This window comes from Podarcis gaigeae, assembly GCF_964106915.1.
Source record: "Podarcis gaigeae genome assembly, chromosome: 3".
Classification (NCBI taxonomy): Eukaryota; Metazoa; Chordata; class Lepidosauria; order Squamata; family Lacertidae; genus Podarcis; species Podarcis gaigeae.
This window is the reverse complement of record NC_139680.1, coordinates 27,885,052-28,173,409: the sequence shown is the minus strand read 5'-3', so window position 1 is coordinate 28,173,409 and position 288,358 is coordinate 27,885,052. Positions and strand designations below refer to the sequence as shown.

The following is a 288,358-nucleotide window of genomic DNA, read 5'->3' as shown; positions in this document are numbered from 1 at the left end:
CTAGATGTGTACACACATCTATATGGGCTATTTAAAAATGTATTGGAGAGACACTGTTCTGTGAGAGATGTTGGGAAGGAGCTCTTTCAGCTGGGAGAAGCAAGGCAGGTATAAAATAACTGGAACCATAGTAACAAAAGAGAGGTTTTTCAAGATGTTAGATATAGTATATACACACCCACCCCACCCGTGGAGAAACAGCCTTCTCATTCACTGGACCCTACTGTTTTCATTGAAGGAACCGGTAGGGTAGATTGTGAAATGTTTCTTCCTTGCTTGGAAGAAACAAGAAGAGAACAGATTTTGATCTTCTAATGAGAAGTCAAATATGGTGTCAGTTAACACCATAGATTTTAGACTGATAAACGCAAGGCTGCTACCACAGAAGCAGATGCTAATATAAGCACATATCAAGGATATAAATGCTTCTCTGAATATTTTTATGGCACCCGTTTATGAAACACCTTATCGGACCTGTGATCGCAATGTCTACTTTGTTATGAAGGTAGCCATTACAGGGGAGTTCTTGAAGGGACACAAAGCCTGGGTTTGAATCCCACCTTTTGGCATTAATCTCACTGGGTGAGTTTGGAAAAGCTAATGATTCACAATCCAACTCCATCACAGGATTTTTTGTGTAGTTAAATGATAATTACAATAGCCAAAAGTTTCTATTTAGGGCATTTCCAGCTGTCAGAGAGCTGTCACACTTTTGTACACTGAAAAATAGCATATGAGCAGAATCTACAGTTAGGTTTTTTTTTTTAAAAAAAAGGCTTCCCAGTTTGATAAAACATTTTGCCCTTTAGCATGTCTGAGTTTTAGGACAAAATCTCACCTTACAAAAAATCAGTTAAATGCCAATATATTTTAAATCTCTCATTCATTTAGGACGTTGGGGCTGTAATCTTTAACACAAGTATCTGGGAGTAGGGTTGGGGGAGAAAGCTGATTCAGTTTTCATTTAAAGGAAAACCTAACTAATTCACACATACTGAAACAATCTGTGTAGGATTGCAATGCATGCTGGGGGTATTGCTTTCTATATCATTGAGCTGTACAGTGGCACTCAGTTTACGAACCTAATTCGTTCCAGAAGTCTGTTCTTAAACCAAAGCGTTCTTAAACCGAGGCATGCTTTCCCAACTGAAGCCTCCCACCACTAGTGCCCTTCCACTGTTCGGCTTCTGTTCGTCTTCCAATGCAAAGTTCGCTAACTGGAACACCTACTTCTAGTTTTTAGGAGTTTGTTGCCCGAATAGTTCGTTAACAGGACTGTTCGTAGACCGAGGTACCACTGTATAAAATCTAGTAATAATCATTCCTATCCATCCAGGATATGTTTTTTTTTTAGGGGGCATTTTTTTTTGTTTTTAAAATGCTTTTCTTTGTTTTTAATTTGCTTGCTAATATGAGTTACCCAAAAGTTGAGCTGCAGTACTAATTGCAAGTTTCTGAAATGAGTCCTTGGAGACCACTGCAATCTCCGTCTCTCAGGCCCCCTGTCAAATCAATAGTTTACAGAGTGCAGCAAACAGAATATTTTGCAAGGTTGAAGAATGTCACTCCACATTTCAAGGTCTTTCGGAAAAAGAAATGAAGTAGGATGACGGGTCCTGACACTTCACTCCCACTCACTTATTAGGGTAGCCTTTTACCAAGACTGGAGCCTAGTGGAGAATATTAAGTGCATCTTCGTAATCTGCATAATCAGCTGTCATAGTCTTATTGTCACAAGATATGGGGTGGGTGGGTGTTGCCTACTTGGAGGGGAAGCAAATCTAGGCCAAATGCGAGGAGCATTTTCTTAGCCCTTGGGGACTTCTATTACAATATGCTTGGGGACTTCTATTACTGAAAGTCCAGCATCCAGTCCAAATATTTATTTTTTTATTACATTAATATCATCCAAGGTTTGTTTTAATGTCCTCCAAGGAGCTCAGGGTGGTATAGACATGGGTTCTCCTCTCACACACACATTTTTATCATTGCAGCAATGCAGGCAAATCACTGCTTGTTTGAATAGTGCGGCACGTCGAACAGCAACACCTTACTCTCTTTTGAGCAACCTAGCCTCTTCCAATGTTGCCTCTCTGATATGCTAACTTCTGGGCATCAAGTTTACATGCAGTATGAAGGGGATCAGAGTCACTTCCAGATTTTGGCGTGTCTTTGGGCAAAACATCTTCTATGGATCCTCTCCCTCCACAGAGATGAGCTCCTCACTGTCATGGTTTTTCTCTTCTGCTGTCGCTCCTCCCTCCTCTTCCTCACAATTGCTACCACTTTTTCATTTATCGGGCAGAAAGCTGACGAACAAGCAACCAGTGGTATCTACCGTCGGTGGCCATTTTGCATGCATCTGATTGACACACAGCTGCCAACGTGTGGGCCCTTTTGGACCCTGAAGACGGTGGAATGGGGCAGAATGGATTAGGGTGGGCCAGGAACTCAACCCCCAAACAAAATGATCACTGCTGGTACCGCTTCCCACTGCTTTCTGCACCTTCACGAGGGGCAGTTGAACAAGCAGATTGTGATGGTGGAGAGAAGCCTCAGGACCAGGGGACTCTTGTCAATGCCCCATCCCAATTAGTGTTTCAGTTCATGGCAGATACCTAAGCATCCCGGCCCTTGATGGCAGCCTTGTGAAGGACCAAACACATCATCCCACTTGTATTCTGAAGTGGTACAGTCCTGGAAAGTCTTCATCACAGTTGTTAACCCCACCCCCATGTGTTATCAGCACTTAGTTGGAACTGAATTTTCACTCCAGGCCTCTACTAAATATTACTGTGTTGCTGAAATTGCTTTCTTTTGGATGAGCTATCACACCAAGGTCCTGATCATTTTCTAATTAATGATCTCTTGTCACTTTTTCTATTAAAGATCTCCTGGCACTTTTCAAAAGAGATAGCGCTAGCCTCAGTGCATTGGCCCAATTCCAGCTCGGGTAATTACATCCTGTGTCCCTAAGTACTTTTGGCAATTTAAAGGAGATGGACTTCTTCTTTACCCTTGTACTGACCCTGTCACATCTCTTTTGGTTCTCCTTTGACTCAAACTCTTCTGGATTTTATTTTTAAAGCTGATATGCTGTTTGAATTTTTGGATGTGGAGTAATGACTTTGCAGAGGTAGACAGAGAACACTGTGACTGATTGTATTTCTGAGAATGTTAAGATGAAGGGCTGGGCATGAACTTGCCCTCCAAAGAAAGGGCTGACAGGAGAGGTCAAAAACTTGTTCCCTACAAGTCTAGAAGGTAGAACTAGATTGAATGGGCTTAAGCTCCAAAGGGGCAGATTTTGGTTGAACATTAGGAGAAGCCCAGCAACAGCAGCATGAACCTCTCTGTATTTCTGAAGTATCTATTCACAGTAGACCATGGGAAGGATCATATTTGTGTTTCAATATCTCTGCAAGGTCTGGTGTTGTATCATTTCTATCACTTTACTCTGGCTGTTTCCAGCTGGCCTGATCAGAGCAGGGCTTTTCTTATGTTCTTATGTTCCATCTTTAGGTACAAGAGTGGAACTTTGAATATAAAATCCAGCAATTTGTCATCTCCATCGTTTAATAGTAATGAGAATTTGACAGATTCCTTGCAAAGAAGCAAATGAAAAAATATAGTACAGTGGTACCTCGGGTTAAGAACTTAATTTGTTCTGGAGGTCCGTTCTTAACCAGAAACTGTTCTTAACCTGAGGTACCACTTTAGCTAATGGGGCCTCCCACTGCCGCCGCGCACGATTTCTGTTCTCATCCTGAAGCAAAGTTCTTAACCCGAGGTACTATTTCTGGGTTAGTGGAGTCTGTAAACTGAAACGTCTGTAACCCGAGGTAGCACTGTAGTCCTTTAAAATAAAAACCAAAGCATCACTTCGACAAGCGTTTGTTCTTGCCTGTAATTTTGGAGTTGCTGTCCAATGTTTTTATTTACTTATCAACGTGCCATTCACTCACTATTCATTTCACTGATCTTTCATTTGCATAGTTCCAGAGCATATTATTTCCATTGTATTTTTTTAAAAGTACCCCAAGCTGTTGCTATACAGAAAAATAATAAAAATTGCAGAGAAGTCTGTCATTACAACATTAGCCTGCAATCACGACAAACAAAATAAAATGCTACATGGAGGAACCAAATAGCAACAGGATTATTATTTAAGCAGATACAGGAATCTGACTACTAGAAAAGAGTGGGTTTGGGGCAGGGAAGAGAAAGAGGGAAAGAGAAAATCTAAGCCAAGACTGACTGGCATCCCTGTTTTGAATAATGATCATGTCAAATGAAATCACAGAATCCCACTGAGATCCTCAGAATCTTATACAGGGATGCGGAACCTTTTTTTCCCCCTCTGAGGGCCACAATACCATCTGGGCAACCTGAAGAGGCTTGAAGAGGCCTGTGGGACAGCATTCACCCCCTACCCCTGATGTAGTTCCTTCCATTTATCTTCTTGAGAGTCTGCTGTTCTCACGGGTCGTGACTACACAATGTACAGTGGTACCTCTGGTTACATACTTAATTCATTCTGGAGGTCTGTTCTTAACCTAAAACTGTTCTTAACTTGAGGTACCACTTTAGCTAATGGGGCCTCCCGCTGCCACCGCGCCGCCAGAGCGTGATTTCTGTTCTCATCCTGAGGTAAAGTTCTTAACCCGAGGTACTACTTCCAGGTTAGCGGAGTCTGTAACCTGAAGTGTTTGTAGCCCGAGGTACCACTGTACCTGGCAGTAAGTTTGTTTCTGTTGTGGCTGCAACATGGAGATGGGAGACAAGTCCACGAGGGAGCAGAGTTTTGGCAACTAACCACCCCAAGAGTGACAGACCCTCCAAGTGTCCCTATTTTCCCGAGACAGTCCTAGATTTACAGAAGCCATTCCGGTTTCTGATTTCATCCCAAAATGGCCGCCGACGGTAGATACCCTTAGGACATCCCTATTTCAACCGGAGAAATGTTGAAGGGTATGGAGTTAAGCGACCCCTGAGCCAAGGAGATAAGTAGCTACAGTCGTACCTTGGAAGGCTAATGGAATCTGTTCCAGAAGTCTGGCTGACTTCCAAAACATTCAAAAACCAAATTGCCACTTCTGATTGGCTGCAGGAAGCTCCTGCAGCCAATCAGAAGCCGTGGAAGTCCTGTCGGATGTTCGGGTTCCAAAAAATCCCTCCCAAAACACATATTCACAAACCAGTTTGCGGCATTCGGGAGACAAAACTTCCAAGTTCCAGGGCATTCAACAACCAAGGTATGACTGTATACAACCTTTAGAAGACATCTGAAGGCATGGGGGAAGTTTTCAGATATTTGATGTTTAATTATGTTTTTATATATGCTGGAAGCCTCCCAGAGTGTCTGGGGCAACCCAATCAAATGGGAGGGGTATAATTATAATAATTATTAATATTGTTATGGAATACAACGTCCCTATTTTCACTGGAGAAATATTGAAGGGTATGAAGTATTAAAAGGCACTGTGAGGGTCATCTAGTCCAACTCTGCAATGCAAGACTCTTCAGCCCAAGGTGGGACTCAAACCCTGAGATTAAGAATCTCATGCTCTACCAACTGAGCTACCTCATGGTTGTTTTTGTTTTAACTACTTATTTGTATTTTTGTCTTGTATTTTTATCTTGTGAACCGCCCTGAATTCTGTTGATGAAGGACTGCATATAAATCTAAATAACAAGAACAGCAACAGCAACAGCAACAACATGATGTGAAGTATCTGTTGACTGAGTGACTTCTTGTGACTAAAACATTTGTGGATCAAGTGAATAGGGAGGTAATGCAGACTGGCCTTGGACCAGTCCTCTCATTTAAGCACTGGGAGTGTCTGTTCAGGCAATCTGGTTCAGAGTTTAGCAGTCCTTTGGAATGACTGGAGAACGGACAAATTTTCCTTCATTTTCAGTTCACAGCAAGCGCACACATCCAGCCAGGACTTATTAAATCATTAATATACCAAAGAAATAATAAAACTTTGCAGAACACAATGCAAATGCATTCCTCAATATATTAAAGGGATTTTAATCTCTCATGGAACGAGAGAAAGTAATTTAAAAGTCACTCTTTATAAAATAGTGCTACAGCCTTATTAAACCAATTACATTTCTGTGTTTTAAAGATAGAATTACTCTTATATTAATGCCTGAAGCACATTATATCTTTGTTCTTAACCAGGAGATTGCTTTAAATCAATTATATCCTATGACAATGGTCTTTTTGTGTGTGTGTGACTATAATACGAGTAGATCTGCAGCAATGTTGCCCCACCAACCCAGTATTTGCTTGTTCCAGAGCAAGGCCAAATTAAACTGTTTGGGGGCCCTGGTGCAGTTCTCAGAATAGCCCCCCTTCACTTCCAATAAAAACTTCCCAGTAGAGGGCTGCCTTCAGATGGCTTCTACAAATTGTGCAGTTCTGGTTGTTTTGCACTGATACTTACCCCCCTTTTGGTCCTTCCTCAGAAGAAAGCCAAGGTTGCTGTTATGTACTGAGTTGAATAGGATCCAAAATGCAGCAATCTGATTGGTCCTAGAACAATAGGATCCAAAATGCAGCAGTCTGATTGGTCCCAGAACAATAGGATTCAGAATGCAGCAGTCTGACTGGTCCTAGAACAATGCAGCAGTATGATTGGTCTGCAGGAGACACCCAATCCGGCTCCAGATTCAAGTGAATCCACAACCTGATTGGCCTACAGGAGAATTCCAGAATTAGCTAATCACGTGCAGCCCATTGTGTAAATAATGTATATAAAGCAGATACTTTGAGGGGACATTCATTCCTCCTCACCACTATGAGCTGAATAAAGAGCATGAAATCCACTCTCGACTCAGAGTATATTTCAGCTGCAACCCTGTACCCACTTATCTGGGAGTAAACCCCATTAAACACAAAGAAACTTACTTCTGAGTAGACAAGTAGAGCATTATTTTGTAAGTTAATGCCTGCCTTGACTTCAGCTACTTACTGTGTAATAGCAATCTGCAGAAACTTAACTTGCAGAGAGTACCTGATCGCAGATGAAACCACCATATTTTAGCTCAGTTTGACAAGTGGAATATGGTCATTGAATGTACATTGAGTGTGTGTACCCTGCACCTCTCCACCCAGCAGCAAAGTTGTTGCCGTTTACCAGGCGGGTGTGAGGCAAGGAGGTAAGGAGTTTGGCACTGTGCAGGTGCGTCAGCAGGAGTAACAGTAACAATAATTCAAGAAATTATTGGTGAGTGTGCCAATACTCTGAACCTGAAAGAAGACTATGCAATTGAGACTAATTAATGTACTTGCTGTCTGAGAAGCAGGCAATCGCTGTCAGCCGGTTTCACATTCAGTCAAGCTGTCAAGTCATTCATTCAGGCTGCGTGATCCTAGAAGCAATTGTACTTGCATTTCAGAAGGAACGAGGCCAGGAGAATATCCCCGAAGCTTTGGGGCTCAGGGGAATTTCTTTCTGCCAAATTCAATGGGAAATTTTCTATTAAGTTTTTCATTTTTTTACCTCGCTCTTCAGCTGAAAAAAAGGCTCCCAGTGAAGCTTACAAATAACAATAATAAAAAAAGCCCTCGCCTTCAGGTTTGCAATTCTCAAGACTGAAGTCATAAACCCAGCTAGCTGAATACTTCTCAATACATTTCCCTATAGCAGAAGTAGGGAATCTTTTTCACTCCCTGTTAGGCAGTCTTGCAGGGGCTGAATGACAGTGGTAGGTCAGAGCAATGGCCAAAAGTGGGTGTGGCCAGAGGAAAAAAGTGAGTGGAGCAATGGTTTAACCCTAGTATCTCTAGGAGCAATACCACCCCATCCTGCTACAACCTGCAGGCATTTCAGGTTGATCAAAGGGGCATTTTCACCCATAAGACTTTTCCATCCTGTTTCCATTTTAGTACAGTGGTACCTTGGGTTACATACACTTCAGGTTACACACGCTTCAGGTTACAGACTCCGCTAACCCAGAAATAGTACCTCAGGTTAAGAACTTTGCTTCAGGATGAGAACAGAAATCGTGCTCCAGCGGCGTGGTGGAAGCAGGAGGCCCCATTAGCTAAAGTGGTGCTTCAGGTTAAGAACAGTTTCAGGTTGAGAACGGACCTCTGGAACGAATTAAGTACCTGAGGTACCACTGTATTTAGAACAAAGAAATCCTGATAAAAATTCAAAGTTAAAAGTTTTATTTTAAACAGTAGTACATCTTTTAAAACTTTCGTTCCTTTCAGAATATGCCCTTTTTAAATGTACCTATTCTCGAAATACACATTTTAAACAAGCTTTTCTACCTTCAAAATAAGACTTTATACATTATATAAATATACATTATACAAAACAAGACTTTAAAACATTATACATTTTTAAAGAGCTGAAAACTATATAAGAAAATTCAGTAAATGATAAGGCTGTTGGATAACTAAAACTGTGATTCCTACAATCAGGTCAGATTTCACAAAGAACAAATTCCTCAAACATTTTTAGCTGAACGATCCTTTTGTCATTTCATCCATTAAAAAAAACCACTGCCAATTTAAATCCTCCCTGTGCATATATTTCAATATAGATATCCAGAATTTTAGAAAAACAAGAAAGCACTTGGATGAAGTTATTTTCCATCAAGAGCTCATGTTTTATATACCAAAATATAATCCTCACAAAATTCCAGTACAGTTTTATAGTGAGAGAGAAGTCAAGAGAATAAAAATGTCTTGGGCAAGAGGAAGCAATTTATTGAATATGATCCAAGTGTTTGCCTACATTATGGGGGGAAAGATTACATCCAGGTCAAGATTGTGTCAAATAAGTGCTGAATTCTCTGTGTTGACTCTTATTTTCTTGAGATTTGGTTTCTTTTTTAGCCTAGTTGCACACAACTCAGAACAGTTCGAACAAGAAATGGTATCTGCAATCCAGATGTTCTGAAAATTTTATCACAATGAATACAGTGCCTGAGTTTCATAAATGACATTATGATAACAGAATGACAATATGTAAATACTTCAGATTTTGTAACACACATAAAGCTCTTCTTCTCTTGAGGGAATAAAACATTGCTTCCCTCTCATTCTTGCACCACAATGCATTGATCTGAACTCACTTTTTCTCAGCAAGATTGCCAGGTAGTATGAATAGTAGCGGTGCTTTTTGATGGGGAAAAAGGTGGCAGAATTATCATAAAGTTTGTTTGTTTGTTTATTGCAGGCCCAGTCGCAGCGCCCCCTCTCCCCGGCTGGGCAGTGGCTAAATGTAAGATGTGAGTAATAAACTCAAGCAGACAATGATCTTTATTGATTACAGATTTGTTATTGAATTATTCAATTTTTAAAAGGTAATGGAACCCAGTTCCCCCAAGTTCCTGCTCAAAAAACAATAATACCCTTTGTGGTAGTCAGTAGACCTGCTGAAATTAATGAACATGAAAGTGAGGTCCGTTAATTTCAACAGGTCTATTCTGAGTAAACTTAGTTGAAGGCCACCCTGCTGAAGGGGAATACCCAGGTACGCCAGCCTTCCAATTTTTCACTCATATATCCTTATGAAACCTCAGGCTCAAGGGCTGAATCTGGACCTCTGGACATCTCTGCCCAGCCCTCAAGACTCTGTCCAGGTCACTGTCCTTGTCCCCAGCCTGCATCTTTCCCTGGTCTAGATTGAGTTATTGAGATCTTGTGTTTGGATAGGATGTGTTCCTGAACTGTGATGCTACTGCTTACTGGTGTAGCTGGAGAGATATCAGACGGTGGTTTAGAAACCTCTGGCTTTCGCATGGTTGGAACACAGGCTATTGTACAAAGGTGAGAGTCACCTCAGGGACCTTCTGTCTTCAAAGCCTCCCTCCATATGTACCTACCCAGACCCTGAGATCATCTCCTGAGGCCCTTCTTTGTGTGCCTCCTCCATGAGAGGTTCTGAGGGTGGCAACACGAGAATGGGCCTTTTCTGCAGTGGCTTCATCTTTGTGGAACACTCTCCCCACGGAGGTTAAGTTGCCGCCTTCATTATACACCTTTAGGTGCAAGGCAAAAACTTTCCTCCTTAACCAGGTCTTTAGCTGATTGACATGGAATGCCCTTTTAAAATATGCTGGGAAAAGGGAGTGGGGATATTGGGTTGTTTTTGTTTCTGTTACATATTTTATGTTTCTTTATTGTGGTCTTATCTTCTGAACCACCCTGAGACCTGTGGGTATAGGACGGTATATAAATTTAATAATAATAATAATAATAATAATAATAATAATAATAGCTGATGTTATACCACTGAGCTACAGCTCCTTCCTTTCTGTTTTACATTGTTATGCTGAGGGTGGGCTCGATTTACATGACAAAGGTTACAGCAGCCCCCTTGCTCTGAGAACGTTATTCAGGTTCCTATGATACCAACATAATCCGACCACTGTTATCTGGAAGCAAGTCCCGTTAGCTTTTATGGAAATAAGTTCCACAAGAAAGTAAGTGTTCATAAAACGGCAGTTTTAAAAGCTGAATTTCTGGGACAGTTCACAGGGACTCTTCTTGATATCAACAGAATGATCAGAGATTAATAAAAAAGACAATGCCCCCAAAATAGCATTTCTTTGGTTTTCTTTGCCATTCATGTACAGAGAGATGTAGATAGCAACCGTTATCGGAGACCACTGAAAAATTATTCAAATGGCACATTTTCCAAGATACACCGCTCAAACAAAATTAGAATTATTAATTAACTGCATGGGAATAAATTTGAATATATTACTCTCTTTTTTAGAGTCTTTGCTGTTTTATATCTCAACACTTATCTTTTAGGGAATTTCATGCCTCTGCAACAATCCAATTTGGTGGGTTATCTCAGTGGAAGAAGGGGCTGCTGCAGTTTAAAAGGAAGAGGCTCAGTTAATTAAAAGTGTATTAGCTCCTGCTCATAATTATAATCAAACTACAACTGGAATTTGACAGGTGCTTGGCCAGAAAGGAAGTACTAAATACATGGCAGGGAAGGGGGGAAAGAGAGCTCCAAAGACATTTTGAGGGCATTTTATCATAGATTTTATCCTGTTGATGGTATTTCAGATATGGTTTCCTTTCTCCTCAATCATTTCAGTTTTCATACCGTCTATATAGTAGGGGTTAACTGGCGTGCTGCTCCTTTCAATTACTGACAATCCTATACAAGGTGTGTTCTGCAGTGTGGCTATATGGGAGGTGGGGCGACGGAATTGCTTCAGAAGGGAAGACTAAGGGGTCTACTAGCGGGCTGGATGTTGGGGGTTTGTCAGTTAAACCACCTACTGGTTCTGGGAGACGACAGGCTTCTTAGGCTAGGCATTGATGGAGGAGATGATATCTTCTGCTTTGGAAACTTAGGAAAAGGATGAGAAGAAAACGGGCATATCCAGACAAATTTGAAGTAATGCTTACCAACAAACTTTGTGTGATATTCATCTCGCATTCTCTCATAAATGAAATCTGTAAAATTGTTAATCCTGGTCTGTCTTCCATAGAAACCGCATGTTATGGTATGGGTTGAAGGCGCGTGAGACCACCCATTCGCTGAAGCAGATCTGGACCTGGTTAGTGCTGGGATGAGGCTACCTAGGGAAAATATGCATTATTTCTATTTTGGAAGATAGGATATAAACATAAAATTATTATTATTATTATTATTATTATTATTAGTAGTAGTAGTAGTAGTAGTAGTAGTAGTAGTATATCCCTGGTCATATTCACTGGCTAGCTTCTACATCTGAAGCTCTGAAGGAGAAAAATGTGTCAGCGTGAATTAGTTTTAGATGTTTAGCATTCTTATTTTCATATACAATCTCATTTTCATTATTTCATCTGAGTGCAAAATTTCTTCTGCATTCTCTCCCCTCCAGACCATCCTCCATGAATTAATGAGTAAAGAAATTGCATTTGAAATTACCAAAGGAGAAAATATTTGCAAAATTCTCATGACTGAGGTGCAAAAAGTCTGCTGCCCTTACTTCACCTCTGAAGTGCCCAAATGGGTATTTGTGGGTCCTTTCATTCTGCAAATCATCTCACTGGCAGTCTTCACTTTGTAGCCTTTCCAGATTCCTATGTTTCAATCCAAGCCCAGGAGAAGCCATCACAAGATAACTCTTGCCACAGGCTTTTTCATATCAGGAACTGTGGGCAGCCAAGGAGACTGCAGAGTGCTAGGGAAATGTTTATTTGAAAGAAAAACGTATACTCCCCCCTTGACCACCTCACACGATTACAGCAAAACCTCACATACTGACTGAAATTCTTAAGAAATTTTCAGATGAGCTGAGAATGAGGCAGGAAAACAGAAACCTCACTCATACGTTAATAAAATAAAATAACATTATTAGTTATACCCCGGCCATCTAAGCGGCTTCCAGCACATCTACAAACATCATAAAATGTCAAACATTAAAAACTTCCCATTACAGGGCTGCCTTCAGATGTCTTCTAAAAATTGTGTAGTTCTTTATCATAAAGAAAGCACATTTCCCACTGTGCTTCATTTCCAAAAGGAAACACAAAGCCTGGAACCCCTAGAATCTTGCACCGCTTGGAGATTGGGGTGACATGCAAGACTATGTATTCTTCTGTGACACAGCCATCACCAACACAGGCCCAACAGCAACTGAACAGAGATAATTGACTGTCAACAAATCACTCTATTATTATATTCAGTTCCTTCAATGGTGAACAAAGGCCATTTGTTTCCATCTTACATACTGGAGGAAGAGCAGCCGGTGAGCTTAATTGCTAAAACGGTCGCCTCTTTTATTTATTTAGGCTGAAACCTAATCTAAATTTTAGCAATGACCCTTCTTACACAGCCTCTTAGACTGATACGGGATGGTGTTCAATGTAAGCTAGGATCCTATGTCACTTCTTTTCAGGCCACCTTTTAACCATTCCACTTCCTTTCCTCTTTCACTTGTGGTGCTCTAGGTGCTGTCGGACTCTGGTGCTCATCAGTCCCGGCTAGCAATGGTTGGATCCTTGAAAGGTGTAAGGACATTGTACCATGTACCTCCAGAGCAATCCATGGGTCTGTTTAGGGCCAATGTCCTCCTTTCTTTACAACCTCTACCTCCTTGTTCTGCTGCCCCCTTTCTCCCATCCAAAGGGAAACCCACACAGCTTTTGTAGAGTAGATCTACAGCACATCTGATATGAAACAGTTTTCTCTCCCTCCCCCTTTGGGTATTTCTGAAAATCCTTGTGGGTTGTGGTTTTGTGAAGGTGATTCAAATTCTACACCAGAGGTCTTACAGGACTTGAAGCTCCTACTCATGAAGCATGATGGGTAAACTAGATTGAAACCAGTTGAGTGAGCATGTCCTTTGTCTCATAGCAGTTTTATAGACTCTGGCTTTTTGAGGTGTAAATGCTGCTGGTTGTGTGTGTGTGTGTGTGTGTGTGAGAGAGAGAGAGAGAGAGAGAGAGAGAGAGAGAGAGAGAGAGATTTGTTACTGAGGGGGAGGAGGACTTCAAAGGAGAACCTCTTTCCAATAAGCAGAGATATTGGTGTTCTATCAACCCGAGACAAATTCTGACTAAATAGTAACACCCACACACATCAGCATGGATGCTGCAAAGAGATTTTCACAGGGTATTGCGGTGGCAAACCCAGAACGCTTTACTTCAGCAGGAATCTTGAATCACAGTGAATAGAATGCACAACACCATTCATATTAAGAACTTAAGCAGCAGAATGCCGGTGGCTGAGACGTTGGCCACACATTTGAGATGCCTGCGGACCCTTTCATAGGCTCTGTTTCTAAATGTCAAGGAAATAAATGCCCTGTGTACCTCAGAGTGTCGTGTCCCCCCCCCCACTAAAGAACGTATGCTTTAGCTTGGAAAGGGTCTTGCTAATTCGAGGACCACTGCTGGTGCCATTATGTTTTCCATCCAGGTCACCTTCGGAAAGTAATTTTAGTTCAGCATGAAACAAAAGCTTGTGATATTGGGGGTGTGGGGTTGGCTGTTGCAAGAGGGAAATATTTCCAAAGCCTTCCTGTTTATTAGTTCTGAGAAAGCAACAGAATAAAGCCACAGCTGGCAGGCACTTATCCCCCCCCCCATCCTTTTTCTTAGCATTTAATAATAGAATTAATTGGCAAGTGTAATGTTTTCAGGCCATTTCCCTGCTATACATTGCCCTCTGCTATCTTTATGGAGAGATGTGGCAATCCAACACAAGGAACATAATTGAATAATCAGGGAAAGAAAAGAGGGAGAGAGAGAGAGAGGTTTTGTTTTCGTGACGGGGATTCTTCAAAGTTAAAAGTTAATGAGCTATTGGGAAAAAAAGGCATTTAAAAAAGTGGGGTTAGTTAGAATAAGTTATTTTTAAGGAAGATAATGGGCTTTGTCGCCTCAGCCTCCATTGTGCCATGCCCTGTTCTTCCTGATTGCATTCAGTTCAACGCTGAGGGATTGTGACAGGAGGGTATCAGGCTTCTCCCCACAGTGCTCATGCCTTTCCATTGTTATTCCATCTCTCTTTCCCCCCTCATTTTGACCTCCGTGATGTGCGCCCACATTTTCAGCCATCTATCTTTTCCTGACTGCCTTACCAACACAGACATCACAAGTGTCAAAAAGGCTTCACCTGTGCAGATACACCTGCATAAGTTCCAGAGCAGTTTAAAATGTTGCTTAGCTCCCTGGCAAGTGGTTTCACAAAGCACAGCCTTTCAAAATTATTTATACTCCGCCCATCTGGCTGGGCCTCCCCAGCCACTCTGGGCAGCTTCCATAGAAACCAAAAATACAGTAAAATATTGCACATTAAAAACTTCCCTGAGATGTCTTCTGAATGTCAGGTAGTTGTTTATCGCTTTGACATCTGCTGGAAGGGCGTTCCACAGGGTGGGCGCCACTACCGAGAAGGTCCTCTGCCTGGTTCCCTGTAGCTTTGCTTCTCGCAATGAGGGAACCGCCAGAAGGCCCACAGCGCTGGATCTCAGTGTTCGGGCAGAACAATGGGGGTAGAGACGCTCCTTCAGGTATACTGGACTGAGGCCGTTTAGGGCTTTAAAGGTCAGCACCAACACTTTGAATTGTGCTCGGAAACGTACTGGGACCCAATGTAGGTCTTTCAAGACCGGTGTTATATGGTCTCGGCGGCCGCCCCCAGTCACCAGTCTAGCTGCCACATTTTGGATTAGTTGTAGTTTCCGAGTCACCTTCAAAGGTAGCCCCACGTAGAGTGCATTGCAGTAGTCGAAGCGGGAGATAACCAGAGCATGCACCACTCTGGCGAGACAGTCCGCAGGCAGATAGGGTCTCAGCCTACGTACCAGATGGAGCTGGTAAACAGCTGCCCTGGACACAGATTTGACCTGTGCTATGCTACGCATTTCTCAAGTTGGGACGCTTTGTGTGAGGAAAAAACTAGTTTTTCTTTCTTTCTTTCTTTCTTTCTTTCTTTCTTTCTTTCTTTCTTTCTTTCTTTCTTTCTGTTTGTTTCCAAGCTTGCTGACTCCTCTCGATTTTTCCAGACACTGTGTTTTCCTGGGTGGACGGCACAGACATAACTAATTGACACAGATGAGGTAGCCCAGCAAGTGTTCTCATTATCTGTAAATCACTGTTTCTCAGCATTCAAATTGCTCACTGTGGTTTCTGGGAGCCAGCCATTATTGCTCCAGCAAGGCCAATGATGGCACCATGTTTTTCTATGTGGATTGCAGCTGATGTCATGGGCAGCTATTGGATGGTGTCTGTGACGTCACTGCTCTTTTGAACACCAAACCTATTTTTTGTTTTCCCCAGAGTTTCCCTCCATCCCTCCCTCCTTCCATCTGGAAGCCATGCAATCATCGTCTCCACCACTTGAGTTCATGTTTCCTCCAATTAAAACACACACAGAGACACACTAAACAGTCCGGCATCCTGAGCAAGGCTGACTCCACTACTTTCCCTTATATAGAGATGGAGATATCACAATAGTGGGCTATTGCCAGTGCAATGCTGAGAGAGGTTCCTTCAGGCCTTGCCTTGTTGTGGGACATTTTGAAAAATACGTTTGGAGGAAAGCTTCCCACTTAAGGGCTATCCAAACGCTACTCACTGACCAGCGGATTATATCTTTCTCACATTGTGTATATTTTTCTAACATTTGTTGTTGATTTAGTTTGTTAGTCAGCATTTATTCGATTTAATTATAGTTTTATTTATTCAATTTATATACTGCCCTTCAGCATAAGATCCTGGGTGGGTTCACGGAATAAAATATAGGCTAAAAACAAGTAAATAATTAAAAACAAAACAGCAAAACCATAACCCACACACACTTAAATGGCAGTAGAATATTAATCAGCCGAAGGCCTCATTGAAGAGGAACATTTTCACCTGGTGCCTGAAAATCTATAATGAAGGTTCCAGGCAAACCACCCCTGGGAGAGTGTTCTACAAATGGGGATCCACTACGGAGAAGGCCCATTCTCGGGTTGCCACTCTCTGGATCTCATGTGGAGGAGGCACATGAAGAAGGGCCCCAGATGATGAACGCAGAGTCTGGGGTAGTTTATATGGGGAGAGGCGATCCTCTCAGCATCCTCACTATTCTGTTTTGGAAGATTTAACACATAAATACTAATGAACATTCAGGTATGTGGTTGGTTGATGCACCAGTGACATAGCGTGGGCCTACACAGATGGTTGCCCTGGGCACAAGATTTCAACACCTGGTGCTGCCTCAATACAGTGGTACCTCAGGTTACAGATGCTTCAGGTTACAGACTTCGCTAACCCAGAAATAGTTCCTCAGGTTAAGAACTTTGCTTCAGAATGAGAACACAAATCGAGCGGCGGTTGTGCAGCGGCAGCGGGCAGCCTCATTAGCTAAAGTGGTACCTCAGCTTAAGAACAGTTTCAGGTTAAGAACGGACCTCCAGAATGAATTAAGTTCTTAACCCGAGGTACCACTGTACAGCTGCACACTTCCATCGCTGGGCTTCATTGAAAATGGCTTCTCCATGTGAATCAGGAAGTGAACTCTCTAGACAAAGGAACAATTGTTCTTCTCTTATCTCTGCAGCTGTGATCTCCTGGGTGACGCGGACACTGACACTGTTAGGCAGTTGCATGTACATGCGTACTCTGTCCATTTCCCTCTCTCTCGCACCTCACCTCCTTCTGCACGGCCCTGGGCACTGGCAAACTACGCTACACCACTGTGATGCACTATTGAACTTCTTTTATGAATCTGGACATTCCTTAATGAGGAGTTTCTTTAGAAATTGAAATGCTTGGTTGCGATAGAAACCCTTAATGGAGGAAGAATGACAGAGCTACAGTTGGGCTGATCTCTTAATACGCACAGGATAGCAAAGGTTTTTAAGACATAGCCCAGTCCAACTGACCTACAACCTCTGGCCCCTGCTCCACCCATCTAAGACACTTCTTGATAGGTTTCTCATCACTAGTTTGAGGTGCTGTTTTTTCCAGCAGCGAGCTGGCATCATTCACATACGAAGCTTTGCATATCCATGCAGCATTAAGCAGCAACTGACTGACATGTTTTATTTAGCAGTAAACTGCTTTTAAGAAATGCAAAATCATCTTGATACCTTTTCAGATTTACCCAGGCGTATTAGATGGTTAAAATAATGCATAGGAAAATGTGCTGGGCTGACAGTAGCGGCTCGTCCGTCTCATTACACTTCTGCTGGAAGGCGATTTTTATCACATAGCATTACTTATGAATCACTGCAATGTACAGAATATTTGAAAGCAGCTTGTGGCCATTTCTCCCCCTTCTCTGTGTACAGAATCGTGCATGGGGAGGGAGAGTTAGGCCTCTGCTTCTGCGCCAGGGTTAGATGATTTATCGAATTTCCTTGCCCGATTATATTATACCGTTTTATATGGCAACTTATCACCTCGGAGAGTCATTTTGTGTATACAGAGCCCAGGAAAATGCTTTATAGATTGCAACCCTCAAAATATTTTTCATATTATATTAGACGGGTTGCCATTTTCTAAAGGTCTCTGCAGTCTTGGGCAAAATACGTCATAGATTCAGTGCACAGAGGGACCAAGGGAACTTTAATTCAAATCTGATTTGAATGATTTTCAGCAATGCAGACTGGGTTTGCTCTTGATATATTTGTCACTTGAATTTACATCCCGCCCTCACAGCAAGGTCATATGGTGGCTAGCTGCAACCATATGCATAATAAATAATCAATAAACCATTTTAAAACCCTAAAGACAGCAGATGAAAACAAAGAAGTGAAGAATCTAAAAGCCATTAAATATCATTAAAGGCTCAAGAAAACAGAATGCTTTTCTCCTGGTAACCTTAAAGCACATTATCTCCCTGGGAACAAGAATTTCCAGCACCCTTAACAAACTACAGATCCCAGGCTTTCCCACGACTGTTAAAGTGGTATAATAATGCTTTAAATGTATGGTGTGGATGTGAGCTGACTGACACACTCTTCTTCCTCCTCTAGATTCGAACTCACCACAAGCTGCTTGTTTGAATTTCCCAGAACCTCTGATCAGTGTCACATTCTGAAGACAGGGGAGAGAGATTTCTAGGCCATTAAGGAAAACATCCCCAGTCATTAAAGAACATTAATGTTCTTTCGAGAAGCCCCCAACTACCCATTAGTCTCCCAGGCAAAAACTATAGCAATCGGGCCATTCGTGCTAATCAAGACAGCAAAATTCATAAAATATATTCAACACATTAGCACAACTTCCAATTAAGACAGGGGAAAGGGTGGCAGTTCAGCATCTTTTGCTAATGGAATCATCAAAGAAAGCTTGTGCTTGTGGTAATACAGCCACGTTGTAATTGCATTTGCGTCACTGTCAACTTTGTGGCGTCGGAGGGGGATTGTTTCATTTGAGAGCCAACGCGAGAAGCCAACATAATAAATATACGGGCAGCAAAATGCAGTGCATTAGAGCAAGTTCGCCTACGAAAGACGGGAAATGCAGATGACGACTTTGGACAGGGAAACTGGCATCAGAGATCAAATGCTCAGGCTGAGCTTTCCCATCACCTCACATCAATAAACTCAAAGTCAGTGCAGAGTTCTGTGTGCTCAAACTCATTGATTTTAAGATTGTGTGCTGGATTGCGGCTAACACGTCTCGAAAGAGGCAGCTCATACATGCGTATGCGATTTATTGAAAAGGGGTGTTGATGCGTATGTGAACTGGATGCAAGAGCCTAGACATACTGTTCCCCCTCTTCCTGCTGTGGTACAACAGCTAAATAGCCAGGCGTTCCATTGTACTAAATCATCTTCTCTCTTTTCCTTTCTGTGATTTCGAGTCAAACCAAGATGCCCTCAATAGGTTGTTGGATCGCAGCACACACCAACCTCAGGCAATACAGCGAGTGGCCCAGGGATGATGGGAGCTCTTGGAGGGCCACATTGTACCTATTGCTGGATTAGATGACGATCCACAGTGAAATAATTATTGAATTTGACTTATCTGCCGGGTACCTCTCTCAAAAATTCTTCCCTCTTAAGGCTGTTTGGCATAATGATATAGAAAGGTTTGTTTCTGCCACCTGGTTGGATCGAATAGTTTTCTGTCACCTTCCAGTTTACCTACAACTTGCATGACAATATTTTATTTTATTTTTAAATTCCGCTGACAGAAATGTGGGTGCTCCAGCTTAACTTCTACTGTCACAGACACACCATGCTCACGGTTGGTGCGGGGAGGGCCTAAAGAATGGAAATGGGAGACTGGCATTGGGTTGAATTAGGGCACAACTTTATTGATTACAGGAAAGAGTAGGTTTGGCTAAGGTACTGGGCATGTATCCAGCATCAGGCAGCCCACCTACTACCTGATAGGAAGCTGGTGAGGTTGATCTTGTGCTGGGGAACCATCCCGAACATGGATTGATGCACAACCCCACACAGGCTGCCACTGGGAGAAGTGTATTGGCCCATGAGTCCCACTGTGGACTCCTAGACAGTCACCCCCTTTTGTTTAGTTTACCTGTAGGAACCTGTGTGACTTGCACGGCAAGATTTTATTTTTTAAAAAATTCTGGTTACAAAAATTCTGTTGCTCTTGTCTATTTTCCCCCACTGGAAGGGAAAGCTTGATCCATAGCTCAACGGCTTCAGGCAACGGCAAAGCTATGTTTTCTGTTGCATGTTCATAGTGCAGTTAGGGATCAAGCAGAAATTTTAATGCTACACTTCCCAATCCACACCTCCTGAAACAGTACGTGAAACTGAAGTGGAGCTGTCCTTCAAAATGCTCACCTTCCCGAGACTTCCGGGTTGGCGCCATCGCCGAATGGCGGACTCCCTCCGAGCTCCGGAGGGAGCCTGCTCGGCAGGGGTTGGGTCCCGCCGCGCCGGCGACGCGGGGACCCTCAAAAACCATGGGCGCTGAAACCCATGGACTTGGTGACTCGGCGGGCACCGTTTGCGCCCCCCGACCCACGAAGGAGCCTTTTTAAAGGCTTCGGAACGGGGGACAGGGGGGGTGGTGTGGTGCTATGAGTCCTCTGTTTCCCCTGCCGAGCGAAGCCGCATGCCATTCGACGGAGAGCGCTGACTTCTTCCATTGAAAATTTGGACTAAAAAGAATAACCCGTGAGTAATTGGGAAATCGGATTTAAAAGGAATTTTTTTTAAAAAAAAATTGGAACGAGCGGGGGAGGTGCAAAAAGGAAGTCCGTCTCCCCCCTGTTGTAGAAGATTTAAAGCAAGGATTTGACAACTAAGATCGAGAGAAGGGTCTATTTTTTATTGATAAAATTATTAATTTCACGATGGAAAATTACAAGACTGTGCTGGAGGAGAAAAGTGGAATGTGTGAGCTAAAATGTAACCCCCCCCCCCGGGAACCGGGAGCGATCTGTGAGAGCGCCTGGTGAGGAGATATAGAGGCTTTGACAGCTGTCAGAGTAGCTGTCAAAGTTGAAGAATAAAAAGAGAACTTTGTTACGATGACTTTGCCTGTTATATTTGTTACAATTTGGATATAAATTGTTGAAAACAAGGGATAACAAGTTACTTTGACTCTTGGGTGTGATCTGGAAGGAAACTGAGTTACTATAATCCCTCTAGAGGGGGCTTTGGGACACTACAAGAATTGCTGTAAGTGGAAAAATACGCATGGAATTGAACAGGACTTTTTATCTCCTGGGAAAACTGCAGAAATGGAACATTATTTTGTCTACAGAGGTCTCTACACTAAAGGAGACAATAGATCTATCTATTGAAGAATGGAAGGGACTTGACGCAAGTTTTTGTTCCTGAACAAACAAAGCCTCTGCAGAGGAACTAGAAGCTTTTGGAATTAGAACGTTTTTGCAGTGGAACAGGAAAAGAAACCAGAGGAAAGTGAGGAAAGAGAACAACAAGAATTGGACAATGCTGGAAGTGGGAACATTTGGGACATCCAGATTTAAAAGGTCTAAGAAATAAAATTGGAGTTTTACTCTTAAATATAGAGATCTGGATGGAAAAAAATGGACCTTCTTGAGATAGAGTCCTTCCAAGATTGGGTGTTCGAAACTAAAGACTACCAAAAAGATGGCAAAGACTATTAAAAAGACGGCAAAGTGGAGGTGAGAGAGATTTGGGCCTAGATGTGGGGTCTCCAGGCTGACAGCAGACATTGATGGACATTGGGGATCACAACCGGGAAAGGGGGGAGGGAAATTTGGAATCCAAAGGGTGTTAAATTATACTTTGTTCTTTATTTTTTATTTTATTCTGTTCATATTAAAGAGGGGAACTCGTGGAAGGGAACAGGGGTCGATTTTAGGGGGGGAAAATATTTTTAACATTGGGTCAATGATAATAAGCTCAAAATTTGGGGTAAGAACTTGCTGAACTAATTTAATGGAATTGGAATATAAGAGGGGGTGAGGTGGGGAAGTCCTGGAAAGATGTTAATGATAATAAGGCCTAAAAGTAAATGTTCTTTTTTTTCTTTTTCTCTTTTCTGTTATATTTGGAAATTTCAATAAATATTATTTAAAAAAACAAAACAAAATGCTCACCTTCCCCATTTTTGCTAGGCAGTTCTCTAGCCAAATACTGTGTGTAAAAAAATGTGTATACTGTGTGTAAGAAATGTGTGTATCTAAATGGAAAATAGCATGCAGTAATGCGTGAATTATGCGTGCAGATGTGTGTATATCTGTACAAGTTAATGCTAAAATGCTGGTGAATTTTCACGAGAACTTGTTTTTTTTAAGAAAAAAAGTTCACAAGCTGATGTGGAACTGTGAAGAATGGAACATAAGACAAGACAAATGAGAGACAGAGAGACACAGAGGTTGACAGATGCATCCGTCTCTAGACGCAACCAAGGTAGCAGCTGGGCCTCCAGCTGTGTGGGGCTATCCAGGTGGCCCCTAGTTCCTGCTGTAGCCTTCAGAACTGAGTCCTCTGTGCCATCCCTGCTGATCTGCAGCTGGGAAACAGCTAAAAGTTTGTTAGAAACACATACGCATCCCTTTGCATTTGCAGACTTTGCTGCCACCTCTAAGTCGAACCAAGAAACTTTGCACAATTTACTTTGGCATGCATAATAGATTCTACCCACAATATTTTTGGTTGCCTTTCTTGCAGAACTTGGAAGCTGTTCAGTTCAGAATTCATCAGGGCCGGATTACATGGTTTTAGAATAACTCTTCAAACAGCCTTTTTAAACCATATAATGGTGGCCCCGATGAATTCAGTTCATTGTGTTCTAGCTGAGGCTGAAATAAACAAGACTGTGACATGGGAGCACGAGGGGATTCTGCTGAAAAGATGCCAAGTTCTAATTCTTTTTGAGGATCAACAATGAATCCCCAGCATAAATGTCAGGTGTTTGATGAACTGTACAAAGTGGCAGAATCCCATACTTAACATCTTTCTCCATCTGGAAACAAAATCCTAATGTTTGACTGTTGTCTCTGAGGTTAGGTGGTTCAGTATCAATTGGGTCTGGTGCAATTATCAGGCTTGCTGGTCACAGTGTTTTCTTGCAAACAATCCCTCATCTTTTCCTGCAATAATACGGTGAGGTGACAAGCTGCTCCTGTTGAAATTCCCTTTTCTACACAAAAGATGCTGGAGTCCTATCCACTTTTTCACCAGACCATCCTGTTGCCCACTGAATTTGATCTTGTGTAAACTGCTTCACTGATAGATGCCAGTTAACTACTTGGTACTTCTGTCACCAAGTGCAATATTTGCAAGTGCATTTTCATGTTAAACTTCCATAGAACCATTTCATAGAATAATCAAACTGTAGGGCTGGAATTGACCCGAAGAGTCTGCCACCTTCCGAGGTAGTCAACCACCTGCTCCCATCAGAAATACCACCAGAAATACAATTTCTTATGTTCCTTATAATCTTTATAACTTTTGAAGGTAATTTTCAGTGGGGAAACTATGGGAGGAAAGGGTTTAAACCTCCTTTTCAGGGGCAAATCTGTCAGCTTTGCCTTATCTCATTTTCTAATTTTCATAATCTTAAATTTAGTTTTCCAGATTTCCACATCAGTTTGCTGTTTTTGAAAAAATCCACATGAAAATTCACCAGCATGTTAGTGCAAATTTCTCCCAATGTGCATATTTTTTTCTTTGCCTAATCTACACATTTGCTGTCACAGTGCCACCCTCCTCTAGCAGTGACTAAAGTGAGGTGTGATAAAAGAAACTCAAGCAGACAATGATTTGGGTTTTTTAAAAATGGGCACAACTTTGTTGATTACAGATGTAGGTGGAATTATGGCTCAGGCATTTGGTGTATATCCATTTTGGCCTCCTGCTAGAGGATTGAAACTGCTGCAGGGTTGTGCCAAGGATTATCTGCTGAGGTGGCTGTCCCCAGGCCACTGCTGGAAGCTCTATGGCCATCTAACCCACACTTGGCTTCAGGACAGAGACTTCCACCTCTAACAGGGTCCCCTGAATATGCTGCTGGTTCAGGACAGGGTGATGCTCTGCTTCTCCCAAAAGCTTCAAGACTAGGATTCCACCCAATGCCTTAACAGCCAAAAGTTGTGCCGTTTTGCTATGGGGAAGGCCAAACCTCTAGACTGGCCAATTGTCTACAGGCAAATTCCTTCCTGGCTCCGAATACGGCAACCACTGGCAACCATAGCAAGGTCAGGAGGCACAAAGCATCAGAATTGATTAAACAGAATAAAACATAGGGAATAAAGCAAGGTTAAAGCAGAAAGGGACGTGGTTGGTGCTGTGGTCTAAAACCACAGAGCTTAGGACTTGCCAATCAGAAGGTCGGTGGTTCAAATCCCTGTGACGGGGTGAGTTCCCGTTGCTCTGTCCCTGCTCCTGCCCACCTAGCAGTTCGAAAGCACTTCAAAGTGCAAGTTGATAAATAGGTATCACCTTCTGGCGGGAAGATAAATGGCATTTCTGTACACTGCTCTGGTTCGCCAGAAGTGGCTTAGTCATACCACATGACCCAGAAGTTGTACGCCGGCTCCCTCAGCCAGTAAAGCGAGATGAGCACCGCAACACCAGAGTCATCCGCGACTGGACCTAATGGTCAGGGGTCCCTTTACCTTTACCTAAAGCAGAAGACTGGAGAGTGAAACATGTTTAAAATGCATGATAAGGAATTGACCTAAAAGGTAACAAGCGATTAATGATAAGGGAGGGTTTGCTCTTTGGGTGAGATGTGGAAGGCGTGCACAGCTGGCTTTTATGTGTTGCTGCCCAGCTGGGTGTAGCAACAGCCAATGCCTGACCAGTGAGCAGGGCGCTGCCCATCAGGTGGGGCCTCTGACTGGCCCATTTGAAGCTAGCCTACTGGCAGGAAATCCTGTGCGGTGATTCCACCAGTAGGGGGAATTCCCAGCAAACACATGATTTTGGCTGTCACCGATGGCGGCCAAGGGCGAAGGGCTGCAACCGCTGCCCACCTGAGAAAGAGGTGAGTGGCCATTTGTGCAAAGCATATTTCTCCCAATATTTCTATATGCCAAAATGCACACCTTAGCCTAGTTCATATAATTTTGTAAAGATTATTGGACTGGAGAACTGCACTGCAGGTGCAGATTTTGAAAAATGACTGGTTTTTGGTTTGCATATTACAGGCTTCCTCAAACTCAGCTCTCCAGGTGTTTTGGGCCTACAACTCCCACGATCCCTAGCTAGCAGGGCCAGTGGTCAGGGATGATGGGAATTGTAGTCGCAAGACATCTGGAGGGCCTAGTTTGAGGAAGCCTAGCATATTGTTTCTGAAAGTGTGAATTAAGTAGGCTCACCTTTAAATGCAAACTGAATTGAACTTTCCCATCCCAGTTCATGCCACGGCCTCAGTCTGGATTGAGGTACCCTGTGGCTCCTTTCCGTTAAGAAAGAGACACGAGAAGGTCCACTTACGCTATTACAATTTTTTTTCCTTTCCAAAAAAGGCATTGAACATAATGTGTTGTTGGCCCTAATAGTCCATTTCCCCTTCCTCTGGTGCATAAAACCACTTTCTCAATACTTCAGCAAAGGTCTTCCAGCTTTATGTGCCCCCATATCACAGATCCTGTCGACGTTATGGATGATAATGCTAGCTTGGACTCATAGACCCGTTTTTTTAAAAAATAGCTATTGTACATTATAAAGGCTCCCCTTTGTTATGTGTGCACTGTGGTTGGTTCTAATTAGAGCACCAAATTACTTAAGAAAACAGAAGGAGTTAGGTTGTTCTCAAGCTTGTAATTATCTAACCACTGCATGAGCTTCACAACACCCCCACAGCTCAGTGATTTCTACTCCATCTTCCTAATGCACAATCTTTGAAAACTCTTCCACATGTTACTACTCACAAACTTTCATACTGCCAAGTCTTCAGCCTTTAATTCTGCATTGTATGGAAACATAGCAGAGACAGTAGTGCATTATTGACTTGAAGCAGTGCTTGAATTACAGTGGTACCTTGGGTTAAGAGCTTAATTCATTCTGGAGGTCCATTCTTAACCTGAAACTGTTCTTAACCTGAGGTACCACTTTAGCTAATGGGGCCTCCTGCCACTGTGCCACCTTCACGCGATTTCTGTTCTCATCCTGAAGCAAAGTTCTTAACCCGAGGTACTATTTCTGGGTTAGCGGAGTCTGTAACCTGAAACGTCTGTAACCTGAAGCATCTGTAACCCGAGGTATCACTGTACTGGAGTCTGCAAAGTGACGATTTATCACCCTTACTTTTTGTGTGGTTGTGTTTGCTCTTGTTCTTAGAAGGCAAATGTATGTGTGTGTGTGTGTGTGTGTGTGTGTGTCTGTCTGTCTGTCTGCATGATTTAGGCAAAATTGCAGAAAGGCAGGTGATACATTTTGCAGATTTTATTAATGGTTCACCTTCTCCCCCCTCCAATAATTCAAGCACTGGTTTTCAGAGTGCTTGAAGCAGGTACCTTTTGCAAGACATTGGCACAGAGAAGCAGAAGGATGACAATTAGATTTTCCTACCATTTCAGACATTCAAGTACAGTCATACCTTGGTTGTCGAACGCCTTGGTACGTTTTGGCTGCCGAACACTGAAAACCCAGAAATAAGTGCTCCAGTTTTTGAACGTTTTTCAGAAGCTGAATGTCCGATGCAGCTTCCGCTTGAGTGCAGGAAGCTCGTGCAACCAACCAGAAGCCACATCTTGGTTTTCAAATGGTTTGGGAGTCGAAGAACCAAGGTTCCACTGTATAGAATGATAAATCAGTATATAAGCATTTATCGGTACCATAGGAAATTGTTTTTTGTTTCAGCATAAAAGAAATTAGTGAAGGGTTTTTCAAACACTCTTTGCCAGCTAGTGCAAGGGCTCTTGCAATAGCAGATTGATGTCTTGCAAAGGTAAAGGACCACTGGAATTCAACTATGAGATGCAGTGCTCATCTCTACTTTGAGGCCGAGGAAGCCGGTCTTTGTCCTCAAACAGCTTTTCCAGGTCATGTGACCAGCATGACTAAACTACTTCTGGTGCAACGGGACACCATGATGGAAGCCAGACCGCATGGAAGTGCCATTTATCTTCCTGCCACAGTGGCTACTTGCACTGGCATGCTTTCGAACTGCTAGGTTGGCAGGAGCTGGGACAGAGCAATGGCAGTGTACCCTGTCACGCGGATTCGAACTGCCGACCTTACAATTGGCAAACCGAAGAGGCTTGGTGGTTTAGACCACAGCGCCACCTGCGCTTGTAATGCAATGTAACAGAGGAATCCTGTGCAAAGGTTGTGCTAGCAGAGACTCCCAGTTCTGAGCTATCTGCTTACACAGTCTTTTGTGCAACAGCGTTTCAAAGCATTTCACATTGGACACAAACCCAAATAGGTAAGCTTAAAAGCTAATGTGTGATGTTTCCATCATACCAGTATTATGAGGCTACCCATGACTTCTGAAACCAGCTTTGGTCAAGTACCTAATTGCAGCATCATATAAAGCTGTTCTAGGGTACAAGTACAGGTTGACTTGCCTAGGGGGCTTTTGTCCTCTATGGGAATCATCTGTATATCAGCAGACTGGAGACAGTTTTTGTTTTTTGTTTAAAATAGTTTTGAAGACAAGGGATCACTGCTCATTCTATTTTTGACCGAAGGTAACCACTAGATTATACAGGGCTTTGCATTATTTCAGAAGCTTGCAAAACCTCTTTGACCAGCAACAGTGGATGTGTGTATATGATGGGAACTGACACAACTGTCAAACCACTTTCAGCTCCCTTTAAAGCTATCGTCTCTTTCCATCCCTCTATGTCCTTCATGTGGTAGCACACTATTAACAGAATTCAAACTGAAGCGGCGTATCAGTAGGGGATTGCTTCACCTTTCCTCATCACACAGGAAGTTGCCCTGATAAAGTCTCTGTGCACCACCGCGATGTGGGCTGATCTCAGATATTTTTAAAGCCATCGCGTGAGCTATCTCCCTCACTTTTTGCATTCCTGAGAAGTGGCCTGAAAAAGTCAAGGTATAAATTTTCTCTCAAGGCAAACAGATCTGGAACTGGTCAGCTGAAGGAGATACTGTCTGGGAACTGCACATTTACAAAGCTTCTGAGCCCTTTGGAGGGAGAGCAAGCTCCAAATGCAATCAATAATAACATTAAGGATTTGTAAACCCTTTTTGTTCTGGAGAAAATGCTTATGCACTGATTGAATAAAGAAACTCCAGGAGAATAACTAAACTTTATGCCCAGGCAATATGATGGTGGTACTGATTCAACTGTGCTATGTCAACAGATGCTCTTTGCTCATTGAAAGGATACTGCCAGTGTAATGCTAGATGATACCATTTGGTCAGCCTTTATTTTATCTGTCAGGTGCTGAGAAACTTCCCAAACTCCTTTCTGTATAGTCAGCTGCTCTTCACCTACAAAACTGATCCATCTTGTTACATGTGCATATGACAGAAACAGCATTAAAATTTAAGGGCATCTATATGAGGGCAAATCTGAAAAATCCTGGTTCAGATAAGTACACCAAAGGGTTTTTTTTATCTTTGACTTCTGGGTCTCTTTCAAATGTAAATTGGGTTACCAACACAGCAGCTCTGTTTATGAGTTCTGCCATATGAACAGGTGCTTTAAAAAAAAAAAGTGTTAGGAATACAGGTGCAAAAGGCCCTTTCGCAAAGTATTCTAATATCGTCCTGAATTTTTTTCTCTTTTCAGAATAGGGAAATGCAGTCATTTAGTGAGAAAATGCAAAGCTGGTAGAGAACAGGTTTGACAGCAAATTGTGGCCTACTTTGCAAACCAGGGACAATCCCCGCAGACCCATCTTTGAGCAGGTTAGAACCATATGTTTCTCTAAGTTTTCTCTTTATCTCCTTAGTTACACCAGTGGAGAAGGAGTTCTTTTTTCCTTCTTCAAAAAAATCCCCTCTAGCATGGTTACAGCTCCCATCATTTCTTGTCTCCCTATTAATAAAATGAAGCAAACTAATTAACTAATTAAGTTAACAGGTGCCAGTCATTCAAACCTAAAGCGCTACTAGATAGGCAAGAGCCAGGGAATTCTTTTTCCAGAAGTGTCTGTACTTCAAGTTTTAAACATAATGATGCTGAAACAACTGACTAGGACTTCTTCTTTTCTTAAATACCACTCTGATCAGTACTTGAGGCGCTCACCTGTGAGGCAATTAAGATTGCTGTTCCTACATTTAAATATGTTGGCAGCTTTCCCGCCAAATCCTCTTGATGTCCCCCTGGGTCTCAAAGGTCTTCAGGAAGATAACAGTTGTTTGTACAATGATTCTGACAAGCTTCTGGTTAGAAAAGCGAGGGGGGGCTTTGAAGACTTTCTCCATTTGATAGTTGCTTGCAAATGTGGGGGGAAGTCATAGATGCAAAGGAAGGAAGGAAGGGAGGGAGGGAGGGAGGGAGGGTTGGTTTCTGGACTGCCCTTTACTTCTGCTGCTCTGCAAGAAGAAAGAAGAGAATAGGGGAGACATGTAAAAGCAACAGAAGGGACTGTTCACCCTCCCTGACTGCAGAGGGCCGGCTTTACAATTTATATATTTATTTCAGCATTAAAAATATATATTGTAAAGCTTCTTGGGGGCCTTAGCTGAAAGGCAGTATATATATATACAATACCATATATATATACTCAGGGCTTTTTTTCAGCTGAAACCTGCTGAAACTCAGTTCCAGCACCTCTCAGGTGGGTGCCTTTGCCATTCTATGAGAACAAGGGAGGTGTTCATGGTGAATTCCGGCACCTCTTTTTCTGGAAAAATACCGCTGTATATACTGAATGGCGGTATATAAATGCAATATATAAACAACTTCATTTGCATAGGCAACGGAATTGTTGCATGCAGTGTCAGAAATGGCACCTACCAAAACCCCACTGTTCCATATTTTCTCATCCGTGTTGACTCTGTGGCTTATCCATACTTCCTCTCATCCCTCTGCTAGGGAAAACTACTCTTTATTGCTCAACCAGAGCAAACAGCAATTGGGTTTTCCATGGGATGCTGTTTGTTCTGATTTAGAGCTAAAGAGCAGGCTTTCTCTGGGAAAGGAGCAGGGCTTCACTTTATTCATTTGTGTTAACCAAAGCATGTCAGCCTGAAAACTGGTTTATTTGTTGCAATAAAGGGAGCAAAATATGCAACTGATAAATATATGAGCAAAAATAATTCAGGTGCGTCATGCTGACACCCACAGAAGCTTCCTAAAAACAACAAGAAGAACTGCACATAACAATGAAGCTATTATTGTTGCTCTTATTTTTTAAAAAACAAAGAGAGTGGCATAATCTATACTCTTAAATATTTAGCTGATTATTCACTGGGGAATAATTTTAATCAGTGAGGCTGAGAGCATCCCCCCCCCTCGCTGCCTTAATTTCTGAGGCTATTTTAGTCCTGTTGTTTTATTTGGAAAAGGTATGGGAAAGATGTATTCAACATGGCATTTTCTTCTGGCCATGAGTGATAGGTTTTCTGCGGCAAATTATTAGTTCGATTAAAATCCTTCATCATCCTGAAGATGCACGTAATAATGTTTCAGTGATATGCAAATGCATTGAAATTAGATAAATTAGTTGAAGGCACCACAACCTCCAAAGTCTTGTATCAGCCCTTTCTTTTGAATATTCTCATGAGATTTGTGACGTATCGTCTATCTTCAAATATGGGTTGATTGGGGAAGTTGGGGCAGTATATAACGCTAGCACTTCTGCCACAATTTCTAATGTCCCTTTTGCACTGCAATGCCTGTCGCATGACGTTATGCTCAATTTTAAATGGTGGGAAAGAACTCTATGCCAGGATACTGCCCCAAATTTGTTACATGAAATTACAATGCAAAACTCCCAAGATCTTTCAGAGTTTACTGGGGTACAAATAGATTATTTTTCCTAGAAACAGCGGACACAGACAGGAGCACTGAACTAGATTCCACCAGATTTCCAGAATTGGCTTTATGTCATGTGAAAGATCACTCAAAACACAGAAATTAATGTGTAAGGAAACAGTACCTTCTGTATGCAAGGCAGATGAGCTACAAAGTTTACAGAAGTGTAAGAAAGAAAGCATTGTGACATGAAAAGCGAGGCGTAGGCTTGGGAAAAAACAAACAAAACAAAGTATTTCATTAGGTGAGCTCCTCACAAAATATTTGCTTCATATGATGCTTCTGAGGTGTCAAATGTGTCTCTGTTATGAAGGCCTCTCAGATCCCTCCCCCCCTAAAAAATCCAATTTGGATATCAGCAGGTGTCGAGTCTAGAAATGTTTTAATCAGTCATAGGACTGCTTAAAATCAAATGAGTGGCATATCCATGATATACAAAACACATTACGTTTTATGGAGGGGGGGAATACAGTGAACCTAATGACCCATTTTAAGATCTGCCCCACTTAATTCCTACTGACTTGCCAGTTGCCATTGCTTGGCCCTCTTTCCAACTGAAAAGGATTTCCTTTCTGCAGAAGTCAGCATAGCATTATTCACATTAAGCATGATTACCCGCTGGATTCAATGCTGAAGTTGCTGACCAGCTGGCAGAAGAAAGATGGGAAATCTGAAAAAAATAAGTGGTTTTATATGCTGCCGTAAAACTCGTTTTCTAGCCCATGCCATGCAGGATCAAAGAGCTATTCAGCCTGCACAACTGCTATATGCTTACATTAATGCAAATGATTTGATACTTTTGAATTTATATTGTCTAGTCTTTCGGAAGGAAAACTTGGGGTGCACAGAGATGTCCATTTCCTATAAGCATTGTTAGATGCTGCCTGAAGTCAGACTTTCTGCTGATGCAATGGCTGAGGAATTTGTTCAGTCTGCTTGGGGGCAGACCTTGAGAATACGGTGCCCTCTGCAAGGCAGAAATTTAACACACACACAAACACACACACACACACACACACACACAGGTGTTGGGCTTTGGAAAGGAGGCCCAGGGCTCTGGCAGGGCCCTAGAGCCCTCCGGTCTCCTTCTCAAAGCTGAGCAAATTCTAACTCAGCTTTGGGAAGGGAGTGGGAAGACTCTAGGACCCTGTCAGAGCCCTCATGTCTCCTTCTGAAAGCAAGTATTTATTAGGTTTGGAGAAAGAGGCAGCACCGTGTGCCGGGGAACAGGTTGTGCTGCCCTATATCAGATTCTGATCTGCTTTTCACAGTGAACTGACCTGATCTGACACTCCTCAACTTGCTTGCGGAGTGGAGTGCAACTCTCAGGCAGATTGGACACTTCTCCAGATTTTTGGATACCGTTTTGGTGCACATAAGAGATGTAAAGAAATATGCACTCCACGTGCAAAATGAGTACAAAATGGACATTTTATGGAAAACTACATTGAAAAGTATTCAAAATGTGTGCAAAGCACATAACATTCAAATCTAACTTTGGATTAGATTTGTTAATACCAGTGCAAGCTGAATTTAAAAAACTGTAAAAAAAAGAGAGATCATAAGTGTATATTTGCAATAGTTACAATTTGACATGTCTGTTTGGTTTCGATTCTTTCGATTCTTCTATTACAACTCTGTTAGCACCGGGGGGGGGGGGGGGAGAAATATTTCCACAGTATGCAGATAATGCTTTTTGTTTTCATATCTTACATCCTTTTAAATTAATGAAGTGTCATTGAAAACTTAGACAAAGAATAATGAGAAGCAGGAGATTGGAAAGGTTTTGTGGGATATTTGGGAAGAAATACGTTATATTTTATTTCCTCAGCAGAATTATTTCCAAGGGTATTGTAGCCCCCACTGATCCCTGAATGCCATTGATTTCCACTGCCCTTCTCTTAAAAGAATTTACAGGAGAAAACTATCTGAGGCCTGCATTCAGCGCCTCCTTCTGAATGGTGAAACAGTGCTGAAACATATGGTATTGCAGTGCTGCCTGTCAGCTGTGCTTTTTGATAATACAATACTTAGTAGAGAAGTAAACTTGTCGGGAACAGAATATACAGTTGCTTCAACATAGCCATTTAAGGCAGCATGACAGTGTTGTATATTCTTGCATTTTGGAGCTTTTTCAGGTTTTTAAATGTAGGCTATAAATGGAGGTCATTCACTTTGTGTGTGCTGTTTGATTTAGGTTGTGTGGGTGTGGGGTGTGGGTGTGCATGATTGCAGATGGTAAATTTGAAGCTCCTAAGTTGTGAGGTATTCTCGAGCTGGTTTGTAAACGTATATGGGCTTACTGAGGGTGTCAACTACAAAATCCCCCTATGCTTTTTGACAGTGCATAGGTCCACCATATCACTGAAGCTTGGTGCTAGTAGACTAACTGAAACTGAGCCAAGCAGAGCATCCACATCTAACCAGCTGCATTTTAAATAGCTTAATTATTTAAAAGATATCTGTTATCAATTATAATAATGAAATCTGAACTGAGGGTAGAGTTTTCTTGGGAGGCAGGGGAAGTACAAAAAATATGGCTTATGCAAAAGTTCCAAAAGTTCCAGTGTAAATTCTAAAGTAGATGTTTAGGTATCGCAGGGTGTGTGTGACAAAAATGATTATAGTGATTGTTATTTACTGCACCATCTATGGGCCCAGCACCGTAGACAGACAATAGCCACGGAGTAGCATCCTCAAAATTGAAGCTAACCAGCATGAGGGAGAGCCAGAGAAAGAGGAGAAAAGGAACAGATGCAGTTGAAACAAAAGTTAAACACACACAGGTAGCACACTCTTGGTTTGGGTTGCTTTTTCAGCAGTAATGCTTTGTGGCTGATTTGTCGCACTTCTGTGTTCTTAAGAATATTTGGTTTTCATAAATTTCATGGGTTTACAGCCCTGCCCCACCCACTGTGAAGCCGTCTCCTTCCTAAGCACAGAGCATGGTTTCTGAACCAATACACACATTGAAACAATCTCTACTCCAGAATCCCCACTTCTCCATATTTTACAATGCAGTTCCTCAACAACAAAAAATAGACACAGTGATGAATATTTTTGGGGAAAGTGTGCACAGAAACTAGAGTAAGGGCAGCAAGTTGTGTCTTCACTCCAGTGCAGAAAAAGGTTCTCCCACACCAGAACCATAAACAAACTGTGAATATGGACTGAACAAGGGGAGAAAGGGGAATTTTTGTGAAACCTTTCACGAAGTCCATCTCTGTAGCAGCAAACTTTCATTGGAGCTCAGCCCAGACCATTGCTTCATCTCTAACAAGAACTTTCTGAGATCCAAGAGGCAACCTCTTTTCTTTTACACCCATACATTATGAGCAGAAATTGCATCTAGATCTTCTGAATGAACATTGTAAGCTCTGCTGGTGAATTATATCCCATGGCTGTTTATAGGTGAAAATTCTTGATAGGCCTTGTTGCAGTGTACAAATGTTGTTCTAGATATTTTGTTTCCCTATACATAGTTTGCTCTTTCTGCAGGAAAGAAGCCTCTAAAGCCATACCCTGACAGAATTTGCACAAGCAGCATACGTACCAGCAGACGTTAAGCTTCATAAGTAGTGCAAGAGTCAGGAAACTGTGACCCTTCAGAAATTGCTGGACTTAACCTCCCATAATCCCTAACTCTTGGCCATGCTGGCTTGGAGTCCATCATTGGTGTCCAGAACCCACTGGAGGGTCACAAGTTCCTCACCCCTAAAATGGTACTTTCCCTGTTGTATTTCTCTTATTTCAGCATTCACTTCAAGCAGTGTAACCTGTTGCAGCTGTTAAGTCAGGGCCTTAATTTCCTACTGTTTTGCTTGTGAGAAGAATTCCACTCCTCCCCTCCCATCCTCCAGAAGTTTATTTGTGACTGGGGTGCTGGATTCCCTTTTTAATGGTTTCCTGCTATTTTTATGTACAGTACTTAGTTTTCCAGACTGATGAGAAGGAGCCTCATTTGTGCAGATGGGAAATGCTTATTATGCTAATAGTGTTCTGCATTGTTAGCAGAGATTATTAGACTAGTTGTAAGAATTGCCTCCAGTGGAATTAAGTAGGTGACAAGGTAAAACGAAGAGATAAATGACAGCAGCCGAGCAAATGGATTGCACTAATGGAACGCGGCTCAGAGTCGAGAAGTCAGAGGCTGCTCAATTTCTTACAGAATGGGTTGATCAATACTGCCCTTTCATGCCCGTGAGGAGCAGGTTCAGCTGAAAGGTAATCGACTCGACTACTTCATGGGTTACGGTGAATCTGCTGTACACTTTAAATCCCATAGCTGAGACAGATTGCAATGAGTCACTAACAGTGATGGATTCTTCTGCCAGAATAGCTCCATAAAGGTCCCTCTCCTGTTAAAGATGCAGGACCTTCCAGGACAAGATGGTGAGAAGAACAGGTTGCAGCAACGCATCCTGTCCATAACATTAAGCTTGAAGTCACTGCAGCATCTTACTCATGTCCAAAACCCTGGTAGTATTTGAAAGGAAGAAAATCTAAAATGTCAGAATGGTCAGCACAGAGGAAAACCAGAATACTTAAAACATGTTCTTGTTTTTCTTATTTTAGGGAAAGACAGCCAGATCTTTTAAATAGTCGAGCTATCCTGCCAAATATTTAGAACCTGTGCTTTGCAATTGGGTTGGCTCCCCCCTCCCATTTAAACCAATGAATTGTAAAAAGTACAACTCAACTCATCCGGACTTATAAGAAGTTGGAGAAACCTATACATTGGTGGCAGGTGTGTTGGCTCACCATATCAACTGGGTTGCATCGCTAACATAGACTACGTCTATGTTTGTTCCACAACTATCTTCACTGTTTGATAGAAGCTATCAATTTAGAGTCATTAAAAGCTCGTGGTATATGATGCAGTGCAAAGCTATTGTCTGCTAGCCCAGACCACTCTTTTTAATGTGTGTGACTCCTCAGCAGCAAGGAAGAGAAAGCAATGTGCTCCTCAAACTAGCAGTGAACATGTGTGTGCGTGTAGGGTCACTGCTGGAGACAGCCAAAATATATTTTATTTCCCTGCATTTGTCACCTCTCCTCCGACATTCCCCTATGTTAAGTGACTATGAGTGGTGTTAGAAAGGTGGGGTAATAAATCCCAGTGTAAAACAAATTCATGACCTGAGGGTGGATGCAGTCTTTCCTTCCCATGGATGGAAGAGATCCTTCCAATAACAGAAGGGCCCTGTGATCCAGAAGGGGTTTCCCACGGGAGGAAGAGGATGGAGGCAATTCCCCCTAGCACCAACTCCAGTGTGTCTCCAGAGGGTCTCCCAACACCCCCAGAGAGCCACTTTTGGAGGGGCAAAACAGCCTACGCCACCCTAGTGGGGGTATCTTGCGATAGGAGCAGCACTTGCAGCAAATTTGGATCCAACCCACTGGAAATTTAACTACTGTATGCATTCGACAAAGAGACCTGGGGACCAGCAGCCCACCCTGGCAGCAGAGGAGAGGCAAATCACACAGTGTCATGTCCGTGCTTGATTGAAGACCTTTGGGGGTTTGCAGCTAGCTGCAGGGCCACTTATTCAGCTGCAAAGCAGCATTTTGATTTGTCTGAGGAAGTGGACAATTGAATAAGGAGGTGAAAGAGAGGCCATCGCACACTCCGTCTCCCTCTCTTTCTCCTTTTCTCAGGCACAGAAAGGTCAGGCTTCATCTGTCATGCTTAATCAGCTGATGAAAAGTCTGCAGATGCCCAAAGTTCTGGCTCCTCTATTTTCGGCATAAATCTTAATGGGAGAATCGCTCTGTAATGTGTTACTTCCTGAAATGTGGAGCTGCTCTTTTGAGGAGTGTGCTGGAGGCTCCTGGTAGCGTGGGGAGTCTCCCTGGGTGCCACACTTTGGTCTGGTGATATATGTGACAGCTTCCTGAATACTGATTTGCTTATGATAAGGCTTGGGTATTCAGCCTTTGGTGAGGGATTTTAACAAAGCGAAGAGCTGTCTCTGCCTCGCCTGGAATGTGAGGCAGATAGTTTAAACATTGTTAATTAACAGGCGGCTGCTTAACGAAGGAAAGAAAAAAACAAGAAAAAAACCAGGAGGCCGAGTGACAGGAACCCTATGTGGGGGACCTCTCTGTAATTTAAAACGACAAAGGAGTGACAGTAATGTCTTCTGACAACGCTGTGTACAGTAGGATTCCAGAGATAGGAGCAGGCTGGTTGAACAATTCTCTCTCTCACACACAGAAACTCTTCCTGTTGACTGATGCCCTGATCCCAAACCTTCTTACTCAAAGAATGCTACAGATTGCAGTGGGATTTAATATGAGTTGGAACGATTGTGTTGTCGTTGTTTTATTTAGCCAGTCACTTAGCAGTGAAAGCAATAGTTACGTCAGCATTATAACCCTATGTGGTTATTGCTCTCACACAAATAGGGTCACCACCTTACAAGGACCCACAGTTGCCTTCCCTCCTCCAGCATCAGGAGACTAAAATGGCTTCTTAAGGAGATAATGGAACTGAGACGTTTTATGGAGGTAACAGGGTCCCATGCCTATTGAAACCCTTTGACATGTGGAGTGGGCAGTGTTTAGCTACTGAATCTTGGCTGGAAAGCAGACTTTGCCTGTTCGTTTATTGCGTTAATATCACACCGCCTTCTCCAAGGAGCTCACATGATTTTCCCCTCCTCATTTAATCCCCACAAGAACCCTGTGAGGTCGGTCAGGCTAAGAGGCAGTGATTGGCCAAAGGTCAGCCAGGGAGTTTCTTGCAAGGACATACAGTGGTACCTTGGTTCTCAAATTTAATCTGCTCCGGAAGTCTATTTCAAAACCAAAGCGTTCCATAACCAAGGTGTGCTTTCCCATAGAAAGTAATGCAAAATGGATGAATTCATCCCAGACTTTTAATAAAAAAACCCATAAAACAGTAATTTAACATGAATTTTACTATCTAACACAGGCTGCCTCAACCTCAGCCCTCCAGATGTTTTGAGACTATAATTCCCATCATCCCTGACCACTGGTCCTGCTAGCTAGGGATCATGGGAGTTGTAGGCCAAAAACATCTGGAGGGCCAAGGTTGAGGAAGCCTGATCTAACGAGACCATTGATCCATAAAATGAAAGCAATAAACAATGTACTGCAGTCACACAATCAATCAATCAGTAGCTGAACTGGCTTCCACACAGTGACAAAAACAAATAGCAAAACCAGATAGAGCTCAGCATAACACTCAAAATGGAAGTGTGGCACTCAAGAAGGAAGTGTGGCACTCAAATCGGAAGGATACCACTCAAAATGGAGCATGTTCTGCTTCCCAAAAAAGTTCGCAAACCGAAGTGTGAGAAGAAGAAGCTGTAAACAGGGTACAACCTAAGATGTATCAATCTAAACAAGGAGTTCTCCAAGTGACAGGTCAGAGGCACAGAGATAGTCTGGAAATGTGGGTGTCCCCAAGAGGCAACATAAAGGAAAAGGTAAAGGTAAAGGACCCCTGACAGTTAAGTCCAGTTGCAGACGGCTCTGGGGTTGTGGCACTCATCTCGCTTTACAGGCTGAGGGAGCCAGCGTTTGTCTGCAGACAGTTTTTCCGGGTTATGTGGCCAGCATGACTAAACCTCTGGCGAAACCAGAGCAGCGCATGAAAACGCCATTTATCTTCCCGCCAGAGCGGTACCTATTTATCTACTTGCATTTTTGGTGTGCTTTCGAACTGCTAGGTTGGCAGGAGCTGGGACCAAGCAATGGGAGCTCACCCCATCACGGGGATTCGAACCACTGATCTTCTGATCAGCAAGCCCAAGAGGCTCAGTGGTTTAGACCACAGCGCCACCCGCGTCCCAAGATGCAACATATATGCATATTAATTAAAGTTTTGTGGAAACATGCATTATACTACGGGAGATGGGATGCAAAAATGCTTACTTTAGGCAAAGCTGTATGCAAAAAAGTATGTATTAGGATGAATGTTCTAAAAAAAGAATAAAATAAATCCATATAACAGCTTCATGTAGAATTTCTTTTTACAAAATTCACAAACTGAGGCAAAAATTGGGCAAATGGAATTTCCATTGGAAAAAATGAGAAATAGAGAGAAACTGGGAAATGCTTCCATTCCTGTTCCTATTTTGTGCACAGATAGGACAGAAAGTGTTGAAAAAGGGTCATTTCATCATGTGTGTGTGCATGTGTGTGTGGTGTGTGTGTGTGTGTGGACAGGGGAATAGTCTGTAGTGGCTGCATGGGTTGGTCAATAGTTTCCCAGAGCTCATACAGCCAGAAATAGTGAATGACATTCCATCGTGTCCATTTGTCTCAGCCTTAATAAAACACAGTACAATGCCTAGCAGTCTGTCCTTCATCCTGACAAGTAGAGGTAGCTGCGATCAATGTGATTTAACCCTTTCTTTTCTGTGCCCCTGAACCATTCCAATGTAGGACAATGGTGGTCCCAACCACAGAAAAGTTAAAAACAGGTCAAGCTAGCCGCATAAACAAGCAGCCATGTAATACCCTATTGGCAATGCATATAAAACATGGGAGCTGTTTTCTTTCAGTTTTGTTTTGACTACATTTACTTTGGCCGGCAACCGTTGACCACCATCCTTTGGCCTGGCTTGTAGGACTGTCATCATTTGTGAGCATTTATTTAATAATATTTCAAAGGTTCCATTTCCTGCCAGTTCGTCTCTATTTCACCAGCTCCACCCACGTCCTTAAGTATCATTTCCTTCTACACTATCTATAGCAAATATAAGGTGGCAACCGCAAAAGAGAAGTATTATCTCTGTGTGCAGCACCGTTTTCAGGAAGTATAACATCAGTTCTCTCCCCCCCCCCCCTTTTCTTTTGACACAGCCTTGCTATTAAATTCAAAGAAGACTTAAGCAAATACTGGACTAAATTTGTGTGTGGATCTCACGGAATTCTATAGAATCAAATTAGCTCCTTGGGTCTTATTCAGAACAAAAGCTGAATGGTGAGAGGCCCATGTTTACTCACAGCATTACTACGTCCAAATGAAGGTAAACCCCATTACTTATACAGGCAGTGAAATAATGCAGTCATCCCAGTAAAATCAAATCCAGGTACTCATCTCCCACCATTGTGGTAACTATCTACCTATTCAAAGTGTTGGTGTTGACCTTTAAAGCCCTAAACGGGCTCGGTCCAGTATACCTGAAGGAGTGTCTCTACCCCCATCGTTCTACCCGGACGCTGAGGCCTTCTGGCGGTTCCCTCACTGCAAGAAGCAAAGATACAAGGAACCAGGCAGAGGGCCTTCTCGGTAGTGGTGCCTGCCCTGTGGATGTCAAAGAGATAAACAACTACCTGACATTTAGAAGACATCTGAAGGCAGCCCAGTTTTTAATGTGTGACATTTTAATGTATTTTTAATCTTTCTTGGAAGCCGCCCAGAGTGGCTGGGGAAACCCAGCCAGATGGGCGGGGTACAAATAAATTATTATTATTATTATTATTATTATTATTATTATTATTAGAAAGTACAGGAATGTGCACCATTCTACCCTCAAATGTTTTGTGCTAGTGGCAAAAAACTGCCCTCTATGCAGCGGTGCTTCAGTGTTTCTGGTGCCAGGTGGTAACACGGTGTGTGCCAGCCCAGCCCTTGCCGCCGATGCTGCTGGGAGGGAAGGAGTGGGGTGCCTGCCCAGTCCACACCTCTAGAACCAAGCTGGACCACGCTGCCTGCCTACCTGTGCAGGGAGGAGTCCGGCTGGCCAACACGGCCCTTGGCAGGCGTATCCCCCTGATGCTGGCCACGTGGCTGTGGCGATCACACAGGGTCCCCAGACATTTCACCGTCTATTGATCCCTGTGCCACCTCTTTATTTCTTGCTGCCACCACCCCAGCCCTACCTGGGACAATACTGAGTCCAGTCAGGGTTAAATTGAAACATAAACTTTTGTTTATTTATTGCAGTTTAACAAGCATGTGGTTTCATAAACAGTATCAGTCAGTTACATTTATGGGGTGCCTATCCAGTCCTATAACTTTCGCTACCTGCTCTCACTCACTAAACCACCTCTCCGATATTTCCTTGTCTGCCTAGCCCCTAACTGTTTCTGACTCAGCCTATTTCGTTACACTAACTCAACCTCCCCACAACTCTAGCCCAATTCACTCCCACTCCAACCGACCACCCAACTCCCAATGAACTCCTCCACGAACTCCCCCCAGAGCTGGTTTTATAGTCCCTCTGACTCCACCCCCTGGGTCCTGATTGGGTAACCTGTTTAACTATTTCACCTACAGCACTCTTGTGTTAATGTCACAGTGGGCATTCAGGAAGGGGATTGGGGATGCAGCAGCAAAGCCAGGCCAATCTCCAGAACCCAGAGACTCGTGGCGGAAGGCAGGATGGGATAGGGATCCCTGTGGGGGGCACTTGGTTCATGCCCCCTCAAAATTGTGCACCTGGGGCTACAGCCCCCCGTGCTACGCCCCTGCATGTGTGGCATTAGCACTGACCAATAGAATTCCCGATTCCGCTTCGTACCTGAGATAAAAGCTTTTTTCCACCTTGTCCATTAGAGCATGACGGCCTGGATTCTTCTAGTGCTGATGTCTGACTTGGAGCTTGTCTGCCTTCAGTAGTAGGTCAGGATGCTTATTTCGTTCCAGCTGCTTCTTGAACCATGCTCAGTTCTCCCCAAATGCTGCCTTAGACCAAAAGGGGAAAAAAGAAAATAATAACCGTGAGCGTTAAACCATCATTAGGAAAAATGGTGACAATTAAATGTAATTAATAAACACTCTCCCATGACAGGGCATATGCATGCTGTGCGTCTTGAGTGGACAATACACGGAAATCGGCACACCTCATTACCCAAATGAATGGCTATTGCACAGCCCATCTTCTACTATAAATAATGTACTTGAGAGAAATCTTCTATTTTCTCAGGCATGTACGCATTTCCCACAATATTAGGCTCTTTCTACTTACAGGAGGCTTAGGAGGCACCTTGCTAATCACAACAGTCCAGATGGTTGGCTCTCTTCTTGCCAAGGAGGAGCACTGGGTATCCTTTTAATGTTCATTTACATAAGTTGTGTGTTAAGGAAGGCGCCTCTTCCAACCCAACTTGGTTTTTTTGGACTCAGTCCCGAAATGTGTTGCGGGCAACCTGAGAAACATAAATCACTGGCAGCCACTGAGGCCGCTTGCTTAACACCTTGCAGAAGCTGGCGTCAACGTACCTTTTAAGAGATTTACTGCTTCTTTTTAATGGGTCACTATCTACCTTTTTGGGGTTGTAAGCCTTCTTGGGTGCAGACATGTCAGTCTTGGTTAGAACTTCATCGCCAGATTGATGCTCATGTTAAAACTCAGTAAAACCAAGGTTGGATTTTTCTTACGGCCTTGGCTGTGATTTGTATTGCCTGACTTCCTTTCCCTAAAACAAAGCCAGTTTTAAAAAATAAACTAATAATAAAAACAGCAGGAATAACAGAATTAACCCCTTAAGCCGCACACTGAATGATCCCTGCTGTTGTGCTACCGACAAGGGTCTATTTCTGGTCTGTGCCATTTCTGCATCGGCCTACAGAATCTGCTTAAAACCGCACTGAGAAACAGTCACATTTTTTGGTCTGCATTTCAGCCCAAATATGCATCTCGATGTTCATTTTTTTGATCCAAGAAGGGTAGGGAAAGTGCAAAAAACTATAGGATAAGTGCATTCCAATCTCCCATATTAGTACAGTGCTAATCAATCTGTTTGCTTGAAAATGTGGACTGGAATGAATCCTTCAGCATCCCTGCATATGGGTTATAATGGGGACCTGGAGACAAGACGGGTTTGCATAAACTGTGACCATTTCAGAGGCTCAATTTTATGTATTTATTTTGCTGCTTGCCTGGTATTGCAAATCAACCAACCAACCAACCAACCAACCAACCAACCAACCAACCAGGGCTGTTGTCAGGCTCCTGTCAGGGCATGATCCATGACTGCATCTAGCTTCGTGGGTCACAAGTGATGCACGCCTAAGGGGAAGCTGATTGAGCTATTTTGAAGCAAGCTTGTGTCTGGTGTTGCATCTTGTTTCAAGGGGTAATATTTAGCAAAACATTGGGAAAATGTTCTCCCCATCCACAGAAAGATCTGAATGATTTGTTATCACCAGGGGAGAATTAATTCACATAGCTTCTTATTGTGCTGCCGCTAATGCCCCTGTTGCTCTTACCTCTGTCATGCTGCAGAGCTGTGATAGCACTACATTTTAATCATTTTAATTAAAGAAAAATCTAATGTACTACTTTTCTTTTTTAAAAAAGTAGAAGGACAAATTCCAAATTATCTATTCCTGCAGGATGAAGTGGCGATGAGCAGCAGGGAGGATGGGTAGGTGCACCAACATCACACTGACTTCTCTGCCCCCACTACCTCCACCCTAGAAAGGAACAGTGATGCCACTCCTGAGAGACTGTTTCTGAGGCACCACTGGCAGTTCCTGGCTCCACCTTTGCCTAAAAGAATTGGCCAGGGATGGTCTCTCCTTTTTTTTGCTGTAGTCAATTCCTGACACATTGGAGGGTGAAAAGGGGTCACCAAATTTTTGGTCCATGCAAACAAGTGAAACTTGTGGGCAGGGCATAAAAAAGGTAAAGGACACCTGGATAGTTAAGTCCAGTCAAAGGTGACTATGGGACTGTGGCACTCAGCTGGCTTTCAGGCTGAGGGAGCTGGTGTTGGCCCACAGCCAGCTTTCCAGGTCATGTGGCCAGCATGACTTCTGGTGCAATGGAACACTGTGAAAGAAACCAGAGAGCACGGAAATGATTTTTACCTTCCCACTACAGCAGTACCTATTTATCTACTTGCACTAGCGTGCTTTTGAACTGCTAGGTTGGCAGGAGCTGGGACAGAGCAACGGGAGCTCATCCAGTTGTGGGGATTCAAACCACCAATCTTCTGATTGGCAAGTCCAAGAGGTTCAGTGGTTTACACCACAACACTACCCGTGTCCACAGGGCAGGGCATAACACGAGTACCCACCACGACTATTATATGGCCAACAACAGAATGCTTCTTTAAGCCTAGTTTCAGTGGGCAGTGGGGAGCCTGTGGGCACCAAGAAAGACCTCTGAGGGTGCTTGTGTGCTCACATGTGCCACATTGGCAACCCCTGCTAAGAACTTTGATTAGTAGTTAAATCGCTACAGCATGTGGTCTGCATCAGGGTGACTCATTTTGTGAGAGGAGGGCAGCTACCAGCTCTAGAGCAGAAATATTTCATTGTTTTAGATATGATGGCTGACAGAAATTGGACTTGACAGCACTATAGGAAGGCTACGACACAACAGGAGGGTAGATTCTATGCCTGGATTACTCTCAGGTAAATACTGCAAGAGGAATTATGTGGTCAATTCTGCTTTCTTGGCCTCAACCGAAATATTTCCAGGGAGGGCAGCTCTGTCAAAATCCAACCAGTTCCCTTTGTGATTCCAGAGTTTATTAGTACCTCAGTTTTTCTATCTAAACCAGGCCCTGAGCAATGCTTTCATTCAGGGACAGCCCAAAGTAGAATAGCAAATGGTCTCTCCAACCACAAGTCAATGTGCATACAGCTGAAGGCTGGCCAAGTTATTCTGGCACCTGTGGCAGAAAATCCCAGAGGAGCTTCTGGGAGTAAAACTGAAACGATAATCAATTAAATAACTATCCATTCACTGCCCATTCGTGACACCGAAAATCAGCTGCCTAAGGTGTCTGCCTCAATCTGTCTAATGGTAGGGCTGGTTTTGCTCTCACTTACAGATGAACTTCATCCTTGTTTTTGAACTCTTAAAGCTATATAAATACAGCTTCATCATTGTTATGCATGCGTCTTGAACTCGAGTTCCCCTGTCAATATAAACTGAACTTGGAGCAGAGTTCATCTCTTAGGGTGAAAGTTACTCTTGGGGTCCAATGGACCACATATAGTAGTGGATTTGTTTTTTGTAATCACAAGAATGTATAGACTTATATGCAGGGGGAGGGGATATAATTCACTGCTCTGAAAGTGATCTGATCATATAAAAATGGAATTTGTGATACAGCGTTTTCTCTACCCTATTTTGTGAAATTATTGCAGCAGAATGGACCCTAGCTAGCTTAGCTATTTCACAGATTCACATTCTATTCATTTCAATAGGTTAAATTACTGATAGTTGGTTAGTGAGTTTTATCTATTTTTTTAAGGCCAATATTCTAGGCATTCTTGGTTTTGTTCTCTCTTCTGTAATGGGCCCAGTATTTCAAATATGCTTCTCTTCAATTTTCTCCTCCATGGCTTCCTGAGAGTCAAGTGAGGATCTGAGGTCAACCCTGTCGTATTCAATGCATACCAGTAGGTTTTGCATTAGACTAGATGGGGAAGCTTTGGTCCTCCAGATGTAGAGTTCCATCAGCCCCAGCTAGCATGGGCAATGGTCAGGGATGCTGGATGTCATTCTCCAGCCACATCTGGAAGGCCACAGTGTTACACTATGTTAGTCTAAAACAGCGGTTAGTCTTTGCTCATTGAATGTGGTGCATATAACATATTTTGCTCCTTGCTGTTGTTAAACTGGAATAACTTTGAAAGCAATTAGAATATTAAATTCAAGCTAGGATATCAAAGGGTCTGTTGGACCCAAGTACTCTTAAAAATGATACTCTTGATACTCTTGATACTAGGAATGGCATGGCACAAAATGGTTTGCTATCATGACAATGCATAATATGTAAGCATAACAAACAAACAAAATAGATGTTTCAGTTGTCCATAGGAGCAGGATTCGGATTTGCTAAAACTGCAATATTCAAACCAAATATTCAAACCAGATATTTTCTGTGGCATTTTTGCTAGGACCACATATTAATTGAACCACATATTAACACAGGACAGGCTTAGTTAAAAAGAAGCAATAAGGGAACAGTATAAAATAGCGATATGCTGCATGAGTAAACAAACAAACAAACAAACAAACAAACCAAGAACTCTAAAATTTCATATCCTTTATGGGGGGGGAGTTCTCGGAATTAAACCTATATCTTTCAAAAGCAGAACAGGAGGTTTAAATACTCCTCACCACCACTATGAACAGAGTGAATAAGGTGAATTTTATTATCACTTCTCTGCTGCAACTGACTTCCCTTTTGTGGTGGTTAAACTTTTCTATTTGGCATGCAAGAGAATCTGAACAAGAACCTTGCTCTGCCTAGCCACTTTCCACCAATAGGAGGATGAACAGTGGTTCTGTCCAACGCTGTCTAACTGTCTGCATTTAACACTAAGTTTTTTTCTTTTTCTTCCTAAGGAAAGAGATGCTGTTTCCGTTGCTCATGTCTAAACCATGAGAATGTTGATTTCCTAACATTTTAGAGTTACTTTTCACTTTTAAAAAGATCACTGTGACATTAAACTCTACACCTTAAAAAAACAAAAAACCCAAAAATCCACACCGAGAATGGTTTTCTTCAAATCTATTTCTGTCTTCCCTTAAGTGCTAGAAGATAACCCCTGAACTGTACTTAAACAATAAACTTTACAAATGCCCAACAGAAGCTCATTAAAGCCAAGTAAAACATTGTTATATTCAACACATCCCCTGCTATATTTACATATTTCCTGAACAGGATGTCATCAAGATGCTGGTGCTGATAGCACATACAATGCTATAATATACTTGCCAACAAGTGAAAAATAAAACAAAAATATCCATGTCTTAAGACATAGTAATCATTTATTGACTAGGCAAAAATGTTTCTTTGCTATTGTCAAATGAGTTAGCCAAAATCACAGTAGCATGCGTAGTCACAGCAATGAGAATAAGCAAAGTTCTACATTTGCTGAAGTCCAACGTTCTACAATGATTGGGTTGGCTATCTCTTGGAATTGATATGTGCCCTAAAAGGTGATATGTTGATGGACTTAACAGTAATGATTTTGCAACTTTTCAGTCCCACTGATTGTTAGATTGCACATTTCCCCAAAGCGTAGGAACCAGTTGTCTAAAATGATTGTAACCTAGATATATATATATACAGTGGTACCTCAGGTTAAGTACTTAATTCGTTCCGGAGGTCCGTTCTTAACCTGAAACTGTACTTAACCTGAAGCACCACTTTAGCTAATGGGGCCTCCTGCTGCTGCCGCGCCGCCAGAGGCCAATTTCTGTTCTCATCCTGAAGCAAAGTTCTTAACCTGTGGTACTATGTCTGGGTTAGTGGCGTCTGTAACCTGAAGCATATGTAACCTGAAGCATATGTAACCCGAGGTACCACTGTGTGTGTGTGTGTGTGTATAGTCTAAGAAAAGTATTGTGTGTTGTGTGTTGCTTCCAGAGGAACACTATAGATGTAAAATTAAGCCACTGCATGTTAGTTTTCAATAGGCCTTGGGCAAGGTCTTAGAGAAGTAACCCAGAGCCACTGTGGAGTCCCTATTCCTCCACCTGGAAAACCAGTGTATAGTTCTTAAACCTGGAATGGTGATCAGGTAGCTGTGGCTGCATCAAGGGATTATTACATTGTTCAATGTTTGTTTGGACTAAAGTGCGGTTTCTGACAGGATGAGGAGAAAACTGGACTTTGGTTTTTATTTTAAAGGACTACAGTGGTACCTCGGGTTACAGACGTTTCAGTTTACAGACACTTCAGGTTACAGACTCCGCTAATGCAGAAATAGTACCTCGGGTTAAGAACTTTACTTCAGGATAAGAACAGAAATTGTGCAGTGGTGCTGTGGCGTCGGCAGCAGGAGGCCCCATTACCTAAAGTGGTACCTCAGGTTAAGAACAGTTTCAGGTTAAGAATGGACCTCCAGAACAAATTAAGTTCTTAACCCAAGGTACCACTGTAGTTTCTTTCAGTTTTGCTGGTGGGCCAGTTCTAAGGAAATCATTATGTGATTGACAGAAGACTTGTAAGGTGCCATGCTGCTTCTCTCCTCAGTCTTATTGATTTGTGCTTCTGTATATCAATTTGTTCCTGGTGTCTCCAGAAGCAGGGCCAGTTCACCCATGAGGCAAAGTGAGGTGACCACTTTGGGTGGTAGGATCCACAGGGGAGGGAGATAAGTTCTCCAAAGAATGCATCATGTGCTGCAGCATGCTCCATGGAGGCAGGATTTCATGGCAATCCCCATCCCATGCCACTTCTACAGTGGCCATTTGGTTCCCAGTGTAGATCTATTTCACCAGCTTGCCCACAATGCATATCTTCACTCATTCCCTTATTCCCTGCCTGGGGGGTGGATTTTGTGTTTCGCCTCAGGAGCCAAAAAGTCTTGGACTGTCCCTGGCCAGAAGTAACTGGACTCTGTTGTCACCACACCTCCGCTGACCTCTTCCTCCTGGCCCAAAGAGCTCATTCCACCCCAGGTCCCCAAGTAACAACCTTTCAGCTGCTATTATTATTATTATTATTATTATTATTATTATTATTATTATTACTACTACTACTTCAAGATCTCACGGCCCTCTGTTGTACCATTGTGGTGATGTGTGAACAGAGAGTGAGTGAGTTGCTCTATTTGAAACTGGAGTAACTGTGTTTTTCAAATTCACATACTGTGAAAACCTTTTTAAAAAAATAAAAAAATAAAAATCCCAAAGACAGACAGCCATTCTTCCTTAGGAACCAGCTGCTAACATCACAAAACAAGAGACAAAGAGAGAAGACAAATGTAATGGATTTTCTCCCAATGAAAGATCTTTCAAGTGTCTATAATTGAGGCCCATAAACACAGCCTGTTGCATTTGATTATGGATTTTAAGCGTGATTGACGCTGTTGCATGCCATGCATAGTTGTGTGTGGAAAGGCCATGTCAAATCCCACATCTTTGAGGAGTGCTGAGAAATCAGCCCGCTTGCAGGAAGGTGTGAAGGATGTTTTTAAAAGCTGCAGAATTTTAGCAAAGGTAATGAGGTGGGCGGCGGCACAGATGATAATGTGTCAGTGTTGCTGCATGTCACACAGATGTGTGGGTGTGATGAAGACTGCTAGATATGTGGGCGGAATGAGTCTTTTTGCAAAAGGATGTCAAAGCTTCAGCATCCTGTCTTGGGATTGATTTTGTAAAAACCAGACATAGAAAATGCTGCTTTCTAGCAAAAGAAAAATGCCACTTTTGTGCATTTCAGCATTTAAAACCTGATGCAAATACACTATCCTGGGCATATAAGAATACAAATGCATTGTGGTGTTTATGGGAACCTTCTGCAAATTCCTAGCTTCATAAGAAAAGCATCTGTTAAATTAGAGATTGCATAAGAAGAGCTATATGAGCAGAATAGTAGCTGGGAATGGAACAAATGCTTTAGACTTCCTAGAGCAGCGGTAAGCTAATGTGGAGCCCTCCTGGTGCTGTTAGACTCAGGAATAATTGGGAACAATGGGAGATGCAGTCCAATGATGTCTGGAAGGCACCATTTTGGCTACCCATCTTCTAAAGTGCTAAAATGATTTATTTAGGAAATCAGAATAATGGAACTTCATCAATGTCTTACACTGTGCTATTTTTCGAGAAGAAATGGTGCTGGAAATTACAGTGGTACCTCAGGTTACATATGCTTCAGGTTACAGAGGCATTAGGTTACAGACTCTGCTAACCCAGAAATAGTACCTCGGGTTAAGAACTTTGCTTCAGGATGAGAACAGAAATCGTGCTCTGGTGGCGCGGCAGCAGCGGGAGGCCCCATTAGCTAAAGTGTTCATGTTCTTCATGTTCTTCATGTTAAGAACAGTTTCAGGTTAAGAACGGACCTCCGGGTAACGAATTAAGTACTTAACCTGTACTATGAACCCCTCCCTATGGCACCCACCTGAGAGGTGCCAGAACTGAGTTCTGGCTGAAAAAGAAGCCCTGGTCTTACATTGGTTACTGGTCCCAAGGTAAACAAATACCTTTGAGTGTTACATTGGAAACTGTATACAGTTGTGTTACGTATGAATCCCCCTTATGAATCCTTCGGGTTACGTGTTCCGCTAACCCGGAAGTAGATGCCCCTTGTTCTGACCTTTGCCCTGGGATGCGAGTGGAAACCGCACTCCGGCAGCGTGGCAGCAGCGGGAGGTGCCATTAGCGTGCCTCATGTTATGAGAGGTTTCAGGTTACGAACGGACCTCCAGAATGGATTAAGTTCGCAACCGGAGGTATCACTGTATTGGATACTGCAGGAAAAGGAAATGTTCTCTGTATGCATGGCAAACGAAGGAGCACAATGAGGGCAAAGGCAGAGGAAGAGGGCATGAATAGATATGGCTGCATTGGGTATGCATCAGGCAGCAAAGGATCACTAATTGTATTGTATAATATCCAGCATTTTAAAACCAGTCTCCCCCAAGTTAGTGCCCTCCATATGTTTTGCACTACAGCTTCCATCAGCCCCTGCCAATGAAGCTAGAGGACACCAGGTTGGTGTAAGCTCTTTTTTGAATTAAAGTTCTAGTTCCATGGGTTCAAATTCTCTCCCCGCCTCTTTTCCACAGACCTGTTTGCTTGTTTTTTGTTTTGTTTTTAAAGCTGAAATGATAAAATGGAACATATGTATTTTTCTGAAATGAAATCTCGAGGAAATAAAAAAACACACACCAGTCTTCCAAATCATTTTTCATATGTTTTGAAGTTTCTAAAGAGAGCATCTTCCAGGAATTTTATTAAATGAAGCCCTGGGTAGAGAAAAGTCTCCCACTAAATGTCAGTTTCGGGTTACTACAAAATTGCTTCCAGCAGAATATATCAGAACGTGCATTATTTCTGCATTATCCTCTTCACGTGTTTCTTCCTCACACACCATGGCATTGCCAGGCCTGGGGCTTTGTGTTTTTGTGTGGTGTGTGTGTGTGTGTTGGCCTTTGCTCAAGACACTTAACATTTGCCACCTACTGAGGAAGGAAAGGCCACTTCTCTAGAGCACAGTGGCAAGTAAGTCACTTGGGTCTGCAGTCTCTCTGAGATGATGCTTTCATCTCAATGAGCAACAGTTATTCGTTCTTCTGCTCACACAGAATCAGTAGCTGCACTTAATGGCTCAGTGTTTAATCTTATTTCATTTATTTATTGCCAAAATTGCCACACCTCTCATCTCCTTACAACGGTGATGGGGAACCTGTGGCCTCCAGATGTTTATTTTTATTTTACAGTGGTACCTCAGGTTAAGAACTTAATTCGTTCTGGAGGTCTGTTCTTAACCTGAAACTGTTCTTAACCACGATTTCTGTTCTCATACTGAAGCAAAGTTCTTAACCCAAGGTACTATTTCTGGGTTAGCGGAGTCTGTAACCTGAAGGGTCTGTAACCTGAAGCGTCTGTAACCCGAGGTACCAGTGTATTTGATTTTGGAGCTTATAGCCCACCTTCCTATGCTAGATTGCAATAGATAATTAAATTCACAGACGTAACAAGGTAACTTAGCTTGCAGAAGCTTTATGCTTCCAAATTATTTAAAGTTCACCCTGTTAAGTTGTGGGTGAACATATCAGAAGACACAGCGATTTTTCAAACAGCTCTTGTGTATTCACAGGCCAGAACAGAACTGAACTGAATGGTTCAGCCAGCCTGCTTATATAGAGCTCCACTAGAACGCAACAGTAACCATTTTCTGTGACTAGCCAATCACTGAACGTAACTTTCGATCCCTTATTTGCATATGTGGATCTGAACTATCTACAGTATCCCCCTGCTGGCCCAGGGTGAGAACTTCAGTACATAACACATCCTACCTGCAATGATAGACCACATCTCCCATCATCCCTGACCGTAGGAATATTGGCTGGGGCTGATGGGAGTTAAAGTACAACAACATCTGGAGGGCCACAGGTTCCCCAGCCCTGCCTTAGGCTGAGCATTTCCAACATGCTGAATAATTATAAGGATGAGGAATGTTTGGCCGTCCAGATGTTGTTGGACTACAACTCTCATTATCTTCAGACAGCATGTTCAGTGGTCAGTGAAAGTGAGAGCTGTAGTCTACCAGCATCTGGGTGGGTGGGCACTATTTTTCCATCTCTGTTTTAAAGGGAGTCTATTTCTTTGTAGGTCTCATACTGACTTACTTGCCTAATGTTTGACCTATGAAACATGACTCTCAAAAGAAGCTTCAGTTTTTGCTTTGATTGTGTCTGAAATTGATACTTGTGTCGGGTTTCTCTTGTTGAACAGAGGATAGGAATATATGAGGCTACCTTATACTGAATCAGACCATTGGTCCATCTTTTGTGCCACTGCCAGATTGTTGTTGTTGTTTAGTCGTTTAGTCGTGTCTGACTCTTTGTGACCTCATGGACCAGAGGACGCCAGGCACTCCTGTCTTCCACTGCCTCCCGCAGTTTGGTCAAACTCATGCTGGTAGCTTTGAGAACACTGTCCAACCATCTCGTCCTCTGTCGTCCCCTTCTCCTTGTGCCCTCCATCTTTCCCAACATCAGGGGCTTTTCCAGGGAGTCTTTTCTTCTCATGAGGTGGCCAAAGTATTGGAGCCTCAGCTTCAGGATCTGTCCTTCCAGTGAGCACTCAGGGCTGATTTCCTTCAGAATGGATAGGTTTGATCTTCTTGCAGTCCATGGGACTCTCAAGAGTCTCCTCCAGCACCATAATTCAAAAGCATCAATTCTTCGGCGATCAGCCTTCTTTATGGTCCAGCTCTCACTTCCATACATCACTACTGGGAAAACCATAGCTTTAACTATACGTACCTTTGTTGGCAAGGTGATGTCTCTGCTTTTTAAGATGCTGTTTAGGTTTGTCATTGCTTTTCTCCCAAGAAGCAGGCGACTTTTAATTTCATGGCTGCTGTCAACATAAAAGGTAAAGGGGCCCCTGGCCATTAGGTCCAGTCGTCACCGACTCTGGGGTTGCAGCGCTCATCTTGCTTTATTGGCCAAGGGAGCCAGTGTACAGCTTCCGGGTCATGTGGCCAGCATGACTAAGCCGCTTCTGGCAAACCAGAGCAGTGCACGGAAACGCGATTTACCTTCCCGCCGCAGCGGTACCTATTTATCTACTTGCACTTTGATGTGCTTTCGAACTGCTAGGTTGGCAGGAGTAGGGACCGAGCAACGGGCGCTCACTCCGACCTTCTGATCAGCAAGTCCTAGGCTCTGTGGTTTAACCCACAGTGCCACCCACTGTCACCATACCAAGCCCCAAACCTTTTAGGGGCCAGTGACAACGGATCAAGATAATATTGATTTGATCTTGAAAGAAAATTGCAAAAGTGCAATAGGAGATAATTTGCAAGGGGCCGCGCAAGATTTCAACTGCCTAGGAGCCTCCACAGGGTTTAAACCTGCACTGTTTTTTTGGGGTAGAGGCCCTCTTTTGTCCTCTCTTTTGTCAATGCATTAATTGGCCATCCCAGTTATAAATTAGGATCATTCTAAGAACTTGTATGTGGCAGAGCAGTTTGGGAATCCTGATTAATGGAACTGAAACTGAAGAACCATTGAGTATGATATACTGGAGAGTGAATCTCCATATACCGTATTTTTTGTCCCATAGGACGCTCTGTCCCATAGAACGCACCTAGTTTTTTTTTGGGGGGGGAATAAAGGAAATTTTTTCCCTTTATTTCCCCCCCAAAACCAGGTCGGGGAACAGCAGTATGGCGCCGCTGTGCCTCCCCGCTGTCCCCCGAGCTTGTGGGGCTGGCTGATGTCTGCCCGGCGCGCAGGGCGCTCTGCTTCAGGGAGCCCTGCGCGCTGGGTGGCAGGCTGCTATCCGCAGCATGGGGAGTCCTGCGGGAACTCCCGCAGGGCTCCTGATGCTGCGGATGTCTGCCCGGCATGAAGGGCGCTCTGCTTAAGGGTGGCCCTCGCGCTGGGCGGCAGGCTGCTATCCGCAGCATGGGGAGTCCTGCGGGAACTCCCGCAGGGCTCCCCGTGCTGCGGATGTCTGCCCGGCGTGCTCGGCGGTCGGCTTCCCAGGCTTGCTGATAGCTTCCTGAAGCCTGGAGAGCGAGAGGGGTCGGTGCGCACTGACCCCTCTCGCTCTCCAAGCTTCAGCGAAAGCCTGTATTTGCCCCATAGGACGCACACTGATTTCCCCTTTCATTTTTGGAGGGGAAAAAGTGTGTCCTATAGGGAGAAAAATACGGTACCTCCATCCTGTTGTAAGAAGGTTAGTGGCTGAGTAAAGGTATGGGCTTGTTTTGAAGCTGGGTGTCAGCAGACAACGCTGAAGGTGGTCGTCTGCCAAATGGGAAGTGATTCTGTAACTGAAAAGTGAAGTCAGGAAGGACAATCAAATCATGCAGAAGTGATCTGATTCCTTTCCTCTTTCTTCTTCCCCATAGGACCCCTCTTTTGGAGTGGGATGATGCTCTGAATTAAGCAGCAGAAAGCCACTTCCTAAATAACCCAGGACTCTCATTTCTCACAGCAGCATTTAGAATGATTCACATTTTTTTTTCTATTTTAAATTGATAATACACTATCAGTGATGGGATTAAAAGGGGGTTGTAATCAAATGATTTCTACACAGGGCAAACCATTGAAAGTAATGAACCTATGTTAGTCAATTTCATTCATTTCAGTGGGTCTGCTCTGAGTATGACTAACATTATATACTGCCCATAATATTTACAAATAGTTCAACAAAGTTTATTCATCTGATTTGAATCCTTACTTAAAACGTGCACATTAGCATAATAAAAAATCAAGCTGCAGCTTTTACTTTAGAAAAATTGTTAACTTACCTTCACCCCAAACCATGGACTCCACTACAATGTATTCTCCCTGTACGTGTGTAATATTTATTCTCTAGCACTACTTAGAGATTTTTGAAATTGCATATAAATGCTTTTAAATAAATGAAGTTAATAAACTATTAAAGGAATTTTTTATAAAAAAAAGCAGAACAAAATCTGAGAAATAAACCAAAAACTATCTAACGAGCTAAGGCAATACAGTACATGTGGGAAAAATAAATATTCAGAGATACAATTCAATAACTACAATCTCCTTTTAGATACAATGCATATATATGGGCTAGTCAGGAAGTTCCATCTTTATTTATTGTTTTGAAAATCTTGCTCTTCAAAATCAAAGAGGCATTTGAAAACTGAGCAATCTCCCCCCCCCCCCCCCATACAGAGGATTGTATCGCTGGAGAGTAAAACTATGCTTTATTTTTTTCCCTTTTTGGTGAAATTTCAGGGATAAGCTGAATTGGAGGGTGCTTTCAATCAGCAGAGCAATTCAGGCTCCCTTTGCTTATGGCGATGCTGAGAACTGGATGGAACTGCCTCTTTGCTAGTCCTGTCAGCCTTCGTGGCCCTTTGGGAATGGGGAGGATCACACGATAGCATCAAGTTCAAGGTAGTCCCATTACCTTGGACCCAGGTTGCTGCTCATAGCTGGGCTGCGAATGGAATAATGGTGGTCCTAACATTCTGTAAAGCGTTGGTGGGTGGTGGGGTGGGGTCCAGTTTGGATTGCTCCCTACACCATTTTTTTTTTTGTTTAGTCGTTTAGTCATGTCTGACTCTTCGTGACCCCATGGACCAAAGCACGCCAGGCACTCCTGTCTTCCACTGCCTCCCACAGTTTGGTCAAACTCATGCTGGTAGCTTCGAGAACACTGTCCAACCATCTCGTCCTCTGTCGTCCCCTTCTCCTTGTGCCCTCCATCTTTCCCAACATCAGGGTCTTTTCCAGGGAGTCTTCTCTTCTCATGAGGTTGCCAAAGTATTGGAGCCTCAGCCTCAGGATCTGTCCTTCCAGTGAGCACTCAGGGCTGATTTCCTTCAGAATGGAGAGTTTTGATCTTCTTGCAGTCCATAGGACTCTCATTTAGCCACACACAAACATGAAATGCACTCCCTTTCCCTATTTTTGTGACCTTTGGTGGGATCAGTTGGACAGGAGCTAAAACATTCTCTTGCTGCTGCATTATGGAAGGCAACCCACCGCAACATGCAGCAGAGCCTGATCCTCTTGGCGGTTTCCCTCCATTAAAAGTGGCACTTGCAGCCACATTACAAAAGGCAATCTGCAGCATTATGCTCAGAAATGCTTTGCCACTGCCAGGGGGAAGGGATCCCAATTTCACAGCGAAGGAGGGGGGGGTGTCTCCCCTACTCCCAGCCATATAAAAGGTTGTGCTCCCTAAAACGTCACCTCTTGACAAGGAAACCTCGTGGAAATTTGGGCCGGCCCTAAATATATCTTTGTACGAGGATACTTGAAACTTGGCAAGGGTTCTTGCAATATCACTAATTCCATCTCTTTGCCATGTGAGGATCATCCACTTGGTAGGCGCTGGCACAGTAACAAATTTCAGTCACAAAATACAGAGGCTGACAGAGGCCCAGGAATGGTTCCAATGTGCTGGCAGTGAGTATCCTAATAGATTCACAGCAGCCCACCTTCCTCTTTATTTTAAAGAAAATCTCCATTGTATTAAAAGTACTTGGAAAAATGTTTGTGATTGGTTGCTATATTTTGGAAGACAGCATTTCAGCAGATAATATTATAGGAAGAAACACGGGGCAATGCCATTTCCTCAATTAATTTTGCTAATGAATGGGCAGTGCCATTCTTTCCATGTCTACACAGATGCTGTGGTCTAAACCACCAAGCCTCTTGGGCTTGCTAATCGTAAGGTTGGCAGTTCGAATCTGCATGACGGGGTCAGTTCCTGTTGCTCTGTCCCAGCTCCTGCCAACCTAGCAGTTCGAAAGCATACCAGTGTGAGTAGATAAATAGGTACCTCTGTGGTGGGAAGATAAACAGTGTTTCTGTGCGCTCAACACCTGTCACGGTGTCCTGTGCACCAAAAGCAGTTTAGTCATACTGGCCACATGACTTGGAAAAGCTGTCTGTGGACAAACACCAGTTCCCCCAGCCTGAAAGTGGAGTTGAGCGCTGCACCCCATAATCAAATTTGACTGAATTTAATCGCTCGGGGTGTTCTTTACCTTCTACCTTTACCTTACTCAGAGCTGAGTCCCTCTGAATTCAGGGGGGGCTCATTCCTAGGTAAGTAGGTACTGGACTGCAGCCTAACACGGGCTTCTGTAAAGTAATATCTCATTTTAGGCACATTTTGCTTGCACAGTTTCAACCATATGCATTTTAAGGCAGGCTGCTTGAAATTGTCCCAAGCAAGGCAGAGAGCTTAAAAGCTCAATTTGCGCCCAGTCTGCTTGGGGTGTTGTTGGACTGGGAAAGCCACTTCCACCCCAACACGCCCCAGCGCAATTGGGGGGATTCCCGGCTGCATCATCTCCTGGCCAGCCAATCGGCTGGCTCTGGGGGTATGGCCTGCCCTATTTAAGACCTGTAACCAATAAAGTTGTGGCCTTATTTAGCCCATTAACCTTAATAATTGTGTCATGTGTCGTTATTTCCACTAGTGGGGGTGGGAACTCACCACGCAAGCAATCTGAGTTCCTGTGACATCTCATGCAAGCATCCCTGGCCTACCAGAATCGGCATACTGAGTAAGCCTTCCCCCCCCCCCCCCAGCAAGGCAAATATCTCAAGAGCTTGTATTTCACCAAGTTTCAAGCTTTTGAACTTCCCTCCTTGCTTGCTAGACAAGGCTTACTATGAATCACACAAGCATTTAAAACTTGCCTGAGTAACGACAGTTGTCTTCCTTGGTGGGATAGGAGATTGCTATGCACAGGGCAGAGTGGGGTGGAAAGATAAAGAAGAAAGGCAGAAGGTCAACTGGGCAAATAACTGTGATTATGCAGTAGCTTAATTCGTTTGTGAAGTATCACTACCTCTTGAATTGGATTTGGAGATGCCACTCTCATTTCTCTTTTTGGCAAATGCATCTATCCATTTGTGGGGATAAAGACTCAGGCTGCCTTCATATACTAGCTGCGTGAAAGGGGTTCCATGTGTTGGAAGGGATTCAACATGTCACAATAGATTGTTAGCTTCAGGATATCACAAGACTCTGCTGTATTCACTACTGCAGACTAACACCACTACCTGTCCAAAGCTGAGCAGATAAAGGAAAAGTTGTTGCTAGACCATGGATGCTTAGAAATGTCGTTGAGATCACCGTGTTTACTGATCTAATCTAGTAGTTGCCAAAAGTGCTAACAGATATTGAAATAATCATGATTGTGGAATATTGAGATTATTTGGAATTTAAGGCCAGAATTACGCCTTTAACTGACAAAGGATGCATGAAACAAATTCTCCTATTACTATCTATAGTATTAAGGAAAATACTGGTAAGCTCTCACTTCGTTAGAAAATTTGTCCAAATAGGTGAAATACCTCCTCATGTTGGGAGACTCTGAAGTTCACCTGCACCTCAACATTTGTGCTGAAGGTTCTCAGAACTTTTAGTCTAAACAGTGCAGACTCTTTCTAGAAAACGGCACTTCTGCGTAGGAATTCCTTTCCCGCTGTTTTGGAAGCTCATGACAACATGGCTTTTCAGGAAAGAATTTTATATAGTACTGGAAAACACATGGATAATTTTTTAGCACTGAAATGTTCTTAATGCTATCATTTTGTCTCTGCTACAGCAGTATTAATTGTTTATAGGCTTTTTAAAAAAACAGATAGCTTTGTCATTATGTTTTTAATGCATTTTGTTGTTTTATGGAGGGGTTTTATACTGATGTTTCCAGTTACGGTATTGTATTTATGTTCTCCCCCTTGTCATGTGCTGTGCACCAGCTTTGGCACCACCTCTTGGCATAGAATTGCTGTGTGTACAAACTTGATATACGCTTGAAGTACATCTCTAAAGTGGGGGAAAGCTGCTTGCATATCTCAGGTACCATCTTCTCCAGCTTTATACACTTCTGTCACCCAACACCAATCCAAAGCATGCTGTCCAGACATAGCAATACAGTTTACAATTTCTTAAATGTAGCAGGTCCATGTCAGTATTGTAACAAAGCCACAATGAGAAATACTAGCCTGAAAGTCATACTGAGATGATTCTGAATGGTTTCTGCTAAGGATTCTCATCCTTACATCCTTATCCCACTCTATGATTCTTGATACATACCGGGCATTCATTTTTTCAGATGGGGTAGGGATAGGGATAGGGGGGGGAAGTTGGGTTCAGTTTGCATCTAAAAGTGAGCCTACCCAATTTGCACTTCTCGGAACACTGCAATAATTGAAACGCAGCCATCCTTTGAAATTCACACTTCATCGAATTTTGCGGTACAATGCTCCCGCCAAACAATATGTACAAAAATGTATATTGTAGGGTAAAGTGTGCATAAAAATGTATATATATGTGTGTGTTTGGAATTAACATATACTATGCATTATACAGTATCAGGAAATTGCTAGAAGAAAAATGGGTATATTTGGAGAAATTTGCAGTAGAATACGGATTGAATTTTCAGAAGGACCTTAAAAAAAACACACACACACACACACACACACACACACACACACACTGATGTGGAAATGTGGAGATGTTGAACTTATGATTGGAAAAATGAGAAACTGAGAAAAAAGAAAAAATTCCGGAATTGCTCATCCCTAGTTTTTTTTTATATAATGTCTTGCCAGTCACATCTGTAGAGGCATCACCACACCAGCTGTGCCCTATTCTTTGTAAATCAGGGCTTCGTGGAATAAAAAAGAGTTGCCTTATTTGGTAGAACAAGTGGGGGAATTATCCAGCTTGGCTGTCCTCCTTTAGCCTTGCCTTGGGAGTCTGTAGTTCCTCAAGGGTTTTTTTTTTTTTTTGGTAGGTTTTTTTCACTTGGGCCTGTACTTCTTCACTGTGAAATAACAAGCCCTTCAAAATGCCGGCCCGGCTTGGCAACTGACCACTGCCAGAACTACAACCGGCACAAGGACTAATTTGGGAATGTGCGGAGTTTACGGAGTGACAGTTGTGGTATCTTTCTTGGTCCTTCTGATAGAAAGCATGAAAGTCACGTCAGGTCCTGCACAGTTGTTTGCAAAGTGTCAGCTTGAGAGAGTCAGGCTGTTCTCCTGTCAGCTGTGGGAGGCGATGGCAGCCCACAGCCCATCAGATCAATCTCCAGAAAGTATAAACAGGGAGATACCCTCCCCTTTCCACAATGTCACTTGCCTGTGCCTCTACTACAGGTCATATCATTGTGTCAACACAGGGAGTCACTGATAATGGAGAAACAGGGGGCCTGAATAGATATGGGAGATAAAGGGATCCTTGAAGAAGCAAAACACAGTGACGATTCAAGGGTTTGTTTGGCTGGTATTGTTTTTTCTCAGGAAAATCCACCACTGGAAAGTTTGTTCTTCTTGATGTGCCTATTAGCCTTGGTAAGGATTTACTGGAGGGAAGATTTCTGTATACCTGAGAAATTCATTAATATGTTAGTTATGGCAGCCTATACGAACAACAGCTTTGGGCAGTAAAAAGACTTGTAATATATTTTTCAGTGTTCCCAGCATCTCCCTTAAGGACCAAGTGTCCGAGAAGTGTTCATTTCAGAATCCTGTGCAGCCATTTCACGTTTCTCCATGTGTAACAAAAAGCGATGGTGGTCGAGGGGAGCTATACCCCCCTCCTTTGCGGGGGGGGGGCGTTTCGCCCTTATCACCAAAACAGCCTGTTTAAACAATACAACATGTTCCATTCTTGCATCTTTTCTCCACTGACTTTCTGCCAAGACATAGCGCTTAGATCTCAGTTACTCAGCAGTCTGTGTTGTAATCTATCTAGCGCAGTTTTCAATGGTGGGGTATCTAGTTTTAGCAGTCGGCATCTCCCCCAGTCAGAGACTTGCTCAGGAACTAGGAAATTGCTATCGGCTGCACTCCTTGCAAATGGAAGGTTAACTGCACAGCAGCAGCTTATACCACAAAGACCTGAAAATGGCATAACAAGAAACCAATACCCTTTCACTTCCTCCTTAGAAATGGTTTCAGAATTAGGAGAATTCTTATCTTCCAAGAGCACTGCTGGTACGGAGTCATCTGCATCTCTCAGAGCGTTGCCTCCCTCCTTTTCACCAAGACTGCAGGGATGCATTCCTTGGGGGAAAACTGGCATATCGTTCCATGAAACATGGGGTGCAGCAATCCTGCAGGTACTTAACTTGGGAGTGAGTCCTATCAAGATAAACGAGACTGACTTCTGAGTGGGCATGCAGAGCAGTGTGCTGCGCATGAAGCATATCCAGACTATGTGGGGACTATGTGTACAAGAAGAAGAAGAAGAGTTTGGATTTGATATCCCGCCTTTCACTCCCCTTCAGGAGTCTCAAAGCGGCTAACAACCTCCTTTCCCTTCCTCCCCCACAACAAACACTCTGTGAGGTGAGTGGGGCTGAGAGACTTCACAGAAGTGTGACTGGCCCAAGGTCACCCAGCAGCTGCATGTGGAGGAGCGGAGACATGAACCCGGTTCCCCAGATTATGTGACTGCCGCTCTTAACCACTACACCACACTGGCTCTCAAATCGGGTGTCTTAACCAGTTTATAATCATGTGCAGAGCCAGTGTGGTATAGTGGTTAAGAGTGGTGGACTCGTAATCGGGTGAACCGGGTTCACGTCCCTGTTTCTCCACATGCAGCTGCTGGGTGACCTTGGGCCAGTCACACTTCTTTGAAGTCTCTCAGCCTCACTCACCTCACAGAGTGTTTGTTGTGGGGGAGGAAGGGAAAGGAGACTGTCAGCCGCTTTGAGACTCCTTCACATAGTGATAAAGCGGGATATCAAATCCAAACTCTTCTTCTTCTTCAAGCCAGAATAGAAAGAATTTGATGAATAAATATGCAGATAGATAGATAGATTATAGATAGATAGGTAGGTAGGTAGATAATAGGTGGAAAGAGCGAGCAGTGGGTTGAATTAAACTAAACCATTACATGTGTGGAGCATTTTCCATGCCCACAACGGGCCTTCCCCTCCCTCCCCTCCTCCCTCCACAGGCCCCCACCAAGCAGATTTTGGAGATGGTAGGTAGAAAAGGGAAGGAAGTTTCATAGTATGAACAGAAGATACTCCATTCATGCAGTGGTAGTTGGATTCAATCTTCTCTTTCAGGATTTCTGACCGCTGGAAACAATTATTTAGTAAAATCCACTCGTATTCTTATTTTTAATCAAGCAGCAGTCATTCTACCGTGGTTAATCTCTCGTCTCATGGAATGCTGGGCTGAAATTCCCTTTCCAAGCCTTTCAAAAAATGTGCCCCTACTGAGAAAATGGCGTCTGATTTCTTACAGGTGAAGGAATTGCTCTGAGATGTTCGGGAAGAGGTTGCTCACCTCCCTGAGTCTCACCAGGAGGCGTGGCCAAAGGAGAGAACCTCGTACCATTCCCTATGGTTCCTGGAATGCCTTGAATGCAATGTGATGCAACTATACTCCCAATACATTTGAGGAACAGTAGATAGCTGGAGAGAGAGCCTCAAACTGCTGTGAGCAGCAGTTTAAAAAAACAAAAACCATACACAATAAAAAGAAAAAAGCAAGGGGAAAAAATGGAAACCCTTGGCCACTTTATAAGGTTAAGTAAGGTTAGTGTTAGTCCCCCCCTTTTTATCCACCCCCATCTATCCCACAAATGGCTGCTGGTGGAAAAATGTTTGGGGCAGATTATTGAAGGATGTGGCTGATGTCAGGCTATCTATCTATATGCATGGACATTTAATTAAAACAGTTGCACTTTTGACATGCTGCTCACAATACCTCATTGAAATTTTCTAAATACGACAATTGGTAGTCTTTGCACATTGCTGTGATTATTAGATCCAGTTAATGCATACTTGGGAGAGCATTCCAGATCTTTCCCCTCTGTTCCCGAGAGGACACAGTTCTGGAATTACATGCAATTTTAACCAGCAGTTTGGCACATCTTTAGACTTTACCTCATTTTGTGGTAGAAAACTACAACAATGTGTGCAAGTCAAATCACCAGGATAATTATCCCATGAGAGAAACGTTGGCTATGCTTGTATTACAGTTTTACAGTTCTCTAAAATCACATTACTTCCATTGTTCTGCTATAAAAGTTTTTTTTTAAAAAACTTGTACTTCAAAGCATTACAATGCAAGAAACATAAATATCTGGTTTCATTTTATGAAAGTTAACAAAGAGACTCTTATTTCATTATCTGCTCTGCAATCACCTTGTCTTCTCCTGTTCTCTGTTTGTGATGCACTGTGGTCTAGATTAATCCCACATAACTGGGCGGGTGGGTGGGTGGGGGGCAGTTATGTTCCACAGGTGAGCCTGTCATGAGGCGGACCTCTTGATCTTTGGGTGCCTTCCAATCCTTCTTATGCTCTTCTTTGCTCTTACTCAAAATATGCTAAAGAGTAAAATTTGACAAGGAATCTTAGCCTTAGGAATTGACTCTGACTTGACTTAGGAATCTCTCAAAGCCTAAGAGAGTGTGCCAGAATGTTCTCCCTTGTGCAGTAATGTTCGTCCTAGTGATGTGATGGTTTTAGTGCTGTGGATATTTTGCGTGGACAGGCGGAGTCCCCAGATCCCGCGCGGTCCCCCCGTCATGTGGAATAACGACTCAAGACAACGTGCTATGGGATTAAATTGGCCACAACTTTATTAAATTTCAAATGTGGGTAGACCTTGTCTCAGGCATTGGGCGTTCTCCCACCCCAGTCCCCAGCCGGGGACCTAGGGAGCATCAGGGTTATCCAGTGTGTGTGTGGGGAATGGGCTGGCTCTGGAGAACATATGTTCAAGCAGAGATAGCCGCCCCCGAAACGCCGCCGCCGCAGGGGAGAGCAATGACGACCTTTCGGCGTACGGTCAAAGCCTCCCTTCAGAAAACCCCTTTAACGGGGAACCCTGGTATCGCCGCCGCAAAGAGGAAGATGGACTAAAGGATTCCGCCCAAGGCCTGATACTGCCAAAGTTGTGACACTTTGCTACGGGAAAGGCGAAACCTGCCAATGCATGGAAATTCCTTTCCGGCCCTTTAACAGCGACCTTAACGTAGCAGCGCCCGCATACCTGTGAAGAAAAGTTAACCTGCAAAACCTGTGAGGAAAAATTAACCTGCAAAATAAGACATTGACTGAGGGTGGGTAGGGTGGGAGAAGCTCTGGAGCCAAGTGAGAATTCCCAGGTAAGATCCTCCCTCCTTTGTGTGGGCAATTAATCCCTCCCCTACCTGGCCTGGTCTCCTTGGCAACTCTTCCCCCAGGTGGGATTGGACAACTGACTGAGGTAGGCGGAGACCTCCAGGTATCCCACCTGAGGGAAGGCAAAGCCAAGCCTATGCTGTTGGAGCCGCTCCAGATCTAGGGGCAGCACGCGTCCACGCAAAGGGCGCCCCCCCGTTTTAAGCGGGGAGCGGTCATTCTCTAATGGTGGAGCGAATCACCCATTTGAAAGGAGAGAATTCAATATACCGTATTGGCCTGAATATAAGCCGCACCTGAATATAAGCCACAACTTTAAAATTGGAGGGGGGGAACACACCTGAATATAAGCTGCTTGATTCCTCATTGCTCCTGGCTGCAAACTGGGGCGGCGGGGGAACCATGCTGCATTGCCGGTGGCCTCACTCTGTCCCTTCCCAGCCTTGGGGGAGAGGACGAGGGACTACGCATGGGGTGGGCGCTACTTTGCCACGCTCCTGGCTGCATACCACAAGGTTGTGAATATAAGGCACACTTTAACTTTTTGCGGTCAGAATTTGGGGGGAAAGTGAGGCTTATATGCAGGCCAATATGGTGTTCCATTTTGAGTTGGGAAATGTGGGACCAGCAAGGATTGTGGTTTGATTCTCACATCCCAGCCTTCGCAGTCAATTCCCTCTACTTTTTTTAAAAAAACAGCAGGGAATAGCAATTCCATTCTGACTAAATCCATCCTGTAGGTGCCTATCATACTGCTCTACGAGGGGGTAAGGTGACTCTGTCAGTTTCAGGTTTTTTCAGCTTCTCATTTTTCTAACCTTAAATTCAGTTCTCCACATGTCCATTATTTTTAGCAGGGAGATGGTAGTGGCAAGATTTCACCAGAATCAGGAAAAGTCCTCTCAGGCCTCCCATAGCTGAGAAAGATACTCCTTAGCACCAGGAGCATTTTAGTATTTTAGTTTCTCTTTCTTCTCCTTTTAAGAGCCATGAAAATGACAAATCTCACAGTCCACATCAGGAAATGAAGTTTCTTAAGAATATTCAAGGTCTTGATCCTTTTGCATTGCTCATTACCCACTATCCTCTTTCAATGGGAAGCATTTTGGAACGCACACTTTTTTGTGTGCACATTTTTAAGGAAGAAAATGATCACAAAATCAGGAGATGTATGTCATTCAACTGATAGTCCAGGACAAGAGCATTAGACTGCTTTGTTTTAAAATGTGAATTGAATGAATTTCTCCCCCAACCCTAAATCCAACCAATTATCAGATGAACCCTTCACACATCTCTCATCTGATCAGCAATTCCCATTGCTTTGCAAGTATTTTGTCACAAAACATGGAGAGAGTGTGGAGAGAGAGAGAGAGAGAGAGAGAAGAATGTACAAATGCTCTATGAAAGATTTGACTCTGGTCCACTGAAACAGAAGTTTCCAGACCCTTCTATATAGTGAGAAGATGGGGAGGGGTATTACTCAGAAGGGTGGTGGGAATGGGTGATAGGCAGATAGCTGTGATGAGCCTGTTGACGACTCTTAACGACTGCAATAGGTCTTACAGGAAAAAGCAAGGGGTGAGAAGGTGAAAAATGGCTTTGTCATGTATAATGAGATAAGAATCCAATGTCTTTGTTCAGACCAGGTCTCTCCATGGTTTTAAGTTTGGTGATAAGTTGCAATTCAGCAGCTTCTCTTTCCAGTCTATTTCTGAAATTCCTTTGTAGTAAAACAGCTACTTTGAGATCTTGCACACGAAAGCTCATACCAAGAACTAACTTAGTTGGTCTTTAAGGTGCTACTGGAAGGAATTTTTTTTGTTTTGACTATGGCAGACCAACACGGCTACCTATCTGTAACTTGACTCTGGTCTGGTAGCCTTGTCCACACAAAATCACTACCATAGTAACTGGTTTTATTTTCATGTTTTATTGAGCTGAAACGATCGTCTTGGAGGAGACAACTCTGGGCTAATTCTAACAGTGAATTCCCAGTCAAACCAGCTTAAGGTCAGAGGTTTCCCCTCCTTGCTGTTGCTGTCATCCAAAGGAGAGAGGAATCATTGCTTTAATTATTTGCTAAGCTTTTCCTTCTTTCAATTCTGCCGCTTTTAGATCATTTACCTTTTGGGCATTTTGGATGCAGTGTAATGAGGCAGTAGACACTGCGAGCGGTTTAATATTTGCACTTAAGAGTGAAGTATGAAAGCATGAAGCTGTAGCTATAGCTGTGCCTGCTTAGAAACTCCATTAGCAGCCTCAGACAAGCAATGCCTGCAGAGTCTGATGGTGATATATAATGGAAATTAGAAAGGCAGGAGGGATGAAAGCCAAGTTTTGTGTAGTTATGGGACATTACTGACGTAGCTGTGACACTGCTGACAAGCAGTCATAAGACACCTTTTGTATACAGGCTTTGAATACCAGCTGGCAATTAGAGCACCGCCACCCAGGCAGCTCCAAACTTTCAAGCTTGCTGGATAAGTTCCTCCATTCAAAGAGGATGTAGAAAAAGCTGCCTATGGTGGTCTTACAAATGTATCACTATCCTTGTGTACCAAAGTTTTGATTTTAATAATTTCCCTCGGATCTGAAGGTTTAGGCCTAGGTCCACAGAACCGTGTGACTGGTAGGTTCTCATATCTAAGGGGGCTTTGGATTAGATTTTTTTTGAACAGCAGCTCCTCCGTGTGTCACGGAAACATCTTTAGAACTGCAGGGTGCTTTCAAAAACAGTTTGTGGTACAGTGTGGTGGTAGTATCTGTGTTTCAAGGGGGGTGGGAATCAAAGATTCTACTGGGAACACCAGAAATAGGTCTTTGGATGGTTGCATTTTCTAGAGATGCAATCTGCCGGAATAGGAATAGGATGTAATGATCCTTGTAATATTTTGTGGGGGATTTGGTGTTCATATTTTAATTAACAGATTATCATACCACCTCTGATCCTGAGATTCTAGGGCACTTTACAGCAGGGTTGGAAAACCTCAGGCCTGGGGCCCCAAATGAGGCTCCTCAAGCCACCCTGACCTTTGGGGCTCTGATTAGGCCACACCCCCTCACTAGCCACACCCTTTTTCTCCAGGCCACACCACCTCACCAGCCTTGCTTCACATTCTTGTTTTCTGTTAAAATCTATATTATTGAGTGTTTTCAACAAAAAAACAATAAAAACCTAACTGATCTAAAGAAGATAGATAGAAGCAGGGCTTTGTTTCAGGGGGAGCTTACAGGAACTCAGTTCCTGCACCTCTCAGGTGGGCACCATTGCCATTCTAAGAGAAGGATGGAGGTGTTCATGGTGGGTGGGTTCTGGCATCTCTTTTTCTAGAAAAATAGATAGAAGAGAAGCAAGAATAAGCTAGAGAAGAAAATAGATAGATAGAAGAAGAAGAAGAAGAAGAAGAAGAAGAAGAAGAAGAAGAAGAAGAAGAAGAAGAAGCAAAACATATATCATGATTACCGTATTTTTCACTCTATAACACGCACCCAACCATAACACGCACATAGTTTTTGGAGGAGGAAAATCTGTAGGCATGCCACCCGTAGGCATTCCCTCCATAACACGCACAGACATTTCCCCTTACTTTCTAGGAGGAAAAAAGTGAGTGTTATGGTGCAAAAAATACGGTATATCTTAATCCTTTTTCCACAAATAGGCGAGTGAATCCACCCCTCTCTCACTTGGGAAATTTCCCCTCTTCTCCCAGCCTCCCACCCTGGGAGAGCCTCTCTACCTTGCCTCTCACACAAGGCAGCACACGGAGGGAGAGATGTAATTGAATTGACCATGTAAACCAGACTGCAAACGCAGAGGATAATTTGCAGGTGTGACGCAGCCATCTCAGGTGAAACACTCCCCTCCACCACCAGTGTCTCTTAAATCACTCATGCCATCGCCTTACAGAAACAGTTTAGGGACTGCAGAAGTACCAGTGTGCCTAAAATGCCTTTGGCGTGCTCCTTTTTATTATAGAAGAGCAAGCTTGATCCCTCAGCACTCCCAGGTATTAGAGAACTGTTGTGCTGGGAAGTGTCTGTCGGTGTTTATTGACTTGCCAAGATGAATGCAACTGTTTTGGAGGGTTATCTTGTCAAGCTGAAGCACAATGATCTCACATAGCACATTTTGTGTCCTCACATGGTGTGTGGAACTTGGAAAACAGTCCCCCCCAAAATCATACTCTTTGATAAGTTTCAGGAAATGTTTACCATGGGAGTGCCCAGAGTGAGAAGTCTGCTACTTCCAAACCCTACAAGGCAAACTTGCATACAGGTGTGTGGGTGGTTGGGGTTTTTTATAAGGGAAAAAAGGAAGCAGAAGGAACATATGAACCACACAGAGGGACTATATATACTTTGGGGTACTTAAAAAATTCAGAGCCTGAGAGCTGTATGAATAGAAACTTCCTATAACACAATTGCTACATAACCCATTCAGTGTGGCATAAATTTTACCTTCTTATCATTGCCTTATTATATTATCCTAAAATGAGGTACCTGCTTGCCTGACACAAAAACATTCCAGATTTCCAGGTGCTGTCTTTAGGATTTTTGTATTTGCTCTGTTTTGTAAGGATTTGAGTCAAATTATTCCATATTATTCTACCTGTGTGCTTATATTCCCTGCATTCCACTTAACTGGGTAGCATGCTTTATAAATTCTTGAAACTTGAAATGAAAGGGTATTCTGAATGGGATCACATTTGTGTGAGCCGAAAGATTAAAAAATCCATTTGTGCTTTTTTAGAAGTTGTCAAGACACAATAATCTGTTTTCCTGCTGTGTCTGTATGATATCCTCAATAATCAGTCAGTTTTATGTGGAAAACAGGAACAGAAATGACATAGAAAGCACTTCCCAAAGATGATTTTTTTTGTAGCTGTAAACTGTTTTCATTCTGCTTTGTCGAAAATCAAACAACTACACTTTGCCATTAAAGAAGCTGTTAGTGAGAATCTATTAGCTAACTAGCTCCCCCTCTTGAAAATTATAAAATCTGATGGAAAATAGCAAATTGCACACAGATTAGCAATGAAACCCAAATATGTTGGTACGTTTTATTCACATATTATTTTTAATGCTCCTAATGTACCATTATGTATGGAGTTGAAAAGAATGTTCAAAAATATTTCGATATTCACATAACTTTTTCATTTTCAGTATGAACATTTTCAAAGGAGAAATGGGAAATGAAAATTTTGAATGTGAATTTTTAAACAAAATCTAAATCCTTTGGGCTATGATTCTCTGCATGCTGACCTGAGAGCCAGTCTCATTGAACTCTTCTTGGTTGTTTTCATTTTTGACTGTTGCAAGCATGAAATGTGTTAAGATACCAACTGTAAAATACTACTTATCAATTCATGTTATCCATCAAATGCTACAAAATTCTATTGTTTCGAAACCACACATTTATAAAATACCAATTGCATTTAAAATATGGTTATATGCTGGTCATTTCTCATCCAGAACTCTAAGCCACCTTATGATGAAACATTCAGGAGAGAACAAAGAAAATATTTATTCACACAATGCATAGATTAACTATGGAATTTGCTCCTATAAGATGTAGTGACGGCTGTCAACTTGGATGGCTTTAAATGAGGATTAGACAGATTTATGGGTGGTAATGACTGCTCCCCACATTAAAAGGGGGCACCCTTTGCGTGGTCGCACGCAGCCCCCTGGACCCTATGTGGCACCATTAGCACAGGCTTGGCTTCTCCTCCCCCCAGGTAGGATACCTAGAGGTCTCCACCTACCTCAGCCAGTTGCCCAATCCCGCCTGGGGAGGTGTTGCCAAGGTGATCAGGCCAGGTAGGGGGAGGGACCACCTGCCCACACAATAGGGGGAGGATGTTACCTGGGAATTGTCAGTTGGGACTGTTTGAGGGGAAGCTTTGGCTGTACACCTAGAGGTTGTCATTGTTCTCCCCTGCGATGGCGGCATAACAGGGCGGACTCTCTCTGCTTGAACATATGTTCTCCAGAGCCAGCCCCCCCAACACTAGATAATCCTGATGTTCCCCAGATTCCTGGTGGAGGACTGGGAGGGATAAATGCCCAATGCCTGAGCCAAGGTCTACCCACATCTGAAACTTAATAAAGTTGTGGCCAATTTTAATCCCATAGCACGTTGTCTTGAGTCGTTATTCCACACGGGGCCACCCAGGGTTTGGGGGACTCCGCCTGTCCATGCAATGCTATCACTGACCACTAGCAACCATGGATGTTTTCCATTGCCTTCACTGCCCAAGGCAGTATGCCTCTAAATTCCAGATGCTGGGAATTGGAAATGGAAAGAGCAGTGTTGTACCCAGGTCCTCTTTGTGGGCTTTCTATAGGAATCTGGTTGGCCACAATGAGAGCAGGCTGCTGCTGAGTGAGGCGACCTTTGACCTAACCAAGCAGAGCTCTTATGAATGTGCAAGTGTGCAAGTGATTGTGGCTGCCTTTTTCTTCTCTGGTCACTTTGTTGCTGTGCTGTTCTGAGCTAAGTCATGGTTTAACTCAGCACGTCATTCAATTCTGGGCTCATGCTTTTGGACAAACTTTGGTCGCAGTTCATGATTTGTCTGGAGAAAGCCAAAACATAAACTTGGGCTTGGATGGCATGCTAAGCCAAACCACAGTTTAGCTCCGTGTATCAGAGCAGCAAAAATGAGAGAAGTCAAGTGCCCGCAACCTCTGCAGGAACTTGCTTGTTCAACTATGCTATGGAATCAGCATATTGCATATTTACTATACAATATGTACTATGCAGTCTATGCAGGCTTCCTTAGTAGCAAATTCATAGGGGACCACACAACAAAGGATTATAGTCTTTAAAAAGAGTTTTAAAACAACAACAAACCCAAAATATGGAGCAGCGTTCAGTAATTTTTTTTTTTAACCGGATGCACTTTTTGTTATAAAGAGGGGGGGCCTTTTGGCAACCAGTGACTCCCCAGTGCAGAGGTGACACAGAGAAGGTCATCTACATTAAGTAAACCAGTCTGGGCGCAGGAATACAGTGCCATTCTCTAACTACAAATGACCATCTGGATTACAGATGCAGCATCCAGATTGCCTGTTGTGTCCACCAAGTGAGTTGTCTTACCCTGGGACAAAAACTGTCATCTGTCTGTCTTGCCCTGTAGACACAAGCTTTTCTTCCAACCTGTCCACATAGATTTACTGGTGGCAAGGTCATCCAGTTCTCTGAAACATCACTCACTCAGTGTTTTTCTGTCTGGTTAGCAGCTGCCAACATGTTTGGAACAGAAGAGGAATCAGGAAGTGGCATTGCATTATTTGGGACAATTTCTTTCCCCATATAGTCAGTCTCTCTCTCTCTCTCTCTCTCTCTCTCTCTCTCTCTCTCTCTCTGCTGTACATCTGACACTTGAGAGAAAACAAGCACAATACCTTAGCTGAATAGCAATTCCATTATGATTAAATCTATTATGTGGGTGCCATCTCTATAAGCCATGGGGGAATCTGTCCATTTCAGCTTCTCATTAAATTCAGTTGTCCATATTTCCACATTGCTTTGAATAGTGCTTTTTTAAAAAGTTCTCATGATAATTATTCTGCATTTTAGTGTGAATTTTTCCTAGTAGTATATGTAATAAATATATGTATTTATATGTAATTTCCCCCAATATATATTTTGTTGAAAGGCAATTTCACTTAATATAATCCATTATTGTATGTTTTCCCACTAATAGATAATCATGCATACTTTATCCTGCGCTATACATTTTTGTACCCATAACTCAGCTTACTTGGGTGGAGAATTGTGTTGTAAAAATCCTAGCTTTCTTTCCAAATACAGTGGATGCTCGGGGTTGCGAATGTGATCCGTGTGGGAGGCACGTTCGCAACCCGCAGCGTTCACAACCCGCAGCACCATGTCTGCACACACGTGGGTTGCGACTTGGCACTTCTGTGCATGCGCAAAGCATGATTTAGTGTTTCTGTGCATGCATGAGTGCCCAAACCTGAAAGTAACTTGTTCCAGTACTTCCGGGTTCAGTGCAGTGCACAACCTGAAAACGCACAAGCCGAAATGTCTGTAACCTGAGGTATGACTGTATGAACTTTTCTCCAGTCAAGTAACGCATACAATAATGCATATACTAATGTATGCATTTACATATATTAGTGAAAATAACATGCAGAAATGGACTGTATTAGGGAAAATTACTTTGCAAAAATGTGTGTATTGGGCAAAATAGGATAAACCATTTTACATGACTACATATAAATGAGTGGTCATTCATTGTAGCAGTCCATTATTGGCAAGAAATAATTAATGGCTAAATTAGAAGTGCTACCTGCATTAAATAGCACACTGATTCCAGAAGCTTAATTAGGGAAGCTAGATGTTGTGATCCATGCCAACATCCATTTCCAGGTCACTGCAGGGAAATGCCCTTGTACAGCACTCACATGGTAGCGCGATGGGCTAGGGGATATTTGGTGAGAATTTCTGAGGCATTCCCCAATAAAATGACACACGATTGAAGCTTATATTTGTCACAGCCAGTCAGATATAAATAGCATGGAGTATGACACATGATTTCATGACTTCTCCCTGTTTTAGGATATCTAAACATGAAGAGGTCAACACAACCAATTAGACTCTATTTGAGCGCTATCCTGGCCTGGTGTTCAATAGCAATACACTTCCTGGGCAGGGGCCTGGTCCTCTGTGGCTATTGCAAGGCCAACAAGGCCACAACAACATCAGGAAGGCTGAGGCGAGGACTTGTTGCATCACTCTTCCTCACTCTTCCACCAAGAGTTCTGATGGTGCCATCTGCTGACTTAAGGAAGAGTGCAGAAGGAATTGTAGGATTCACATGTTTTAATTGCTGCCCTAATTTACTATGCAAACTCTGTTGAGAAACTTTGGTGAAGACTCTCTCTCTCTCTCAAAACTATTGAGAAAATAAATGAACCAGGCCCTACTCAATCCGCTTTAGTTGTCCTGACATTTGGGGGGCAAAGTGAGGATGAGTTATGTAGTGAATTTTGGCAGCCGTTAAAGAGTGAGAGAGCCATTAAAGGGAATTATGGTAGGAATGAGATTATCACTGTAGTAGTAGTAGTAAAACATATTACCCTCCTTCACCAGGAGGTCCCTGGGTGAGTTACAACATTTAAAATTAAGAATTCAAAATAGTTAAGACAGATTTAGGCTTGGCTCTAAATCTAAGACAGATTTAGGCTTGGCTCAGGTGTCAGAGTTAAAGAGGTGTGTTGTGTAGCTGAAGGCCCCCTCATTCAAATACCACAGGTTGCTGGGGACTGGAGATCCTGATGAGTGGCTTCTCTTTTGCTTCCACAGCTGACATCCAATCTCCTCACTGGCTGCCCTTTAACCCCTTGCTACTGGTAAGCCTGTCCCATGGACCTATATAGCTTTAGGTCAGCCATATCCAACATGGTGCCTTCCAAATGCTCTTGGTGTCCAACTCCCATTGATCCCATCCAACGTGGCTGATGATCAGGGATGATTGGAGTTGGTGTGCAACAACATCTGAAGCAGGCCAGGCTGGGGAAGACAGCTTTCAGCCTGTAGCTTTCCTTTCATCTCTCCACTTACTTATGCCAAGATGACTCTGGAAACAGAAAGTCCTCTGTTCTCAGTCCTGCTTCTGACATCTCAGGAAGTAGCTTGCAACTTTCAAAAGCTTATGCTGTATTAAAACTAGCTATGTGATATATATATATGTGTGTGTGTTGTGCATCACACTGAGGCCTAGGTTAACATGAGGCCAATAATTGATATGATTGTGCAGCATTCCATAGGGATAAGAGGAAGCTGTGCTGAACTGCACCTTCCTAGCTTGGTTCCCTGCTCACATGAAGGGAGGAGCAAACCCACAACAGCAGGAGACTCATTCCTATCTTGGTTTGTTAAACTGAGATTTGATCGGCCAAATCCAGGCATTCATCCACAGCTGAAAATAATGAATGCAGAAAATGTCAAATTGCTAGTAACCAGCATATGCTAATCTGGACATTTTTAAAAGTTAAATGCAAGTTCTAAATTTCTTGAAATCACGTTTAACGTTGGATTAGATTGATTGTAGAGCTGCTTTATGCTGCCATCTCTGTATCTGTTTTATCCACTCTTGAAAAAGAAATACCCTGTTCTGTTGTGTGTACATCCATGGAGAATAAGGCTAGGCTAGAACCTTCCTGCATTTCCATCTGTATTTATTACTTACTATCCACCCTATATCTATGTGTGGCCAGCTATCCTAGTGAAATAGAACAAGACAAACAGAAAGGCTAGCGAGGAGGGTGGATTTACTATGATTATCTCTATATTAAGAGACTACTTTACATTGCATGAAGGATCAAATGATACATATGGAGTGATCTGTTCTTCACTGCCCACTTCTGTTGCCATGGTTTTATACCACCTGTCTCCTCTTAGATTAACATTCTCAATACAGGATTGTATTATTTTAGAGGAATATGTCAGCAATGACTTACTTTACATTGCCTGTCTAGATATATGTCATAAGAATCAGCAAATCATGTTCTCGTGTATCAGCTTCTTTCGCCGATGCTTATTATTTGAAAGACATGATCAGGCTTTTGAGTTCACTCAAAATAATTGAATTGATGTTTATAAAGAACACCTGCCCTTAAACACACACAGAGAGATAATGTGAGCAATATTTTGATTACAAACTCCATACAGGCATAAGGGTTCAGAGGAGAAATTATTAGTTGTCCATATTTCCACATCGCTGTGAAAAGTGGTTTTTAAAAGTTCTTGTTAAAATTAATCTGCCACTAATATTTCAGATATCTGATTTAAAAATATATATATATTCAGATGTTCTGCATCATGATGCTTTTTCTACATGCGATAGCCATTTCGTCAGGTGTCATGTTCAGCACAATGTACAAAAAATATGATGCCCCACATTTATAGCACTGACAGAACAGGTGCATCTAAAAGCACACAGGGATAGTGGTATATAAAAGAGAAGGTAAAGGAGATCTGGAACTAGTTGCAGAAAATGTTTGATTCTGATTCTGGGGCCCCTTTTTTCTATAGCAGCTGAGTTGTGAAAGTGGGGCCATGGCAGGACCGGCCCTATCATTAGACAGAGTGAGACAGCCACTTGCAGCTGATTTTGGGTGCCATGAAAAGGTGGCAAAGGGTTAGTCTTTTATTTGTTTTGCCAGGGACTGGAGTGAGAGAGGCACCTATAGCATTTTCTGCCTCATGTGCCAAAATAACCTAGTCAGCCTCGCGAATCTTAACAGGGTAAGAGTGCATGTGGAGACCCTGTTTTCTGCTTTGACTCAGATGGCAAAATGTCTTGTGCCATTTCACACTGAAGGTCCTGCATACAATGGTAGGGCTTTGCTTGCTCTAACAGGCAGAGGCTCAGTAAAGAAGTGCCATGCAGAGGTCTTTCGTAGACTTACTAGAAAACAAGAAGAGCCCTGCTTGACCAGGCCAAAGGTTCATTTGGTCCAGCATCCTTTTCTCATGGCAGCCAACCAGAAGCCTAGTGACCAGCTTGGAAAATATTTGGTAAAGGGGATGGGTTTCTGAGCTATGCCTATCTCCTCTCTGTGCAGTTCATTTTAAAACCAGGATCTTTGACCCTTCATGCAGAACTATATGGATTTAAATAGCTTGGAAGATTTAAACAATGTATAGACTGCATTGATAATTGTGCACTTATTATAATGGGTGTGTATTTTCATTTCTAGTGGGGTGGAGAATTTGTCGCACATCACTTGTTGGAATCAAGTGGCCCAAGATCAAGGGATGATGGGACTTTGAGTTCAGCAACATCTGGAAGGCCACAGTTTCCCCAACCCAGAGCTATAGATGCCAGCTCATTGATAATCACTGATAAGGGCAACACTGCAGTGCCTTGGTTTTAGCAGCCTTCGACAGCCTGTGCCCTCCAGATAGTTTGGGCTGCAGCTCCCCTGTCCAACAACTTCTGGTTTTACTGTACTGTGCAACAGACTCTATTAACAGCAGAAATAGTTCCTTCACAAATTAATCTATGCATTTCAAAATATTTGTTTTAAATTTCAGTACATATACTGATGGATACCATATGTTGGGTTCTGAGGCAGTGAATGTAGCATGAATAGTTCAGTTGAGGCCATATTATCAATCAATTTAGATCAGTCAAAGATATATAAATAAATACTGATTGGTTGGCAAGAAGGACAAGGATGCAATTCCTTTATTGTGAAACAATCAGATCACCCACCACAAATTAGGTGAATGCAGTGATTCCCTACACTGTGCATCCCTGTTGACTTTTAGGACATGAATAACTGAAAATAACCATATTCCATTAGTTAAATGGAAAGTATTTACTGATTGTGTTTTCCACAGCACTAATGCATATGGTTCACAACAATTAACTTAACCTAATTCCTTGCCTTTAATAACTTACCATCAGTAAATTGTCTTTCCATCACAGTATAGTATTTTAATGGTCTGTCTCAGATTATTTCACAAAAGGTGATTTCATTTTCAACTATTAATGTCAATGAATCTCTCCCATTTAATTAATACAAAAACTCTGTTGACACCAAATGCTTTGACCTTTCCTGTGACTCATCTATACTCACACAACGAAACGTTCCTCTTCATCTGGTGAATCCTCTGATGGGGCCTCAATTGAAGGGGTTTCCTCAGTTAAAATTAATTTAGAAATTCAAATGTTATTCAAAACGGGGGACAATGCAAATTTCCATCAGTTTTGATGAGAATCCAATAGCTGCATCAAAACTGCTTTGTTATGTGAAACTAGGCTGATCTTGAAAGAATCAGCAATAGGGGCCTTTAACTGGCAAAGGGAAAAGCTCCTGAATTGATCTGAAGGTGAAATGCTGCTGAAATTGCCTGGATTCGTATGTTTCCCTGGGTGCAAAAATACAGATCCTTCTTCCATATTTCGGATGTGCTATAGCTTGTCATACTAAATTAATTTTTTTCTCACAACCGTGTAGTTTTGCTAGCTGCGTGAATAGCACATTTGCAAGCTTTTCTGAATACCCCCGTGTTACCGTATTTTTCGCTCTATAAGACGCACCAGACCACAAGACGCACCTAGTTTTTGGAGGAGGAAAACAAGAAAAAAAATATTCTGAATCTCAGAAGCCAGAACAGCAAGAGGGATCGCTGCGCAATGAAAGCAGCAACCCCTCTTGCTATTCTGGCTTCTGGGATAGCTGTGCAGCCTGCATTTGCTCCATAAGATGCACACACATTTCCCCTTACTTTTTAGGAGGGAAAAAGTGAGTCTTATACAGCAAAAAATACGGTGTTTTGTAGAAGGGAGTGGGTATCTTGTAGTAGGAAAGCTGGAGGGAGTGGAACTTGTCTCGACTTCAGGCCTCCAATTTTTCTGCCTTTCTTCTTAGTCTCCATTCTGTCTCGATCTGCGAAAATAAGTTATGAAAATTGGATTGCATTTTCCAGGGGCAGTACCAACCTCCCCCCCCCCCATTTTTACTTCTCCCCATAGCAATAATATCATCGGCAGAGCCGAGCCTGTAATCTCATCTATTATAACATCTATATAAAAACACCATTTGTCTGAGAAGGAGGGAGCCCCCCACCCTTCTTATTTCTCTGTCTTTTCTTTGCTACCACTCGTAGTTTATGTTCTGTATTGTTTACACAACAAAGAACCGTTACCGAAAGAAGGAACAAAAAAGCAAATTGTCGCAAAGATCCAAACTGCCAGAATTAGACCGTCATGTTGCAAAGTGGTAATTCTCTTTGACAGCCTCAGCTGTACCAATCATGACATTCAGCAAATTAGCCCGGCCAAGAGCAAACAGAAAGAAGAAACAGGTGTGAAACCAACTTCCTGCCTTCCAGGATAAATACATTGTACACTGAAGGGCAATGCACCTGCACTATTGTTACGAGGAGTGGGGTCCGGGGTGGGGGGAGAAGCTTTTAAAGTGCAAATACACTCAAATCTCAATAAAGACAAGCGAGTTCTCTATAATTTGAAAGAAAGTGGCCATTTCCCCCTCTGGTTCTATTATAAAAAAAAATACAATTTACAACATATTAACTCTTTAAGGAAAGATTTGATACACTGTTTAAACATTCAAAGGCTTGAATGGGAAGATGCCAGAAACATTGCCTGGATTCTAATAATTTATAGGAAACTTCCTTACTGCCCTCCCTGCAAGAAGTGAGGTTACAGGGAAACAGAGAGGGGGCCTTCTCAGTAGTGGCACCCACCCTGTGGAACGCCCTCCCATCTGATGTCAAGGAGATGACAACTTTTAGAAGACACCTGAAGGCAGCCCTGTATGTGGAAGCTTTTAAAGTTATGCTTCAATTTGCTGGAAGCCACTCAAAGTGGCTGGGGCAACCCAGCCAGGCGGACTGGGTACAAATAATAAAATTACTATTACGCCAAATTAGATCATTGGCCTATCTAGCTCAGGACTGTCCATGCTAAGCTACAGTTGCTCTCTGGAGTTTCGGACAGAGAATATTCCCAGGCCTGGCTCGAGGTCCCAGGGATTGTACCTGAGATCAGTTGCATGCAAAGGAGATGCTCAGCTGCTGAGTCACAGCCCTTCCCCATACACTTAGCCTTTATCAGGCAAGCTTCACAATGGCAACACACAACGGCACTAAAAATACCTCATTCCCAAGACAGAGCGATTCTGGACGTCGGTGCTAGCAACTCAGTTAGAGTAATAATAATAATAAATTTTATTTATACCCTGCCCTCCCCAGCCAAGACCGGGCTCAGGGTGGCTAACAACCAATAATAAAAGCAAGTTGATTGAAATACAACTTAAAAAACAAGATTAAAATACAACATTAAAACATTAAAATGCAGCCTCACCACAGGAGGAGACAGGGAAAAAAGAAAGAAAGAGGGGGAGTGAGTCAAATTGATTCTAAGCCAAAGGCCAGGCGGAACAACTCTGTTTTACAGGCCCTATGGAAAGAAATCAGATCCCGCAGGGCCCTGGTCTCATGAGCCAGTATTGAAAAGGCTCTGGCTCTGGTTGAGGCTAATCTAACTTCCTTAGGGCCCTTCCTTAGTGTTGTTGTTTGAAGACCATAAGGTCCTCCGTGGGGCATACTGGGAGAGGCGGTCCCGTAGGTACGAGGGTCCTAGGCCATGAAGGGCCTTAAAAGTCAAAACCAGCACCTTAAATCTGACCCTGTACTCCACCAGGAGCCAGTGCAGCTGGAAAAGCTGTAAGAATAACAGAATTATAGAGTTGAGATTCCTGCGTTGCAAGAGCCATCTAGTCCAACCCCTGCAATGCAGGAATCTCAGCTAAAGCATCCATGACAGACGGCCACTCAACCTCTACTTAAAAGCCTTCAAGGAAGGAGAGTCCACTACCTCTCGTGGGAGTCTGTTCCACTGTCGAACAGACTCACTGTCACAAAGTTCTTCCTGATGTTTAGTCAAAATCTCCTTTCTTGTAACTTGAATCTGTTGGTATAGGTCATACCCTCCGCAGGAGAAAACGAGCTTGCTCCATGCTCCCATCTTGTTCCTTTAACCAGCAAGGCTCGTGTATCAGGAAGTAGGGATTAGGACAGGGGATGGCAAGGTTTACCTCTCCTGGGTTGGTTCACTCCTGGGGAGATCGCTCTGTGGGCCAGATCGCATCTGCGCAGATGTGACTTCCGGCGCCGCGAAAGCAAGTCCCCATTCTGTGCTGCGCCAGTTTAGTTTGGTTTGGGGGCTGTTTAAACGACCCCCGTGGGCAGCTTGTGGCTCATGGACTGCAGGTTGCTGACCCCTGGATTAGTAGATACATCTATCAGATTGGCTGTTGAGGCTGCTTGGAGCACTGTAAGACCGGCTCCAGCAGTGGGAATTTTATTTTTTATTCCCTTTATTGGACTTACGAATTTAAATCTAGAATATTCAAATTCAAATATCTTTAATACGGTCAATGACCAGAAAGATCTAGAATATAGTGTTTTGGGTAACATTAAATTTATTTACTTGCCAATTGTTGGTTTTTGACTGACTGGAATGCATTTATAGGTTTTGTAAGCTGGTTCACTCTCCCCACCCCAATGTATTTGATGTGAATGTTTGCTGTAAGCTGCTTTTGGCACAGCCCACTGTGAAATATAAATAAACCCAATCAGCTAATCAATCCACTAAATCTTTTGGTGAAAATCAGCTAGAAGAGAACAGCAGAGAGGATTGTGAATAGATAAGATGGCATCTTCTTTGGCTTTTTTTCTATAGAAAATGGACGAATTCGAAACAGCAGCCTAGTTTGAGGGATGCTGTTCCTTAGCTTATCCTTACATGTAGTGGGGGAGCAATGTCACACCTTCCTGCCCCTGCAGTGCTCACCAGGCATATTTCATAAAATTGTGGAGTCGAAAGGGACCACAAGGGTCATCTAATCCAACCCCCAGGTATCTTTTGCCCAATGTGGGGCTTGACCTACAACCCTGAGATTAAGAGTCCCATGCTGCAAACAACCAGCACCATCAACGTGCATGTGTGAGCAGTGGTGCTGCCAGATGCCCCCCCCCAAAAAAACACAGCAGGGCCATCTCACCACATTTTGAAATAAGTGATGTAATACACATTGCCTGTTGTCTTTGTCCATGGAGTTTTCTTGGCAGGGATACTGGAGTGGCTTGCCGGTTCCTGCTCCAGGGGGATCACGTTTGCTCAAAACTCTCCACTATGACCTGTCCATCTTGGGTGGCCCTGCATGACATAGTTCATAGCTTCTCTGAGTTATTCAAGCCCCTTCGCCATGGCAAGGCAGTGATCCATGAAGGGGATCACTGCGGGAGGCAGTGGAAGACAGGAGTGCCTGGCGTGCTCTGGTCCATGGGGTCATAAAGACTCGGACACAACTAAACAACAACAACAAAAATACACATTGCCAACTAAAGACCGGTGTGTTTAGATGTAAAGCCATTGTGTATAGCCTAAAATTACCTAGCTGCACCACTGTGTGGGCTGCAATGTTTGAACAGGGTGCACATATGCAAAAATTAATTTAGGTCAATCTCCCTCTCCATTTGCAGAAGTGGGTTGCATGATTTTGATCTTCACAGACTAGATTTTCAGCAGGACACACTCTGCTAAAAACAACAACTCAACAACTTTTGGGGAGTCCTTGGTTTTTACTTTTTGAAATATGGCAACCCTAAATGAGGGTGACACCATCATACGCAGGGAAAAGGTAATCTGAACTGGGTCACCGTAGCTCTTATTGACCTTATCTGAACATTAGTCCAAGGTACATATTATGTAACCCAAATTAATCTTTCCCACCATCTGTCGATGTGATGTGTTTTTCTCTCGTATGGAAAAAGGCTAAAGATTCTCTAAAGTTCTGTGTTGAACAACACCCACACTTTCATAATGTTTCACATCTTGTAGAGTACTGAATGGATGCTCATAGTGACTGTTATTATAGTATCCACTTAACTATCCTAGCCATCTGGGGTTTGTGATGCACACAGAGGATTATCAAATTTTCTAGAGCACTGCTCCCTCACCAGAAGTATTTCTCAGAAATGGTTTTTTATTCACCGTTGTAATAATTGGGTTGATTCTGAAGCCTCTTTCCCCCCAAAATAAATAATTAAATAAAAACACAACAATACAGGGAAAAAATTCCCTGCTGCTCTTAAGTCGAACACCTGGCCCTTTTGAATCTGATTGAGATGCATTTGACAAAGTATTATTTCCTCCCCCCCCCCAGGCTGTATGGTAGTTGCACAAATGGTAGGTTAGCGTTCTTGGAGGCAAGGATGGATCTCGCATAAATGCTCACAAATGGCCTTTAATTTCGGGAAGGAAACAATAGGGTCCTGTTCACACACACACACACTGCTGCCCCTCATCACTCGCAGTGCATTATTGCTGTTTGCAGAGGTAAATGTCGCTACTGAAAAGCCCGGTGAGACATTTTCAAAAGCAACAAGGTACATCCGCTGTGTAGTTAGAAAGGAGGGGATTTTTTTTAAAAGGATATGCCTTGAAGGATGACTATATTTGTCTTGATGCCAGATCCCAAAATGCTTTCAACAGGGAGAGTGAATAGGCTGAGTGCTTTGCAGAATCACATCCTGGTCCTATGGAAGTGACAGAGAAGAGACCACTTCTCTGTGTTAGGTCCAATCAATGGATTCAATTTACAAGAAAGGAAATGATGATGATGATGATAATGATGATGATAATAATAATAATAATTTATTATTTGTACCCCGCCCATCTGGCTGGGTTTCCCCAGCCACTCTGGGCGGCTTCCAACAAAGATTAAAAATACATTAAAATGCCACACATTAAAAACTTCCCTAAACAGGGCTGCCTTCAGATATCTTCTAAAAGTCTGGTAGTTGTTGTTCTCTTTGACATCTGGTGGGAGGGTGTTCCACAGGGTGGGTGCCACTATCGAGAAGGCCCTCTGCCTGGTTCCCTGTAACTTGGCTTCTCGCAGCGAGGGAACCGCCAGAAGGTCTCGGCGCTGGACCTCAGTGGGGGTGGAGACGCTCCTTCAGGTATACTGAGCCGGGGCCGTTTAGGGCTTTAAAGGTCAACGCCAACACTTTGAACTGTGCTTGGAAACGTACTGGGAGCCAATGTTGGAAAGGAGATTCCAACTCCACAATTCTAGGTACATTATCATGTACATTAGGAAGTACTTTCTGATGGTAAGAGCTGTCCAGCGGTGGAATGGACCACCTTGGAAGATGATGGACTCCCCTTCATTGGAAGATTTTAAACAGAGGTTGGATGGCCATCTGTTAGGGATTCTTTAGCTATGATTTCTGCATTGCATATGATTGGATTAGAAGATGACCCTTGCAACATCTTGTTGAGTTTTGTACATTATTTTTTTACTAATATGCATATATCTGTACACACTGTCCCCTAATATCAGCATTTTTCTTTACATAATTTCAAGTTGGAGGAATGCACTGTAAAATTTGGAAAGGTGCAAATTTTGAAGAGCAGCTGCATTTCAGTTAGCATATTGATTCTATAACCAGACTTGTTCAGGTTAAGAACATGGTTAACCCCATCCCTTTAAGTGTTTCCCAATATTGTTGGAGGCAAGAGAACAGATTATTTCATAGCTGTAATGTATCCAGCCAACTCTACATGGTTTGTGCTTTTTGTATCTAGTGTGGGCATGTGAAACTTATAGCCCTCCAAATTTTATTGGACCAACTCCATTGCATGAGCAATGATTGGGGATGATGGGAATTGTAGTCCAGCAACATTGGAAGATCTACAGCCTCTCATGTTCTGATCTAGAGAGTCCAGGTTGCATAAATCTGCCATGCCTGATTCCCTGTTACGGTTGGTGAAGACCTTTTTCAAATTTGAGTTCTGGCAAAATTGAACAGACCTGATCTCTGAAATGAGAGAGTCACAGGGGATGATTAGAGTTCATCCTTGTTTGAAGGCAAAATGAAAAGTATATCAAAGGAATAATAGAGCTATCCGTGTTTTTAAAGTGCTTGTCTATGGGCCTTCCTTCTCAGGTAACATGATAATTGTCTTGTCTGCAGAAGTTCTGCACAAGGATTTCCACTTGTGCATTGGGTCTTGTTTTATCTGGCAAGGCTTGTGTTGATGATGGAATGATAGCCTTATCACACTGTTGAATTCCTCCTGTGATTATTTCAGTTTCTTGGAACAACAAAACAGAAAAAAAGTTATGTGGCCAGTGGAGCATCTTAAGCTCTATTTTTGTCTATCGTCCAAAATCTCCACCCGGATCTTAAGCATCCACTTTTTGACAGCTAATGGTGTGTGTTCAGTCCCATATCACACAAATAACTGGGTATGTGTCCTGTGCCATGTAAGCAGGATGAAATCATCCATATTTGTGTGAGAACATCTATTTAACCTAGTCTTCGGTGACTGGCTAGCTTTCCAAATCCTTTGCCATATTGGCTAAACAACCCTTTCTGCCCAACCTGATTGGATAAACTTCCAGTTCAGTGGAAGATATAAATAAGTGTCGCTTAGTAGATGTGAGGAGAAAGCTTTCTCTCTCACTTGGATGTGTTCAGCTGAAGAGTAGTTCTAATATCCCATGCCCCAAGCAAAGGAGAAGCAAATAGACAGTCAGTGCAACGCCTAGAGCTGGATGTAAGTATCAAGGCAGGCCAGTTGAGGCAGACTAAGGCTGATAGATTGGTGCCCAGTAACCCTATTGGACCAGCCTCCAATGAGCTATCATACAGGAGCTCCCAGGTTCAGTTCCTGACAATGCTGGAAAAATATTCTAGCCTGGTATAAGGCAATTTCCTGTGATCCTTTAGCCCAGGGGCATCCAACTTCGAAGAGTTGAGAAGAGTCAAAGAATCTACTCACAGTATTAAAAAACTGGCAGTGATCCACCCATTGTCAGAGTTGCTGAACTTTTTTTAGGAAGCTTTGGGGGGGCATTTTGATGGGGGTTCAAAGATCGACAAGGATCGACCAGGGACAACCCACAATCAACCAGTATATTGCAATCGACCTGTTGGACAGCCCTGCTATAGCCTACCCAAATTATTTTTTATACCTCCCTTTTCTGTCTTAAGTCTGTGGAATCGTATGTCTATCAGCCACTGGTCTTGATTGCTTTATGTGTGGATCTTGGCTATATAAATGGACGTGTGAGGTACTCTCTGAAGCATATTTAAGCAAGCTATGGACTGAATAGGAAAGTCTGCATTATTATTATTATTAAAAAATTGTCGTGGCCATCTTCTCTTGGGCAAGTTGCAAGCATGCAACCTGACAAGTTAAACAGTTAAATAAAGGATTGGGTGGGAGGGAGGGAGATGTGCTCCTTCTCTTTCCACACAATTATCATTTTCAAGTGGGGCCGAGTTAGTCGGAGCAGATGGTTTATCTTTCCTGGTAGTTCCTCTAGTTAGACAAATGAGACTCATATCATTTCGGCATCCTTACTCTGTCTTGCAGTACCAATGGAGACATTCCAAATCTGACGCGCTGTGTTTTGACTTATTTAATGCCGCTGTACTTTTCCCGCAGTAAACATGATTATCCAAATACTTTAACTTGAGAGCTTCTGCTTTCCTCTGTGGTGTAATTAGTCACACTGCACTCGCACTGCATTTAGGAATAAACACACAATTGGAGCATCTTCCAAATGTGCCTATATTCCCATACAGCTGCTTACTTCACTTTATTCTTCTTTGATTGCTTCAAATACACAGTGCTACAGCTGGGCAGCAAATGAGGAAATCTGCAAAGACATTCCCTTTCCCTTTTTCATTTTGCGAGAGCCCACCTCTTCAGGTATGTAGGCGTCGCCCCATGCGAAGCGAGAGCTGAGCACAAGCTAAGTTTTCTTGGATTCTATTATTGAAGAACTTGGCAGGATATCTATTAGGCTTAGATTTCAAAGCCAAAAGAGTGATCTGAGATCACACACTGGCAGTTCTACAGTGGTAATTTCCATGTTTAAAGAATACTTATCACCAGCACTGCAGCGAAAGAGGCAACGTTTCACAGAAAGAGCCTCTCGTGAAATTAATTTTGTGTTTATTTTATTAAGCAGCAGTTTCCAAATGACTTTTTCTCTCAACAACATGAAGTCTTTTTCCTGATTTTCCTTAATGTCATGCATTTTAATGGGTTTTTTTAGGAGGAAACAAATATATATGCCGAGTTTGTACAGAAGTCTGGAAAGCTTACCCAGCCACCTTTCCCTGAAATTCTTTAGCCGTCTTCCTGGAAATAAAAGAATGATTGGGAAAAGCAAGAAAGGAATTGGAAATGAAAGAATGAATCATTTGTAGGTAACCTAGAGTGTGGCTCATGGGAATGTACCTCCTGGCTCTGGCTCCTACCTCTTCCAAAACACATCTGGAATCATATCACACTGATCCCGCTGTACAAAACTCAGGGTATGGTCTGGAGGTATACATGAGGACAGCACCTTGCTGAAGCTAAGCAGGTCTGGTTATAGTCAGTGCCTGGATGGGAGACGGCATGGGAACTATGTGCATGCCAGCCCCCTGGAGTTAGAAATGTGAGCAGATTATTCAATAAATAAAAATAAGCAATTCTGGAGATTTGACTACCCCCCTTCTCTATGGCCTTTGCTGATCTCAGTCTATATTAGGAATGGGAGAGAATTCCAATTTTGTTTGCATATTAATGAGAAATTAGCTAATTTGCGCATCTCAAACTAATACATGAACCAAAACACAACTGCCCTTCAAAATGTGCCCTTTGTGGTGCAGTTTTCCAACCAGATTGTGTGTGTGCTTGCGCGCCTATACATATATATGGGAAATGTGCATAAGAATTCATAAAAAAATAACATTGTGAATGTATTACATTCAGGAAAATAGCTTGCAAAATGTGTATATTACTCAAAAGTGCATGCAGATTATGTATATTAGGAGAAAATTGCACTGAAATACTGACAGAGGCTCATGAGTATTTTTTTTAATTTTAAAAAATGCAAAATGGTAAGGAGATGCAGAGAATTAATTTAAGACTGGAGAATCGAGAAACTAACTTGATAGCTTCATCCATCCCAAATCTTAATGTTGCTGGTTTTTTGGTATATAATTTTTATTAAATTTTCTGTTTTACACTTTAGAATATTTATTTAAACAACCTTAAAATGTCAAAGATTTCCCTTCTTCTCTTTCCATGGTTCATTTTGCATATAATAAATCCCTGCATATTTTACATAAACTAAACCATTCATTATTCCACTATTACCTCAATCAAAACTTGTTACACTATTGAATTTATCTTAATGCTGCCAATGTTTTCAAATGTACACAATCCCCCCCATATATTCAAGAAACATTTTCCAATCTTCTTTAAATGTATATTCTTCTTATTCTCTTATTCTATATGTCAAGTCTGCAAGCTGCGCATATTCCATCAGCTTAAGTTGTCATTCTTCTTTAGTTGGGACCTCTCTCATTTTCCATCAGATCTTAATGTTGTCCTTATCCAAAATTCTAAACCTATTCACTTTTTTCATTGCTCACACCGTGTGATACCTCTTTTTCAAAACGCTGCTATTTCCTCCCCTTCTCTCTTTCTGCATCCAATACATGTTTAGCTTTAACACCTTTCACCACCTAGACTCATCTTATCACTTATTTCCTGGCATGTGGGAAAATGGGGAACTGCTTTTTACTTAGTAGGATCATTGTTCCATCTAGCTCTGTAATGTCTACATGGAAGAGCAGAGGCTCACAAGGGTTTTTCCGGCTGCCCTACCTAGAGGAACTGGAGATTGAACCTGCATTTGGTACCTTCGGTCTGCAAAATAAGGTAAAGGGACCCCTGACCATCAGGTCCAGTCGTGACCGACTCTGGGGTTGCGGTGCTCATCTCGCTTTATTGGCCGAGGGAGCTGGCGCACAGCTTCTGGGTCATGTGGCCAGCATGACTAAGCTGCTTCTGGTGTACCAGAGCAGCGCACGGAAACACTGTTTACCTTCCCACTGGAGTGGTACCTATTTCTCTACTTGCACTTTGACGTGCTTTCGAACTGCTAGGTTGGCAGGAGCAGGGACCAAGCAATGGGAGCTCACCCCATCGCGGGGATTTGAACCGCTGACCTTCTGATTGGCAAGTCCTAGGCTCAGTGGTTTAACCCACAGTGCCACCCGCGTCCCGGTCTGCAAAATAGATGCCCCAATATTGAGTTGAGTCATGCCACCTCCTCCACCTGGGACATTTGCTATTCAACTGTATGACTCTCAGGCTGCCGTCCTATCCCTCCATAGCTAGGAGTAACTCAATGGGACTTACTTCTGAGTAGATATCTTAGGATTGCACTGTCAAGTTGCCCACAACCTCCTCCTCCCTTAAACAATTACACCCATTTATCCCTTGCTTTGGTCCTCTACCTGAGATCTTTTTTAAAAAAACCTTGAAACTCTTGGATTTGGGGATTAAGAGCATATTTTGTGCATGCCCTTTGTTTTGTGTAGGTCATCATAGTTCCACTACTCCAAACCAACAGGAAGCAGACCTGCTACTAGAAAGGTGAAAATCGCCTTTCTAGAAGCACAGACCTAAGGTTACCAGTATGTCACTGGGAACTAATGTGTTTGGTTTTGATACAGAGTTGACTTCCCAGATATGCTTGACTGCTCAGTGGGGCAGGATATCACCAACACTCTTAGAAGAATTGGACTTGTTGTGAATTAGCTATGGGGCTACATTCAAGGTGCTGGTTGTGATGTACAAAGCCCCATACAGCTTGGAACCAGGATACCCGAAATATTGTCTCACCCCTTTTATACCTAGTTGATCACTGCACTCTGCAGGTGAGGACCTCCTGGAGATACTATCTTCTCAGGAGGTCTGTTCCGTATGATGTAAGAATTGGGTCTCTAGTGTTGTGGCCCCAACCTTTTAGAATTCCCTTCCCTTGAATATTAGACGGGCGCAATCTCTGTTGCCTTTCCAGTGTCTATGGAAGACCTTCCTTTTCCAACAAGACTTTCAGGTAGAGATCTTACCCAGTCTCCATCGGTATGGAAATTGTTTTTGAGATGTTTAAACATGCACTTTAAGGGGTGCAGCTTAAACTATATAATTGATATCCTCAACTAGTTCATCTCCCCTCAGTCTTTCTCCTAGCACATTCATTATGCTTAATTTTTTCATAGTGATTTTCAAAAGGTGCTCTATCAATGAAAAGGAAAAGCTTAAATATTCCAAATAGTGTGGTTTTAAAAAGAAGAGATGTGCCTTAGGCCAGGCTTCCTCAACCTCGGCCCTCCAGATGTTTTGAGACTACAGTTCCCATCACTCCTGATCACTGGTCCTGCTAGCTAGGGATCATGGGAGTTGTAGGCCAAAAACATCTGGAGGGCCGAGGTTGAGGAAGCCTGCCTTAGGCCATGATGGTGCCTGATACAAACCTGAATATTTGTGTATGACAGAAGTCAAAGATCTCTCTCTCTCTCTAACTAAAAAAATGCAGATATAATTTTACTAAGTTTGTGACTTTTGCAATATTGTTCTTGTTTTCTATTTTATTTTTTAAAAAACCTTAACATTTTTTTAAAATCTCTTGGCTAATCCTTATATTAACTATGTTTGTTCTTGAAAATTAAAATTAGATTTGACAATCTTTCCCATTTTTTTATATAAAAAAGTAGTACACTTTCTTCTTTGAGGGACAGCAACAAACTCAGTGGCATCAGTGGTGAGGTATTGAATCTGCAGCCTAAGAAATTAGGTGAAATGCTTTTGTCTATCGCCGCATGTAAACAAATTGAATGACTTCCTTATTTGGGGCTTTGTTCCTTCAGCAGAATAATTTGCACTACTTGAGGGAAGCAACAGCTGCTAATTAACAGCAAAGAAGAAGCACTTTATCAGTAGCAGAGAGTCATTTTTCTCTCCCAATTTTCAATACAACCTTTTTTTCCCCCTCCCCCTCCCCTGCCAAGATGTTTTCATGAATCATTGTTGAAAGAAAACCTTGTCGTTAACAATGGGGTTTCAGTGAGACTAGCTGTGCGCTCCTGCCGGGGGGGGGGGGGGGTCAGCCAGGGAAGGCTGACAATGCATCTGAAAGTGCCATTTCCCCAGGCTTAAAAAGCAGAGCTGACAATTAAGCAAGCATAAACCAGGTCAAGAGACGATGACTTTCTTCATCTTAAACACACAGGGAGACATAGACATTCATATGTACATGGCCAATTTCCTACAGGACAATCACTGCCATGTAGGAAGTAGTTTATTTACAATTTGTACACATATCGTGTGGTGCCTGAGGAAATGTGAAGTGGCTTGCAGGCTGGGGAAAAGTCGCTGTACTAGCATCCCAGCAGGTGAATCGCTGCTGCTTCCTGGAAGGCATGAACCATGACAACTTGCTTTCGAACCATGACAACTTGCATGCCACCTCACCAACCAATGGCGTAGCATGGGTGGGGTCACAAGGGGCAGTTGCCCTGGGCTCAAAATTCGTAGGGGCCCAAAATTTCAAATGGAAAAGAAAGTAATAATAAAAAAATAGTGCGCCCTCCCCCTCACACAGATAATCGTCCAATGTGTTACGTGGGTGGATTTGGGCAACGGTCGGTTGCTAGGGTGCCCTCTGCAGAGATTTAGAAAGATACCCACTCCCAGTCAATCCCCTGTCCCACTCTCTGCCATGCTTGATGCTCACAGGCATCACAGCTGCCACTCGAATAGGCCACCAAGCTATTGCCCCTTTATTCTTGCCTTGCCCCGGGCACTGGCAGCCCATGCTACACCACTGCCTAACCCTGCCCATTCTCCCTCTTGATAACCCAGAGTGACCTGTCTGCTGGGAAGTTTTACTACACTCTGCATACCTCACTCTGCAGAACACTTCTGAAGAAAATGAGCATGGATTTTTCTGGGCAAGACCAAAGGTCTCTCTAGTGCAGCCCTGGATTCCCAACACGGCCAGTCAGAACCCTTTTGAGGATAAGGCAGAGGTGGCTAATTGAAGGGCCATATCTACCATTCAAATATTTTTGTAGCTACCCAAAACATTTTAAAACTTTTTTGGGGGGGGCAGGAATGACAAATGGGAGAAAGGTGGCTACATCGCCAAGAAGCCCCAACATCATAACCTTTATACAGAGCTATAGAGCTACCAGCCACGTTAGACAAATCAGATATTCTTATTTTCTTTTAAATGTGAAGTATTAATTTTAAAATATACATTCTTCAGTATAATAATAGTGGACACTTCTATTCGAATGGCTAGATTTTAAGGCTGCAATCTGAACAGGGTTATTTTTGGACTTAGAGAACAACTTTGTATTTGATGTCTGTCACCAGGCACTTTGAGAAGGCTGATCGTAAGGTTTTCACTGCCACCTACCCATGTCTAGCACAGTTTATTTTTGTCAGTTTCTGTTTAGACATTCTTCTTTCCTTCCTCCACAGTGCTACTGTTTTATTTTTCAAGAACAAATGGAGCATAAGAAGAAATCCAGTTCCATTACTCTTTGGGATATGCCCAGTAAAGGCAAAAGGCAGCAAAAGCAAGCACACGAACGTCCTATGAATTTCAAGGGGGTGGTGTGGGGTGGTAAAGCATGTATTTCAATGATACTGAAACCAGTGAGACTTACTGAGGGGTTGCATATGCCCTACAAAAGTCATCACCCCTTTTCAAATAGACTTGTGTTGGAGTTAAAGAGTAGGACAACATACATCTGCTAAAGAATTAAGATGTGTGATTTTTTTGTTTTTAAGTTTATACAATGATACAGATGGGGGGAAACAAAATTGTGCTACTCAGAAATGAAGGCTGCAGTGCTATAACCAGTGCCGGATTTATGTATAAGCTGAACAAACTATATCTTAGGGCCTCACTCTCTTGGGGGCCCCCAAAAAATTTAAAGGAAAAAAACTGGATGTACATTTCCAAAATATAAGATAAAAAGCAAATAAAATAAAACCTACATACAGCAACAGTGTTTTGTGTTGTGTAGGCTCCTATTAGGTACATATTTTGTTATGTGCAAATGGCTTTAGGTACTTTTAGGTCCATAAATGACCATATAGCATATATTCAACACAAAAAACAGCGACAATTTGTTCTTGACAAAGGACAGCGGGACAGCTACCTTCAGTAGCTTAGGGCCTCATCAAACCTAAATCCGGCCCTGGGAAATTGGTCCCAATGAACTCAACTCAATCTGATATGACACACAAAGGATTGCGCTGAAAATCATCGCAAACCTGAGGTTTGTGGAGCCAGCACCACTCCCACTCTTCCTCCCTTTCTTCCTCACCTCCTTTTCTTCCTCAGCTCCTCCAATCTCCCTTCTAGGACTGCCTTCTTTATTTCTGTTTTGGTACTGCTGCAGCAGAGAGCTCTACTCCTCCCTGCCATACTTTGGGAAAAGGACCTGGGTGGACCTCCCTCAGAAGGATCCACACTAAGGACCACCTGTGATACTGCTTTGCTGCGTCACCTTGTCATCTTTGATGACACGTAAGTAAAACTTTTAAGAATCTTTAATGCAATGTTCAAGTCTAATATTAAGCTAAACTTCTAGCCACTGCAGCAAAGTGTTGCTGCTGCTGCTGCTGCTGCTGCAGGTTTTCTTCCTCCAACCTTGCCCAGAATGCCTCACTCTCATTGTTGTTTAGTCGTTTAGTCGTGTCCGACTCTTCGTGACCCCATGGACCAGAGCACGCCAGGCACCCCTGTCTTCCACTGCCTCCCACAGTTTTGTCAGACTCATGTTTGTAGCTTCGAGAACAGTGTCCAACCATCTCATCCTCTGTCGTCCCCTTCTCCTTGTGCCCTCAATCTTTCCCAACATCAGGGTCTTTTCCAGGGAGTCTTCTCTTCTCATGAGGTGGCCAAAGTATTGGAGCCTCAGCTTCATGATCTATCCTTCCAGTGAGCACTCAGGGCTGATTTCCTTAAGAATGGATACATTTGATCTTCTTGCAGTCCATGGGACTCTCAAGAGTCTCCTCCAGCACCATAATTCAAAAGCATCAATTCTTCGGTGATCAGCCTTCTTTATGGTCCAGCTCTCACTTCCATACATCTCACTCTCATACGCTCCAACAATTCTCCAATGAAAATAGGGACGTCCCATCCCATAATGTTAATTTTCCTATTTATACCCCACACATCTTACTGGGTTGCCTGAGCCACTCTGGGTGGCTTCCAACATACACACACACACACACACACACACACACACACACACACAATAAAACTTTGAACATTCTGAAACTTCCCTATACAGGCCTGCCTTCAGATGTCTTCTGAAGGTTATATAGTTACCGTACATCTCCTTGGCTCATAACTCCATACCTTCCAACATTTCTCTGTTGAAATAGGAACATCCTGCCATACCCTCCAATGAAATGGAGGGTATATCCTAAGGAAAAGCAGGACATTCTGGGATCAAATCAGAAACCGAGATGATTTCTATAAATCTGGGACTGTCCCCGGAAAATAGGGGCACTTGGCGGACCTGCATTCCATCCTCTAATCACAATAGCAATGAAAGTACCAACTGGGAAAAGTGCCCAGCTACTAAATGTGGTACCCTAAAAACAAACGTGTAAACGTGATAGAAAGTAGGACAAGTGAGAATCAAATACAATCTTTTAAAAAATATTTATTAAATTTTATAACAATTAATGATACAAATCTCATTCATTGTGTTATTTACAATTATTCTCCCTCCCCTCCTCTGGACTTCCCTCAGCTCCCCCTCTGCTGAGCTATTTAGTTTTATTTATAGTATCCTGCTTTTTCTACACAAAAATAAAATCCCTTATTATTTCTCTAAAATATATGTTACTCAAATGAAGTTGTGAAAGTTTATTCAAAGTGAATCCAGTGAATCCAGTCCATTCTGTTGTTTCTGCAAATAAACTGTAAATGGTTCCCAGACTCTTTTGAAGTCCTTTTTGTCCTTCTCTCATAGTTTGTCTGTTAGCTTCGCCAATTCTGCATAGTTCATCAGCTTTTCTTGCCATTGTTCCTTTGATGGTATTTCTTCCATCTTCCAATATTGTGGAATCAAGATTCTTGCCACTGTTGTAGTATACATAAATAATGTACATTTTACTTTTGGTAGCTCTTGATTTGAGATACCTAACAAAAAGGCTTCAGGGTGTTTGACAAAATTCATTTTAAACATTTTTTTCAATTCATTGTATATCATTTCCCAATATAGTTTAATGCATTTGCATTCCTACCACATACGATAAAATGTTCCTTCCAGTTCCTTACATCTCCAACATCTGTAATTTTCTTTCCTAAACATCTTTGCCATTTTCACTGGTGTGATATACCATCTATACATCATTTTCATGTAATTCTCTCTTAATAGTATGCAATCTGTGAATTTTATATCAACTTTCCATAATTTTTCCCAACTTTCGAGCTGGATGTTATGTCCCACATCCTGAGCCCATTTAATCATAACTGATTTAACTTCTTCATCATTGGTTTCCCATTGTAATAAAATACTATATGCTTTTTTAAAAACAATTTAACATTCTCTTCCACTATTTCTTTTTGAAATCTGGAGACTGTATAACTAACTAATCTCACGCTGTTTCGTTATCACTTGATTTACAATTAGTTTTGCTCTTTGTTCTGAGTAAATAGCTTGGACTCCCCTCCTATCTTTTTCTCCAAATTCCATCTCTTCTAGGACTTTTTTCATAAAGTCCCAAGAGATATTATCAAAGGCTTTCTCTGTGTCTATAAACATTAGGGCCGCTTGTTTTTCATTTCTAACTTTCAGGTATTCTATTATATTCAAAATATTTCTTATATTATCTTTCATTTGTCTACCTGGTAGAAACCCTGCTTGATCTCTATGAATATATTCCTCTAAAGCCTTTTTTAATCTGTTTGCTAAGATGTACACAAACAGTTTGTAATCATTGTTTAATAGAGAAATAGGTCTATAATTTTTAACTGACATCAAATCTGGCTCTTGTTTTGGAATTAGTGTTATATATGCTTCTTTCCATGTCTCTGGAACCTTCCCTATTTTTAAAATCATTCATCAGGTCTTTTAGAGGGTCCACAAGCTGTTCACTCAGTTTCTTGTAATACTTAGCTAATAGCCCATCCGGTTCAGGCGATTTCCCAACTTTTGCTTGACTTACTGCATTTAAGACTTTTTGCCCTGTTATTTCTTCTTAATACTGCTAACTTATCTGTTTTTATTTTTGGTAAATTACTCTTTTTAAGATATTCCTCTATCTTTGGTATCTTTTCTGTTCCCTTTTTATATAAATCAGCAAAGTACTTGACAAAGGCTTCCCTAATTTCTTTTGGTTTTTCTGTTATCTTGCCATTTGCCTTTATTTTGTTGATATAATTTTTGACTCATTTTTCCTTATTTGCCATGCTAATAATTTTCCTGACTTATTGGCATGCTCGAAATATTTTTGTTTGCATCTTTTAATTTTCCATCCTATTTCTTCATTAATAACCATTGAATATTGTGTTTGCAACAACCTAATTGCAAATACAAACTTATTATGCAATAAAATTACTCTGCACAGAGGCCCTAAGTCTGCTAAATCCCAGGGAGTATCTTGGTCTAAAGAGCATTTTTATCAATTTAATCAAAAAGTAGGAGAAGGAGTTTTCATAATGAGGCACACAATGATTGCTGGAGGAGGTGTGAGCTCTTCTCTGCTCTTTTCTGCCAGTTCTTGCATATGTGTTGATTGAGCCATGTTGTGGAGTGTCAAACAGTTCCATTCCGTTTTGAAAGTTAGAGAGGATTCACACTTTGCATGGCACTGTAGTTGCATCAGTGTTTGACCAGTGTTACCACAGTAAATACATTCAGAGTGAAGGAGATACAGATCACTAAATTCACTTGACACATGGCAGGAGGGAGGGTGGCATTTGGTTGAACTCGGTTGACTGGCTGACTCTGCGTCTCGCCAGCACATCTCTTTCTGTTCCTTTTATATGTAGATGGATTGTACTTGAGATACAGGTGAACGGAACAGGACAGTTCTGCTCAAGAAGTATTCCAGAATTCTGGCATTAGTCCCACCCTAGCTTAATTCTGCTTGGAAATTCAGGTCCCTGGAATTGGGCTGGTGGAATTCTTCACATGTGCTGTTCACTTCAAGACCACCATTTTAATTTTAGTTAAGGATGAAATCCTGTACCCACTTAGGTAAAGGTAAAGGGACCCCTGACCATTAGGTCCAGTCATGGCCAACTCTAGGGTTGCGGTGCTCATATCGCTTTATTGGCCGAGGGAGCTGGCGTACAGCTTCCGGGTCATGTGGCCAGCATGACTAAGCCACTTCTGGCGAACCAGAGCAGCGCACGGAGATGCCGTTTTCCTTCCCGCCGGAGCGGTACCTATTTATCTGCTTGCACTGGTGTGCTTTCGAACTGCTAGGTTGGCAGGAGCAGGGACTGAGCAACGGGAGCTCACCCCGTCGTGGGGATTTGAACCGCCAACCTTCTGATCTGCAAGTCCTAGTGGTTTAGCCCACAAGTCCTGTCGTTTAGCCCAGAGCGCCACCCGTGTCCCTGTACCCACTTACCTAAGAGCAAACACCACTGAACTCAATGGGACTTTTGAGTAGATGTGTATAGGATTGTGCTGTTGGTTGGAATCAGCAATTTTTTAAACAACAACAACAACATCTTTGGTTAGTTCTTTAGGTAAATCAGAATGGAAGATTCCTAATCTTATGGTGATTATTGCTGCCCCCCAACCCAGGTCTCAGAATGAATACACAAGTCAGAGCAAATGAGCCAAACTAAATAACTGCCTTCCTAATTATTCAGTGCAGGTTACCCACTGTCAAGATGTGACCTAGGAATCAGTTACCTTCTACCATCTGCTTTACTAGGGTCACCCCCTCCCAGCTCAAAGCAGTAAGTTACTAATTGATCTTTATTGCCCAAATGCCAGGAGCAGTGTTGGACCCCCAGACAGCAATGGTTGCATTCAATGACGCCATCCCAGATTAGTAGTGCTTCTCATCGCAAGTGTTTCTTGACTTGTGTTAGCCATGCAATATAGTGGTGCCTCGCAAGACGAAAATAATCCGTTCCGCGAGTCTCTTCGTCTAGCGGTTTTTTCGTCTTGCAAAGCAACCCTATTAGCGGCTTAGCGGCTATTAAAGGCTTAGCGGCTTAGCGGCTAAAAGGCTATTAGCGGCTTAGTGGCTTAGAAAAAGGAGGGGGGAAAGCGAAAAAAATCGCAAGACTCGCAAGACGTTTTCGTCTTGCGAAGCAAGCCCATAGGGAAATTCGTCTTGCGAAGCGCATCGAAAAACGGAAAACCCTTTCGTCTAGCGGGTTTTTCGTCTTGCGAGGCATTCGTCTTGCGGGGCACCACTGTACCTTGGGCTGCTCACCAATGTATGTTGTGTTGAGCCTCTCCTCTGACCTGCAGAAAATCTCCTAGTTATTAGATAATTAAACAGCAAGGTGGCCTAACTTTAACAGGACAACATAACTATTAGGGCTGTGTGAGGCCTATCCCCACTAGAAGCAAACACTTCAGAAAGTCTGGTACTGTATGCTATTTAGACCAGGCTTCCTCAAACTTGGCCCTCCAGATGTTTTTGGCCTACAACTCCCATGATCCCTAGCTAGCAGGACGAGTGGTCAGGGATGATTGTAGTCTCAAAACATCTAGAGGGCCAAGTCTGAGGAAGCCTGATTTAGACACCCGTCCTATGGTGTCTTGAAGCAGACTACAGCACCCTTCCTGGTGTTCCCTTACTACCTTGCTTCCTATCTATCCTTGCAGCTCCTTCCCTGCATCATTTATTCTATTATCACCAGGTTGGCCAGTTTGAAGACAGGGGCAAAGTAGATGTTGCAGAGTTCTACTTCCTCTTTGTCACCCAAAATAGCATTTCTCAGTTTTTTCCCATGCAGAAGACCTATTACTTTTTTCTGCCTCTTGCTTTGAACACAGCAATCAATCAATGAATCAGTCGATAGATCCTGAATATTATTTTTAACCTCTCTTGCAATCCTGAGCTCATTTTGAGCTTTAGCCTCCCTGACATTCTCTCTGCAAATGCTGGCTGCTCATTTATCCACTTCCTTCATTATTTGCCCCTTCTTCCATTCCTTATAAATCTATTCCCTTTTAAATCTCAGCTCATCTGTAAGCTCCTTATGCAGCCACACTGGTTTCTTTAGATGCCTCCCACTTTTCTTTCATGTGGGAATTGTTTGTGATTGTGGCTTCAACAGCTCACCTTTAAGAAACTCCCATCCATCATGTACTCCCTTCTCTTTGAGTATTTCTAGACATGGGATCTTAGCCAGTAGTTCCTTAAGATTTTTGAAATCAGCTTTCTTAAAGTTCAGAGTGTGTGTCAAACCACACTCAGCTTCCCTTTCCTATGTATAATGAATACCAAAAGAACATAGCCACTTCTTCCCAAGGTTCCCACTACTTCTATCTCACTGATCAGTTCCTCCCTGTTGGTGAAGGTCAGGTCCAAGATAGTCAATCCATTACTGTTTCTTCCACCTTCTGGGAATTGAAATTGTCAGCAAGGCAATTGAAGAATGTGTTGGACCTTACATTCTTGGCTGAGTTTGCGTTCCAAGAGATATCACTGAAGTCTCCAATGACTACTGTACATCTCCTTTTTTGAATGTTTGGTAATTAACTCTAGGAAGTCATATTCTGAGTCTTCAGTCTGGTTTGGAGGTCCATTGGGGGAGAAAATACATTGAAAAATTCAAATTTCCATGCAAATTTATTTATTTAAAATGCAGATTAAATGGGACAGAACTTTTGTATGGGTGAACACAAGCAGAAGTGACCTGGACTAGAAACAACCTGATTCATACATCTGTAGATGAAAGCAGATTTAGGGTGCAGTCCTATTCTAACCTATGAGTGAGTCCCATTGAACGCCATGAGAATTACTTCTGAGTTCACACTGTGAGGCTGCTACACTATACACACTTAACTGAGAGTCAGTCCCATTGAACTGTATACAATTTAATGTTGTGGTGTTTGTTTGTTTTAAATTGTCCACAACCGAACAGGACAAATTGACTATGGGGGTGGGGTAGGGGAATAAAACCTTCTCCTATAAAGCTTTTACCTACCCTCTACCAAATATGGACCAGAAATATAAATATAAAAAGAGAATTGTAGATCTCAATACTAAAAGGCTCTCATAAACTGTTTTGAAAAACTAAAATAGATTAATGAATGTAAAGGGTTACACTGAAATCCATTTATGTGAACTGAGATTGGTTTTGTTTCTTAAGGGTAGGGAATAACATATGAATATTGGTAACTCAGAAGCAAATGAAACAATCAGAGTTTAATGAAAACCCACAGTTTTCAGCTAATCAGTTCAGCTTGGTGACTGTTGGACTGTTATTTTGCAGGGCAAAGCAAAAAACTAAAAACCACAATTCGATGCCACTTAAGTTATGGTAAGAATATTAGTGAGAAATCGGTGCCACTGTCTGAATGGCATTTAAACGTTCTTCGCAGGTTGCCATAGCAACACACTTTGATAACTCACATATCGGCACCGGAATTAAACAAGGGGGCACGGGGAGATGAGGAAGGTGCAGTCTCCTTTAAGCAGATCTATAAGCATCACAGATGAACAGAACGCGAAACATTCCTCCATGAATATTCATGAAGTAAGTTGTTTTTTGTTGCCTGCCTAGTCAGCAGTCACAAAACACATGGTGTGTGTTGGCAGCATCTTGCCTAGGTAGAGGGCTATGGACTGAGGCAATGGCAGGAACCAGGACCTGTGAGGCTGACTGACATTTCCATCTGTAGCTAAGGCTGGTAATTAACAGGAAGGAGTGTGCCTGCAGCACTGCACCATCTGCTAGGGAAACGGCTCAATAAGAAAGGAGCTGGATATCATCTCAGTGGTGGCTCGAGTTGGTTCCGACATGAGGCTGGGCATCTGTTAGCTGAGGAGATAGGCTATTAGGAAATTCGACTGGGAATGAACCACATGGAAAGAGCACTCTGACCTAGCCCATAAAAGCATCTCTTCAGAAACGGCGCCTTTTTATCTTACTTACACAAGACTTCTGAAAATGGTTTGCTGAGGGACCATTACGGGTCTGTTTGAAGTAACACAATGATTCCCCCCTCAAAAAAAAACAAACAACAAAAACCCCACCACACTGCTTTATTCCAACATGAAAATTCTTGAAATCAGGATACAGCTGTCATCTTTTGACAATGGAGCTAATTTCAGAGTGAGGATGTGAGGTTGAAATCCTTCTTCTGCCGCTTTCCTTTTTCAAAAAGAAGAAGAAGAAGAAGCTGGAATTGGCTATTTGCATTTAAGTATTTTACCATTTAACTCCAAGAACACAGACTCATCAGGGACAGAAGACTGAGAGAAAACATACCAGGCCGTGGGATGAAAATGGACATGAGCCTCTGTGGCTTTTGAAGGAATTGGCACATAAACACATGCCCGCCCATCAAATACTCCAACGTACAGGACATTCCACACAAACTTTGAGTAGATTTGGATGACCAGCTTGCCAACATCATGAGACAGATGCATTTACCCCATGTGGGAAGCTTGGTTACCTGGATCAGTCCCGTGTGTGAGGGGCTCTGTAGCCACCATATCAGCAAGTACGGCTTTGTTTGCAGCTGTACTAAACACCAGTGGCCGAATACTCCACTGAGCGTGACATTCCATCAGACAGCCTAATTCCATGGAGACCCTGCCAGGCAGTGAAAACACAATGCCGGTTGGAATTATCAATTACTATAGAAAAGCTGTGCTATTCCTGAGGTGGTGAGGGATATAGGAGGGCACAGGCCCCAGAGAAATGAGAGTAGCAGCGACACCGTCTACAGGGGGATTCCGAGAGAAACCGGGAGTGCATTTAATTGATGCATGTGCAGCGCTCGTGACCCCATGTACTTGTTCAGCACCAGCCCCCTTAAATAGCACACAGATGGAGCTGTAGCAGATGGAGCTGTAAGATCAACTCCACCCATGCAGAATGTGGAACTGAATTTCCAATTTCATCTTGGGAATCCTCCGGGTGGAAGGGAAAAAAATCTCTCCTCTTAAATTGAGGGACAAAATTCACATTTCTGGTTTGCTGCTAAAGTGCTGAACCAAGAGAAGAAGGGGACATGGGTGGCGCTGTGGGTTAAACCACAGAGCCTAGGGCTTGCCGATCAGAAGGTCAGCGGTTTGAATCCCCACGACAGGGTGAGCTCCTGTTCCTCAATCCCTGCTCCTGCCAACCTAGCAGTTCGAAAGCACAAAGTGCAAGTAGATAAATAGGTACCGCTCTGGCGGGAAGGTGGGCAGGGGTACCTTTACCTTTACCATTACTGGCTGGAAGGTAAACGGCATTTCCGTGCGCTGCTCTGGTTCGCCAGAAGCGGCTTAGTCATGCTGGACACATGACCTGGAAGCTGTACGCCAGCTCCCTCAGCCAATAAAGTGAGATGAGTGCCCCAACCCCAGAGTCGTCAGCGACTGGACCTAACGGTCAGGGGTCCCTTTACCTTTAAAAGAAGAAGGGCCTGCTGTGAAACTTTAGAACTACTGTTTACATCAGGGGTAGGAAATGTGTGGCCCTTCCGATGGTGTAGGATAACAACTCCCTTCTTATTCTCCGACCATTGGCCAAGATGGCTGGGAGAAGGGACACATGTTCCCTCTCTCAGGAGGGCATGGAACAAGGAATGCCACTTCTTAGAGCAGAGATGAGAAACCTGTAGACTTCCAGATATGTTAGAAATAAAACTCCCATCTTCCCTGATCATCGGCCAAGCTGGCTGGGACTAGTGGATGTTGCAAGTTCAACAACTTCTAGAGGGCTCCACATTCTCCCCCCCGGATTTATATGATTCCAACCTACTCTGGGCCAAATTGGTTTGTGACCATGTGTCAGGCATACTTTTTAAAGGCTTGGGGTTGTTTTATCACATTTATGTTTATCTTGGATTGGTCCTTAGAGCCACCTGTCGATTTGCAACTGTATACCACTTTCATGTAAGTATTTTGTCTGGGGTGATATTCATATAAACAAGATGGATACCCACAAAGAATGTGGTTATCCATTTAAGCCATAGGGATGGAGGGGGGATTATTTGGGGTCATCTGAATATGTATGAATCAATTCAAGTAACATCCAGCCTAGGCTGGGTTCAAACCACACCCTGACTTCAACATGCCCTCCTCCATCTGTTAAGCCTTCCCCAAGGCCCCAGAACAGGGCTGGCCCATCCAAAAGGCAAGGTGAAGCAAACACCCCAGGCGGCAAATTCCAAAGGAGCAGCTGTTTCCCAATGTAGCTCTTTATTCTCCTATTGTTCCTGATACAGATATTCACTCACCCCTTCTTCTCTGGCAGAGAGCGGGTGCAATTTTGTGATTTGCCTCAGGGACCAAAATATCTCAGGCCAGCCTTGCCCAAAAGACTCTGTTGAGAGTTACATTCATGGAAAGATCCAAGGGTATCATGTGGCAAAAGGTGCTATTACAGACACTTGAAGCCCTATATAGTCCCTCCCCAACTGCAAATAATTGGTGGAGAGTCATTTGAAACAGGTTCTCCAGCCAAGGAGATGCCTGGGACCTCTTAGCTGCAAAAGGGTATGTGGAATGTCATTTCCAGTAGAGGTCCTGCAAGGTCTCCCTCGTGTTGTAGTGAATACTATGCCCTTCTTGAAGGTAAATCTGTTTTCAACTGGGAAAGTGACAAAAATTGTATGGAGCACAAGTGCGTATCAGTCATTGAGCAAGAAACAAACCAAGAGAAGACTATTTCCAGTTGGGCCCAGCCTGAAAGGACCTGGGAGAGACTTCAAAAGGGGTCAGACGCTTTTTGAGTTTGTATTTCAAGCTCTCCTTATTCAGAGTCTTACACCATCTTTACATATGACAGGATGTCTAGACTATGCTTTTGTGAGTGGAATTAAAAGTGCTATTACCTCAAAGTATGTGTGGTGAATATACCTGGCACAATAACTATAGAGTTAGGGAAGAACTTCTGATCAAAAACCATGTAAGAGTGGTATATTGTTTAGACCAAAGCCACAAATTGTAGTGTTTGCTCTCTGGGAAGACTACCCTTACCCTCCCCTCGGATCTTAAATATGTTTAAAACTTGATGGTTTCTGTCCTTCTGCACACCCTCTACTCCTTTGTTTCAAAGGAACTCTTCAGGTGCAGTGTGAAGTCCACAACACACACACACAAACACACACACACACATCTTGATTCTTGGAGGAGAGAGATGGGGGGGGGGGACTGGATTCCTGTGCGCTGGCGGGTAGAGATGATTTTAAAGTATTTTTCTAGCTTTTGTGTGTGTGACAGTCGGCATGCCAATTCTGCCTCTGATGATCACTTTCCTGACATTTATGTGGGCTGCCTAAGGTCTGATAGCCCAACACATCCCAGTTGACTGAATGCAGATAAGAAAGTCTTGTAGGCTGGTAGATTATGTTTGCATGTGTATGCTGCTTTGTGAAAAAAAAATAGAGAAAGGGAGAAGAATCAGGATCATAGCAGCAGAGATGCGGAACCGTAACTTTTCTATCTCATGGAAAAAAATATACTCCTAGCTTTTACAGCCATTTTACTGATGTCAGTTATTTCCTTTTTATTTATTTAGCCTCACTAAATTGCAGGTTGGGTGTGGCTTAGAGTTACTTAAAATTTGAAGACATAATATTAAAAGAAGGCTGAGAAAGACCCAAGGAGGATTATTTTGAAAGAGCAGCATAGTAATATATATATATATATTTTACACACACACACACACACACACACACACACACACACACACACCCCTCAATGGAAAATATAGACCATCACAGGGAGTTGGGGTGGGGGTGGAGGATAGGAAATATTTCAGACTGTAAATAAGAGAAACCACAAAGCCATCTGAAAGAGAAACTTATTGCCTTAAGACTAAAATGATAAAAGCAACATGCCTCTGACTCACTTTGCCTTTTCTAAATCTCAATGCCCCATGCTCAAGAAAGCCCCAGCCCAGGTAAATCACCCATCAGACTGCAGCCAACAAAATAACATGGGATTCCAGGTTAGCAAGCATAGGAGTCAACTCCTAGGGGCTCCTCAATAACATATTTGAGGGGGCCGCCCCCAAGTTGATGGGCATTGCCATTCAAATTGTGTGCATGCATCATGTGATCAATTATGTATGGTGGGACTTACTTGCCCCCCCCCCCAATATTTTATTCAAGTTGGCACCCCGGTGGCAATTGCAGTCCAGCAACCTCTGAAAGGTCACAAATGTTCCCATCTGTGTTCTCAAATAAGCGTTGCTCTTTGTTCTGTCAATTTTCCCCCTGCACCTGTGCTCAGTCTGCAGATAGCTCACTATGGTAGCTCAGTTGTGATTTAGGGTTGTTGCAGGCTGCCCTGAGTAGTGCATAAAAGGCACTGGAAGGGTGTGGTAGAAATCTCAAACTGAATAAATAAATATGGCTGCATCGTCCTCAACTCTTTCTTGTAGCAGGTAATTGAATGGAGCCTCTTCAGTGGGATTTCGGAACATTCATGATTATTGCTTAGGTCAGGTCCCTCTTGAAAAGAGCTCCGGTCGAACCGGCAAACTTGGCTAAAAACAAACAGATCCTCGAGGGCAGTCTGGAAACCCATTGGATCCAAACTGGCATTCATGCTGGCAGAGGGCAGAATGAACAGCACCTGCCCACAGTATATTTGGCTTTAGGCAATGTGATTAGCTATTCATTTCCATGAGCACTGAAGTCCCTCTATAAATTAAACAGAAGGGGCAGGGAAAACATTTTAGAATTCAACATGAGGGTTTAAAGAATTAATATTTGAAGGCCATATAGGAATTATTTACAGTTTGTTGTTTGTCTTTTTAAAAAAGGTCACTGTTCTCTATTTTTTTGTTCTAATCTCGTACAGATTAGAAAAGCCTCACACAGCCTAGATGTATATAACTTCCATTGCTATTGGAGACAACAAAGGAAGGGAATATCTATGAAAGACATGCTGGAAACTGACACAAGAATATTGAAAGCTTATAGCATTTGAAGCATTTTTTTAAAAATAACCCCCAAAAAACAAAACCCTGCATAGAACATGTATTGGTCTGTGGACTTCTCAGCAGCCTTAAAAAAAGTAAAAAATAAAAAATACAAGGAAAATTGATATTTCCCCACCCGCTTCCCCAGCACTAAATATTTAGTGGTCTTTTCAAACCTTTTGTAATCTCAACTGGAGAAAAACACTGAAAGATATTAATTCTTAGCCATGTGTCTCATAAATGAAGGCCATTCTGCTATTCTTAATGACAAGGCTGAGGCAGCAAGATGTCATTTGCTTTTTTACTCGGTTTTTAAATTGCTTTCTAAATGAACTACAGCTGTGAGGGCCAGGTGCTGTGATCCCTTTAGAAAGATCAGGAAATGATGAAATCCAAAATTTCAAAGTGTGATGGATGTCAGCTCCCGATTTGGTGTGTGTGTGAGGTCACCCTCATGCACCTGGTGCTATCTCCACAACAGCAGCAACGCTTCTCTGTGAAGAGAGAGAGAAAAAGAAAGAATTAGAGGCACATGTCGTATATCAGTCTAACAATACGAGAAACAGTTCAGAATTATCCCTTTGTTTTCTCCTCGTTTCTAAGACAGGAGTGCTGTTTATGCACACATACTCTTCTTAGAGGTACAGCAGGGCATTAAAATCAAGTTAGCAGTGAAATATCAAAGGTTGGCTGAACAGCAGCAGTGTTAAACAGCCTAACATGCAGGAAATCCAGCCTTAGAAAAATAAAGGTTTATTGACTGTTTACTTAATTAGAAACAGTAGCTGCAAGGTTAAGCACACTATTGGCTGAAATTTATGATATGGAATATAGATGGGGTGGGATCTACTATAGTTGTCCTCCTGCTGCCTAGATGCCAGCAATATTAGCTTGCATCAGCAGAACGGTAGCCCAAGGCACATTTACGAGGGAGCAAGTCCCATGTAAAATCAGTAGGATTTATTTCTGAGCAAAGCTGAAATTCTAACCCCACTTAGCTGGGAGGAAGCCCCATGGGACTTACTTCTGAGTAGACATAGAATCATAGAATTGTTGGAAAGGACCCCTAAGGGGTCTCAACTAGATCATCCATGATAGATGGCCATCCAACCTCTGCTTAAAAACCTCCAAGGAAGGAGATTCCACCGCCTCTTGTGGGAGTCTACTCCACTGTCCAACAGCTCTTATGGCCAGAAAATTCTTCCTGATGTTTAGTCAGAATCTCCTTTCTTGTAACTTGAATCCATTGGTTTGGGTCCTACCCTCTGGAGCAGGAGAATACAAGTTTGCTCTATCTTCCTTGTGACGGCCCTTTAGATTTTTTGAAGATGACTATTATATCTCCTCTCAGTCTCCTCTAAACATACCCAACCCATTCTGTTAATAGAATCGTGCGTTTTGTGATTACATACATATTTCCTCTGAACTAAAACCCACTGGATTTTAACATGCCTTACTCCCAGATAAATAGGTCTAAGGATTGCTGCCTCAGTGTGTGCTTATCTGTTGGAAAGGAAGTAAAAACAATGAATGGAAGTGAAAACAGTGGACAGAGAGAGAACACACACACACACACACACACACTTAAATATTTTATCTTCATTGTTCAGTCTCATGTTTTTCTAAAACACAAATGGGACTTTATTACAAGAAAAAAATGCTTAGGGCGGCATGTACAGTATATGTATGATCTTTAAAATAGCAGCACACCTGTACTCTTAATGGCAGCATTACAAATGTATGGTTGACTCAGAAGTCATGAATTTACCATCTGGATAAATGGGCCATGCCCTAAGATCATGCACTGAAAAGGTGTGGAATGAAATCTTTTAACTACACCATCCGGCAGCTTTTGCACAGTGTCTGTATGTATGCATATGTCAGTGTGAAAACCAGGAGTGCTATCTAATATTACGTGGTTCTGCAGCATCTGAAGAGACTCAGATTGCCCACTGCTGGACTGGATCAACACTCATGGTTTTTAACGCTAAGGAAGGGTTAAGGAATGGTTTTGATAATGTAGATGCACACATGACGTCCTGCTTTTTACATTCATAATGTGTTATTATCCTGTCTTTTTTATCGCTTAATTGTTATACAGTGGAACCTCCAGATACGAACCTAATTCATTCCGGGGGTCTGTCCGCACCCCAAAAATTATGTAAATAGAGGCATGCGTGGCGTGATTGAGCGCTTCGGCTCATGCATGCTCAGCAAAACCCGGAAGTATACACTTCCAGGTTTGCTGTGGCCAGAGGGATGCATAAGTAGAGGTACGACTGTATTGCTAGTATTGGTAGTATATCTGCTATATGCACAGGTAACAAAAGACATGAAGAGAAGGAGGGATGTTACTGCTGAGTAACAGACTGTAGTTTAAAGGGAATGTGTTTTGTTATGGTTACCTTCTTTGAAATGCCCTCATTTTGATATTATGACTTGCAGAAATAATTTTTTGAGAAATGCAATTTGAGTGCAGTTTGGTTACAGCTGGGAGGAGGGTTGAGTCGATGGTTCTGTGGATCAGCTACTTGGTAATTCTGAGCAGGGCTGCTGTCTCTCGTTTTCACATCTCACAGTTTGGGCACAACAGGAGGTGACACTGTTAACTGTTACTCTTTTCACTTACTTCTCTCCCCCCCTCCCCAGCTGAACGTAAACATATCATTAGGCAGTTACACTACTCTATATTTAGAGTAGGTTTTTAATGATCTATTAGATAAAACATTGGAGCACAATGGAAATAGCTGAAATGAAATCAGATGACTTGTAAGGATTTAGAAGGGCCTCCTTACAATTCCAAAAGAGTGCAGGTAAACTCAGCCTTTTAATTTTGCCGTCCCTGGGATGTGTGGCTTTTGGTCTGTGAACTGATGCAATACAAGCTGAACAGAAAGAGGGTGTGTATTCTGTGTTCCTTAGTTGCAAAGCGTGTTCTCCTTTAGGGAGAGCACGTGTTGCGGTGGGGTCTACTGAGCCACCCCCTTTGTTGCTGGGTAAGTTCTCCAAGATGGCCAGGGGGCATTGATTGGATTGCCGAGTTGCTGGGGGGAAAGTTATGTTGCAATTTTGGTGGGAGGGGTAAAAGGCCCGGAAGTCAGTTCTGTCCCCAGGCGGGGGGACAGATAGTCTTAACCAATGCCTAAACAACCACTCACGGTTTGTATTTTAATAAAGTTGTGGCCAAAATCATGCCAAAAATCTTAAACAAAAAATTACGTGTCCGTTGTGAGTTATTTTGGGGGGTGGATTGGGGACCTCGACACGCAACTCCCATTTCAAGAACACAAGCAAATGGTCCCATCTGTGTGAGTCGTCCTGATTTATTTGTCTACATGCGGCACATCGCAATCTGGATTATATAAAGTGAACTGAGTGGAAAAGGCTTGTGGATGCTTCTAAATTTCGGTGGCTGGAAACTGCAGGAGAGCTGGAGAGTGCTCTAGGGCTCAGGTCCTGCTGCAGTCTTCCCATAGGCATCTGGTTTGCCAATGTGAGAACAGGATGCTTGGCTAAATGAACCATTTGCCTGTTCCAGAAGGCTCTTCTTAAAGCTACTGCCTTGTGTCAGGTGTTGAAACTAGATGGATTTTTTGGACCCTCATTATTATAGAAATGATGACACAAATAATCATGCTAAGACTCTGGGAGCCAGTGAAGAACTGATAAGTGTGTGTGTGTACACACTTCATTAAGACACATACACATGTACACATGTGTGTACACACACACTGTAATGGAGGAGTGAGGTATCTGTTGACTTCCAGGTGTTGATGGCCTGTTAACTCTCCTCAACCCCAGCATGGCCAATGATCAGGGATGATGGGAATTGCAGTCTAGCAACATCTGGAGAGCTGCAGGATCTGCACCCCTGATGTGGTTGCATTTTATATTGACAACCACACTGCAGGCTTCACTCTTGGATAATTAAATATATATCTATAGCCAATCTATGTCTTTTTAAATAATAATATGTTTTGTGATGGTTGGGATGTTGCTGTTTTTATGTGCACTTTTATGTGTGAGCAACTTCCAGCAACTCTTATGTAGAGAGGAAAGGCAATGATAGGATAGATGAGATATAAATAGACTATTTGTGTCTGCCCTGAATTTATAGTAGCCAGTGACAAATGTGGATTTTGCATTGACTTTTCCTGCAAACTCTGCCGCTGATTAGCTTCTCCAGTCTTTATATTCAGTTGACCTATCCAACTCAGCTTTTTGACTTCTAATCTGGCAGTTTTCCCAACCATGTGTTTAATCATATGACTCTGTATATTGGCTAAATTAGTTTCAATTCTGTGTGCTACCTCTTCAGCTGGTGTAAATTGGAACAATTCCATTGAAGTCAGTCAAATAATTATTCCAATTAGCATGCGTCGAATATCTGATGCTTAAAAAAAATATCCTTCCACCTACACAAATTATTAGATCATCCTAAGAGAGTTGGGTTGTTTCATTTTTTTTAACATTATATTTCAAAACAATGTTTGCCATTCTATGATCCTGAGTGTGTCCCCCTCCCTCACTTCTCTTCATACTTCTATACCTCTATAGCTCTGGGTGACAAGGGTATAACTTGGTTAGTTGTTCAAAAGAAGCAAATATCAGTTCATTCTATTGACTCACTGTTTTTTCTTGGAGATCATTAAGTATACAAGTGAAGCAAACTATCCCACACTGGGAACATCCAGATTCAGGTAGGTAGCCATGTTGGTCTGATGCAGTCAAAATAAAATAATAATAATTGTCCAGTAGCACCTTAGAGACCAACTAAGTTTGTTCTGGGTATAAGCTTTTATGTGAAGAAGTATGCATGCACACGAAAGCTTATACAGTGGTACCTCGGGTTAAGTACTTAATTCGTTCCGGAGGTCCGTTCTTAACCTGAAACTGTTATTAACCTGAAGCATCACTTTAGCTTATGGGGCCTCCCGCTGCTGCCGCACCACCAGAGCACGATTTCTGTTCTCATCCTGAAGCAAAGTTCTTAACCTGAGGTAATATTTCGGGGTTAGTATAGTCTGTAACCTGAAGCATATGTAACCTAAACCATATGTAACCCGAGGTACCACTGTACCCTGAACAAACTCAGTTGGTCTCTAAGGTGCTACTAGACAATTATTTTATTTATGGGAACAGCCAGTCACATTTCAAGGAAGCATGCCTGAGCTGAGTGTCAGCTATAAGCATAGCCAAAACCTTGAGCATGGAAAATTTGAACTGAGCATACAACTGCGGTTACCTAAAATTGTTTTTGTATTAGATGAAGAGATTTGGCATTTCAACGGAACCTCTCATCACACCCAAAGGCTTCTTTGCCCCAGAAAATCTAAATGTGACTGCTCTCTTCAAACACTTCAGTTCATGTTTCTCTCACACCTGATACTTTTATTCCATGGTGAACCCATCTCCACTGTACTCTAAGGATGTGGTTGGCAGGGCATGTCATTAGAAATGGAGATCTTGCTCAGGCACCCACTTCACAAAGGGCAAAGTTTCACATGAACCAATGCTTTTGCGAGTACAGTGGTACCTTGGTTCTCAAACTTAATCCATTCCGGAAGTCTGTTCCAAAACCAAAGCGCTCCAAAACCAAAGCATGCTTTCCCACAGAAAGTAATGCAAAATGGATTAATCCATTCCAGACTTTTAATAACAACCCCCCAAACAGCAATGTAACATGAATTTTACTATCTGACGAGACCATTGATCCATAAAATGAAAGCAATAAACAATGCTCTGCAGTCACACAATCGATCTGGAGCTGAACTGGGTTCCACACAGTCACACACACACACACAAAGAGCCACAAAAACGCAAAATAAATAGCAAAAAGCGACAAACCTCAGCGTAACACTTCAAACAGAAATGTGGCACTCAAAACAGAAGTGTGGCTCTCAAATCGGAAGCGTAACACTCAAAACGGAGCACGTTCGAAAAAAGTTTGCAACCTGGAACACTTACTTCCGGGTTTGCAGTGTTTATGTTCCAAGTTGTTTGAGAACCAAGGCGTTTGAGGACCAAGGTACCACTGTACAGTATAGGCCCATTAACCTCAGTTAACATTAAAAGGTGTATATATGGGATTCACTGGGGGTTTTTTCCAGCTGGAACTCACCAGACTGCAGTTCCAGCACCTCTCAGGAGGGTGCCATTGCCAGTGTGAGAGCATGAGGGTGAGTTCAGGGTGAGTTCCAGCACCTCTTTTTCTAGAAAAAAACAGCATTGATGGTAGTGGTTTGCACAAAATTTGGAAGCTTGCCCCGGCACCTTGCTGCATGTAGAGCATGCAAACTGGAGCTGTGTGCAAATCTCCCACAATCTAAAAAGGCTTTTCAGTATCCATAACTTTAAAAGAACTATTTTCCCTCACACAAATTTCCCTAACTCATATATCATACTACCATTCTCCCAGCCTCAATCCCAATTGGTCCAAATATTTTAAAAGAAATTTTATTCCCTTTTTGCATAACTTGATTTCTTTTAATATAGTATTTAAAGAGTCTAATATTTGGTGTCCAGGATGTTAAACAAACCTGTGGATATTTGACTAGACCTGGAATTCACCTGAGCTCAGAGTAGAGTCGTGCCTTGGATCCTGAATGCCTCTGTATTCGGACGTTTGGGCTTCCAAACGCCGCAAATCCGGACCTGAGTGTTCCGGTTTGCAAACGTTCTTTGGAATCCAAATATCCAACAGGGCTTCCATGGCTTCCGATTGGCTGCAGGAGCTTTGTATTTGTGTCAGTTGATAGCACTGAGCTAAGACAGTCTTGTTTCTCTAAGTCAGGCATAGGCAAACTCGGGCCTCCAAAGGTTTTGGGACTACAACTCCCATGATCCCTAGCTAACAGGACCAGCAGTCAGGTATGATGGGAATTGTAGTCCCAAAACATCTGGAGGGCCAAGTTTGCCTATGCCTGCTCTAAGCCATTGAAAGGACTATGCAGGCAGTGGCTGTGTGGCTCAAGAAATGTGTAATATCCACCTTCTTAGTGTATCTAGTAGGAGTGTGCATTGGTCCTGAATGTACTCTGAATACAAATGTAAATTGTGCTTTGGGGGACTTTTTCTGAAAACATTTTTTCTTTATTTTTTATAACATTTATATACCACTTGATTGTAACCCCCCCCCCCAAAAAAAAAACCCCTCAAAATAGTTTACTAAGAACATGATCACATCATTAACAAGGAGGTGGGTTCAAATTGGATCAGTTAAAACTGAAACTCTGATTTGCCCACCATGACATTAAAAAGGAATCTTAAAAAGGCTACTTTCCCCTCCTTACCCAAAAGTGCATGAAATTTGCAGGTAAACCTGCTCCTCCATAGTGGACAGAGCCTGTCAAATTGAAGGCAGATCTATTAGGAGATTTCATTCATTTATGTGAAAAGGAGGGAAAGTAGCTGTTGTTTTGCTCCTATGTTATAGTCAAAGAAGTTTTGGTTTTAACTGACCCAGTTTGGAGCAAATGATGAATCAAAATGGCAACAGAGCAGATTCAAAACAAGACTGAGCTGCTTCCAAATGCTACAGATGCAAGGTGAATCTTGTGACTGCTTGCACACCCCAATATTTGGGGAATGCCCAGGCTCATCTGTTTGTGCTGGCAAGAGTGAGGGTTGAAGGAACAGAGAGAGCATTGTAGGCTAAATCATACTCTAAGTTTCTAGACAACTTCAGTGATGATCCCTGTACAGAACTGGCACTTTTTCCTAGATGGAAATATTGCCATACTGTTGAATAATGAATTCTGCATCACATTACTGCTGCTGCTGTTGCTGCCATCTTCAGCAATATGTTGTCTACAGAAGGGTACTTTCGCAACTCTTTTTATACTGATTTCTGTTTATTATTAGCTCTTCTTTTCTGGACAGTTGACATGCATGTTTTTGAATGAGGGGAAATGGCAACAGAATGGTTGCACGCCTGGAATACTTCACTAGTAAGTGGAACTTTTATGAAGTCCAGTATGTTGAAAGATACACTGATTTTACAGCATGGTGAATTTATTTTTTAACAAGGGGGGGCTTTGGGGTGGCAAGCAAACTCTACTTCCCAAAGAACAATTTGGAGCATGCTTTAAGGTCTCAATTGTTATTTTGCAACTGAATCTATACTTGCCACACACCTGATGGGGGGGCACTAGGGGGCGCATCGGAAGATGGCTGACAATAACATCTCTCTGACCCACACGAGGTAATTTGGAGGCTATGATGGGGGTAATTAGCTTCCCTAACCCCCCCCCAGGATGGTGGGGGGGATGGCCCTTGCCTGCTGTGCCCTATACCACCCCCGAATTTGTGGGGATGGGGGTACTAGGCACAAAGCCCTACTGTGGGATTTCGGCACTCCTGGACGCCGTCCCTGATTTGCGCCACTAGCTGCAAGAACTTCAAAAGAAACAATTTGGATGAGGCGAATGCACATATTTCAAGGAAGAAGGGGGAGTAAAGACTGCTAACAGAAGAGATCTCTGATAAAACAAGACAAGAATAAAACATGAGAAGATACGCCAAGACACGGTACGGCAAATGACTGATGGGGGAGGGAAAAAAAACTTTCCTTTCTTTTCTTATGTGATTAAACAAGAATCCCCTCCCCTTATGAGTCAGAAATGTCATTTTAAGGACTTAAGCTGTGGATTTAAGGCTGTGTGGAGATAAACTTTCGAACCAAAGCATGTTTTAAGAAGAGCGTGGAATGTATAAGAGCTTTGGAATGACGCAGTTAAAAATGCTGTCGCCATATTGGGAAGTTCTGTCGGAGGTCTTGAGTCTGGGAGGAGAAAGAGAGAAACAAAGCTGTTTATATATTGTGGATTAAACTCCTCAGTGGGACTTAAGAGCGACAGTTTTGCAAGATTATGATGGAAAGAGCGATGTTATCTATGAAGGAGATGATATATGGAAACCATCTTGATTTGAGGATTGGAAGAACGGAAAATTTACACAGGATTATTATTACTATTGGTGTTTATCGGCTTAAGGAGACTATCAGAAGAGATCATAAAGAAAAAAGAGAAAATATATTAACAAGATGTGATGTGAAAACAGCAAGATAAGATGGGATAGAATTATGAACTCTGTTTGGACTGATTTGGACTGATTTGGACATTAACGCAGCAGCAAGAAGATGATCAGAATTCCCCTTCGGATCTTGAAATATGGGTTTCAACAAAATTCAAAATTTGGCTTTGTAATTCGGAATTTATGTGATGTAATTTAATTTGATGTGATTGGCCAGTTAATAAAAATTATTTTTAAAATATATATATATACTTGCCACACACCTGATGTTATATATGATGTCAGGTGGGGAAGGGCAAGTAGGTGGCCATCGTTGGTGGCCAAACTGCAAGCATAGAAACCCCTCACTGCTTTACAGGGAAGGATTCCCTTATGAGTTCCATCAAGGCAAGGACTTCCACTTCTACAACTAAGTTTCCTCCGTTGCCATGCCAGTGTGTATATAGTGTTTAAAGATCTTTCTCTAACACAATATGATTTTTAAAAACCAAATCTTTGATAAAAGCTGTGCTTTGGCATGCTTCTAAGATGTGCTTGGTGTTTGATTATCATATTGTATGGATCCATGGAGGCGCAGGTTAATTCTGTGTCCACTTGGTACGCAGGCTGAGACTCTACCTGCCCACAGACAGTCTCACCAGAGTTATCTCCCGCTTGGACTACTGCAATGCGCTCTACGTGGGGCTACCTTTCAAGGTGACTCGGGAACTGCAATTCACCCAGAATGCGGCAGATAGACTGGTGACTGGGAGTGGCCGCCAGGACCACATAACACCGGTCCCGAGAGATCAGCATTGGCTCCCAATACATTTCCAATTCGAAGTGTTGGTGCTGACCTTTAAAGCCCTAAACAGCCTCGGTCCAGTATACCTGAAGGAGCGTCTCCACCCCCATCATTCTGCCCAGACACTGAGACACAGTGCCGAGGGCCTTCTGGTAGTTCCCTCATTGCAAGAAGTGAGGTTATAGGGAACCAGACAGAGGGCCTTCCTGGTAGTGGCGCCCGCCCTGTGGAACGCCCTCCCGTCAGATGTGAAGGAAATAAGCAGCTATCTTGCCTTTAAAAGACATCTGGAGGCAGCCCTCTTTAGGGAAGTTTTTAATATTTAATGCTGTATTGTTTTTAACACTCAGTTGGAAGCCGCCCAGAATTATTATTATTATAATACAATTCTGTGATAATATTAGTCAGGGCATGTGGGACAGGGGTGTCCAAGGCTAAAAGCTACAATGGGAAGTAACTTGCCTATAAGACGAACTGGATAGGACTTAGCTGAGTAAATGCTTCAGTGATTCCTGGATTCATAGGAGAGTGCAAAAGGAGCCAGGTCTTGCTAAGACTTTGAACGCAACCGTCGAGCATTACCTTCTCCGTGCATTTCAGAAATGACTTGGGGAATCCGTGTTAATCAGCTTAATGCCACCGTAAAAGTTTTGGAGCATCCCTGCTGTAAAATTGCCAGGTGTTGTCGATTTTCTTTTTTAAAAAATCAGCCACCGCAAATGCAACATTTACCTGAGAAGGGGAAACAGTATGCGTGAGCAGCTTCAGAAAACTGAAAAGCATGCACTCTGTTGTTTTCAAGTGCAAGAAACTATTCATGAAGTTGACCAAGAGCTTTGGTTCCAAGGCAGTTATGTGTCTGCTCCGACTTCCAGTAGCAGAGCATCTCCTTGGCATGTAAAATATCACAGGTTTAATGAGTGCCATTTCCAGGCAGGGCTGCAAGAAATCCTGTATGAAACCCTGAAAAGCAGCTCTCAATGCATGCAGACAGTATTGAGCTATATGGATCAATGGCTGCCTTATATTCAGTATAAGGCAGTTTTCCTATGTTCCTCTACCAGACAAAACATATATGAAAAATCTCATCTTGGAAATGCAGAGGAACATGGAGATGGTCCAGTCAGTGATAGTTCAGAATAGAACACTTCTGGTATTATACATGAAAGAGCCCACAGGTGAGATCTATTTGGATGCCATCATTAGTTCCTTTTAGAGTTGGCACAGCTTTTCTCACCTTTTGAACATTTTCTTGAGTGTTGAAAAATGGTTCCTTTGTTCCCTGCATTGTGAACATATTGGCAATGTTTAGATAATTATCTCCTCTGTCTCATTTTTATTCATTACCATTGCTGTCCTCAGCTTGACTTGTCCCCATCACCATTTAATTGGATTGATTGTAGCTAGCAACTCAACTTGATGCCACAAGGCTGCATCTAATGTGAAGATGTCAGAGATGCCTAGAAACAAAATCATGTAGGCCATTACAGTCAATAGGATTAGAGAGGGATATGAGGTAAATGAGTCTAGTGAGAGTGGAGAAAACCCCAATTCCAGTCCACCTTGGTAAAGGTAAAGGACCCCTGGACGGTAAAGTTCAGTCAAACTTGACTATGGGGTATGTTGAGGAAGCTGGCATTTTTCCGCATACAGTTTTCGAGGTCATGTGGCCAGCATAACTAAACTGCTTCGGATGCAACGGAACACTGTGACGGAAGCCAGAGCGCATTGAAACGCTGTTTACCTTCCTGCCTCAGCGGTACCTATTTATCTGCTTGCACTGGTGTGCTTTTGAACTGCTAGGTTGGCAGAAGCTGTGGCAGAGCAATGGGAGCTCACGCCGTCGCAGGGATTCGAACTGCCAACCTTCTGATTGGCAAGCCCAAGAGGTTCAGTGGTTTAGACCACAGCGCCACCTGCTCCCTGGGCATCCACCTTGACACCTAATTGACAGCAAGGCTAATTATATCGTCCAGAAACTCAAGCAATGGCTAATGGTGCCTAATATTGGTCTTGGGTTGGGGTTTTTTTTTTTTTTTGCATGTTCCTGTGGCATGCACATAGTTGCCATTTCACCAGTGAGCCTACCTCCACTTCACATGCATTTTCAATGTCATATCGCTGTGGTCCTCCTATTAAAAAATAGCACTTTGGGCAAGACAGTCTCCCACTTTGGGTGCTTGGTATTGTTTTTCAAGGAGATCAGACATGATGATGATGATTTAATTAATTCATTAATTAAATGGATTTCTAGCCTGATTTTTAGGTTGTATGTAAGGACTGTCATTGAAGGCTGGCTAACCCTCTGGAAGCTATCTTCCAATGTATGTGTCTGACAAGTGCATGGCCAATGTGACTGATACATGTGGTCCTCTGTGAGTGCAACACACCCACTCACTCACCACATTCAGACCACAATGTCCCTACACATTCAGCCAGTTAGACACACACACAGAGAAAGAACTCTCCCGACCCTTCTATCCCACCACAGTGCTGTGAGAGGAGGAGATGTCCCTTTTGTCCCAGCACTGCGTTAAGGAGACCAAATGTTGTGGTTTTTCTTCCTGTTGTGTTGGCCTTTCCAACACTTCCAGTATTAAAAATAAAGAACAGTAAAAGATGACTATTCCACATGATCTTGTGGAAACCTTATAATAAATAAGATGTGGAATTAACACAATGGAAAGCAAGTCCTGCTGTCTAACAAAGGCACATGTGAGGCATTACCAAAGAGTAGGATGCATTGTCCGACTCTCCGTGAGCCCATGGACCAGAGCACGCCAGGCACTCCTGTCCTCCACTGCCTCCCGCAGCCTGGCCAAACTCATACTCCGCTCTTCCTCAGTAGCTTGTTGGACGCCTTCCGACCTGAGGGTCTCATCTTCCAGTGTTATAACCTTTATATGCCTGTTATCTTTGTCCATGGAGTTTTCTTGGCAGGGATACTGGAGTGGCTTGCCGGTTCCTGCTCCAGGTGGATCACGTTTGGTCAAAACCCTCCACTATGACCTGTCCATCTTGGGTGGCCCTGCACGGCGTAGCTCATAGCTTCTCTGAGTTATTCAAGCCCCTTCGCCACGGCAAGGCAGTGATCCATGAAGGGGGTCACAAAGAGTCGGACACGACTAAACAACAGGATGCATTGTACTCAGATTTTGTGAGCATGGCTTTTGTACACAATTTCTTGGGAAATGGATTAGCTGTGAAAATTGGTTTGAATGGCCAGTGACTCATTGTGTGGGTGGTCAGGTATTTCAGTTCTATCTTCTGGGTGCCCCTAAACCTTTTGGTTAGCAGAAGTAGGAGGTAAATGGCACTGAATAGAAGTCTCTATAATTGTTTTGTGGATTTCCATATATGCCTCCATAGCATCTGGTACCAGATTTTATCGGGAGCGATACTGACTGAATGGACGATTGGCCTACCTCACTATGGCCATTCTGATGTTCTCATTCTATAGTTGCCCCTCCTTCTCCCTACCATTTGCTTTTGACATGGGATCGATTTGCTCATTTGAAAGTCAGCTTTGCAGTTGAAGACCTAAAAGGCAAATTATGTTAACTATAGTTTTAAAATCTGGATGAAGCAAATCCACTTGTCATTATAGAAAATAGAAATCTCCCGAACTGCCCTAAAGTAACTCAGGCAGGAAGCATTCGCCAGCTTGCAAATTCTATTGATACATCCGCTTTACTACTTTCTATCCATCTGCCAAACCCACCTGCTTTTCAGATGGGTTATTTGCAATCTCTGTTAATGAGAAGCTACCATCTAATTCTTCCCTCCCCGCGCAACTTTTCCTGGGATTTTATTTTGTTACTAAAAAAGAAGAAATGTTATGATGTATATTAGTAAGTCATGCTGTGTTAGTCTGAATTACACAGCAAGCAAAATGCTGTATAAACTAATGTGCCAAAGAGTGTATTTCCATATATCTGCTATGGGTTGAAATGGGAAACATTTCGTCCAATGCGAGAAGCCAAATTAAATAAGTTCCTGCTAAAACATAATCAAATCTATTTTTATTAGGCACCTCAAACACAAGTAAAGTAAGTTGCATTGTGAGGAGATGTGAGAGCCTTGCCATGCTTAGGCAACTGTGTGGCATTTTGGAAGAAGACTTTCTTGTGTTATCTGTAGTAAGAATGACACAAATAAAACTGAGGAGCTTCAGCTAAATTCCACGCAGGACATGGATCTGTGTAAAATGCAGCCTCCATTGATGCTTTACCCAGGTAGAGCTAGAAAGGTTTCCCAAACACAGATGGACTCCAAAGGACATCTTTTTCAAGGCAGCCAGTGCCCAAAAGCATGGTTCTAAAGAAATTCCACTTGCCTTCTACTGCGGGTGGCATTGTGGCATGCTGCTGTCCCATCAGTTTCACAAGTTGTGTCCCTGACTGAAGGCCTCTCCTGATGTCTGGGGCCTGGGGAATCTGCTAGATGCCTAATTTGGTCAATAGCATCTGGGTTGAAGGGTGAGCTCACTCATGGGCAAACCTGACCGATTCCCTCAAGGACTTCCTTCAGGTCCGCTCCTGGAATTTTTAAAGGGTGCCAACCATATAGACAACACCTCGAGATATTGTGGATCTTTCGCCAGCTCTCCCTGTATTTAAACTGTCATCTATCATGAGGTGAAATGGGATAGTGACCTTGCTATGGAACATTATTGGTTGCTGTATTTAGGGCCAGGGACAAATTTGTCCTTCAGTCTGTTTTTTTTTTTTGCCTCCCTCAAAGTAACTGTCACAACTTTGGTGGATAAGGCATTGGGTGAGGGACGCGGGTGGCGCTGTGGGTTAAACCACAGAGCCTAGGACTTGTTGACCAGAAGGTCAGCAGTTCGAATCCCCACGATGGGGTGAGCTCCCATTGCTCGGTCCCAGCTCCTGCCCACCTAGCAGTTCGAAAGCACATCAAAGTGCAAGTAGATAAATATGTACCGCTTCTGCGGGAAGGTAAACGGCGTTTCCGTGCGCTGCTCTGGTTCGCCAGAAGTGGCTTAGTCATGCTGGCCACATGACCCGGAAGATGTACGCCGGCTCCCTCGGCCAGTAAAGTGAGATGAGCGCGCAACCCCAGAGTCGGCCACAACTGGACCTAATGTCAAGGGTCCCTTTACCTTTACTAAAGTCTTGTAAGCCTTGGCCTGTCCCTTCAAGGGAATGGGGTATCCTATTAAAGGGATCCTTGAGGAGATGCTCCTATCTGGATGCCCAGTTGGGGCTAGGGCCATAACTCTCCTCTCAGGTGAACTTGGTTTGGAGTTCATACTTGGTGTATGTCAGGGATGTCCAACTAGTCAATCGCAATCGACTGTTCTATCCCTGGGTAGTTTTGGTCAATCACGGTCATTTGTGGGCTCCTTTCCCATTGCGGAGGCAAAAGAACATCCAGCCCCTCCCCTTTGCCCTGTCCTCCAATTGCACATGATGCTAGAACAGAAGATGGAGTTTTCACTGTGAGGTTGATTGTATCCCTAGCAATCTTTTGGTGAGCGACTTTTTCCCTTCCCCCTTTACGAAAGATCAGTATTCTTGTCTCCCCTCCCTAAAAAAAGCTTAACAACTTTGACCCACACCCCAGAAAAAAATGGGATAGATCACTGCCAGTTTTTTATTCTGTGAGTAGATCGCAGTCTCTTGGGAGTTGGACGTCCCTGGTTGTATGTCATAGGCCTCCCTAACCATCAAATTCGACCCCATGGGGAATTGACCAGCAGGTGGGCTGGTTGATACGGGTTAGGCCCAGCACCTAAGCCAAAGCCACTTACGTCTGTAATCAATAAAGTTGTTGCCTAATTTGCACCCAAACTAGTTTGTAATGTGTGGTCATTTCATTCATGTTGTGGGGAGGTGGGTCAAAGTGACTGGATATTCAATGGACAACTTCACTGGACTATTACACATTCACATCATTAACACTGCACATTATTTGAAATAGTCCCCCTTCCAAATTACCTGAGAGTTGTCCATTTCTTAAGAACCATGGTTTTGAGCAATGCCTACCTTGGAAAATATATCCTTTGTAGTCCATGTGTATTTTGGAGACCTTGTTACTGAGCAATGCAATGCAAAAGCAAAGAAACAAAGGAGTGCCATTTTACAGTTTCATTGAGAGCTCATTACAAATATGTACGGGTGACTTCACCTAATTACTGTTGTTTGAGTAAATCCACCAGTAAAATATGCAATAAATAATGAAAAAGAGGTCATTATTCATTGTCCCCAGACATTCTGTTTCTTTTTGTAGGAAAGCCAATGACAGATCCTGAGAATATTTTTGACATTACTTTTGATTCATGCTTGGCACAATCTTTTTTTCTTTTTTTAACAATCCCTCTTTTGAACTGCGAGCATTAAAGAGCAACACTTAGCAACTAAAGAATAATACGGTACATATATTTTTAAATGGGTGTAAAAGTTTCTTTTAGACTACGGTCCTCTCATTCCTTACATGGTGGTCCATTGAACACAGTGGATTTACTTCTAGGTAAACATGAATAGGATTAATCTGATTAATTTCTTAAATCTGCATAAAAAGTTGTATTTCAACAGAATGCATATTTAGATGCATATATTTTATCAAACTGCACATTTCTGAACTATGGTGTCCTGAAATATGCACTGTATTGCAAATTTCAGAGAAGTGCGACATCTGAAGGGAAATTATGCTCAAGTCCATGTATTAGCCTCAGAGGATTGAATGGGGTGAGTTTGCTTTAAAATGTGGATCAGACAAAATTATCCTGCATTCCTACTTATCTTTGAGCAAATATGCGTAGGGCCAGACGTTTTGTGCAAGGCACCGCTTGGTTCAGTTTAATTACCATGCTACTATTAGGAGTGGAAGAAAATGTACCAGTGGATTCTGTTTTCTTTTTTTAAAAAAAAAAGTTTTCAAAATGAAATCTCATACAGCTGGGGTGTGTGTTTCTGTATAAATGGGGGATTCCGAAGAAAGAGAGGGAGCTTGGGCTTTGGGTTTGTTACAGGGACTTACTGTCACAGAAGGATGTATAGCAACCAGCAGGGCTTTTCCAGAACTTGCCGGAACTCAGTTCCGGCACCCTTCAGGTAGGTGCCATTGTCATTACAGTGGTACCTCGGGTTACAAATGCTTCCAGTTACAAACACTTCAGGTTATAGACTCCGCTAACCCGGTAGTAGTACCTTGGGTTGAGAACTTTACCTCAGGAGAACAGAAATCGTGCAGTGGCGGTGCAGTGGCAGCGCGAGGTGCCATTAGCTAAAGTGGTACCTCAGGTTAAGAATGGTTTCGGGTTAAGAACGGACCTCCGGAACGAATTAAGTTCGTAACCCGAGATACCAGTGTATAAGATAAAAAGGGAGAAATTCATGGTGAGTTCTGGAACTCCTCCCCCCTCCCCAGAAAAATAGCACTAGTAACAGGTTTTGTCGATACTGGACTGTTGCCTGGATTGTGATCTGAGGCAGATGGGTGGTTCAGAGTTAGTCCAAGCTTAGAAGCTGGGGACATCATTCAAAGTTTCACTGCGGGGCAAAGAGATTTCATTAGGCACTACAAGATTTACAGCAAGATCGAAAGACAAAGCTATCACACCCACACAAAGTCAATGAAGTCTAAGAGCATTTATCTCTCTCCCCACCTCTCTCATAATGAACAGAGATAGCCATCATGGTGCCCTCCAGACATTTTGGAGTACAATTCCCATTATCCCATGCTGGCTGGGACTGAAGGGTTCTTGTAGTCTGAAGCGTCTGGAGAGCACTCTGTTGGGGACCCAAAAACTAGAGGTAAGTTCCCTCTGAAGAATAATCACATGCACTTTAAAATATAGTAATGTGGTAGCTTTTCACCATGTTCCCCAAGAGATATCTTCCTCTTTTGCTCTTACCAAATCTTAATTGTATCCTGGGCCTGAGGAACTATTTTATATCTAAACTATGAAAATTAGAGCAGCAAATGAGGAGTCTTTTTAATTGAAACAACAACAACTTTTTATTTTTTTATTTTTTAAACTTTCTTTTTCTTCCAGGAGAATTGAAATATACTTTTAAACATTTTCTCTTCTTTCAGGGACATTATCTTTTAGCATAGGCCCAAAACAAACCTGGTAACTACAGTATTGTTTTATTGATTTTTTAAATATATATATAAAAGCTCTTTTATTTTAATAACTTGCTAAGGAAAACAAAAACAAAATAAACACTATAAAAGACAATATGAAAACCAGGCGGGAATTGGGAAAGTAGCTTGTTATCTAAAAAGTCATTTTGTCGTCCCCCCCCTTCTTTAATTTAAACTGCCTGTACAAAACATATATTAATTTTAAATTACCGATTTGAGATAGCATTAGTGGAACAGTTTTATTATATTTCTTTGTTATCCTTCTGACTTCAACTCTGGCTCAGAAATGCAATTAATTCTGCAACTTGCGCTCACTGGCGGGTGCCATTCAAGCTGCGGCTGCTTATGGGGTAGTTAAAAGGATAAAATCAAGTAGTCATTCTACTAATCCCTTTACAAGGAAACAGCTTTCTGCATAAAAAGTAGAACTTATGTGGTCATTAGCAGATGCTACATCAAGCAACCCAAAATATACACATTTAAATTCTTAAGCACAATCTATGAACACCACACAGATGGTTTCCAAGAAACTGTACCTAAATTGATTACGATAAAAATGATCTGCTGCAATTGTTTCTGTCAAAAGGGAGAACAGAATTTGTCCCAATGTGTCGCTCTGCCCACTCACGCAGAGAACCCAGCTGCTGGGACAGATGTTGCTCTAAGCACTTTATTTTAGGGTCATTAAAATGGTTACAGGGGTTAGTCATTCATTGTTTTATAAATTGTGCTTACTAGCTGAGCTCAACAGACGCTCGGCAAAAAGTTCCTTTGTAGCTGATCAGAAAAAAGTTGCGCTTCAGATCCCTGTCTCGCGCAAGCATGGTGTCTGCATGTGTACACGCGCATGTGTTTTAAAGTTGCCAGTGGTGATATGCACAAAATAAGGTCAAAAATGATGTACAGTGGTACCTCAGGTTACATACGCTTCAGGTTACATACGCTTCAGGCTACAGACTCCACTAACCCAGAAATAATGCTTCAGGTTAAGAACTTTGCTTCAGGATGAGAACAGAAATTGTGCTCTGGCGGCGCGGCAGCAGCAGGAGGCCCCATTAGCTAAAGTGGTGCTTCAGGTTAAGAACAGTTTCAGGTTAAGTACAGACCTCCAGAACGAATTAAGTACTTAACCTGAGGTACCACTGTACTTCTTTAATTGTTAAGCTTAGTTTATTTGAGGGTGGGGTTTTTTTGGGGGGGTAGGCACCCATCACACCCCAAAACTGATGAACCTCACTTCGTTAGGATGTATGTGGACCACAGTTAAAAGCTGCATTTCAAAGTCTTTGTCTTTTGGCTAGAAATATTATTCCTCTGTTCATTACCAGCCTATTTGAAGCACTCCTGAACAATCTGGTCTACAAGAGATTAGGAGGCAAAATGGTCGGGCAGCTGAGGCTTAAGATTGGTCGATTACAATAGAGCAAAATGGGTTCAGGTACCTCCATGCTCCCTTTGAAACAACCATGCGTTGGCAGGTTATGTTGTGTGCACCAGGCTTCCCTCAGAAATATTTGGCTAAAGTCTTTCATCGCTGGCAGGTTCTGTGCTTTTTCCCACAGCTTATCTAATTAAAAAATAGACTTTGCCTGGTGCACTTATTGTTGAATCGCTTAGTATGCCGATGAGAAGCGGAAGCGTAACAAGATGGAGGTTAGAGGATAAAGTGTTGGATCCAAACTAAGTTAGTGGAGTGAGATTTCAATGATGGGCAATGAATGTTAGAATGATGTTGGAATGAATTTATGTGACTCTAGCAGAAATGTAACAAAGATTTAAGAAAAATAGACTGTTAATTGGTGAAAGGAAGGAAAGTAAACTTATATTAGTATTAAGAAAAATTCTCAGGACAAAAATTTGAAAAGAGGGGAAGGATTTGCTGAAATGGATAATTGACTTAGAATACAAGAAAGGGAGGTGTGAGGAGGTCAGGGAAATAAGCTAATGAAAGGAAAGTAATGGGAAGATTTGTTGTATTGTTTCCTTTTCCTTTTCTTTTTCTTCTTGATTCTTCTTTTTGCTTACTGATTTTTCTTTTTTTCTTTTTATATTTTCTTTTTTCTTGTGTAAAAGGATATTTTTTTTATTTCTCTTTTTGTACTTCTAAAACTTTAATAAATATCTTATATATAAAAAAAAGAGATTTCAATGATGGGATTTCAGTGGAATGAAGTTCAGCCAACTATGTCTGCCCATTTGTGCCAGGCTGGGAGGCTTTTGATGGCCCTGCCAGCCTCAACCTATGGAGTGACACTGCTCTGCCAGGATGGAGCTCCCCAGTCTGTCTGAGGAATGTGTGGGAAGGTGGAAGTACCACCATTGGTGATAGCCCATGGGGAGACCCACAGGGGGATGTTCTGGGGGCTGGATTCTGAGCAGGTGCAGCTGCCATCACCGGACCATATTTGACTCAACCACTGCACATTCTCCAGGCTGGCAGAGCAATTTGCCTGCACCATCACCTTCAGCCCCAACCGGCATGAGCAACGGTGCTGTGAATGTGGTGGCAGTCCTTTCACTCTCCCATGCCCAACCATAGGCTGGAACATCTAGCCCATCTGGATCCAACCTATTCTTTTTAATAGCGCCAACCTGTGAAAAATCTACTTACAGAATCCTCAGAATTTTGGGATGCAATGCTGGAAAGTACTGCTTCAAGCAGAACCGTGTTTGAAGGATGCCCTGAAGTTTTATTTTATTTTATTTTTTAAAAATCCCTTAACAATTGTTGTCTGCATCTGGAACTCTCGAGAGACAATGAAGTTGATGCTGAAAAATCATTGCTTTGACAATGGTGATCTTTGCTTCTTCTAGTACACCGGCATTAGTTCGCCTTTCTTCCTGAGTGTAAAAAATTTTCGGAGACACCATTGATGGAATCTTTCAAGGAGTTGGAGATGGCATTTATAAATAAATAATAGAATAGAATTTCAGAGGAAAGGCTAACAGAATATGCTTCTCCCTCGCAGGTTAGTCTGTCTTCAGCCGATGGCTTCGTGAATATGAACCTTCACAAATGGGAACTGAAGTGGAAACTGGGCTTGGCACCTCTAAATACCACTGTCTGGAAGATGACAGCAGCCCCCGGCTGGTTGCCCAGGAAAGCATAAAGACAAGGGAAAGTTTCTTACAGCCCTTTTTTTATTTCAAACTTTACAGAGAGAGGTTGTAGAAACCAGCCTCTTGGATAATGGCGTTGTCCCAAGTGAATCTCCACCCCCCTTTTCTCCCACTTCCTTGTTCATCATCCTCATCAGCTCCTCTACGGGTGCTGCTACATGCCCTCTGTCTTTGAGCTCTTTGCTCTCCTACTTTTAAGGCCTGCCAGGTTCTGGGAGATGGAGGGTCTGGAATGCTTTCTAGTGACAACATGTCAGCCAGCTGCTGCTCCAGCTCTGCCTGTTCCTCCTCTCCCATTATTTCCCAACTTTTCCCTCATCTTCCTCTGAGCTATGACCTCTCGCAAACCACTGTTGTAAATTTATATTGTCTTCGTCTTCCTCCTCCCTGGAAGGGTCAGGGTGGGGAGGCACTGCTCCTCCTCTGCCCAGCGCCAGACATCCACTGGAATAAAACAAAAGCCAAAAGATTAACTGAGGTGTTTGGTGATAACTATTATCCAAATTTCGCTTTATCTTAGCAGACATAATAAATTCAGAAACATATTTGTTCTCTTCGAGAAAGCACTTTTATTTTCTTCTGTAACATCTGTGATTCATTATATATATATATATATATATATATATATATATATATATATATTCCTGATGATAAAGCAAGCTAGATTATTTTTTTTGATGCAGCACACAGCAGACGTAGCAAAACAAAGATGTTCACATATGCCACTCAAAGTTCTGTTATGCATACACTAGAATCTGTTCTTTTTGTACAAGCCCAGGCAGATTTCAACAGCCCCGTGCATAGCTCGTAACTGAAGCGCACAGAACCTCTGTAATTTTTAAATTCCAGCTCAACCTTTCAGACACCAGCTCTTTCAAAGAAAATCAAAGTACCGTATTTTTTTCGTGTATAACATGCCCCCGTGTATAAGACGCCCCCTATTTGGAGGGACTCCAAATTAAGAAAATGGGAGGAGATTGCCAATAGTTGTTAAGCTTTATTTGGGGGGGGGGAGGTTGCCCAGAGTTGTTGAGCACCCAATTGGCAGCAGCCCTTGCCACAGCAACAAATCACCTGCCCAATCACTGCTAACAATGTCTTGCTCACGGCCGCAGCCAATTGCCCGTTCCATCTGCACTATCCGTGTATAAGACGACCCCCAATTCGTAACATTTTAAAAATAAAAAAACCCCTCATCTTATACACGGAAAAACACGATATACTTCCTTTCAACTAGGACTCAGCAATCACATCAGTCCCCCGCAGCCCAGACTCACAATATTCTGCTTTGTTGTTATTCAAATCTCAGTGAAGAATAAGGTTGAAATGTCCCCCCAACTTCTACCTGCTAATTTCTGCCCAGTTTCAGTAGTGTATTTTATCTTCCTTATTCTCAGACTCCATTGCTCTCTGCTCACCTTGTTTCCCACACTTCCATGAGATTCACAATATGGTCCTGTTTATTCTTCCCCCATCTTTCCCCCTTCTTCTTCCCCTTTTGATAGCACTGCCTCCTTTATCTACCCCAGGGGTAGCCAACAAAATGCTCTCCAGATGTTGTTTGACTCCTGACTCAAATCAAGCCCATCCAGCATAGCCAATGGGCAGGGTGATGGAAACTGGAGTCCACATCAGGAGAGCATCACATTGTCTACCTCCCACAATCCATCTCTTCTCTGTAACCATCAGGATCACATTCACACACACCCAAGGTCAAGGCGGTTGGTGCCCTTCACTGTTCAGCCTCACACCTGAGAGGCTGGAAGGAAGCTGCTGTTTTCTTTAGATTTCCAACAGCTAACCATGGGAGGTGTTTCAACATGCAATAAGAAGATGGGATTGGAAGACAAAGAAAGAAAAGCATTTATAGCCCTGACTCGCTGCAACCCCAAGACATTTCTTGGTGAATATATCCATAAACAAATTCTTCTAACTGTTATTTTCCTGCAAAATAATAATAATAATATCAGATTATATTGTGTTTTCTCCCCAGTATTTCCAAATATGACACCAAATAAACAGAAGTACCACTTCTTGGAAGAAGGAAACAAGCCTTAAGGGAACAGCTTGGCAGAGTTCTTGTCCAACATTTTTTAAGTGGGAAATACATTATTTCATAACTACTCTCACCTTCTAGAAAAGTTAGGGAGACATGATGTATTTTCGTTTGTGTTTAGGAGTACAATTCCTAGCAGCCTGGGTTCAGAAACAAACTCTTGCTTCCATATGCAAGAAAAGGGAAAGCTGATAAGGGCACGTTAAGTGAGCAAATAAAAACTCATGATAGGGGAAGGAGAAATGTGTATTTTTTCATGAAAATTAAAACCTAACCTTTTTATTAGGGAGCTCAGTGTGGCATATATGGTTGTCCATGTCTCCATATTATCACCACAGCAAACCTGTGAGGGAGATTAGGCTGAGGGCTGGTGACTTGTCCAGTGTCACCAAGTGAGCTTCATGGCCGAGTGGGAATTTGAACACTGGTCTCTCAAGTCAAACTCTGGCACTCTAACCAATCCACTTAGCAGTGTGACTGGAGCCAACATTGTTATCATTTGGGTGGCTAACCAAGGCTTATTTATTTGTCCAGGCATTTAAAGAGTTTTACTGTTTTGACCTAGTCTACAGTTTAATTTCCTGGCGTGCTCTGTTCCATGGGGTCACGAAGAGTAGGACACGACTAAACAACAACAACTATTTAATTGAACTCTGGTCTCCCAAGTCTTATTGCAATGCACTAACTACTATGTTACAGTGCCTCTCAGTGCCTCTATGTATCTGAAGCACCTTCTAGTTTGGCTTGGGGGGGGGGGTGGGACTCCTTCCAAACTCCAAATACTAGGTAAACATTTTAGGTGCTAAGCATGAAAGGAAAATCTTGATAACACTCCATGATATTTTCCCTTGTATAATCTTTCATCGCAAATCCACCTAGAGTGATATCCCATCATTTCTTGCATCTACTGTTAGAAAATGATGCTAATTAATGGACAATCAGTGTATAAAATATTTCTTTGACCTTGTGGGTCAAGGCACCCAGAATGGAAGAAATTGTGAGACTGGGTGTACACTCTTAGTGTGGGATGAACGTGCAATGAGAGAAGGAAGAAATATTGTGTGGTTTGCTGTTGACTCTCGGTGTTGGTGAACCATTCGTGTAGAGAAGCAATATCAGAGTTTCAGTAATTTTGCTGTCCCTTTGGAACTGATGCTGATGTGAATTTAGCAATCCTTGCATTCTTCTCACTTTCAAATAAACAACATCAAACGAAGCCACCATTAAAAGTCCAGAATAGATGCCTCTAAAAAGAAGCTGGTCCTGTCATCTCTCCTAAACACTTCTAATTTCTGGGAGTCGAAAACAGAGCATAAAGAGATGTTCATGCATTTGGATCACTTCTAGAGAGCAATCTTCTGGCTCGGAGAAGCACCAGCTGCTGCCTAGGTGTGTTTTTCCACCATGTTGATTATCTTATCTAAGGCAGCTTTCCTGGTAACCGTAAGCTTTTCACTCACAATCAGGTTGAGTTTAATTAAGGTAATTAAGGTAGTATGTAATAAATCTCTCCGTCAAATGAGAGCCTCCGTATTGTTCCGTGTCTGCAGCTTGTAAACACGAGCCTTTCTAACCTCTGCACATCAGCGGTTCTTAAGAGATGGAGCTGCCTTGGGCTTGGTCTGGAAGCTGCAGCCGATGGATGATGTGGCAGAGATGAGGACACGTGACACCTTTATTAGCGCCTGCACTCACTGCCCATCTGCTACCAAGCCAGGCTTGAGGGTCTTATTGCAATTTACAAAGCTCTAAACAACTTGGGTCCAGCGTACCTTAGGGACCACCTGAGCTCAGCTTATTGGTGAATGTTCAGTTTGCAGGTACCAGGAACAAGGGACGCGGGTGGTGCTGTGGGTTAAACCACAGAGCCTAGGACTTGCCGATCAGAAGGTCGGTGGTTCAAATCCCCGCGACGGGTTGAGCTTCCATTGATCGGTCCCTGCTCCTGCCCACCTAGCAGTTCAAAAGCACGTCAAAGTGCAAGTAGATAAATAGGTACCGCACCGGCGGGAAGGTAAACAGCGTTTCCGTGTGCTGCTATGGTTCACCAGAAGCAGCTTAGTCATGCTGGCCACATGACCTGGAAGCTGTACGCTGGCTCCCTCAGCCAATAAAGCAAGATGAGCGCCGCAACCCCAGAGTCATTCGTGACTGGACCTAATGGTCAGGGGTCCCTTTACCTTTTTTAACAACTTGGGTCCAGCGTACCTTAGGGACCACCTGAGCTCCAGCTTATTGGTGAATGTTCAATTTGCAGGTACCAGGAACAGGGTCTTCTTAGTGGTGGTTCTACAGTAATAGGATTCTCTTCCCAGGGAGATCCGACAAATCCCCTCTTCCCACAGTTAAATGTTGGAAACCTTTTTTCCCCCCTGCAAGGCATTTTATGCATGCTTTCAGCAGTTCTAATTGACTATTTTGTGCTGGTTTAGTGTTGTGTTTACTGCTTTGTGTTTACTACTTCAGTGTTTATATATTAGTATATTTTATTTTATATAGGAGCTGGTTTGATAACTGTTGTTAAGAAGGATATAAATTACTTGAAATCAATAGGAAAAAAATTAGAGGCAAGATGTGCAGAACATCTTGCAACAGATGTTTATATATCCCCCCCATGCATTCTTTCCACTTCTATAAATACTGATGTCTGTGGAGCCTTTGTAAATGCTAGTATAATAATTTATCACCATATAATAGTCATGCCTCATTCATATGCCATGCTGCAAGCTCTCCTTTAAGTGTAAATGCCAGGCTTTGGGGTCTTGAAGGAAGAGTTGCAAAAGTCTGTTGTGTGTTCTGGTGGGCTTACTTTTTCAGGACTGGCAGCCTGGAGACAGACATGTACCGACAAGGCCAAGAATTGGACAAAAGATTCCTGCAGGGCAGGGGGTTGGACTAGAATTCTGTGGGTCTATGGGTTATGCGCATTCAGCTAACTTTTACTCAGACTAGACTCATTGGAATAAGACACCAAAGTTAGTTGTGTGGTCAGTGGGTCTATTCTGAGTAACAGCTTTCTGGATAAAACCCTGATGTTGTTGGACTCCCTTTCCCATAAGCCCTAGTCAGAAACCATAGGATCATAGAATTATAGACTTGGAAGGGACCACCAATGCAGGAATCCTGCCCACAGTGGTTCCTGGGTGGGCTTGAACCACCAACCTTTTGGTTAACAGCCAGATGATCTGACCCATTGCACCACCAGTGATGGGAGTTAATTCAGAAAGGAAGGAGGCAGTTAGTGGTGGCTCATGGGGCTGGGGGCGGAGCCAGTGGCATATTCCCAGGGGTGGCGCTGCATGCATTGGGACGGCGCTGCATTGCATTGGCAAGAGTGCGCACAGATGTCGGGCCACTACCACTAACCCAGATGTCCTCAAGCTTCAAAACTGCCTCACCTGTAGAATGCAGAAATTAACAGTTAGGGAAATACAGTGGTACCTCGGGTTAAGTACTTAATTCGTTCTGGAGGTCCGTTCTTAACCTGAAACTGCTCTTAACCTGAAGCACCACTTTAGCTAATGGGGCCTCCCGTTGCCGCCGCGCCAACAGAGCACAATTTCTGTTCTCATCCTGAAGCAAAGTTCTTAACCCAAAGTACTATTTCTGGGTTAGCAGAGTCTGTAACCTGAAGTGTATGTAACCCGAGGTACCACTGAATAAGGAAAGCAGAATAAACAGTTGTGTGGATGCAGCCCAAGTTACAGACCACCATGCCTTTTCAAGAGGACTCAATTTATAGTGCTCTTCCAGGCACAAAGCAACCAATCTGGAATACTTATATTTATTTGTTGTGAACAACTTTGAGAACAATGATGGCGCACAAACCACTCTCACGTTCAGAATGCATTTGCAACTCCAGTTGTTGTATAGAACTCGAGCAACACAGAAACAAGAAGTTTGTCGTTTTGGTTTTCAGGAACTTTTTGAAAGCAAAACTAGTAAGGCAGACAAACTGAGTGCAGCAGTACCTCAGGTTACAGACGCTTCAGGTTACAGACTCCGCTAACCCAGAAATAGTACCTCGGGTTAAGAACTTTGCTTCAGGATAAGAAAAGAAATCGCGTGGCGGTGGCACGGCAGCACCGGGAGGCCCCATTAGCTAAAGTGGTACGTTAGGTTAAGAACAGTTTCAGGTTAAGAACGGACCTCCAGAACGAATTAAGTTCTTAACCCGACAAACCACTGTAGTTTATTTATTTTAAAGGAAAAAGAAGGGTGGAAACCAGTCTCTTCCCTCTTTAGGACACAGCCAGATTCATGCAGCGATACTGTGAAGCTGGTCCAAGTCAGGTTGATCACTGTTTCACATATATTGGAAGCCTTCTTAAATAATCAGGAGGCAATGGCGAATTTGGCGTTTTATCTGTCTTTGTTTCTCTTCTGTATTGACCCTTTCCCACCCACCATGTTTGGGGAGCCTGAACTTTGAGTAATTATCATTCCAAATAATAATAAAAAAATCTGTCTCTCCAGAGTTGGGCCAAAACATGTTTTAGGCCAACCTATAATTTAAAAAATAAGGAAAACAGTTGAACGGGTCAGGAGGGCTCCTTTGTACTTTTAAATGTTATGTTGGTTTGGATATTGGCAGCATTAAGGTTTTCATATGTGACTCAGTGCCAGTTGATAGCCTGTAAGTTGGATCAGTTCTTAGCTGATTTGTGGGCCTATTTTCTTTCCACTGGGTCTTCCTAAACTTATGGTTCTCATTTGAGATTTATATATATTATATACATGCACACTTGCCAGTTGTTGAATTTATCTCCTTTTCTTTGTTGTTAATGGATGTTGCATTTTATTAGGATTTTTAAGTTTATTGTCTCTTTTCTTCAGCCACATTTAATTTACATTTCCCCCCAGCCATTTTCAAAATACTAGTGCAAAAGAAACGGTTGTTGTCACTACCAATTCTATTTTCAATTTATACAGAGAGCCTGCGGTTCTTTTATTAATTGCTCTACCCATAGCCAAATCCTTATCTTTGCTCAAATAAACCTAATTGTATCAATAATCCTAACAATCTTTGATGTGTTCACTACAAATGCCTTTAATGTTGATTAACCTAAAATTGTTGTGCCAGGAAGCAGAAAGTCATTTGGTAGTCTGTCAAAGAAGCTAACCTCAAAATATGGCTTCGTACAGATTTTTATATACAGAATGTAAACCAGTAACCATTTTGTAAATATGAGAAAGACTTGCATACTGGTCGTAAATTCATTTACTTGGAAGTAAATCCCAATGGTGCCTCCAAACCTTTTCTAGAAAGTGTGTGCACTTAGGAGCTCGGTCAAAGGCAATCATATATTTAACATATTTATATTTGTTATATTATATATTATATTAACATATTGATATATGACCCTTCATAAAAAAATAATAATCTGGGGTTGTTTCACAACATTAATACATTTCCATAGACTGAACTATCGTAAACAGTAAATAGATCAACATCCATCGTAAGCCTGACAGTACAATGGGCAGCAAGTGCCTGGGTGAACAAATGAGATTTCAATGTCCCAGAAACTCACCAGAGCTTTTCTTGCCTTATTTCAGAAGGAAAGTGATTCCATAAACCAGGTGCCACAATGGGAAAAGGCCCCCTATTTATGTATACGCTGTCGGATTTTCTTCTAGTAACACCCCATTGCAGACAAAACCATTTCACCACAAAAAAACATGGCAGCCAAATGTAAGCTTGTGGGACAATGGCCAAGGGGCTGTGGCTATAGGCTTTGAGAGGCCAAGGCTGGATCTACACTGACCTTTTTAACGTTACAGTGGTACCTCGTGTTACAGACACTTCAGGTTACAGATGCTTCAGGTTACAGACTCCGCTAACCCAGAAATAGTACCTTGGGTTAAGAACTTTGCTTCAGGCTGAGAACAGAAATCGTGCAGCAGCCGTGCAGCGGCAGAGGGAGGCCCCATCAGCTAAAGTGGTACCTCAGGTTAAGAACAGTTTCACGTTAAGAACGGACCTCCAGAACGAATTAAGTTCTTAACCCGAGGTACCACTGTATTGGAATGATATTAGCTGTATTGTTCTAAAACATCACAGGGCATACTCCTAACAAAGCATTCATTACTTTAATGTTGTTCCTCCGTAACAGCAGTTCCCTTTACTGCCTGGTTCCTGGTTGCTCTGCAGTGCCTTCTGGTGTCACATTTTAATAACACATTCTTAGCATTCTTTGAAAAACGTAATGTGACCCTTACGTTTTGAAAAACATTATTCTTTCTTAATGTTATAAACCATGAGTGTAGATGCACCTCAGGAGGAGGGTCATGTTGCTGCTGTTTGCTGTGGTTATTCGGTTCTTAGAGTTTCTTTTTTATACTGGGTGGGTGTTTTTTGCCTTTAAGCAATTAATTGGAGGAGGTCAACGTGCATTAATCCCTATGCCTTGACGTATTCTGGTACACCTTTGCAGTTTGACACAGTGCCCTGGTTTGCCCCAAACATGTAAACAATTGTTTAAAATAAGCTATGGTTCCGTGTGTGCTAACATCCTGTGTGCCACATGGGGAAGTAAATAAGCCAAAGTCTGGCATGTCCTGATCTCTAAACCCAGGTTCACAGTTTGCTTCTCTGCAAACACACTGTAAATGAAAGCCGTTCATGGTTTGTCTGAAAAGAACCCAAGATTTGCAGGTCAATGACCAGCCAGGCTCCGGCTTGTTTCATCTGCTGCGTGGCACAATCCACAAAGTGGAGGAGGATCAAAACACTTGTTTGTGTTAAACCATGGTTTGTTTAAAACTATGGGTTGACACTGCGTGCAAACCAGGTCAGTATATGTGAGCCACTCAAAGAATACATGTCAATAGGCAGCCATACAGATATAGTAAGTAGATAAATAAATGTGATCAATTATTTCAGTCATCTGGCTTAAGGCTGTGCTTTGTCTGGGCAGCAGAGACACATCTGGGATCTCAGGTCTTTGGAGGGTCCTTGTAACATTGCCAAGGAGTTACTCTGCTTCTTTCCCCTTTCTTTGTAGTCTACCTTAGCTTTTTGGAAAACACACTCTGTTGGTGCATCATATGCAGAGAGATACTTCCATTGCTGCTGCGTTCCTGCTTCTAGAAGGACCTAGAAAAAATAAAATAAAATAATAAGCTGCTCCAGGCAGATTCTGGTGTTCCCACAAAGTCTCACTCCATTGTCTGCCACTGATAAGTTGGTTCACATGTGCTGTGCCAAGCGACATGCACTGATCATACCCTTTGCATGTAAACAGAATATATTTCGTCAACACATTTTCCCCCAGAGTTAACTTTGAGACGTTTTCAAATGCCCTTGCCTGCATACATGCTGTACACTCGAAGCACGTATAAAGCATATCACTTCCCCTAAAGAATCTTGAGAACTGTTGTTTACTACCCACAGCACTACAGTCCTTAACAAACTACAGTTCCCAGGATTATTTTGGGGGTAGTTGTGCACTTTAAATGTGCTTTAAATGTATGGTGTGCACACAGCTAAAATGGCAAAGGATGCCACTCTGCAATGAATAGAACGGTAATAATTCAGTCTCTTGAATGTAAGTCCTCACTTTCATTGTGCAGTAAGTAACTCGCGTCTATAAAGGATGGTGAAAATGCCTTCTCGCTTCCTTTGGCATTCATGAGGGGAAATCAGGGCTTGCTTGGTTTCTAATGATGTGGAAACTCACTTTGCTCCCACTTTGAAGCAAATGTCGTGGTTCCAACACTGGCTGATTTTGCCATTACATCAGGCTGTGTTGAGCCCAAGCTCATGAAATGTCCTCGATTTCTTCCAAACCCTTCTGCTATTCCTGTTACTATACAGGACATAGATAGCATCTGTCAGTCAGCATCTACAGCTGTATTGGTGCCATTCGCTTGAGCGGCAGCATCTATGCTCATTTCTCTTCTTGCCACAATGTGGTCCACTCTGTGTGGGCAGCTGGTCTCCGAAACAGTGTTGGTGGCAGGGCTGGAAGAATGACCCCCTTCCCCCTTTTCCTGTCCTGACAACCATGACTCCTCGGTTATGAGAAGATTGGTTTTGATCACTAATTTTCATTTTTGCGGCGGTGACTTGATCATTGATTGTATCCATTCTTTCCACGGGAGCCATCCAAAACTCTGTTTCTTGTTAAAATGTGAAACTCTAGCTCAGTACACTGTGCTGCTTCTACTTCAGATTATACTTTAAATGAAAATGTATGTTTTCTACATTAGATGGTGGTATAATGGAAAAATCATGCTGATCCTGGATCTCCTGCTAGCTTTGTAGTTTTCAAACTGAAGTATTTTTGCAGGGTCTTTAAAATCTCTAACCATTTCCCCCTTTTTCTTCTAGTATTAGTACCTCAGGTTATTCAACCCCCATATCTCTTCTTTTCAAAAAAGAGAGGGGGGGAGGCCATCTGAATGCTGAGCAGGTGGCACTATCACTGTCCACTCAGTGCACTAAAGGTAAAGGGGTCCCTGGCTATTAGGTCCATTTGTGACCAACTCTGGGGTTGTGGCGCTCATCTCGCTTTATTGGCCGAGGGAGCCGGCGTACAGCTTCCGGGTCAAGTGGTCAGCATGACTAAGCCGCTTCTGGTGAACCAGAGTAGTGCACGGAAACACCGTTTACCTTCCCGCCGGAGTGGTACCTATTTGTCTACTTGCACTTTGACGTGCTTTCAAACTGCTAAGTTGGCAGGAGCAGGGACTGAGCAACGGGAGCTCACCCCGTCGCGGGGATTCGAACCACCGACCTTCTGATCGGCAAGTCCTAGGTTCTGTGGTTTAACCCACAGCGCCACCCACGTCCCAACTCAGTGCACTAGATGTCTCTATTTAGACAGGGTAAAGGCCTACAGTGACCTGAGAAATGTCCAACAGCCATACAAGGCCTCACCTTGTCTCCTCTGATACCTCTGGTCCTCTGAAGGACCATATTCAGCACTCCTGAAATAACAGAAGCTGCCCTGGTTTCTCATTTGATCCCAGAATGTCCCGCTTTTCCTTAGGATGTCTCTATTTTCATCAGAGAAATGTTGGAGGCCATGGAATTTTGCGATTTCCGAGCCAAGGAGATAATTAACTATATAACCTTTAGAAGACATCTGAAGACAGCCCTGTAATGTTTTAATGTCTAATGTTTTATTTTGTTTTTATATATATTGGAAGCCACTCAGAGTGGCTGGGACAACCCAGTCAGATGTGTAGGGTATCAGTAATAAAATTGTTGTTGTTGAATAGGATGTCCCTATTTTCATTGGAGAAATGTTGGAGGGTATATCCCATGGCATCTTGCATAACCTTAGTGTTACCTCACTCTTCCCACCAGTTCCAAGCCTTTCTCTCTGACCGTTTGCACTTGGGAGTGATAGTGAAACACTGTTTTAGATTCAGGTAGGTAGCCGTGTTGGTCTGACGCAGTAGAAATAAAAAATAAAATATTATCCAGTAGCACCTTAGAGACCAACTAAGTTTGTTCTTGGTATGAGCTTTTGTGTGCATGTACATATAACTGTGTAATGGCGTCCACATCACCCAGGAGATTGCAGTCACAGAGATAAGAAGAGTTGTTCCATTGTCTGGAGAAGTCACTTCCTGGTTCGTATGGAGAATTGATTTTTAATGGAGCCCAGTGACAGAAGGGCACAGCTGTATTGAGGCAGCACTGGGTGTTGACATTTTATGCCCCCTAACAATTTTGTGCCTGGGGCAATTGCTGAGATAACAGTGTTGCTTCCCCTACAAATCACATGTTAGGGCTGGTTGTGATTATGTCAATGGTAGCAGTTGATACAGGGATAGCTATTATTGCTTCCATGGTTAGTGGGAGGTAAATTTCCTGCTCCAGGTCTGGGGCTGGTGTGAAGTGATGCTGCCAATGGGGGCATTATCGTGGACTGAAAAGGGGCAGTGTTGAGGGTTCTCCTTCCCCTTGTGGCTCTCCTTCCACCCATAACTTATTCTCATTCCAGCCATTCATTTTCACTGATGGAGTCTTCTGTCAGTCTGTCAGCATATCAAGTGACTTCCATATCAGGCATGTGGGGCTTCTGCCAAATCCTAAAGCCCATCAGCTGGCTCAACACCAGTGTAGTATTAGCGCTCAATAAAAGTGTGTTAACCTGGCACCTAAAACTCAGCAGAGTTGGCATTAGGTAGACATTAGTTGGGTGTCTATTCCAAAACCAGGTCACTGCTACAGACAAAGGCCCTCTCTCTGATCAGCTCCTGTTTAAGACTGGATGACAAGGCACAAAGAGAAGAGTCCCCAAGGATAATCTTGGCAGTTAGCAAGGTTTGTTCTTTGATTTGATTCTAGAGCAGGTGCAAAACTAAAACGGGTCTTAAATTGTGGTCGTGGAGGGGCAGCCGGGCCCATCAGACTTAGGATGCTCGAAATGTACTGAGTAAAACAATAAAAAATAAAGGAAAAGAATCACCAGTCCTCAAAGTTATGAACATGGATCAAGTCAAAGTTAAACACATTGAAGTTGATTGATTTATATTAGTGAGTTTTAAGCACATCCTTAACTCTCTTCCATTGGAACCAACGACACTTTTTAACAGTCCACAACCAATGCACCCGCAATGTGGAAAGTTAAAGATATAATTGTACTGTATGCATTTAATGGAAATGTTTTCCCTATGAAAGGAAGTTAATAAGTATTATTTCCTTTGGCGCTCATTTTATGACTTTAATCATGGTGGCTGCATTTAGTATCACTGTGAATGTAATATAACCCTTTGGGCAACTGATTGTAATTAAGCTAATTTCAGCCTTTCAAAAACAACAACCAAACAAAACAAAAAAATGAAACCCACTACTCTTGGCTCCCCCCCTCCTTACTTGTATTTTTTTTTAAAATGTAGACAGTGCATTATATAATTAAGAAATTGGTTTATTCCAGTGACTTTGGTATAAAGTAAAGCTGTGCAAGAAAAGAGATAATGGCTACAGTAGCTTAACCATGGAAACATTCATTGGGTTACATTGTTGATGCGATTTGCAAATATAACAGAAGAAAACGGAAAGGACATCACCAGCTCACATTAAAAATAAAAATATTTCATCAATCCTATCTTAAGCATATGAATTAATAGAAGTAGTCTATATGTCCAAATAGGTATCTTAAATGAGATTGATGATGTTAAGTCATGCATTCAAGTGTAGAAACTGCAATGAGATCTTCAGCTTACTTTTGGTTCCTTCCATGCCAAAGGTTCAGAGGAAGTCATAATGCATTAAGAGACCACATGCAATTCCTTTAAATGCCATTGAAAAATGAAATTAATTTGGGGCTGAAAATATATGTGCAACCTTGTCCTGTAACCTTTGAAGGAACCTTTACAGTACCAAATGCAGCAACCTTTTTTGTGTGTGCAACAGGACTTACTCTCTGGCAAAATTGCATGGAATTGTACCTAAATCACCCAACCCTCTATGCTGACTTAAACTTATGATACACCCCACCAAGCCAACCTAAACAGAGAGGTTTTACAATGCTTTTGAAAGTCTTTCAGACTTTGGCAAATCTCCCTATGTGTTATCTCTGAAACATATATCTGAGTGCTCTTCCTATTTGAATGTAGCAGACAGTCTAGGCTAGACTGAAAAGTTCAGTTTGCCACACCTCCAGTTCAAAATTGTGAAGGTCTCCCCTAAACTGGAAAGAGATTTCAGATAGAGGTGGGGGAGAAAGCTGGTTTTGTCCACATTTTAATGTGAACCTACCTACTCTGCACTTTCCAATTTGATAAGGGAACTGAAACACAGCTATTCTTTGAAACCTGCACTCCTCTGAATGTTGTGTTGCAGTTCTCCAACCCAAGAAATGTTTTTACAGAAATATGTATATTAGGGAGAAGTAAGCATAAATTGCTTATCTTTGTGTTTATGGATAAATTCATATTGTGTTTATGCATAAATGCATTCTCTGCCTGGAAAAAATTATGCATTTGGCAAAACTGCATGCAGACAACTCGCCATTTACGAGCGTTCAAGACACATGTGCATAACAGCAAACCCAGAAGTGGCACAGAAAGGGGCAGAATCAGCCCTAAAAGAGTTCAAAAATGACAAAATGGTGTGAAAATATTGTCTAGCAATTCAACAAGCCATTTCAAGTGCAATCCCAGGAGCCTTTTGCAACAACCTTTGAGTCCTGTGGAGAGTTGGAGTTTGACCAAGGACATTTTGAGGAGCAATTGTGGTGGAGCCAGGTGGGCTTTTGAGTTCTAAAAGGGGTTTCCAAGGGTTTCCAGAGGTTAATAGGGTGCTTGCAAGCTTTTTCAATGGTGTTTCCAATATACACAATTTCACTTAAATGTGTGGTGCCTTGGAACATAACTCCCACGTAAATGGGGAGCTGCCTGTACAAAATTTCAGAGCGGTGCTGAACTTTTATTTATTTATTATTATTTTATCCTGTTACATTTATATCCCACTTTCTTCCAAGTAGCTCAAGGTAGTTCTTCTGCTCCTCATTTTATCCTTACAACAACCCTGTGAGGTAGGGTAGGCTAAGAGTGAGTGACTGGCCCATGATCACAGAGTGAATTTCATGGCCAAGTGGGAATTTGAACCCTGGTCTCCCAGCACTTAGTCTAACGCTCTAATCACTACACCACATTGGCTCAAATTATTGTACAGGTTTCAGTGAGGGCCGCTTACTTTGGAATGAGTAGCTGTTTTTCCTCTCCTTTTTCTGTCTGCATTGTTCTGTACTTTTAAGTCGAACAGAGGTCTTGATGAGCCAAAGCCAACAGCCAATCTTTTATTGTCTAAATTCGCATCAGATTAGACCCATATGGCATTCAGTTCCTACTGCAGCTGATGAAAGGCTGGGGACTTAGATAATACTTTGACAAATCCCAAGTATTGGAAAGAGGTCTCCTAAGCCAGTCCGTGGGGTGGCTCAACTTTCTTCTTAGCTGCTTAATCCATTCCTAAGGGTTCTGGCATCACAAAGGTCCTGGAAAGGAGGAGAGCATTCCCAGCATGCATCTTTACTCTGTCAGAGAATGCCCATCTGGCATCAAATAAGCATAATCACCACTCTGAGCTATCTATCCCCACTGTTTCCACCTTTGCACCACTGCAGCATAAAGACAATCTAGAAGCCAGGGGAGACATGGCAGGAGAAGTGGCCCTCCATCCCTTTCCAAAGTCAAACTTTTTCTCACTAAGTGCACTCGGCCTATCAGTGCCTGTTGCTGAATACGTGAACAGCACACAGATATACTCATCTTGGGTTTTTTTTAATGCCAGATTTTACAATTTGGCTGAAATGGACTGAGTTTTATAACTCTGGCAGAAGTATCAGCACTCCCTTCACTTACATGCATTCCACTTGCAGATCTCCGTTCTCCTTTCACATAGAAGGGGGGGGGGGGGAATAGTGGAGAGCCAGACAAATTAATTGGAACTTGTGAGACAGTAATTGTCATGGGAACCTTGCGCAGTCCCTAAATCAATGGCTAAAAAAAAATCACTTAATGTGTTTTATTTTGCCTTTCTAGTCTCCTACCGCAGCATTGTCTCATATGCTACGTGTTAGTGTGTTTTATGTATTTTGAAACGGCATCATATTGAAGATTTGTTATCAGTCATCACAGTTTTGTTGTGTTCATTGTCCACTCCCCAGGGAGAGAGCAAGTAGGAACTGACGGCAGTTTGAGCTGTGGCACCCAAGATACTGAGATGATAAGGAACGAAGATGTGTGCAAAGCTCAGAATTGCTGTCTCCTGGCTAGGGATGGTGAATAAATTTGATTTTAAAGTTGAATCTATCAAATGTGCAGGACCTAAAACAAAATCAGAACTGGAAGTCATTTTTTCACAATTTTCACTTATCTGAATTTTGCGACGCAGTTCTCCAACAAACCAACATTTACAAAAATGCATATATTAAGGAAATATTGCATTAAAATGAACATATTTGTGAAAATAGTATTCAGAAAGGCATTACATTAAGAGAACTTGATTGCAGAAATGTATACATTAGTGAAAACTGCATACAAAAGGTGTGTTTATTTGAAGAAACCTAAAATGCTGAAATTTTTTCCCATATGGATGTGTGTGTGTGTGTGTGTGTGCGCGCGCGCTGCAGAAATGAGAAATGGAGAGAACCATAAGTGGCACATCCTTCCATTTCTACTCCTGACCCATGAAACACTACATAACCTATTTTGTGCTCTTCATTGGAGTGAATGGGAGTGACCAATCCCTAAAGCATTCTAAGTACCTCCATGGACATCTGTGAGTCCAAAATAACCCCAACACTACACATCTGGTCCTTTAGGGTCACAGTTACTCCGTTCAGGACCAAGGAGCCCCCCCCACCTACCTGCCCCCAGAAACAGTAAAGTGGTACCTCGGGTTAAGTACTTAATTCGTTCCGGAGGTCCGTTATTAACCTGAAACTGTTCTTAACCTGAAGCACCACTTTAGCTAATGGGACTTCCTGCTGCTGCTGTGCCGCCGGAGCACGATTTCTGTTCTCATCCTGAAGCAAAGTTCTTAACCCGAGGTACTATTTCTGGGTTAACGGAGTCTGTATCCTGAAGCGTATGTAACCTGAAGCATATGTAGCCCGAGGTACCACTGTACTTCTATCTCACTGTGATTCAACCTCAATCCTTAAGTAACGTATGGATAGGAAGATAATATATTTTAGTTACACACACACACTCCCAGAAATCTGGAGGGACATTCCACCCAGCCATCTCCTTCAATGAAGAGATTCTGCAGAAATGATTTTTACTGAAATTACCCTGAAATGACTTATTTAAGGAAAGCTTTTTTCATTGCAGCAAGAGAAAACTGTTTGGCGTTTCCCTGAGCCGTACCGCATCCTGTTTCGGCGGCGTGCACCTTGCACGTGAATAATGTGTTGTTGTCTCTTTTGAAAGCGCCAAAACAGCTTTCTGATTAATTTACTGTGCCACAAATGAATCCTTAAGATATAGCTTTTTATGCTTTGGAACTAGGCGGCAGAACAGCCTAACTAGTAAATTAGCGCCCATTATGCATTCGTAAGATGAAAACCTGTAATTCTTTGTGAAGGTATCTTTGACCTGTCAAACAAAATATCCTTTCTGTGAGGATGATTAGGTGGGAAATGTATTGTCCAGGTGCTGGTTTCTGCTTGTTTTAAAGAGAGAGAGAGAGAGAGAGAGAGAGAGAGAGAGAGAGAGAAAGGGAATCACTAAGCTACTGCTGCTATTGTGGTCTAATCATTGGTTTTCGGCAGTAAATGACAAGCCTGCTTCCCTGTAAGTGGCAGCCACCACGTTGGTATTATTTCTTTCTTTTCATAAAGTCTAATTGTTCTCATACGTTGACAATAGCAAGAACCCTATAGATTCCAGCATAGATTGAGCAGGTCAGAATTACATTCGCAATGTCATTTCTTTGCCTAGGTGGCTTTAAAAAGGATGCAGAGAACTAACAATTGAAAGGCCGACACCCTTACCTGTGACTAAGTCTCACTGATCATTCTGGGATGTAGGTCTTGAGAAAACATGTGCAGGATAACCTGAATGTTCCAGACCGCCTTTTCTTTCATGATTGTGATGTCTTTATCATGCAGCACAAATTGTTTAGCCGTTTGCAGGAATTATTATTATTATTATTATTATTATTATTATTATTATTATTATTAAATGTGTTTCTATGCTATTTTTCATCACAAGTGAACCTCAGAGCAGTTGACATTAAAATCTTAATATGTCAGGCACTGCTTAAAATCAAACGTTGGCAGAACAATAATATTACTCCGCTGTAGCGGTTAGAGAGTTAGACTAGGACCTGGGATGCCAGGGTTCAAATTGCCACTTAGCCATGAAGCCCACTTTGGGTGATTTTGGACCAGTCGCCATCTCGCAGCCTAGCCTACCTCACAGAGTTGTTGTGAGAATAAAAACGGGAAGGGGAGAACCTTGCATGCCACCTTAAGCTCCTTGGAGGAAAGAGGGAATTTAGCTGTAAAGCAAATAAGTGAAACTTTAGAAAAGACTGCACTTATGTCAGGCTTCAAGGAATCAGCTTCCTCCTCCACCCCCCTTTGGCATTAGATAAGCAGAACAAAAAGAAAGAAGTCTTCTTACCAGTTAGAACTTTAATGACCACAGCGAGAGAACAAAGAATCAATTTCCTAGGAATGAAGGTGCTCCCAATTAAGGGTACCACCCACTTCTTCCCTAGTTACCTGTGAGATTTTGACCAGCTTCGGCCCATCTGAAGCTGATACAGGCTCGTCTTATCTTGAGCCCAAGCAGAGTAGTCCACACAGCAGAAGGATAAGCAGTATGTGCTACATTCTTTAACTTTATTTACACTCTATGCTGAGAGAATACAAACATGCATCCTGCCTCTGTGAGAACAGAGAAGCAACTCCTCTTGGAAACAAAGAACACTGAGAGAACAGTGAAAAACAGGAAACCAGTGTACGTCACATCCAGTCTCCCATTTCCCATGGGAACCAAACAGTAACTCACTGTGGAATGTAAACAATTGTCTTGTGACAAGCATTTTTGCTGCACAGTGAAGAAAGCAGAAACCAACATCACCCACATCACTACTGCATCTTGTAACCTGATGTCACAACCACAGTGCTTTCTGTGCTACCACCTTATCTGCTCTTCTTGACCTTGGGTTGAGTGGATGAACAGCAGAGAGTCTGTTAACTCTCTCTCTCCCAGTTCTCCTCCTCCTAGCTGTTCCCCATCCAGTACTTCCCAGCTTCTGCCTTCTGAACTATGTCCCTCTGCAAACCACTGTTCCAAATCTATACTGTCTTCCTGCTCCTGGGAAGATTCAGGATCTGGTGCAGAAGCAGGGGGAGGGGAAGGCTCCCACCCTTCTTCCTCAGAGCAGCCCTCCTTATGAGATAAGATAGAATACTGGGGCAGCCAACAAGGCTTCATCAAGAATTTCCTGAGAAGATGCAGAGACAATACTGAGCTGATACTGAATTAAGCCAAGAAGAGTTTGGCTATCACTGGTACTGAAGGTACCAAACCTCATTACTCCATATGGGCTTATTCACCCAGAGAGGCCTGCACTTCATTTTGAACAAAAGGGGATAATATGATGGAAGCTTGTGGGGCCTCACAAGGAAAGGAATAATGATTGCTCATCCCCAATATCTGTGATCTCCAAGTGCAGCTCCACTGTAAAATGCTACTACTACTACTGCTACTAATCTGTATGACAGATGAATATTCTATAGAATCTCCATGCCACAATCAATTTTCATTTTCCTATTATATATTGTAAGATATTCTGTATGCTAATAAAATGAGGTTTGCTTGGGGTCCCTCCCCCTTCATCTCCATACTTTGAGGTTGTCATTTCAGCAAGACCTTTGAATTTTTTCACAGTTATCACTTTAATTGAATAATTTACAATGCAAACACATCAAAAGTTTATTTATTTATTCAGTAACGGCAAAACGCCAGAGGCTAAATTCACTCTGAATACATGGTGATGGAAAACTAGTCACTGGGAAAAATATGTATGCATTAACACTATCGGAACAACATGTGATAAGATGATAAATAAATAGTGCTGGCAACTTAATGCAGTGGAGGCATCACCTCAAAGATATCTTTATGCCATTCAGTTTTTCATAAAATCTCTTTCATGGCCTTTTTGGATAATCTGGTAGAGCTTTAAATTCACTTTCATGTTTCTGTTTTTCAAAAGAGTCATTCCATGTGTACCATCAAACATTTAGAAAATGTACATGATGGTCCACAAAAAGTGCAACACTCTGGATTCTAGGAGATGCCCTGATTTAGGGGTGAGTGCACTCAAATTATGCAGTCTTTGATGTCCAAGGCAGGAGGGTACTGCAGCCAATCTTGTCTGGTACATATATGAATTCTGCAAAGCATTCTGCAGGACAGATGCTAGAAAAGAGAGGCAGGCAGGTGAGAAAACCCCCTCAGAAATGTAACAAATCCGTTCAGTTCAGATTGATTAATTATAACCATTGATCATCACAATATAGGCAGTTACATACGGTGTGGTGAGGAATTTTCACTCACCTGAACACCTATCAGCCATGTTGCTGCTGCTTATAGGGAGATAGAGGGAGAGGGTAAGGTGGAGCCAATCTGAAACTCCTGTTGGCACATGGGCACCGACTTTACTGCCACGCTCTTCTTTCTCTCCATCCTGGGTATGTGGCAGTGAGGCAGCTAGAGAGATGTCAGCTGAACAGTGCAGCTCCACAATGCTGTCTGCTACTGTTCAAGGGAACTGTTCACCTGAACAAAAACAATGTATGAAGTTAAGGTCAAAATAATGTAAACGGTCGAGTTTCTTTGGTAATGTCTTTTATATACGAGCTTATGAACTGTGACTTGGGCTTTGGCTAGCGCCATCAAGAAGCTAGCAACTGTCCTCAGTACCCTGATAACTTTATTAAAAATCCAAAAATAGCAACTTTTGACACACTGACCAATCGGAAGCTAAGTTCAGCAAGGTGTTTCATTTCAGCAACAGTAGAGGCATAGTCTATGTCGTACCTTTGTTCATCTGCCATCAAAACGTATAGCCCAGATGTGCCCCTTTAAAGACCAATGAGAGGGAGACTTTAAAGAAAACAACAACACTGAAGAGGACGTGGGGAAAAGAGAGGAAACAGCTTTCTGAAGGGACTTGGGTAATGGGGCAAAAGGACAAAGTAGGGCTGGGTCACAAAACTTCACATTTGCTGTAAGAAAAGGCTCGCAGGGTTGTTTACAACATAAAAGCACAAAACTGCCCTATGATCCATGGATGAAGGGTGATATAGAAATTTAATAAATCATAATAGTAATAAATAATTATGCCCTTCTTGTTCCTACATCAAATGTGAAGTTGTGTGAGCCAGCTCTTCTTTGCCTTTATGCCACATTACTTGTTGTCCTTCTGGAAGGATCTGGAAGGAACCTTCCAGATGGATAGAGAAGGACTGGAGAACGTGGGCCAAGGGAACTAAGAGACAAAATCTGGCCATTGTAGACAGAAGATTCCCCCAGTGGTGGCTTCTGTTGTCATTCCTTAAGGGGGCAAGAAGAGCCTAGAAGTGAGAGAGGGAGGGAGCTTAACTAGCTTGGAAACAACACATTTTGCCGTAAACAGGAGACTAGTGTGCATTTATGGTGATGTGGTAATTATTACTTCAACCACTTTCTTTACTTCAACCATGTCTCTGGTATCATCTGATGGCAGTTGCGGGCCATCAAAGTTTTCTGAGGCTGTTATTGGGATGGGTGGAGTTGTTATGCACATTTTTATGAATTGTGTGTTTTCCTATGAATGCATTAATGTTGTAATGTATTTATGTTTTTCTTTGTAAATGGGCTGTAAGCCGCTTGGAGACCTCTGGGTAACAAGCAACTAGCTAGATGACCCTTGAGGTCCCTTCTAATTCTACAATTCTGTGATTCTATTAACAAATCTAAATAAATAATGGTTGCTGATTATTTTGGGGTTTTTTTTTTAAAATAGAAAAATGGACCTTTGATTACTAAAACATATTATGGCCAGCCTGTCTATATGTTGTCATTTAACCAAAACAGTCCAGAAGGCATGCCAAATGATGACAATTCACAGTTCAGATTAACAAGAGGGATGTTTTCATAGCGTCTTACACAGATGAGCCACAGGGGAAAATACGTCATAATTTCAGGTTATTGGTAGATTTGAATTTGCGAGGCCCACAAAATAGAGTATCTCCTGTTGATCTGATTGTGAAATGCAGCAATAAATCCACCCTGCTCCAAATCTGCCCAATGATCACGTTGCTCTTGCCTTAGCAAATGTCAAATTTCACAGGTCAGGTCCTGTGGGGATTTCAGGGAGCCTTCTTGATGCTGCTGTCCATGGTAGACGTATATAGACTTTGGCTCGGTGCCCATAAATAACCACACCACATCATAAAAGACCTAGCCACAAATGGCCTCAGGTTTTCTGGTTATTCAGTGAGATGTGAGTAACCACTTAACCTTGTGTCTGATGGTGCCTCCTCAAATAAAATAGGTCTTGCTCCCTCCCTCCCTCCGAATCTTGCTTCCATTCATACTTTCCACTCTGTTCTACACAGAGTGGTTTTCAACAAAGAACCACATGATATAGTCCTCCCGGGACTGTACCTGATGAATATAGTGGAGCAACAATATCTAAAGCTCTGTGACTGGTGTGTGTGTGTGTGTGTGTGTGTGTGTGTGTGTGTGTGTGGATTCTGTCAGAAAGGATTCTACTCTATCCTTTTCCTAGACGTTCTAGTTTTCCACATGTAGGAAGCATTTCATCTGCTGGACAAGTACTCTGTTGTGCGATGTCCACCTGTAGTCTGAAGTTGTGTCTCTCAGGCATCCCCTGACTGACTAGAAGCAACCTGTATCTCCCCAGGTAGATTTGGAATACAACATTCGTCATCCCTACTCATTGGGCATACTTGAGGGGGGGTTGATGGGACTTGGAGTCTAACAACCACAGAATAGGCATTCCCTGTTCCAGTTAACCCTGGTAACTTGATGCACAGCTTGGAGGGTGAAGCAAAGATTTGAAGACGGATTCCACAGGACTATTGATAAAATCAAGTTAAAGACTCCTGGTTCATATCTACTCCCTTCAAACCCCATGCTCAGAGTTCCCTTTCAGTTCTATCACATTGTCGCAGGAAACAACAGGACTCAGTGGCTGGAAACATGTCAGAAGGTAGATGAGCCAAGAAGTGGCAGGGTTCCTGCTATTATTATTTGTCATGATTCCCAACAGCATCAGTACCTCTCCTGTGTGAGACTAGAGGATGTACACTTGGTAGTTTAAAGTGTGATTGAAATTAGGGCAAACCACCAGTACCTTATTTAGGGAAGATGAAATAGGAATCATTTCTTCTTCTTCTTCTTCTTCTTCTTCTTCTTCTTCTTCTTCTTCTTCTTCTTCTTCTTCTTCTTCTTCTTTGCAAAATATGCATTTCTTTACTTTGAGATTCAGCAGGATCACATTGTAAGTTTGAAAATTAGAAACTTATTTTATGTGATATGAATTACATGTTGCCTCTCCACTTCGATTCTTGACTCTTTTAAATCTGGCAGCTTACCTTGAGGTTTTTTCAGTCTCTGTGTGCTTGCAGGTCTCTTTTGGTGGCATGTGTTATGTGTTAAAGCCAGCTTTTTCTCATGTACACAGCCAACAAAGCTGGTTCTTTTCCTTATCTCAAGTCAAAAAGGTATGGTTGCAAGATGCAGTTGCATATTTTGAAGATGCCACTCCAAAAATGTCAGACAGTGTGTCTTATCCCTAAATAAATCAGCTTAACATCATCCCCCTTAAATAAATTCCTTCATTAAATAGATTATAATTCTTGATCAATACATAGATGTACAGGGTGATTTCTATCCCTGCAAGGTAACTGTATATCTTGTGGTCAAGAACTAAGATATAAGGCTTGAGTATACATACAGGGTCAAGAGACAATAAATCTTCAGAACACCATCAGGGATACCAGGCAATTATTGCTGCTAAAATCAGGGCTGGCACCAGCTTTGAAGGGGTTCTGTGACTTGGTAGGTCACCAGGGTCTTGCCAGGGGTGTGAAGTGGTGCACATTCCAATACTCTGAAATGTTGGTCAAGTCAGCTTACATGCTGCTACAATGGGACCCAGAGGCATTCTGAGAAAATTAAGATAGTGGCAGTCAGGACATACTTTAAACAAAAGTTCAGGGAGAAGAGCATTTGCAGGAGAAGGCCATCTGAGACCTGGCATTTGCCTCACTATGCCAGATGCTGATACCAGGCCTGTCAAACCTCACATGGGTTTTTAGTCCCTATTTATTTCATAAGATTTATATATCACTTGGTTGTAAGAGAACACCTTGCAGTGCTTTGGCGTGCCCCCTCCCATGTTGGATGTTTCCCATGACCTATTTCTATGCAGAACTTTCTCATTATGTCCTGGGGGAAGGAAGGAAGGAAGGAAGGAAGGAAGGAAGGAAGGAAGGAAGGAAGGGAATCATGAATTCACCTTGACTTTTCTTGCCTAAAGATTTGTGCAGTCTCAGGTATCTAAGGACCAAAAGATTTGAAACCCAAAATGGAGACAGTGAGGAACAAGAGGAAAGTATCATTCGCCTGTTTAGGATCTGCAAGGTATTCAAAAGTACATTTATGTGTACTTTATACAAGCCTAAAAAGAGTCTCTCCTCTGCATTTTCTTACATACACATTAGTTGTGAAAAGAAGGTCAAAAGAGGATTGAGGCCTCTTCTCTACCCTCTATATCAGTGTTTTCCAAACTTGGGTCTTCAGCTGTTTTCAGACTACAGTTCCCATTATCCCTGACCCCAGTCTTGCTAGCAAGGGTTGGTGGGAGTTGTAGTCCAAAAACAGCTGGAGACCCAAGTTTGGGAAACTCTGCTCTAGATCCTGCCAGATGAGAAGACTTGAAGAAGAACCCTCCTGAATTCCTATTTTTGACAACTCTCTAAGAAGGGATATGAGGCCATCAGAAGAAGGGCTTGCCCAGAATACAGTAGGAAAACAATGAAAGAGGCTGGCCTTTCTCAAAACAATTGTTACTAACAAATGCCCAGTTAAGTTCCCAAGCTCTCTCAGACAACTTTGCTCGTGATGAATTTCATGCATTTGCACGGTTTAAATTCACGCTTTCAAACATAAATGAGTATTCCAATTTGACTGGCAAACACAATTTGTTTCAGCTTTAAAGGTAAATTAGTAATTCAAAAAATGATATGTAAAAGCTTTAAGAGGTCATACTGGAATACACTGAAGCAGAAAATAAGGAATAAATATTTTGTTCTGCTAGTCTCTACATAATAAGGCATGTCTGTTTACCAAACTGGTTCTTCAATCCTTTTGTGATAAACATGTTCTGAAAATAAATTGGGACTATAGATTGTATATCACATATTCTTCTCATGCTATTGTGTTTCATTACATCAGGGCAAGTCAGCCCCAATGAGCACAACGAGGCTTACATCTGAGTAAAATTGTATTGGATTCTGTTGCTAGTGCATCTCCTGAAAAAGACAGTGGCACAGCCAGGCTTCGGGGAATCGGCTCACTCCTCTCCCCCCTCTTTGGCAATAGATAAGCAGAACAAAGATAAAGAAGTCTTCTTACCAGTTAGAACTTTAATGATCACAGCAAGAGAACAAAGAATCCATTTCCTAGGAATGAAGTTGCTCCCAGTTAAGGGTCCCACCCACTTCCTCCCTACTCATCCACATCACTCCTGCATCTTGTAACCTGATCTCACAAGCACTGTACTTTCTGTGCTGCCACATTATCTGCTCTTCTTGACCTTGGGCTGAGTGGCTGGACACTTTCCAGCGACAGTGAGTATGTTAACTCTCTCTCTCTCCCAGTTCTCCTCCTCCTAGCTGTTCCCCATTCAGTACTTCCCAGCTTCTGCCTTCTGAACTATGTCCCTCTGCAAACCACTGTTCCAAATCTATACTGCCCTGGGGAGATTCAGGATCCAGATCTGGAGCAGGGGGAGGGGGAGGCTCCCACCATTCCTCCTCAGAGCAGCCTTCCTCAGCATGGTCCCTGAAAGTCATAGAAAAGTAGAAGAAGAAGAAGAAGAAGAAGAAGAGGAGGAGGAGGAGGAGGAGGAGGAAGAGGAGGAGGAGGAGTTTGGACTTGATATCCTGCCTTTCACTCCCCTTAAGGAGTCTCAAAGCGGCTAGCATTCTCCTTTCCCTTCCTCCCCTACAACAAACACTCTGTGAGGTGAGTGAGGCTGAGAGACTTCAGAGAAGTGTGACTAGCCCAAGGTCACCCAGCAGCTGCATGTGGAGGAGCGGAGATGCGAACCCAGTTCACCAGATTAGGATTCCACCACTCTTAACCACTACACCAGTTTGGGACATAAGCGGGAGGGGAGACCCTATCATTATTTCAAGTCAGCTGAAGGAGTGAGAACTTTAAAAGAGCTTCCAAATGAAGGTCTTTTTTTTTAAAAAAACAAACAAACCAAACTACACTCCTCTTTCAGTTGATGCGAGCCATTGTTTCAGTGAAAACATGGCGACTCGATGTGAAAATGTTTTAACATAATCCAAAAAATGGCACAACATTTCTCTGGAGCCTTGACTCATTTATTTCTAGCCTGGTCTAAATTAGCCAATTAAACATTTCAGAAATATCATTGTTTGGCCCACAAACTATGTGGACTGAACTGTTTGAATAGCTGGAATCCATAAACCCACCTATGTAACATAAGACACGAGTCATGTTTTTACCTATCCTTTTTATGGGATTAACAGGGAACTGGCAAAAAAACATGGTGATGTTGATAGGAGTTTCCAGCTGGGGTTGATTAAAGGCTGCAGACTAATGCAGTAATGCTTTGTGCTAGCACAACAGTTTAACTCAAGAGTGCTCACACAATGCAAATCCTCCCCACCGCCTGCCTGTCGAGCTGTGGCATAAAGGAAGAAGCTAATTTTGTTGTGATCTTGACCTTTGAGTTGATGCGTCCCCAAATTAATTCTTGGGCAGACGCAGGGTCCTTTGCCTTGGTAAACATGACCAATATTTGGTCAGTCACTTAGCTTGAAATGTGCAGCTCGGCGTGGTGTGGGTAACATGTTCTTAGCAGTGCGTACAAAGATCTAGAACTTCTTTCAGCAGGCAGTTTGAAGAAAGTTTTCTTTCCTGATTTTTACGGTTCATTTTAACTGATCTTATCGCTAACTTATCATACTATATTTAGAGCCCATGATGTTAAATGTTTTAACTGTTACATTGCTTTAATAGACTTGCATGTTATATACTGTATTTTAATTACGGGTGTTCAAATTTGGTTGTCTTACCAATGTATTTTCATATAGGATAGCTATATTTTTGTAATTGGTTTTCTTCTTGTAACTTTGCTGCCAGCTCTTATCTGTTTGTGAATTGCTGTGATATGACTTCTTGAAATAAAGGCGGTATAACGTCTTTTTAATGATAAATAACTGTGTTGTTGAAATAAATTATATTAAACGATAACTAAGGCTTCAATTCAATTCAATTCAATTCAATTGCTGTGGGTTAAACCACAGAGCCTAGGACTTGCCGATCAGAAGGTAAGCAGTTTGAATCCCCACAACGGGGTGAGCTCCTGTTGCTCGGTCCCTGCTCCTGCCAACCCAGCAGTTCGAAAGCACGTCAAAAAGCAAGTAGATAAATAGGTACCGCTCCGGCGGGAAGGTAAACGGCGTTTCCATGCGCTGCTCTGGTTCGCCAGAAACGGCTTAGTCATGCTGGCCACATGACCCGGAAGCTGTACGCCGGCTCCCTCGGCCAATAAAGCGAGATGAGAGCCGAAACCGCAGAATCGGTCACGACTGGACCTAATGGTCAGGGGTCCCTTTACCTTTACCTCTTAAGGCTTCGATCATAAGCATGCTTCATACCACTGAACCTGGTGGGATGGACTTCTGGATAGACATGCAGAGGACTGCATTCCAGTCAGTTGCAACAATGGCTTCATAATGTTTCGTCATTGTGTCAAACACTTCACTACAGAGATGATCAGAAACTCCATTTGTTGTATCGACTACTGGACTGTAACAATAGTTTCACACCATTTGCAGGTGTAGGAGGGTGTGTGGGTTGTTTGTTTGTTTTTAAAAGTAGCCACACGTAAACTAAAACACCAAACCATACTTTGGACTGACTTGTAGCCATGTTGTTATTCCAGCTAAGCCATGGTTTGTGTGGTTCCTCAACTCTCCCAAGAATCCCACCCCCCATAGATTCCTGAATGGTATCACAAGCACTAGCCTCAGAATATATGAGCAAAGAAGGGAAATTACATATCCCAGAGTTGTTCGCGACTGGACTTAACTGTCAGGGGTCCTTTACCTTTATCATTTATGTTGAGACTGTGGACAGAACAACCAATTTTTCCCAAACCTGGGTCTCCAGTTGTTGTTGGACTACAACTCCCATCATCCCTTGCTATCAGGACCAGTGGTCAGGCATGATGGGAGTTGTATTCAAAAAACAGCTGGAGACCCAAGTTTGGGAAACCCTGTGTTAGATTTTGGCCAAAGTTCTATTTAGTTCAGAACTCTGCCACCCACACTGGTGAACCAGTTGCCCCAAGAAAGCTCATAAGCACAGCAAGGTGGCCATTCTCTGTTTGGTCTTGACACCTAGCAGTTAGCATCATTCATACTCTTTCTTCGGTGGGGGTGGAGAGTCAAGATGGTGATGTCAGCAGCAGTTTCTACCTTTTGCTCCGCTGGTTTTTTTAAAAAAAAAATTAAATTTTTGCTGCTGACCATTTTAACTGTATTAGCTGTTCCACCTACTCCTATTTACTCTCGTTTGTTGAGGTCCTTACCCCCAAGGAAGATAGCCCCACTACTTAATTCTGGCTAAAAGTAATGACCTTGTCCCATTTGTTTCAGTGGAACTTAATGGCAACTGTTCTCTGGATTGGAATTCAGTTGTTTTAGGTTTAGGAGATGCGAAAAATAGGTCATCAACTTGATCGTTCTTTCAACTCTGATGGCTTCTTGTTTGGCTTCTGTGTGTTCTTTTGGCTTGACCGCAGCTGTGTCTTGGACAATGACAGACATATGCAACACATAGAAACATGAGAACTATCCTCCTGCTCCAAATAAATGTTTAAGGCCACATTTTAACAAAGGAAATAAAATAATACGTTTTGGGATCCATCCATTTCACATTTTGTTTGTCCTTTGCTCTTGAGAAGATACTAAAATTGCATTTGAATGTTTCTTGTGAAACTCAAAGCTGAGATTCTCATGATTTCAGGCAGCAGCTGAAAACATTGAGAAAGGCTGTAAAAACCCAGAGCAAACCCAGCATTTTGTCGCAGCTTAGGTTGGTAGGTAAAGATAGAAAAATCTACCTACTTCCAGTTCAGGCCCCTTTTGCAGCGTTGTGCCAATAATGCCATCCCATTTCCTCAGTAATGCACATTTTTTAAAAAATCCTCTCCAAAATATTTTAAATACATATTTAAATTTGTAGTTCTATATGTTGAAGCTGCTGGGAACTATGTCGGGATATTTGGGAAATGCAAAATCTGGTGGATATCCTACCTAATTACAGAGCAATCCAAACCCCTCATAGATGGGCAGGCTCCAGTCTCTCGTCCATGCTGGTATCAGAAGAGACTCAAGCATGGAGGAGGGAAGAGGAGAGGTCAGGTCAGGGTGGCAGAGGGGCCCAAGCTGCCAGCTCCATGCTAGGCCAGCAGCAGGTGCTGAGGAGGAGCACCAGAGAGAGGGAAGGAAGGAGGGGGCGACGGAGGGAAGAAGAGGTCACTCTTCCCCCCTTCTCTCTATTGTCACTCATGCCAGGTTCCTTGTCAGCCACACCAACAGCAATACAGTTGCCATTGTGGGCCTGCTGGGCTGGAATATGGGGGAAAGACAGAGCTGTCTTTCCCATTGGTGTTAGTGCCAGCCTCTCAGGGGCGCCCTAGCGAGTGGGGGAGCTGCGCGGCTTTGCCGGCAGCCTCCCTTTTCCCTGCATGACAGCTGTGCCCCATCAACTGTATGGCTGGTGGGCATGCAGCTTCCCTCCCAAGCCTCTGCATCTGCTAAAGATGGCCCTGCTCCCCGTTGTTGTCATCCTCCTGCTTCCTGGAAAAAGGCGGTGTACAGCCTTCCTGGGCTGCCTTCTCGGGCGCCCCAATGCCGGAGAGCATGTCCACCAGCACGTTTTCCTGCTTGATCGCTGCCACCACGCCGGGGATCGGGGCGGTGGCGAAGGCAGAGGACATTGTTTTGGAGTTGCCAGGGGGGCACCAGAGGGATCTTTGCACCACAGCACTAAATATGCTTAAAACAGCCCTGGGAAAAGACATGCCCATTTGAAGTCCAAATGTGACAGGGGACATTTTGTCCAAAAACAGGGTAATTCCATTTTTCTAGGGACAGGGGGCAACCCTACTTCCAACTCTTCATTGCTATGATTTTAAGTTTGAACAGAAGGTGGGGAAGAAGGAAGGGAGAGAGAGGAGAAGCAGGTGTTACAGAGGAAAAATATATGGATGTACAGATCCATATATCTGATGTAGCCTCATCCTTCTATGCAGCGAAAGAGTGGGTTTTAGGCAGGGATTTTTTTCAGGGGGAACTCACAGGAACTCACTTCTGGCACCTCTCAGGTGGGTGCCATTGCCATTCTAAGAGAATGAGGGAGGCATTCATGGTGAGTTCTGACACCTCTTTTTCTTATAAAAATAGCACTGGTTTTAGGGAGGCGTTGGGAATCTTTCTGAAGTTCCAGCGTGGCATTAAAAACTAAGCTAAACTAAAAAAAAGCCCCTTACAGATATGCTACATTGCTATTTCCCCAACACTGCACCCAATTGTTCAAAAACAGTTTCAAGCAATTTAACTTCCCATTGAACCTCCTAAATTACTGATATTAAGCACTTGGTTTCACAACAAACTTAATGAATAGTTCTGACAATCTACGAGTATGGCCACTGGAAGCACACGGGCCAGATGGAATCACAGATTACAGAATTTTCCAATTGGCCTGCAATTTTCTGGCACCTGGTGCTTCATTGCTTTGATATTATGTATTATAGTTAGAATGGCAACCTCTCCTGACAGCTGAATCTAGACTTGAAAAGCTCAATTTTGAAAAGAGAAAAAGCTGCCCACCACCGTTCTGATTCCCAAGCAGAGTTGATCTTAGAGAATGGGAGTCAGCCAGACTTCAGGGGATTCAAATTAGTCCTTTGGGTGGCTTTGCCTTCTGCCTTCAAGCATCTTAGGGAAGGAAGATTAAACCGAGACCAAATATTAGAGGGGCTGGGGGTAAAAAGAAGGAAACATACCTGAGAAAAGGAAGAGAAGAGGAAAATTAAAGAAGGGAAAAGGAGCCTTCCTCTAGCTTGTGAAGGCTGCAGCTTTCTAATTGCAAATCTGAAGTGATCTGAAATCCCAAGAAACAAATAGTGAGATGTGGACTGAAATGCAGATATCACTTGAAAACTGGACACCCTAGTGCTAAACCATATAGCATAGTGCTTGATCTGGTTCAGAATTTGCTACAAACCATCATCTTGAGCTTCAGCTGCCTAAGATGCGCAACTTCAGAGCCCAACTGCTTGTTATGTTAACGTACTTTGAAAGCATCATGCTTACACTGGCCCCTTCCTTTCTGAAATAACATGATTTGCAGAGCTCCTAGACCCTACCCATACTGCATGCATGACCTAATCAGGACCCTATGTCTGCAACAGTGTCTTCTAGGGCAAATAACAGCCAGGGATCTGTGATTTTATTTTATATTTTACAAAAGCATTTCTATGGTGAAAATGCACCAGCGAAGCTAATTCAGCATTCCTGCTGATGCAATTTAAACCCCTGTATCCACGAAGATAACTGGAAATGCAATGTCATGATGATAAGACATTCTTGTATGGACTACTTCCTCACTTATTTGACTAATATAACCAAATGCAACACATTAAGCTTGCACTGTGGTCAACCATTCAAGTCAAAGCAGGGGGGGAAACAAGAGGTTTACAGCCCTGCTACAATCCATTGGTAGGTCACAAGTTTTTAGGCCTGCTCTTGTCAGAGATCTACAAGAATTTCAGCTCTCTGTCTCTCTCTCTCTCTCTCTCTCTCTCTCTCTCTCACACACACACACACACACACACAAACAAACCACCTTGCACTTGCTAAAGGATATTAGGGATGAAAATGGCAAAAAAAAGTAAAATGACCCCCAAAAAACAAACAAACAAGGAAGCAAGCTTTTGAGAAGCCTAACACATTGCCACCATCCCTCCCATCATAGATTTTAGGTACATTTATCACCATTTTATTTTTCCGGCTGGCTCAGAATATTGTATTCCACAGAATTCAAATGGCATCTTAGGACTCAGCTATACAGCTGAAAATAAAATGTTTTTAAGTGTGTTTTAAGTGCAATATACAATGTGACGCCAGATGGCGAGCCTTATGGGAAATTATGGGAAATTCTATGTATTTTTAAAAACACTTTTGGAACGTAGGTGTGTAGATTCCACATTGATAAAATGCAATATAAGAAATAACAGAAGCAATAAAAAAGCAATTAAAAATCAATGTGAATTTTTCGTGCAGAACACATAGATTCAGCTTATGGACAATGGGTAGTCCACAGCATAAAGTTCAGGAACCTCTGCTCTTAGTGCACAAGTGTGAGAGTCACTGGTCTTGAGCTCAGACCAAAGCCCATTACAGTTTAACAGCTCATCTACAAATCACTTGAGAAAGAGAGTGTGGATTTGAGCTGGCTTAATGCCGCTGAAGTCAGTAAGACCAAATCATCCTCAGCCTGAGTTCCACGGCCTTGGTGGTTTCTCGCGTACTTTATTCCCAGGGCGCCACAAGTGCAGATGGAGATTCCCACAAGTGGCAGCTCCACTCATCCCTATCCATTATCCGGAAAGAGCAGGTGCTTGAAAAACGAACAAGCAGGCACCCAACACACTTATAGCTCTTCATGTGCTTTTGGGGGGTAAATAACAGATTGCCTCTATTACTCCTGACCTTACATTTCTTTGTCAAATGTATCAATCACTTCTCTCTAACCTTTAATGGGAAAGGCTAAAGTTGTTTACTGCGGTGGTTCAGGTGTGCGCAACCGGCAAGGACACTGCCTGCCTTCGGTGCCATTCCAAGGAGTGGGCGTTTTTATCTCGCAACTAACTATATTTGTCCTTATACATAAACGGGTGCTTGTATTCATGTATGTACAAGTGTGTGTGTGTGTGTGTGTGTGTGTGTGTGTGAGAGAGAGAGAGAGAGAGAGATATTTCGCAAGGAGGTCAGACATTGCCAGGAAGGTTAAATGAAAAAGTCGGCAGTATTTGGCAGAGATTTATGTGGAAAACGGATACAGGTCTGTCGAGCTCTCAGCCTGATTAAATAAAGGGTGCCCTGGGAATAGAACACAACTATGTGCATACTCTGGTAAATGAAAGTACTGCATTAGAATGCAGCTTTAGGGTCTAATTTAAAAATATAATTCATACCCGAGCACAAGCCTTTAAAATATTGGCAGATGTCTTTATGCTGTTATTTTATACAGAGGACAAAGTGGATTAAAGATAAATGTAATCCAAATAATGGTGCTGTTTCATTATTTTCACTTCTGTTTTATTTCCTTTAAAGAAGTGTAATTTAGAGAGGAATATATATTCTGGGAGATCCTCTTAAATGTAGGAAGAGGAAAGCATTTGCCTGCAAATGGATGTGACAACTTGGAAGCAAGCAACAGTACCAAGTGCAGGACTGCTTCCCGCAGCCTAGGCGAAGTAAATAATGTGGCCTATTGCAAAAAGAAAAGGAAAGGAAAAAAGGGCACTTACATAATTGGGAACTTGAATTTTATTCCCAATCACATTGTTTTGTCAGGGTGATTAGGCTCAATTAATTACTCTCCACTCAAAAGTTCCCTGCTTTTATTGTTATCTACTGACGAAGGACAGAGGGCACAGGACTTGCTTCTGTTATACTTTTTAATTTCTCCCCACTGATAATCAGGCTGCTGGTGGAAAGTATTTTCATTTTTATTTAATTACTGTCACTACCCCTGTTTCTGGTATGGCATAAAGTTCAAATGCAGCAAAACATCATAGAATGCATTTTACACATTAACATACTTCATCTTATGGATTCCTTTTTATTAATACAATTGTATGCCAGCAGTGCTCTTTTTCTTGAAAAAGAGGTGCCGGAAACTCACCATGAACACCTCGCTCATTTTCTGGTGCCCACCTGAAAGGTGCTGGAACTGAGTTCCAGCTGGGAGAAAAAAAGCTCACTAAAAGTTATTAGTGAGCAATCTGAAGCCGTAAAACAGGCCTTTCTGGTAGGACCATCACTAAAATCTGAGTTGCTCAGATACTGAGATGGATGTCAATTTTTCTTTAAATATTCAGGTTTTTCTTTACATATTCAAGTTTCTCATGAATTTAATTATTGTGCAAAAACAAACAAACCAGTGGCTTGTTTCCAACTAAGCCATACTCAGAATAAACCTATTGAAATTGATGGGCATGGTAAAGGAAGTAATCCAAAGTATGGACACCTAGCATAACTAAAGGTAAAAAGGACCCCTGACCATTAGGTCCAGTCGTGACTGACTCTGGGGTTGTGGCGCTCATCTTGCTTTACTGGCTGAGGGAGCCGGCGTACAGCTTCTGGGTCATGTGGCCAGCATGACTAAGCTGCTTCTGGCGAACCAGAGCAGTGCACGGAAACACCGTTTACCTTCCCACCGAAGGGGTACCTATTTATCTACTTGCACTTTGACGTGCTTTTGAACTGCTAGGTTGGCAGGAGCAGGGACCGAGCAACGTGAGCTCACCCCGTCGCGGGGATTCGAACTGCTGACCTTCTGATCGGCAGCTCCTAGGCTCTGTGGTTTAACTCACAGCGCCACCCGCGTCCTCTAATGCTGTCTTAAATTAAGCCAGAGCATAGTATGCCAGATCCAAACTCTGTTCAATAGTGGGAGTACTGTCCGTTTAGCTGGACTAAACCTGGCAAAAGGCAGACAAGCGTTTGAAATAGAGTTTGACTTGTTGGGGTTTTATTTTTTTGCCAGTGTAAGGTTTGCTAGGCTGTCAGGTTGCTTCACTGAGCTGAATGGAGTTAAAGGACTCTCCAAATGTCCCTATTTTCCAGGGACGACCCTGATTTAGAGAAGTTGTTCCAGGTACTGATTTAATCCTGGAATGTTCTGCTTTTCTTTAGGCTGTCCCTATTTTTACTGGGGGACGCAGGTGGCGCTGTGGGTTAAAGCCTCAGCGCCTAGGACTTGCTGATCGAAAGGTCGGCGGTTCGAATCCCTGCGGCGGGGTGCGCTCCCGCTGCTCGGTCCCAGCGCCTGCCAACCTAGCAGTTCGAAAGCACCTCCAGGTGCAAGTAGATAAATAGGGACCGCTTTCTAGCGGGAAGGTAAACGGCGTTTCCGTGTGTGGCTCTGGCTCGCCAGATGCAGCTTTGTCACGCTGGCCACGTGACCCGGAAGTGTCTCCGGACAGCACTGGCCCCTGGCCTCTTAAGTGAGATGGGCGCACAACCCCAGAGTCTGTCAAGACTGGCCCGTACGGGCAGGGGTACCTTTACCTTTACCTTTATTTTTACTGGAGAAATGTTGGAGGGTATGGCGTTAGCCAACGCCCGAGCCGTCTGAAGGCAATCCTGTACAGGGAAGGTTTTTAAAAAACATTTAATGTTTTATTATGTTTGTATATATGTTGGAAGCTGCCCAGAGTGGCTAGGGCAACCCATTAAGATGTGGGTGGTATAAAGAGTAAAATTATCGTAATGGAATGGGACGTCCTTATTTTCATCAGGGAAATGTTGGTGGGTACGTGTTAGGATCCAGCATAAGTCCCACCTGCCCAGTTTAGTTTAGTTTAAACTGCCTTTAGTTTAGGGATCAACAACCTGTTTTTTTTTTGTTTAATTTTTTATTAAATTTTATTAAATTTACATTTTACACAATATACATTTACACAATACACATATACAACACACTACTTTATTTTCATAACATAAAACATACCTACATTACTCTATGTAATTCCTACCTATACTATACATATCAACATACCTACACACCTACCCGACACGGACACCCACCAAGTGACTTGACTTTCAGCTGTTCTCGTTATGCTACTTTATTTTTCCAACTAGCTTAAATGCATTTCATTATTTCTTTAATCTCTTCTTCCATCTTGACTATACTCTCCTTTCACTCTAATCATTTTCTGGATTCACTCAATATCTGTCAGAAATTCTTCTTTTTCCACATAAATTTTGATGTATTTCTTAAAGACAGCCCACTCCTTATTCACTTTTTGTACCATATCTCCTCTTATCCTCCCTGTTAGTTTGGCAATATGGAAGTATTCCATCATTTTAGATAACCGGTCTGTTTTAGTGGGGACGCTGCTGCTTTTCCAATTTTTGGCAATCAATAACCTTGCCGCCGTAGTTGCATACATAAATATTGGTCTGAATGTTCTTTTTATTTCCTCTGACATGATACCTAGGAGAAAGGATTCTGGTTTTTTAAAAATGAAAATCTAAACATCTTTTTCAGTCCGTTAAATATATTTTCCCAGAATCCCACTATCTCTTTGCACTCCCACCACATATGTAGAAAGGTTCCTGCCGCATTGTTGCATCTCCAACAGACATCACTACAGTTTTTATACATTTTTGCCAGTCTGAACAGGGTCAGGTACCATCTGTATTGCATTTTCATTACATTCTCTCTTAAATTATAGCATGCCGTAAATTTGATATATCTTTTCCACAGCTGTTCCCATTGGCTTATCATTATATTTTCTCCTAAATCCTGGGCCCACTTTACCATGATCAACAACCTGTTTTTTTTTTTAATGAGGGCCACATTCCATCTGAGGTGATCTATCATGGCAATGGGTGGAACCAAATCTGATAATGGACAAAGCCAGAGGTAAAAGTGGATTAACTAACCTGAAATAGGTACTGCTCTGCTTCAGTTTTCATTATAGCATTTCTAGTCCTGCACAGATCTACTCAGAAGTAAGCTCTGTTGCGTTTGAGGGGAATACTTTGAAATAAGTATACAGAAGTGTTGTTGTTTTTTAATAGTACAAAGAAAACAGTATGACTTCTGTTCTGAAACAGGATTGAAAGCAATTACTTTATTGTGCTACAGACAGAGCAGATGCCTGCCAGTTTGTTCTTAGATAGCCGGCAAAAAAAGTTAAAAATAAAAATAATTTTTAATCAAATAAAATACTGCCTCCTTCCAAGTTCTGAAAGTATCAAAAAGTTTTAACAGCCAGAGGAAATAAATAGAAAGGAAGTCTGCTAAGGTGGAAAAACGAAGCAGCTTTAGGAGTTTCAAGGGGTTTCACATAAAATGAGAACGGGCCCACAAGCAGCCCACCTGGTCTCTAGCTCTTATAGAATCAGATATATCAAGCAAAGAGTCCATGAAATCATGCCAGCTCACCCAGTCATTGCTAGAGATTGAAATAAGCTTTCCTCCTTATTTCATGTAGCCTTACTGCAACCCATGCCTTCTAGCATTCCTTTTCTGCTAGATAGAATATATGTTTGTGAAAATCATGTGACACTGAACGTATTCCTAGTGTTGGGCCCTACCTGGTGCCTCTTCTTGTTTTCACTTACCACTGCACGATCCGCTCTAATTGAAAAGTTGATCCAATAACTTTGCTTGGGAACTACTTCTCAGGATTTTGAAAACGCTGGAAGGGAAGAGGTTTATGTGCAAATGAAAATGTTGCACTTTACGGCAGCCTTCTCAGCAATGAGATTGGCTTAAGGGTTAACTTTGCTCCTTTTTTTGCCCCATTTGAAAAGGCCTCGCAGGTGCCCAACCATCACAATAAAGGATGGATTTGAATTAACACAACCCAGTCACTGTTGTTTTTCAGAAACAGTTGCAGCTAGGCAGCTGAATTTGCATGGGCAACAATTCCTGTTTCTGCTACGCAAATTACAAAGGGGCACCACTCAGATGTGGCAGACATCTCTATTAGCATGCCTTTCTATATTTTCAGAAATAATTTGAACTGGTTTAAAGATAAGCCCATTGAAAACAAAGGCCATATAAACTCCAGCTGCCTCTGTTTATTAGTGTCAGCTCACAATCCCTGTTTTGTTCCTTATTTGCCCTTTAACAAGATCTGGGATGTGCTCTTTAGCACTATGTTAATGTGTACTAGACTTATGAACACAGGAAACTGCCTTATACGGAGTCAGTCCATTGGTCCATACTGTCTACATAATATTGGCAGTACCTCACCAAAGTTTCAGACAGGAGTCTGTCTCGGACCTAACTGGAGATGCTGGGGATTGAACCTGGGAACATGTGAATGTAGTCGTGCCTCGGGATTCATCCTTCTCCCAAGGATCCCTGGAATTCAAATGTATGATAGGGTGGAGGAGATATGCCATGAAATCTAGTGCACAGTATGTATGGCATAGACAGAGAATGCCAGTAACATACTGTCAGAGCTGCCCCTAGATCCCAGCTCACAGAGGACCAACGCCAGGCTGTCGTTATGTACAAAAGTCTTTATTGAAGTTCAGTTTCCATTTCAAAGCCGCAGCGAGCAGCTCTACGTCTTAAACCCTAGACCGGCGAAGCTCCGTCTGAATCTCCTCCCCTCTGACACCAGTTTAAGATCCTAGCCCTGCTCCACCTCTTCCTCTCCTCTCTCCTCGTCTGGGTCCTCCTGCCCGCTGGGGCATTCACCATTCTGGACTCTTCTGACGCTGAGTCGCCTGACTCCTCCCCCTGCCTCCTGCGGGCTTTAGGACCTGGTTCCCAATCCTCGTTCTCTGCTGTCCCGCGCTCCTGTACATTTGAACTTGGCTCTCGCGCCAACCCCGTGATCCTCCTCCTGACCGTTACACTGCTTCTATCACTGCTTCCTTCCTTCTGGAAGCTGGCTGGACGTGACCTCCCCTCCGTTGCCTGACTCTCCGATGTAGGCGTGGTCAACCCTGACTCATCTTCTCTCCCTGGTGGTGAATACGCTGGCCCCGATACCTGGGACTCCTCCCTCCCACTACGCTCTGGTGGGGAAGCTGGTCCTGATCTCCAACTGCTGCTCTGGGAGTCCCCGCTGGCCCCTTGTTTCTGGATTGTCCCCCTTGGGCCCCCCCTTGCCCTGGCCACCGGCACCCCCTTCTGTGAATCTTCCGATTCACTGGAGAGGCTCATGGAATCTCTCGGGCTACTGTCATCTTCTCCTACGCTGCCCTCGGATTGTTCCCCCTCGCTCTCCATCTCCTCCCTTCCCTGTGCTCCCGCTCTTGAGTCCCTGACACATACACAAACAATGGCCCAATACATTTTGTAGGGGTGTGTGAGAGAGAGACTGCTCTGTGCTGGGGCTGCACAAAAAGGCAATTTGAAGGCTTCCTGAGTCAAACAGTGATGTTGATGAAGTGCCTCAGATCGGATCAAGGTCTCCACGAAACCTTCTGCTGCACACTGTTTTCTGTACTCTCTACTTTTGCTACTTTTGCTCCGCCGTTACCTCCCTGTCAATTTGGATATAAAAACGGAACTGGAGGCCCCTCGACTGTCCTCGGGTCCAGTATTGGACCACTTTGACCAAATATCCCCAGCCAATGTGGATAGACTCCTCCGAGCTGGAAAGCCCACCACCTGTCCTCTTGACCCATGCCCGTCCTAGCTGATTAGAGCATGTCCAGACGAGGTGCGGGACCCCCTAGGGGATATCATCAATTTGTCCCTTGGCACTGGGACATTCCCAGGGGAATTGAAGGAGGCAGTGGTGTGCTCAGTCTTAAAGAAAACATCATTAGATCCTTTAGATTGATCCAATTACCACCCAGTTTCGAATCTTCCGTTCCTGGGTAAGGTGATTGAGAGAGCGGTTGCTAAACAACTTGGTGGGTTTCTGGATGAAACATTGGCTCTGGATCCATTCCAATTTGGCTTCCGCGCTGGTCATGGGACCGAGACGGCTCTGGTTGTCCTAACAGATGATCTCCGCAGGCAGCTGGATCAAGGCAAGTCGGGGCTACTGATTCTTTTAGACCTGTCAGCAGCCTTCGACATGGTCGATCACAAACTTCTGGACCACCGCCTTGCTGACGTGGGGATCCAGGGCACAGTCCTTCAATGGCTGTGCACGTTTCTCTCTGGTCAGGGACAGAGGGTGGTGCTTGGGGGAGAACTGTAATCACGCCACTCCTTGGTGTATGGAGTGCTGCAGGGTCCGATACTCTCCCCAATGCTTTTCAACATCTTCATGCGCCCCCTTGCCCAGCTTGTCCGGAGTTTTGGTTTGGGCTGCCATCAGTATCCTGATGACACCCAACTGTATCTGTTGATGGACGGCCATCCTGACTTGGCCCCAGACACACTGATAAGATGTTTGGAAGCTGTGGCTCGATGGTTACATGCAAGCCAGTTGAAGTTAAATCCTTCAAAGACAGAGGTCCTTTGGCTGGGTCGGGATGATACAGGATTGGGGGGCTAACTCCCATCTCTTATGGAAGAGCAATTAGTACCAGCACTGTCTGTTAAGAGTTTGGGTATAATCTTCAACACCTCCCTTTCTATGGAGGCACAGATTGTAGCTATAACAAAAGCGGCATTTTTTCATCTCCACCAAGCTAAGCAGTTGGCTCCTTACCTTTCTTGCCCTGACCTAGCCACTGTGATCCACGCGACAGTCACCTCCAGTCTTGATTATTGTAACTCACTCTACGTGGGGCTGCCCTTGAGACTGACCCAGAAAATCTAGTGGGTGCAGAATGCTGTGGTGAGACTCCTTATGGGGTCCTCACCGTGGGATCAAATTCACCCGTTGCTATACCAGTTGCACTGGCTCCTGGTGGAGTCCAGGATCAGGTTTAAGGTGCTGGTTTTAACCTTTAAATCCCTATCTGGCCTAGGACCCTCGTACCTATGGGACCGCCTCTCCTGGTATGTCCCATGGAGGACCTTACAGTCTTCAAATAAAAACATCTTGGAGATCCCGGGCCACAGGGAGGTTAGGCTGGCCTCAACCAGAGCCAGGGTTTTTTCGGCCATGTCCCTGATCTGGTGGAATGCTCTGTCACAAGAGACTAGGGCCCTGCAGGACTTGACATCTTTCTGCAGGGCCTGCAAGACAGAGCTGTTCCACCAGGCCTTTGGCCAAGGCACAGTCTGACCCCCCCCTTCTGTAATCCTCATAGAACTCTAGCCCAATGGTTGGCATTAATTTGATTCTGAATTGATTTTAGAATGTATTTTAATTAATTGACTGTGATTTCATGTAAACTGTGCCATTTTTACTGTTATTAGCCACTCTGAGCCCGGCTTTGGCTGGGGAGGGTGGGATATAATTATTATTATTAGTAGTAGTAGTAGTAGTAGTAGTATTTTTCTTTTCTTTTCTTGCAGAGCTATGGGCTTGTAGTAAGGAAACTCCATAGCAAAACTACAGTGAATGGAAAAGTAGAAGGTATTGGAAAAGAGAGACACAGAGTGACAAGAATCCTTAGGATACCCAGTGCTATTTTTTCTAGAAAAAAAGAGGTGCTGGAATTTACCATGAATGCCTCTTAGAATGTCAATGGCGCTCACCTGGGAGGTGCCAGAACTGAGTTTCGGTGAATTTCGGCTGAAAAGAAGTCCTGAGGACCTCCAGTCTAAATTCTGCCTGTGGAGCATTGAAGAGCTCTGGGTGATTTTGTTTGTTTGTCTATTAAAGCTGAATAGTGGGTGATTGGGGATATATTTTTTTTTAAGTTAAAAGTATCAATTAATGTTTTAAAATCTACCCACTGGGAAAAAGAAAACTCCTCTGGAACTCATCAACATTGCACAGGTAGTTTTTAGGACAGCCTCACCTTGCAATGCCTCTCCCAACACAAGCAAGCTCTAAGAAAGCCAAACCAGCCTATATAAAGCTGCTAGTTTTTTTTTTTAACACACACACACACACACACCCACACACACACACACACCCCTCTTGGCCACCTCTTGATTATTTTAAGGTAAGAAACAGTGAGAGACAAATGCCACCACACCCTCCAAAAGTATGAAGCTAATACAGTATGATCTTAGAGTTTTAGTTGGCCTGGTAGAGGTATTGATCTAATATGGATTATGGATGAGAGTAAATCCCATTCACTTCACACACAAAAGCCCCTAAATGTTTTTGTTAAATAGTGGGTAGACATAGTAGACGACACAGCGATTCTTCCAAAGCAGCTCTTTATTTGTAAGCTGGAACAGAACTGAACAGCAAACAGCTCAGCCGGCCTGCTTTTATAGGCAGCCGGCTGTCAACATTGTAACAACAACAACCCAGGGTTTCCCGCCTAAAATAACTGACGTGGACCTGAGTGAAAACTACATACACAATACTCCTGGTGGCCAGGGTGAGAACTTCAATACATAACAGTTTTTGTCTGCCATTCAGCAGGCTTCATCAGCTGGAGGGGCTTCTGTGCCTGCAAATTTGTTCTACTTCTTCCGGAAAGGCAGGGGAAGCACATTACAGCCATTTTAAGGTTCCCCATTGTAGTGAAGGGGGAACACATAGCTTTGTCTTAAACCGAATAGCTAGGAATGTGAATCACAGGTTGAAGCAGACAGAGCACACCGAAGCATATTGGGTATTCTTTGCTGCCTGCATCAAAGGGCAATACAGTAGTACCTTGGGTTACAAACACCTCGGGTTACAAACACTTCAGGTTACAGACTCCGCTAACCTGGAAGTAGTATCTCGGGTTAAGAACTTTACCTCAGGATGAGAACAGAAATCACGTACTGGCAGCGCGGAGGCAGCGGGAGGCCCCATTAGCTAAAGTGGTACCTCAGGGTTTCAGGTTAAGAACGAACCTTCGGAACGAATTAAGTTCGTAAGAGGTACCACTGTATAGGGAATAACCAGGGGGGTGCTGCCAGCCCACTGCCTTCCAGCATCCACCACCTGAGGTAGCTGCCTTACTCTGCCTGTCAGTGGGGCCGGCCCTGATGTATACACATCACCTCTCCCTGCATCCGGACCATAAATGTTGCCCATTTCTTTACCATATTGGTGGATCTTGTCTACCTGTTGTGCAATGTATTCCCTTGTTTGTCAATAACCTGTCCTGCTCTCACGTCCACAGGTTGTAAAAGGTAAAGGACCCCTGGGCGGTTAAGTCTAGTCAAAGGTGACTATGGGGTGGTGGCGCTCATCTTGCATTCAGGCCAAGGGAGCTGGTGTTTTTCCACAGACAGCTTTCTGGGTCATGCGGCCAGTGTGACTAAACCGCTTCTGGTGCAATGGGATACTGTTACAGAAGCCAGAGCATCCTGCTGCAGCAGTACCTATTTATTTACTTGCACTGGTGTGCTTTCAAAGTGCTAGGTTGGCAGGAGCTGGGACAGAGCAATGGGAGCGCACTCTGTCGTGGGGATTCGAACCGCCAACCTTCTGATCTGCAAGGTGTGGGTGATATCCAGTGGTGCCCACCTACTTGTGTGGTGGACATTAGCCTAAGCTACAGGACTTCTGGTTTCTCTTCTTCAGCTTCTCTGCACACACCCCAAAATCTGTGCCGGAGGGTGCAGGGGAGACGAGAGGAGAGGAGAGGGAAAAGATGCCCTTTTGTGCAAGCAAAAAGGGCTGTTGCTTATGGGAATGCATTAACATGATTGCATCTCTTCACTGAAACGTGAATGCAGAGAGCAAACCTTTTAAAATAGCAGCATCTTATTAAATGAGATTTACCAATGAGCGCAAGGCACCACAAGCTCTATATGTAATCTCTGGAATGTCCCTTTGATTTTGTTTTAGTCGGCAACAGTCTGCCTTGTGAGGCAGGAGGAATTATTCTTAGACTAATAATGAAAAGTATGCTCACTTGGATTGGAGGAGCACTCTTCGTAACGAAAATACGAATGCCTTATATATATTTTTTCCAGCCTTTGGCACATCCCTTAAGTCAATCGGAGTTCAGGACTCTTCAAAGATAAAACCAGTGCTTATTACAGTGTTTAACCACCCGTCCACTATGTAGAAAGTTTGATAATATTGTTCTAATTAAACACCATTTATTGACGTTCACCTTCATTAAGCCAAATTAGTTCCCTTGGAAACATGCCAATAAATCAGCAGTTCCAATTAAGCATATTCTGTTCAAGCGGAGTATTCTGTCTTTCCAGAGCCAGTGACGTTAATGCTCACAGTATCCAATGAAGCCAGTGACGAACATGGAAAACTTGGCATGTACACAGCAGTCGAGGTGCCTGATATTGCAGGATTTACAGACACACTAATTGACGGAGGCTCCCAAAACTCATTATGTGGTAGGTTAAGTGTTATCACTTGGATTATTATGATTTATATTAAAAAAAAAACATGAAGGTTAATCACAACAAAGGCCTTAACCCTATCTTTAAATCAGACTTGACCCAAGGAAAGAAACTATTTTACCCAGACATGTTAATCCAATGGTTTTCAAATGCTATACTCTGCACATGAATTTGTCTGCTTGAGCATCTGTGACATGTTGCAGGAGAAACTCTGGCATACGTGTCGAGGACAGGGCTTTTTTTCAGTCGCAGCTCACCCGAATTCAGTTCCAGCTTCTCTCAGGTGGCTGCCATTGCCATTATAAGAGAACAAGGGAGGTGTTCATGGTGAGTTCTGGCACCACTTTTTCTAGAAAAATAGCACCAGGGCACCAGGGGAGGTCTTCATTTTCACTCTCCCTGGTTCTTTTACCTTCACTTTTTCTTCCTTTAACACCTTTCCTCTCTCATCCTCTTCCTTTCTATTCCCATTTTCAGTCATCATCATAACCAACTTCTTAATTTCGTCTGGTCCTTCTCCTCAGAGGAGGGAGACATCCTCTTCTCCCTTCCCTTAATCTCCGTGTCTCCTGGCCATCTTTACTCAGCATGCAAGTAGTTGCTGGTGCTGAGATTGATCCAATCAAAAGGCTAGAAGTCACTGAGCAGGATGTAGCCCTAAAGCCCACTGGTAGGTCCACTGTTTGAGAAACACTGTTCTGGCCAAAGCACAATATTTTTGTTGTTGTTTAGTCATTTAGTCGTGTCCGACTCTTCGTGACCCCATGGACCAGAGCATGCCAGGCACTCCTGCCTTCCACTGCCTCCCGCAGTTTGCTCAAACTCATGCTGGTGGCTTCGAGAACACTGTCCAACCATCTCGTCCTCTGTCGTCCCCTTCTCCTTGTGCCCTCCATCTTTCCCAACATCAGGGTCTTTTCCAGGGAGTCTTCTCTTCTCATGAGGTGGCCAAAGTATTGGAGCCTCAGTTTCAGGATCTGTCCTTCCAGTGAGCACTCAGGGCTGATTTCCTTAAGAATGGATACGTTTGATCTTCTTGCAGTCCAATATAACCCCTGGTAAATTTCCAAGCAGGGGTGGCCTTGGCCATTTTGCTTCCTGAGGTGAAATGGGAAGATGCTACCACCTCCATCACCCAAGTCTCACTTACTGGGGTCACGGATGAGATCTCACTGGAAGCTGCTGCATGACCCTTGCAGTGGCGGTAGAGGTGGGTGGGGCATCATCCCATTCCACCGCTCAAAGCAGTTGCTTCAGTCCGCCTCATGGGTGGGCCGGCTCTCTTGCCAAGGTCTGTTTTGTCCAGGCACACTGAATCAACTGTGCACTCTTTCCTTAAGAAAAGTCTTGCTAGTACCCAGATCTCCCTATCCCTAACTGTTAAACTAGGGTAAACAATACGGCCGGTGTGTGTTGGGAACCCTGCTAGGGAGCTGTGTAAAACTTTGTAAATGTGTTACTTACAGTACCACAATCTGGATTAAGTAGTCAAGAGGTCCAAGAAACAAAACACAAAGAACCTGGAATCCTACCACTCCCCCCCCCAAAAAAAAACCCTCCTCTGAGTTAGGAAACCACCAGTTTAGGGCAATATTTTTGAAGGCTGTCTTCTATTTTCCATGTGTTAAGACAATTTTATATGGTTCGTGTTATGCACATGTTATGTACGCGATTCATGGATTATATTCCTGAAGTCCCAATATATTAATGGGTTATTTTCCTGAAATCCTGAATCACGTTGCATGTCAGCAATGCTCGTTACACCATAAGGCACAAATGAATTTTTGAAAAGCTGAAAAGCCAAACAGAGGTCTTCTACATAGAGCACCGCGGCGTGTAGCATTCTGCAAGCCCTTCCTTCTGTTTGATAAATGATAAAGCACCATTCTATAACATTCTGGCGTGGTGATTAACCTTCAAACCTCTGGGAATCTCGGCAGGTCCTAGGATTTTATGCAGCGGCTATCAGAATAACTGAAGCAGAGTTCCTGATTGGATTCTAGAAGCAGATAGAGGGGAGTGTGTTCCCTCTGCTCAGTGCATTCAGTTCCATGGAGGAGAGTTTCCATCTTCATTTCAGCAGAGGAAGCTTATACACATGTGCATTTTGTTTCAGGGCCAGGAAGTACTTGTATTAACTACAGTGCATGCAGCTCTCTCAGTAGGGACATGGGTCTATAGACATGAAGAAGTAGAGTTATCTTAATAGATGGTCCTGGTTGTGGGCAGGCCCTCAACCCGCCCGCCCCCCTGGCATGAGTGGAGTAATAATAATAATAATAATAATAATAATAATAATAATTTATTTATTATTTATTATTTATTATTTATACCCCACCCATCTGGCTGAGTTTCCCCAGCCACTCTTGGCAGCTTCCAATCGAGTGTTAAAAACAATACAGCATTAAATATTAAAAACTTCGCTAAACAGGGCTGCCTTCAGATGTCTTTTAAAGATAAGATAGCTACTTATTTCCTTCACATCTGATGGGAGGGCGTTCTACAGGGCGGGCGCCACTACCGAGAAGGCCCTCTGTCTGGTTCCCTGTAACCTCACTTCTCGCAATGAGGGAACCGCCAGAAGGCCCTCGGCGCTGGATCTCAGTGTCCAGGCTGAAAGATGGGGGTGGAGACGCTCCTTCAGGTATACAGGACCGAGGCCGTTTAGGGCTTTAAAGGTCAGCACCAACACTTTGAATTATGCTCGGAAACGTACTGGGAGCCAATGCAGATCTCTCAGGACTGGTGTTATGTGGTCCCGGCCTCGCTCCAGGGTGGCACCACGATTACCCACGGCTATTGCCCAATTATTTTGGGTGGGGTGATTGTGGGGGGTTTAAAAGTGGCAGCGCAATGTGTGCCAAGCACCTGCTTCGCACTGTCACCCACCTGCCCACCCTCCCTTTAATTTAGGTATGCTCTGGCCTTGCTTTGGACTTTGGTTGGTTGCCCGTCTTGGGATGGGGACCGGGTAGGAATTTTTCCATTTGGCAAATTGGCACTGGCTACTTGGTTTTCTCCTACCTCTTATCAATCGTCACAACTTTGTAAGGATGGGCATTGGCTTATCGCCTGCCCCTCCATTGTCCAAGGGTATTCTGTTAAAGGAATCCGGGGACTGGATCCTGTCTGAAGTCCACTTGAGGCCATGCCAGGCCTCTGGAAAACTAGGAGAGATGCAGGCGGGTTCCCCCGAAGCAGCTCCCCTTTGGGTGGTTTACCTTTACAGACTTCCTGCAAAAGGGGCAGGAGTCCAATATAGTCTTTTGCCAATATGGCTCACATTTCCTGTAATCAATAAAGTTTTGGCCAAAATTTCCCCAATAACCTTAAACAAAAAATCTGTGTCTGTGTGAATTTCTTTATTCTAATGGGGGGTTGGCTTGAGGGTCTTCACAAGCAAATGCTTGAATCAAATCTGCATTCCTTCCCTTCCCAATCCCCATTGTGACCGAGGTTGCTGATGAGAGCAAAGGGGACTCCCACATAAAAGGGGCTAGTGAAAATGGAGATAGAAGAAATGAATGTGCTCGTAAACCTAGACGTGCACCTGAACACCCACCCAAATTATGTGTAGTTACAGATAGGTAGCCGTGTTGGTCTGCCATAGTCAAAACAAAAAAATTCCTTCCAGTAGCACCTTAAAGACCAACTAAGTCAGTTCTTGGTATGAGCTTTCGTGTGCATGCACACTTCTTCAGATATCTGACCAAATTATGTGAATAGCATAAATACACTAATATCCTTGACAGCACAAAGGATGGCATATCCTAAGTTGTCCTTAATTTTGGAATTCTATTCACATTTCCTAAAGCCTTCTGATGGTCTCTACTGGAATGGCAGCAATGATAGAATGCTATACCACTATGTTATAGTCCGAAGTTCTCCAGTCAAAACTGCATATAAAAATGTGTTTATCCGGAGAAATTATCTCTAAAATGCTGGTGAATTTTCATGTGGGTCCTTTTTGTAAAAAATAATAATAGATAGATAAATCATGAATTGCTGTGAAATGTGGGGAACCAAATTTAGCATTGGGAAAAAGACAGAATTTGGCATTTTTCCATCCCTGCTCCCAGGTAAGTGTATAGAGGATTGTGGCCCAAAACTATTTTATTTTGGGTAATAAGTATGGTATGAGGAGCATGTGAAACATAGTGAGACGAGAGAAATTTTACTAGGCACAAATGGGTGCTTTTTCATGCAATATATTCTTTAACAAATTACGGCGATCCTGAAAATAAGAACCATATGTCATACCAACCAAGAGGTAAACATAGCCAATTAAAATGACTTATTTTTGGTTAATGTATCATATATTGTAACATGAGTAGGCGGCTATAACATCTATCAGAAAAGGCTTGCAGTGGTACAGCTGAAGGACAAGCTGATGAAACTCAGCAGTGTGGAAATAGCTAGCTGTGGAAAACATATATTTTGTCTTGTAAAATTAAGACTTAAAATTAAGACATGAAAACTGAGGGCATATTGATCTATTAATCAAAAACTTTTCTGGGGTCTTCTGCAACTGTACGTTTTTATATTCCTGCAAGTTTTTTTGTCACCTTTCCAGAGAGACATGACCCAGGCATTAAATGTAACAGCATTGCCTTGTCTTGTAAGTGGTGAGAATCAAGGAATCAAATGCTCCCTTGTCAGTAAGCCCTCCTGTTGTTTGGTTTTGCCCTACAAAGCATTTCTTTTTTATATAGTCACAGGCTATAAACATATACAGAGTTAAGTGTGCATGAACCCATTGATTTCATTGGGCTGAAGACCAACACATAAATCTGTCGAATTGTAACCACTGGTTTTTAAATGACTTTAACTCTTAGAAAAGGGACACGGGTGGCACTCTGGGTTAAACCACAGAGCCTAGGACTTGCAGATGAGAAGGTTGGCGGTTCGAATCCCCACGACGAGGTGAGCTCCCGTTGCTCGGTCCCTGCTCCTGCCAACCTAGCAGTTCGAAAGCATGTCAAAGTGCAAGTAGATAAATAGGTACCGCTCCAGCGGGAAGATAAACGGTGTTTCCGTGCACTGCTCTGGTTCGCCAGAAGCAGCTTCGTCATGCTGGCCACATGACCCAGAAGCTGTACCCCAGCTCCCTCGGCCAATAAAGCAAGATGAGCGCCGCAACCCCAGAGTCAGTCACGACTGGACCTAATGGTCAGGGGTCCCTTTACCCCTTTACCTTAACTCTTAGAAGAAGAGTTTGGATTTGATATCCCGCTTTGTCACTATCTGAAGAAGTCTCAAAGCGGCTGACAATCTCCTTTCCTTCCTCCCCCACAACAAACACTCTGTGAGGTGAGTGGGGCTAAGAGACTTCCAAGAAGTGTGACTAGCCCAAGGTCACCCAACAGCTGCATGTGGAGGAGCAGGGAAGCGAACCCGGTTCACCAGATTACGAGTCCACCGCTCTTAACCACTACACCACACTGGCTTTTTGAGGGGATCATAAGCTGCCATGTGTTTTCCATGGGAAGGTAATTCCTAACCCTGGTGATTTAAAATTGCAGAGAGAAAGAGGGAGGCCGAGAAAGAGAAAGGGGAATGGGGTACTTGTAAAATGTGTATAAAATTTGGGGTGCTTTAAGATTCAGAAAGACAGCGGTTGCATTCAGAGAAAGTGGTGCTGTTCTGCAAAGTGTTGCATTGGTGGGAAACTTTGTGCAGCAGGTATGTAGAGTGCTTCCAGGTGGTTGTTTATTGTAAGATCGGTGTTCTTCATGCATGCAAGTCTCTTTTTTTGCAGTATCCATGCAGCATCATCAACATGAAAATGCCGGGCCATAGTACCCCCCCCCCCAACATTTAATCCAGATTTTGCCTCTCCTGGCACCAGCAGCTCACACAGTGGAGTGATGCCACATAAATTACTTCCCAGCATCAGCATTGCTGCTGCTTACCTGGAAGGGTGAAGTGCCAGCTTTGTGGATGGTGCACTGAATTAGCCCTGCTTCTACTACCACCCAAGCTCAACCTCTCTGCCACCACCTCACCCCTTTCAATGGAGGCTATTGCTGTAAGTGTGCCCCACTCAGAGAGCCATTTCTGCTTGTTGGGGAAAATCGGGTTTTGTTTTCTTTAAGCCCTGTTTCCAAAGATGCATTTGTGATATCACAATAGTCTGTTTGCAGATGACACCCTCCTCTGAAGGCACACTTATCAGAAATATGAATCTTGAGACACTGTTAAGCCATAGCTGTCAACGTTTCCCTTTTTTAAAGGGAAATTCCCTTATTCCAAATAGGATTCCTTGCAAGAAAAGGGAAGAGTTGACAGCTATGTGTTAAGCTATTGTAGGAATGCAAGAAGCTGACTTGTGTTTTTTTCCCTATAGCCTTTTTCCTATCAGTGTAAAGGTAAAGGGACCCCTGACCATTAAGGTCCAGTCGTGGCCGACTCTGGGGTTGCGGCGCTCATCTCGCTTTATTGGTTGAGGGAGCCAGCATACAGCTTCCGGGTCATGTGGCCAGCATGACTAAGCCACTTCTGGCGAACCAGAGCAGCGCACGGAAACGCCGTTTACCTTCCCACCGGAGTGGTACCTATTTATCTACTTGCACTTTGATGTGCTTTCGAACTGCTAGGTTGGCAGGAGCAGGGACTGAGCAACGGGAGCTCACCCCGTCGTGAGGATTTGAACCGCTGACCTTCTGATCTGCAAGTCCTAGGCTGTGTGGTTTAACCCACAGCACCACTGTGATCAGTGTAGATCTATCAGTGTAGCCTTAAACTGAGTCAGATCGTTGGTAAAATGTTGGTAAAATTGGCAAAATGTCCAGCAAAACCCGAATGTATGGCAACAACAACAACAAATAATAATAGCCCAACAACTTTGAGATGAACAATTTTGTCCGGATTTTCACTTTTGGGAATATGGCAATTCTAGTCCAGCTGAATATTGTCTACACTGAGTGGCCACTGTTGTCCAGTGTTTCCAACAGGGATATTCCCAGTTGTATCAGGAGATGCTGTGAACTGAACTAGGAACTTTGGCATATGAAGCAGACGCTCCGTTGTTGCCAGTCAGTGTGGCCAATACTGGGCTAGATTGACCAATGGTCTGATTCAGTCTGAGGCAGCCTCTTGTGGTCCTGTGAAGCTCAGGGCCAATTGCTATAGCAACAGGGTTGTTGTGAGGAACAAAACAGAGGGATACTATGTACGCTGCCCCGAGCTCCTTGGAAGAATGACAGGATAAAAATATTGTTAGTGAATAAACAATTATTTGGGAAAGGGTCCCTATCAGGCATGCCAACTCCTAGGGGCAGAGGTGTCTTCGGCCCCCTCAAAATCTGCTGGCACAGGATGGGCCCTTTCAATGTTGAATAGGCAGAGGAGGCCGATTGGCAAGCTAAGCACAGCACAGTGCAGGTTAGTGGCTGGCTTCTCCTGAGTGCGAGAAAGGAAGTCGTGATGCGCACCAGGCACATGATGTCATGCACACACACCGCCCCCTGCCCCCAAATCTTGGGTGCAAGATGGCGCCTCTGGTCCCTTGTGTGATCGTTTGTGTTGGCAGTGTCACTGTATGAGGGCGATGAGATTGCTTGTCTGCTGCCATTACAGATCATAATGATGTGGTTTGTTTTTTTAATGTGTCAGTTATGTAGTTGTGAAAAAATGCTTCCTCTCCACTCATACCCACTCATATACCCTTTACCACCTCTAGGGGTCAGTTTATGTGAATTTCAATGTGAACCACCCTGTTCAGCAGATAATTAACCTTCTTCCATTATTGCAGTTCTTCAGGTTTTGCAATATCATTGTCAGCTGAAAAGGGGTAAGGTACCAAAGTGCATTTTAAAACATGCGTTTTAGGAAGGAGTTTGTTTAGAAATCTGTGCAATTATTTAACATATATATTTAGATATTTATTTTGTGTTACAATCAGTATTAAATATGAATTTCAATATACAGTGGACTCTCGGGGTGCGAACGTTATCTGTGCGGGAGGCACGTTCGCAACCCGCAGTGCTGCATGGGTTGCGATTCGGTGCTTCTGTGCATGGTCAAAGCGTGATTTAGTGCTTCTGCGCATGCACAAGAGCCCAAACCCAGAAGTAACCCAATACTTCCAGGTTTGGCGCAGTGCGCAACCCGAAAATTCACAACCTGAAGCATCTAGAACCTGAGGTATGACTGTACATTTTTGTTTTAAATGATTGCAGATTAACTTGGGAACAGGATGGGATGGCTTTCTGAATGAACCCACACAAAATTGGACACGGGCCAGAAATGCAATGCTCTATGTATCTCTTAAACACCACCCCATGCTATCTTAACTGTAGGAAATAGTCAAAACAAAAAAAATTCCTTCCAGTAGCACCTTAAAGACCAACTAAGTTAGTTCTTGGTATGAGCTTTCGTGTGCATGCACACTTCTTCATGCACACAAAAGCTCATACCAAGAACTAACTTAGTTGGTCTTTAAGGTGCTACTGGAAGGAATTTTTTTTGTTTTGACTATGGCAGACCAACACGGTTACCTATCTGTAACTGTAGGAAATAGGTTTAGCACAGTCAGTCCTGTGTGACTTTTCCCTTGCTAAATCACACACAGCGCATCATGGAATGCATGGCTGACGCCTCTGGTGAAGCAAGAATGTGAAGTTGCCGTTCTTTAACTCCCTTCTCCCTTTTTATTGCACACAATATTCACAACTAGTCAAAACAAGTGTGCTAATCGTGGAAACAGGAACAGCAATGAACAGTTGCTTCTCTTTCCCAGCACTCATGTACTCATAACTGTAATCCTAATTGGAGGCAGTAAATAAAAGGGGGATAATTAATGTTCATCAATTTTCACTAATTTCCTACTAAACTATCAGTGTCTCTCTCTGTCTCTCTCTGTCTCTCTCACTCACACACTGAAGGCATATGCTCTGTAGTCCTCAGTCTGTCAGAGCTTCAGTGTGTGTGAGCATTCTATACTGTCACATTCGCTTTGAGCAGATAGAATATTCGCAAGCATGTCACAAAATCACACCAGCTCTGCTAATAGCTCAACGGACTCTCAGACAAACAGTTCTGTGGAGGGACCCTGTCCACTCCACACGTAACACACCTCCCTGTGTACTGTATTTCAAATAAAATGCTGACTAGCGCCACCCACAAAAAAAGGACTGACCATTTTATTGCAATTCTCTCTGTGTTCCCCTTCCTGCTCCCTTCCACCCACTGGCAACCTATTCAGAAATCTGCAAATCCCTGAAGAATATAGCACTAATTTTCTTCCTGCGGAGGCTGCAGATTTTCTATTTGCATTCATTTACTGAAGTTTCACTTTCAAAGAAAGTTTCACTTTCATTTGAGTATGATAATGCCTTAATGTGAAAAGTCTGTGAATATGAAAAAGGTCCCTCTAGGGTGTGTTTCAGTAGCATGTTGACAAAGACACTGTTGAGGGTTGAGTGGCAGAAAGTAAGTCTTTAGTTGCAAATCCTTTTTTTTTTAAAAAAAAAAAAGTGTAATGTCAAGGAACTAACTGAACATCATATTGTTTGGCACTGACCTGATTTTTCAAAAAATGTATTCATAAATTAAACAATTTCTGCTTCTTTCCCTCCAGGACAGGAAAAGAAAAATAATTAGGTAGCACTTTAACTTGCAAGAACATTAATTACCCTAAGCTATATGTGAAATGTTGCTGTATGCAGATGAGGAGGATTATAATCTATTCAACTTTATAAATGTCCCACACTTGCATGAGTGAGCTGTGCATAATTATTTGAGCTGAGTTGAAGTGGTGTGTGTGTGTGTGTGTAGTTTCACAAATATTTCATCACAGAAAAACACTCATTTTGCTCAGCAATTTTTTAGGGAAGACTTAATGAGGAGGTGAATGTTCCCATTGCCAAGACAACCAGGCTAATGCTCCCTGCCTTGCAATGTTGTGATGTAATGGGAGTCGCTCCATTGCCAATGCAACTCTTTCCTGCCTTCCTTTACCGTACTGAAAAGGAAGAGTATCAACCTGGCTGCCATGGTAATGTGGGAATGAGGTTTCCTCCCATCCAATGAAAGCAACGCAGCTTCAATTGACATCAGAGGCATTGCCAGAAAGCAAAGTACAATGAGCTGCATAGCACCATGACATTATTTCGGTCGCTACGTGATCCCTGATTGCCTGGAATCGTTCAGTGAAGGAAAAATTGACCTGGATCAGAAATGGAGAGCAATGTGGTGGTAAGCAAGCCTTTTCCCATAGAAGATGTGTGGCTGTGACATTAACATATGAGAGTGCTGGAGGTGAAATAGTCAAGCAGGTTACCCAATCAGGACCCAGGGGGGTGGAGTCAGAGGGACTATAAAACCAGCTCTGGGAAGGGCGAAGGGAGGAGTTCGTTGGGTGTTGGGTGGTTGGTTGGAGTGGGAGTGAATTGGGATAGAGTTTTGGGGGGGTTGAGTTAGTGTAGCGAAATAAGCTGAGTCAGGAATAGTTAGGGGCTAGGAAGACAAGTAAATATCTGAGAGGTGGTTTAGTGAGTGAGAGCAGGTAGCAGAAGTTATAGGACTGGAGAGGCACCCCATGATTGTAACTGAACGATACCATTTATGAAACCACATGCTTGTTAAACTCCAATAAACAGGAGTTTATATTCCAATTTAACCCTGACTGGACTCAGTATTGTACCAGGTAGGGCCTGGGTGGTGGCAGCGAGAAATGAAGTGGTGGCACAGGGATCAATAGACAGTGAAATGTCCGGGGACCCTGTGTGATTGCCACAGTGGCATTTTTCAATCATTTCTATTCTTCTTTCTTTCTTTCTTTCTTTCTTTCTTTCTTTCTTTCTTTCTTTCTTTCTTTCTTCATGGAATTTGGACTTTTCCAAGTGCCATATTATGTTTGCTCCACACCTGCGAGGAGTCAAATTTTCTATCTGGCAGTACCTGTGCCTTGGAAATCCCTGGTTATTGACATCTGGGATAGCTCAACTTGGTAGAACATAAGACTCTTAATCTCACAGTCATGGGTTTGAGCCCCATAATAAGCAAAAGATTTCTGCATTGCAGGGGATGGATAAGATGACCCTCATGCCCCCTTCCAACTCTACAATTCTATGATTTTATGAGGTAGGCACCCTTGCAGTACTGCTGCAGATGCCCACCTTACTCAAATCTTCCATTTCCCCAACTAAGCTGCAATTCTCTTTAAAACAGAGGGAGCAAACTGATCAGATTGCAAACCTGCCGGTTCATTAATACTGGAGGCTTTTCAGCAAATACCAAATCCATTCATTGTCAAGAATATGAAGGAGGAGGATGAACAGAATGCAAAGTAGCACAGGACCATCAAAGGCAGAGCATAGCAGAAGCTTTACCCTGGGATCTCCTGTCACAGTCTTCACACCTCCCTGTGTGCGACAGCAACTTCCGTTTGACATACTGCTGAACAAAATCCACGGGGGATCTACACACCCACCACATTTGATCCCCCGGAGTGCTGCAGTTGCTGCAAAATCTTGGGGGAAATCTCCAAGGCCTGTGACTTCCCTGGTTCCAAGAGGAAACCATTCACAATTGTGAAATGCTACATGATGTGGTTCTGTAAAAAGGTAAGAAGAGCCTGCTAGATCAGGCATAGGCAAACTCAGTCCTCCAGATGTTTTGGGACTACAATTCCCATCATCCCTGACCACTGGTCCTGTTAGCTAGGGATCATGGGAGTTGTAGTCCCAAAACATCTGGAGGGCGAGTTTGCCTATGCCTGTTCTAGATCAAACCCATGGTCCATCTGGTCCAGCCTCCTGTTCTCATAGTGGCCAACCAGATGCCAGATGTGACAGGCTTGCAAGCAGGAAACTGAGCCCCAAGGCACTCTGTCCTCCTGTAGCAGAGGCAGACTTTGGACTCTCAAATTTCAGCGGCGTCCTGTGTGATGCTAAAATTTGGCACCCCCGGAAACTTGAAGCCTTCCTTTTATGAATTCTAGGTGCCGGAAACCCAAGGGAGCAGAAAAGGCTATTTATGTTGGTAGTGGCGCCCGCCCTGTGGAATGCCCTCCCACCAGATTTCAAAGAGAACAACAACTACCAGACTTTTGGAAGACATCTGAAGGCAGCCCTAGTTAGGGAAGTTTTTAATGTTTGATGCAATACTGTATTTTAATATTTGTTGGAAGCTGCCCAGAGTGGCTGGGGAAGCCCAGCCAGATGGATGGGGTATAAATAAATTATTATTATTATTATTATTATTATTATTATTATTATTATTAATGTATGCAACCATGGCTGCACAAATGTTATGGGCCCAGAGATGGAAAGAAGATAAAGTCCCTACCAGAGAAGAATGTCTGGAAACATTGACTTTTCCTGCCATGCTCATTCCTGGAACATGGCATCACGTTAACAGCAGTTAGCCATGTTCCTTGAGTGACGGCACTGTCCAAAGGTAGCCTGTTGAGATACTGATGAAGATAAGTTTTTTTAAAAAAAATCCTCATGCTGCTCCTCAGTCTCTCAGCTGACCATGCCTCTTGAAGTACCCATGTAGCATGCTCATGCCAATAGGCATTGCAAGAATTCAATCATGGGAGGTTGATTTAAAGACCCACTGAGAAAGATTTCAGTTGAACCATTCAGTATTTTTAATGGGGTTCCATTTCAGCAGTCTTAAACGATAGTGAGCTGATTGGTTCTGTTGCGTTGGGGAGGTTCTGCGGTTTTCCTGCATATCCCTGCATTGTAAGGCGTTGGATGAGGTGATCATCAGGAACACTTCCAACTCTATAATTCTCTATAATTCTATACCTACAGGACCGCCTCTCCTGGTATGCCCCGCAGAGGACCTTAAGGTCCACAAATAACAACACTTTGGAGGTCCTGAGCCTCAAGGAGGTTAGATTGGTTTCAACTAGGGCCAGAGCCTTTTCAGCGCTGGCCCCGACATGGTGGAATGCTCTGTCACAAGAGACTAGGGCCCTGCAGGACTTGACATCTTTCACAGGGCCTGCAAGACAGATGTTCTGCCTGGTCTTTGGTTTGGACTTGGTCTGACCCTTATGTTTCCCTCCCCTTATGGTCTTGATTTATCAGCTACTTTAAAATGAGGCTGCATTTTAAATTGCATTTTAACCTGTACAATGGTACCTCGGGTTACGTACGCTTCAGGTTGCAGATGCTTCAGGTTACAGACTCTGCTTACCCAGAAATAGTACCTCGGGTTAAGAACTTTGCTTCAGGATGAGAACAGAAATCGTGCTCCGGCGGCGCAGCAGCAGCAGCGGGAGGCCCCATTAGCTAAAGTGGTGCTTCAGGTTAAGAACAGTTTCAGGTTAAGAACGGACCTCCAGAACAAATTAAGTTCTTAACCTGAGGTACCACTGTATTTAAAATTGTTTTTTTTTCTTTTCTCCACCACCCCTCTTTCCCCCCTGTTATGTTTTTACTATGATTTTATTGGTGTTAGCTGCCCTGAGCACAGCTCTGGCAGGGGAGGGTGGGGTATAAATAAAATTATTATTATCATTATCATTATCATTATCATTATCATTATCATTATCATTATCATCATCATCCTATTGCAGGAGTCAAGCAAACACTGGGAAGCAAAGGCTATTGTGAAGCTACATTTTTTAAAAAATGTAGAAATAAAACTATACATATCATTTGCCTGCCTCTTAATTATGATAGGGTAAAACCAAGCAGAAGACAAACCCTATTCCCCCCATAAGGGATTATGGAAGAATGGCCCCTAAACCTATTTGTCTTCAATGTGAGGCACTTAATCCAGTCTGGAGAGGCTTCCATTCCTTCAGTGTTCATCTACTTTTTACAAAAGACAGGGAAATTATAGCCATTTTTAGGTTCCCCGTTATAGTGAATGGCCAGTGCAGAGCCATTCTCCCAAACACTGGAGAGAGCGTAGAGTGGCTCAAAAACCTATCAGAATTTTTAAAAACACAGAGATAGAAAGCAAAAGGGGGGGGGGTGGAAGTATACTTCGTACAACCTTAGTATATACATCTCTCCTCACATAGGAATGTGATGCATATAGTTCCTCCATCCACTCTTCCCACTAAAAAACAGCAAACACCCTTGAGATTGAAGGTTGCCAAATCACTACTCAGAAAAGCTAGTTCTGATTGAGCAAAAGCTTAAACCATTTAAAAAAAAAATCTGCCCAGCATGATAGCACAATCATCTTGAGAGTGGTGATCTCTAACGCCTATTTATTTCCGGATGCTATTTTAAGACACCCATAGAAAGACTGGGGCTGCCACACAGCAGTTTATATCAAAGATCCAGTTCTTTATGACTTCCTGGAAGAGTTCTGTGTAGTTTATCCATGCTTCCAAAAAAAAGGATGCTTCCTTTCTGTAACGGAAAAGCTGAAGTTGGCACCTGCAATGACGTAAGCCTCGTGACTCACCTGCCTGAATGGAGGTCTCTTTTAGGATCAAAATGTGTCTGGAGAATAGACCTGTGAGGTCCCCAATAAAAGACCTTCTCAATGAAGCCATCGGCCCTACCTCAGTACAATGCAGAGCCCTTGTGAAGGCTGAGGTGGAGCAGCTGGCCAGCAGCTTTTGCGTGAGCCCTCAGAAAAGCCACTCTCACAGCTGGAGAGAAAATAGCCCTGGCAGCATTGGCGTTCCATTATGGGAGCTGAAAAGTCCTTTTCAGGGCGGAAGGGAAACTTCACCAGCTGTCAAGTAGTCGAGATGTTTAAAGTGCACACGCACACACACCAAATACCCGGTACTCACAATGGGTAGAATGCAGAGGCCATGCCACAGGAAATTAGAGCTCCTTTGGGAAATGAGGATATTGTGGGCTGATGAGTTCGCTTTTAGAAATCAATAAGTCTTTCAGTAAGTGGTGATATCAAGCACTTTTCTGTGCTCTGGAAAAAAACGCTCCCTGGCTGCTGGCTCCATCTTATTCATCTCTGAGCGACCCAAAAGGATGGCAGAGATCTTAAAAAGCTGTTGACCTGTGTGCAGGTTGTAGTCCAGATATATTGATCGGGAAGATTAATGTTTCTGGGAGAGTAAGAACGGCACCGTGCAGTGCAATCAGTTCCAACCTTGTTTCCTTCTTGCCCACTTTCTGGAGTGTCCATTTATTGAGCGCGTTGTCATATAAATCAGTTTGAGCTTATGGGTTGCTGAATCCACACATTTGCTATGAAACACACGGAGATAGCAATCTGGGGAGGAGGGGAATCCATAAAATGCACCATGGATAGAATTGAAAATAAACATATAGAGGGGGAGAAAAATCTGATTGGGTTGATAACTTTGAAGATTCCTTTATGGGAGCATGTTGCATAAACCTTAGAAAACGAAAACGCCTAGGGATGATACCATACCATCCTACTGAAAGCTGTTCTCCCCAAGAATCAGTGTAGTTCTTAAGCATCTGTAACTGTGGTAGAATCTGCTACCACAGATTCTGCTAGAGCCAGTGTGGTGTAGTGGTTAAGAGCGGTAGATTCGTAATCTAGTGAACTGGGTTTGCGTCTCCGCTCCTCCACATGCAACTGCTGGGTGACCTTGGGCCAGACACACTTCTTTGAAGTCTCTCAGCCCCACTCACCACACAGAGTGCTTGTTGTGGGGGAGGAAGGGAAAGGAGATTGTTAGCTGCTTTGAGACTCCTTAGGGTAGTGATAAAGTGGGATATCAAATCCAAACTCTTCTTCTTCTTCTTTCACCTGGAAGGGTGCACAGTTGGCACATCAGTTGAAACTGGCTTAAGGCACTCTCCAAGCCAAGCTGCCACCTGGCTGCCCCAGAGCAATGTGGGGACCAGGAGTATCCCCAAACTGCAAACCAACCCAGAGCAGGAGTGCAACCCTATACAGAACAGATTGGAGTTCCAATCCCCAGTCGGCATTTCTACCAATCACTTCCCTGTTGTCTAGAATAACCCATATCCAATCCTTCACAGTGCACAGATTGTGGTTCAGAATCTCTATCGCCTCCTTGGCACCAGCTGAAGAGGGTCACCCCATCCTCTTGGGCACCAGCTGAAAATGAAAGATAGACTGTGTGCCATCAGCATATTGATGGCATCCATTTCTATCATTCTGGATGACCTCTCCGAGCAGTTTCATGCAGATGTTACAAAGTGTGCAGGAAACAATCACATTGGAAAATTGAGGCCAATGGCCAATGAGTCAAGCAATAGTCCTCCAGCATGACCTTCTGAGAATGCCCAACCAGCTAAGGACATAGCCACTGTAAAATGGTGCATCCAAAGCTCCCAAACCAGCCAGTTGCCCCAATAGCTGGTGGTGCTGAAACCACCGAGAGGTACAACAGAACCAACAAGAGCACACTCCTGCTGCCTAGTTCCTGGCATGAATCATCCACAAAAGAAGCCAAGGCCATTTCAGTCCTCATACCAGGCCTAAACCCAGATAGGAAAATGTCTATATAATCTGTTTCATCATGGAAGTTTGGAGTTGAGTTGCCAGCACTCAGTCCAACACCTGACTTAAAAAATGGTCAGCTACAGGCTGGCCAATAATTATAAAGGATGGGGAGATTATATACTGCCTGCAGTATACAACTGTGCGTATTACAGTATACAATCATGCAGTATACAAGTGCATATTGCAACTGGATATCCCTCATGGGTAGTGGGTAAAGCATAGAATGAAGAGGCATTTCTTTTTCACCTTTCTCTTTCCCTCTTGCACCACCCTCCAGATTTCTGTGTCTCAACAGGTATAGTGCATAGTGGTCTACTGAACATTTCAAGGGCATTGAATTTTTTCGCAAGTGTTTCCTGCAACAGTGGGGAGGGGAGAGAGATTGTAGCAGCAAATAACAAAAATCAAAGTACTACGTAGAGAAACTTTTTCCCCACTGTAGGTGTGTGTGAAAGAGAGAGAGAGAGAGAGAGAGAGAGAGAGAGAGAGAGAGAGAGAGAGATTGCAGAAGTTAATACACTGGAAGGACTCTTAGGAGTATGAATATCTCCAATTCTGGAGTTCATCTGTATTCCAGGACTGACTGTGAAATCAGTACATTTGCTATTGATTTTTTTATAGAAAATTAAACACACACACACAGAGTATCTGTTTGACAGAAATGGGAAGAACATGTGGGGGGCTTTAATCTATGAAGTTTAGTTTTTATTCATTTACATATATTACATTTATTTTAGGTGTTTTATTCAAAATAAAGTTTTGGGGGGAACTAAACTGAACAGATGAAAGTAGGTAAAACCTGGTGATTTCCTCCCTCCCCTCATGAGTAGTGTTTGATGATAAAAGCATAAAAGCATAATGTGGTATCATTTTACCAAGGCACAATATGGATCATCCATATGGAACAGAAGTTGATAATGCCGCAAAGAAGCAAAAATAAACAGAACAGATGTACTTGTAAAATCAAGTCTGCATCCACCCTTGGGTACCTGCTTCTGAGCGTTAAAACCGCCTAACTTTTATCAGATTCCGAGCCCGGCTGTACTCCTCGCTGTGTCAGAAACAGCGAATCTCCAGATCCCCAAAACACCCTTTAAGGAAGAAGTGATGTATTGAGTATATCCAAAGATAGCGTAGAAGGAGGTGCTACGCGACTAAAGCTAGCACAAGGCGAGTCATATCGTAGAGCAGCATCTGGTAAGCTGATGGAACCCTATCGGATTCAATCAGAAGCTGAAGGAATTCTATTAGTTTCAGCGGGCTTTGGAGCAGGTCCCAGAATACTACGTGCAAGCAGAAGCAAGAATTTTTAACATAACATTTGGCAATTTAACATTTTTATATTTTTTATTGCATAGGCTGTGATTAAGAGCTGGTGCAATGTTGGGGAGGAATTCAAACCTGGCTGAAGCTGGGGGAGATGTGAGAGTGTCAGGGACTGGGCAGAGGAGGAATGGTGAAGACCACTTCCCCAGCCTGACCTTCTTCCAGAGAAGAAGGAGACAGTTCAGAATTACAACAGGGGTTTGAGGGAGGTCACAGCTCAGAGGCAGATGCGGGGGAAAGCTGGAAAATAATGGGAGAGGAGGAGGAGGAGGAGGAGGGGGAAGAAGAAGAAGAAGCTGCAGCAGCAGCAGCAGCAGCAGCAGCAGCAGCAGGGGAGAGACAGCTGACGGACTCAGTGCCCTTGGAAAGCTTTCCTGACCCCCTTCCCAGGACTAGGTGGGCATTGAAAGTAGGAGAGCAAAGAGCTCAAAGGCAAAGGGCACTTTTCAGCATCCATAGTGATGACTCATGAGGAAGTGGGAGAGACGGAGGGAGTGGGGTTTGACTCGGAGCAACACCATTACTCCAAGAGACTGCATTTCTAAGCCTCTCTCTGTGAATATTGAATAAAAAGCATTGGTAAGAACTTTCCTTGTCTTATCCATTCCTGGCAACCTGCCATGTGGGGTTGGATCCTGACAGAGAGTGTGAGACCTCCTCCAAGTGTTTCTCTGGGGCTGACTGCCACTTAGGGGCATAGGAAGGGGCCTTAGATCAGAGGTCGGCAACCTAAGGCCCATGGGCCACATGTTTAACTTGGGGGTTGTTTAACTGACCATGGACCCCCTCCGCCTGCTCAGGGACCCCCCCCAACCACTCAGTTGGCTCCCATGTGTTGTGCTAAACCAGCGCGGAGCAGAGTGGGGACTGCCTTCTGCGATGCTGGCCGGCTTCCCATTGGCTGCTGCAGGAAGCTTTTTATTGAATATTCACAGAGAGAGGCTTAGAAATGCAGTCTCTTGGAGTAATGGTGTTGCTCTGAGTGAAACCCCACTCCCTCCTCTCAGAGGTACTGAAAGACAGCACAGGACAAGGGAACTGGGTTGCATTTACAAAAAGTACTGCTGCACACATATAGCTGGAACCTGAATAGCCCTCCATAAATTTAGTTTAACAATGGCTGCAGTATATTTTTCTGCACAAACACTGGTGGCATAGATATGCACACTGACATACACACACACACAGAGAGAGAGAGAGAGAGAGAGAGAGAGAGAGAGAGAGAGAGAGAGAGTGTCTCTTCAGCACCTTGAGTGCCACCATTGCAAAATTGTCAATCAGCTTGATGCCTCTAAACTTGCAGTCCTGTGCACACTTTCCCTGGGACAAAACCATCAACACAATGGGATTGCGATGACAGCAGTCCTTGCACTGAAGCAACGGAAAGCAACAAACACAACTGGTTAAAAGCACTTAGAAACAAACGAGAAGCATTTGTTTTTCTTTTTTAAGCACCTAGAGCCTATTCTAACAAAAAAGGTTTGTTTTTTTAAAAAAGATTTTAAAAAACATGATAAATCCCCAGACAGATGTGAAATCGGAAGCTTAACAGCAGCAATTTGGAGGAGATGCATACTTAGGATGCAATGTTTTTTAAATTGGACGTAAGGGTATCTACTTTTATGCTTGACAGTCAAACTGGTTACATGTCCAACAGCTGGAGGTTACTGTAGATGGGCTGTGACATAAGAGAGTAGCCACCCATCTGCTGCCTTCCCAGAGTGGAGGAGAATAAATAGCATGCCACATCCCACACACTCCAGCTGTCCCCAGCATCCAGTACTCTGCGACTTGTCTAAAAATAAAATAAGAAACTTTGCTGTTTTTCAAACAAAGGAGGAGGGGAGGGTGCTAGTTGCAGAAAGAAAGGGAGAGGGAGAGGGAAATGGAGTTATTTTAAAGTATACCTGGGTGGTTGTTTTTTCCCCCAAAGCAGGAAAGGAACAGATCCTCTTGTCCAAAACCTGTGTTTCTTGAAAAGCTTTGCCGAAATATGGTGAGTGCATTTGATAAGTTTTCTATCCTCCCTGCTTTTCCTCTTCCAAGACTGTCGTTGTCAGTGCTCAGCTACAGGAAGAGAGTGCTCAGCTGAAGCCAGTGGCATAGCGTGGGTTGCTGGTGCCCGGGGACAGAGTACACATGCACATTCAACTGCCTAACGGCGTCCACATCACACAGGAGAACGCAACCACAGAGATAAGAAAAGAAGGATCGTTCTGTTATTTGGAGAGGTCCCTTCCTGGTTTCCGTGCAGAAACCATTTTCAATGGAGCCCAGCGACAGAAGTGTGCAGCTGTACTGAGGCAGCATCAGGTGTTGAAATTTTGCACTCTCTAATAATTGTGCATTCGGGGAAACCTCCCCTGTGCCTTCCACCATGCTACATCACTGGCTGAAGGTGGGGCAGAGCCGCTACACAAGCTTGCCAGCAGGTGGGTCGCTGTTGCATCTTGAGAGGGAGAGGGGATGCGGGGAGGCAATGGAGTGGTCAGCATGGTGCCAACACACCAGCAGGAATGGCAGATTGGCTCCACCAGTGCATATGCACCATGCCAGCCTCCCCCCACTCTCGGCTCTTCCTCCCTGCCTGCAAGCAACAGCAACCCACCTGCTCCTGGTACTCAGTGAAATGGGGCAGCAGATTCCCTGCAGTGAATAATTCACTGGGCCCATGAAGAATTTATACCCCTCCGTCCTGTGCCAAAGTCCTTCAGTGAACTAAAAGGTGAGGCCAGGTTAAGGGGTTGTCTATCAGTTGCCAATCCATGCCTTGAGAAAGCATCCCATGCACTGCAATCTCTACATTTAAAACTACAGAGCTGTGCCACAAATAATGTCCCAAAATTCTCTCTCTCCCCTCCCCTCCATATTTGCAAGCAAAGAAATGGGAGGCAGGGGAGATGTTTCACCAAATTTCTCCTGGGATTAAACCAGGGATATATGAAACCGCCTACTGAGTCAGAACATCAGACCATCTTGCTCAGTATTGTCCACACTGATTGGCAGTCGCTCTCCAGGATTTGGGGCAGCAGGCTGGACAAGCTGGGGGCTGAAGCTGGGACCTTCTGGGTGCAAAGCACATGTTCTACCACTAAGCTACAGCTCTTTCCTTCTGCAACAGTTGCTCACGGGTGAGAGTCTTTCTGTTTCCCCCCTAAGAATTCAATGCTGGTGGTTGGAAATGGCAGCATCGTCAACCGTCTTGGCAACCTGGTTGCCATTTTTCATCCTCCACAAAGCCCTAAGCCCTAAAGCTCATGGTTCCCAAATGCCCCCCAGTCCAGGGACCACGTGAAAACTGCTGAAAGTCTTAGAAGACCCCTTAACCAATTGCCGTGAGCTGTGCTAGATTTTGTACGTTTCCTATGTGTACTTCCATTGCTTCTTTGATTTCTTTTATTGTATTAAAATTTGAATTCCAATTGTAAACATTCTTCACAGACACGTTGCAGACCACCTGAACGAAGCTTGTGGACCACAGTTTAGGAAGCCCTGTCCTAGACCACTGGGCAGGGGAGGGAGCAGCTGCTCTCCACCCACCACCAACACACACAAATGGTGGATAATATTTGGAGAAAGTTCTGCAAAGTGGCCTTCCTTTCTAGAAGAGTGAGAAAAATAAGAATATCAATTTTCTCAAGGGGGAAGTAAAACCCTTTTCTGCTCAGCTCTAGTCAAAAGTTCATGACTCTGATCTGCTGCAAGAGCCCATATGCTATGCAAGCCATGCTGATCTTCTCAGTCCATTTTCATCAGCTATGTCAACGAGAAAAGATGGATAAAGGGATGAATACAGAGCCTGGGTGCCTTGCTGAGTATATGCTGGGCATATTCCGTCAGTGCTTCTCACATTGGGTGGGTGAAATCTGACTCCAAAATAAATCTGGCAATAGGTTATGGGCCCATCTACCTGCCCAACAGATGGTTAACGCTATTGCCAATCAATTCTTTGGGGAAACTTAGTGCCGTTTCAAGCTTAGGATTGCTGGCTACAACCTTTACCTAAAGGCATTTGCTTTTAAATGGTCCAACAAAACAAGAGAAGAGGTGGCCACAGCTGTTTCTGCCTAGCATGCTCCTGGTGGTTCTTCCACCCTGTGATAAATCAGCTACGTACTTCAGGCACATTTGACAAAAATGGGTTTCACGATCCCCAAACAGCAAATGAATATTAGGACTCAACTAAAACAGGGGAGCGGGATTTTTCAACATTTTCAATAGATGTGAAAATATCCTACTGGCAACACCAACAGCCTGTGGCAGTTTTCGGGGGCCACACTGGGAAAGTGGTGTGTGTGTGTGTGTGTGTGTGTGAGAGAGAGAGAGAGAGAGAGAGAGAGAGAGAGAGAGAGAGAGAGTACTATACAGTGGTACCTCGAGTTACATACACTTCAGGTTACATACACTTTATGTTACACACTCCACTAAGCCAGAAATAGTGCTTCAGGTTAAGAACTTTGCTTCAGGATAAGAACAGAAATCAGGCTCCGGCAGCGCGGGAGCAGCAGGAGGCCCCATTAGCTAAAGTGGTGTTTCAGGTTAAGAACAGTTTCATGTTAAGCACGGACCTCCGGAACGAATTAAGTACTTAACCCAAGGTACCACCGTATATGTCTAGAGTAAAAGAAGCCAGAAAGAGCCAGTGAACAGCAATGGACTTCTTCTGCACTGTGATCTCCAGTACACTTCCTCACCCCTGCCATACCAGTTTCAAATTCAACTTTTCCCCACTGGCTTGGAGAAGAAGCAACGTCCTCTGGCTTGGGTTAGGGTTACATGTACGTTCAGTCCATCAAGCATCACCATCATTCCATCTCAGCCTTAAGTAATTCCTCTACACATGCTACAGGATCCCTAATTGGCTGGGATCATTCTAAGAAGGAAAGCTTACTGGGGCAGGGGGGAGAGAGATGGTGCCAAATAGCAACTTGGGGGGTGGGGAATACAAAGGCAAAACATTTTCCCCTTAACATAGGCTTACAAGTGAATGTCTAGCACTGCCTATTGAATATCTCCTCCTCAGCTCTTTCAGCACAACAGAGGTGTATTGATTTACGGCAAGCTACATTTAAATGATTACTTCATATATTATGATATGCTACATTACATCCTGTTTCTTTTCTACTCCTGTAGCCCAAAGACTTAACTGAAATCAGCGTGTGTCTCAGCTTCATAAAATATGCATGACTTCAGGGGGGAAATATTGTATAAAATTCACCCACCTTGAGAAATTGCAGAGGATTTGCAGTTGATGATGCTGAAATTCACTTTTGTTTTCTAATGCAATTTCTATGTTTATCAGCCCTCTGCTCTCTGAAACAATTTTTAAAAAAAGGAGAAAAAAACAGATTTTGAACTGGGGGGGGGGGATATATTAAGGAAAGCACACAACCCAAAAGCATGATGTTCAGCTCAGAACAGCACTAAGTTATTTTCGCATTTCGGGGAAAAGGAAAATCTTCGATAAGCAATGTGCACATGAGCTGCTATGCTTAGGATTTCTTCCTAAAATAATTATGCATGTACATAAAGGTTAAAAGGCTTTTTGTAACTTTGGGGAACTCACCAGTCTTTCAATTTTCTCTCTCTCCTACATTCAAGGAGGCTGTTCTACACATGGGCACAGGGAACACATAGTGGATCTTGTACTTGGGTCAGTTTCCTTATCAATATACTAAATATCACTTTGGGGTGTGACTGTTTATCTCTGCCACAAATTCACACAGGCACATTTGCAAAGTGGTCGTTTCTACTGACACATAAAGGGATATGGCAAGCGGTGCAACTCAAGATGTCATCGGACTCCAGATCCTATCATCCCTAAGCTAGCATGGTCAATGGTTAGGAATGATGGGAATTGTAGTTTCCCACCCCCATTCCTGTTGCACAATGGGTCAGTTTGTCTGGTTGTTAACCAGAAGGTTGGTTGTTTGAGCTCACCCAGGAATGGCTGTGGGCAGAATTCCTGCATTGCTAGATGGCTCGTGGGTTCCTTCCAACTCTATTATTCTATGATTTCAGGTAATTTTCAAAGAGGTTTCCCTTGACCGTACATGTTTCCCAGTTGTGTGAAAACAAAGAGAGAGGACTAGGCAGTTAAGATGCAGCCAATGTTTGTGTTACTTGCGTATCATGGAAAAGAGAGAACTCTAACCAGAGGAATATTGAAATTGTTGTTTGTTCGTCTTTTAAATATTTGAAAGCAGCTTCCAGAGGCATTTCTGCCCTGGTTGGCAGGGTATAAATTTACTATGAACAAAATGAACTTAGTAGCATATCAGTACTGCTAGCGTGAGCTACCTTATTTGTTCCAGGCAGATCAATCAAACTTTTGTTTTGATTACAAAACATTATTGATTGCTTTAAAAATAGGGGAACTTCATAATATACGATGATTGCTCGAGGCAGTTCTCCAGCTATCCTTTATAAACTCTGAATATCTAAAATCACAGGCAGAACTGGGAAAGACTCGGAATGAAATGGAAAGAAGTTGGAATTGAAATAGTCTTAGAATAAAAGCATGGGAGGAGATGGAAGACTTCGCATTTCCCCCAGATTTTTTTTTTTTTTTTTTTTTGTAGAGGTGAACTGAACAAGAATGAGGAAATTATTCCACCAACATCTCTGCTAACAATTGGCTTTTGTCAGGGAGACACTGCTTCCTTGCCAAATGAACTGAGCTCTCAGCCTAGCCGGTCCTCTCTGGGTTGGTATATCATGAGGTACCGATTCAATAGGGAATTGGTTTTGCTGCCGGAATTCAAACTGGAACAAGCAGACGCTGCATTGAGATAAGAAATGCTCTCGCTATGCTCTGCGGATTCATTGTACGTCTGTGCAGTGTTCAGTGTGTGAAATATTCTTTGGCATCCCAGCCATATTCCACATGCCAGCAAGCTCTTGTGTGCATCTTTGTGCCGCTGCCTATAGATTAACTGCACTTGAGTGAATAGGGAAGGGGGTAAAAAAATATATAAAAAGGCCACAGAAAGTATGGGCATGGTGGAAAGAGTATGAGAAACATGAAAAGGGAAAAGGAGACTGGCAGTGTAGGTGTAAGGAAGGAAGTGACACTTATGTCTCAATCTTGGACAAGTTATTAGGGAGCTCTCTGTGCACGTTATCTGTTGGTAACACACGACTTCCCCATGTTTGGCGGTGGTATAGTGACATCTGAGGTGCACTGGCGATGGCAAAGGATATGTAGGTACCTTCAATTTACTGTCATCAATGCTTTAGCTGAGATTCCTGCATCACAGGGGATTCAATTAGATGTTCCTTGGTCGTCCCTTCCAACTCTATGATTCAATAATAATAATAATAATAATAATAATAATAATAATAATTTATTATTTGTACCCCACCCATCTGGATGGGTACCAACTCTGGGCGGCTTCCAACAAAGATTAAAAATACATTAAAATGTCACGCATTAAAAACTTCCCGGAATAGGGCTGCCTTCAGATGTCTTTTAAAGATAAGGTAGCTGCTTATTTCCTTCACATCTGAAGGGAGGGCGTTCCACAGGGCAGGCGCCACCACCGAGAAGGCCCTCTGCCTGGTTCCCTGTAACTTTGCTTCTCACAGTGAGGGAACTGCCAGAAGGCCCTCGGTGCTGGATCTTAGTGTCTGGGTTGGATGATGGGGGTGGAGATGCTCCTTCAGGTATACAGGGCTGAAGCCTTTTAGGGCTTCCTTCAGGTATTTGGGTCCAAAGTCTTTTAGGACTCCCCTTCTCCGTTTACTAGACGTGTATCACTATTTACTAGACGTGTCTCTGCTCCTCCACGTGCAGCTGCTGGGTGACCATGGGCCAGACACACTTCTTTGAAGTCTCTCAGCCCCACTCACCTCACAGAGTGTTTGTTGTGGGGGAGGAAGGGAAAGGAGAATGTTAGCCGCTTTGAGACTCCTTAAAGGGAGTGAAAGGTGGGATATCACATCCAAACTCTTCTTCTTCTTCTTCTTCTTCTTGAAGAGGTTTGCAATGTATACTACAACAATAAAATGCAACAACAACAACAAAAAACCAAACAGTGCAGTTTCATTGTCACCGATTCCAAGGCAGGCTACAACATAACACATAGGGCTGTGTGTTGGCTCCCAAGGAAACCTGGATCCTGCAGTAAATCAGGTTGATGCGAGTCAATTTAGGATTCAGCAGAAGGGGAGTGAGGTAGTCAGATTAGGTTCACATGGAGAAGTGACACACACGTGCCACTTATGTGTGCACATCCTTCTTCCACCTGATCACATGTGCAGTCAGGGTTTCCTGTGTATGTCTGCATCTCTCTCTGCCTCCCAACCATATGCTTTTTGACTGTGTGAATTAGCTCTTCATGGTTGCACAACATCATTTCGGTATTAAATAATGTCATTGTATATCTTTTACATTTGGCTAATCATATAGGGGTTGGGTTCCCCCCCCCCCCATGTTCCTCAGTCTGTGTGAGGGTAGCTGGATGGCAGTGAAGGTTTCTGCAGATACAAATAAATGCTAGGCAATACTGGTCTCCAGGTCATGTGCCCTGCAATATATCACAGCACTGACCTTTCAAACCTCTAGGGCAGAGGTTTTCAAACAGTAACCTTTGAAATCGCCTCGTATCAAGGCCTTTTTTCCCCCCAACCGGAGTGCAGTTCTGCCACTTCTGTGGGTGCCATTGCAAGTCAGAGCTACCACCCCTCCTTGCTTCTTGCCTTTATGTACTTCTGAGAAGTCCGTTCACCCCTGCCCCTTCCTCTGTGAACCAGCCTATTGCAGGCCGGATCGTCCTCCTACTGCCAAAACTGACCAATGGCGGCAGGAATTGGTGGGCGTTCCCCTGGGCATGGGACCAACTGACCAATAGCGGCGCTTGGTCCCACACCCAGGGCAAGTATAAATTGCCAGCCTGCTGGGCCTTTCAGCCTCTCTCTCACGTGTGAGTCTACACTTTTTAAAAAGATCTATCACTTCACTTTGCTCCTAGCCATGATTGGTGAAGCTACAGGGCAGGGCCAATCTATATTTCTTTTTCTTCAATTCGTCTCCCGTGTAGCAGTGGCTACAAAACGAGCAAAGGCTCGTTTGCATGAGGACCCTTCCCAGCTGCCCTAGCCATCTACCTGAATCTAAGAGAATGAGGGAGGTGGGGGCACATTTATTTGACCTGCTCCAGAACCAGGGGTACCAGCATCTGTTCAGGGCTGTCCCAAGTCACTCAGTGACTTACTGCAATAACTTCACTTCTGCAACACTGCTCATACCAAGTTAGAACATTGGACCATCTCACTTAGAATGATCTATGGCATTAGGTAGTGACTCTCCAGGATTTCAAACAATGAGTTTGCTGGGACCGAACCTGGGACTTTTTGCATGTATGTAAAGCATGAGCCCTGCAGCTGAGTTACAGCCACATTGGCTTCCTGGATGTCTGCACTATCCTTGCAGTAGACTTAGCTGAGGCACTCAGTTACCAAAAAGCACTGCTCCAACCTGTTAGGTTTCACTGCAATCCCTGTGAACTTAGAACACAGTCAGCATGCACCTTATAGACCTCTAGTTAGGGAAAGATCAGCATACCCTCCAACATTTCTCCAATGAGAAACAGGGATGTCCCATTTCATAATGATAACTTTATTATTTATAACCCACACATCTTATTGGGTTGCCCCAGCCACTCTGGGCAGCTTCCAACATAATAAAACATTTAACATTAAAAAAAAAACCCCTTACTTATACAGGATTGTCTTCAAATGGCTTGGGGGGTTGGATAATGTCATACCCTCCAACATTTCTCTGATGAAAATAGGGACGTCCTAAGGAAAAGCGGGACATTCTGGGATCAAATCAGAAACCAGGATGACATCTGTAAATCAGGAATGTCCCTGGAAAATAGGGACACTTGGAGGGTCTGGATCAGTAGCATTATCCAGCTGTCTCCCAGGGAAACTTGTTCACTATTCCGTGTCTTTTCATTACAGAACCATAACTTTGCAGGCATTTCAGCAATAATTTTTACAGCATCTGTATGAACTTGAATCTTTACAAGAACTTTTACAGACTCTCACCAAGTACAGTTCATAGTGCATAGTAGTTAGAAGAAAAAGACCCATCTCTATTTCCACGTCTAATCAAGTTCCAGACCAGAATCTCCCCTGTGCAGCTAAATCTGGATTATTGGGCGTATCTGAACATCTAATAATATTTGCTTAAGCCCACTCGAAACACAAGCAGCTCTCAAGGAGCAAATACATTTTTTTACTGCAGCTTCTTGAGATCTTCTTTGCATAATGGTTTTATTTGGTAATTTAAGTTGAACATCTATAAGAAAGCAAGCTGTCTTGTTGCTCACTTCCCTTAAAAATGCACCCTAAAACTAAAATATACCGCACAAACAGCAGGCCCATTTTCTTTATCAAGCTGCTGCTTATGCCTCAAGCAGGACGCTTATAGTCTGTGTATTTTTATTATAGTCGGGTAAAAAAAACAAAAACCTTTCAACCTAAGAGACTCAAGCAGCTGTGAATCAATATCACACGGCTGTGATTTCTATGGCAACCAACTCAGATATTTGGGGGGAAAAATAGTACGTGTGAACTTTCTCCTTCTCGAACACTTACACAGGGTTCTTTGATCTGAGAGTGACTTTTCCAACTAATTATACACACATCTAAATAAAATCATATGATAGTGATGTGATGTTACGGCATTTCTTTCCTTTTTTTGAAAAATGAGGTTACTGTTTTAATTAAATGAGGTTATACTGGTACAACTCAGTGCAGCTTATTGTGGGTTTTTATGTTCAATCCAGAGAAAAGCATGCATGCAAAAGCACCACTGAAATCAGCAGCTTTGATTTATGTATTAGATCAGTACCCTCCAAGATTCCTCAGATGGAAATGGGACATTTCTCGCTCCCCTCCCAACTGACCCTCCTCAACCCCCACCCCATTTTTGCCCCCACCTCGGCAGAGCATTTCCTTTCTGAAGCAGGGCAAGTGCCATCACCACTTCATCAATGGGACACAGCACAAAGGCCCCCAACCATCCTGAAAAAAACTCTTCATCCTGATTTTGTTTTATTTTATTCTTGGGTGGGTAGATTTACAAAAAGAAAAATATACACCAATAAATAAATTTTAGAAAGGGGCAATATTAGACAAGGATGCACAAAGCAAAGACTCCTTGCAATCTGCTCCACTCTTTCTTCCTGCCCAGGCAGGGGTGGAGGAAGGGGGGTGCGGTGGGTGTGGGCCGCCCCGGGTGTCACCACTGAGGGGGGTGACAAAATGCCAGGCAGCACTCACAGCAGGGCCTGCTGCGTGCCCGAGCCATGCGTCTCTCCTGGGAGAGGCACAGTGGCTTGGGCACATGCAGGCTCTGCGCTGCCCAAACGGTCCAACTGCTGCCCCCCCCCCCCAGCTGTAGGGCAGCTGAGTGGGAGCAGGCAAGGAGACTCTGGAGGCCCCACAGTGCACCCTGCCCCTATGGCCGGTGAGACCATATAACACCAGTCCTGAAAGATCTTCATTGGCTCCCAGTACGCTTCCGAGCACAATTCAAAGTGTTGGTGCTGATCTTTAAAGCCATAAACGCCCTCTGTCCTGTATACCTGAAGGAATGTCTCCACCCTCATCATTCTGCCTGGACACTGAGGTCCAGCACCGAGGGCCTTCTGGCAGTTCCCTCGCTATGAGAAGTGAGGTTACAGGGAACCAGGCAGAGGGCCTTCTCGGTAGTGGCGCCTGCCCTGTGGAACACCCTCCCAGCAGATGTCAAGGCAATAAAGAACTACAGTGGTACCTCGGGTTAAATATTTAATTCGTTCCAGAGGTCTGTTCTTAACCTGAAACTGTTCTTAACCTGAAGCACCACTTTAGCTAATGGGGCCTCCTGCTGCTGCCGTGCCGCCAGAGCACGAGTTCTGTTCTCATCCTGAAGCAAAGTTCTTAACCCGAGGTACTATTTCTGGGTTAGCGGAGTCTGTAACCTGAAGCGTATGTAACCTGAAGTGTATGTAACCCGAGGTACCACTGTATTTTACTTTTAAAAGACAATTGAAGGCGGCCCTGTTTAGGGAAGTTTTTAAGGTCTGACGCTGTATTGTTTTTCATATTCGGTTGGAAGCCTCCCAGAGTGGCTGGGGAAACCCAGCCAGATAGGCAGGGTATAAATAAATCATCATCATCATCATCATCATTATTATTATTATTATTATTATTATTATTATTATCATCATCATCATCCCTAAACTGCTGTGCCCAGGGCAGCCCTGTCCTCTGCCTGCCCCTCGGAGCCACATATGTTATGTGGGGTTGAACCTCTGTGGCAGCGTCATTCTCTCCTCTTCCTTGCCCACTCTCCAGCAGCTGTTACGAGATGCCCAAAGGAGAAGACTGGTAGCGGCAGTCATGAGGAGGCCATGGAGAAGTGATGGGATGCTCTCTCACAGCTGCCATTGCTGCCACCATGGTTGCTCAGGATGAGCGTAGGTCCATCCTCTCTCTGAAGCTCATTGGCAGCAGCACTCGCAGAGGAAACAGGGACATTCTGAGATCAAATCAGAAGCCAGAATGGGTTTTTGGTTTGTTTGTTTTTTGTAATTCTGGGACCGTACCTGGAAAATTGGGACACTTGGAAGGTATGTAGATCCAAGCACATTACACACATCTGAGCATTTCATTCCGATGGATCTTACTGATACATTTAAGTTCATGTAGGTTTGCAGTCATGTGTACATCTGTTTCCTGTAATGCGTTGTGAACCACCCTGAGATCAGTGGGTATTGGGTGGAATCATCATCATCCGTTGCACAGGTGGTCTTTCATGTACAACAGTGTCAAACACCATAAAATAAAGAAAACCATATGTTTCTGTTCCTTTTTGCTTCTTTTCCTATCTAAGGACTGACATATAGGAGTATAGCATCTAGATCAAGGGAAGTAATAGTGCCACTGTATTCTGCTCTGGCCAGACCTCACCTGGAGTACTGTGTCCAGTTCTGGGCACCACAGTTCAAGAAGGACACTGACAAACTGGAACGTGTCCAGAGGAGGGCAACCAAAATGGTCAAAGGCCTGGAAACGATGCCTTATGAGGAACGGCTAAGGGAGCTGGGCATGTTTAGCCTGGAGAAGAGGAGGTTAAGGGGTGATATGATAGCCATGTTCAAATATATAAAAGGATGTCACATAGAGGAGGAGGGAGAAAGGTTGTTTTCTGCAGCTCCAGAGAAGCAGACACGGAGCAATGGATCCAAACTACAAGAAAGAAGATTCCACCTAAACATTAGGAAGAACTTCCTGACAGTAAGAGCTGTTCGACAGTGGAATTTGCTGCCAAGGAGTGTGGTGGAGTCTCCTTCTTTGGAGGTCTTTAAGCAGAGGCTTGACAACCATATGTCAGGAGTGCTCTGATGGTGTTTCCTGCTTGGCAGGGGGTTGGACTCGATGGCCCTTGTGGTCTCTTCCAACTCTATGATTCTATGATCTATGATTCTATAATCATTTTTGGAAGAACTATTTGGACATTGCTAGGTTTTGCTACCCCATAACTTTTATGACCCTCTGTGGTTCAGGGCAGCAGACTTCCTGTCAGGTTCTGTTATCTTTCACTGATTCTTCCACACTTTTTCTAGGGGCAGGCAACTCACTTCAAATTTGGTCAAACCCTTCGTACCACATCTGTTCTCCGCAATGTGCTTGATCAAGGAAATGAGCAAGATGGGAGGGGGTGTATCTGTGGTGTCTCTGTGTTAGCATTTTATTTATTCATTTATTTATTTTGGTGCTGGAATGACGTCAGCACTCAGATGTTCCTAGGTATAGCCAGAGAAAGGATAGGAAGCTCTGAAAGGCAAAACAAACCTGGAAGGGTTTGAAGGAATTATCACACTTTGGCAAGATGAGACCACAAAAAAGATCTAAGACAACAGTGAAGCAAGATTCAAATGGATCATTTGCAATTTGCTACCCATTATGATAAGCGGGGACAAACCTAGACAGCATCATAAAAAAACAGAGACATCACCTTGCCGACAAAGGTCCATATAGTTAAAGCTATGGTTTTCCCAGGAGTGATGTATGGAAGTGAGAACTGGACCATAAAGAAGGCTGATCGCCAAAGAATTGATGCTTTTGAATTATGGTGCTGGAGGAGACTCTTGAGAGTCCCATGGACTGCGAGAAGATCAAACCTCTCCATTCTTTTTTATAATTTTTTTTATTTTCAATGCAGAATCATAACAAAAATTACAAACAAATGTTTGCAAACCTATCCATTCTCAAGGAAATTAGCCCTGAGTGCTCACTGGAAGGACAGATCCTGAAGCTGAGACTCCAATACTTTGGCCACCTCATGAGAAGAGAAGACTCCCTGGAAAAGACCCTGATGTTGGGAAAGATGGAGGGCACAAGGAGAAGGCGACGACAGAGGACGAGAAGGAGTGTGGTGGAGTCTCCTTCTTTGGAGGTCTTTAAGCAGAGGCTTGACAACCATATGTCAGGAGTGCTCTGATGGTGTTTCCTGCTTGGCAGGGGGTTGGACTCGATGGCCCTTGTGGTCTCTTCCAACTCTATGATTCTATGATCTATGATTCTATAATCATTTTTGGAAGAACTATTTGGACATTGCTAGGTTTTGCTACCCCATAACTTTTATGACCCTCTGTGGTTCAGGGCAGCAGACTTCCTGTCAGGTTCTGTTATCTTTCACTGATTCTTCCACACTTTTTCTAGGGGCAGGCAACTCACTTCAAATTTGGTCAAACCCTTCGTACCACATCTGTTCTCCGCAATGTGCTTGATCAAGGAAATGAGCAAGATGGGAGGGGGTGTATCTGTGGTGTCTCTGTGTTAGCATTTTATTTATTCATTTATTTATTTTGGTGCTGGAATGACGTCAGCACTCAGATGTTCCTAGGTATAGCCAGAGAAAGGATAGGAAGCTCTGAAAGGCAAAACAAACCTGGAAGGGTTTGAAGGAATTATCACACTTTGGCAAGATGAGACCACAAAAAAGATCTAAGACAACAGTGAAGCAAGATTCAAATGGATCATTTGCAATTTGCTACCCATTATGATAAGCGGGGACAAACCTAGACAGCATCATAAAAAAACAGAGACATCACCTTGCCGACAAAGGTCCATATAGTTAAAGCTATGGTTTTCCCAGGAGTGATGTATGGAAGTGAGAACTGGACCATAAAGAAGGCTGATCGCCAAAGAATTGATGCTTTTGAATTATGGTGCTGGAGGAGACTCTTGAGAGTCCCATGGACTGCGAGAAGATCAAACCTCTCCATTCTTTTTTATAATTTTTTTTATTTTCAATGCAGAATCATAACAAAAATTACAAACAAATGTTTGCAAACCTATCCATTCTCAAGGAAATTAGCCCTGAGTGCTCACTGGAAGGACAGATCCTGAAGCTGAGACTCCAATACTTTGGCCACCTCATGAGAAGAGAAGACTCCCTGGAAAAGACCCTGATGTTGGGAAAGATGGAGGGCACAAGGAGAAGGGGACGACAGAGGACAGTGTTCTCGAAGCATGAGTTTGACCAAACTTCGGGAGGCAGTGGAAGACAGGAGTGTCTGGCGTGCTCTGGTCCATGGAGTCACGAAGAGTCGGACACGAACTAAACAACAACAACAACATGATAAGCGGGAGCTAGCAAAAGCAGGATGTCAGAGTGCTTCTGTGATTCCAGTGTGTCCCGCTTAAAATGGGGAAGTTGCGGGTGTGGCATGATGTTGATACTTCCAAAGCACAGAGGGGAGGGACATCAAATGCAGCCTAATCTCCCTTGTTTCATTTGCTGTGTTGGATGGGGGAGAAGTTCTTTAGCTTCACATTTATACACAGACTGACATTTTTAGCATTTCCCATTCTCTCTTGCAAAACTATAGACAAATTTTAAAGGATATGTTTCCCAAATCCAATCTTCCAATCTTTAATTTGGATGGCTATACCTAAACCCTGTTCTCATGAGATTTTGCAGAGTTCCAAAAGTGACTTCCACCAATATAGATTATATTTTGGAAACTGAAGTGTTTTTCTCCTCTTTTGTTGTGTTTAATAAATTTTCATATTGTGTTAATGATCTAAGTGCTTGTGCCATCACATGTTCTTGTATAATAAAGCTATGCATTTGATTAAATATGAGCCAGATTGTGTTGGGTGTCTTTAATTGCTAATTTCATTTGACTAATACAGATATTATGATAGATGATAGATAGATAGATAGATAGATGATAGATAGATGATAGATAGATAGATAGATAGATAGATAGATAGCTTGTGTGTATGAAATGGATATTACACACACACACATTATAAAAATCACATGATGTATATAGGCCATAGGATTCCATCCGTTCAAATCACTTGTCTCCATTTTGAAAACAAATTGAGAGGCACTGATAGACTATTGGAATTAACGGGGAAATAATATGTGCTAATTTGGATATTGTTTCCCCAAATTTGAAAAGTGCGATTTATAAATGGATTTGATACAGAATTTATTATATTTTAATTAAGGGTTTTAAATGGTAAGACCCATAGGGGGAAAGTTTACTGGTTTAGTTTCTATATCTACCCAATGTTGGGTTATTTCTCCTTTGCTGATATATAGCAGCTCTCTTAACTGGAATGCAGAACAATACAAATACGAATTCCCCACACACCTTACATCTATATGAGGAGAGATTTAAGATTCTTCACGGCACTGAGATCACAGACAGATAGGAACCCATTTGCCTTGCACTGCATCTTCCATACCACCAATACGGATATCAGATTGACAGTCTTTTAATAGTGGTGACGAGAAAAATAAAATCAGGCAGGCAGAGAGCAGCTGAAGAGGCAATATTCGTGTGTGTGTGTGTGTGTGTGTGTGTGTGTGTGAATGCAGACTGTGGAGCAATTATGCTGTGTATCAAAAGTCTGGCCAAATGGCACATCCTATAAAGGTTCAGTCTTGCTGAAGGAAGGATAAAAATAGCCAACGGCCACTGCAGCTTGTGAAGCCTCAGTAGCTTAAGTGAGATAGGAGGGAAGCCAACAGGAGGAGGAGAATGCGTGTTCCCCTCATGGAGAGCACGTGTTGTGGTGGGGGCTGACAAGACACTCCAAAGTTGTGGGGCGGGCTAATTGATCATTGGCCACTGTTGTGATTGGGTTTCCCTTGTTGTTGGGAGGAAGTTAATGTTGCCATTCTGTGATTGACAGCCAGAAATGTTAAAATTCCCTGCACGAAGCGTAGAGTTTCCTCTTTTCGCTCCATGCATTGGATTGCCTGTCCCCCTCCCTATATTTAGGGTTGTTTGCATTGACCTTGCTATGCCTGTCATGGGGTCGTCTGCTCTTGGGGCAGGGGCCCGGTAGGAATTTTGTCCATCTGGCTGATTGGCTGGTGCCATTTGGTTTTTTTCCTACTGTGTAGCAAATTGTCACAACTTGTAAGGTTGCGGTTAGGCATTGGTTTATGGTTTGATTGGTTGAGGGGCATGGATTGGCTGTGCCTGCCCCTCTAATGCTGCTGCTGCAAGGGATTCTGTTAAAGGAATACAGGGGCTCACCATTGCTTTTGTCCGAACCCTGTCAAGGAGCTAGGGCCACGCAAGAGCCCCTGGTTGCATTTGGGGAGGGCTGAGGGCAGGTTCCCTGCTCTGTCGCTACCCCCAAATGTATTCCCCTTTTCTGACTTTCTCAGGCTTGCAAAATGTCAGTCTGTCCCCCACTGGGGGGCAGATAGTCACAACCAATGCCTAAGCAACCACTCACATTTTTGTATTTTAATGAAGTTGTGGCCAAAAATTATGCCAAAAACCTTAAACAAAATTTCTGTGTGATGTGTGAGTTATTTGGGGTGGCTTGGGGACCTCGACACACAACTGCTAAAGAAAGTGTGCATCTGAACTGGGCAGGCTACGTTGAAGTTCAGAAAACATTTCCCTAGCTTGGGAATTTATCGCCACATCTTAATGAAAATGGCTTTGTTGGGATCAATAGCCCAAGAAAACTATGGGTGCCATCCTTCAGAGCTTTAAAATTTGTTGCTGTTGTTATTACATATGATTCCTGGATTCTACCTGTTTTGAAAGGCAGAGGTCCAGCAGGATGTCTAAAAAGAAGGCTGGACCAGCCCAGAAGTTCAGTTTAAGCTGAGAATTCAGAGACAGATGGGTAAGGAAAGCAGCACTCCCATGGTAGCTACCCGTATTCAGACTGCCAACTTGCCAGCCATCTGGTCAGAATTTCAAACCACACAGCAGAAAAAGAAAATGGAAAGAAAGACGAGAGAAAGGATGGATTTGAGTGCAACGAGGGTCAAGAGGGAAATGAGGCCGTTTGTAGGACATGCAGCTGGGATGCTGATTAAAATGTTCATACACAAAAATATGGTGTTTTCCACAAAAAAATAAACAGTATTAAAAATGCCTGTGGTTCTATCATTTAATAATGTTCCTGGACCAGTTCTTTATGATGCCATTGCTTAAGCAGTTCATAAAAAACAAAACAAAAAAACATTTAGATGGCCATTTTTGAAACTGACAGGAAGTTTGGATTCCCAATAAGTTTGGACCTCAATAAGGGGAGAATTTGTTCATTTTTCAATTCGTTCAGGTTTCACCGATCATGTTCCAGTATGTCCTCAATTATTCATTTTAATTCAATGTGTTCAATGTATGCATGTGTGTATTTTCACTTGTGGGTAAAAAGCACCACAAGTTTTGTATTGCTAAGATTTGACTGATGCTGAAGTCTTGTCTCTGCATACCTTACTCTGTTGAGGGTTATAGTCCAATGGTTCTCAAACTGTGGGGACATCCTCCTCTGCTTGTAGGACATGGAGCAACTGGAAGACGTTCAAATTTCATGTGAGGCAAAGAATCCTGAGTCAGGAGAAACCTTTTGCCAATCACCCGCCAAAGACATGGATGGACTGAACATCATCTGTCAGAAGTTCCTCATTGTGAGAGGATGATTCCACAATGGCATGTTGTTGACTGTGGCAAAGGACAAAAGAACTCGCTCCCAGACCCCCCATTTTATGTACTTGACTGGCTCTTGAGACTCATTCCAGCAATAAAAACATTGCAACAATCTCCACCACACCTGAGGGCAGGCTAGATTTGGGGGTACAGGGCAGGCATCAAGGCCAGCAACAATCAAGGGCCTGAGGAGAACTAGCCAGGTGGGGTGAATTGCCGCCACCCACCACTATCTACCACCTGAGGCCTCCCATTCTGTCTAAGGGTAGAACCGGCCCTAATTATTGCTCCGACACTTGACCCATCAACCCAAACTGCTATGATATATTCCTGCTTTGTTCTTCATTTGGTTTTTTTTTCTTTCTGTAGTTTTATATGTTGGAGGCAGAAATGTCTTGTTTTATTCCTCTTTCAGATTGCATTGTTGAATTAGCATCCTAATACACACGGTTGGCGTTGTGGGTTAAGCCACAGAGCCTAGGACTTGCCTATCAGAAGGTCGACGGTACGAATCCCTGTGACGGGGTGAGCTCCCATTGTTCGTTCCCAGCTCCTGCCAACCTAGCAGTTCGAAAGCACATCAACGTCCAAGTAGATAAATAGGTACTGCTCCAGCGGGAAGGTAAATGGTGTTTCCGTGCACTGCTCTGGTTCGCCAGAAGTGGCTTAGTCATGCTGGCCACATGACTCGTAAGCTGTACGCCGGCTCCCTCAGCCAATAAAGCGAGATGAGCACCACAACCCCAGAGTCGGCCACGACTGGACCTAACGGTCAGGGGTCCCTTTACCGTTTTACGCACAGCTTTGCACATGACTGTGTGAAAGGATCTTTGCATGTCCTGCTGTGGAATGCAGATGCTGTGGATCTGCTGAGGTTTGAGAAGTATAAATTTAAAAGGTGGGTGAAGCTCAAAAAGCTTAGGGAAACACTATTTTCTCTAAACTGCAGATATAGGAAGGGACCCACATGTTGAAGTCTGGAGCCTAGGACCAACACTCATCACTGGACAAGCTTGGAGCACAATCCAACCCCCTGATTTGCCAGTAGTAGATGTTGGAGGACTCCCTTCATCTAGTCTAGAATAGCTCCACTGGCTTCTGGCAGTACAGATATACTAGTGTCACTTCACTGGTGCTGAGCTTCCCATCCTGTCCTCCAGCATGCCCCCTGCCAGCAGTTGTCCAGGGAAACTCTGAAACAGGGACTGGAGAGGAACTGAGCTGGCCCAGAATCCAGTGGATCCTCCAAATGGAGCAGAAAACATTATTTATGTATGTGACCACAGCTGCACGGATGTTATTGGCCCAGAGATGGAAAGAAGATAAAGTCCCGACTAGAGAAGAATGGCAGATTAAGTTGATGGATAATGCCAAAATGGCAAAAATGACTGGAAGAATCAGGAATCAAGAAGACCAGAATTTTAATAAGGAATGGGGAAAATTTATAATTTATCTAAAAAATCATTGTAAACAGTAAAAAATCGTTAGTAGGATTGTAATAACACTTGTAGTTTAAGGGTGAACTCTGGACACAATAAAGATGTAAAAGAATATGGATAATCATAAAAGATGCAGGAAGAAATGATTAATAATAAGACCCACAAAGGGGAGGATGAAAGTCCAGGAGATTTCAAGGAATCTTGTTTTTATGATGTATGTTGGATATATGAGTGTAAAACGTTAATTTGAAAAACCAAATAAATAAATTTACCAAAATAATAATAATAATCCAATAGAGCCTGGATCTTCCCCATTGCCGTCACTCAAGAGTATTAGTCCTGATCCTGATCTCAATGTTATACCAGCTCCGGGCTGGCACAGCTCGGATAAGGCTATTGCTTGCCTCGTGTGAGAAACAGAGATTATGCTGCTATGTCACACCCCATTGCTGCCTGGCCAGGGTTTTGGATTAGTCTGTAAGCCATTCATCTTTAAATACATTCCCACCCACCTCCCCCAATTAAAAGAGTTGCATTTGAATATATTGCTGGTGTCAATAGAGGCTGCTCCTCTGTTCGGCTGAGAGAGAAATCCGGATGTCATTTGCTGATAATAAGGAAGGTGTTATCCCATTACTTTGATTCACCCATTCAATTATACTTGCTTCATAAGGCAAGTGGGGAGATGGTGGCTGCTTCGCTGTGCTCAGCTCCCTTTTCTCTGTTTTTAATGAACTGCTTGGAATTAAACTCTTGCTATATTCTAGCTGAAAAACAATTAACCTCCAGATTCTCTACTGGATCTTCTGAAAAGCCTTTTTCAATTTTGGAATGCCACAATGAGAGTCGGGCTATGCCTGAATGGCCAGCATTGATCAACCTCGTGTGTGTTGCCACAGACATCTAAGAAGCGTTCCTCATTATCCATTCCCTCGAGCAAATGAATGGACAAATTCTTGAGACTGAACATGACTCGATATTGGCAGAGGAAACGTGTCTTGATATATTGGTGATAAGAATTGCTTCCTGAGGTAGGAGCTGTTGGAGGGCTTCCAGATTTCAGTCCAGAAAATGGTCTGGAGCTAGCTAAGCCCTGGTCATCACAGGAAACAGAAGGAGAAGGCAGAGTAGAAGGTACCACGTCAAGCTGCAGGGAGGGACTCACATTTTTGAAGGCTCCCCTTCATGAAAACACTTACCCCAACTACAAAACTAGCATAGTAAGCATACTTTATTTCTTTCCATGCAGTCTAAAGCAGTCAAGCCCACTCTACACCTCCTTTTTTTAATGCATGTGGAGACGCAAACTTAAATCCATTTTTACCAGATAACCAAAATTTATATTGGCCATCTCTTTGACTTTAAAAAGTATGTTTTATGTGTCACTTTCTTATTTGTTTCTACATCCCCTTTCCCACCTTGGCTTCTCCAGCCTTGAGGAATTCCTCTTTAAATTTTCACCCCAGTCCTCCTTTTTCTGCTGTCTCATCTTCTTCTCTTTCCAATTCTGGCAGGAACTTTGTCTCATTAATAAACCATTCTTGCTCATTTATCTTCCTGACTACCTCCTTCCTCCTGTTCAAGCTCTTTCACCCTCAGCTACTGTAAAGATTGCTTACTGTTACATATCCGCATTGTACCAAACTGAATTCTCGGTAGGCTTCTGACTCAAAGGAAGGCGAAGAAAGTTCTGCCAATCCACTGATTACCCTGAAACCCACTTTAGTCCATCAATATTCTCGATAAAATGAAATATATAGCCCCTCTAGCATTGGTGCAAACACACACACAAAAAAAACCCCAGGTGATAACCAGGCAAATGGAACAAATGCATAATAAAACTACTAAAAATGCTTACTAAATGTAAATAGTTGAAGTTAGAATGTAGGTGTAACGTGTTGTTGTTGTTTAGTCGTTTAGTCATGTCTGACTCTTCGTGACCCCATGGACCAGAGAACTCCAGGCACCTCTGTCCTCCACTGCCTCCCACAGTTTGGTCAAACTCATGCTGGTAACCTCGAAAACACTATCCAACCATCTCATCCTCTGTCGCCCCCTTCTCCTTGTGCCCTCCATCTTTCCCAGCATCAGGGTCTTCTCCAGGGAGTCTTCTCTTCTCATGAGGTGGCCAAAGTACTGGAGCCTCAGCTTCACGATCTGTCCTTCCAGTGAGCACTCAGGGCTGATTTCCTTAAGAATGGATAGGTTTGATCTTCTTGCAGTCCATGGGACTCTCAAGAGTCTCCTCCAGCACCATAATTCAAAAGCATCAATTCTTCGGCGATCAGCCTTCTTTATGGTCCAGCTCTCACTTCCATACATCACTACTGGGAAAACCATAGCTTTAACTATACGAACTTTTGTTGGCAAGGTGATGTCTCTACTTCTCAAGATGCTGTCTAGGCCTTCTCCCAAGAAGCAGGCGTCTTTTAATTTCGTGGCTGCTGTCACCATCTGCAGTGATCATGAAGCAGGTAAATAGCCCCGCTTCCCCAAACCCCTTGTTTCTTCACATTTTCAGACCTCCAAATCTGTCACAGGAATGGGGGAGAAGTGTTTTCATCATGAAGTTCATTGTGTTCAAGTTCAGGTTACAGACTCCGCTAACCCAGAAATAGTACCTCGGGTTAAGAACTTTGCTTCAGGATGAGAACAGAAACCGTGCTTCAGCGGCGTGGCAGCAGCAGGAGGCCCCATTAGCTAAAGTGGTGTCTCAGGTTAAGAACAATTTCGGGTTAAAAACGGACCTCCAGAATGAATTAAGTACTTAACCCGAGGTACCACTGTATTTGCAAAGGTAGGGAATAGGGAAGCTTTCCTCCTTGCTTATCCAAATGGCATCTTCAGGGTTTGTTGGTTTGTTTGTCCTGGCCATAGCAGGAAGAAAAAGGGTAACCTCTTGTTCCTTATGGTTCTGCTTAGATGCCCCCATGACTGGGATGACTGAATGCAGAAAGGCCAAGGCTTGTGCCTCTTTTAATAGTTGTATATGCAGAGGAATTTCCGCAGGTGTATCTGGCGCAGCAAGGCACACCTGCTGAAATTCTCTCATCTATGCAGTATGCAGGAACCCTGGCCCCTTATACACACCTGGGTGCCCTAGTAGTCATGGCTGCTATTTACATAACAAAAATGCTGCATGCTAACATGCAGTTGACCTCATGTCTAATTTTGCCCTGAGTGACAGTAAAGGATGGGCAAATTTGTCAACTTCACTTGCTCTCCATTCCTCTTCTCCCCCCCCCCCATCTTAAATTCCATTATCCACATGTTCTCTCCACAAGACTCTAAACTGCTTCTTAAAAATGGAATATTAATGTTTTATCAAAGTTTACATATTATAAGAGAGCGGAGATTAGGCAATGTAAAAGATTTCTAGAGAGATGGTCTTTATATATGTCCTGGAATGATAAATACGTGGGGAATATATATCCATATAATCTAGTTGCAGAAACATGCAAGATATAATAATAATAATAATAATAATAATAATAATAATAATAATAATAATAAAAAATAATAATAATAATTTATACCCTGCCACTCTGGGCTGCTCCCAATAGAATATTAACAACACGATAAAACATCAAACATACAAAAACTTCCCTAAACAGGGCTGCCTTCAGATGTCTTCTAAAAGTTTGGTAGTTGTTTATTTCCTTGACATCTGTTGGGAGGGCTTTCCACAGGGTGTGCACCACCACCGAGAAGGCCCTCTGCCTGGCTCCCTGTAACCTCACTGCTCACAGTGAGGGAACCACCAGAAGGCCCTCAGAGCTGGACCTCAGTGTCCGGGCTGAACGCTGTTACATGGGCAAGTTAAAAGTATTTTGCTTTATTATGTAATGCAGTATGCTTTAAATGGTCAACTGGTTTAAAAAATGAAGTGCGCAGTGCACTGGTCAGTAATTGCTGGGAGCTGTAATCATGTAAACATATTTGAGAACAGGGGTCTGGCTGATGTTGTTGTTGGGGGTCACAAAATTGCTGGGACCCACATACTCAAGCAGCCTGGCTGTGTTGGTTCTCCTTTGTAGTTGCTATGGAAAAGATGCATGAGGATGATGATTTCTCACAAGTGAAGTCACAGGCAGACCAAATGAGGCAATTCCTCTACCTTCTGTCTGATTTTCCTAGTGGGGCATCTCCCAGAAGAAAATGGACAGAAAGGTCGACAGATTACTTACACCATTTGGGAGAATCATAGAATCATAGAATCATAGAGTTGAAAGAGACCACAAGGGCCATCGAGTCCAACCCCCTGCCAAGCAGGAAACACCATCAGAGCACTCCTGACATATGGTTGTCAAGCCTCTGCTTAAAGACCTCCAAAGAAGGAGACTCCACCACACTCCTTGGCAGCAAATTCCACTGTCGAACAGCTCTTACTGTCAGGAAGTTCTTCCTAATGTTTAGGTGGAATCTTCTTTCTTGTAGTTTGGAACCGTTGCTCCGTGTCCGCTTCTCTGGAGCAGCAGAAAACAACCTTTCTCCCTCCTCTATGTGACATCCTTTTATATATTTGCCCTTAACCTCCTCTTCTCCAGGCTAAACATGCCCAGCTCCCTTAGCTGTTCCTCATAAGGCATCGTTTCCAGGCCTTTGAGCATTTTGGTTGCCCCCCTCTGGACACGTTCCAGTTTGTCAGTGTCCTTCTTGAACTGTGGTGCCCAGAACTGGACACAGTACTCCAGGTGAGGTCTGACCAGAGCAGAATACAGTGGCACTATTACTTCCCTTGATCTAGATGCAACACTCCTATTGATGCAGCCCAGAATTGCATTGGCTTTTTTAGCTGCCGCATCACACTGTTGGCTCATGTCAAGTTTGTGGTCAACCAAGACTCCTAGATCCTTTTCACATGTAGAGGTATAATGCTTATATAGGGAAGCTGGTTATGTGGTATGAAACATGCTGGTATGAGGAAGTCAGCGGCATCTGAACCCTTGCCTGTTCTCCAACAGTGCCAAAGTGGAAGACATCCACTACAGATTTTAAAACAGTGTGGCAACAGGAAAAATCAGTGGTTCATATTGGGGAAAGGCTCAGCCTGTTGCTGAAATGAAGAGAACCCAGTACAGAACAGTAACCAAATTATAACATTTCATTGTGACATCATATGTTAGCCACTAGGGACGCATGTGGGGCTGTAGTCTAAACCACTGAGCCTCTTGGGCTTGCCAATCAGAAAGTTGGCGGTTCAAATCCACATGACGGGGTGAGCTCCCATTCCTCTGTCCCAGCTTCTGCCAACCTAGCGGTTTGAAAGCATGCCAGTGCAAGTAGCTAAATAGGTCCTGCTGCATCAGGAAGGTAAACAGCTTTTCTGTGCACTCTGGTTATCATCACAGTGTTCTGTTGCGCCAAAAGTGGTTTAGTCATGCTGGCCACATGACCCGGAAAGCTCTGGACAAACACCAGCTCCCTCAGCCTGAAAATCAAGATGAGCACCGCTCCCCATAGTCACCTTTGACTGGACTTAACTGTCCAGGGGCCCTTTACCTTTACTTTTTACCATATTTTAGTCATACTATCTTTGCTAATTATCATTTCTTCACTTACATGGCTACGTTCTCTATATGATACTTATATTCCTGTGGCTTTAGAGAAAAACACACCTTTGATTCACTCTTCACTCCTGTCACTCACTTCCAGGGGTGCCAACTTGGTTAAAATATTGGGGTAAGCCCCACTCTGCATTATTGATCACAAGACACGGCACACACATACCATCAGAATGGCAATGTCCATCAACTTGGGGTAAGTGGCCCCCTCAAATATTTTATTGAGGGGGCCAAAGGGACCTTGGCCCCTAGGAGTTGGCTCCTATGGTCACTTCTGTAGTCTGAATTCAGACTGTAAACTGCTGCTTGGATTAGGGACCTGGGTTGTTGTTGTTTTACAGTTTTCTTGTTTGCTTGTTAAAAACAGTCTGTAATGTGCCGAGTCATCAATAATGATATACTGAAGTCAAGCACACCATCCAACTCTCAGTCTTCAAGAAACAACACCTTGGTTGCTTGAAGAGAGAGAAATAGAGATCTGTCTGTGGTCATTCTTTCGGCCCTTAAGTCAGGGGTGGGGAAATATTTTCTGCATGTGGTCACATCTCCTTTCCTTCTCAAGGTTGCATGCCTGTGGAGAGCAGGGCCAGAGGCACTGCAGTGTAATCTGATTTCAAGGGTACATTCCAGCCAGGCAAGAACACTCAAAGAAGGTGCACATCAGGGTTCATGAAGGGTGTGGCTTAGGAGAGCATAGGACCTGGGAAGATCCTCAAGGGCCAGAAAGAGAGGTCATTTGTCTTCTGGGCCTAAAAATTACCTGTCCCTGCTTTAAGGGATGCTTGGCACTTTTGTGTTACTCCTGCTTAACAGGTAAAGTTTCTTGTACAATTCTTTTTTTAAAAAAACACAGCTGTTTCCCAGCAGATCTAAAGCTAATCTTTTGATGTGCCTAGTAGTTAATGGATTTCTCAAAATGAAAACACAGAGATGTTAACCAAAAAGGTTTAATGAGTGTTTTAATTATGGGAACACTGGCCGCAATGCACTGAACGACTCTGACCTTTGGTCCAGCCTCAGAAAGTCTCATGCAAAACGAAATGTCCCAGCCGTGGCAGCAAACAAAGGTCAGCTCTGTCGAAAGATCCTTATCAGCCCCTGCTGTCAACAACTCAAGGCAAAATTAAGTCCGCAAGTGGAGCTCTCGGTTCGGTTTGACCTTGAATTCTCCACTGCGACGTCCCAGAACGCAACTTGTATAATACCATAAAACTGAATGAAGAACTGGGGCAAGGCAAACAGTTGTTGTTTTTCCATCCAAACAAGGCCAGAGGGCCATCATTCAAGTTGCTACACGTTGTAATTAGAAAGAGGAACAAAGAAAAACTAATTAGCCTTCTGCTTGGGATGCCTTTTACCTTGGCACTGAAAGGTCAAGGGAACCAATTCTTTTCAACTGACTGTCCTTCAAGTGGTCATTCAAAGGATCATGCCATACATTACCCAAGACTCAGCTGACCCAGGCAGCCATCTGTCTATTCAAACATATGGTTAGCTGAATGTTTCAGACTTTACGTTTGGGTAAATGACGTTAATCAGATGTAACCTGAAACTTTGTGCAGAGAATGACAATGCTACAACATAGCAAATTCTGACCAGTGCATTAACGTTCATTGGGTTACATAACACCAAAGTCTCCAGGAGCCTCATCGAAAGCAGCAATCATGTGCCCAAAGGCCCAAGCAACTTCTACAGAAGGGACAGAGACATGGCATTTGTTGTTGTTGTTTTTTAGTCGTTTAGTTGTGTCCGACTCTTCGTGATCCCATGGACCAGAGCACACCAGGCACTCCTGTCTTCCACTGCCTCCCACAGTTTGGTCAAACTCATGCTGGTAGCTTCGAGCACACGGTCCAACCATCTCGTCCTCTGTCGTCCACTTCTCCTTGTGCCCTCCATCTTTCCCAACATCAGGGTCTTTTCCAGGGAGTCTTCTCTTCTCATGAGGTGGCCAAAGTATTGGAGTCTCAGCTTCAGGATCTGTCCTTCCAGGGAGCACTCAGGGCTGATTTCCTTAAGAATGGATAGGTTTGATCTTCTTGCAGTCCATGGGACTCTCAAGAGTCCCCTCCAGCACCATAATTCAAAAGCATCAATTCTTTGGCGATCAGCCTTCGTCAGCCATTTTGATCCTCCATGGCTGCTCTACGGTGTGCATGAAACACACCATAACTGCTGGTTCCAATGGATATATTGTTCTAGCAGTGCCCAGATTAACAACGTGCAACTTGAAAAAGGAGCAGAGGAAAAGCATCGCGGGCCAAGGATACAATGTGGACAGCGGTACAATGTTATCTAAGGATGTAGCCAGAAGAGGCCTGAAGGCGGATAGGTTGGAATCTCCCCTCTGTAGGATATTCCAGAACCCTTTCTAGCATTTTCAGGTTCTGTTATATAAAATGGTAGCTCTTTTATTGCTATAAAGAAAACAATACAGATAGCATTATACTCAAATGCTCAGAGTTAAGCTATTGCATGTGTACGTCAGAACCCCCATGTGTTGGATCCCAGCCATTTGACCCTTAAAAAACACCTTTATGCATGAGGAGGATCTTTCGCTGGAGTCAGCCATGCACTGGATAGCTCAGTTGGTTAGAGCTCAGTGCTGATAACACCAAGGTTTCAGGTTCGATCCCTGCATGGGACAATTCTATGATTCTATTCTATGGGTACACACTCAGAGCAGCTATCTGGTTACATTATCCATTTCTCCTGATCATCAAGGGCTGCATTCTCCAGCTCCTTTCACCCACTGCTGATACTCTAGTTTGCTTTAGAACTTCCCTGCATCTAATCTAGAAGACATCTCATTCTGCTGCCTTCTGTGGCCGATGACAGGGTTATTATTGACTTTACGTGAAAATAGGGTGAGATCTCAAGCATCTCAGCAGGTCTCAGTGGGTGCCTGAAGTTTTGCCCACCACATCTGTATCAGTTTGTCAGCAATAATGTTAGGAACACTTCAGACCAAAGATTAGGAAGGGTGATGGGAGTGGGGATGCAGAGGGTGATTGATTATATGTGACATGCATTTTGGGTTTATGCATTCATGAAGGCCGTGCCTGCAAGATCTGTAATGCCAGCTTGCACACACTGTGCAAAGATGAATAAATGAATAATTGTTTTGATAATATTAAACAGCATGTGTGATGTCGCAGAGCAACATCTGTTATTAACAGTATAAACAAAAGGAGGATTTTTTTCATCTATTTTTTTTCTTAACTGATTACGTGTCATTCCACGGAGAGGAGCAATGTGGTGCGTCCAACCGCCCTGCTGTGGTAGGCATGAAAGAAGTGTAAGTAGGCAGAAAGAAGTTACTTTGGTACAGAAGAAAGTCCTCTTCTGAAAGTCAAGGAAAGAGATACAGTACAAATTAAGCATTATAAAATTATTAGGGTCTCATATTACCTTGTGAGTATGCGATGACACCATCATCCATTTTACAACCCAACAGCCCATAGTGATTAGAGATGGGCTAGTGTGTCAATTTTACCCATAATTCTGTTCTAGTCCATTAATTTACATTTTAAAAAAATATATTAAACAAAAACCCAAACGCACCATGCATATTTTGATATGTTTAAACTGTCAAGAGCCACGTCATAACATTCAGAGATGTGTAAAATCTGGCAGTCAGCTAAGTTTTGATCCACAAATTAGTTTTGAATGTGCAGATTAGGAATTCGTAAATACTGAATACCTCAAGCACATACCCCCTCAAGTGTACTGGAAAAAAATTGGGACATCCTGTTTTGTCCCATGAAAGCATGGCACCCCATTTGGGTGCCATGATATTGTGTGATTTCGCATCAAGATCTTACTCTGAAAAAGCGCTTGGGAGGGCGGGCGCTACAATCTCTGGACATTGTATTGGAGCCTTAATTTTCATTTGATTTAGACCTATTTAAGCTTGCCTTTGCCTTTGTTTTATTATTTGCTGTGTCTTATTTCTTATAATACTTCTCCCTTCTATTCCATTTTAGGCAGCCTAAAGATACACATACACACACAAAAACACATGAACAATATGTATCTTTGTTTGTAAATCAGTATATATAGTCCCTGAAACAGGCTGTATTTGCCAAGTGGACTGAGAGGCAAAAGCATTATAATGTATAGTCCTGTACATTAAAGCTGAGTTATTCCTGCATTATTTTACTCTGGAAATGCTAATATAGATGCCTGCTGTTTAACATATAAGCAAGAGGCTTACAAACTATCCTTAAGGGCTTGTATTATCTTAGATCTGAGCTATTTGGCAGCTCAGCTCAGTTTTATTCTAACTAGCTGGCAAAGATATCCTAAGCAACCCTGCTCTGGTGTGAAGCAGCTGTCTCCAACCTGGTGCCCTCCAGGTGTTTTGGACTACAACTCCCATAAACTCTGACCATAGAGTTGAGACTGATGGGAGCTGAAGTCCAGCCACTGAAATTGGCTCTGGGGTGGACTTGGGGTAGGTAAAAAAAAAAAAGGGGGTAAAGGACCCCTGGACAGTTAAAGTCAAAGGAGACTATTGGGTTGTGACACTCATCTCGCTTTCAGGCCGAGGGAGCCAGCGTATGTCCACAGACAGCTTTCGGGTCATGTGGCTAGCATGACTAAACTGCTTCTGGCACAACAGAACACCGTGATGGAAACCAGAGCACATGGAAATGCCATTTACCTTCCCGCCGCAGGGGTACCTATTTATCTACTTGCACTAGCGTGCTTTCAAACTGCTAGGTTGGCAGGAGCTGGGACAGAGCAATGGGAGCTCACCCTGTCGCGGAGATTCAAACCGCCAACTTTCTGATCGGCAAGCCCAAGAGGCTCAGTGGTTTAGACCATAGCGCCACCCACATCCTCTTGGACTTGGGATAAAATTCCAGAGAGGGGAGATTGTTCCATCCAGCAAGCAGGAATTATTGCGCAGGCAGAATGACTGGAAGAGTACAACACTGAATTTCACCCTGTGAGTCGGTTAATTTACCCAACTGTGTTCACCCTGGTGCAGGTGACTGTCCAAACCAGGAGATCATGTTTTAAAAGTGGAGGATATAAAACCAGTCTGAAAATCAGGGTGCCCTGTTTCTAGCTCTGAGCTGGCAGGTCTGCTTCAGTGAAGGTTGTGTCATCTGAAAAAAATATGAAAAGTTGTACATGAAGATTTGGCTACATGGCCAGTGTGAAAACAGGTAAAGGTCCAAAATAATTACCATAACACCACAATTTAGAGAGGTAAAGTAGTTATGTACCTTTTTCAGAGCTATGGAAACCTAGCGAGAGGCTGCAGGATAATGGATCTGTTCCAAAGACTTGGTGTTCTTCAACAGAAATTGTGATTAATTTTTGCCAGTAGATTCTCCCTCAAAACACTGAACTGTATGTCAGCTGTTGCCTTCTTGTTAATCAGATAACAGTACTTTTACTTCTTTGGATAGTTATAGCTAATGGAGAAATGGAATGGGAGGGCAATTACAGTTCATCAACGTTGATTTTCGTGAGTGTGTGTGCCTTAACATTGGCTAAACTGCTACACTTAGGGCTGACAAGGTCACTAAAAAATTCCAAGTGCACACTTCACGAATGCCATGCCATCCCACACTCCTGGACCGCATTCCTAATGGCAATTGCAGGGTTATCAATCTAGCAGGAGTCAGGGTACTTAAAGTCACGTATGTTAGCTGTCAATGGTATTATATGGTTCGCTGGTTCTGTGAATGTGACTGACATTATTTCTGTTGCTTTGGCAGCTGTAAAAGGGAGTTTCTTTTCGAAGCAATGAAGTGCATGGACCCAGAAATGGATTGCCACCATGGATGTATAATCAAGGATATAATGGAGCGAACTGAAAAGGGGGCAGTGTGGGAAAGCAGTCGTTTATCAGGGAGGCAGAGTCATTATTCGGTCTGGATGCTGATACTCGAAACACGGGAACAAATTTTCAGGTCTCTAATGAGAACACTTTGGGGTTTTGTCTACTGCTGATTTGAAAATAGCTACGTGCCTTGTCAGCTGTGGGAAGTTTGAGAGCCAAGATAGGTAGGAAGGACAATGTCTGTAAAACAGAAGAGCACCCCCATTGTTCTACCCAGACACTGAGGTCCAGCGCCGAGGGCCTTCTGGCGGATCCCTCACTGCGAGAAGCCAAATTACAGGGAACCAGGCAGAGGGCCTTCTAGGTAGTGGCACCCACCCTGTGGAACACCCTCCTACCAGATGTCAAAGAGAACAACAACTACCAGGCTTTCAGAAGGCATCTGAAGGCAGCCCTGTTTAGGGAAGCTTTTGATGTTTGATGCATTACTGTATTTTAATATTTTGTTGGAAGCCACCCAGAGTGGCTGCGGAAGCCCAGCCAGATAGGTGGGGTATAAATAATAAATTATTATTATTATTATTATTATTATTATTATTATTATTATTCAAACTTTATATGTATCAGGCATAGACAAACTCAGCCCTCCAGATGTTTTTGACCTACAACTCCCATGATCCCTAGCTAACAAGACCAGTGGTCAGGGATGATGGGAATTGTAGCCCCAAAACATCTGGAGGGCTGAGTGTGCCTATGCCTGATATATACAAAATCTCCCCAGTTCAAATCCATAGAAATGTAAACAGCTGGGCTGTAGCTCCGTTGTAGTAGTAGTAGTAGTAGTAGTAGAAGAAGAAGAGGAGGAGGAGGAGGAGGAGGAGGAGGAGGAGTAGTAGTTTGGATTTGATATCCCACTTTATCACTACCCGAAGGTGTCTCAAAGTGGCTAACATTCTCCTTTCCCTTCCTCCCCCACAACAAACACTCTGTGAGGTGAGTGAGGCTCAGAGACTTCAAAGAAGTGTGACTGGCCCAAGGTCACCCAGCAGCTGCATGTGGAAGAGCGGAGACGCGAACCCGGTTCACCAGATTACGAGTCCACCGCTCTTAACCACTACACCACACTGGCTCTCACACTCACACTAGAGCATTTTCTGTTGCACACAGAATGTACCAGGTTCAATTCCCAGCATTTCCAGGTAGGACTTGGGTAAATTCCTACCTGAAATCTTGGACAGCTGCTGCCTATCAGTGTAGACAGCACTGAATTGATGCACCAATGACCTGATGTGGTATAAAGTGGGTTGACTGAGTTGAACGCATACCCCAACAGCACTGGAAGAGGGGAAATAACAAAGCTTTTTGTGTCAGTGTTCTATGACAAGATGTGAGTTACTGTGCAGTGTTTTTGGTTCTTCCCCATTCATTAATTTAGTGGGGAGAAAATCAATGTTTTCATTCTTATGGCTTTGGGGGTCAGTTTTACCTCTATTCATTGGAAAGACTGAGAAAATCGAAAACCGTGCACATATGGTGCTAGAGGTCAAAGGGATCCTGCCAAATGCTGTTTAAATTTATTAGTTACTCATCCTGTCTGCAAATGCTCATTATGTCTACAAATGCTTAACCTGGTCTGCTCATTTAGTGGGAGAAAGAGGCAGAGAGGGTTAAAAAACAACAGTAGTTTGTCTGTTTTTACAATAGACAAAACATTTGCTTTTCTTAATATAGCTACAAGTAGTATGAGTGCTCATACCTGAATTTTTAAAAACCCCAATTTGTTTTACAAGGAAAACCTTCCTTGTGATTCAGGAAAACTGTTTTCTTTTTCATCATCATTCAGCACAAAACAAATTCAGTTTCTTCCAATTGCACCTGCAATTTTTTTTTTCAAACCACTTGAGAGTCTTTAGATGACCATTTTTCTCTGTGCACGAAAAGTATTTGCAAAATTTGGTGATGTGGGCGACCCTCAACATTTCCAGAGATGGCAGTGATAGAACACGAGATCTTGTGCTCTGTATTTGTTAATGTCAGATTGGAGAGGGGAGGAGTCCCATTCTCAAGCCCTGTAAGATGAGGCAAAAGCCTTTTCAAGAGTCCGTGATAGACAATGTGCAAAAGGCAAGCAGGCCGTGCTTAATAGTATGCAGAGGAGTCGACAACCTTTGCAAATCAATGGAGAAGGGAGCGTGCATAATTTGGTTCCCGCTCAAATATTTTACCTTTCCGTCGTGCCAGCGAAAAGAGTTTGCTGCAGAGCTTGCATCTGAGACTTGCTTCACACAAAGAGGGGGTGTTGTTATGGCAGCAAAAAGCAGCGATGCCAATCCCGCCACACATCTTACGTTAATTAATGTACTACTGTGCGTGTGAAGTAGCTCTCAGCAAACTAATTCTTTAAAATTCTTGAGAGTAATTGTGGGGGCACACAAAAAAAATGGAAACAGGTGCTGGGCAGATCAAAGAGCATAGGAAGAGCTATCTAGCAGGTTTGCTAATGGAAAGATAATGGCTTTTATAAGGATGACGGGGAGGGAGGAATAAAGTGACAGACCTAAGGGTGAATTAAAAGAAGAGAAGAGTCCTTGTAAAATGAAGCTGTAACACAAATCCATTAGCTGTAAACACTGGATAATAATAATCCTGTAAATGGTACTCCACTTCCATTTTGTGCAACATTGTAGGTGAAAGGTGGCAGCCTGCCACAGAGAAAAAGGTTTTGCTTTTTTTATTTTATTTTTTGAGAATGGCACTGGGAAAGTCTACTGGGCAAACTGGGGTGTTGTTGGAGGAGAAAGGTTGTTTAATGTGCAGCATGGCATCTGGGGGTACCTGAAGTGAAGACTTCTCATGTGGTTTTGGAAATAGCTTCAAATAAATAGATTGTGACTTTCTCCCAATGTATGCTAGCCCAAAGGCCACTTCTTGCATCTTCTCCAGATGACCTATTTATTGAGCATTCATCCTGATTTGCTTGCACAAAGCTTATATGGAATTTAGACAATGTCTGCTCAGCCATTACTGAACATTTGTTCTGATATGTTCACGGGGCAGGTATACAACAATGAGTATTCATCCAGCCTTATCCTGATTTGCTTGAGGGGTGCAAACGTGTCTTTGTGTTGGTCATTCGTTCACCCCATGCTTTTCAATGCATTTCCGTGTCGTTTTCCTAACCGCAAGAAGTGGCTTTGTAGAGTGAAAGAGCACTTTAATCCACTTTAAGTGCACTACCCTAGATTTACAGTATGTCCTTGAATCCCTCTCACAAAACAGAGACTACCTGGAAGCACTCTGAAAGAGATGACAGGTCCAGCAACCAATTGTGCTATGTCAGCAATCCTCAGCCGAACTGCAGACCTGATGTAGTGAAATGATCTGACAATGTCTCGGGAAAATGTGGGTTGGATGTATACATTCGGCGAGTTTCTCCCAAAAAGTCCTGTCAACAGAAGGCCTGCACAAAGACTTCTGCTTGCACAACAGAGTTTCCCTCCCCCTCCCCCTGTGTACCCCCAGAGCCCCCCGAAAATTGGATCAGAGGGTCAGGGGAACACTCAGAATAGTGTGCAAGGAGAGAAAAGAAGGAATTGTTTCGTCTGGCAAGTCCAATGCTTGTGTGGATAGAATGTTCATCATGGCACGACTTTGTATTCTACTGTACACATTTGTAACAATTGGGAAAGCATTGCTTTCAATATATATTTATTGGATTTATTACCCGTTTTTCACTAGGGCAGGTTACAACAATATGATCATGCAATGGGAAAGAGGAGACTGAGAGGAGATATGGTAAAGGTAAAGGTACCCCTGACTGTTAGGTCCAGTCGCGGACGACTCTGGGGTTGAGGCACTCATCTCGCTCTATAGGCCGAGGGAGCTGGCGTTTGTCTGCAGACAGCTTCTGGGTCATGTGGCCAGCATGACTAAGCCACTTCTGGTGAAACAGAGCAGCGCATGGAAACGCCATTTACCTTCCCGCTGGAGCGATACTTATTTATCTACTTGCACTTTGATGTTCTTTCGAACTGCTAGATGGGCAGGAGCAGGGACCGAGCAACAGGAGCACACCCTGTCGCGGGGATTTGAACCGCCAACCTTCTGATCATCTCACAGCTTAGAAAATGCACTGACTTTCGGCAATGTCACACAGTTTACTCCCTACTGCTGTATTTTTTTCTTTCCTGAAAGACTCATTCCCATATGCATATTTGTCCCTTGATCATGCCTCCATAAAGTGATGGTTTTCACCTAAAGGAGTAATTAAACGCTTCGCAGGAACTCAAACACAGAATAGTTCCATTGAAAACATGGGAGTGGGGCTAACTTAGGTCCATTAATTTCAGTATCACTTAGTTGCGTACAAGCCAATGTTCTCAACAAGTGTGGTTAAATTTAGTTCCCAGATTTGGCTGAACTAATCAAGCATTGCATAAGAAAGTAACATATGCTTATTTGAACCATGGCCCTCACAGATTCTGATGCTCACCTTTACATCTCTCTCTGAAGGTGAGATGCACCTCTGCTCTCCTGCTAAAGTTAGAAGTGAAAGTGTGTGAGTCATCCACTCTTCTGATTTCTGCACTTTTTGCATGAAAGAGGCTGCATTCAGATGGCATTTATTCCATTCTCCCAACATTTCCTTACTTGATAATCTTATGTGATCTTTCATGTGATGTAAAAGCAGTTTCTGGAAATCTAATGGTATGTAGCAGAAGTTTAGTGCTCATTTCCACGTTGTTCCCAGAAACAAATCCATTTGCAACCCTGTTAATTCAGAAAATCACATGAGTTTTGCATTATAATTTTTGTGCAATTTTTAATGATTGTGCTGCTACTACTCACATGATGAAAATTGGGCTGGTATTCTGGCATACAGCTCTTTTACACCATTTGAGAGTTAACACAACATGGCAGTAGTAGACCAATCAAAAAGGCCACAGTTCCAAAACGCAACAGGGAAAACGAACATTAGAAATCAGGACAGAGCATTATAACCAATAAAATTGACGCAATAAACCCCACGTCTGAATTCAGCCAGAGATCTCAGAGAAGCTGTCTAGTTAATTTGCAAAACTAATGTGATGATACATAAGCATATTTATTTCTCTTTCTGTGTCCCTGACATGTTGCTTGAACAAGAACTAAGTAAAGATCAAAGGTTTGTATTATTCTGACATGTCAGTCAACAAGTTGGGTCATTAAAAGATGTCATTTATGCAAGTCCTTTGATGGTGTCTACACACTTCATTTCATTTTCGTTCACTTCTCTGTTGTGTCCTCATGGAATTAACACAAGTGTTCCCTGTACAAAGATCCTTCCTCCTTATGGAACTGCAGCCTCCAAGTTTAATGTGTCCCCCGTCTCTTTCTGGAAAATGCTGAATTTGCACATTTTCACCCTCCCCTGAATAAATATGATAAAATATGCCGGAACAAGGAAGCAAACACTGAGAGAAGATTGCAAGGCAGTAGCTACATCACAAGATATTCAGGATTTTAGTAGCTCCTAGGGTGCAAAATGAGCCAGAGTGCGAATCTGTCTTAGCAAAGAAGATTTATGAGTGAAGGACATGACATCAAAGAATGGCATGAAATGTTGCTCAGCATCAACTGCAACAAAACATTTTACCTCTTTAATCTAATAAGCCAGTGGTTAGATAGGTTCTGTGGACCCCTTGTTTTTCAAAGCTATGGACTCCCTACTTTTAAATTTTTTGATAGCTCTATGGTAGTGTTTGTTATGTGAATGGCACCACAGATTCCCTGGGTGTGTTATGCAGACTCCCTCAGATGAAAAGCACAGGCTCAGGGGTGGTTCATAGAGGGGGAGGCAATCCTTAAGGTATTGAGGTCCTGAGCCATGTAAGGCTTTATAGGTCAACACCATAACTTTGAATTGGGCCCAGGAATTAATCGGCAACCAGTGTAGTTGTGCCAGAATTGGTGTTACCTCTTTGACTGCTGTGAATAAGCTCCAAAATGTTTTCAATTTTCATCAGCAATTCCAACGATACCACCCCATTCTGTCCTTGGTGGGGTTTTCCATGCGACTTTTCTCAGGATCCTGTAATTAAATTGGTGGCGGGGCCAGAATTGGTGCTGATTCATCAGCAAATTGAAGCACCATGATAGAATCAAAAGGAAGTGTACCGTTCACACAATGCAAAGTTTTCAGGACAGTATTCCTCGTCTATCTCTCTCTTACTACAACTACTACTACTACTACTGTCAAGTCTGACTTGAAAATCAAAATGGGTGATCATTTGATGCAACCCTGTACAGACTTCATCTTACAGATTTTCTAAACGAAGGGTCAACCTCAAAGCGTTAGCACCAACCATCAGAAAACACGGCAGGCAGCTTTCCTAGAGCCTGCAGACAGTCCAGCTGCAGCAACAGGAAAGCAAAGAAGCCATCCCAACAGATAAATCAAAAGCCAGCCAGCCAAGCCACCAGCAGCAGGACACCAACAAGAATAGTCGAGGGCAGCCAAATATGGAGACATCACAACACTTTGCTGCAGGGGTCTCCATTATGTGGTTGTGGTAGCAGACACTGGTTGCTATCTGAAGCAAAGGAAATAAAACATGGAAGACATGAAAAAATGTTGTTCTCGCTCCAGGCATTTCCATCGACTAATTTATAGCAGGGGTTTCTTATGCGTCTGATCCTAACATGGTAAGTGGAAGTAGGGGCGCAATTGTTTCAACTGAAGAGGTGACATCCATTGGTAGTCATGCTCAGAGTAGACCCACTGAAATCGATGCTACTTAAGTCCATTCATTTCCTTGCAAAGGGAACACAAGGCAATTGCAGGGAAATGTAATTATGTAACACTGGAAGACCGAAAAAGCAAGAACAATAACGAATCCCATTCCAGACATGGGAATAAATAAGGGGAAACCAGCAATTTCTTTAACTGTTTCATTTTTCACTGGACTTCTCTGACATCTCTACTCACTGCGGTGGCTATATGCTACCACCAGTATTAGAGACAGACTATCTCTGAGCACCTGGGATGTGGGTGGTGCTGTGGGTTAAACCACAGAGTCTAGGACTTGCCAATCAGAAGGTCGGCGGTTTGAATCCCCGCGACGGGGTGAGCTCCCATTGCTTGGTCCCAGCTCCTGCCAACCTAGCAGTTCGAAAGCACGTCAAAGTGCAAGTAGATAAATAGGTACTGCTCCGGCAGGAAGGTAAATGGTGTTTTTGTGCGCTGCTCTGGTTCGCCAGAAGCAGCTTAGTCATGCTGGCCACATGACCCAGAAGCTGTATGCCGGCTCCCTTGGCCAATAAAGTGAGATGAGCGCCGCAACCCCAGAGTCGGCCACGACTGGACCTAATGGTCAGGAGTCCCTTTACCCTTTACCTTATCTCTGAGCACCAGTCTCTAAGGATCAACAGTGGGAGAGTATTATTGACCTCATGTCTTGCTTCTGGGTATCCTATTGTCATCTGGTTGGCCAATGTGGGAACCTTGATTCTAGATTAGATGGGTCTTGATCTGATCAAGCAGGGCTCCTATTAGGTTCTTAGAATTCTATTTTTTCATGGTTGTCTACAATAAGCTGTTTTCTTTTTCTTTTTAGAAGATAAGACGAGAAACATCATATAAATAATTTCAGCACTTCCCTCTGTGCTCCGGTACACTTCAGAACTTCCTGACTTCCTCAGTAATAGCTTGCACTCAGTGGCAGCACCTGTTAAAAATGTGCTGTGCCCTTTAGAATATGTCTTAGCCGATCACAAAAGATGTTCCGCTTTATTGTGCGATTATTACCCGCTCTCTTTGGAGCCCCACGGCTTCAGACAAACTAATTCAAGCCATTGTTGCCGGCCAGCTTGATCCTGCAATCGCACAATCCTTAATCAGTTTAATATGCTTCATGTTCGCAATTTGAAAAACACATAAGAAAGCAGCCTGTGCAGTGCAGATACGACAATTGGTGAAACAATCCCTTTTTTATTGTGTTTGGGTAGTGCAAATCTTACCCGTCAGTAACTTTGCCTTCCTTTGCTTGGGAGAGTAAGCGAGACAGTTGTTCTCATGCCAACAACTTTTGGTGCCAGGCTAGTGATCGAAATATGTTGCCTCTGGAGGTTCAAGTGCATTTAATAATCCCCCACAACACCTCCCACTTTTATTTTCCGTGACTGGTCCCTCTTCCCTCATCCCTGTTATCATGTTGTGAGCAGACAAAATTTGCCTATACAAACAAGGGGAGAGAAAAAACTTTAAATATATTTTGCTATCTGTCAAAATTCAACAGCTCTCTTCCTTCCCCCTTCTCCAAAATAGACAGAAGGAACAACAACAGCAGCAAAATCCTCAGCCAACACTGTCACGCTTTAAAACTTGATGTAATGTTAAAAGTACAAAGACCAGGGGCCTTTGTTCTCATTCAAAATAGCTTGCCAGTGTCTTTCAATAAACAAATAAATATTTGATAGCATATCAGAGTACTTAAAGCACAGTACTTACATTTATCTAGCTGTAATCCTCAACAAATTGCAATCCTCAACTCACCTCAACAGTCGTAGGTCCGTGTTACTATCAGTATCCTTCAAGGCTGGGCTTACCATTAAGAAGAGTGAAGCTTTTGCACTTCGAGACCTCTAAGCCACCCCCAGGAAAATAAAGACACAAGTACACAGAATTTAGGTTAAAGTTAATGGGCAAAATTTAGGCCACAACTTTATTGGTTACAGAATGTGAGAGGTATTGGCTTAGGCATTGGCATCAACAGGCTATATCTGTCTCCTGCCCGCCTTGCAGGAAGTCTGGAAGGGTAAACCACCAGTAGGGGCCTTCCAGAGTCATGCTGCGGTTTAAATGGGCCCTGGCCATGCCCCCACAGTGCCCTGATTGGCTGCCTGGCAAATGGCATGGTCGGGTCACCCTCAGCGTGACGCGGGATGCTACCCCGCACCATGCTGAGGCAGGGGTGGGACCTGGTGGCCCAGCGCAACCCAGTCCCACTTAGAAGCAGAACCGATTTACCTTATCTTGGAGATGTTGCAGTGGAGAGGTGGGAAGATGGTGGAAGATGAAGCTTTGTGTAACACACAGCCTGACCTGGAAATTTTCTTATTGCTCTCTGTTTTAGTAGAGGACAAAAGCAGGTGTTTAAGTAAGATTCAACTGCTAGTCCAGCTGATCGCTCTACATAGAATTGGTGGTGCTGTCTCGTCCTTCACCTCAGGATGCAAAATGTCTCGGTCCAGCCCAGACCTCAGCATTTCAGAGGCTGTAAGAAGTGCTTTGTCTAAGTAAGTTAATGCCAGGTGGAAGATTCAAGCCATGGACTGATTAGTGGTGTAGCTAATATGCCACACCATCCATACCCTCCAACATTTCTCCAATGAAAATCGGAAAACCGGGACATTCCGGGATCAAACCAGAAACCAGGACAGCTTAGGTAAATCTGAGACTGCCCCTGGAAAATAGGAACACTTGGAGGGCTGCACATTTGTCAGCTTCTATGATATGGAGTATTACATGTTCTGCAAGTGGCCCAGGCAGCCAAATGTTGTGGCCATCCTCTACTGGAGCAGGAGGGTCTGTGGTCTTGAGTACAGCCTAGAGTTAGTCCTGCAGACCAGGCATCCTCTCCATATTTGCACTGCTGCTTACTACCTCACCCAGAGGACCAAGCTAGAATCAAAATTACCCCACGTCATAAGAGCTAGTGCTCTAAAAAGCCTTACACTTAAAGAGCAGGTAGGTGCTATTACTAGGGCTGTGCACTGGATTCAAGCACTGGAGTCAAGCATGTTTGGAGAGCCTTGGATGAGATGCATACCCACAGCCTGGAGGTGAGGCTTCAGGCAAGGAAGGAGAGGCAGGCGAAGCTGCAGGAAAAGTTTGAGACCTATCTGACTTGTGGCTGTGTCTATCTGGGAGAAGGTGTGCTCACTGCAGCAGCAATCCTTCCTGCTGTACATCCTACCACACAGGATCAATGAGTCTGCTGTTTTGTGCAAGATCTCATCAAAGTCTTGCAAGATGTCTAGGAGAGCAAAATATCTCTTGAGATTTGGGAGAGATCTTGCAAGCTCTTTCAGGGATCAACGCCAGCAAAGCTTCTCCACAAGCGATGGAGGTGAGTATCCCACTGGCGGTGTTGGTGTTTTGGTATGGCAGAGCAGGATGGCACTTCCTGTTTTGCCTAAAGTGGCAACATGGGACGTACCACGCCTGACTTCAGGATTTCAGAAATAACAGCTGTCAGTTCTGAGGGAAGCAGGCAAGGACCCACAGCCCAGGTGGGGCTCACTAGCTCGGGGAGGAGTTGTCTGATTTCTCAGCGGGAGAAGGCTCAGGATAAGTGAGGCTCACATGCCTTGTTAACCCCAGAAACTAACAGGAAAGCCACCCTGGCCTGGCCAGGAAATGGGGAGGAAAGGCTTTGGAAATGAAGCAACAGGCAACATTTCTTGTGAACAACTCCAAATCCTTACCTAGTTTGGTGTGAGGCATCTCCTATTTTTATTTTTGGTCTGCTCTTTTGTGCAAATGGTATATGTGCACATGTAAACAAGTACAGAGTGGGTGCTGCATCACACAGGATCTGATCCTCCCATTTACCACTGGTTTTGGACAGCTTCTTCATGAGCTGCTTGTTTTCTTTGCTTGCGGAGAAGCCACTTGAAAACATGCTGCAGATCTGATCCTGTGTCATCCCAGGTCACTCCCCCTTCAAGCTTTTAAAAACTCTAAAAATATAGTTTTAAAATCCTTTTAAAGACCTTTAGCCCTACCCCTCCAAACTGCTTTAGGGTCAAATCTGAGGTAGCACAAGTGGTTCCCAGTGCAGCAGAGAGCAAAACAATCTGAACCAGAGGCAACAGAACAGGACCACAGGGCTTACTATCACTTGAGTTACACCAAATGTCACCCATTTTGCTTTCCATACTGAAAATGTAGCTTCAGTATAGGGACATAATGTTTCTAAACAAAACTAAATTTTAATGGTTATCATTTTTCAAGCCTGTTCACTACTGCGGGGGGTGGGGGAGAGAAGTTTCACCTCTGGTTTCTTTGTTTCAGCACTATTTTCATCTGGCGAGACCTTTTTTTTCCTTCTATGGTGACTCCAATCCGTCAGAAACCACGCAGTGAAGCTATTGAAATCACTGTGCTTTGCAGCCAATCAGATCTGGCTACATGGCAATGCCACAGGGAAGCGGGGGGGGGGAGACAAAGCCAATTGTGAGTCAGGGCAATGCTTCTTGTATTGGTCACATGGGTTATCCCAGCCACTTGGTTGGCCACTCTGTATGGGGAACACTTTCACCTTTTGGTGCAATCTCTGAAAAAAAATCACAAAAAGCGGATAGGTAGGGCAGTTTCGGCCTCTATAGAAATGAAGTTGAAAAACTGTACAGTGATGCTGTGATGGGTTAAGGGGCTGCTTGTGCGTAAATGGCTGAGTTCTTAACTCCTGCAATCAGTTTCTAAACTCTCCCCGTCCGCGGAGCCATGGGTGCATGGCTACCTCAATCGCTGGCAGAATCCGTCAGTGGGCGCTTCCGGAATTTACGCCAACATAGGAGTTCCTTACCGGAAACCCTCCTTTTGGAATCTCTGCGTGGCAGTTTCCTGCGTGGAGTGGGCGTCCCCAGCGGAGGTCCTGAAACCTCTCCGCTGTTCTCACTGGAAGTATCTTGGAGCCATCCCTCCGACTGAGTTTCTGCGGGAACTCTCTCTCTCCCCCTGCTGGTTCCTTCCTCAGCATCCGAGGGTCTCCTAACCTCCTTGAGCCCTTCCACCACCTGACTCTCCGATGGCAGTTCCCTGACAGATACCTCAGGTTAAGTACTTAATTCATTCTGGAGGTCCGTTCTTAACCTGAAACTGTTCTTAACCTGAAGCACCACTTTAGCTAATGGGGCCTCCTGCTGCTGCTGCACCGCCGGAGCACAATTTCTGTTCTTATCCTGAAGCAAAGTTCTTAATCTGAAGCACTATTTCTGGGTTAGTAGGGTGTGTAACCTGAAGCGTATGTAACCTGAAGCGTATGTAACCCAAGGTACCACTGTAACTTAATTCTGGGACTTTCGGTTCTGCTTGGATGGCAAATTCCCTTAACTAGATGCTGTAACTTCTGACATCCTGACTTATAAACACATTGGAGGGATGAATAGGAAGCAGGAAATGGCCATGATTGGAGACGCAACATTTTTTGATTACTGCTTCACACACTGTAGGATTGACTCCTTGTTGTAAACAGGTGTCCTACTACTTCAGGGCTGAGCAGTGGGTGAGTGTTGGCTGTAATGAAACAAAAGATACTTGGTGCTATGTTATCAGCACCAAGGGCCAAGGGAAATCATCACACAGTTTATTAGCACTGGAATGCTAAAGGTGAACATAATGGTAACTGTTATCCAGTATATATTAATACCATCATCATATCCATGATTCCAGCATCTCCATCCGGCACAATGAAATCCTGTTGACTTCAGTGAAACATACTTCCAAGTAAACGTGCTTAGGATTGCAACCTTGGTTGCTTAATCCCTGGACATTTTACAGTTCATTAGCAGCAGCATCCACAGCCATCTGACAGTTGGCCAGAACACTGTGCTAAACTCGAGGATAATGAGGTTTAGAAACTATCTTAGAGGAATGCGAAGTCTCTGGAGTATCATTGGATTGTACATGGGAAAAAATTGCAAATTGTTTCACAGATCTTTTTGTTTGGGAAGTCTCTAGGACGGTGCCTCGGTGGCACAATTGAACTAATTCCATTTCAGAATGTGCGCTGATGAAAAAAAGTCCTCCCTCTTCCTCCACACTTCCCTAGTTAAAAATTGAAAATCCCGTGTCATGAGTATACTGTCATCTCAATGGACATGGCTTTACTTGAATTGCCTTTGTCCCAAAGGCCAGGGGGACTTTTAATTCCAGAAACAATAAATCCCATTTATTTGAACTGCCTGGTTCAAAAGTTTTGAAAATATAGTTTGCCTCAACACCACCAGAATGAAGAAACCAAACAAGTAGTAAGATTCAATGGTTGCCACTTATTAAACTACAGGGGTACCTTGTTTTAAGAACAGCTTGGTTTATGAACAACTTGGATGCTGAAAACCTGGAAGTAGATGTTTTGGTTTGTGAACTTTGCCTTGGAAGCTGAACATGTTCCACTTCCTGTTGAGTGTGTTCCATTTGTAAATTGAGTCACCCACTGCTAATCAGAGGCTTCCTGTTGAGTCTGTTGGTTGCTGAGTCCCGAGCACCCACACAACACAGAGGTGATATTTGGAGCTTTTGCTATTTTTTGGCGTTTTTGTTTGTGTGGCTTTTTCATTGTTTTGACTGTGACTTGTTCTTCATTTTATGGGACTGACTTGTGACTGTGGCTTGTTACTTTGTTTTTGTGACTTGTTTCTGTGACTCTGTGGAACCCAGTTCAGCTACTGGTTGATTGTGTGACTGCAGAAATGGATAAAAGCCTTCCATCCAAACAATGACTAACATCAGTACACGTAAGAAAAATATTAATTTTAATTTCTATCATCTACAATACTGTCTTATTTACTTTATAGTACAGTACATTGATTATTGCCTTCATTTTATGGATCAATGGTCTCGTTATATAGTAAAATTCATGTTAAATTGCTGTTTTAGGGGTTGTTTTCAAAAGTCTGGAATGGATTAATCCATTTTGCATTACTTTCTATGGGAAACTGCAGCTTGGTTTTGAAATGCTTTGGTTTTGGAATGGACTTTTGGAACGGATTAAGTTTGATAACCAAGGTACCACTGTATAAAGTTTGTTTTATGGAAAGCAAAGAATATAAAGGACCACCGGTGAGAATTATTGCGACCCAGCCAATTGAAATTATGAAATGAGCTAGAGAACAGACATGAGTTGATTTCTTGCTGTCATCAATAAACAAACAAGTGGACAAAGGATCTTTCCAGGCTTCAAAAATCACACCTGATTCTGAAGTCTAGTTCTAGCTAATTTGACACAAATATGGGGTGTCAAGTATAATCAAGGGCCTTCTTAGTGGCTGCTCCCAGATTTTGGAGCTCACTTCCTAGAGAGGCTACACTGGCTCCCTCTTTGTTGTCCTTCCTCCAGCAGGAGAATACAGTTTTATTCTGGAAGGTTTTGGGGAAGTGGTTGTTGTTTAAGGAAAGGGCTCTTAAGAGTGCTGTGCCGCTCTCTGCATTTTAATATATTTGTTTTTATGCCGTTTTGACTCCATTACAGTTTAGAATTACATTGGACTTTCTGGATATGAATTTAATACGTTCTGGGGGTCTGTGTGCATCCTGAAAAATCTGTATCCAGAGGCGCCGCTTCTGTGCACAAGTGCGACCGATAGAGCACTTCTGCGCATGTGCGCGGTGCACAGAGTGCTTCTGCGCATGCGCGAGCATCGAAACCTGAAAAAATACTTCCAGGTTTACCACTTTTGCAACCCAAAGTTTACGTTACTCAAGAGTAACGTAACCTGAGAGTAACCTGAGGGTCTACTGTATAGAATTATGACCATCCGATGAAGCTGAATGTCGGAAGATTCAGAACACCCAGAAGAAAGTACTGTATTTCTTTGCACGACACAGAGTTAAACTATGGACTTTGCTCCCGCAGGAGGCAGTGGTGGATGTGAGTGCAATAGCCCTCCCTGCCCCCCAATTGCAATTCCATCAGCAGCCTCTGACAGTGGAGGTAGAGCATGGCCATCTTGTCAACCCTTGTGCCCATCCTGCATACACATTTTCACCCTGCCATGTGGACAGACAGGCTCAAACATGCGCCTGCAACTTGCATTCATTTGCTCCTGGGTAAGAAGGATTCATTGCCCTCTCATTCTAGGGAATTTCAACAGCATTGCTTGCTGGACGGACAGTTCTGTTTTATATTCCATTCTGATGGCACAATTTCTCCTCTCTTGCCTTACCAGCCCAAATGCTTAACCATCGAGCAAAGACAGGTCATCTGAAAAGGGTTCTTAAGGAGGAGGCGTTAAAGCGCCACAAAATCCTTTTAAAACCTTTGCTAGCACTGTTTCCTGGGGATAAATCCTTTTAGGAACATTCTAGCTGAATACGGGGCTTAGGACTTGAAACTCACAAATAGCTACTCTCTTTCTCTCTCTCTTTTTTCTTTTTGGCACCAGCTGTGTTCATGTTTCTGAAACAACATCACCAGCCGGACTGAACATTCGTTATGAAGATTTCGGCAGTAATTTAAATGTTAAAGGGCAACATGATTTTTTTAAGTGCCTTCCCTCCCTCCCTCCCCCCCTTCCATGGCCAGTTGTGGCCCAACAGCTTGTGTGAGAGCAGGAGGCAGCACGTAATTTTCAAGAACAGTAACAAGGGCAGCTTGTGTTTACTGCAATATCTTCTACACCACAGAATGTGAGGTGTTGAATATGGAAATGTAAGCTGTGCCAAGGAATGGTATTAATAGGCAGTGAGAATGTGATGTTCAAAGGAGGGGAAAAACAATGATTCCATAATACATATTTTTATATATGTATAGATCAAGTAGTACACTTTTCATTCCTCCTATGCAATACCTTCTCAGCCTGGGTTGTTTTCATTCCAGCAAAGTTGCCAGTTTGAAAGCCCAGGGAAATACAGTTCCATTATGTGTGTGTGTGTGTATTTCCTCCTATCGTAAGTGGTTCCTGGTATTATTCCAGTAATGGAAGCCCTGTGCAAAGGCAACTATATCTTATTGTATGTTTTGGGCAGTGTGTGTGTGTGTGTGTGTGTGCGCAGGGGGCTAGGAATCCTTTAACTATAGACACAAGGTTTAAAGGAATTTTTACATGCTGTGCAGAACTGATTTTAAGGTAAAATACCTGGCTTCTTGTGCTGGTTCAGTAGTGCTGCAACTCCAGGTGAGACCTGGGTGACACGACCTGGGACCCAGGTGGATGTTGTGGCCCAGGAGGCATGTAAGAACCCATAACAAACACATCTATGCTCACACTTTCTGTCACAGAACACACCTCTGAAACACAATTGACCTCAGCCTGCTAAGTGCTGAGTCTGCATAAACACGTTATCTCAGCCACAACCACAAGATATCTGTGCCATTGCCCTGTATTGGTAATGTACTAGACATATAGTCATCTTTCTCCAGCCTGCTTATTTTGCAAGGAATTCAGTGCTGCCTTGAAGCTCTAACAGCTTGCTAATTCTCCCCGAACCTCCTACCTGTGAATAACAAGGTGCATTTTCGCATTTTGCTGGCATAGCACCCATTGTGGACCTCTCTTATCAGCTTCCAAAAGCAGAGAAGAGCAAGCTAACCTTGAGCAGAAGAAATAGTGGGAGATCTTCAAAGAAGAAAAGCAGTAAATTCTCCCTACCTAGACAAGTCTTCATGTAGCAGATAGCAGAAAAGCAACATTTGGTATGAAATTTGCTTAAAGATACCTCTTGTCATAGTAATTAGGGGCAGGCTGTTCTGACCAATGAAATTTGTTTTAGGGGTCCACAAGCTGCCCATGCATTCTGTTATCCAGTGATATTACAATGGTACCTCGGGTTACAGACACTTCAGGTTACAGACGCTTCAGGTTACAGACTCTGCTAACCCAGAAATAGTACCTTGGGTTAAGAACTTTGCTTCAGGATGAGAACAGAAATTGTGTAGTGGTGCGGCAGCAGCAGCGGGAGGCCCCATTAGCTAAAGTGGTACCTCGGGTTAAGAACAATTTCAGGTTAAGAACGGACCTCCGGAACGAATTAAGTTCTTAACCCGAGGTATCATTGTACTGGAAAGGATCGTGCATGAGGTGATCACACATGTAAATCTTATAAAAGTGTCTTGAATTTTGTATTTGGGGACCAGAATTTGGAGAATTCCTCTGGGTCATTTATTCTTGCTGCAGCCTGCAATAAATATGAACTCTTTCCTGCTGTCTTTATTTGGCTAAAGAGGACTGTCGTGTTTCCAGACCCCTTTGTAGGGTAGCACAGGCAGATCGTGAGGTAGGATTGTTGTGTTTTACCCAAAAAGGCCTGAGAAAGGTAAACTATAGAATAAAGGTTTTTCAGGAAAGGTAAGCCTGTTCTGTTTAGAAAAGCTTTTCATGACTTTCTTGCAATTAAAGTTTAAAATTGTTTGTGCTGACTGTTGTTTTTTGATATGAATTTTTTAAAAATGATTTTATGATATTTCTGTATTGTCTTTGGTGCCAGTTACTGAAAGATGGAATATAAATGCTTTCAGTGAACAAGCAATTGACCAGTTTCAACTTCTTTGTAGTTTGATTTTCTGAACCACAATATAGGAAAACTATTTAAGTATAACCAACCTTGGGAATGAGTCTGACCTTTCTTGGAAGAGCAAATTCCCATAATGTAAAAAATGGGTTTTTGAACTTTTTGCCAATTTCAAAAATTTGCCCTGTTTCTATCTAAGAAGCAGAAATCTTTAATCCTTTTGGGTGCTCTGAACTCTGAACATTGACCCTGACCAAGCTAAAGTCTTAGAGTACCTCCACCAATATGAACCTACTCAGACCCTTCAATTTCTCTAAAAACCTTCCTCTGAGTAGGATGAGTGAATCTGTCAATTTCAGTTTTTCTGTGTTTTTCATTTTTCTAATCAATTCTCCACATTTTCCACATCAGCTTGCATTTTTTTAAGAAAAAAGGTCCTCATCATTTTACCATCATTTTATTGTATTTCCCCCATTATACGTACTTTGTATGTAATTTTGCCTAATAAACACACTTTTGCAAGCAATTTTCCTCATTATAATGCATTTTGTACATTGTTTTCATTAATACATGTATTTAAGGCACACTTAACCATGCATATATTGCCCAGCTGGAGAACTGCTTTGCAAAATTTGGAGAAATGCACATTTCAAAGGATGTCTGTGTTTTGGTTTGCGTATTGTTTGGGGAAGCACCAACTTTAAGTGCTGTTCTTTTTTCTGATTTCATTTTCATGCTTTATGTTTTTAAAACTGGAGAGTCATTATGTTGCAAGTGACTCATAAATTGAAAATAATAATAATACCCAAATACCAATGGAACAAGTTAGTCATATAAGCTAACTTGAATTTTGATGCTTTTAAGGGGACTTTGGCTTTGATCCTATGCCTAATTTAGCACTAAATTTAGCACTAACAAGTAGGTTTTTCTGAGAGAAAGCAATGGGGCAAAGGCGAAACCGCTCGGATGCATGCCTAAGACAAGCAGAAAACCACGAGGCATCGGGCAAGCAGAAATGTGGACCAACTCTTAATCACAACTAAAAAAAGCAAGACAAAAGTCCTTATATATTAATGAGAATAATGGTTCTTGCAATTTGTACATCTTTTTAAAAGTAGCAATCCATTACCCTGGAAATGTATCCTAGTCTAAATATTCTCCAGATGAATAAGCTGAATTCATTTTTGCTTCTTGAAAAGATGAAGCGGCGATGGGGAGGGACAGAGCGGCGGGGGAGGGGGGGAGAAAACCTTTCCCATGATTTGAAATGAAGTTGTTGCTGTTTTTATTAGGGGATGACCTTTACTTTCTGTATGAAGACTTACTCGTGATTAAGGCTTTGTAAGTAGGCATACAAGGATACAGCAGGAAAGAGTTCCCCAGCATAGAAGCTGAGAATGTTATTTTCCCAAGAAATGCTAGCACAAAGTTGCTATGGTATAACTAAACAAGTTCCAAAGGAAATAACATTTACAACTTATATTCAGCTGCGCTGTTTTTCTTTGGAGTTTGTGTGCTGATGATCTGAGTCAGAAGCCTGAGCTTGAAGCAATTCCGAAGCTGGTATTAATCCAGCAAATTCCATCATCTATCGCTACTGATCTAGAATATTTGAAACTTGTGACCTTCCAGCATGAATTCACCATTTGCTGTTGGCTTGCCTTCTGAATGGAGCCTTTCAACTGGAATTCTTTGCCGGGCAAACAAATAATGATAAATCACTTGCAACTCAAAACGTGTGAACCCCAATTGCTTTTCTTTTTCTATCTTATAAATGTCAGGCTGATCACAGGCCCAAGAGGCTGCTGGCTGTCGTTTTCTCCAAGGAAGAATGGCTTTTCGCACACTGAGTACTTTGTGAAAACAAGAACAATTTGTTTCCCTAATACACTGGGTGTAATTATTTTTTCCATTGGGAGTGGGTGCTTGGGAGCCAACTTTTGGGGCAAGTGTGATATGAATTAAGCTCAAAGTATGAGAGAGGTCATCAGTTACAGTGGATAATGCACTACATACACATATAGTGGATACACTCTGTGGGGTGATTTCTCTCTAGCCTACTCATGGTGGGGAAATATGCTTGAGAAATGGCATCTTCCAATGCATTATGGCAGGTGTGGGAAAACTTCAGCCTTGCTGGATTTATTTCAGCTTTCTTGGATGTTGTTGTTTTTTTCCTAAAACCCCAAGATCCACAGATGTCATATACAAAATAGTAGTGTAAGTAGGGATCAATGTACCATTCCAGGGAAAGGGTAACTCTGAACACATGATTGATTGTATTTCTATGCTGATGCTTTTGACACCTGGATAGCTCAGTTGGTTAGAGCATGGTGGTGATAATGCCAGGGTTGCAGGTTCGATCCCTGTATGGGACAGCTGCCTATTCCTGAATTGCAGGGGTTTGGACTAGATGATTCTCAGGGTCCCTTCTAGGAGTCTATGATTCCGATGAATCCCAAAGCGGCTTACAAACAATAAACAACAGTATTCTGATACAGCATAATAGGACATCACAAGTAAAGCGTAGTAGATCATATAAAATAATTAATTTAAAAAGAAGCTAAACATCAGACTTACAGAAAAAGTCATATTAGATGATTAACTAATACGGTATTTATAATCTATAAAACAATATTAACAACATTAAGCAGATAGCAACTCCAGAAAACCAAGAACCAAGCTAAGCACTGTTAAGGTTATACAATGGTACCTCTGGTTAAGAACTTAATTTGTTCCGGAGGTCTGTTCTTAGCCTGAAACTGTTCTTAACCTGAAGCACCGCTTTAGCTAATGGGGCCTCTCGCTGCCGCTGCGCCACTGAAGCATGATTTCTGTTCTCATCCTGAAGCAAAGTTCTTACCCGAGGTACTATTTCAGGGTTAGCGGAGTCTGTAACCTGAAACGTATGTAACCTGAAGCGTATGTAACCCGAGGTACCACTGTACACACATTCTCCATGCCTCCATGACTCATAATCTTTCACTCTATTAAATTTATTAAAAAACACATAAAATACACATCATGCCCATTGTTAAGCCAGCTCAGTCCAATGCTGGGGTCCCCAGGTAGTGCGCAGTGGTGGAGACAAGGGTCTCTTGGGACTATCGCCAGTGGTAAGGGTGGGTGTTGACTCTGGGTAGCCCACCCAGGTGTCATCAATGAGGAACCTCTTTACGTCTCCACACTCAATAAAGAGGTCCATTCCTACTCGAGGAAATTCAAGACATGGTCATTCTAGGAATTTCTTTGAGCTCCTGGTCCTGTTACACACAAATCCACTCCTAGTCTCCCCATCATCTTGCAAAACAAGCTTTCTTAATCTCAGCCATCTAATTTAGAAAAGGGGGTGCTTTTTTGTTGGTGTTATTGTTAAAAAAATCGGGAGACTGAATCATTGCTGTTCTACAGCAAATTGCTCAGAGATCTATCAGAAGATGCCAAGCCACCTTCCTCCTACACCTTCATTACAGCATGTGCAAAGGAACGCAGGTATCAGTCACAATGTGGGAAGAAACCCAATACAGTTTGATTCATTCCTTCATTCTCTTTACCTGCCATCCAGCAGCAATCATCTTCTGGGCACTGTGCAACATAAAGCAGACTAAAAATCACAATTGCAATCAAACATGAAATCAATAAAGCAGTGAATAAAACAACTATTAAAAACAAAGCAGCCATTCCAAAATCGCTAATAATACAAACCGCAGTCACTTGATGAAATTAGCAGGCACCATGGTTAAATTGAGGGTGACAAGAGGACATACCTCTTTAACATAGCGGATAATCAGTAAGTGGGAATCAATTCCTTATATCATTCTAATACTATCATTTGTATCTCTCTCCTTCCAAAAGCTCAGCCAGCTTCAGAGCACTTTACAAATGATTTCCACAAAATCTCTCCTCCAGGAAGTGTTTGTCGCCAGAATTTATTTCTTTTATATTATCCCCACCACCACCGCCCTACACACACATTTTCCTCCAAGGAGCTCATAATTCTCCATCATTTTCTCCTAATAATAATACTAATAATAATTTATTTGTACCCTGCTCATCTGACTGTGTTGCAGTCAGGTAGGCAAGACTGAGAAATAAGTGCAATATGAACTTCATGGCTGAGCAGGAATCGGAACCTGGATCTTCCCACTTCCTAAGCTAATCAACACCACACTGGCTCCCAAGCAGTAGAATGCCATGAGACACATTCAGTCCATGAAATTGAGGTCCCTAAGGCTACAAGGGTATAACTTCTCCAACCTGGTGCCCTCCTGATGTTTTGGACTATAATGCCAATCAGCACCAGCCAACCTGGCCAATGGTCGGGGGCGATACTAGTAGTAGTCCAAAACATCTAGAGGGTGGAGGATTGGAGAAGGCCCATAAAACTGGGTTCAAGAAAGGAAAAGACAAATTCATGGGAGAAATCAGTCCATCCATGACCACTGTTGGGTGGACTCAAGGCGTATGCCTGATGGCAGTGGTGGGAAGCTCTGGCTCACGAGCCAGCCACACCCATCTTTTACTACACCTGATGATGTAGATCATGGGTAGGCAACCTAAGGCCCATGGGCCAGATGCAGCCCAATTGCCTTCTCAATCTGGCCCATGGAAGGTCGCAAATCAGTGTGTTTTTATATGAGTAGAATGTGTCCCTTTTGTTTAAAATGCATCTCTGGGTTATTTGGGGGGCCTGCCTGGTGTTTTTACATGAGTAGAATGTGTGCTTTTATTTAAAACGCATCTCTGGGTTATTTGTGGGGCATAGGAATTCGTTCCTCCCCCCCCCAAAAAAATATATATATATACTCTGGCCCACCACATGGTCTGAGGGATGGTGGACCAGTCCACGGCTGAAAAAGGTTGCTGACCCCTGATGTAGATAATGCAAGGTGTGGAGACAGGTAACGTTATGGCTGAGCCAAGAGGCGTCAGCTGATCAGCGATACCTGCAAAGCCCTGTTCAAACCATTGTGCACCTTGTGTTGGAAGTCCCAAGGATCAGCTGGTTTTTTGAGCTTCTGAAGCCCCATGTACAACGCTGTGCAAGACCCAGTGATCATCTGTGATTGCTGAAGCTTTGGACTGTGCCTTTGCTTGCGTGGTTTGGTTTCAAAGCATGCGGTGGTTCACCTGCCCACCTGTCAAACTTAGTCACTGGGGGGAGGTAACAATTTGGCCTGCCTATCAATTGCAGTCCCCCTCCACTCTTTTTAAAACAGGAACTGGACTCTTGAGGAACCTGCTGCCCCCCCATTGCCCCTGCTTCCCTATTTACCTGCCCGGTCTTTATGATTCACATGAGAGGCCCTGATTCAGGTGCCACATTAGAGATGAGGAGATTTAGAGCCTTTTAAGCAATGGCACCTCAACTGCAAAACACGGTCCCCAGAGCCACTCAGCTGGTGTCCCCAGAGCCACTCAGCTGGTGTCTGTATTGCCAGCTTTGCTGAGCTTATAAACATTGGTTTCATTTACTCCTGCTGTCATGATTGCTAGCTGGATATACCTGCTGGGTGCGTTCCCAGGCAGAACTGGGGGGGGGGGTGGAATTTACTCCTGGGAAAATTAGAAAAGGCAAAGGTTTTAACTTTGCAATATGAAGCACTCTCGCCACCTGAGAATCACACTGTCAGATTTGAGGGGGAATTGCTCTGTCCTTCCTTCCTTCCTTCCTTCCTTCCTTCCTTCCTTTCTTTCTTTCTTTCTTTCTTTCTTTCTTTCTTTCTTTCTTTCTTTCTTTCTTGGAAAACTTTCTCAAGCCTGACAAATGTTAATGCACAACCTACGGCTTCTGCATGACCTGGCATCCGCCCAGCCTATGCACCTGCGATATTACAGCCAAGCTTCCCCAAACAGTTTTTCTTCCCTAACGACTTTGCTCTCTTTGGAGGGTAGCTGTTTACAAAGTTGCTGGCTTTCCCCTTTTCTTTCTTTCTCTTTCTTTCTTTCTTTCTTTCTTTCTTTCTTTCTTTCTGTCAAGCACTTTTGAGGCAGGCACCATTTTCCTTCCCTGCAACTGTTGTCTTGGCAAGCTTATTGGAGCTAATCATATCTGTCCCCGGAGAGGGACTGCGAGAGTGAGACGGGCCCGCTCCGAAGCAAAGAGAAAAAGAGTTCCAGCAAAGATGGTGCTGGAGAGAAGCGGCGGGGCGGCGGCAGCAGCCACCTGCTTTGCCTGAAGGGCAATGTAAGATTCTGCTCAAGAAAGGCAGAATGAACATCTGCTTTCTGCTCAGGCCATTCTGACAGTTCCCATTGCACCAATAAAACATAAAGCTATCAATTCCTAAATAAGGCCGGGCAGAATTTCACCAGTTTCATCTCTCTCTCTCTCTCTCCCCTTGCCCCCCTCCCCCAAAACCCTCTCTACTGAAAATGGTTCCACATCAATGCGCTGTCAGGTGTGCGTTTACATACAGTTCATTTGCATGAATACACACGGTCCACCAAGGCAAACAAAGGAAATGAGCACCAGCTTGAGTTGCGACTCTTCCAAAGCAACTGTGATCATTCGGGGCTGTATTCAGAAACAGAAGCTAAAATCCGTCGCTCAGAATCCATCAGCGGAGCTTCCCCTTGGGTTGGGCTGGCTCCCATGACTCCTCCAGAGGAAAGCCCACTCCTAAAGTCATGTTCATGGATAGCAATGGAAACCACTTTCAAGTTCATGAAACAGAGCCCTGGGGAGGGGCTATGCACATCAAAGGGCAGGGCTATTCAAATTAGATCTGGATTTGTTCTTTGTCGTTCTGGTGTGGTTCTGTGGGACAAAGCCAATGCGCTGTGACTGGAGTCATTTGCACAGGAGTATAGTGAGCTCCTACATCTCAATAGTTTGCTCCTGTGCACTCCTTTGTTCCAACTCCTATAAAGAAATGGCTGCCATGGAGAAAAGTGCAGAGCTATATTATTATTATTATTATTATTATTATTATTATTATTATTATTATTAAATAAATAAATTCATATACTACCCTTCAGCAAAAGATCTCAGAGCAGTTCATAGAATAATTATACCAAAACAATGAAAGAATAACCCTGCTTCCCGCAGATGCATTTAAAAGGCTGTAGAAATCTCCTGGTAGCGCTTGCTGCTGTCATAGGCATCAGGCTTCCACCAGGTTTACAGGTGAGACCCAATGTGCCAGGTGCAATGCATCTCCATGCAATATACAGGTCTTCCGAGCCCCTCTGCATGGTACAGGTTTTCCCTCCTTAAACCTTGCCTTTCATAAACAGTTCCTCAGTTGGACCACTTGCGTCCTACTTGCAGACTTCTCATAGGCATCTATGAGAACAGAATGCTGGTCAAGGTGTGCCTTTGGCCTGATCCAGTAGGGCTCATTTATGTCCTTACATCCTTCTGTCATCTGTACTCCAGGCAATCTTCATCATGGATGAAATGAGGAGTGGAGACATTTGACAACAACTCAGATTGCCATGATTTATATGTGCCACCTACTGATTCAATGATAATGGTGACACACCGACTCCCCCAACAGCAAGACAGCCCCAAACATTTCAGATGTGCTGTGCATGCCAATAATGAGCTTCTGCACCACTGCAACCTCTCTTCCAAGAGAACTTGCTGTGCACATTGCATGTTGAGATCAGAACATTCTGAGACAACCATGCACTTAAGATTCTTTACACGTGTCTTGCTGTCAATGGTGACAAATTTTCATGAGGACTTTTAAAAACATAACTGATGTAGAAATGCAGATAACTTGATATTGGAAAATGGAGAACTGGAAGAAACTGAAATTGACAGAATTGCCCAGACCTAGTCCTTTCCTTAGGAAGTTCTCTCACCTTCCGTCCCTCTCAGTGTAAACCTTCTACCAGTCACATCATCAAATCTTAGGTCTGTTCTTGGTTGAGCACACATCTTAACACCAAACAAGAGGCACAGAATAACTTACTAAGGGAAATATTGGACAACATACCCTTGCCTTATGTATATTTGCCTAGTAGCTATGGATTCCAACCTTGTTGTCAGGCAAATCCTCTAACACTTCGTAGATGTTAACCACAAGTGCTGGGAACATTAAGAATCTGTGTGAGATCATTAGTGTGCAGCTTGCTTCCCCTACCTTAGCGACATCCAGATATAACATTAGCGAAGAAGTGGGTGACTTGGCTCAATACAGTATACAAGGTCACAGATGAGACGCTCACGGTTGAGTCTCAGGTACACAAACCAGGCTTTATTTGATGAGAACAATGATTCACAAAGAACGCTGTCAGAAGTGAAAACAGAGGAGTGTTTAAGCCTCTTGTGTTTTCAGTCCAAACTGTCTGCTCATGAAATGCATTATAAAACACCCGTTCCAGAGATGTGTACCCTCATTGGTGCCAGACCTCAAGTGGAGTCAGATTCCAAGTTTGAAATATGTCCTGGAATATGTGCACCAGATGTTCCCATGATCATTAATGCAATCATATAGAAGATCGGGACAAACATCCCTCCCAACACTTTTTTGAGGCCCACTGTCATTGCCCGCTGACCCTGTGTGAAAAGGAAGATCTCTGGCGACTTCTGCTGATGACGAAAATCCTTTTGAGGACAATGTGCCTTAGCATTCTGATGTGGTGGACAAGAGTATATAATAATGGCAATGTAAAATGAGCCAGCTTCAACCCCCAACATCTTCAGGTAGGGCTGAGAGAGACTCTCTCCCTGAAACTGGCAGTCACTTTAGACAATGCTGAGCTAAAGTGTCAGGAGCTAGATGAGGAGGAATGATAGGAAGCTGAAGCTGGGGAAGCCCCCAGAGAAGAAAGACTCTGAGCCAGGAGAATGGTGGTAGGATATAGAAGACAGGTCAGAGGAAGGAGAGCAGATGGGTTGAAGGCTGAGTAGGAAACAGGTATGAATGGGGGTGAGGATGAGGATGAGGATGAGGATGAGGATATGACAGCTCCTCAGGCCGCCAGTTTCACTGTTTTCCTCTCCTCTCCTCCCCTGTCTCCAAGAATGGGGAGGGTGTTAACATGTAGCAGAGCAAAAGGCACAAAGAACCTCTCCTCGAAGGAGTTTGAGACTGTTGGGAAGACAGTTGCCTGGGGAGGAGCCTTTAGGAGGAAGTGGGATGCTCAGAACCACAGTCCTGTCAACTGCTTCATCAGGTTAGTCCTTGCGAAACTCAGCATGAGGTCGGGGTGGCATCCTTCATAAATGTTTGGATACCAGGAGCCATTTTGAGACAAGATGGTGGACTGAAACATGATTTGGCCTTACTTCACCCATTTTTGACATGAAAGGTCCCAAACCACAAATTACACTATCTATTTAAAATTCATAAACAAAGGTTTTTTAAATTTCCCAGGCAGCACCAGGCACTCCCCGTTAGTGAGAGTATATAGTACAATTCCATTTATACAATTAGCACGGGGAACTTCGAATGTTTTCAGAAAATTAAGAGCTCACATAAACAGGAGTGTTGCTTATGTAGGGTTTCACTAACATCTGAATACTTAGGAAATGCGCAATGAAATTTAATAACTAATAGCAAAATTTGGCTTAGCATCGCCAAATAACACAAAAGACCACCACTGCTTTATAGAAGCCCCCCACCACCAAGCAAGAACAACAACACAACCCCCCCCCCAACAAATTTTCTTCTCTAATAAACAATTTTAAACAAATGACTGTTTTACAATTTGTTTAAAAAAGCAAATTTCCTGGGTCAATAAAATTGCATTTTTGAATGGAAGAGATGCCTGGATGTGCTGACTAAGAACCCAGTAAAATATCAATTTTAACACTTTACACTTTAATTAAAATGTATACCAGTGCTTTTTCATTTCCCTCAGCACAGCAGTATGGTAATAAAACCTTAAATGTTGAGATCATTCCAGTTTCATTGCAAGTTGTTCAAACTGATGAATTTTTTTTTTGTACTTTATGCACATGATACTGCGTTTGATTTCATTCCTTTATAAATTGTTACTCTATATTCCTGATGCACTTAAGAACACAAGCATGATTTGAGCTTTCGATGCCATCACAAAATATGCAAATAAAAGCCACGCTACCTAACTCTAACTTATATTTCCAGTTCTGTTTTTGGAGTGTTGTTATTTTACTTTTAATATATATATTATACTCAATTCAACTACCCCATCTTTTGTTTTTCTTTCTGCCCACCCACTTGGGATTTTTCTGCTTTTGCATATGAATCCAAAAGACCATCAAAACATACATTATAAAAGAAGTGCAAGTGCAAAATGGAAACCTAGTGTTTGGCCTACCAGAATTTAACATGACTGCTTGCTCATCTCCATCCTATGAAGAGAGACTGAGCAATTGGGACAATCTTGGCTAGATCTCCTGCAGTTAAAAGTACCACAAAACATGGAATCAGGGGTCTAGGAAGAGACTTGCAAACATTATACTGAACTGGTGTTGATAAGTTTTGTATTCTCCATCATTTACAGAAGAGTTTCTCTCAGTATGAAAAAGGTGCACATAATAACCCAATATTCCCTTTAAACATCCTGATCTGTTTCTGTGCTCTCTCCATTTCAACCTGCAATTCATGTTCCAGGATGCTCTGCATGAAACAAAGCTCTATGTTCCCCCTTCACTCTTATGGGAAATTTAAGAATGGTAGTAACTTGTTCTCCTGTTGGCAGAAGACTATAAAACTTGCAGGCACAGTAGCCTTTCTAGAGTGGATTACACGTACCATTTTTTTCAGGGAACCTTTAAAGTTTGATTTCTTAAAAGCCAAGGGAAACTCTATAACTTTTTTAAAAAAAAATGCCAAAATTTGTGCATGGTGATGGTGGAAAAATCCCCATGAAAGGCTGGGGTGGGTAAAATACCACCCCACAGCAAGAAACTTGCTGTTCCAATAGTATTTTGGCCCCCTCCATGGATTTTGGGGGATACAAGGCATAGATCCAAATGAAAAACAAACACAGTTTTTAATCCCTTCCCCAAACCACTGGGATTGGAGTACCCTGGGGAAATAAATCACTGTGATTAAGAGCTAGACCTATCCATCTAATCAAAATATCCCCCCTCCCAGCTTTGGGCAGTTCCCCAACCAACTTAATTTTGTTTCTCAGGGAGAAAAAGGCCGTGTCTTTTTTTCTGAGAGCTTAAGCCCCAGAGCCGCACAGAATCTTAGGAATATCCTGATCTGCCTAATGATACCTTGTTAATGGTACAATCCGACTCATATATGTGAGAAATTTCCCCAAATCACTCCAACTGGCTCAGAATTCAGGGTATACACAGAGGTGATACACACCCCTAATATGTAACGTGTATATGGGCAAGTTGGATGACCAGAATCTTAATATCCACTTTTCTGTTTCTTCTCTTCTGTAAACTCCTCTCATTTTCTCACTGTAGAAGAGTCGGATATCAATACTAAATAACAAAATGGCAGCTAAACATCCACTGTAGTTGCATGTTTAGCAGCAGCGCCATGTGGAGACATCAGCAAATGATAAAAGTTTCCCTCACCTGCCAATTTTTATTGATTTATTCATTTTGCTCCGCAAGCTGCTGTGACAGGTGCAAGAGCAGTTCTCGATCAGTTGGCAACCCCAATGTGTATAGTCTGAGCTGGAAGCTCCCTTAAAAACCAAAACGCTCAGATGAACTGAAATCCCCTATTGTTTTCATACACTGTTTTTTAATTTAATGTTTTTTGCAAGAGAAAACATATTCCTGCTGTTGCTTCAAAACTGCTTTGTCTGAATGTCCTTACTCTTCCACTATAGTATGCTTTATGGTGGGAAATTGGGGAGTGGGAGAAAGAAGCTCTGCTCAGTTTAAGTTGCAGGAAGTGCAAGATATGGTTGTACCTGCGTTACTAAGGCACCAAAAGATGGTTTCTTGACTGGAATGAAGATTTGCTGTCTTTGTCTGGGGACAGTGCCAGAGCTTGTTGTGGAACACCATCCATTTGCATGGACAGACGGAGTCCCCAGATCCCGAGTGGTCCCCCCGTCATGTGGAATAACAACTCAAGACAACGTGCTATGGGATTAAATTGGCCACAACTTTATTAAATTTCAAATGTGGGTAGACCTTGGCACAGGCATTGGGTGTTCTCCCTCCCCAGTCCCCAGCCGGGGACCTAGGGAGCATCAGGGTTATCCAGTGTGTGTGGGGGGGGATGGGCCGGCTCTGGAGAACATATGTTCAAGCAGAGATAGCCGCCCCCATTACGCCACCACCGCAGGGGAGAGCAATGACGACCTTTCGGCATACGGTCAAAGCCTCCCTTCAGAAACCCCTTTAACAGGGAACCTTGGTATCGCCGCCGCAAAGAGGAAGGTGGACTAAAGGATTCCGCCCAAGGCCTGATACCGCCAAAGTTGTGACACTTTGCTACGGGAAATGCGAAACCTGCCAATGCAGGGAAATTCCTTTCCGGCCATTTAACAGGGACCTTAACGTAGCAGCGCCCGCATACCTGTGAAGAAAAGTTAACCTGCAAAATAAGACATTAACTCAGGGTGGGTAGGGTGGGAGAAGCTCTGGAGCCAAGTGAGGATTCCCAGGTAAGAGCCTCCCTCTATTGTGTGGGCAGGTAATCCCTCCCCTACCTGGCCTGGTCTCCTTGGCAACGCTTCCCCCAGGTGGGATTGTACAACTGACTGAGGTAGGCAGAGACCTCAAGGTATCCCACCTGAGGGAAGGCAAAGCCAAGCCTATGCTGTTGGAGCCGCTCCAGATCCAGGGGCTGCGCGCGTCCACGCAAAAGGCACCCCCTGTTTTATGCGGGGAGTGGTCATTCAGCCCTAATTGTTCCAGAATGATTGCTCTATATGTTCCAGATTGAACATGCCAGGGGTTCATGGGTCAGGATTCAGGGAACCATCGGTCGCTGTCCGGCCATGATAATAGTTGGCTGCAAGTTCAGCCTAAAATTCTGCAAACTGAGAGATGAATTCTGCAAGACTGCTGACAGCAGAATAAACCATGCTATGTGCACACCTAATTTAGAGATTATTTGTAGGGCAGCAAGCTTCAGTGGGCTTAATTCATGCATCAAATAATTAAAGTTTTATTTGAGACCTTTGCATGTTCTTCAGAAACTATCAAGCTTATTTTTATAGGGCTAGAATTTTAGTCCCAGCAAAAATTTTTTTTGAAAAAAATCATCACAATCTTAGCCCCAGCAAGAAATTCATTAATTTGAGGTTTCAAGAAGTTTAAAGGGACATTGAAACAAAGATGTTTCAATAAAAGGCCCTGTAGACTGGTGTTGCATCCCCCCCTTCATCTTTGTGTTTCTCGGTCTATTCTGCAACATGTCATCGACATGATAATAGTATATTGGTGGTAGATTTATACCAGGCTATCAACTTACCATTCATTGTTACCACAATATTGTTACAACAATATTGTCACTTGGAGAGGTGCTTTTGCCCCGCACCACAACAAAAACTATACAAAAATGGGACAAAAAGAAATGAAAGATTTCTGAAATGCAAAGTTGCAGGATTTCAGCAGGAAGCAATGGGATATACACTGGTTAGATAGGATCAAGGATCTCTGCCCGGAAACTTTTGCAGGCACAAACAGCATTGAAAGTGGCATTGCGTATAACCACCCCAACATCAGCATGAGCACAATTCATTATGACTGCATTATAATAAAAACTAAGGTGTCTGGAGGGGTCTCATTCCCCAAATAGTGGAAGAACTTAACCTAGCCTTAACAAGCTCTTAGTTTAATCTTTATTGCTGTGATTTGCTACCCATTTATTTCGGTTCATGTTCTTAATAGGGCTACTTGAGATAAATGGGTTTTGATGTGTGGAAAAAAAAGCTTTATAAATCACAGTAAGAGTGGATATTTTTTTTAAAAAATAAGATTTTAAAATCAAAATAAATTTGACAACTTTCATGTGCATCAAAATAGGAACAGATTCTGAAAATGTGCCTGTTTCCTGTGGAACCCTTTTTCTTGTGCGAGAAGCTCTCCGGTGTAAGAGCAATGGACTCATAATCCCAGAGACGTTCCTAATTCACTTAATGTTCTCTTCCAAATATGTGGGATCAATATCTAATTCATACTGTAGTCTGTCACCTCATCTGTTGGTATGTGCCAGTGGGGGCTTAAATATTCTGTACTCTCTCTACTTTGAATGAAAAAATGTCCCCAACTGCTATTTTTGTTTAATGTTCCTTGTTAATGTGTGTGTTATTATTTGGGACAAGCTGAATCATAACAACATCTGAATTTCTGGATTTCGGCTGCATTTGTGTTTCATGCTTGGCCATTCCTGTGGTTGACTTTAATTGTTTCATTGTCCTATCTGTTTACCTCCCTACATATGGTCTTCTTCACTACAAAGAACGATAAAATGTATACACAATGAGTAGTTCAAACATAGGCCCACAGAATTTGCCAATGGGGGAAAAAATTGCTGGCGTCCATTTTACTCCTTACCATAATTAGCACTGCAATATAAACCAAATCCCTAATTAAGGAATGGAATGCCAATGTACATATAATCAGGACTGATTGCACTCTGCACATATATGAAGAAAAATCTAATCCTAGACTTGGAATAAATTATGCACATTTTGAAAATTTTGCCAATATTGCTTTGCATAAATTATTCTGACTTTGTTGTGGTAGTTTCCACAAAATGGGGAACGGTTTCTCTGATGCCGAAGCATTAAAGATCCAAGAGAAGAATAAGAATAGCCAGCAAAAATAATTGATGGACTAGAGGTCACAGGACAGGCAGGGCTATCCATAGGAGAAAGAAGCTGTTCCTCTTTCTCTGACCGTGGCTATCTATATATTTTAGATTCTTATCTGTAAAGCCTTGAGACATTAAATACCTAAGAAGGGGGTGGAAAAGCTGTGACCTTCCAGATAGTGTTAGATTATTGCTACCATCAACTCCAGCCAGCAGAGCCAGCACATTTTGATTTATGACTTCTTTTCCAGGAAGACTAGAAACTTGTTTCTTTAAAAATTGAAGCTCTGAATCTGTGCACCCTGCTGGCCATGGGCCCAGTACATTTGTGCCCACCTATGAGCAACCCTGAGTCCAATGAGAGTTGTACAACATCTAGAGATCCACAGGTTCCCAATGCACGATGTAACAAAATTCCCAGGGAACCTATAAAATGCAACATCAAGAACTGGATTCAGGCTATCTTACACTTGAGCCTCTCCAAGAATTGGTGAGGCAGCAGAGCAGACATCAAGAGCACCTCACTACAGACTCTTTTGGCTTGACCTCGGAGGATAGGTCAAGTGGGTTCTCTGGACCAATCTTAGAATTCATGGTGGAACATTAGGGAGCTGGGTGTCTCTAAAGTTCACAGGAACCAAGCTCTTTCCTCTGAACCTATGTCCAATAAGCCTGCTAATTTCTTATAGGTTTTATTACCTTTGGGCTTCAGTGTGGTAAAGCTACCAATTTTATATACTGGTTCTGCAGCGGCATAGGCAGGCAGCCCAGTCACCCAGGCACTTGGCTGGTCCTGAATGGTGGCTTCACTGTTTCATGTATTTGCTTGTGGCAATAAACACACACCTCAGGCTGTATGTTTGAAAGAGTCCTGACCACCTCAGTGCATTGATTACGATGACTGAGCTTGCCAGATACTGTGTGAGAGAATCTGGGCGTTTTTAATAACCTGAATCACATTCCTACAGAGGCGTATGTCCTTAGAAGTAAGTCCTACTGAGTTCAGTGGTATTTACTCTCAGGTCTACGTCAACATATCCATCCTTCTTCCTCTGACATTCCGTCAGGGGAAGGAATTCTTCCATCACAGGAAGACTCCTACCTTTGTAGGAAGGCAACCTTTGGGCCTAGCCCCAGGTTAGGGAACATCCTGCAACCTCCCCTCTTCTGAAGGGGAAAAAAAAAGAACTATCCTGACAAAAAGCTAAGGTATCAAGCAGCCATGGTGGGTATACTATTACGTATTCGGTGGTCTGTATTTGCCTGAGCTTGAGTCTGGACTAAGGATTCTGAATTCCTGTGTTCTGATTCGTTAAAGGTAAAGGTAAAGGTACCCCTGCCCGTACGGGCCAGTCTTGACAGACTCTGGGGTTGTGCGCCCATCTCACTTAAGAGGCCAGGGGCCAGTGCTGTCCGGAGACACTTCCGGGTCACGTGGCCAGCGTGACATCGCTGCTCTGGCGAGCCAGAGCCGCACACGGAAACGCCGTGGTTACATGATATCAAATCACAGAACATTTCAGGATTTGGGCCGCTGCCATTGGCCCTTAAACTCTGTGTCATGATTCGCAGCTTGGAAGTTTAGACAGCCAATCACGTTGGGAGTGGGAGTGGTCCAGGCCTTCAGAAATGTATATAAGCAGTTGTTTTGCCCCTGTTGTCCAGTTCTATTAGTTCAATAAAGGTTCTTGCTGTTGTCACTGTGTCTTACCTTGTGGGAACCCACCTACACTTCATATACAACTACCTCCAGCAATCAGATGCCACCCCCCTTTGAATCTCAATTGACAGGGAACAACAGGAAGAGTGCTATTGTGCTTATATTCTGCCTATGGACTTTCCAGGAGCACCTGGTTGGACAATGGGAATAGAGCTCTGAAGTAGAAGGTCTTTGGTCTGACCCAAGAGGGATGCTCATATTTTCTTACAGTCGAATCTCTATAGGCTAGGGTGACCAGATGCAAATGAAAGCAGGGGGCTTTCAGCAGCTGCTGCCTGTCAAGCCTGGGTCAGGATGCGTGTGCACAAACATTAAAGCACCATGTAATTTTAGTGCACAGCTTGCCGCTTCACACCCTGCAGCTCTTGAAGTTTGTTTCGAATTGCTGATGACATATACTGCTGTTCACCCAAAGAGCAAGCAGTCTCTGGGCTTTCAGATCATGCGCAGGAGAAGCTAACTGATTGCTAACGGACACAGAAATACAACAGGAAGTGATTAGCCTTCAGTGATGTGAAATAGCCAAGCAAGTGGGCTGAAGTTGTGATCCTTGGTGGTATATGAGCAAAGGTTTCCCTATTTTCACCTAGGAAAAAGGGTGCAGAGCTGGAGATCCTCAGCCCCTCTCTTCCTCTCTGGCCCAAGTTATTAGTGGTTCAATATCCACAATTTTCTAGGTCACAACGCAGGCCTAGGAAGTCGACTGCAAGTCGGGGAATTACAGTGAGTAAGATTAAGTGGTGGTGGGCAAACGTGGGGAAAGTCCTAAAGACTGGCACACCCTATCATTTAATTACTAATGTGGTTTCACTTTTCTAGGCCACCCAGGTTGAATGTGTCCTCATGCTGAACCTGTTGCCCTAATGGTTCACCGTGAGAGCTTGTGTTATGCCACAGCCTGAACAACACAGCATTACCAGTTAATTGCGGTGAGCCACACAGATGAATACGCTAATTATTCAACCCATATTGCTTAGGGTGGGTGTGGAAATGCATGAATCCAGGTTGAATAACAAAACAACTGGCATACTGGTTTTGTCTTTCAGCATAAAAGCAGAATAAGAAGAAAATGTTGCCGTTTCATGTTGAAATTACACTTAGAACACCAGCACACCACTTTGACTGAGGCCTTGGCTCAAAGCACTTTACATGCATTTTCTCAAGGAGTCCTCTAAGCTAGGTCAATGCTATCTTCCCCATATTTCAAACTGGAGGAGGGGCAGAAGCTGAAGGCAACAGCCAGCAGAGGCAAACATTCAAAAACCCATGGTTTTAATTAAGCAGAGTCTGTGGGCATGCAAACTCAAGAAGTAAAATGTTTAGGGCAGGCATAGGCAAACTCCGGCCCTCCAAATGTTTGGGACTACAATTCCCATCATCCCTGACCACTGGTCCTGTTAGTTAGGAAGTTGGGAATTGTAGTCCCAAACATGTGGCGGGCCAGAGTTTTCCTATGCCTGGTTTAGGGCTACTTACAGGGCTATGAACATTTCAAGGGAAATGCTTGCCATTTGAACAACTAACACATTTCATGTAGCTTGCCGCTTGAATAACTAACATATTTTATTATGGCATCACCTTTGCAATGACTAAAGTCCACTTTGCCAGGTGCACATTTCTGCAATTTTTCAGCCTCTAAGGTTGAAAAATGCTTTTCATGATTTTGCTGTATCTACCCGTTTGGAAACCGGGAATCAGAAACTTCTGCTGATAATTGCAGATCATTCAGACATCTACCCAGAAGCATCCACGTTACCTTCTAGACTGTGGTGATCCGACTCTGGAATGTTCTTCCGAGGCAGGCCCACCTGGTCTTTGCTCAGACATTCTTTTGGCATGCAGGCAAAGTCCCTTTTAGACTCTGCCAGTATTGCTTTATCATACAGGTCTGGCTCTACCATTAGACGGAGTGAGGCCACCACCTCAGATATCGAATCATAGAATCATAGAGTTGGAAGAGACCACAAGGGCCATTGAGTCCAACCCCCTGCCAAGCAGGAAACACCATCAGAGCACTCCTGACATATGGTTGTCAAGCCTCTGCTTAAAGACCTCCAAAGAAGGAGACTCCACCCCACTCCTTGGCAGCAAATTCCACTGTCGAACAGCTCTTACTGTCAGGGAGTTCTTCCTAATGTTTAGGTGGAATCTTCTTTCTTGTAGTTTGGATCCATTGCTCCGTGTCTGCTTCTCTGGAGCAGCAGAAAACAACCTTTCTCCCTCCTCTATGTGACATCCTTTTATATATTTGAACATGGCTATCATATCACCCCTTAACCTCCTCTTCTCCAGGCTAAACATGCCCAGCTCCCTTAGCCGTTCCTCATAAGGCATCATTTCCAGGCCTTTGACCATTTTGGTTGCCCTCCTCTGGACACCTTCCAGTTTGTCAGTGTCCTTCTTGAACTGTGGTGCCCAGAACTGGACACAGTGCAAGAGAGAGAGAGAGGAGTGGCAAGGTGTTTTAAGAGAGCCTGCCTGTGGCCCCTAAGCTGTCCTGTTGCCCTCAGAATGATGTTGTCCCATCACCAGCAGCATCAAAATAAAATACAACTGCCAACTTCTGTATCTCAAATGTGGGTGACATCATGTCCTTCGCCTCAGGCGGCAAAATGTCTCGGGCCAGCCCTTTTTTTATGCTGCACCTTTATCCTGCTGTTCCCTTCCTTGTGTTATTTTTTTCTTTATTGTTACAGATTTACGGTAATTCTAATTGCTAGCTGTCCTGAGGAGGCTCATATTATTGAAAAACAGGGTAGAAGGAACATAAAGCAAAATGAGAATTATATCGAACAAGACCACTTTCCAGTTACTCTGTTGGCAAAGTGACCTTCCTCTCATGATAGGGTCACCTGAGGGAGGCGGGGGATGCTGACAATAATTAATGTGACCACAAGGCACTGGCTGAGGCAAGCAAACATGCAGGCCTTTTTCATTGTTGGCAAATGGAGCCTTGGAACGTGAGTCGGCAACCAGAACAAGTCTTGACATGAACATAAAAGTTCTTGAACAAAATCTATGATCTGTCCATTTTGTCAGCAAATTCATCTCTGTTATGACTTTGCAGGGGCACTTACAACCCTCTGGAAAAAAAGGAGCCACAACATCACCATCGCTTTGGAACTTTTTGCTCACATTTTCTGACTTTACATGAACATGTGCTGCCACCTCTAGACGATTGCATAAAATTACTCTTTAGGTTTCCTGTTTTTAACCACAACATACTTTTTCTCCCTCCATTATATACTATTAGAGTTACATTTCTCTCCGGAGAATGAAGAACACGCCTGTACATTGTCTGTCAAAATGCCTAGGAATATGGGAAGCTATCCTGGAGTTGTCGATATTTGAGATGGAACATGGAGTCACAAGCTTTAAACTGGAACGTGGATTGGTGTTCTCTTCAATAAATTGCAGCTATATTTGCACAAAACTCCTGGCTTATTTTGGTGCGCAACATTCTGATAAGGAGAAAGGGGAAACACATCCATGCTATCAATGAAGGGCCAGTCCTACTGTTAGGCAGAGTGAGGCAGGCGCCTCAGTCGGTTTGGGTGTCATGAGAATGCAACAAATGGTTAGTTGTTTAGTTGGTTATTATCAGTGCTTTTTTTCTATAAAAAATGTTTAGGGGTACTCTCATTTTGACTCAAGAAAATCACCCTTTTATAGTTCAAATCGGGAGAAATAAATACAGTAAATGGACAAAAGTACAAAGATTCACAAAATGTTTAGGAATGCGCATACCCCTGCGTTCCCCCCAGAAAAAAGCACTGGTTGTTATTGTCTTCATTTATACCTCAGATGGGCGGTGTACAAATAATAAGTTGTTGTTGTTGTTGTTGTTGTTGTTATTAGTGCTACTGGCAGAGACACTGGTTGCATGGGTGTCCACAGGATTTTTTTGGAAGAGCAAGGAAAGATTTATCAGGGAGTGGGGGGAATGAAATACTAAAAGAGTGGAGCAAGCTAATAAATATCTCACAAAAAATGAGGACTTTTACTTTGTATCTCAGGTTGTACAAATGTTAGAAACTTTTAAAAATGAAAGCTGGGAATCTGAGGATTTTGATTCATGGGGAGATGGGACACAACTATCCCACTCCCTTCCACTGTGGGGTTTTCTTGTCTTGTAGGATTTTCTTGTGCGGTTTTCTTGTCTTGTAGAATGATTGTCATGCATTTACTATCTATTGCAGGGGTTGCAAACTGGATAAAATGCTGTAGTGCCATGCACATGCTGCTGCCATTTACACATCACCTGTAACATCCATGTGCATGCAGGCACACTCACCCCCCCTTCTTCCCTGTGCCCAGTTAGGCTTGAATAAGTGTTTTTATATTATTATTATTATTATTATTATTATTATTATTATTATTATTATTATTTTATTATTATTATTGACGTGGGTGGCGCTGTGGTCTAAACCACAGAGCCTAGGACTGGCCGATCAGAAGTCGGCGGTTCGAATCCCCACGAGGGGGTGAACTCCTGTTGCTCGGTCCCTGCTCCTGCCAACCTAGCGGTTCGAAAGCACGTCAAAGCACAAGTAGATAAATAGGTACCACTCTGGTGGGAAGGTAAACGGCGTTTCCATGCATTGCTCTGGTTCGCCAGAAGCGGCTTAGTCATGCTGGCCACATGACCTGGAAGCTGTACGTCAGCTCCCTCGGCCAGTAAAGCAAGATGAGTGCCGCAACCCCAGAGCCGTGGTCAGGGGTCCCTTTACCTATTATTATTATTATTATTATTATTATTATTATTATTATTATTATTATTATTATTATTTCTGATTTCTCCCTGTGTGTGTGGTGGGGAGAACTACTTTTCCTAAACCTAATTTCTGCAGGAAAACTACCTGATATTGCTGATATGTTCTTTTGTTCTAACATGTCTTTGCAAAACTATGGACAGCACGACAAAGGGGCATGTTTAGGCTTCTTCTGCCATGGAGTGGGGAATCCTAGCTGCCATATTCACAGCTTTCTCTCCTGCCCGTTCCCCACTACCCCCCGTTAAGGCGAAGAGGGAAATTACTTTTAATATATCATCGACTTCTTATGCCCAAACTGTGGCCAGTTTTCCATTTTTAATCTTCTCTCTAACAAAGAGCAGTTGGGCAGCTCTCGATGGCGAAGACACAGCAGTCAACTACCTTGTAAATGAGAAGCAGTGGTAGTAAAAAATGAATTTGTATATCACCAGGAGTAGAGAGTGTGTCTGCCTTGTAAATTTAATTAAACAGCAGGTGCAAAATCAGGTCATATGGCTTTCATGTGCCCCATGTGAGGATGACAACTAAACAATGATTCTAATATGAAGAAATTTGCATACATTTGCATGGGATTCCGTGGAACGCACAGGGCAGCTCTCGCCCCCTCCTTGCATTTCACTTCTGGGAAGTTGATTATCCTGAACGAAGGGAGTGGTGTCCCTTCCGCAATGCTTCCCAAATGCTAGAAATGCTTCCATTCTGTCATAGCTGGAGAAAAGGGACTCCTGCCTGATAATGGAGCACTTTCACAATGCAGAATACAGTGGTACCTCAGGTTAAGAACTTAATTCGTTCTGGAGATCTGTTCTGAACCTGAAATCCTTTTACATGGTTTTGTACATTTTGCGGTATTTTATGCATTGTGCTGTTATTTTTATAGATCGGTAATTCTTTATTGTGGTTGATAAGTATGAACTGCTTAATTATTATTTGCTGATGTTTAATTTTACTGTTTACTACAGTGGTACCTTGGGTTAAGAATTTAATTCGTTCTGGAGGTCTGTTCTTAACCTGAAATTGTTCTTAACCTGAGGTACCACTTTAGCTAATGGGGCCTCCTGCTGCCGCTGCGCCACTGCTGTGCGATTTCTGTTCTCATGCTGAAGCAAAGTTCTTAACCTGAGGTACTATTTCTGAGTCTGTAACCTGAAGCGGCTGTAACCCAAGGTACCACTGTACATTGCATCCATTTGCTTAAAAGCAAAATGAGAAGGACACAGCCGGGGTAAGGACATGCCCCTACATTTTGGAGGGGCTCATTTCTCCAAATAGGATTTACTTGCTGAAGTACTTCAGCCAACCTGGTCTTTGTCCCATGAATGTCACACAGAATTCTGATTGCTCTGTGGGTTTTATTATAGGATGAACAAGAACCTTTGTCGGTTTCCATGCTTTCCAGATTTTCCTATTGGTGTCTGTTCCCCGTTATGTTTTTATTTGGAAGGATGTGTATTGATGAAGATGATGATAATGATGAAATAGAAAAGCAATATTTCAATACATGTTTGATTAACACTGGTTTCTTGGGACTCTACACTGTTTTATTGAGGGAGAAAACTAACACTTCCTTCATTTTTCATTTACAGAAAAACTCACACATAAATCACAAGAGTGTCATCTTTTCCACAGGAGCCAAAGTCAATATCCCAATCCAAAAAGTGCCATGTGGTGGGAATTAAAGTGCAATACAAAAAAATTTTATAAAATAAAATTTGATATGCAAACGACAAAGGCTCTATTACATTCCAGCAAGTGCACTCTGTCCACATTTAGCCAGCAGTCCCAAAGTGTTTTACGGTGTTTTAATTCTAAGCACTGAACTTTTACTGGTATTTTTAGTTTTTGTCTTGGCTTATGACCAAACAAATCTAACTTACTTACAATGTGCCTTGTTTCTCCACTTCAAAATAAAAATGCAAAAATCTATACCTTTGAAAATAAATGCTTGCTTAAAGCTTCATGACTCTGTAGGGATGAATGGATCCACCAACTTCAGTTTCTCATTTTTCCAGTTTGAAGTCCAGTTTGGCACATTTTCACATCACTTTGTCATTATTATTTTTTAAAAAAGAGTTCTCACAAAAATTCATCACCATTTTAGTGTATGTTTCTCGTGGTATACTCATTTTTTTCATGCAATTTCCCAAGGCATACCCATTTTTTCAAGACATTTTTTGTGACATAATGTAATTTTTGTATATTATTTTCACTGATGCGCACACATATTTCCCCTAATGCACACCTTTTTTTTCTACACGTTGTTTGAATTGCGTCGCGGAAAATCATAGAAGTGTGATTTCAAAGGATAGCAGTGTTTTGGTTCGCCTCTTGTTTCAGGAAGTATGAACTAGGCAGGCTCCCATTAAAATGCAAAACTGAACAGAAATTCTTCTCATCCCTAATTCCTATGAGCAACACATTCCAGTCAACCAAGCGGAACGTACTGCTGAGTCACTAGTGATTTCCTAATGAATAATTGCAGGCTGTTGATCTATAAAGGCATGCTGACTGTGAATAATGTCACCTTTGGAATCATCGCAAATCACAGTCATGGGGGCTATGTTCTACCTCTGCTGTCAGATTCAGCACACCTCTGGTTGCAGATTGTTGGGAATCACAAACGGGAAGAGTGTTGTTGCCCTCAGGTCCTGCTTGCTGGCTTCACATAAGCATCTGATTGGTCACTTTTCAAACTGGCCAGAGTAGATGGACCATTGGCCTGATCCAGGAAGCACTTCTTATGTTACTTCCTAACCTGGCCACCTGCATTGTTGGAATGAACACTAGACAATTCTGTGATGTCGACAGGCACCATCTGCCATCTTGTGGAGACTTTGTGTAGTATAGGGGTGTCCCTGGATGCCAGCCTTTATGCTAGACCAAGAATGGAGAATTTGTGGACTCCAACCCCCATCAGTCCCAGTCAGCATGGTCAATGGTCAAGGATGATGGAAATTGAAGTCTGACAGTGTTTGAAGAACCATAGGATCCTCATCTCTGTGCTAGAGTATCCAAGGGAGGGGAAAACCAAAGGGTAAGAGGATCCCTCATGATTCATAGAACTGTAGAGTTGGAGTGGCCCTCCAACACAGGAATCTCAACTAGATCATAGAATCATGGGATTAATTCCCTCCCTAAGTCACTGGGCAGAAGGACCAATGAACCAGAAGGAGCAGGGGGTGGGGGCAAATACATACATATGCATACAACCATTTTATTAGTTGGTCATCTTCAGTTTCTTTTCTTTTATGGATGTACTTAATTAATCACAGTTACAAATACAAATTTGACCGAGAAAATAATTTCTTGAGACATCAAACATTACCACATATTATCACTACTATCAGAATCCTGAAGCATATTAAATACCATTAAAACATGCTGGCAAGATGCAAAATATTAACACACTTTAGTTTCCATTAGTCATAAAAAGGCATCAAACTCCATCTATGAGTGTTCATAATGTACAGCCATACCATTGATAAATGCAAATGTTACTTGTTCTTTTTAAGTTACAATAAACCAAAAGGATTTCCACTTACGCTGTAATCCTGAAAACACATTTACTAGGGAGTAAGCCCCATTGGGACTTAAATACATGGATAGGATTGTATTGTTATCGCCCAGCATTTAGGACACCAAAATCTCTTAACATGCTTTCGTTCTTGTTCACATCTATTTACTTGATATCTTCCTTGCTTTACCCAAATGAAACACATTGGTTTTGCTTCCAACTGCTAATTCCTAAAATTTAGTGCCACACTCCCTTAATGAAAGAATTTCCTTCCTTGTCCACTCCTTGACATAGAGAAGTTGTGCCACTATAGTGATATATGAAAAAAGTCCTTTCTCTTTCTCCCTTGGTACAAAAATGGAAAATGTTATACCAAAAGGCAGTAATCAAATCCCCAAATCAAAAGAAGTGTACCCATAGAGAAACTGCAACACATCTTCTCATTCGCATGTCGACAGGGATTTTTCTTTCCCTGACATGAAAACATAACCCGAGGAGGGGAAAACATCAGAAGTAATTGCAAATGTGGATTAATTATGACATCAAAAACCAAGTTCAATGGCTCTGAAGAAACATTCAAATAACCTTGCACGGGGAAAAGAGAAGCGACAGCCATGAATAGTAAGGAACCTGTAATACATTGCTTATTTAAAAAAAATAAAAAGCTAATGTGCTTTGTGAATTGAAATTGGTTGGTAATGTTTGTTTAGCTGTGTTAATTAAAGAGAGAGGTTACTCTAATAGATTAAAGACCCCCCCCAAAAAAAAGAATAACAAAGAAAATTGAAAAGACTGCATACAGTAAGGCAGTATTATCAAAGGCAAAATAATGTAGCCACAGCAAAACATCGTCCATCATTTCAACACAAGGAGCAAATCGTGCCAATGTCCCAGTCATTATTTAACAGAGAGATGAGGACAAGGGATGGGGATGAACTTACTTAGTCCTCTGCAAAAAGTGGACTCCAGTGGACCAACCCAAGCTTAAGCTTCCAAACCTTTTTTTGTAGATCAGAGCACAACTCTGAATCCCAGTCATAGCCTTCTCTGGGTTTTGCAGTACATTTTCAGGGCACCCAAAAGCATGTATTCAACATAAAAGAAGCATACAAATGAGCATGTATCTTATGTATAAAGTGCATTTTTACATAAAGAGGTGAGCGCAAAATGCATGAAACAGGACAGAAAGGGGAAGGAAATGGGGTAGAATCATGTCTATGTGGTGACATAGCCTGCTACCTCGTACATAAGGACAAGACAAGATGCACTTCCACGTAAATAGCAGCATTCAGGGGCTGGACTTAACTGTTGCAAATAATGAAACAACCACCTCAGGCACCTGTTTTTCCTGTCAAGGGAGAGAAGCAGGATTTTCAGCAAACGGGTACCAAAATAACTTGGCCACCCTTTGGCACTAAGCCCTTTGGCTGAGGACTGGGTTGCAATTTGTCGTTTCACCTCTGGCAGCAAAATGTCTTAGCCAGCCTTGGTAGCATCTGGGGATTCTTCCAAAAGTGTCTTGCATACTTGCTCTCCACCTCACTTGGTTCCTCAGGCCAGAGGTGGACTTAGGGCAACGTGATTGAACTCCGGGTGCATCCACAGGTGTGTAAAGGATTCAGTCCTCCTTTCTGCAGGCCCTGACTACATCAGCAGCTGATCCACTGCTGTCTCTACTTGCCGCTGACCTGACATTGCAGATGACATCAGGTATGGGAAAGGTGGGCTTGATTTGGGGGAAAGGGTCTCATGTAGCCACTGCTCACACTCTCACCTGCAGCAGCAAGAGGGAGGAAGTAATTGCAACAGGTGGAGCAATGCAGAGCATCATGTTGGGGAGGGGGGAGTGACTGGCAGGCAGTGATTGGCATTGCATTTGGCTTGCCAGGAATGGACAAATGTCTCGATTAAGCCCATGAGCCCAGAGGCTCCTTAGTGCATATGTGGTGAGAGCCTACATGTGCAGAATGTGTGTTCATAGAATCATAGAATTGTGGAGTTGGAAGGGATCATGTGGATCAGCTAGTCCAACCCCCTGTAATGCAGGAATCTTTTGTCCAGTGTGGGGCTCAAACCCATGACTGTGAGCTTGAGAGTTTCATGCTCTGCCAACTGAGCTGATAATACAGTCTACATCATCAGCACACCGTGGGTTGCCAGCAGCTGCGGCAGGACATGTATCTGTCATGAAATTCTACTCAATATTGATCCAGAGCAGAATTCCAATATATTGTAATTCAATGTAATTCCAATGTATTCCAATGCAGAGTCAAAACTTAAACACATTGCAGGATTCCCAAAAACAGAGCAGAGGCAATTGTATTGCATCCAGCAGTTTTCATGCTGCTGAAGGCAAATGAGCATAATGGTCGCAAATCCAATACAGTGGTACCTCGGGTTAAGTACTTTATTCGTTCCGGAGGTCCGTTCTTAACCTGAAACTGTTCTTAACCTGAAGCACCACTTTAGCTAATGGGGCCTCCTGCTGCCACCACGCCGCTGGGGCACGATTTCTGTTCTCATCCTGAAGCAAAGTTTTTAACCCGAGGTACTATTTCTGGGTTAGCGGAGTCTGTAACCTGAAGCGTCTGTAACCTGAGGTACCAGTGCACATTCAGGATTGGCACTGTCCTTAAGGAATTCAGTTGCAGCAGACTTAACTTAAAGACTCACAAAAACTTATAATAAGTCTAAACCTTAATGCTAAGCATACTATGTACAGAACACCACACCAGAAAGAACAAGAGACAGAAAGAGAAAGTGAAACCCAGACTCCTTCTGGCCTCTTTTTATAGTCAGCATGTCCTTGACAGAAGAGATAAGAGAACCAGTTTAAACCAGCTGTACTCAGCTTCTCTGAAGGAATAACCCAAACATCAGGAACCATCTGCTTGTTCCTTTCACACAGAGAAGCTTCCAGAACCCTCTTGAATTAATTAGAACAGGAAAGATCTCTACACCAATACCTTCTGTGCTAAGAAATGCAAACTGAGAGTATCACGCCCCCTGGTGGACAGGACAGCTGTCAAGGCACATGTCAAGGAGGCAAGGGTGGAGCCCACATAGAAGGTGAATGGAGCCCTCTTCCAACAGGCTCCTTGCCTGCTGCCTCCATCTACCTGACCACTAGGCCAACCTGCCTGTTGCCAGCTGCCAGGGCTCTGTGCCTGTTGTGGGGGTGCTTGATTGAACCCCCTCAAAAATGTGTGCCTGGGGCCATGGCCCCCACCTCCCAACATTACGCCTCTGATTTGTGTACCTTCAGCTGAAAGCATGGAGGTCAGAAACAGGGATGAAGGGCAGGATCCATCTTTCTTCATAGGTTAACTTAGGGGCTTTGAATGGATAGGATATAAATAATAATAATAATAATAATAATAATAATAATAATAATAATTTATTTATACCCCGCCCATCTGGCTGGGCCTCCCCAGCCACTCTGGGCGGCTTCCATAAAAACCAAAAATACAGTAAAATCACATGTTAAAAACTTCCCTGAAAAGGGCTGCCTTAAGATGTCTTCTGAATGTCAGGTAGTTGTTTATTGCTTTGACATCTGCTGGAAGGGCGTTCCACAGGGTGGGCGCCACTACCGAGAAGGCCCTCTGCCTGGTTCCCTGTAGCTTTGCTTCTCGCAATGAGGGAACCGCCAGAAGGCCCTCGGCGCTGGACCTCAGCGTCCGGGCAGAATGATGGGGGTGGAGACGCTCCTTCAGGTATACTGGACCGAGGCCGTTTAGGGCTTTAAAGGTCAGCACCAACACTTTGAATTGTGCTCGGAAACATACTGGGAGCCAATGTAGGTCTTTCAAGACCGGTGTTATATGGTCTCGGCGGCCGCTCCCAGTCACCAGTCTAGCTGCCGCATTCTGGATTAGTTGTAGTTTCCGAGTCACCTTCAAAGGTAGCCCCACGTAGAGTGCATTGCAGTAGTCCAAGCGGGAGATAACCAGAGCATGCACCACTCTGGCGAGACAGTCCGCAGGCAGATAGGGTCTCAGCCTACGTACCAGATGGAGCTGGTAAACAGCTGCCCTGGACACAGATTTGACCTGTGCCTCCATGGACAGCTGTGAGTCCAAAATGACTCCCAGGCTGCGCACCTGGTCCTTCAGGGGCACAGTTACCCCATTCAGGACCAGGGAATCCTCCACACCTGCCCGCCTCCTGTCCCCCAGAAACAGTACTTCTGTCTTGTCAGGATTCAACCTCAATCTGTTAGCCGCCATCCATCCTCCAACCGCCTCCAGACACTCACACAGGACCTTCACTGCCCTCACTGGTTCTGATTTAAAAGAGAGGTAGAGCTGGGTATCATCTGCATACTGATGAACACCCAGCCCAAACCTCCTGATGATCTCTCCCAGCGGCTGCATGTAGATGTTGAAAAGCATGGGGCAGAGGACAGAACCCTGAGGCACCCCACAAGTGAGAGCCCAGGGGTCTGAACACTCATCCCCCACCACCACTTTCTGAACACGGCCCAGGAGGAAGGAGCGGAACCACTGTAGGACAGTGCCCCCAGCTCCCACCCCTCAAGACGGTCCAGAAGGATGTTATGGTCGATGGTATCAAATGCCGCTGAGAGATCCAGCAGAACTAGGAAACAGCTTTCACCTTTGTCCCTAGCCCGCCGGAGATCATCAACCAGTGCGACCAAGGCAGTTTCAGTCCCATGATGAGGCCTGAATCCCGACTGGAAGGGATCCAAATGGTCCGCTTCTTCCAGGCGTGCCTGGAGTTGTTCGGCAACCGCTCGCTCTATCACCTTGCCCAAGAATGGAAGATTTGAGACTGGGCGAATAAGATCTACCAATACAGCTGGAACCCAGTTAAATTGATGCCACTCTTGTTCACTTGCAGAGCTAGGAAGTAAAGCCCATCACGGTCATTCGGTTTTATTCATATGCATTGGGGTGGCTATTATCCCGCCCCTCACAGGGAACACCCAGATTAATCCTTTTATTGCCATCTGCAAGAGGTGTTTCGGAGCAGTCTGTGCCACATGCAATACCCAATCTAGTGGGTTCTTTTCTCATTTCATTCGGAGCAAACATGTGTAAATACTTTATTAAAGTAAAAAAAAAAAAGCGCCTGAACTGAAAGCTGTTCCCCACTGATTGATTTTTCAAAAAAGCTCCCTAGACTGATTCAACTGCAGATGTTTGGGAAATGATTGGATGTAAAGTGCTTTTAATTCATAAAAGCAATAAAAAAATTTTGCTTATTGACTGAACAGATGAGCGAGCTAAGGGGACGTAATTTGGAGGGTTCTTACAGGAAAAAGCTTTTGGGAGGCGGGTGGGAAGGTAATGATAGCGCAGAAAAAGAGCCTGGTTAGATACCGAAGATGATTTGAAGGAGTATCTTAAATGCAAAGTGGTATAATTTAGAGAAGGATCCTATAGTCCCCGGGAGGATGTCCCAGAGAGAGAGAGAAAATTGGATCTCCCTCTGATGTCAGAGGGGACAAAAAGGAAATGTGCTGGGGAATGCCTGGAAATATTGTGGAGCCCCTCCACAAGAACAAATGGATGTAAAAGGCTGGATGAAAAAGGAAGCCCTCTCACACTCATTCTGCCCTGTCAGCATAGGAAAAGGCAGCTCCTCAGCCTCCATCTCCCCTTCTCCCTCTCCCATAAGGTTCCTCTGCCTGCTGTACATTTCTACCCCCTACCGCTCAAGCTCCGGAACAGGGGAAAGTAAGCTGGTAGGATGTTCTACCACTCCATCAGTGGACTGTGTTTCTTGGATGTGGAGGTGCCCAGCGGTCACTTGGAGAGCTGGTGAACTCTGGTCCTTGGTTCAGGGGAAGTTGCCTTTCCCTAGTCAGATGGGAACTTAGTGTGGTGGAACACTCATCCACCACGGAGCAGGCAAATTTAAAAACAATTCGAGCAAAAGTCTTACTTTTAAGGATTAGGCTTTGTGGGTGTGGTTTTTTCTCTCCACAGCAGCAACAACAAAACCCTTACCACTGAATCTAGTTTGCCTATGCTGAGCAGCACAGTGGCCTTTGTGAGGACAAGATGTCCCGTGGGAATGATGGTACAGGATGTGATGTCATTCCCAGGGGCACTACCGCCAATGGTAGTGCCCTTCCCAAATGTCCCAGGAATGCTGCCAGGCTGTTGAGGGCATCAAGTCACTGCTTTTAGGTGGGCGAGATGGGGGCGGGGGGAGCGACTTGTTGCTTGGCCACCTTGTTCTTCCAGTTGCTGAAAATCTCAGGAGGGGAGGGCGCTATTGTGCTCCTATGGTTCTTGCTGGCTTTCTATAGGCAACTCTTGAGAGAAGGATGTTGGACTAGATGGGTCATTGGCCCATCTTAAAGTTAAGACCCCTCACACAGACACATACAAACAGTTCTTAGATTCTCCCCCCCCCCCCCAATTAATCCAGTCTTTGGAAGACATGTTTCCCCTGCTAAACTAACCTAAGAAAATTGCTGGTCTGAATAACCCTGGATGTGTTAGTCTAGGAACTCTCTTCCTTGAGCTCTATCATTGCAAAAAATGGCAGCTATACAGTTGTACCTTGGGTTACATACACTTCAGGTTACAGATGCTTCAGGTTACAGACTCCACTAACCCAGAAGTAGTACCTCGGGTTAAGAACTTTGCTTCAGGATGAGAACAGAAATCGTGCGGTGGCGGCATGGCAGCAGCAGGAGGCCCCATTAGCTAAAGTGGTGCCTCAGGTTAAGAACAGTTTCAGGTTAAGAACAGACCTCCAGAATGAATTAAGTTCTTAAACCGAGGTACCACTGTAAATGCAACCAACCATCTCAGTGCTGCCCTTCAAGGATCAGCTACCGGTTCAATTGTCTAACAGCAGCTAAAACTTACATTTTGCGTCTGTTTCAAAAGAAAAGTCCATACTGGGGTAACTTTTGTGAACCTTGAGCTACCAGGGTCATTAAATTGAGCACAGCACAGCACAGCATCTGCCTGTCTGCTCAGCAACTACCGGAACCTATCCCCTCTTTCGACCACAGAGCGAACCAGCGGAGCACAGCCGTTCCATTTGCGAGGAAATGGTTCGGTGCTCCCCAGAAGACAAGAGACAATTTCACTCAAGCCTATTAACCGCACAGCTAGTGACACAGATGTTGACGCAGTCTGCAAGATGGCACTTTGGGGAATGAGGGTGCTGTACATCTTGGTAGTTTAGGTTTTAAGTTCTAGGCTTTGGGGGGAGAAACTCCGCCTGGATTGGGATGGCATCCAGGGACTGGCAATCAAAGACAATGGCGGAGGGAGGTGAGAAGAAAAGACAGAGGGATAAGTAACAGGGAGGGAAGGCAACATCTCGGGCTTTTCCTCTCAGAGCCATTTATGCCTTCTGCTCCTCCAAAGGTAGGCACCGGTCCATGCAACTCCCACAGCCATATGGGAGGCTGAGAATGGAGTTCATCCCAAACAGGAGGCTGAGCAGTGGTGTCCCTATTACAACACAGCAGCCGGCATATCAGAAGTCTTTTTCCAGGGTGCCAGAAGGCTCCTCTTCAATCAGATCTCCGCCATCAAAGCTTCCTAGGATCACTTAGTAGTGTTCATTTGGATTGGAAAAAATATCCTGGAAATAAAACATCTGCCGCAGCAGCACATCGATTAAAATAAAAGCAAGGAAAAGAAGGGCAGAAAGTCACACACGTTGCGTGGGATTTCGCTCAGGAAGTGTGGAGATGAGCTGGGTCACACAAAGGAATGAAGCCGTGTTAGATACAGCAGGCAAAATAGAATTAGTCTGCTTTTACTGTAGATGGAATAATAATAATAATAATAATAGAATTTCATTTATGAATTGCTTCCTATGAAGCATCTCAAAGTGGTTCCGCAATGCAATTAAATGCATATATAAAATGCTTGATTAAATAAAAATAAGAAAAGGCTACCCATATAAAAAATGATAAAAGAATTCAGATTCATGCCTTTGTTTTCTAAGTCATTAGACCATTGCAAAGCAAAGCTTGACAATACAAAACAAGTCAAAAATAGAAGTTGACTTGTACACAGATAAACTGCAACCTAAACAAACTTAGAATGCTGGATTTCCTTGGCATATCACACCTTGCCCCTTTCAAAAAGGAAACATTATTGCTCTCAATGAATATTAAAATGATTAAAAATGAAATAAACTATAAGGTGTGAAAAACTGAATTAAATTTTGTAGCATCAGAATAAATTTAACATCCACTGTGGTACTATAATTATTGTTAGGTATTTTTTAATGCTAACCCAGCTCCCCAATCAATTTCCAAGGGCAGTTTGTCCGAAATAATAGAGCAAATGAATGAATGAAAGCAGTATTTAATAAAACAATGAAAATGTAAGTGATAGATATTTTTTTAAAAAACCACAGATTTGCCATAAAAGCATTTACCTTTCTTGGTCTGGTAACAACTGATATTGAGAGGTGCATTGCCACTGAACAAAATTAGCATAGTGAATAGCCACTGGTAGTCAAATTCAATGGGACTTACTTCTGAACAGGCCTGGTTAATACTGCAGTCTTCTACTCCATGAAACTGCAGAATTCCCTGTTAAAACCATCTAAGTTGTTGGGCATTCACATATATTTCAGCAACACATTCCATAAGTTCACTGCTCATGGTGTGAGCTTTGTTGTGTATCATGAATCCTACTGCCCATTAACCTCACTGGAATACTATGAGAGAGAGAGAGAGAAGAACTTTTTTTCTATCCATTTTCTGCACATCATTCATAACTTAAGCTGGGGGAATGCAAGTGGTGCCCCCCAGAAACTGTTGTACTATAAGACCCATCATTCCTGACCATTGACCATGCTTGCTAGAGCTGATGGAACTTGGAGCCCAGCAATGTCTGGAGCCAATATGTTGTCTACCCCTGACTTAGGCAATCAAAACCGGGTGGAATAAGTCCTACTAAACTCAACATAATGCAAATACCATTTTGCTGTCAAAAGTTTTCTTTTGTCTGCTGTCATAAAAGGCAAATTTCTTACTTGCAGAGAACCAAAAAACTGAAAGGCAGCAAGGGAGGGAGAAATCAGTAGATCATCACAATATTCCCAAACTTGTACTGATGCCAAGTTTCTCCAACAGCCATAGCAGATCAGTCTATATATCGTTCTGCTTATCGTGCACCCCAAGCAGAGAGCACAAGGGAGTGAGGTGCTTATGGAACAAAGAATGTGGCTAAGCAAACCTTTGCAGCCCAAAATTCCGGCTGTGTCGGATGTTACAGCAGGAGGCAGAGCTATCCAGGGACACCCATCAAATTCAATTTGAAGTAAAATATGGCCATCAAGTTATGCTTCACTCTTCACAAAAAAATGATTTATATGCTGGGATTCACGAAGAGCCAGTTGGTCTTAAGCTCTCTATTTCACCGTTGCTGCTCAAAAATCAGATCTGTAGTTTCCACTGATCCCCTTCCCCAGGCCAAATAAGTAGGGATGCTTGTGAAATTCTCGCCATTCAAATTTCTATTTGGATTTATCTGCTCTTGGTTCTAGAAGTAGCATGGACACATGAATCAAAGCCTCCCTGAAGATAACAGAGCTCAGCTAGGAACCATCTTACTACAGAGGGAAAGTATAGAATATTAAAAGATGGTTCATGGGTATGTGAATCTAAACACCCTGGTACTTAGTTGGAAAGTGTTTCTGGAACCATGATAACCTGATAACACAGAGGGAGAGAGATAACTCAGTCACCCTTCATTGTGTGTTTCCACCTGAGCATTTGCTGGTGTGATCTGGTCTTGTGGTACCCAGTTCTGGGAAATAAAATATGCAAGAATATTGTCTGCCACACGATCTGCCAGAAGTTTGTTGTTATACCATCTGGGCAGCTTTTATTTATCCAGCTGTATTTCTTTGGCTTTGCATTTTTAATTGGCACATCTTTCAAGAGGGGCAGCATTGCTTTAACCTCTTCCGTTCCACTCTATGAAGCTATGTCTACAAAGCAAATCACCTCCCCCCAAACTCAGCATTTCCATTTCATCAAGGGTATATCGGTACCTGAGCAGTTTCTCATGTATCCCCCCCCCCATGCTCCTCATCCAAACATCCATGGAGTGATTGGGAATTTGTGGCTCTCCAGATTTTGTTGGACTGCTAGTCCCATCAGCCTCAGCAAACATGGTCAATGGTCAGGGATGATGGGAGTTGTAGTTAAGCAATGTCTGTAAGGTCACAAGTTCCCATCTCTGCTTGAAATGGTGTAAGAGTTCATGTCCACATACTCAACACTCTGTAACCGTAGCATGAAGTGATGGCTTGCAAGCATGAAACGGGCCATCTCAGGTCAAGCACAAATGCTGGAGATTTCATAACAACTCATATAATGTTAACAAATGCAAGAAATTTAGTTATTTCACACATCCCAGTGCAAAGCTCTGAGATGCTATTTTGTAACGTGCACAACGAGTTGTGAGCGCCAGCTTGTTGCTGAATGAGCTTTGTGCCCAGCCTTCAGGAACATGGGGCTCTCAGCGAAAGCAGTAAAGTAAAGTGAGATCATAAATGCCTCTAGACAGCTCCCAATCACCTATAAGAAACTTAGCCCAAGATATGCTGATCATGCTTGAAGTGTGCTGGGCTCTATCTTCCTGAAGGAACTAAAGACTAAAGAGACCTTGCCTTATATTATATTGAATTTGGTTTCTGAAGACTGGGAAGAGTACAGAAAGGGACTAATCCTCTCAGCTAGAAGATGGTGGCTGAGCTGTGTCCTCTGTCTACGAGGCCCAGGTACTAGCTGTTCTCTCCCTGAGGAAGTAGCCTGAACCCAGGGGAGTAGCTAGCAATCCATGCTCCGCCCAGGGTAGGGTGTGCCACAGTGATCCACCCAAGGGGGCACTGTGGCAAGCTGCTCACAGAGTTTGCCTGGAGGGTTCAAGCCCCACGCTGCAGTTTTGGGCATCGTGGGGGCCCGAGCCACCGCGTCACTCCTAGAAGAGACGCGTGGCTCGGGCGTGCTGCTGGCCAGGCCCCGCAGTAAGTGCCACCCCTCTCAGTGTGCCATTTTGTCACCCCCAGGGATGATACTTGGGGCAGACCACAACCCCCGCACCCCCCTTCCTACGCCCCTGCCTGAACCTCATCTCAGCTCTTTGCCATGCATGGCAAGATCTCCAGGTCATGGGTTATGATTTCACCTTTCCCATATTTGGAAAATGGCGGACTGCCGCAGTATACGCAGCATAGCACATGCAACATGCCCGTCAACATGTTGCATGTGCTATGCAAAAGGCAGGACATCCCATTTTGTCACTTTGCTCCTGCAATTTTCTGGGTTAACAGAGTTGCAAACCGATTATTATTTGTTCAGGGAGCAATTAACACTGGAGTGAGCACCAGATTTCCCCTACATTCCACTGGGTTTCCACAAGTGGCTTTTACATCATGTGAAAGCTGAACTATAATTTGGGAATTAATGGAAAAACATGGGCAGGGGGCACAGAATAGACTTCAATGTGAATGCAACCTAAGTCAGTATTCCATAGCTAGTGGGCACACACAGATCTCGTTGGGAAGTTTGGGGGAATCTCAGATCTCGTTGGGAAGTTTCATAGACAGGGATTCAAGGTGCCTTATACAAATTAGAACAACACAGATAAAATGCTGGAAGCTAAAAACATATAAATGGCTATTGTAAAATAATTAAACTCTAATAGAATTAAAATGATTTATTTTTTAAAAATCTATTAAAATAGATGATACCTGCAAAATTCGTCCTGAACATTTGATGCCAGTTTTCAGAAAAGCAGAATATATCCAAATCAGGGAAAAGGAAGGTTTGTTTGTTTGTTTGTTTTTCACTTTCAGAGCTTTCAGAAAGGCAGAATACATCTGGGATGGGTGTGGAGGGGAGAGAAACAGTATTCCATCCTTATACTTTGGGTTGGTATATTATTGTCTCTCCAGTTTGAGAGATCTTTTAATATAGTACATCAGAAAATTGTATGAGGCTTGGGAAGTATTGGGAAATGGCTACTCAGGCTTACTAACCAGTTGAGACCAGCAAACAAACTCAGCTACATCTAAACAAAGAAGCATCCCATAAATCTCGGTGGACTTCTCCAAGCGTTTTCACAGCCTTCCTTCCTGGGCAGCTCCATCAGAAGATCGCAAGCTCTTCCACAGTTGTTTTTAGCATCTAGCTAGGTCTGCAGCAGTCAGCTCTGGTCAAATTATTAAGCCATGATATTTATGAGGCTGTGCATTATTCCATCCTTGCCATAACTGTCAAATCAATCTGATTAAAAGTGCTCCCATCTGGTTCTCATGAAAATAAATTATCGAAATAATCTGCTTCTTTCCCTTCTTCCTTTATTGAAAGCCGGTCTTTATGGCTGTCAAATGTGTTACCCTCTATTTAACAAAATGGACAATGGAGATAGCTGCAATTTTTTTTTGCGGGGCGGGGGGGAGTGGATAAATAAATAACGCAAAACAAATCACAGCAGAGTGGTTTGTAATAAGGTTCAGTGCATTTAAAGATAAAAGCCCAAGAGTGCAGTACTGAGAATTGGAGCTCATGGGGGAGGCTAAGAGGACGGCAGTTTTGAGCAAACACTTCATTAGGGATGAATAATGGATGTGATCTAATGAGAGCAAAATTGTGGCTTGAGAAGGACGGGGAGCTGAGCTGTCAATGATTCACAATTGCCTCACAGAGAGAAAACTGGTCAAGTGTGCCTCTGCCTGTCACCATCTAGATCTTCCTTGCATCCATGGACCTGAAGCTGAATGCTCATCCTTTAATGAGGCTACAAGCACACCATACATTTATTGCATTTTTCCTGCCCTCTCCCCACAAAACCTTGGGAACTATAGTTTACGAAAGGTGCTGCGAATTATTGGCTCTGTGGAGAGTAAACTAAAGTTCCTGGGATTCTTTTGGGGAGCTATGTGCTTTAACTATCTGGTGGTGTAATGGTTGTAAGGGGTTACTTGTGCGTAAGTTGCCTGCTAGTTGTGTTCGATTGCCTGGTTCACCATGCCTTGGCTGCCAGCCCACACTCCGTGGCCAGTCAGTCGCTTGCAGAATCTGTCAGTGGGCATTTCTTGAACCTTTTCCAGCATAAGAGCTGTTTGACGCCAAGTCTCCTCCTACTTTCCCTGCGCGGAACTCGTCTGCACAAGTAAGGGGAAGGCAGGGGTGTGCCTGCGCTCTCTCCACTAGTCTCTGATGCAGGGTCTTGGAGACCAGTCTCCAATTCCTCCATCTCCCTCCCTTCTCTACTGGTGTTGCGCTGAATTCCTTCCCCCCCTGCTGGTCCCCTCTCCGGCATCGCTCTGGAGCCCTGCCTCCGCCTCTCGCTCTGATGTCAGTTCCCTGACAGGTGGCTATGCAGCCATAGTTTCTGCTGTTATTTAGCATCTTGACCGTTGGGGACATGAAATCTCTGGTGATTCAGGTTAAGGAGTCCTTGATTGCTTCCCAATCAAATAATTATTTTATTGTCAAAATGTCCTTTGCACAGCTAGCTACAGTTCTCTGAAGATCTTTACCTGGTGTGTTTTTCTCCTGTGAAACGTTCATTGGTGCAAAATGTGTGGTTCATGAAACTTTTCCATCTGCCCCCCTGCCGCTGCAGCTATTTCTAACATCCTAAAGATTGCACCTCAGGATATTTTGGGGTGACTTTTATGGTCTCTTGCTCATTATTCCCCATTGAAAGCAGTGGTCATGTCCAGCATTTCACACTGGGCTATATTGCTTCCTTAAAGCTACAGCTTCTAACTTAAGTGGTTTAGCAACTGTTTGATGCAACATGGCATAGGTAAAGGTAAAGGTACCCCTGCCCGTACGGGCCAGTCTTGACAGACTCTGGGGTTGTGCGCCCATCTCACTCAAGAGGCCAGGGGCCAGCGCTGTCCGGAGACACTTCCGGGTCACGTGGCCAGCGTGACATCGCTGCTCTGGTGAGCCAGAGCCGCACACGGAAACGCCGTTTACCTTCCCGCTGGTAAGCGGTCCCTATTTATCTACTTGCACCCGGAGGTGCTTTCGAACTGCTAGGTTGGCAGGCGCTGGGACCGAGCAGCGGGAGCGCACCCCGCAGCAGGGATTCGAACCGCCGACCTTTCGATCGGCAAGTCCTAGGCGCTGAGGCTTTAACCCACAGCGCCACCTGCGTCCCAACATGGCATAACCTCCCCACAAAGAAATCAGAATACAGTGGTACCTCGGGTTAAGTATTTAATTCGTTCTAGAGGTCCGTCCTTAACCTGAAACTGTTCTTAACCTGAAGCACCACTTTAGCTAATGGGGCCTCCCACTGCTGCCACGCTGCCGGAGCACAATTTCTGTTCTCATCCGGAAGCAAAGTTCTTAACCCCGAGGCACTATTTCTGTGTTAGCAGAGTCTGTAACCTGAAGCGTATGTAACCTGAAGCGTATGTAACCCAAGGTACCGCTATAAAGCTCAATAGTTAGTATTGCCTAACCTTGCCTGCAAGCTTTGTGTAAACAACTCAGGACAAATCTGCCATATATTTTGGAAAGTGGCTTGTGCATTTGTCTGCTTGTTCTCTGTGAGTTTGGACACCACTTAGATATTCCCGTATTTTGGCACAGGCTTGGCCACCTCTTGAGATATAGTCACCAAACGCAGCATGAAGGTTTCCAAGGTGGGGGTGGGGGGTCACTGTTGACAGTTGGATGCCAGGCACCATTTTGAATCAAGATGGTGCTCTGATAAATGACTTTGGTCTGACTTCACCTGTTTTGGAGCACAGGTTTGGCCACCTCTGGAGATATCATCACCTAACTTGGCACCAAGGTTCCTGAGCTGCAGCGGCAGACTTCATCACCGTTTGGAAGCCAGGTGCCATTTTGAATCAAGATGGTGAACTGAAAGGTGAGTTTGGTGTGACTTCACCAAGTCAATGGAGTGGTGGGTCCAAAGTCACAAATTACAAAACAGCACAATACATTTTGGTTTCTAACAAAATCCTGGGCAGCACTGGGCACTCGGCACTAGTCCTCAGTAAAAAGGTCACCCAGAAGCAACCGCTTCCTGAGAGAGAACATATTGCCTAAGGCAGATGTGGGTAAACATTGGACCTCCAAATGCTGCTAAACTACAACTCCCATCACCCCTGGCCATTGGCTAGGCTTGCTAGGGCTGATGGGAGTTGTAGTTCAATAACATCTGGAGGTCCAAAAGTCCCCCATGCCTGACCTAGTGCCTTTACAGCAGAGGTGAGATTCAAACCTGGAACTTCCTGATTCATAACTCAGTGACAGTTAACATTTCAGTGACAGCACTTACCCATCTGCTATGGGCTACTAGGATCATGGAGGAGGAGGAGCGATGGAACCAATTCAGAAGAATAGGTCTATCAATGACTATAATCATGATAGCTAAAGCAGAAAAATGGAATATCCCATTCAGAGGTAGCATTCCTTAAATTATCAGATTTCAAGGACAAGTCAATCTGCCAATTTCAAAACCATTTCCATGGGCCAATAGAACATAAATAATAGAGTGTTATCTGTGCTCATGTCCTACAGTCTCTTCTTGGAAAAATTCGGACATTGGTTATGTTTACTCACAGCTCAGTGGCATTTCATAGCTCAGGGGCTTTCTGAACCAAAATTATCCCTTGATTTCAACACATTTCATCTTGACTATTCAGATACTCTTCTGAGAGCACATCTTATTATCTACACAGAAGTTGCTCTGGGGGTAATCTCATGAAAAGTTTGTTCAGCTCTTCTGTAACATTTCTAAATCAATTTTGTTTCTCCTCTTAACTCCCAAGCAGTCTAGCAGATTGCAGAGGTCTAATTTCTGTGTGTGACATGAGCCACAAAGAAAGCGTATCCCTGGGAAGGCCTTCGCACATTCTCCCTCTTCTTCCCAACACATTTAAATGTGCTTTCCATGCCTATCAGTCCATACATATCCAAGGCGACAGCTACAACCAGCAGCATATTGAACATCTGCCATTTTCCTTGCCAAAATCCCATATCTAGTGTGCTAAAAATATGGTAGAATTTGAAGAGGAAAAGCAATGAGGCTGTAGAACCAAAGCATGAACTTTTGCCACACACATATACAGTGTTATCTTGGGTTACATACCCTCCAGGTTACATACGCTTCAGGTTACAGACTCCGCTAACCCAGAAATATTACCTCGGGTTAAGAACTTTGCTTCCGGATGAGAACAGAAATTGTGCTCCGGCGGCGCGGCAGCAGCAGGAGGCCCCATTAGCTAAAGTGGTGCTTCAGGTTAAGAACAGTTTCAGGTTAAATACAGACCTCCGGAACAAATTAAGTACTTAACCTGAGTTACCACTGTATATGGAAACAAACAATGCCGCACACATATATATATGGAAACAAACAATGGTTTATTTTGACTTCATTAACATATTGTAAAAAATTAGTTTAAGGAGAATAGAGAGATTTCTGAAGGATAAAGGGGCGAAAAAAATCTCAATGGAGGAAAGACAACAGCTGAATACCCCAATAGGAAGTGATGAAATAGAAGACGTAATTAAAGAGTTAAAGAGGGGAAAAGCCCCAGGTCCTGATGGATTCACCGCAGGTTATTACAAAGAGATGAAATCCATTTTGGTGGGACCTCTGAAAGAAACTATGGATAACATTTTAAGGAAAGGAGAATTCCCAGAGACCTGGAAAGAGGCATACATCACGTTTATCCCCAAGCAAGACGCAGATTTAACTCAGGTCAAAAATTATAGACCGATCTCACTTCTAAATGTAGATTATAAAATATTCGTGGGGATCCTTGCAAAAAGACTGAAGAGGCTACTATCAGAGACTATTCATAGGGATCAAGCGGGATTCCTGCCAGGACGGCAGATGAGAGACAATACAAGAAATATAATTAACATGCTAGAGTATTTATCTGTCAAGATTAACAAACAGGCCATAATGATGTTTGTCGATGCCGAGAAGGCATTCGATAATGTTATTTGGGACTTTATGTTGAAAAATTTAGAACATATAGAAGTGGGGGAGGATTTCTTTAATGGAGTAAAAGCCATATATACAGATCAGAAAGCCAAGCTGATTATCAATAATATAGTGACAGAAGAGATAAAGATACGAAGAGGAACAAGACAGGGCTGCCCGCTCTCCCCGCTTCTGTTTATAATGACCTTAGAAGTACTACTAAACTCTATAAGGCAGAACCAAAAAATAAAAGGAGTGTTAGTTGGGCAGAATGCATATAAGATCAGAGCCTATGCGGATGATGTAGTTATAATGACAGAAGAACCAACAACTGCAACAGGAGAGATATTAAAGGAATTAGATCAGTTTGGAGAGGTAGCAGGGTTCAAATTAAATAAGAGTAAAACAAAAATAATAGGTAAAAATTTGGATCAGAAACTAACAGAAACAATTCAACAGCAAACGCAAATAGAAGTGGTTAAAAAAGTGAAATATCTTGGCATTTGGATAACACCTAGGAATATAGATCTGTTTAAGAATAACTATGAATCGACGTGGAGGGAAATAAGAAAAGATTTGGAAATTTGGGGAGGGCTGAAACTGTCGTTTTGGGGAAGGATTAACACAATTAAGATGAATGTGCTGCCGAGGTTGATGTTCTTATTTCAAACTATCCCTATAATTAAAGGAAGCCGAATCTTTAAAGAGTGGCAACGAGTGTTGTCGAGATACATATGGCAGGGAAAGAAACCTAGGATTCAGTTTAAACTATTAACAGACATAAAATAAAGGGGGGGCTTCGCCTTGCCGGATGTGAAATTATATTATGAGGCGGTTTGCCTATGTTGGGTCAAAGATTGGGTAAGGCTAGAGAACAGGGAATTATTAGACTTGGAGGGTTACGATAACAACTTCGGCTGGCACGCCTACTTATGGCGGGATAAATGGAAGATACACAAGGGATTTGGGAATCATATTTTCAGAGGACCTTTAGTTGAAATATGGGATAAATATAAAAATCTGTTGGAACCAAAAACCCCACATTGGCTTTCACCTCTAGAAGTCATGTGTGCGAGGACTATTAATATGAGAAGTAAATGGGCAACATATAACCAGTTAATAATTAAAGAAGATGGGAAATGGATTGTACGACCATACGACCAGGTTAAAGAACATGTCTATGACTGGTTACACCATCTCCAGGTGAACCAAATGTTCAGGAAGGATCTTAAAGAAAGAGGCTATGCAGAGAAGGAATCTAAGTTTCAGACGGAGATTATAAACAAAGAAGAAAAAATTGTTTCGAAAATGTATAGGATACTGTTGGATTGGAGTTTAGGGGATGAGGAGGTTAAGTGTGTAATGATTCGCTGGGCAAAGGATGTAGGACATAATATACTATTTGAAGATTGGGAAAAACTCTGGAAGGAAGGACTAAATTTCACGGCGTGTGTAACGGTAAAGGAAAACATAATGAAGATGTTTTACAGATGGTATTTAACACCTATGAAATTATCGAAAATGTATAAGGTGGATAACAAGTGCTGGAAATGTAGGGTTAGTGAGGGTTCCTTCTATCACATGTGGTGGGAGTGTGGAAAAGTTAAACAGTTCTGGGGAAAAATCTATATAGAACTGAAGAAGATTTTAAAATATACGTTTCCAAAGAAAGCAGAATTTTTCCTACTAGGTATATTGGGTTATGAGATAAGAAAAGAAGATCGTAGATTAGTATATTATGCAGTTACAGCAGCAAGAGTAATGCTGGCCCAGATGTGGAAAAAGCAGGAGACACCAACGGTGGAGGAATGGAGATTTAAACTGTTGGATTATATGGAATTGGACAGACTTACAGGCAAAGTAAGATACATAAGAGACCAAAAGTTCACAGAGGATTGGGGAAAATATGTAGATTACTTGGAACTTATTAGTCAAGGGAAAATAACGCTAAAGGGATTTAGAGACGCACTGTGAAAGATGGTGAGTTATTGTTTAAAGAGAATAGGAGACTAAATAATATGTAAGGTTAATATACACTAAGAAACATATATAAAAAGGTACAATGACAATATATACTAAGAAATGTGTAATTTAAAGTGTTACTTCGAATGATTTTCGGGAAAGCTAAAGGAAGTTTTGAAAATGAAGATTAAGAAATGTGACCAAAGTGAAAATTAAGTTTTTATATATTTCTCTTATTTTTATTTCTTTCTTTATCTTTATTTGTCTGTGTAATACTTTTACTTTTGTATGTTTATATGTGTGTGTGTGTACATATTCTTTACTTCCATGAAATAAAAATTTAATCGGGGGGGGGGGAAAAAAAGGCACACACACACACCACGTACTTTCCACAACATGCCAATGAACTCAAACTATACCCATGTTTAATATGTTTTCTTTTAAATTTTGTACACTTCAAAAGAAATCAGAGAGCCGGGCAAAACTGCAAGCAAGTAATAGATGACAGAGCTTGCTACCTTGGCAGAATTCTGATAAATGCCCAGTAGATGCTCATTACCGCAAAAGCGACAAGCGAACCCCCAAGCCTAACATTTTGTTGTTTCAGAAACCAGCGAGGCAAGATCAAAACCATTGGTGAGAAAAGAGTAGAGCTGTCTCTAAAGAAAGAGCTGCCATGCTCAGGCCAGATTGCAAATTGCTCCTGTGTGGATATATGAAAAAGCAAAGAAGCAGCCAAACTTTCCTTCACTTTTCTTGAGTGAATGGATATTGTATATTGTGCCTTCCTCTTCTAAACGATCTGGACAGTTGTTAAGATAAGGACCATTATTTCTCGCTAAGTAAATATTGCAATAAAAAAAAAGTATCATCCAAATAAATGGTGCTCATCTTACCTGTGTGGCTGGCTGATGATGATGATGATACTTTTATTTATACCCCACCCATCTGTCTGGGTTGTCCCGGCCACTCAGGGCGGCTTCCAACACATAAAAACATAATAAAACATCAAACATTAATAGTAACAATCTAATCCAATATAAAGGTCTCAATAACTTTAAAATAAACAACTTATATCAAACAAAGCAACATTCAACAATACATCAGAATCTAATACAGTGGTACCTCGGGTTACAGACGCTTCAGATTACAGACTCTGCTAACCCAGAAATAGTACCTCGGGTTAAGCACTTTGCTTCAGGATGAGAACAGAAATCGTGCTCTGGCGGTGCAGCGGCAGCAGAAAGCCCCATTAGCTAAAGTGGTACCTCAGGTTAAGAACAGTTTCAGGTTAAGAACAGACCTCCAGAATGAATTAAGTTCTTAACCCAAGGTACCACTGTAGTAAACAGTAAAATTAAACATCAGCAAATAATAATTAAACAGTTCATAGTTATCAACCACAATAAAGAATTACCAGTCTAAAATCAATAAAAATAAAAGCAAATCACAATGCATAAAATACCACGAAACGTACCAAACCATGTAAAAGGATTAATAATAATAACGAGAGAGTCAAGAATCAATGTGACCATTTTATATGCACATACTAATATTGGTAACTTTCATAGCTATCTTCGTTCTGCCACTACTCTCTTAACCAGGGATAGCCAACATGGTGCCAATCTGGACATTGTTGGATTACAATTCCCGTAAACTACACCTCCATGGCCTATGGCTAGGGATTATGGGAGCTGTAGTCCACCAACCCATCAGCTACCTGTCCTCAGAATGGATCCATGAAATATCCACACACACACTTTCCCAGTTACCGAATGGTGCTGTGAAAAGTTACAGAAGGGGATCTTAGCTCAGGCCTAGTTTTAAGATTTGTTGGCTACACCATCAGTGGAAAGGCCCCCCCACCCAAAACCCACTGAAAATTGCATCCTTCATGAGAACTTCACACTATGGTATGCTGTATAATGTACACTTGTTCTTATATGGCAACGGAGCAGATGACAGAGTTATGATTGGTGCAAGATAAGGTAATATAGTCTAGGTCAACGGTTCATCCTTGATCTGAGATAAACATCAAGCTCAGCTTTGCTTCAAGACCTGTGACTCATGTGTCTGTTTCTTCAACACACATGTATAGACATTTGCAGTCCATGCCTCCTTCCCTTACTAATTTTATCACTGTTTTCGAGCTCTGTGTCAGGTATTCATAATAATGCTGCCTTCAACTTCACCAGTGCCGGATTTATGTATAGGCTAAGTAGGCTGAAGCCTATGGCCTCTAAATCTAGGGGGCTTCACCAGCCCTTCCGCTCCCCATCTAGCAGTCTCCCCTCTCCCAAAATTGCAAACCCAAGACTTCATGTGAGGGCAGGGCAACTTGGGCCTCTAAGTCTAGGGGGGCTCACCAGCCTGCTCTCTCCCCAGTGCCACAGTCTCCCCTCTCCCAAAATTGCAAACCAAACACTTCAGGTAAGGGCAGGACAACTTGGGCCTGTAAATCTAGGAGGCCTCGCCAGCCTGCCCGCTCCCTAGTGCTGCAGCCTCCCCTCTTCCAAAATTGTAAACCCAAGACTTCATGCAAGGGCAGGGCAACTCAGGCCCAGCAACTATTAGACTCAGGGCTAGACAGTGGGGCCCAATTTGAAGCAATGGGGCGCAACTTGAATTTTTTTTTGTAGGGCCCCAGTTCACAGCCAAAGTCTGCAAAATCTTATAGATATAAATAAAATCCATCTAGATTGCCCTAGTGCAGGGGGCCTCTTAGGAGCAGGGCCCAGTTTGGCCCAGTTGCTCCAATTGCCTTAAGGTCATCCCTGATGAGACTGTGCAGGGGTTGGACTGACAAGCCCTGCACCTTCTAGGTCCCTGGTGTCACATTCGGAGTACAGACTCAAGGACTTGTTATAGAAATAAAGGGGGGCACTTATTGGAAATCAGTTTTGTCACCTCTTCCCCCCCCCAAACCCTGAGACAATGAGCCTAGCCACTTTTATTCACAGTCGCATAAGCACTACACTACAGCATGGAATATACACCCAATATGTAGCAATGGAGATTTATGTTGCTGCTTTATGAATGAATACTGTGTTTTATGAATGGACTCTGTATTTTGTGACTTACCTAAGAGCCACCAATAGGGAGCTCTAGAATCTGACAGCTAACCAATTGGGTACTACCAAACAGCGACCCCTATTGCTGAAAGCAGGTAACCAGCAGTGAATGCTTCAGCTCAGCCTTTGCACTGTTGACTGAACACCCCCTGCTGTGCAGATAATGGAGAAAGCTCGTAAATTGTATCCCTTCTGGCATCCTGGCCAACTCTATTATGCTGGTGTAAACCGTGGTGCACCAGAAGCACAGAATAGCAGCAAATAAAATCCGCTCATATGTCAGCAAATGATAAGACTTGTCAACCAGTTCTTCCAAAGTCTTCCTAAATTATAAAGCTCCAAAATACATGCCAAAAGAGAGCAGGTCTGGGAAGAGCGAGGCTTACAATGGGCACCACCAGTAAAAAGGCCCTGATCTATGTAAGTCCTGCCCTGTCATTGGATAGAGTGCCCACTTGCCCTCCTTCTTGACATGGAATGCTCTCTATTGGAGTCTCCAGGTCCAGTACAAAGACCATAAGAAGGGAGAGCAGGGACCTTGAAGTTCCCAAAGGCTGTTAAGCAAGCAAGCAAGCAAGCAAGCAAGCAAGCACACAGGTCACCTTTGTCACAGTCAGGATGCCTATGTCCTGGCCAGGCCTGCACCCAACCTTGTTTTTGCATAATCTTGTTTGTCCTCAGTAACCAAAATTAAAATATCAACATATACAAGCAGAAAAGTTGTTTTCCTTCATTTGCAAGGAATCATACAAAACAAAGTGGCACTAATAAAGAAAAGTTCCAGGGTGGCAACAGAAAGCAAACTAAAAATGCTTTTGCAGTTTGTCAAAACTATCCAGCAATATCAAGTTATAGGAAAACTGGTGCTATTAACAGTAATCCTTCTAGTTGTTTAATTGGTTTGGCAACTTCCATGCATATGACATGTGATGCTAATTATTTTCCCCATGACAACTAATCAGAGGCAGCTACAGCAGAGCTATGTGATTCAGGTGAGGGTCAGATGCCTTGTCAATCCCAGCAGGTATATAAGAGAACTGCAAGACTTGCGTATAGCTGTTTGTAAGGAAGATGTAGGTGTAGCCTTGCCTTCCATTAGCACCTGCTCCGGAGCTGGGGCCACAGTTGGGGGCATAGCAGTGGTGTCCAAATCCCCAACCCTGCGCCTTAGCTGGTCTATGTGCCGGCACCACAAGCGTCCATCTTCGAGTGCCACCTGGTACGAATGGGGCCCCGTGACTCCAGCTACCGTGGCCGGCACCCAAGGAATGTCCCCCACAAAGTTCTGGGCAAAAACCTGATTCCCCGGGATAAAGGACCGTGGCGCGTTAGTACAGCCCGGTGGCTTGGCCACACCAAAGTCCGGGTTCAGCCAGTCAAGCGTTTGCTAAAACAGTCAAAGCAGATACAGCTGTTGTTAGTAACTCAGAGAAGATTTGGGAACCTTCAAGCTTCCAAGAGGTCCATAGTTTGACCTCAGAGGATGCTGAGCCATGGTTAAATGCCAGGAAGGCTGAACTTGATTCCTTAGAGAGGAACAAGACCTGGGAAGTAGTTCCAGGCCTGCCCAGGCCACAAAATGTTTACAAAGTTCAGTTATTGCAAAAGTTTTTCAGTGTTAATTTTATGCATTTTTTAAAATCACCATGGTATTTAACAACAATATCTTATGCCCTTTGGAGGAGAAATTGTGAATTGCAGAATTTTAAATGCCCATCATCATCCTTGGCTTCACTCAATTTTGTTTATAACACTCTTCCATTTTCTTCTAGTTGTGAGGGTGGGGGATGGGGAGGGGCCTCACAAGTGGAGTAGCCTAGGGCCTTTCTTCATCTAAATCCGGCCCTGACCTTCTCACAATCCGCTTTTGGGATAAGGGGTCTGTTAGTCTGAATATTCTGTGAATATTCTGCTGCTTTACTACAGGCCTCCCAATTCCTGGGACACATCCAGCATTAAAAATAAATGCAGATCTTGTGGCTCTAAGATATGCATTGTTTAATCATGGTTTTGCTTGTTTGGATGCACAGAGACTCCAGAATAATAATTAATGTTTCCTTTCAAAAGGTTTGCTCAAGTGTCTTCTGCCCGTTTAAAGTTATGCCTCTCCTTCTGGACAGCTGCTGTTTGTTGGTTTTTGCCAGAGACGAGCAAATGCTACAGCGATCCATCCTGATGCTGCGGAGAAACATGCGCTGAACTTTGCATGGAAAACAAAGAGGCTTAGATTTGATTCACAGTCATGGCAGCCTCTCCCCCCCCCCCAAAAAAAATAAGGAATGTTTTTGCATGCTGCACCTAAGGGAGTTTGAATGCTCAGAGGTCCGTGTCCTATAAAGAATGCAGTGGCGCCAGATGCTGATACTAGTGCAATGTGTTCCACAAGTTGTACGGAATGCAGTCATGCCCTGGGCCCTTGAACACTCAAAACACATGTGAGCAACAATTGGACACTTGGCAACAGCACAAATACAGCAACAGCAGACTTCGGCATCGCTTTGTTTCAGCAAACATTGCCTTGCTGCACACACCCCTAAGTCTACCAGGTCGCAGTACATGTTTTCAAGATGTGGGATGGGATTCATTCACCATGCATCGCATTTTACACTTGTACAAAGGAGGTACTAAGAAGTAATGTCATTATTAGCAAAGCTTGGGTGCCATGGCTAGCATACTGGGTTTGGCTTTGGGAAAATGTAAGAACGTAGCAAGGGCCTGCGGAGAAGGCCAGTGGCCCTTCTAGTCCAACATCTCCTTCTCACAGCAGTCAACCAGATGCCCATGGGAAGCCCACAAGGAGAAACTGAGTGCAAGACTGCTCTCTCCACCAGTGATTCCAGGCAACTGGTATTCAGAGGCATATCTACTTCTGATGGTGGAAGTAGACCTTGGCCATCATGGGTGGTGGCCAGTGATAGCCTTCTCCTCCATGAATTTCTCCAATTCTCTTTTGAAGCCATCTGGGTTGTTGGCCATCACTGCCTCCTGTGGGATGGCAGAGAGTATTATGAAATATTTTTATAAAAGTTGTAGGAGTGGGGGGTTATACAGCAGATTTTTTTCCAGCCTGGTGCCCACCAGATGTTCTGGAATGCAACTTCCCTGCCTACTAGGTAGAGTTGGCTTTATGATAGATCCGAACCACACCTAGAGAAGTGATTTTCCTGGCAAAATAGACCTCTGGCCCATCATGAGAACCCAGAAGTTAGTCATCCTTTCCATCAACTATATATTCAGAAAATATCTCACACATGGTGTGTGTGTGTGTGTGTGTGTGTATGCACTCACCCATACCCACACACAACAAGAGCACAAAGAAATATGACCCACCATCTGAGGCAGGTTTGAGGCCGAACGACTAGTTCCACCCCACTGGGTGCTGAAGTTGGGGTGCTGAAGGGCATAGCAGCTATGATGTAGTGAATTGAGCACAACGGAAGACGAAAGGTGGGGGGCACCGAATTTTGACCTCACACAGGGCACTGCTGAAATTTGAAAGACCAAAGTCTGCCCCTGCCATCGGTCAGAATGGAGAATTTCTGTTCAATCTTTTTTCTCAATAAAAATACCTGAATGCTGTGTAGAACTTCATTACAGCTGAGGTCACTATGGACCAACTATGAAGTGTTTTTGGTTGCACTCACATAGACAGACACTCACACAGACCTGGCTAGATGCGCCCTGGCCATTCTTGGTTCTGTGCTCACACATGGCAATGGGAGAATCATGTTCTTACTAGGCAGGTCTATAAGTTGGCAGACAGCATTTCTTCTGATGGCCCCAGAGGCAAAATACTGTGACTTAGATCTCTTTAAGAATATCAGCACTGCTGTACTGGTTGGCCAATGCTATGCACCATGCACAAACCCATATACACCCTGCCTGGAAATAGTCCTTGTGTGCTTTGGTATTTGAAACTGATCAGCCTCTTTGAAAAGTCAGTGAATCGTGACATCTTCTCCCTATTCTAATCAGCATCCTGCTCTAAGAGCCAGTGAGCTTTCTACTGTAGGAACTAATGAATCTGCTAGATAAATCCCCTCACTGGGTGAAAGATCAGGTAATGCTATTATGGCTATTGTTACTAAGGGACAATCTTGCTTTAACAGTGGCACTGCAGGCAATTTTCTTTGATATTCCCTCTGAGGTATTCCAGCTGGGTAGGCTGAATAATTTTTAGCCTGATGTTGTAAACCTCCCAGGAAGCTCCAACCCTTTGCTTAATTATGAAACTAGGGCCCCCATTCTGCAATGATACTACAGCCTGGATAGCTCAGTTGGTTAGAGCATGGTGCCGATAACTCCAAGGCTGCAGGTTAAGGCCCATATGAGACAGCTGCATATGCCTGCATTACAGAGGATTGGACTAGATTATCCTCAGGGATTTTCCAACTGTACAATTCTATGATTCTGTGAATCACAATGTGATACTTTTTAGCAGAACATTTTCTAGAACTGAGCTGAATTTGGGGGTAGAAAGGATCCACATATTGCCATAGTGCCAGGCTGCAGGCACTACAAAGGGGGTTCTCCAGGGGTTGTTGGACTTCCATTCCCATCATCCCTGACCATTGGCCATGCTAGTTGGGGCTGATGGGAACTGGAGGCCCCAGACTCCCCATTCCTGTGCTAAGAGACATGGATTGGCAATAATCACAATGGAGCTCACTTTTTTTGAGCATGTAGGAAGGGGATGGATTGAAACTGCAATTCATAGTGCGGATGATTACCCACCAAACTATTGGTGTGGGGGCCCAAATTCTAAAGAGAGGTGTTTCTGTATCTTCGTTTTGTAGTTTCTATTACCTGCCAGAGGTGGATTTAGGGGAGTGTGGCTGGTTTGGTCGCACTGGGGGTACAGAGCCTTGAGGGTGCTGCAGGGAGCAACACAACTATGATTTAGAATTGAGTGTGAGAGATGAGGGAGCACCAAATTTTGGCATCACTCAGGGCACTGCTGAAAATTGAGGGGCCCCCCCCACAGTCTACCACTGCGCCTGCTGAATATGTACTTCTTTACCTTGGCATTTGACAGCTGAGATTTTTAGGATCTCATCTTTTTAGGGCCTGCCTCTATAGGAACCAACTCACCAGACTGTTTGTTTTAAACTGGTTTTAACACTTTGTTTTAAATTGCTGCAACCCGCCACAGGATCATGTGGTAAGAAATAAAAATATTCATAATGTACTATGAATATTCACTGTACTGTGGTACTGTGGTACCTTGGGCTACAGATGCTTCAGGTTACAGATGCTTCAGGTTACAGACTCCACTAATCCAGAAATAGTACCTCGGGTTAGGACCTTTGCTTCAGGATGAGAACAGAAATCGCTCGGCGACGGCGCAGCAGCAGCAGGAGGCCCCAATTAGCTAAAGTGGTACCTCAGGTTAAGAACAGTTTCAGGTTAAGAACGGAGCTCCAGAATGAATTAAGTACTTAACCCGAGGTACCACTGTAATGTGGCACCAAGGAACAGCAACTTTTGTTACAGTAGGCATTAAGGGAGGGATAACGCAGATATTTTATGTCAGACCAATGTGCCTGATTTTGCAAAGTATGGAATGCACAGACAAATGTACCAGGGCCTACTTGTCTGAGCAGAAACAGATGTGCTTGCTAAATTACCAGTCAGATTTGGGTATAACAATAGCTTAAGAAAGAT

The 288,358-nt window shown here is 43.2% G+C and overlaps 1 protein-coding gene across 4 annotated transcripts; it reads left to right on the top strand.

Moving 5' to 3' along the window:
- The first annotated feature begins 112,087 nt into the window (after positions 1-112,087).
- LOC310840662 (uncharacterized protein) lies at positions 112,088-255,796 on the top strand. 4 transcript variants are annotated; one of them, XM_083730948.1, is made up of 4 exons: positions 112,125-112,318; positions 166,424-166,484; positions 169,181-169,324; positions 255,141-255,796. In XM_083730948.1, exons 1-4 carry the CDS (start codon positions 112,280-112,282, stop codon positions 255,149-255,151), a joined length of 255 nt encoding a protein of 84 aa, XP_083587074.1. In that variant the 5' UTR covers positions 112,125-112,279; the 3' UTR covers positions 255,152-255,796. The 4 variants fall into 4 exon arrangements, 2 of the variants coding, with proteins under 2 accessions (XP_083587074.1, XP_083587073.1); XM_083730947.1 differs by lacking the exon at positions 255,141-255,796 and adding an exon at positions 229,888-229,998; XR_014561980.1 differs by lacking the exons at positions 166,424-166,484; positions 255,141-255,796 and adding an exon at positions 205,881-206,601 and having other exon boundaries at positions 112,088-112,188.
- The last annotated feature ends 32,562 nt before the right edge of the window (positions 255,797-288,358 follow it).

What these genes read in the sequence shown, in the direction of transcription:
- LOC310840662 (XM_083730947.1), top strand. Translation starts at nt 112,280, where the DNA reads ATGGCAACAGAATGGTTGCACGCCTGGAATACTTCACTA. An exon ending in ACGCCTGGAATACTTCACTA is followed by an intron (nt 112,319 to 166,423) that starts GTAAGTGGAACT and finishes CTTTTCTTGCAG; the next exon opens with AGCTATGGGCTTGTAGTAAG. An exon ending in CTCCCAAAACTCATTATGTG is followed by an intron (nt 169,325 to 229,887) that starts GTAGGTTAAGTG and finishes TCTTTGTTTCAG; the next exon opens with CACTATTTTCATCTGGCGAG.